Source organism: Onychomys torridus, chromosome 4 (assembly GCF_903995425.1).
Source record: "Onychomys torridus chromosome 4, mOncTor1.1, whole genome shotgun sequence".
NCBI lineage: Eukaryota > Metazoa > Chordata > Mammalia > Rodentia > Cricetidae > Onychomys > Onychomys torridus.
The window spans coordinates 27049791-27274486 of NC_050446.1; the positions used below are offsets into that span (position 1 = coordinate 27049791).

At 44.8% G+C, this 224696-nt stretch overlaps 1 protein-coding gene and 1 pseudogene across 1 annotated transcript; one reads left to right on the top strand and one right to left on the bottom strand.

The window, feature by feature from the left end:
* Nucleotides 1-46261: 46261 nt before the first annotated feature.
* LOC118582960 lies at nt 46262-46714 on the bottom strand (annotated as a pseudogene).
* Nucleotides 46715-66667: 19953 nt separating this feature from the next.
* Kif5c (kinesin family member 5C) lies at nt 66668-224441 on the top strand. Its single transcript, XM_036183832.1, has 26 exons — nt 66668-67193; nt 113014-113104; nt 123333-123406; nt 129657-129761; nt 133269-133317; nt 133571-133626; nt 134376-134463; nt 137766-137890; nt 140251-140355; nt 140701-140849; nt 157315-157463; nt 168147-168319; nt 173169-173237; nt 175383-175589; nt 177882-178028; nt 181178-181366; nt 184886-185003; nt 187219-187295; nt 188238-188347; nt 190920-191021; nt 191248-191308; nt 199247-199318; nt 201667-201771; nt 208206-208422; nt 209459-209569; nt 223339-224441. The coding sequence occupies exons 1-25, from the start codon at nt 67068-67070 to the stop codon at nt 209560-209562; spliced, it is 2868 nt and encodes a 955-aa protein (XP_036039725.1). The 5' UTR covers nt 66668-67067; the 3' UTR covers nt 209563-209569; nt 223339-224441.
* The last annotated feature ends 255 nt before the right edge of the window (nt 224442-224696 follow it).

Here is a 224696-nt window from a genome sequence, read left to right on the forward strand (position 1 = left end):
AGAATATAGCATAGGCTTGTTACTAACTAGCTCTTTTAACTTAAATTAACCCATTTATTAATCTACATTCTATCTTGTGTCATTACCAGTCTTCCATCTTGCACCTCCTGTTTCCTCTCCCTATCTCCTGGCATCTCCTCCCTTCTTCTTCCCAGAGTCCTCTCTGTTCCTGGAAGACATGCCATACTTCTTCCTGCCTAGCTATTGACTATTCAGCTCTTTATAAAACTAATCAGAAGACACCTTGGAAAAGACACATCTTCACAGTGTAAACAAATATTCCACAACACCCCACCATTTGGACCATATGATTCAGCAGACTTGATGGTACTTGAGGTGTCAGTGGAAGATAGGGATGCTGTTTGGAGCCTTTGGCAGGCCCCCATAGGTGAATCACAGAAGAGACCTTTGGGATTTTGGAGCAAGGCTTTACCATCATCTGCAGAGAATTATTCTCTCTTTGAAAAACAACTTTTGGCCTGCTATTGGGCCTTAGTGGAAACTGAACATTTGACAATGGGCCAAGTTACCATGCAACCTGAACTTCCCATTATTTTCTGGGTGTTATCACACCCACCAAGTCATAAAGTAGGACATGCACAGCAGCAATCTATTATCAAATGGAAGTGGTATATATGAGATCAGGCCCAAACATGTCCTGGCAGCACTAGAAAGCTACATGAAGAAGTTGTCCAAATGTTTATAGTTTCTACTCCTGTTACAATGCTGTCTGCTGCCAAGCATGCACCTATAGCCACGTAGGGGGTTCCCTATGATCAGGTGACTGAGGCAGAGAAGACTAGGTCTACTGATGGTTCTGCACATTATGCAGGCACCACTCAGAAGTGCACAGCTGCAGCATTATAGTCCCTTTTGGGACAACCCTGAAAGATAACAGCGAAGGGAAATCTTCACAGTGGGCAGAACTTCAAGTAGTACTCATGGTCATATAGTTTGTTTGGAAAGAGAGATAGCAAGATGTGCAATTGTTCATGGATTCATGGCCTGTAGCCAATGGACTAGTATAATTGGAAAATTGGTGAGAAAGACATCTGGGAAGAAGTATATAGATAAATCTCTCCAAATGGGCAAAGGATGCGAAGATGCTTGTGGCTTATGTAAATGCTCATCAAAACCGGACTTCAGCTGAGGAGTTCAATAATCCATTCTGTGGATAGTCAGGCTGTTTCCTCAGCTATTCTTGGAGTTTCCATTCACAACTAACCACTGATGGACTGGAGCCTGTAAGTCATTCCAATAAGTTCATATATATGAACCCCTGACACATGCCTGGCCTCTACGGCCTTCTTTAGGCTCAGAGGCAAATTTCATAACCTGTTTCTTCTATCCTTAACTCTAAAGCCAGAACCACATGGTCAAAGCTGCCAAGTTCTGCTGCTTGCTGAGGCTGGAACATGCCCCCCTCATTCAATTACATCATCATCAGCTTTCTGTCCTTCATTGCCTAAGCTTGGCTGTCCTGAAACCTGCTCTGTTGGCCAGGCTGGCCTTGAACTCAGATTTGCCAGCCTCTGCCTTTCCAGTGCTAGGGTTAAAGATGTGCCCCACCACACCCAGCTTTAAACTTCTTTAGTTCCTTGTCATAAGATGAAAATTTAGCTGGTGGGATCTTGCCCTGAGCTCACCACTCCCTATATTCCATTTCTTAATTTGCTTATTTCCTTGAACGTAGGATTTAGCTCCCTTCTACTTCCTGGTACTCTTTTTTGCCTCAAAATTCACATTTTTTAATTTACCCTGCTCAGCTTTCTCCTTTCATTATAAATCTTCACTAGAGTTACCACTAATAACCACACCAGAGAGTCAGTCCATATAAGGCTGTTTTGAGATTTCTTCTGCCAATGGAATTAATCTAAAACTCTTCACTTTAGTCTCAGGAAGACTCTTCAGATGGGTGAAAGGCCACCACTTTCTTCACCAACATATCACAAGAATGATCTCTAGACAACATACTAAAATTCTTCCCCTCCAAAACCTTGAGTGAGCCCCTGACAAGCCAAATAACTCTTAGCACTTCTGTCCATGCACCTACTAGTATGGTCATTAAGCAGTGCTCAAAGCATCCCATTGATTTTATAACCCAGAGTGCCAAAGTCCAAACTTCTCCAAACAAACACATGAGTAGGCCCCAGCAATGCCCCAATCCCTGGTACCAACTTCCACCTCAGGGTTTTTAATTGTTGTGAAGTGTTGTGGAATATTAGTTTAAGATGTGTTGCATTTGTTTAATGATGCAAAGATGTGTTGCATTTTGTTATGTTGCATTTGTTTAACTCTGTAAAGCTGTGTTACTTTGCCTGCCTGAAACACCTGATTGGTCTAATAAAGAGCTGAACAGCCAATAGCTAGGCAGGAGAAAAGATGGGCAGTGTTGGCATGCAAAAAAAAAAAAAAAAAAGCAAGGGGTGAGAAAAGGAGAAGGAGAGGAGGACACCAGGGGCCAGCCACACAGCCACCCAGCCACACAACCACACAGCCAGCACAGAGTAAGAAGGGAAGAAAGACATATAGAATAAAGGTTAAAAAAAAAAAAAAAAAAAAAAAAAAAGCCCAGATGCAAAACATAGAGAAATGGGTTAATTTAAGTTAGAAGAGCTGGCTAGAAATAAGTCAAGCAAAGGCCAGGCATTCATAAACAAAAATAAATGTCCATGTATTTATTTGGGAGCTGGGTGGCAGGCCCCCTAAAACAACAACAACAAAACCCAACTACAATGAAGAGACACCATGACCATGGCAACTCTTATAAAGAAAACATTTAATTGGGGTGGCTCACTTACAGTTAGAGAGGTCCAGTCCATTATCATGATGGGAAGTATGGTGGCATGCAGGCAGGTATGGTGCTGGAGAAATAGCTGAGAATCCAACATCTTGCAGGTAACAGGAAGTAGACTCAGTAGTCACACTGAGGAAAGCTTGAGCAAAAGAGACCTCAAAGCCTGCCCCTAGAGTGGCACACTTCCTTCCAGCGACACATTTTTCTTCCACAAGGCCACACCTCCTAATAGTGCCCCTCCCTTTGGGGGCCATGTTCTTTGAAACCACCACATTTGCATTGAATCTCTAGGTTGCTTTCGGTAGGATGGCCATTGTACAATATACTTCTAATCCACAGCCTGGGAAGCCTTCCATATTCTAGAGGCCTCCTCAATTTTCGTCGTTAGTACTTACATTACAGAGAGTTTCACCTCCTTGGTTTGTTCTCCAGTTGGGTGTTTCCAGGTTATCCTGAATGGACTGGTTTCCCTAATTTCTTTCTCGGTTTGTCAGTAGTTTGTCAGCAGCACACAGGAAAGCTACTAGAGTGTTAACTTTGTGTCCTGCCCCATTGCTGAAAACGTTTATCAGTCTAAGTTGGTTCTTCATGGACTCCTGTGCATAAGAGAGTATTATCTCAAAATGAGAATACTTGACGTCTTCCTCTCCCATTTGTATCACTTTTATTTCCTGCTCTTGTCTGATTGGTCCAGCTAAAACTTCAAGCATTAAGTTGAATGTGAGTGGAGAACATGTGTGTGTCTTGTTTCAGATGCTAGTGGGAATGCTTTGAGTTTTTCTTCATTTACCACGCTATTGGCTATGGGTTTGTCATATTTACCTTTGGTTAAGTTCCCTCCATTTCTGCTCTCTTCAGGGCTTTTAAAATTATTATCTGTAATGCTTTATTTTTATTTTATGTACATGTATGTCTATATGGCATGTCAGATCCCCTGGAACTGGAGTTACAGACAGTTGGTAAGCTGCATATGGGTGCTGTGAATTAAATCTGGGTCCACTGGAAGAGCAGCCAGTGTTCTTACCTACTGAGCCATCTCACCAGCCTCTCTTCTTGCTTTTTATCATGAAGTCATGTTAGATTTCGTCAAAGGCCTTTTCTTAAAACACCTGTTGAGATGATCATGTGGTTTTGGTCCTTGAATACACTTATGTGATATACTATATTTATTGATTTGCATGTGTTGAAGCATCCTTATATCTCTGTAATGAAGCCAACTTGATCATGATGAATGTTCTCTTAACATTATTATTTTTATTATTTATTTATTTAGAGACAAGGTCTCACTAAGTAGTCATAGCTGGCTTAGAACTCATTATGTAGATCAGGCTGGCAGCAGAGTTACAATGATCTGCCACTGAGTGCAGGGAGTAAAGATGTGTGCCACTATGCCCAGCAATGAATTCTCTTTTGGTGTGTTCTTGCATTCACTTTGCAAGTATTTTATTGCTAATTGTTGTGTCTATGTTCAACATAGGGATTAGTATATCATTTTCTTTTTAGTTGCGTCTTTTTCTGGTTAGGGAATTAAGGTAATTAATACTGGCTTTGTAAAATCATTTTGGAAGTGTTCCTTCTTTTTCCAGCTTATGGAACAACTTAAAAAGACTCAGTGTTGGTTCTTCAAAGTGGTACCAGGATGTTGCACTGAATCTGTCTGGACCTGGATTCTTCTTTTTTTTTTTTTAAGTTGGGAAAAAAAATGTAGTTATTGCTTCAACCATACTTATCTATTTAACTTATTTATCTTATCTTGACTTAACTTTGATATGTCATACATCTAGAAATCCATTTATTTTTCTTTTCTATAGTGTGTGTGTGTGTGTGTGTGTGTGTGTGTGTGTGTGTACACATGGGGTTGCACATACCGCAGTGAGGGTGTGGAGACCAGAGGACAGCTTGTGAGAGTCAAGTCTATTGGTGAGAATGAGGTATTAAAGTCACCCTCTATAACTGTGACTCTGTCTAGTAGTATTTGTTTCTTGAAGGCTGCTTTACCTGTATTCAGTGTGTATAATTTAGAATTGTAATGTCCTCTTGATGGCTTTTTCCTTTAGTCAATATGAATGACACCTTTAATTCTTATGACTTTGGGTTAGGATCTACTTTGTCATCTTTCTCTTGAGGTTTCAAAATGTTCATCTTTAGCCCAGAACTCTGCTCCATATCACACTAACCTACCTCCAAAGCCTTTGGGACACTTCCATGTGAAGTCTCACACACATGCCTACAACACACAATTTTCCACTTTCTCCCCAGCCATGGCCGCCACCCTTCCATCCCCTCCCCTCCTAGACTTCCCTATCTCAGGGTGTGGTACTACCTCGTTCCATTGCGGTCAAGCCACAAGTCTTTTGATGGGTGCTCTGAAACATATATTGAGCCCACCCATTCCTGTCTTGTCCTGCTGTTTCTGCCCTGTCCACATGGCTGCCAGCTCTTATACTTCAGTGACCCCATGGTGCTTCTGCCAAGTCCTGTTACTGATAATTCAGTAGCAAATATGACCCTCCAACAGCCACATTGAGCAAAAACCGAAAAGGAACGCCTCCCCTCCCATTTCTTCCCATTACAGTTCTCACCATGGTCTTAAGACCTTTGCTGTTCTTATCCTGTCTTCATGGCCAAACACAGGCCATTCTTCTGCCTCACTCTGGTGCCCCACTGTGTAGCTGGTCCTTGCCTCTAACCATCTCCTGCATTGTCTCCTCTTCCTTCTGCCTAGAGCACCCTTCTCTTTGTTCTCTTATCTTCTAGTTCTTGCAGATCCCTTCTTCAGAGAATCTCTCCTGCTTGTGTCTCAAGAACTTGCCCTCTGGCCATCTTCCCCCGGGAGCATGGGACCATTATTTTCTATCCCAGTCATCTTATTAGGAAGGCTACAAGTGACTTAACCATATTATTTGTCTGTTCACTGGTTCTTTCATCCGTCTTCTGAGCCTCATAATGGTAGGGGCTTGTTCTCTACTGTTTCTCAGGCACTTGGTAATTATTGGGATGTCTGTTGAATTAGCAAGTGAATGATTAACTATAGTGCTATTCAATAAGTTTATGAAATTTTCCATGTCCCATCTATTATCATCTTAAACCAACCGCAGTGGCCTCCAAACATGGTTTCAAATCTTACCCCAACAAATTTAAAATCTAACATAGTTTCTACTAAATTGGCTGGCCCTCTGTGTCACAACTTGCTTTTCCTTGGGAAGCCTTCCTGTGAGGTAATAACCATCTTATGCATCTCTCAGCCATCATCTAGTAGAGAGTTGTGGGTGCAAAGTGGCAGAAAATAGGATCTAAGATTCCCCAAAGTGGTTTTTCTGCCTCTATTTATATGGATAAGTATTTGTGTTCAAGTGTGAGAGAATCTGGGAGCAGATTGACAGCAGCCCTGTGGACATCCTGCTCATAAGCTAGTGTTTTCATCAATGGTTACTGTGAGATGCACGCAACATCTTCTGTGTCCCTTCTGCACGGTGTTGTCAAGGTGATTTGTCAACAGTGATCAGTCAGTGAGCTGTCAGCTTTCTACCTCAGCTCTTTTGGAAGGAGGCTGTTTGCAGCTCTCGGCAGCCACATCAGGTTGTGAAATGTGGACTCTGTCTCCAGAGGTTGATGCTCACCCCTGGTTATCCAAAGGTGCTTTGGCTTGAGCCCATTTGTCATCTCTAAACGGCTCTGCTCTTACTGCTTCAGATGGAGCTGCAGATATTGGGTTTTGTGTTAACCAATGAGTGAAACTGCCCCCCCCCCTGCTTTCGCTCTTTTCTGTATGTCTTGGGGAATAGATGGCATAATTTTTTTAATAACTGAAAAAGAACTCTACAAATGATGTAACCCATTCCTCAACTGGGTCCCAGCCAGGTAAAAGAGCTTGTTTGAATCAGAGCTGGATGTGCCCAAACTGAGACCCAGGCCCAGTGCACGCCAGTTCCAGGTGGATGCTTCCCTTACAGGATTGCAGTCCCTTTGGGTGACTTCCAGCTCTTAGTTATAATTCTGGAAGTGTCAAGTGACATTACTACCCATAATACTGAGGTGCTTTATCATATACATTGTATAGGTTAGAGCAGTGGTTCTCAATTTCCCTAGTGCTCCAACCCTTTAATACAGTTCCTCATGTTTTGCTGACCCCAAGCATAAAATTATCTTGTTGCTACTTCATAACTATAATTTGCTACTGTTACAAATAATATCTGTGTTTTCTGATGGTCTTAGGCAACTCCTGTGAAAGGGTTTTTTGAGAACCACTGTGTTTGAGACTCTTCTTAAATATTGCCTTGAATTCAGTATTTTTAAATGCTCATTTGCTATTACGGTGAGATATAAGATGGTTATATCTAGGTAGAAGCTCATCAAATTACCCAGTTTCATTTGTCTGGTTTTTATTGTGGATATGGGATCTCCTATGTAGCTCAGGCGGGTCTCAGGCCTGAGCTCCTCGGCCTTGCCTCCTAAGAGCAGGAAAGACAAGGGTTCACTGCCACACCACACCCAAACTCCAGTTTTCAAACAAATACCAAATAAAATCAAGTCTAGAAATTCATAAGATATTCACCGATTTAGCTTGATTCCATTAGACTGAAGGCCCTTCTTTGCATGTATCTTCATTAGGTACATATTTCAAATTAGCAAACTCACTAGAAAGAGGTAAATTACTGCAGGCATGAAATCCAGCTAATGACCTTAAAACAAATTTATAAAATTCTAGATGTGGTGGCCCAACCTCTAACCCCAGCATTTAGTAAACTGAAGCAGGGGGTCAACATGAGTTCAACGTAAGCTTGAGCCACATCATAAGTCACACTCCAGTCTGAGATACAGTGTGAAAGACAAATCACTCCAGGACAAGACAAACCAAAGAAAGAAAGATTGATGAAGTGACTGCAGTGGACATCAGACCCAAGTGACTTCTGTTTCTTCCTTTATTTATTTACTTGTCTATCATTTTATTCAGTAACTACTGACTATCCTCTGTGTTTAAAACCCGCGGGGCACTATAGAGACTATAAAAGTTTTAAAGGCATGGCCCCCCTGGGGGTGTTGAATGGAGAGAAGGGAATGGAAGCCAGCTGGCCTTGGCCTTGGTCTCAAACTTTGCTTCCACCAGATGGGATGTTTGAGCCCCTAATGTGACAAATGAAAACAGACCTCAGGCCACTGCTTGTCCTCTCCATCTTAATGAACTCCCAGTGTGGACTGATGTGGTGACATCCACCAGACAGGATCTGTCAGTTAGAAGGTGTGTGCAGCTGCAGGTTCGGTGGGTGGGACGAATGAATGTGGTGTGTGCACCCTCACCAGTGACATTTGTGTCTGCTCCACACAGCACGGCCAGCAGCGTGTTTTCAGCTTTGGAAGTTTTGTCATCTGAAAGGCCTGTTTGCTTCTGTGGACTTAATTTCTCTTTTACTGAAAGATAGTAAGCATCTTTCCATACAGTCTCTTTTTCTGTTCTTTTGCTTTTTACTTAGTGCACTGTTCTTAAGATTTATTTATGTTGTAACACATCTCAGCACTTCATCCTCTTTATGGCTTTAAACTATATGTAAATATAATATTAACTCATTTGTTGAAGGATATTTTGGACCATTTACACCCTTAGGATAACGCTACTGTGGACACGGGTACATAAGTATTTGTTTCGGTCTGTGTTTAACTTTTTGAAGACTCACCAAACTCTTTCCAGCCATGAGCAAACCATATGAAGTTGTTGTTATCATTGATGTAAAAGATTTCCAGTTTCCCCACATCCTTGCCAAGATTAACTTTCCTTCAAAAACATTATAGCCATTATGGGTTTAATTTGCATTTCCCTGATGAGTAATGAAATTCAATATACTTAATGTGCTTGTTGGCTAATTGCATGTGTTCTCTGGAAAAATGTCTGCTCAAGTCCTCTGCCCATTTTAAAGGCTGTGTTTCTTGCCTTTTGGGTTAAATTATAGGAAGTGTCTGTTCGGTGATGATAGTCACTATGTAACTTTGGTTAGCCTTGAACTTGTGATGCTCCTACCTCTTCGTCCTTAGTGCTGGGATTACAAGCTGAGTTGGATAGATTTATGTCAACTTTACACCAATTTAAGTCATTTGAGAGGAGAGAACCTCAATTAAGAAAATGCCTCTGTGGGCAGGCTTCTGGAATCTGGTGCCTGTGGTGTGACACCTTGCACAGCCTTGGTGCAGTGGGAAGGGGCTTGCACCTGCCTAGGCTCAGTGTGCTGGGCTCTGCTGACTGCCCATGGGAGACCTCAATTTGAGGGGGTGTGGGGATGCAGGGTGGCTTGGAAAAAAGGGCTGAGGGGTGGGAGGAGGGAGGAGGGGGAATCTGTGGATAGCATGTGGAGTGAGTAGAAAATTTCTTAACAAAGAAAAATGGAAACAAAACAAAACAAAACAAAAACCCAAAACAAAACAATCCAAAAAAAAAAAAAAAAAAAACAAGAAAAGAAAGAAAAATCGTCTATAAGATTGTGCTATAGGCAAGCCTGTGGGATATTTTCTTAATTAGTGACTGATGGGAGAGGGCCCAGGCCATTGTAGATGGGGCCATCACTGGGCTGGTGGTCCCTGGGTTCTTTAAGAAAGTAGTCCAAGCAAGCCAGTAAGCAGCACCCATCCCCACCCCGTCTCACTCCCCATGGCCTCTGCATCAGTTCCTGTCTCCAGGTTCTTGCCCTGTTTGAGTTTCTGCCCTAACTTCCCTGGATGTCCCGAAGCATAAGACAAATAAATCCTTTCCTCCCCAACTTGTTTTTGGTCATGGTGTTTCATCACAGCAGTAGTGACCCTAACAAGACACAGGTCTCTGCCCCCACACTTGGCTCTGTGAGAATCCTTTATGTGCTGGATACTAGATCCTCAGGAGTGATATGGTCTGTGAAGTTTTCCTGTTTCTGCAGCTCCCCTTTTCACTCTCCTGAGAATGTCAATGGAAAGCCTTCAGTTTTGAAAGTTAGTTTATTATTGTTGTTGTTGCTCATGCATTGGGGTCCCACAATCGAAAAATATATAATCAAATCCAAGGACATGAAGATTCCATGCTATGCCTTTTAGTCAGATTTTTGTGCTCTGATCTGTTTGGTGATATTTTATTTGTACTGAAATGTGATTTTATTTGTATATTAATAAAGTTGCCTTGGGGTCAGAGCAAGCCATAGCAGAAGCTGGGCGGTGGTGGTGCACACCTTTAATCCCAGCACTTGGGAGGCAAAGCTAGGCAGGCTCTCTGTGTGTTCAAGGATTCAGCCAGCATGGCGACACATGCCTTTAATCTCAATACCAACCATAGAAGACTTGGAGGTCTGTACAGACAGGCAGTGACGAGGAGGTCATGTGGCTGGGTTTACAACCAATGAGAAGGCAGAACAGAAAGTCTATATAAAAGACAGGACACAGGAAGTAGATCTCTTGCGGAGAGGAAAGACAGAGCAGCAGTGAAGGGTCAGGTTTTTAGCTCTCAGCTCTTGCTCTGACCTCTTGGCTTTTAACTCTGCAATTGGCTGTGTTTCTTATTTAACAAGACAGTTACATCTACAGGTGAGTCTTTCTTAAGGTGTGAAAAGAACTTCATTACCTGTGATATATAGGGTTTGCAGCTAGAAGTCCAGGCTCCCCAACCCCTGCCTCTGAGGTTCCTACAGGTTACCCACTCTAGCCCTGCTCAACTTCGGGGTTCCATTAGCGAGCTTGGAGACAGTGTGGCCTCTATCCTTGCTCTAAAAGCTTTGGCACCCAATGCCCCATCCTCCCCTGCCTCCCACACCCTCATCAGCTGAGCTGTGTTCCTGTTGCTGACACTTTGCCAAGGCTCTGGGATCCCACGCCAAGAAACCTTTTGTGCTAATTTCTATACACAGTGCCCCGAACACCTAACCTTGAGGACATCTGTGGAGCATATGTTCTCCCCAGAGCTGGCAGCCCCACAAGAGCACGCCTGGGAGAGGGCTATTCAAATGCGGGTGCTAGGTACTGTAGTCCCCTGCTTGTCAAAAGCCGTGCTCAGTCCCTCCTTGCTGGTCTGGTTCCATGCAGAAAGTTTCAGCCTCTGCCAGGGCAGAAGGGCCGAGGTGTCCATACAGGCTTGCTGCCACATAGGCTACTGCAGCCTGAGAGAGCCTGTGGCTCCGAGCCGTCGACAATCTGTAAAAACTGAGGCAAATCTCTCTGTCTTGCCTAGGAAACTGGAGTTTTCCTTTAGCTCTCTCAACCTCAGCCTACCCCACAAAAGCCTTTCAGATCCCGATGTGTATGCCTTTTTCCAGGGGCCTCTTCGGACCGGTGCTCACCCTGGGTTCCCATCGGAGCCTAGATACCTTGTACTGTTGTGAAGTCTCCTTAGCAGCTTCCCTTATCAAGTTTATACAAGCTAAATCAAAATCCAGTCCCTCAGTGACACTGGCCATGCCCCGAGTGGTTGATGGCTGAAGATGGTGCGGAGTCTATAGCTGGTGAGGGCAGTGGCCAGTGTGGAGGAGGCTTTTGGAATCTCACTTCACTACATTGTGTGTTCACTGACCTTCTGTTTCCTTAGAGGGAAACAAAACCAAAGGCTTGGCCTTGTGGGTTCCTAGAGACACCCCCGTGGGGAAACTTGCCCCTCCAGTACCACCAACCAGGCAGAGTCCACCTGATACTGTCTGATCCTGATGCCTTTCACCTGCTCTAACCTACCCCAGGGCCAGGAAGCAGCCAGCCAAGGACAGCCCCTGAGGCCCAGCCCTAGGGGGACTATTCATACCAGCTGGATCTAATCCTGTGGGCCCTGCCCTACCTACCACACTGTGCAGAAAGGCAGAAGGTCCAAGGAAGGCTCGAACTGGGGCTTTTTCCCTCTCCTGGCTTCTTCCCGTGGTCCCTATGTGACACCATATCCTCTGTTCCCGGAATCTGCAGGCCTAATGAGCTTCTTTTCTATTTTAGCCATCTCCATGTATGTGTCTTTCTAAACCAGTCTAGCATCATAGGAATACGCTGATTTGGGGCTCATCTTCATCCCTAAGCCTGTCCTGTTTTCCTCTGTGCCTCTCTGCATTGAGGATGAAACTCTTGTTTTTAAGCTCCTGTTTCCTGAGCGAGGCTCCGTGCCATTGTGCATATTGCTCACAGCAGCCAGCTGGGGCTGATGTTCAGTCTATTTCTATGGGCTGGGAGGAGGAATTCCTGACACTCCCCTTTTCATCAACCCACTTCCCTAACGTCTGTTCATCCAGTAGCCTCTCGAGGTATGTCTGCAGACCTGGCGCAACTGGAGCAGAGGCGCCATCTCTTCCACCAGCCACCTGGCACAGCAGCCAGCAGTCAGCAAAGATTTGCTGCTCCGCTCTGCCACGGGTAGGGTCTTGCTTTCACCACCTAGCTCTCCTGGACGTATCCCTACACATCAGCAAGGAAATGACCAGAAACTAACTGCATTGGGGTGCGGGGGTGGTGGGATGGGGATGTTCTTCCCTGACAATTTCCTGCTTGTAATTCAGGAGGGCCCACACTTTCCAAGAGAGATGTTCTCTAGAGTCAAGACTCAGACGGTGGTTCCTGATCTTTCGGAATTCCCTGGAGGGCTTATGAAAACATGGATGGCTGGACCTCAGCCCCAGAACTCTGCTGTAGGAGACCTGAGCTCAGCTGATGAGTTTCATTTCTGCCGTGTTCCAGGTGATACTCATGCTGGTGGCCCATGGGTCACCCTTAAAAGCCATTGCTCTGGAAATGTGGCCCTGAGACCCCACCAATCCCTGGGGTGCCCCTGGAGCTTGACTCTGTTCTGGTAAGCAGGGCCCTGAGCTTTCTGGAGAGAATGGGTCTTGGTGAGACTCATCTGGTTCCCCTGAAGCAATCTTTCGGGGCTAACTGCAGAGTTTGGTGGCTGGGAACAATCCTCCAGCATCATTTGCATACCATGTTTTTGACACTCTAGTGATGATGGTAATCTTCAGTGCTCTACGGAGCCATTCATGAAATTCATCTTCTCCCTGCCTCATTCAAGTGATAGTGGGGCTCTGATTCTGGAATAAATAAGGACCACTGGGGTTCATTGCAAGGAGCTATAAACATCATAAGGAGGAACATCAAGACAGGTATTATTTTAGAGGAAGCTGTTTGCTGACTGTTAGGGAATACAGCTCAGCCTCCAAAAGCCACAGCCCTGTTAGTAGTACACTGCCAAGCAGTGTGGGCCCCTCCCCCACCACACAGCGGCCTTCCTTGAAGCCTCATTAAATGACAGCAAATTGAAAATTGTCAGTGAGAGAGCTGTTTGCAGTAAACCACTGAGACCCCTCTGCAACTGTGGATTGCCAGTTGTGACTGCCTGACTACAAGGACACCTTGGACGGCTCCCCAGGCTGCTGCAGCCTCCAGAATTGGGCCTGGTTTCTGGAGCTGACGTCTGGGTGTGCTGCCTCCTGGGAGGTAGGGTGGAAGACAGATTGGATTTTAAAGAGCTCTTAAATTAAAACCTAAAGCATCTCCTGTCTCACAGCAGAACTGCGTCAGCTAGGCGAGCTTTCAGTGCGCACAGTCTGGGGATGACGCTGGTACCCAGGCTCAGGATGGTCTGCCATTTAATTCTTCCTGAGTTGATGGGAGAGAGAGCCTTAGGAGCCAAACCTTGAGCAGGGGAGTTAAAGTACACTTTGAATCAGACATTTTGGTCATCAGAATCAACTAAGGAGCTTTTTAAAATATCCATGTCTAGGAGCTTCCCCAGGCCCAATTAAATCTGAACTGCTGAGGTCAGTGCTTTAGCACTAGACATTTTTTTAAATTAAAATTTTAAAAATGTATTTTACTTACCAACCCTCCTCTCCTCCTGTTCCCTCCCCTCCCCTCCTTTCTACACCCCACTTCCCCATCCACTCCTCAGAAGGGCAGGCCTCTCATGGGAGTCAACAATGCACGGCACATCAAGTTGAGGCAGGACTAAGCTCTTCCCCCTGCATCATGGCTGAACTAGGCATCCCACCACAGGGAATAGGTTCCCAAAGCCAGCTCATGCATCAGGATCAAGTCCTGGTCCCACCGCTAGTGACCCCACAAATAGATGAAGCTATATAACTGTCATCCACATGCAGAGGGCCTAGGTCAGTCCCATGAAGGCTTCCTAGCTGTCTAGAGTCTGTGAGCTCACTGTGAGCTCAGGTCAGCTGTCTCTGTGAGTTTCCCCATCATGATCTTGACCCCCTTGGCTCATACAATTCCTCTTCCCTGTCTTCGACAGGACTCCTGGAGCTAGGCCCAATGCTTGGCTGTGGATCTGTGCATCTGGTTCCATCAGTTACTGGATAAAGGTTCTATGATTACAATTGGTAGTCACACATTTGATTACAGGAGGCAGGCAGTTGAGGCACCCTCTCCACTATTGCTATGATGTCTTAGCTGGGGTCATCCTTGTGGATTCCTGGGAGCTTCCCTGGCACCAGGTTTCTCCCTAACCCCATAAAATGGCTGGCTTTATCAAGATGTCTCTTTCATTGTTATCCCATCCCTTCCCTCCCCCAACTCAACCATCCCTCCTCCTGGGTAAACTGGCTGGGGGGGGGGATGTAGAGGGGAAGGCACAAGACATTTTATTTTTAATTTTTTGGTTTTTGGAAACAGAATTTCTCAGTGTAGTTTTGGTGCCTGTCCTGGATCTCACTCTGTAGACCAGGCTGGCCTCGAACTCACAGAGATCCACCTGGCTCTGCCTCCCGAGTGCTGGGATTAAAGGCGTGAGCCACCACCGTCCAGCATGCACCAGACATTTCAACCTCACTTGCTAGCTTGCAGTTGGACTTGCAGCCAGGGTTGGGGATCACTGCTCATGGCCTGTCTGCCACTTCCCAATGGGGAGACGCTGGGAGTCTGTTTACCCGCTGCTGACTGTGCACGGTGGCTCTTTGCCGGCCCAAAGTGTAGCCCGTGGATATTGAGAACCTGACACGGTAGAAGAGCCAAAGCAAGTGCTCAGGAAATGGTATTTCCATTTGAGCTTGGGCTACAGTTGAGGGAAGACCCGGGATTATAGGAATAGTGTGAAATAAAATAAAAAAACAGGGCTGGAGGCCTAGTACAGTGGTGAAACAGGCACCTGATGTGTGTGCAGTTGGGAGTTCAACACCAGTCTTTGCCAGGAAGGGAGGAAGAAGGGAGGGAAGGAAAACAAGAAATTATGGCTTACAAGAAAGTTCTCAAAATACAGTTATCTGATGAAGGATTTGTACCCAGAACACAGAAAGATAGCACAGCAGCCCAGGGTCCCAGGACAGACACATCACAACAGAGAACCCAAGAATAGCCCACCAGCACCTAAACATGATCAGGAGCCTGGGTCACTAGGGAAATGCAAATGTAAATCACAGCGGAAGTCACTCCATAACTACTCTAGCTGCCAGAATTCAATGGTCTGGTAATACCCAGTGCTAGTGAGGATGGGGGATTGTTAGAATGTTAGCACATGAGGTAGAAATATGCAACGGTGTAATCACTTGGTAAAACTCTTAGAAGTATCTCATAAAGTTAAGCATATAAAACTGAAAATTCAAGCCCAGTTTCCATCCAGAAGAAATGAAGACAGGTGTCCATCATAAGATTCATGCTTGAATGCTTATATCACTTTATTTATCGTAGACAGAATCTGGAAATGATCCAAATGACCATCAGATGGTGAAAAGATAAATAAATTCTGATGTGTAGCAACTCAGTGTTCAAAATAAACAAACCATTAACAGCAGGGATATACCTCGAAAAACGTAAGAAAGAAGCCAAAATCTGGGGAGCCCATTCTACAATTCATAAGTCCAAAACAAATGAATACAGTGATTAAAAAAAACCCAAAACCAGCGGCTCTATCTGAGTGAGTGGGTAGAATTGACAGGAAAGAGGGGAGGAGGGAACTTTTTGTAGATGGAGATAGGGCAACAGAATGTGCATTTATCAAAAACAAAAAAACCAAAAGATTATCAACCTGTACACATGAGGCCTGTATGTGTAAGCTATGCATCCTTTAGAAATAATGTCTGAGGCCAATAAAGTTTTACACAAAGATTCTCAGTGGTACAAAGAATAGATAGATATGGGAAGATGGAAAATTGCTTGGCTGCCAAGTTCATGACTTGCTCTTTGCCTAGATCATTAGGAGTATCTCCCAGAAGGAGATGTGGAGTTGGGTTTACGTATAATGAACATTAGCCCAAGAGGTTTTCCTCTGCAGAGGAGCATGGCACTCTCTTAAGTCTACTACAGTCCTTCCTCCTGCCAGGCTAAGAACATTTGTGTTCTCCAAGGTTTGTACAAGTGAAATAGTGGAATCCTCTCTGGATTTTTACCCTGCATGGTGACAAGAACTAATAATAGTGGTATGCTGATGTCTCGCCTTCACCTTGCCTGTACTCATGAACCAAGCAAGAGATACCACTTGAATAATGGACAATCTGAGCATCACTGACACCCATGATGATAACTACAGTGGACCAAGGCACACCAAGTCTATTTAAATGCATGAGTGTGTAGTAATAGGGAAGTGGGAAGAGCAGCAAGAATAAATCTAGATGGCCATCACTGCAGGGCAGAAGGCAATGTGGCCATCATTTTGAAAACATCGTTAAGTAAAAGAGATAATAAAATGGTTCTCCAGCCTTGTCTTTACTAACTGTGACACAAGGCAAGCCAGGACTAGACAGGAGTTTCTCCAAGTGTTCCAGCTATCAAATGGAGAAAGATCAGTTTAGCCTCACATTCAAAGAATGAAACCAGCAAAATCCAGACTTGAATGATGGAGAGATGGCTTGGCTTGGTGGTTAAGAGAATTTCTTATTCTTTTTTTGGGGGGGCGGGGGGTTCGAGGCAGGGTTTCTCTGTGTAGCTTTGCACCTTTCCTGGATCTCACTCTACAGACCAGGCTGGCCTCGAACTCACAAAGATCCACCTGGCTCTGCCTCCCGAGTGCTGGGATTAAAGGCATGCACCACCACCGCCCAGCGCATTTCTTATTCTTGCAGAGGACCTGAGCTCAGTTCCCAGCACGCACCTCACAGCTACCCAAAACTATAATACCAGAGGATCTAATGACCTCCTGGGACACCAGACACACATGTGGTACATACACATACATGCAAGCAAAACACTCATACAGATGAAAGAAAAGAAAGAAACCTTAAAAGAAGTCCAGACAAGAAACCATGACACAAAAAACCCCATAGCTTTCAACAAATAGATTGGGGGGCATGGAAGAGAACCTCAGAATGGAACAGAAGAAGCAATTACCTTAATCAATTGCAACATGCAAACTTTGTTTCCCAATTTGAACAAGCTGCAGGAAAAAGAACATAATAACATTTATGAGACCCTTGGGATTCATATGCCTTCTTGAAATGGGGAAAGCTTTTACAGATAAAATGATATGTCTGGGATATGTCTCAAAATAACAGGGAAGAAATAATTGATCAGGCATGAGTTGGTACATGTGCCTCATATTTAAGCTGCTGAGAATTCATTGCACTCTATGATAAATACTTGTCTGTATTGAAAGCTTTTATAATAAACAACTGTGAGTGTGCCTGTGTGTGTATGCCATATGTCATGCCGAGTGTGTGTGTGTGTGTGTGTGTGTGTGTGTGTCTAGTGTATCTGGAATGAAACTCAGTCTTTTCTAACTTAGCTACATCTTCAGCCACATGACATTTAGTTTACAAAGTTATGCTTTCCTTTTTTATGGATTAAAAATTTTATACAGACCTGGGCATGATGGCACAAACCTCTAATCTCAGCACTTGGGAAGCAGAGGCAGATGATTCTCTGTGAGTCTGAGGCCAGCCTGGTCTACAGAGTGAGATCCAGGACAGCTAAGGCTAGACTGTGAGACCCTGTTTCAACAAACAAACAAAAACAAGGAAGAATAAATTTATTTTGTTTTGTTTTTTGCTTTTTGAGACAGGGGTTTTGTTTGTGCTTTTTTAGTGTGTGTGTGTGTGTGTGTGTGTGTGTGTGTGTGTGTGTGTGTGGCCTTGGCTATCCTGGAACTAGCTCTGTAGACCAGGCTGGCCTCAAACTCACAGAGATCCACCGGCCCCTGGTGGGATTAAAGGCATGCACCACTCTTGCCTGGCTCAAAACAAAGAATTGTATACACTCATATGATGTGTTTTGAACAAGTCCACCCCTTTCCCCAACACTGGTCCTTCTCAATTTCATGTGTTCTCTTTTTTTTAAACCCACAGAGTCGTCTTAGTGCTATACGTATGCACATAGAGTGTGTACCCTATGCCTGCCATCTTCTGGAGCACTGATAGACACTTGGGGGCCATATCCTTGAAGAAAACAGACTCTCCTGCTAGCAGCCATGAATTGCTAACAGCTCCTCAGTGGGGGCTGGGAAGGATTTCCTGACCACCTCCCCCACTTCATGCTGGTAGTTTGTCTGGCTTGATCTTGTGCAGGGCTGTGCATGCTGTCACAGCTGATGTGTGTGGGTTCCTGTGAGCAATTGTGCTGTCGTGTCTGACGAACACTGCTTTGATGCAATCATCCATTCCCTCTTGCTCTTACAACCCCCCTCCCCATTTTTGTCTGTAATGATGCTTGAGCCTTGGGAGGATGACTGTGATATAGATATCTCACTTAGAGTTGAGCACCCCTACAATCTCTCTCTCTCTCTCTCTCTCTCTCTCTCTCTCTCTCTCTCTCTCTCTCTCTCTCTCTCTGGTTTTTCGAGACAGGATTTCTCTGTGTAGCTTTGCATCTTTCTTGGATCTTGCTCTGTAGACCAGGTTGGCCTTGAACTCACAAAGCTCTGCCTGGCTCTGCCTCCCGAGTGCTGGGATTAAAGGCATGTGCCACCACTGCCCGGCTCCCTGCAATCTCTTATTCTCTGCATATGGATCAACTGTGGGTCTCTGTGTCAACTGCCATCAACTACAAAAAAGAACTCTCTGATGAGGGTTGAGAGATCCACTTATCTGTGGGTATAATGGTAAGTCTTTAGGAGTCAGTTTAATAGCATGTCCATTAGCTGAATAATAGTAGTAAGCTCCCCCTAGGGCCTATTACCTGCCTAGCTTCAGGTTCTTGTCCCCATTTACAGTGCCAGACATGCATTCTGTCTTCTGGAAAGTGCCTTATATTCAATTAGAAAGGGTTTGATTACTTCCATAACCATTTGTGCCACAATCACATATCTTTTGGCATATCTTTTAATTTAAAAAATGTGTTTATGGTGCATACATGTTTGTGCACCATATGTCTGCCTATACCCAAGAAAGCCAAAAATGTGGATGGTTGTGAGTTGTCATATAGGTACTGGGTATTGAACCTTAGTCCTCTGGAAGAGCAATCAGTGGTCTTAATCAATGTCTTAGTTAGGGTTTCGCTGCTGTGAAGAGACACTATGACCACAGCAACTATTATAAAGGAAAACATTTAATTGGGGCTGGCTTACAGTTCAGAGGTTTAGTCCATTGTCATCACGGCAGTGTGCAGGCAGACATAGTGCTAGAGAAGTAGCTGAGAGTTCCACATCTTGACCTGAAGGCAGCAGGAGGCGTGTTTTGAACAAGTTTCATTGTTTGCACTGGGCTTTATATTTGACAGCCTATTGTGTCTGGGAGAGATGCTGTCTCCTTGTTAAAGGGTAACTCCATTTAAACCCTTTTAAATGTATATGTATGCAGCTAGGCATGGTAGCTTTAATCCCAGCACTCAAGAGACAAAGGTAGGCGGATCTCTGAGTTTGTGACCAGCCTAGTCTACAAAGTGAGTTCTGGGACATCCAGGGCTACACAGAGGAACCCTGTCTTGAAATATATACATATATATGCAAATATTTATATACATATATAATTGTGTTAGATGTTATATACACATATTATACATTATATATATAATATAGTATAAATGCATATATAGTCTAGGAAGTTTCTAGAGTTGTAGGGTTCCATTTGGCTTTTTCAAAAGTCTTGAATGTTAGTTGTCCTTCCCCCACACTCCCTCCTCTACGGTGTCTTCCCATCTCTCACCCCACTTAGTTTTTCTTACTCGATTCCCCATTTTCTCTTCCTATCACCCGAGTTCTATCGTCCCTGTCTTAAAGGAATCTGCCCAAGTGCCTCCCTGGTTTCCTGAGTTCTATGAGCACACCAATGGAAACATACTTGAATGGTGGTGTCCTTTGCTGCACAGAATCTTTCCAGTTTCATGAGGTCTCATTTACCAGTTGCTGCTCTCAATGCCTGTTTTCAGCGTCTTACTCAGAACCCCCTTTTCTGAGCCCCCACCCCGTTTTCCTCTAACAGGGTTATATTGAGGTTCTCAGTACATTTGGTGCTGAGCTTCATGCATCCTGAGCACTAAGGATCTAGTTTCATTCTTCCACAAGTAGTTACCCAATGTTTTGTCAGCTTGATGCCAAACGTGTGGGAGGAGGGGACCTCTCTTACTAAGTTGCCTCCATCAGACTGTCCTGTATACATGTCTGTGGTGCATTTTGTTGATCAACACTTGTAAAATGATTTTGTATCCTGATACTTTGTTGAGTGTGTTCACCAATTGTTCAAATTTTCTAATGGTGGTGGTGCGGGGGTGGGGGTGGGGGGGGAGTTGGGGATTTAGCTCAGTGGTAGAGCGCTTGCCTAGCAAGCACAAGGCCCTGGGTTTGGTCCTCAGCTCTAGAAAAGAAAAAAGAAAAAAAAAGAAAAAGAAATTTCTAATGGAGTCTTTGGGGTCTTTTATGTATAAAAATTATATCATCTCATATCATGGATGGAAAGAAATAATCACAATCAGGGCTGAAATTAATAAAATACAAACAAAAATCCAAGGAATCAATGAAATAAAGTAGATTCTGTTAAAAGATATATAAGATTGACATACCTTTATCAAAATTAACATGGGGTAGAAAAAGAGAACTCAAATTAATAAAATTAGAAAGGAGAAAGAGGAATTACAAAAGATACTGAGGAAATTCCAAGAATCCTGAGTCATATTTCAAAAAAAATCTATTTTCACCTAAACTGAAAAAAAATTAAAAATAGATGAGTTTCTAGATGTATATGACTTATCAAAATTAAATCAAGATGAAGAAGGTAACTTAAATAGACCCATACCAACCACTGAGATTACCAGGATTATAACAAGCAATTACAAATCTCCCAACTAAGGAAAGCCAGATGGATTCAGCATAGAATTCTACCAGACCTTCCAGGAAGAACTAATGCCAATACTCAAATTATTCTGTAAAATATAAAAGGAAAGAACATTTACAAATTCTTTTTATGAAGTTACTTTTACCTTGATACCAAAACCAAATTTAAAAGCCAAGAAGAAAAGAAAATCTCTTTGATGAACACTGATAGAAAAATACTTGCAAACCAGTCAGGCGGTAGTGGCACATACCTTTAATTCCAGTACCCAGAGGCAGAGGCAGGTGGCCTCTGTGAGTATGAGGGTGCCTGGCCTACAGAGCAAGTTCCAGGACAGCCAGGGCTGTTACACAGAGAAACCTTGTCTTGAAAAACCAAAGCAAACCAAAGCAAAACAAAAAACTTGCAAACCAAATTCAAGAACACATAAGCATCACCCACCATAATCAAGTGGGCTTCATCCCAGAGATGAAGGGATAATTCAACATACAGGTAATCCATCATGTAAATTGACTCAAGGACTGAAACCACATGATCATCAATAGATGATGGTCTCAGTAGATGGCAGAAAAAACTTTTTAACAAAATCACATCACATGAAAACAGTCCTGAAGAATATAGAGATGCAGAGGACATATGTCAACATCATAAAGGCAATCTGCAACAAACCCACAGACAACATCATGCCAAACAGAGAAAAACTCAAAGCATTTCCACTTAAATTAGGAACATGACAAGGATGTTCACTCAAACCATTCCTATTAAATCTAATGTTTAAACACTTAGCTAGAACAATGGCACAAGTGAAGGAGTTAAAGGATTACAAATAGGGAAGGAAGACGTCTCTTGCTAAAATTTTTTATTTATTTATTTATTTATTTATTTATTTATTTATTTATTTGTGTGTGTGTGTGTGTGTGTGTGTGTGTGTGTGTGTATGTGTGTGTATGTGTGTATTGTGTGATGTAGAGACAACATTTTTACCTGCTGAATTAGCTTTCCCAGGTCCACATGTACAGTGAGGAATGCTTTCTTGTGTTTTCAAGTAATTCTGCATGTAAAGAAGATTCTGTTTAAAAATGCTAAGAAGAAAAAGGGAAACCCAGATCCTTTATTCTGAGGGAAAAAGTAGGATTTCTGTGGGAATAAAGGTATTCACACATCTTCCTTTGTACACCTGTGTGATGGCTAATTTTAGGTGTTGACTTGATTAAGAGCTAGATAGAGAGCTGGGAGAACATCATTTCTGTTAATGTCTATGAAAGTGCTTCCAGATTGGTGGACCAAGAAGGAAGATTTATCCTCATGTGGTACCACGCAATCAGCAGGCACCCTATGTGGAACAAAAGGGCAGTGGGAAATCTAACATGTTCTTGCCCTGGAGTCAGGACACCCTCATCTTACCCTTAGCTATCAGAGCTCCAGGTTCTCTGGTCTGTGAATGATAGGACTTGGACCAACCACCAGCAGATTCTCAGGCCTTTGGCCTCAGGGTCAGAGTTGCAACATTGTCATCAGCACCTCATGTTTGTGAGGCTTTGGAGCTTAAATTGAGTCATGCTACCAACATCCCAGGAACTTCATCTTGTAGATAACATACTAAGAGACCTCTCAGCCACTATAGCCTTGTAATCCAATTGCCCTAATAAATCCAGTAACATCTATCACCTACCTGTCTGTTTTATTTATCTGTCTTCTATTGGTTCCATCTCTCTGGAGAACCTTAATACAACTTAACATTATGTCAAGTTTTTAATGTAGATCTAGTCGTCTAGGGAATGTTATTAAAATATTTCAAAAACAGATGACTAATTTTACCTATTGGCAGGGGCTGCTTGGCCTGGAGAAGTGCCCATGTGCTGCATTTCTACCCCCACCACAAAGGTTCACAGTTCCTACCTCCCACAGGTCCAGCCTCCGTTACTATTTGTATCTTATGTTATGCTATGGTTTATTTATCACAGCTGATGAGCCGGTGTGGATAAACTGTCCATAGTTAAAGCTACTGTTTTCTTCACCTCTTACAAGTGTTCTCTTGTGTCCTAGAACCCTACTTGGGACGTTTAGTCACTATGTGTGGTAGTTTGAATGAGAATGACCCTTATAGACTCATGTATTTGCAGGCATCGTCCCCAGCTGATACTGTTTTGGAAGGGTTAGGAGGTATGGCCTTGTTGGAGGAGGTGTGCCACTGGGGGTGGGGTTTGAGGTTTTAAAAGCCCACACCAGGACAAGTCTCTCTCTCTCTCTCTCTCTCTTCTTGCCACCTGTGGATCAGGATGTAAAGCTCTCAGCTACTGCTTCAGTGCCATGCCTGTCTGCTTCCCACCATGATGATGATCATGAACTAACCCTCCGAAACTGTAAGCCAGCCCCAATTAAATGCTTTCTTCTGTCAGAGTTGCCTTGGTCATGTGTCTCCTCATAGCGATAGAACACTGACTAAGACACTAGGTCACTTCAGACTCTTATCAGTTGTGATATTCTCTAGCTTTGCTTCTTTTGGTTGACCTTAGAAGTTTTAAGAAGTATTGAAAAAATATTTTGTAAAATGTCCCCAATTTTGCCCAATGCTTTTCTTATGGTTCTATGTCTGGTGTGACTATGGGTTTTTGAGAGGATGATTACCAAGCTGCAGAGTCATTCTCAGTACACTGAGTCAATCAAGGGTATCAGCCATCAACACGGCATCACTGATGTTGTTGAACTGGTCATTAGACATGTTTATGCCATAGAAAGTTGTCATAGAACATTCTCAAAAGACATTCTTAAATACAAGTGTTAGTAGCCTGCAATGTCTTCCTTTTTTTAATGAGACAACTGAAATAGTGAAGGACTGAAGGTGGAGATTTTATTCTTTATCACATACATGAATCCAAGCTATTTCCAGTAAGCATGTGTGATCTACTCCATAAGGTTATGCAACCTTCCAGGCTGAGATTTGTATTTTCATGTTGATTGTAGCCCAGCACCAGACTAAGCTCATCAGTACTCTACACACAGTAGGTGGCCAATATATACCTGTGAAATAGCCTCCAGGTGCTTAACTAATGAATGAAGGAGGACCTGATCTGAATTCTGGCTTCCTCCTAGATATTTCTCCTTATATTGTCAAGCAAGGCTTCATACACAGAGGTAAAACTGAGCCCTTGTCCACAGGCCACACCATATGCTTGGCATTTACAAAAAGAAGGGTTTACACTAGTAAGTGTGTAACTCTTGTAGTATCTTTCAAGGACCTAAGACCCTTGTCAAGAGTATGGCCATCCAAAGAATAAGACCTGGGTTTCCAAGTCTTCATGACTAGGCAGAGAAAATGTAGACTACCCGGAGAGTGTCCCACAGCACTAAGGCCAGCTATGAGACTGGGCTGTGGGCTTTGGGGCTCTTCATTTATTTTTTATTCACTGTGCTGATCTATTCTTCCAAAGCTTTCCTATGGATTACTTCATCTAATACTATAACACCTCAAAAGGAAAATACTTTATCTTAGTTTTAGAACACAGAACCAGGAACAAGGCTAGAGCTCGCATATTGGAAAGTAAGCGCTGGAGCCAAAGGTGGCAGAGAGATGGAATGATGGGGTGGGATGAGGGGATGTAAACTCAGAGGCTGTTATAGAGTCAGCTGCCACAGGCAAGAATAGCCTGCCTCCCCTGGAGTCACAGGAGAACACAAGCTGCTTATGTACTTAACTGCTGACTGCCCCAGAAGCTCCTGTCTGTCCTTCATTCAAGCTTCTGTGGAGCATTACTTTCCTGAACTCCAGAACAGCCATCCCTCTGCTTCAGAGAATGCTGCAGCACAGCACAGAGGAGCCTGGCTATGACTATGGCCTGAGCATCTGGTGCAGAACTATTGGCAAAAGTATGAGCCTCTCAGAATGGAAATGTCCACATCAGTTCACTTGAAACCGAAGGCAACTGCTGGGTATGAGCAGCCACCAAAAACCTCTAGAGTAGTGGTTCTCAATCTTCCTCATGCTGTGGCCTTTTAATACAGTTCCTCATATTGTGGTGACTCCCTAACCAAAATTAAAAAAAAAAAAAGTTTTCGTTGCTCCTTCATAACTGTAATTTTGCTACTGTTATGAATCATAATGTAAATATCTGTGTTTCAATGGTCTTAGGCAGTGAAAGGGTTCTTTGACCCCCCCCAAAGGGGCCATAACCCACAGGTTGAGAACCACTGCTCTAGAATATCCTGAAAACATCATTCACACATGGAAACTGAGGTGTAGAGAGAAGAATTAACATATCCAAGGTCACAGAACTTAGGAAGGTGTTCGGCCTGGATTGTTACAGTTCATCCCATATACTTTAACCATAATTCTCCTCTGCCCATTCCTTTGATTGCACTTAGACCCACCCCAAATCTTGCTGATGCCTAATGGACTCTATTCAATATCCTCTTGATGTACTTTCTCCTGTTCTGTGCCCATCATTTCTAACTTAGCATAGTCTTTCCTACTTTATTTATCTCATATTCCCTTTGTCTCTTCTCTTTGAGCTTTCAAGCTGGTACCCCAGGCTGGAAGTATCCTGGGGAAGTATGCCTCCAACTCCTCAGGCAGTTCTATTACCAAGGATACAACTTCTCATGTCACCTCAGTTGTTAGAAGTTTCCTGCGTTAAGATATGCTGCAGTTTGGGTCTTGGGTCTTGAATATCTCCTAAGTGCTATATTTTCTAATGGGTCAGCCCCCAGCCTGCGGCATTAATTGAAAATAGTAGGACTTTTAGCACCTGCTAGAAGGTAGTCTGGTCGTGATGGCCTGTCCTTGAAGGGATATTAGGATTCCAGACTTTTCCTGTCTTTCCCTCCTGGCTGCCATGAGGTGGGTCATTTCCACACACTTCCATGATAATGTGCTGCCTTACGAAAGCTACAACTCAATGGAGCAAAATATGGGCTACAAGTCATGAATCCACGAACTGGAACAAACCTTGTTCCTTTTAGGTTGACTTATGTCCGACATTTGTCACAGCGATGGAGAGCTGACCAACACAGGTTGTGGGTTGTTGAAGAAGAGGAGCTCCAGCTTTCCATCGTCTGGGCCAGGCTGTGCACTGAGTGCTCATGATCTCACTTGTCAGTAGTCTGGTCTACAGTGTCACCTACCCCACCCTGACTGCTGACTGAATGGAAAGAAATCAAAAGGAAAGGAACATGACTGTTCCTAGGTATGGTGGAGAAGGTTTATTATTGACATGTTGGGAGAGCATAGCCAGAGGCAGGGACATCTGGCAAAGTCCAGAGTGTACATGACCCAGAGCCATGTGAGGAGATGGGGAGGGGAATGGAGGTAGGGGAGAGCGGACCAGATGCAGCAGTCAGGAGGCCCAAAGAGTAGATGAAAAAGCCAGGTAACCAAAATGGTTGGATTATATAGAGAAAGGCAGCTGGGGGAAGGGCAGCCCAGCCCCTGGACTGGAGAAGTTTAGAGTAGAGGGTGGGGTATGCCAGCAAGGAGGGCCCTGTAACAGGTAGGGTCTGAGGGATGCAGGGAGAATCTGGACGCCAGGTTCACTTTGATATGTTAAATAGGCACCTCAGCCATTTTTCCTGAGTTTGATTTCTAACACTGACCATCTGTGATATTGAACATCAAGGCCTTGGGATAAAGTTTTTCTTCAACTTTCTTTCATCTACTTTTTCATTTTAGGAGCCAAACTCACAAAACTCATGGGCATGTCTGCATCTGTCATGGTGTCTTGTAGACTAGCTCTACAGTACGGTCAGTTTTCCTGGGTTGGGTCAGAAGGTAATAGACAGAAGTAAAATACAGGACAGATGTTGCTATGCAATGAAGGTGATGTTTACACATGACTTACACTTTTTCCCCCAGATGTGCCTAACTCACTATCAGTCGCCACATAGTTGTTCTTTCCTTTCTAGCTGCTAAAATGTGACCGGTTGATGAAATATAGGCCTGGGTGAGGAGAGGGAGGGCAGATTCCTTGTCACAGCTCCTTGCCAAGAAGCTGAACACAGATTGATTGTAGAATCCAATGGGCTTGGGCTTGGGCTTGGGCAATTAGCTAGACAGGGAGAAGACTGAATGCTGGAACAGTAAGAAGTTGCTGTGCAAATGCCTGGAAACACAGAGAATGATGCACAGCTGAACCTTAGTACCACAGGGTATTTGGATGCTCAATTCTGTCTTATGGAATGGCACAGATTTTGCTCATAACCTTGCACATCGTCTATATACCTTAAATCATCTCCAGGTTGCTTATACTACTTAATGTAACATAAATGAAATGCAGATAACTGTTATATTGTACTATGTAGAGACGAATGACAAGAAACAGTCTGAACATGTTCTGTGTGGAAGCAGCTTTTAAAATTATTTTGACTGAATTCTTGGATGCAGAAACAGTGTCCAGGAGGGCCAGCTGTACATAGCTGTGTGCATTCACAGGCTGAGCTGAGAATCTGAGGTCAAGAAAGCAACAGAAAAATCTCAAGGACTCCAGCTAGGGCTGGATTCAGAATCCAGGCACACATAGTCCTCCATGGGTGGAAGAAAAGAACAGGCTGTACATGGCTTCCTATTCATCTGTATCTGTGGGGGCTTGGACAGGCTGTCAGGATGGGCATTCAAGGATGTACAGGCAGCCAGAGGCCATTCTTGCCTCTAGCAGGGACAGGCTGGGCTGAGTGTGAGGCTCTGCAGTTCTCAGGGCTTGGCCACCCTCATGTGAACTTCATTTCTCAGAGACCTCAAATGTCAAATGACAGCTCTTCTGGACAACACAGCATCCACCAACCATGCTTGTGTTAAGAAGTCAGCTGGCAGATGCATGCAGCCGGTGGGAGCCGAGCATGGGGGTCTGGGGTGAAGAACACTGGGACTTGTCCACAGCTGTGCTTCAGAGAGGGTTGTATTTTTTTTTTTCTGGTCCTCTGAGCTCAGCTGCTCAATGCCCATTAGAGCTCAGAGTCAAATCGCCTTGGTGGCTTGAACAGTAATCACAAATTGAAGAGGCAGGGTTAATGCAAGAAAGTGGAGTGCTGGCACACTTGCTAGACTCCTGATAAAGAATTTGGAAAAATACAAGTTGCTGAGGACATCGCATACTTTGTTCTGAAGGATGATGAATTGGAGTACAGTCTGGCAGGGCTGTCTCAGACCAAGCACAGGTGTCGCCTTTAGCTTACCTCTTCTTGTAGCAGCCTCTTCCCTGTCTCTTTCTCCTATCTCCCAGCATTGGTGTTGATAGCTGGGGGAACTGAGACAGGAGACTGTGTGACAGTCATATCCGCAGTCACTGGCAGTGCAAAGAAAAAGTGAGGATGCGTGCTTCTGAAGGAGGGCACCATACCCCTTCTACAAAAGAGCCTAGGCCAGGGCTGGGTAAGAATGGCTGCTATGTTTCTTCTGGCCTTGTGACAGATAGACAGTCCTCCTTTAGTCTCAGAGCTGCTCTCTTTTGGCAGCTCCCAGCTTGTGACTGCCAGTTTTAGCTACAGCAGCTCCTCATGGAAGGTTGTCTGTGCTGACAGGGACAGTAGGTAGCTACTAGACCTTTCTGACCCCTCCAGTCTCCTTAGATGTAAAATGAGGCAGTTGTGCTTCTCAGGGGACACCAACTGCCTTAGTTAGAGTTTCTACTGCTGTGAAGAGACACCATGACCACAGCAACTCTTATAACAGAAAACATTTAATTGGGGCTGGCTTACGGTTTTGAGGTTTAGTTTGTTACCATCATGGCAAGCATGCAGGCAGATGCAGTGCTGGAGGAGCTGAGAGTTCTATATCTTGATCCACAGGCAGCAAAAGGAATTTGTCTCACTGGGTGTGGCTTGACGTATATGAGACTTCAAAACCTGGCTCCACAGTGACACACTTCCTCCAACAAGGCCGCATCTACTCCAACAAGGCCACACCTCCCAATAGTGCCACTCCCTATGGCCAAGCATTCAAACACATGAGTCCATGGGGGCCATACCTATTCAAACCACCACACTAGCCAAAGGTAAAATTAGTGCCATCATGTTAGCACACAACAAGCAATCAATGGTTGAAAGGTCCTGTCTACTCCTACTCTTTAGAATGCTCCAAACCTCCATCCACCACCACCAAAACAGCAATGTCAGTAGACTTCTTGGACTTCCAGGGGACATTTTGTGGATCTGGATACTTGGGATTGACTTTGAATCATTGAGCAGCTACAGAAAACTACGATTTGCCTAAGCCCTTAGGTTCAATGTCCCAGTGTGGCTAAGAAGACCCTCTTATAAGAAAGGACTCCCCAGCTGGGCAGTGGTGGCGCACGCCTTTAATCCCAGCACTTGGGAGGCAGAGCCAGATGGATCTATGTGAGTTTGAGGCCAGCCTGGTCTACAAAGTGAGTTCTACAAAGGACAGCCAGGGATACACAGAGAAGCCCTGTCTCAAAAAACCAAAAGTTAATTAATTAATTTTTTAAAAAAGGAAAGACAAGAAAGGAATCCTTTTAGCCACAGGGTTGGCAGCTTCCATGGGCAACAACTGTATTTAAAGTTACACTCTGATCATCTATCTCGCTGTGTCTCTCTTTAGCATCTTCAAGACTATGATAAGCCTCATATATTGATGTGAAAAAAGTTAAGCCCAGTTTCAGGTGCATTCCAACCTGGCTTTCTTTGTGCTGTGCATAGGAACAGAAGCATGACCTTTGCAACCCCAGTAACCTTCGCTTGTTTACTCAGGCATGTTCCCTGTGCTCCCGAAATCTCAAGAGAGTCTATTGATCCATCTCTTCCCTCAGATACTCCATGTTCAAACACTTCTTGATTGGTCCTGGAGTTTTTGCAGTGTTCCTTAAGCACATTCCTAGCCAACTAATTTTGTATCTGCCTACCCAGCCTAACACCTCAGAGATTACCTGTTAACTGTACTTTTAATATGTATCAGTATCAGGATCAAGTCCTTATCTTTAAAAAAATTATATTTTTAAACTAAAAAAATGTATATGTGTGTGCTCATGTGGAGGCCAATCTCAAGTGTTGTTCCTCAGGAGCTGATACTTTCTCTCAGACAGAGTCTCTCACTGGCCTAGGGCACACCAATTCAACTGGGCAGGCTGGGCAGTATGCCACAGAGATCTGTCTGTCTCTCCTCCCCAGTGCCAGAGCTATATAAGTGAGCAGGTTTGGGGAATTAAAATCAAATCTTTGTGCTTGCATGGAAAACACTTTACTGAGACACCTCTACCCATCCCACAAACACTACACCTTGCTACTTTTCCCCCTACATCCCTAGTTAATAACCTGGTCCCTGCTGGCTTCTGTTACTCCTTGCCTGTTGTCTGCACTCCATTCATCATCCTGCTACTCTTGCTATTCCTCAAGTTCTTGAGTCATCCCTATATGTGTTAGCCTCTTCTGCGATGCTCGGTTCATGTAGTCATAGGATTATGTCTCAACTCTTCACCGAAGTCTCCTCAGAGCATTTGCATGATGCATATGATCTGCCTGCTCTGTCTCCCTCCCTTGCTTAGCATTTATTCCTCTTCAATATGCTACATGCATATTGTGTATGTGCTGGGAGCTGTCTATCTCCCTGCTAACTGGAACGTCCATGGAGCTAGCTCTTAAGCACGGTGAATCCAGAGTGTTGTTCATGGCAGACTCTCGATATTTGGTGAGCACATTAATGGATACCTGCCTCACATGAGGAGCTTCTGTTTTCTTTGCCAGGACTATCTTTTCCTTGTGTTTGGAATCCACAACCATTCCTCTTTTCTCCAGTACCAACTATCCCTGTGGCAAATTCTCATAAACCCATATTGTTTGTTGTTGTTTGTAAGTCCTTAACATTTTCTTATATTCTTATACTTTGAAAGGGATTTTTGAGACTTTTATAGCATTTATATTATTATGGTATAGTGTATTTCTGATACACAACATGATATTTAGATATATGAATATTTGTGGAATGGTCAAATCAAGCTAATGAACCTATGAGCTAATTTTATCTACTATGTATTATGTACCTAATTTTTGTGGTAAGAATACATAATATCAACTCTCATAGCAATTTCGCATGCATGAACCATTGTTATCACCTATAGCCATCATGTTGTACAGTGTTCTTGTATTTTACTGACCCTGACTTGGCTTTAAGACTTAGGTTTTTGGTTCTGTGACCATTTATTTCCAAGAGTCTTATCTTCTATTACTTCAGAAGCTGGGGCCATCCCTTCTTCTTGATTTCCATTTCCAGGCTTCTCCCCAGCTCAGGTGCCCATTTTCTTGCCTAGACTATTGCAAGCATTTTTGTATCTTAAGATCCCTCTACATCCAGACCATTAGAAAATAAAAACAGCTTAATTGACATTTCTCACATAGCACACATTTCAAATATTAAGTATATGACTTAATTGTGCTTAGTTTAGTTGCAAGGTTGTATAATCATCATGACAATCAATTTTAGAATATTTCATGAGCCCCAAAGAAACTTTATAGCTCTTGGACTTCACCCACCCTTCAGGTCCTCCATGCTTCCTAGCATAGGCAGCAGCCACTCCTGTCTCTACAGAGTTGTCTCTTCTGGGCCTTTATACAAATAAAATTGTATGACCTCTGGGCTTGGTGACTGGCTCCTTTTGCTTCTCAGTGTTTTCAAATTGTGTGACCTGTGGGCTTTGTGGCTGGCTCCCCTGTTTATCAGGCATTTCCATGGCTATCCCATGAGGTAGCACTTAACAGTTCTTCATGACCAATGGACAGTGTTCCATTGTGTGGATAGTCCAGAGATTTAAAAAACTTGTCCTTGACTCAGTGTATGGAGCTTGTGTTTCTTTAGGAATTTGTTCACTTCATCTGAGTGATTCAACTAGTCTGCGCAAATATTCTTTTAATTCCTTTTATTGAATAGTAATGTCCTTTTCATCTCTGAGAAACTCAGATCTTTTCTCTTCCATTCTTTGTCAGCTTCACTGAAGCCCTGTCAGGTCTGTTCCTCTTTGTGCAGAACCAGCTTTTGGTGCCACTGAGTCTGTGTTCTGGTCCCTAATCCCTTTGTCTGTGTTCTGATCTGTAGGACTTTCTAGATGCATGCTTTAAAAAACTTATCAAAACTTAACGTGGAAACATTACTCACATTTCTGTTTCTGTATTTCTTTTCCCTCATTTTTATGCTGTGATTTTTGTATGTATTTTATCTAAAATGTTACAAGCCCAGTAATTAATTGTTAAAAGTATTACTGACTTAATTTTATATTTATTAAAGCATCTAAAAAAGGAAAATATGTATATCATTTTTAAAGTTTAATAGACTTGCTTTCTAATTTGATGTTTCAGGTTTTCCTGTGCCTGTGGTTTGAATCACCACATAGTGAAATTTCTTTACTGCAATCCAACTCTGCTATCACCTAATTCCTTTATGCTGTTATTATCTTTCTATATCTGTAGGTCAAACAACATAGTCATTTACATATTATCTAATAAAGTTGCATTTAAAACACAGCTAGCTGGAAAATAAGAATTCATGCTAGTTATTAATAGTTACATAATTACCTTTATGAGTGCTCTCTGTTTTTCATATGGATTGACATTTCTAATTTGGTTTATTTAGTTTCTGGTTAAGGAATGTCACTTAGTCTTTCTCACAGGGCAGATCTGCTGGTAATAGTCTCTGTGTTTATTTAGAACGCCTTTATTTCATCTCCATTTGGGAAAGGCAGCTCTGCTGACACACACTCTTAGCTGGCAGCAGTTTGCCTTTATTATGCTGAACCATCATTTGCCTCTAGCCATCACTGGTCCTGCCAAGAGGTCAGCTGTTAGTCATTGCGTTTCCTGTGCACGTAAAGTGTTTTGTTCTTCTCCTTTCATAGATTTCAAGCTTATTTCATGGCTTTTTACTTCTAGAATTTTTAATCATGATGTGGCGGTATGAGGATGTTTGCATTTATCCTGCCTAGAGTTTGTTGGACTTCTTGCATGTGCAGACTGGTGTTGTACAGCAAATTGTGGACGTTTTCATCCCTTATTTCTTCACATGCTTTTTCTGCTTCTTTTGTCCCTTCTAACATATTAATGTGCTTAAACACGCTCATATTTTTATGAGGCTCAGTTCCTTTTTGTTCATTATATTTTCTCTCTGTTCTTTGGCAGGGTTGTATTTCTGTGTGTTTTGTTCTTATTTGTTTGGCTCTGTGAACATCTCAGCCCACTGCCTTTCTCCTCCATTGTTTCTGATGAGCTGTGTGCTGAGGATCTTACTAAGGATCCCTTGTTACTGATGAGCCCTCTCTCTCTCTCTGGGTGCTGTCTAAATCCTTATTTACATCTGGCAGTTTGCTTATAATGCATTTCACACCCTCTGTGAAGTGTGTTGAGCATCTTGGAAGTCTCTGTTTATGTCTTTCGCAAATAGAGGTTTTCAGCTATGGGTTCTGGGGTGCCTACTCAGCACGCTTTGCTTTTTCTTGTTCTTACGGGACATCTACAATCCAACTCTTAATCCAGCTGATGTGTCCCATGGTTTCTTTAGGTCTCGTACAGCTGTCTTCAGCTTTTTTTTTCTTCTGTCCCAGATTCAATTTAAAAAAAAAAATCATTGATTCTTCCCTCAGTCTGTTCAATTTGCCCTTAAATTCCCGTAATGGATTCCAACTTTGGTTCCAGAATTTCTTTTTCATTTCCTTTTAGGTTTTAGAAGGCTCTATATTGACACTTCCAGTTTCTTAATAACTGTTTTCTTGATTTTCTGCATGTCTTCTTTTAGTTCTTGGAGCACCTTGAAGAAGGCTGTTTTACAGTCATTGTCAAGTACATCAGCCTTCAGCTGTTTTTCAGTCGGCTTCATTCAGGTTTGTTTGTTTGTTTGTTTGTTTTGCCTTTGAATAGAGCAACCTTTTGGTTATTCTTTATGATGTTTTTGTTGAAACCTGTCCTTTAGATTTTGTAGTGTAGTCATTCTGGAAGTCAGATCATACCCCTCTCCTGGAGTTCCCTGCGGGGGGTGGGGGTGGGGGGTGGGGGTGGGGTGGGGGGTGGGGGGTTGGAGTTTGGTTGCTATCCTGCTAATGGCGAAAAATGACTAACTTTAACTTACTAATTAGCTTCACTATACCTCCCAAGCCTTCCTCGAAAAGTTAAAACCTATGGTGAACTTCAGGGTTCCGAAATAGTGTCCTAGTTAGATTCTGGGGGTGTCTAGGAACAGAGATAGCTGCCTGCTGTTTCTTTCTTCCACTGTTTCCCAGAATCCCTCAGGGACAGATTTTGGGGCCAGTCTTTGATGCACCTTCTGGTCTGGGAGGGCTCTTGAACCCCCATTATTTGTGGTAAAGTGGCTAGCCTGTCGTTTTACTGATTGTTCTTAAGCAAAGATTCACATTTTTAGGCTTGATCCACCTGCCACTATTGGAAATGAAGTCAGTTTCTTTGGCCAGAGTCCTCTTGTTGTATGGATCGCCTTACCCTTGAACAGACTCTTCAGGCCTCTTTTACAACAGCTGAGAGGGTAGCCTGGCAGCCTCTGTCTTCTCTGTTTGACTTGGTCCTTATAAATCAGTCAATTAGGGAAAAAAACAGTAATAGATGGTCTTGGGTAAATGCTAATTTGTTGTGTGTCTTTAGGACACTTCCCATAAAATTTAAATGGTTATTTTTCAAGTTTTTTCCCACTTGACCTGTTTTGCTGGAGGATGGCTCCACAGAACACTGAACAGTAGCACATTGAAAATAGAATTCCCATCTACACCTTCATTCTTATTCCTTGCTTATGAGGTATTGTTCTTTGGGGTATTTTGATAGATATGACTGTTATGGAAATCTTTAAAATTTCAGTGCCAGGGAACACTGATCAAAATTTTATGCTCATTTCTCCCCTTCTCCTCGTGCACAGTCCCAACGTTATTAGAGGCATATAGATTTTTAGGTACCTCCTAATGATCACAGTTGCTTAGTGGGGTCATAAAAATACATTTTAATCCAGGAATTTGATGTGAAAACAATGCTGCCTGGGTCCTGAAGAAAGCCACTGCAATAAGGACCCTGGCCTTTCTCATTGGTTAGAGCCTAGCCTTGAGAGCTGGCGCACTCACTGTCGTCTTGCGTAGAGAAGCAACTTTAAGTTCCTCCCTAAGGATGGCAGAGCAGAAACAGAAAGTCTCTTTTTCTCATTATGGTCCTTTGTAACCTTGCAGAGCTGCCTATCCATGCTGAGTTGCTTTCTAATGAAGAGTACGAAGCTTGTGTGTTTAAGTTACCATTTCTCCCCTCAAATGTCACTGTCCCTGTGAAATTTTGTCTCATCTCCAGACAGATAGAAATAATGTCTCTTTCTTCTGAATTTTCATAGCACATCTGACTTCCCTGTGGTACCAATTCTCAGCATTGCATTTCCCTTTGCATTACTGCCCTTAGGTTTTATTCTGTAAGGAAGCCAGATGGCCTGCTTAATAAAAAATCTAGCCCACATCCTCCAAGGCTTGCTGCTGGGGACAGGCTATTGAGTGTGGAATGCTGGCTGGACCTCAAACACCAGTTCCTTTTCCAAGATTCACTTTCTCCCTAGTACTCACCAATTACTGTTCCTGCCTACAGGCTGGCCTTAGGGACCCCTGTTTTCCTGCTGAGCATTTAGCCCATGTATCCAGACATGCAACCTTTTACGTAATTCCATTTGGCACAGCCAAGGATAGGCAGACAGATATTTTTCAAAGATAATCAAGAGCTCGGGCTAACAGGGGAAATACATGGAGACAGTAAATGACATTGGGAAATCTATCTTGCTGGTCATCTTTAGTTCAGGGATCCTCCTGCATCCTTTGCTGCCTCCAGGTCACAGATACCATCAGTTCCTTATCTCAAAGCCTTTTGGAACAGGAAAGGAGTGTACATGTGTGCCTGGCATGCTCATGTTGAATTCTGGACCCTAACATCTATTTTTAATTTAGTTTATGTAGATGAACGTTTTGCCTACATGGCATGCATGTTCACCAGATGTGCACCTGGTGCCTGTGGAGGCCAGAAAAAAGCATTGGATCCCCTAGAATTTGAGTTATGGGCATCATGAGCCACCATGTGGGCACTGGGAAATGAACCTAGGTCCTCTGCAAGGTCAGCTAGAGCTCTTAACCACTGAGCCATCTCTCCAGCCCAGATCCTAACACTGTTGAAAGTCTGGTAACTAAGAAGATAAAAGCAAACTCACAAACAATAAACTCCAGTGCTTATTCTTTGTACACTTTGTGTCTTTCTTCACAGATGAGGAAGTTTAAGCAGAGGGAGACTAGGTAATTTCCCCAAGTCACTCAACTAAGAACAGGGGAGACCGCGCCTTTATACCCCACTGAGACTACTCCTGGTTAAGTGCCCTTTTCTTTCCATTGCTACATAAAATCCTAGTTCTGACTTGCTATAAAATATACTATTAACTAGGTAGTTTGTAAACAACAGAAGTGTCATAGTTCTAGACCCTGGAAAGTCCAAGGTCAAGGTGTCTGAGACCAGGTCTCAGCACCATCTCTCTGGTGTCCTCACTTGACACAAGGGACAGATATTTACTATCTTGAGCTTATTTGGGAGGCTCAGTCATCTCAGTGATGAAGGATCTGCTCAAATATCCTAATCACCTCCTAATGGCCCATCAGCTGACACCACCATATTGGTGATTAGATTTCAGTACAAATTTCAAATGGCCATGAACATTCAGCCCGTAGCCCTGGGTGCTGGCAGCTCTCACCAGCAGGACCCACTCTCCCCTACAAAGCTGAATATTCCTACAGAAGGGAAAAGCAAGTTATATTCACATCTACTCATTTTTCACCCAGTCACCTTACTGAACTCTCAGATGTTAATCCTGTTAGTGTTTTGGCTAACTCTCATGTGATGTGTGGGGTGTAATCATCTTTCCTGCAATAATGTCGCATGACTTTGTTTCCATGTTTCCTGTAGCTGTGCCTCCCATTTCTGTTTTCTGTCTTACTGCATCAGCTCTAGTTTATGGAATAATAAAAATGAAATTGAGTTTCCAGGTGGTTGTCAGAAGAATCTGTGAGATAAGAGAGCACAGCAGTCATTGCAATAATTTTGGTGTGATGTCAAAATGGCTTATCTAGGATGACTGCTTAGGACACATATTTGAAAGATGTCTTGGCAAAGAACTACCTTACCTTGTGATGTAGGTGAGCAATAAAATAAATACGTGCTACCTGAAACCAAGAGATCTATAGTACAGTAATATCTAATAAATGTCAGAATCTATTGAGAACATATGGCTGGCAGTCCAAAAGGAGTCAAGAGTCAGTAGACGAATGCCAGATCTCCATCAGTAATAGCATTAGCGTATGTCTTTTATTTGGAGACAGGGTCTTACAGCACTGCCCAAGCTGGCCTCAAATTCTCCACCACCTGCCTCAGGAGTTCTGGAATTACAGGTGATAGTGGATACAGAGCACAGTTTTTAAAATTAAAATGTCATGATGCGTTTTTCTTTCCTTGAGCTATCAATCCTTATTCTCACTGGCTGCTTTCACCAGGGAGCTGCTCTCTTTCTCTGTACCAAGACCCTTTCTTTCTAAGTGGTTTTTAGTCCAGTTCTGGTATTTATTCTTCTATCATCTTGGTTTAATGGCCCCTGCCCAAGATTTCCTTCACTATGACTCCAGCCCAGAGACCAGTTTTACTCTGCTGGCTCTCAGCATTCTGCCTTCCCCTTTACGACGCTCTCTATTGGTTGCAGTTTGGGGATTGCTTGACTGTGTGATCTGTTTCCCTGACCTAACCTGGCAGGTGGGCCTAAGCTCCATGAGGCTCATGTTTATCCCTGATGGATACAACATACTCAGACCACCAAGACATGTTTTTTAATCGCGTTTTTATTAACTTTTTGATAATTTCATACATATATACAATGTAATTTGATCATATTTACCCATATTCCTCCCCCAACTCATCCCAGATATACTCCCTACCTCTTCCATCCCCAAGTACCTCCCAATTTTGTATCCTTTTTTTTTTTTAAATAACCCACTGAGTCCAACTTGTGCAGCCTATATATTTGTGAGTGTGGGGCCATCCACTGAAGGATGGTCAACCTACCAGGGACCACAGCCTTAGAGAGAACTGACTCTCTTTCTCTCAGAAGCTAACTATCAACAGTTGCTCAGCTAGGGGTGCAGATGGTGAGCCCCTTCCCCACTCCCCAGGTAAGAACAGCTGGTGTGAGTTCATGAGTACAGTGGTTCTTTCATGTCTGGAAGACACTGTTGTAATTGGTTCCTCCCAAGCCTCTGGCTCTCATAATCTTTGTAAGAGGGCTTTCTCAGTTGTTCTTGAGCCTTGGGGAGGGGTATGATACAGATGTCCCTTTGTGGATGAGCACTCCACAAATACTTACTCCCTGTACTTTGATCAGTTGCGAGATCCTGCATTAACAACTGCCCTTTAATGAGGTCTGAGAGCTATGCTAATTTATGGGTAGAGAGATATGAATTTAGAGACCAGTGTGGGAGATTATGTCCATTTAATAGAATGATAAAAGTAGGTTCACCACTGGGGTAGGCCTATGAGCTTCCAAGTCATGATTCCTGGCCAGAGGTACATCACCTGACCGCAGTTTCCTCCTATAGAGTGAACCTGAAACCCTATGAGACAGCAATTGGTTACCCCCATAATTTGTGCCACCCTTGTACCCATGGGCACATCTTGTCAAGCTCAAGACACATCTTAAAGAATGAGCACTTGTATGGTACCTCCTAGTTTACAGAGAACACTCATATCTACTCTGCCTCGTCTGGGTTTGACATCAACCTTGTGAGAATTACAGGTCTGGACTTGTTGGTTGGCACCTCAAAGTGTCCCGTGTTTTCACCTCAGTGGGTGAGGCTCTGCATACACCACCATTCCGTTTCTTAACTGAGCATGCCCCCCATTGTGGACGCCATGTGCCCATTCAGATTCCTCCCCTGGCTTCCGTGAGCAGCTCCTAGCTGTGCTCATCTCTGATGGTCTACCTTCCTCCTTCTATGGGAGGCAGCGACTGCACTCCCTGACTAGCCTTGAGGCGTAGAGGGCCACACCACAAAGTGATGCAATTTGTGTGTTAGATCTCCTCATTGGATCTCCAGGCCGAGGGCAGGATCTTGCAGAGCCACACCCTTACTCACTTCCTTCCTGTCCCTGTTCCTCAAGCCTGCCCTAAGTGGCCCAAACTGCAACCAATAGAGAGAGCGTCGTCGTCGGAAAGGGGAAGGTAGGGTGCCGTCATCGTCGGAAAGGGGAAGGTAGGGTGCCGAGAAACAGCCCGGCAAACCTGGTCCCGCACTCTAAGGAATCAAACTCACAGGAATTCCTGCTTTAGCTACACATCCCTTCCTCCATCCCCACCTGCTTCTTCCGCTGAAGGAATCTGCATCTTGCATACCTCTGTCCTCCCTCAGTGTTTTCCCACTGGAAGAAAGCCTCCGTTCAGGAGCTGCAGAGGCTCCGGAGTGCACCATCCAAAGAGAAAACTCCGGGCCAGGCAGGGCCAGCAGGTATGGAGAAGGCACCACAAGTGGGTGTCCATGAGACCTACTCTAACAACCCAGGATCGAGAAAACCTACAAATGTCATTCCTTGGGCACAGAGCCTTTCTTCATGCCTTGATGAGCAATAGTTGCTCCTTTGGCTCTGTTCTCCTCATTTGAGTGCCTGAGCAGTCAAGAAGAAAGGCTTGGAGTTCCGCTGGGCCACAAGATGGTAGGGCTCCACTACCACCTGACCCCTTGGCCCCCAGCTTCCAGAAAATTCCAGGAGAACTGGAGCGCTCTCCTATCTGCCTAAGACTTGCCTTCCTCCAGTAGGCCAGTTATGGGCCTGTCTCCCCTCTTCCACTCATAGTCCCTGCCTGTCACCTGCTAGAATTTGGCATTCTCCACAAAAAAGTCCTTAGTGATATTTGGTACAATTTCCTAAAACAAATATATGAATGAATTTTTTTCTTTTATAAAATCTTATAATAGCTCAAACCAAAGTATCTTACAGAAGCTTTTCTCATTAGAACCATTTTCTATTTCTGTTTTAGGGCAGGGAAGCCTACAAGCATCTTCTATTAAACAGAAAGATATTCTTTTTTTATTAATTAAATTTATTTATTTATTTTACATCCCAACCACAGTTTCCCATCCCTCCTCTCCTCTCATCCCACCCCCTGTTTCCCCTCTGCCCATCCCCCCTCAATCCACTCCTCCTCTGTTTCTATTCAGGAAGGAGCAGCCTCCCATGGATATCAACAAAGCACGACATATCATATCAACAAAGCACGGCATATCAAGTTGAGGTAGGACTAAGCTCCTCCCCTCGTGTTAAGGCTGGGTGAGGCATCCCAGTATGAGGAATAGGTTTCTAAAGGCTAGCCAAAGCATTAAGAACAGCCCCTACTCCCACTGTTCAGAGTCCCGCAAATGGACCAAGCTATACAACTATCACATATATGTAGAGGGCCTAGGTTGGTACCATGCAGGCTCCCTAGTTGTTGGTTCAGATTCTGTGAGCTCCTAAGAGCCCAGGTTAGTTGATTCTGTGGGTTTTCTTGTGATGTTCTTGACCCCTCTGGCTCCTACAATCCTTCCTCCCTTCAGCAGGATTCCCCAAGCTCCGGCTAATGTTTAGTTGAAGGTCTCTGCATCTTTTTCCATCAGTTGCTGGATGAAGGCTCTCTCATGACAATTGGGGTGGTCATTAATCTATGAGTATAGCAAAATATAAACACCATTATATTGACTTTATTTCCTCCCGTCACGTTTGGTTCTATCCTAGGTCTCTAGGCCATCCAGACTGTGCATCCCAGCACTCCAGGCAGTGTCAAGGTGGGCTCATTGTTGTGGCCTGGATCTCAGGCTGAACCAGTCATTGGTTGGCCACTCCCTCAATCTCTGCACCACTCTTACCCCAGGAAATCTCACAGGCAGGATAGACTGTAGTCAAAGGTTATATGGTTGGGTTAGTGTCCCAGTTCCTCCACTGGAAGTCTTGTCTGGTCACAGGAGATAACCAGTTCAGGCTACATATCTGCTATTGTGAGGAGTCTTAACTGGGGTCATTCTTGTAGGTTTCTAGGAGTTTTCCTTGCACTAGATTTCTACCTTACCTGGAAATGCACCCACTTTTCAGTCAGCTATTTCAATACTGTCCTTCTCCATACATCTCCCAACCTGATCCCTCATGTTCCCATCCCCATTCTCCCCAGTGCACCCACACAATCGCTTCTATCCCCCCCTCAGGGAGATCTGGATGTCTCTCCTTGTCCCCCACCCTCCATTACCTAGCCTCTCTAGGTCTGTGGATTGGAGCATGGTTATCCTTTACTTTACAGTTAATATCTACGTGTAAGTAAGTAGATTCCATGTTTGTCTTTCTGGGTCTAGGTTCCCCTCACTCAGGATAATTTTTTCTAGTTCCATCCATTTACCTTCAAATTTCATGATGTTATTGTCTTTAACAGCTCAATAATAATACTTCATTGTGTAGGTGTACCATATTTTCTTTATCCAGTCTTTGACTGAGGGGCATCTAGGTTGTTTTCAACCTAGATGTTCTGGCTATTATGAAAAAAGCTGCTATGAACATAGTTAGCAAGTGTCCTCATGGTATGATTGAATATCTTTTGGCTATGTGCTCAAGATTGGTATAGCTTGATCTTGAGGAAGATTGATTCCTAATTTTCTGAGAAACTGCATATTGATTTCCAAAGTGGCTGTACAAGTTTACACTCCCACCAGCAATGGAGGTAGGTTCCCCTTGTTTCTCATTCTCTCCAGCATGAGTTGTCATTTGTGCTTTTGATCTTAGCCATTCTGACAGATGTAAGTTTGGAATCTTAGAGCCATTTTGATTTGCATTTCCCTGATGGCTAAGGATGTTGAACATTTTTAAAAGTGATTCTCAGCCATTTGAGATTCTTCTGTTGAGAATTCTCTGTTTAGATCTGTACCCCATTTTCTAATTGGATTATTTAGTTTGTTGATGTCTGGTTTCTTGAGTTCTTTATGTCTTTTGGAGATCAGTCTTCTGTCACATGTGGGATTGGTGAAAATCTTTTCCTATTCTGTAGGCTGCCATTTTGCCCTATTGGCAGTGTCCTTTGCCTTAGAGAAAGTTTTCAGTTTCATGAAATTATTTATTAATGGTCAATCTTAGTGTCTGTGCTCTTGGTATTCTGTTCAGGAAGTGGTCTCCTGTGCCAATGTGTTCAAAGCTAGTTCCCACTTTCTCTTCTATCAGGTTCAGTGTAGCTGGATTTATGTTGAGGTCTTTGATCCACTTGGACTTGAGTTTTGTTTAGACTAATAGATATGGATCTATTTGCTTTCTTCTACATGCCAACATCCAGTTATTCCAGTGCCATTTGTTGAGGTTACTTTCTTTTTTCCATTGTATAATTTTGGCTTCTTTGTCAAAAGACAGGCATCCATAGGTGTGTGGATTTACATCTGGGTCTTTGAATCGATTCCATTGATCTGTCAGTTTTTATGCCAATACCATGTTGTTTTAGTATTATAGCTCTGTATTGTAGCTTGAAATCAAGGATGATGATACCTCTAGAAGTTCTTTTATTGTTCAGGATTGTTTTAGCTATCCTGGATTTTTTGTTTTTCAATATGAAGTTGGGTATTGTTCTTTTAAGGTCTGTAAAGAATTGTGTTGGAATTTCAATGAGGGATTGTGTTAAAGTTGTAGATTGCTTTTGGTAAGATTGCCATTTTTACTTTGTTAATCCTACCAATCCATGAACACGAGCGATCTCCTATCTTCTGATATCTCCTCCAATTTCTTTCTTCAAAGGCTTGAAGTTCTTGTCACACAGGTCTTTCATTTGCTTGATTAGAGTTACCCCAAGATATTTTACATTATTGGTGGCTAATGTGAAGCATGGTAGTTACCCAAAGATATTTTATATTATTTGTGTGGCTATTGTGAAGGTGTTTCTCTGATTTCGTTCTCAGTCCATTTATTATTTGTATTTGAGAAGACTACTGATTTTGAATTAATCTTGTATCCAGCCACTTCACTAAAGGTGTTCATCAGCTATAGGAGTTCCATGGTAGAATGTTTGGGGTTGCTTATGTTTACTATAATACATTTGCAAATAGTGATATTTGAACTTCTTCCTTTCCAATTTGTATCCCCTTGATCTCCTTTAGTTGTCTTATTACTCTAGCTAGAACTTCAAGTACTACATTGTATAGATATGGAGAGGGTGGACACTCTTGTCTTGTTCCTGATTTTAGTGGAATTGCTTTTAATTTCTCTCCACTTAACTTGATATTGGCTTTTGTTTTGTATATATTGTATTTGTTATGTTTAGATGTGTTCCCTATATATCTGATCTCTCCAAGACTTTTCACATGAAGAGCAGTTGGATTTTGTCAAAGGCTTTTTCAGCATCTAATGAGATGATCATGTGGGTTTTTTTTTTTTTTCTTTTCAGTTTGCTTATATGGTGGATTACATTGAAGGATTTTTGTATGTTGAACCTCCTTGCATATCTGGGATGAAGTCTATATGATCATGGTGGATGATCTTATTGATATGTTCTTGGATTCTGTTTATGAGTATTTTAGCATCAATGTTCACGGGCTGGGGGATTAGTCTGTAATTCTTCCTTTGTTGAGTCTTTGTGAGATTTGGGTATCAGGGTGACTATGGCCTCACAAAAATAATTTGGCAATGTTCTTTCTGTTTCTGTTTTGTGGAATAATTTGAGGAGTATTGATATTAACTCTTCTTTGAAAATCTAGTAAAATTCTGCACTAAAGTCATCTGGCCCTGAACTTTTTTGGTGGGAGACTTTTGATGACTGCTGCTTTTTCCTTAGGGGTTATAGGTCTATTTAAATTTTTTTTCTGATATTGATTTAATTTTGGTATGTGGTACCTATCAAGATATTTGTCCATTTCTTTTAGAGTTTTCAATTTTGTGGAGTATAGGTTTTTGAAGTATGACCTAATAATTCTGTGGATTTCCTCAGTGTCTGATGTTATGTCCCTCTTTTCATTTCTGATTTTGTTAATTTTGATACTCTCTCTGGCTTTTAGTAGTTTGGATAAAGATCTGTCTATCTTGTTGATTTTTATCAAAGAACCAACTCTTTGATTCATTGATTCTTTGTATTGTTCTCTTTGTTTCTATTTTATTGATTTCAGCCATCAGTTTGATTATTTCCTGATGTCTACTCTTCTTGGATGTGTTTGTTTCTTTTTGTTCTGTAGCTTTCAGGTGTGCTGTTAAGTTGCTAGTGTGAGATTTCTCCAGATTCTTTATGCAGACACTTAGTGCTATGAACTTTCTTCTTAGCACTGCTTTCATTGTGTCCCATAAGTTTGGGTATGTTGTGCCTTCATTTTCATTGAATTCTAGAAAGCCTTTAATTTTGTTTTTTATCTCTTCCTTGACCCAGTGGTGATTCAATTGGGAGTTGTTCAGTTTCCATGAGTTTGTAGACTTTCTGTTGTTTCTGTTCTTGTTGAACTCTAGTCTTAATCAACGGTGCTATCATAAAACAGAGGGTATTATTTCAATTTTTTTTTTTTTTGTATCTGTTGAGGCTTGCTTTGTGACTGACTATATGGTCGATTTTGGAGAAGGTTCCATGAGGTGCTGAGAAAAAGGTATATTTTTTTTGTGTTTGGATGGAATGTTCTGTAGATGTATGTTAGGTCCTTTTGAGTCATAAGGTCTGTTAGTTCTATTGTTTCTCTGTTTAGTTTCTGACTGGACAACCTGTCCATTGGTGAGAATGGGGTGTTGAAGTCTCCCACTATTAGTGTGTGTGGTTCAATGTGTGATTTAAGCTTTATTAATGTTTCTTTTACAAATGTGGATGTGTTTGTGTTTGGGGCATAGATGTTCAGAATTGAGACATCATCTTGGTGAATTTTTCCTTTGATGAGTATGAAATGTCCTTCTCTATCTCTTTTGATTAATTTTTTGTTTAAAATATATTAGGATAGCTACAGCAACTTGCTTCTTAGGTCCATTTGACTGGAAAATATTTTTCCAATCCTTTACTCTGAGATTATGTCTATGTTTGATGTTGAGGTATGTTTCTTGTATGCAGAAGAAGGATGGATCCTGTTTTTGTATCCTTCTGTTAGCCTGTGTCTTTTTATTGGAGAATTGTGTCCATCAATATTGAGAGGTATTAATGACTAGTGATTGTTAATTCCTGTTATTTTGTTGGTGGTGGTGGTGGTGATAGTGTGTGTGTGTTTCCCTTCTTTGGTTTTGCTAGTGTTAGATTATTTATGTCTGTGTTTTTGTGGGTGCAGCTAACTTCCTTGGGTTGGATTTTTCTTCTAGTACCTTTTGTAGGGCTGGATTTGTGGATAGATATTGTTTAAATTTGACTTTATCATAAAATATCTTGTTTTCTCCATCTATGGTGATTGACAATTGTGCTAGGTATAGTAGTCTGTGCTAGCATCTATGGTCTCATAGAGTCTGTAAGACATATGTCCAGACCCTTCTGGTTTTTAGAGCCTCCATTGAGAAGTCAGGTATAATTCTGATAGGTCTGCCTTTATATGTTACTTGGCATTTTTCCTTTGCAGCTTTTAATATTCTTTCTTTATTCTATATGTTTAGTGTTTTGATTATTATGTGGCAAGGAGACTTTTTTTCTGGTGCAGTCTATTTGGTGTTCTGTAAGCTTCTTGTACCTTTATAGGCATATCTTACTTTAGGTTGGAAAATTTTTTCTTCTACAATATTTTATCTGAGCCTTTGAGCTGGAATTCTTCTCCATTACTATTATTATTAGGTTCATTCTTTTCTTTAGTGTCCCAGGTTTTCTGAATGTTTTGTGTTAAGAACTTTTTAGATTTAATATTTTCTTTCATCAATGAATCTATTTCCTCTATCATATATTCAATAGCTGAAATTCTCTCTTCCATCTCTTGTATTCTGTTGGTGATGCTTGCATGTGTAGTTCCTGTTTGCTTACCCAGATTTTCTATTTCCATAATTCCCTCAGTTTGTGTTTTCCTTATTGCTTCTATTTCCATTTCCAGGTCTTGAACTGTTTCCTTCACTTGTTAGCTTGTTTTTTTTTCTTGACTTTCTTGGCATTTCAGGGATTTATTGATTCCCTCCAATTTTTTGTTTGTCTTTTCCTCAATTCTTTAAGAGATTCTTTTCATTTCCTCTTTAAGGACCTCTTTCATCTTCATAAAGTTACTTTTAAGGTTGTTGTCTTGTGCTTGAATTGCATTGGTATGTTCAGGCCTTGCTGTCATAGGAGAACTGGGTTCTGGTGACACCATATTGCCTTTTCTGTTATTGACTGTGGTTTTTTTTTTTTTTTTTTTAAACATTAACCCTAGGATGTTTATTACAAAGGAAAACCCTGATCCTTGAGATGGGCTTATCAGTAGGATTTCTGGTATCGAGCACGGGCACCAGGACTGCCGAACTTTTTGGATTCACAGCGAAGTGGATCAGCTACAAGCAGGGTCCGGTCATACTGGATGAGGATGTCTTTGATCTCCTTCTTAGAGGCCTCATCCATATACTTTTGGTAATAAGCCATCAGGGCTTTGGAGATGGACTGTCGGATAGTGTAAATTTGGGCCACATGACCACCACCCTTTACACGGACCCAGATATCCACACCAGCAAATCATTCCTTGCCCAGCAGCAGAAAGGGCTCGAATAACTTGTACTGCAGTGTGTGCTGCTCGATCATCTCCCAGGGATGTCCGTTCACCTTGATGAGCCCGTTTCCCCAATTGCAGTGCGCCACGGCTGTGGCCGTCTTCTTGCATCCGAAGACCTGCACGGACTGCAGCGGACCCTTGGATGGCATAGCTGGGAGTATGAACACGAGCTCCTCACCGCGTGGTGCCGCCACCGGAAAAGGCTTCACTGTGTTCTTACACTGGCATTTAAGCATTTGGATTTGGCATGATTAGAGGTTTAGGTGTTGATTTCTGCATTTATCTTTTTTGGATGGATGTTTTGTTCCTAAGTTCCTGTTTCTTCTATGGTCTTCTGGCCTAAGTGGCCAAGGATTCTGGTGACTAGTGAGTCTTCAGGAGAGTGTCCCCTCTGAGATTGTGGGGGCCTTGGGTCCCCAGATCTAGCCTGGCCTCTGGTAAAGCAGTCTTCTTCCAAAGTTGTAGATCAGGATATGGAGCCCAGGGGAGGGGGTGTAGTCTGGGGTTGTTTGGCCAGAAAGATATTCTTAAAGAAATCTATTCCTAAAGCTCGCCTGTCATTTTGAGACAGGAAGTGAATAGGCTATGATGAGAGTCCTCCAGACAGAACCAGAGCTTTTCACACCATCTTTGTTGCAGGCGTGGCACATCTCCAAATCAGCTCCATTTATTTTTGGAATAGAATGAGCCAGACCCAGGCTCCTTCTCTGTCCCTGGTTCCAATGCTCTTTTCCGTCTGGTTGTGTCTGGTCTCAGATGGAGACTGCACGTAAGTCACAAAGCACATGATTCCAGATAAGAGAAGGAGGGCTTTGCTTGTGTTTTCAATTATTCTCATTTAAAAGAAGTCACCTTCCCCTTTCTATCCCTCTTTTCTTTCTTCCTTCCCTTTTTCCTCCCTCCGCTTCCTTCCTTTCATCCTCTTACCTTCTCTCCTTCCTTCTTTTTGAAGGAAGATGATGATGATGTGTGACCTCGGTGAATGACCTCTTTATGCCCACACCTATTTAAGCGAGCTCACCCCGCCAGAACAAAATGTCCTGTCAACTTGCCACAAATAAGAACCACCTGCCTAAGGACCCTCAATGGAGGATTGCCTGCATCATGTTGGCCTGTGAGTGTGTGGGGGGCATTTTCTGGGTTGCTAACTGATGAGGGTGACCGCACCCCACTATGGGCATTGCCATTCTTAGGCATTCTTATGCCTGGGCCTGGGCTGTATAAGAAAGTAGCTGAGCAAGCCAGCAATCAGCATTCTGACGTGAGCTCCCATTCCTTTCTCAAGTTCCCAGCTCAGTCTCCTATCTTGGCTTCCCTTAGTGATGGACTGTAACCTGTAAGCCAAATAAACCCTAGCAACAAAGAAACAAACGAATGTAGAATGTGACTTTTCTCACAGTTCTGGAAGCTGGAAGTTTAAGGTCAAGGTTGTGTAGTTTGGTGAGGGCCATCTTCCTCTCCTGTAACAGCATGTTCTCATTGTGTTCACAAGTGTAGAGAGGGAGTCTTTCTCTCTTCATTTTTCATAATAATATACCTATTGGATTAAGACTCCAAATTTGCTGAGCCTGGTGGCACAGACCTGCAATCACAGCTGTTCAGGAGGCTGTGTCAGGGGGGACTGCAAATTCTAGGACTGTCTGGACTGAAGATCGGCAGAGAGGACTCCAAACTTAGGATCCTATTGAGATGTCATTCCCTCCTACAGACCCTGTCTGCAGATGAATTCACATGAGGCTCAGGGCTTATCAAGTCAAGGGAGAGGCACTGTTCAGCCTATACTCTGGAAACATTCTTTGCTACATAATATTTTAGTCTCCTCTGAGAGTGTCTGGTTTCAGCCATGTGGCCTGATTTGGTCAATGTTATCAACTGTGAGGCAAAAGAAAGCGTGAGTGTAAGCACATGTTCACTGATTCTCTTGCCCAGTTGCTTTGGTCAGCCTTGGGTCTCTGTCTTTTCATGAGGATGTTTCTGGCCCAGTGTTGTGGAGCCAAGGAAGGCCATGCCAGGATCAGTGGACAGACATCCAGTGCTTTGAGCCCATGTCTGATGGACGTAGCAGAGGTCAGCAACCCTGCCCGGATATCCTGTGGACTGTAAGAAATGAATAGGCAAGCGCTCTACCACTGAGCTAAATCCCCAACCCAAGAAACGAATAGTTGTTTAAGGGGCCCGAGGAGGAGATGGCTCAGGCAGTAAAGGCTCCTGCTGCTCAAGTATAGAGTTCAGATCCCCAGTATTGAGAGAGGGGGGAAGAGGAAAATGGGGGGGGGAGCTCATGAGACAATGTGATTCTGTAACTCTGGCAGGGTGAGGTGGTGGAGACAGCAGATCCCTGGAGTTCTCTGGACAGCCAGTGTAGCTGAATCAATGAAATGTAGGCATACTGAGAGGTCCTAGCTCAAAAAATGAAGTGGAGAGTGATTGAGGAAAACACCTGGCATGGACCTCTGGCCTTCATATGTACAAGCATGTGTGTATACCATACACATGTGTACATACTTACATGAACACACACACACACACACACACACACACACACACACACACACACACTCAAATGGCATTTTAAGCCGCTAGCTTTTGGGGTGGTTTGTTACATGATGATTTCTAACCCCTCCATTCACTGCCTGCCTTGTGTGTACGCCGAAGCTGAAGAACTGAAGCATAGCCACAAATTCCTTTTAAGTCCTAAAGCTGGACTGGAACTCCATCCCTTACTGGCTTCTCACCTCCTTTGCATCTTTACTGTTGCTCATGGCCCTTTTTACTGCTTTGGTATCATGTTGTGTACTCAGGTGTTGATTGGCTGCTCCTTTAATAAACCATTGGGCCACTTTGTCTCCCTAAGACAGTGGCTGGCCCTTAATGCAAACTTAATTTTTTTAAATTGATTTTTATTTTGGGGTATTTATTTATTTATTTATTTATTTATTATATGGAGATAGAGTTTCTTTGCATAGTCCTGACTGTCCTGGCACTATTTAGTAGACCAAGATGTCCTTGAATTCAGAGATTTGCCTGCCTCTGCTTCCCAAGTGCTGGGATTAAAAGCATGCACCATCACACCCAGCTAGAAACTTTAAAGATATGTGTAGAAGAGGCATGGGCTGGGCATGAGAGACTCACTGAGAAGCCCCTGCCTGCACCCACACAGCACAGGTGGGGCATAAGATACTGGAGAGACCCTGGTCTGTGCTATCTCATGGCTGCCTATGATGAGCAAGGCAGCTCACATGGTGGAGAGATGGGAGAGAAAGAGAAGAGTTTGTGCATTATGAAGAGAAGAAGAACTGGAGATGGGAGGGTGGGGAGGAACAGCCTAATGTGAATAGCCTATGCTGCCACCCAAGGCCATGGTGATATCCTGGCCTATGCTGCTGCTGAGGACCATGGCCCTGCAGCATTAGGGGTTTGGGTCAATGTCTGTGGCCCATGTTGCCACCGAAGGCCATGCAGACGTTCCTGGTCCAGACTACCACCTGGGGCCATATTGATATGCAACATTTGTGCAGAGCCTGCCCCTACCCTCACAGACAGCAGCACTCCACTAGGGAGAGTTGGCACCATCCTCATCTGAGCAGCATGGGAAAGCTGGCCCTGGTGGTGGGGGCACAGTTGAGCTGCCCCCCCCCACCCTTGTCTTCTGTGCAGTGGCGTGGGCATAGAAGAGATGGCCACCCACCCCCACTCCACCCCTGCCCCTTGCCACCTATGGCAGGCAGGAGAGCTGGAGGATTGGTCACACTCCCCACCAGCTACAGCACTTGGGAAAGCAGGCCCTGCACCCCACCTGGGCAGTGCAGTAGAGCTGGCCCCATTCCTTTCCAGCATTTGGTACTCAGGTGTGAAAGCTGACCAACTCAGCTACCATCCAGGCCCACATCCAAGGCTTTGAGTTGGCCCACTCCAACATCTACCCCATCTAAGAACTGCTGGAGTGTGTGAAGGGGCTGATCCTGCAGAACCAACTCTCCATGACACAGGGCAACAACAGGATATCTGAGAGGAGTCCTAGTGAAGATCCACTGCTGATAGTATAACAGAAACCAGAGACCTCAAACAAGACCAATGACTCGTTGCAATAAACATTTGCAAGCAACAGTGTCTAGGCAAAGAGTACACTGTGTGATACACTGTGACGTACTACAGCTACTATGGCAAGATTTTTTTAATTCCTATTTTTATTTTTTATTTATTTCATTTTTTAATTTTTTGTTTTCTTTGAGGAGGAGGAGGTTTCAAGGGCTGAGAGCAGATGTGGAGGGACAGGGAGATGAATGAGATTGGGGTCCATGATGTGACATTCACAAAGAATCTATAAAAAGTTTAAAAAAAAATGCCCTAACAAAAGCTATTTGGACAATCCTGGAATCCATCTTTTTACAATTGCAGTTTGGAAATTGCTGTCTTTCATTCATTCTGAAAAATGTGCTGCTATTAACCCTTTAAATATCACCTTTGTCTGTTTCTCTTCTCTTTCAGAAAGTCAATAAAAACGTATGTTGGTCTTTTGTCTTAGTTTGGATTTTCTTTTTTTTTTTTCCTTTCTTTTTGTTTTTTCGAGACAGGGTCTCTTTGTGTAGCTTTGTGCCTTTCCTGGAACTCGCTCTGTAGACCAGGCTGGCCTTGAACTCACAGAGATCCACCTGACTCTGCCTTCCAAGTGCTGGATTAAAGGCATGTGCCACCACCGCCCGGCTTAGTTTGGATTTTCTATTGCTGTGAAAGAGACACCGTGACCACAGAAACTCCTATAAAGAAAACATTTAGTTGGGGCGGCTCCCTTGCAGTTTCAGAGGTTTAGTGCGATATCATCATGATGGGGAGCATGGCGGCATGCGGGCAGACATGGTGTTGGAGCTGAGAGTCCTATATCTTGCAGGCAGCAGGAAGTTGACTCACTGTCACATTGAGGTAAAAGAGAAAAAGTGACCTCGAAGTCACCCCCCACAGTGACACACTTCCTCCAACAAGGCCATACCTCCCAGTAGTGCCACCCCCTTTGGGGGCCATTTTCTTTCAAACCACTGTAGTGGGTAGCCCATCCCAGCATTGGCCTGGAAGTTCAAACCCCCATTGAGGCTTCAGTAATGGTCACGCCCACAAGGCTGGGCGGAGGAGGAAGCGGAAGACCCAGGATCGAGAGGAGAGCTCTCTCTTGGTTCTGGGACGCTGGATGTAGGAGGTAGACCGAGCAGAGTTCTCCAGAGAACACCGCCCAACTGCGCTATACCTTTGCCAGACCCTACAACCTATCCCTTCATTTGTAAGTTACCCCACAAAATAAACCTCCCTTTTAACTACATGGAGTGGCCTTAATAATTCCACCAATAAACCACCACACCATTCTTACTGTATTTTCTTTGAATCTTACTTTCTCTTCTGGAATCTCTCACCAGTTGTCTCTCCAAATAGATTCCAAATAAATTCTTCCTACATAAATTCTAAATAAATAAATAGATAGATAACAATATGTATGGAAGGAATAAATGAGTGGTTTTTTTTTTTTCAAAACACTAGAACACGATCTCTATCCTATACATGAATGTGCTATGTAGATGTCCATACTTACACATACCAACATATAAGCTGAGTGCTAATACTGTGAAATGGTAGAGTTCACTGTGATGCTAACATTTTGTTCAGGTGCCAAATGAATGCTTTAAAAAAATGGACAAATAAAAGGACAAATTTGTTTTTCATTAATCAGGGTTGTGAGGCTGAACATTGCTAATGGGAGTACTGTGGGAGTAAGGAGCCCTTCACACAGGGCTGCGAATATTTGCCAAATGGCTGCAAGCTGTTGCACCGGCCACAACTATGTGCTTATACTGGCAGTGTCTGGAATCCTCGCCAGTGATGACAAGGTCGGGTTTTAAAGTACTTTACAAACTCATCTGTTTTCTGGGATAGTTCAGAGTGTCTTAGTCAGCTAATTCCTTGGTAATCCAATGGCTCTTTCCTCTCGAAATGACCAGGTCTCTTAAGGAAACTATAAAGCTGCACACCAATGCTGGCCATCCAGAGACAAGTGAGTCGGCTGGTGGAAGTGGAGCCTGCCAGCACAGGCTGAGCTGTGGCCACTTCAAGACTTCTTTGATGTAGGGTTTACCGACTGAAGGGACATAAAATTCATTTTTCCTGTGGTAGAGCTGGATGGGAAATGAGTGGCATTGTGGAGGACACACAGTACTGACAGCCCCAGCATCTGTCCGAGGGAGGAATCTGGGGACAAGGTGACTCCCTAAGTCTCACCGTTATCAACCCCATGGTCATTTCCCAGGACTTGCTTTCCTGGCACATGCTCCCCACTCGTCTCTGTACAACCCAGAGATTATGGGGCCACTTGTGACAACCAGGATTGTTGAACATGACGTTGCCCTGGTTCAGAACTGGTTTGTCTCACAGAGGAGAGCCTGCCCTGAGCTCAGGCATTGAAACAGAGGGAAAGAGTGTCTGTCACCACCTAAGAGTCAGGCGTGCAGCTGAGCATTCTATGGTACTGCTTGGAGAAGGCAAGGAGCCCCATACACAAGAGGAAAAGAAGATGGACGCACACAGCAAGAAGCAAAGACCAGATAAAGAGAAACTTTGCAGTATTCAGGTCCCCAGGTCTGGTTTGTTTGTGAGTTCAACTGCAGTTGAGCTGTATAATTCTTCAAGAATGTGATTTCCTCCCTGCTTTTTGTTTTAGATAACTAACATGTATGTCTATTGCTTGGAACCCAGAGAATCCCGACTGGCCACCACGGTTTAGCAATCTCCATTCTCGCTAACTCCAGTTCTGGGACTGGGATGATGATATCGGACTCACAAGGCCTTAGGCTTCACCTGTCAATGTCAGAAGGAGCCCAAAGGCTAGGCTAGTCTAGTCTCTTTTGAGTACTAAATACTGTTTGCCTCCGAGAGACTGTGAAACCAAAGAGAGAAGGCCAGAGTTCTATTGGGAAGAGGAATACGTCTTCCGAATTCTACTTCTGGATCCCAATATTTTCTAGAAGACTCTGTGTTTAGGGATTGTGTTGTGTTTTTAACCTTCTGTACTCTATTTATACATTCCCAGGGGTTTTCCACTGCCTGTCAAGGCTACCAGCAATCCTACCTGCTTTTCAAGGCTCTCTAATACTTGGCAAATTTTCCATCTTTAGTTCTAAGATGTTTCCATGTAATGTTGCAATTCTTGTGCTCCCGGCTTCACATGCGTGTGCCCTAATGCTTCTGCGTCTGACGGCAGGAAGTCCATAGCTGTACATTTGTGAAGTTCAGATTTGTGTTGTCTTCCTCAGGGGAAAAAAAAACAAAAAACCCCACAAATCTACCTCCTTAGCAGTAGGACGAGAGAAGGCTGCCTTCCTGGAGTCCTTCAGAGTTCACAGTCCTGTTTTTTCCCTGTCATCCTTTCCAATTTAACAGGCATCCCCCTGGTTACTAATGAGGCCAGGGAGCTTTCCACGCATTTCTGGATAATTTATAAGTCTTTGTGTGTCCTGCTTTAGTGCACAAGGCTAGCTTTTCTACCATGCATTTACAACTGTCATATTGATTTGTAAGAATTCCTTATGAAAGGTATCAGCTCTTTGTCATGTATGTTACAAAAACCTTCTTTAGCTGAGTTTTCAAATTTATTCTCCAGTATGGATTTTGATGTATAGGATCCCATTTTTAAAAGAGGTTCACTGCGTTGCTATTTTCCTTTGTGATTGCTGTCTTGGATATTGCTCAAAAATGGCTCTGTTTCTCTATGGCTCATACTGCAGACTGAGGTTGTTGCAGAACAGGGTGCATTTTGGTTCAAGGTTGCCTTCATTCTACTCTATGGCCATTTCTGTGCAAGAGACCCGGGAGTACGTGGTTGCGGTGACAGGCAGCTTGTCTGAATGGTTCCCAGGGGGCCAGTCCATTGAACGCCCCACTCAACTAGGGACACAATTCTTTCTGCTCACTGGAATGTGGTTACTGTCTGGTTACCATTCTCTCATTGATTGTGATGAGGCCTACTGCTGTGGAGACCCACAGAAGGAGAAACTGAGAGCAGCTTCTGGCTAGCAGCCAGGAAGCACCTTGGAAGTAGATCCTTGCCTAGTCAGGTCTTAAAATGTCTGCAGGCCTGGCTGTGTGACAGAGCCCTGAGCCACAAGACCATGGGACATAGCTCTAAGATGGCTGAGCTAAAAACAGCAAGTGCAGCTTGGAGAGTTGGAGTGAGTTGTTACCAGCAACAGATAACAGACACAGACAGTGTTGGGGGAAAAAAGCAACCAGTGTCTTGATGCTTTCCCTTGACCTCTGTTGAAGAAAACCTCATCTCACTTTCAAAGAGAAAAGGAGACTCTGTGGGGAGCCTCCCCCTGCCCCCCACTGCTGTCTGCAGTGTCTGTGACTACGTACACGTACACGAGGGGTTTTGCTGCCGATGCTGCATTATGGGCAATAGCAAGCCATGCTTCCCCTTTCTTCTTCCCACAGTCTAGCTGGGAGAGTGCTGACTGCAAGAGCATGCTTTGCTCTTTAAAGCACGGAATTATAGTTGGGACCACAAATCTGGGACCAGACTGGTCCGCCATGGAATGACTCTGTCAGGGAGGATTCTCCTTAGAAGAAAGGAACTAGGTAGGGTATCTTAAGAGAAAGGACTCCTTGTGGTTGTCGGACACAATGAAAACCTCAGCCACATGAAGTCTCCAGTGAATTTTTATGGAGTTTGATGTATAACTGATATCCCTATTGTGTTTCCTGGTTCATTTTAGGAGACTTTATCTTCTTAGTGAGTCCCTGTGAGCAGATTTTAGAGGAACTACCAATGTTGAATTTGATGTCCAATGGGACTTGGATAAATTACAGCACATTGACTGTGTTGGGTTATGCCTGAGAGGGCTGGGTGCATCAGTGCCCCTCACCTCCTGTAAGTCAGTACCCTCAAGGGCCAGTTCTCATTCACAGATGCCCTCCTACTCACATGGTAGAAACTCGACATTTCCCCTCCCACCTCTCTGTGACTCTCCCATATCTTTCCCTCCGTTTCTGTAAGAACACTAAGGGTTTAATCCAGTAAAGCCTCAGCCAATGTCAGTCCTCAGAGAAGAGAAAGGGCCCTCTCCCACATCAGCTGACATGGTGCTAGAGGAATGCCATAGTTGGTCCTTCTTCCTCATTGAACTGTACAGCTCCAGCTGAGGTGATACATTTGAAAAGACATCCAGATTTTTCTGTTCTGTGGTAGCACATTATTTTTTGCAAGTTTTAAAGGGACTTTTTCCCCCCAGCATCTTTAAAACTAGTTCATCTGCTCCTTTGGTTTTTAATCTGAACTAGGGTCAGATCTTTCTTTTTCACACTTACAAGAATAGGGTTGGGCCTGGGCAATCACAAATGATTAGACCCACATGGTAACCTGCAGACCCCAGGGTTTCAGTTAAATGGCCATCCTGGGGACTGCCAAGACAGGAGCTGACGTGAAAATTGAAGCAATTACCTGGATCACTCAGGCAGAAGAATTTCTGAGGCTTTTTTTTTTCCTTGAACAATCCAGATAATTGCTTCAATTTACACTTCTTACTGGCAGTAGAGATGGGGACAGACTCTATTCTCTGGGAGTGGGCTGAACAAAAGGAGGCAGAGTGCTGGAAAATGATTCTGATAAAGCAGGGTTATCACAAGGGTGGAAAAAATTCACGTGCTGTGGCCTTGATTTCTATCAGGTGCAAGTGACTCGAAGCAAGACCGCTCATTGTCTGAGGGATCCGGGTACGGCTCCACTTTCTGTTTCATCTCAACGATGAAGCTTCAGGCTGCCCAAAGTTGTTCCAGGTTGCTAGTAAAGGTGGCAGGAGAGACTGGGGCCTTGCAGTCTGAGGCCCTTTCCTCGCTGGCTGTGAGTTCCTTAGCTCATTAACCCTCTGAAAACTCACGCAATTCCTTGTGGTGGGGATGCCTGGCTGGGCCAGAAAGTGGAAGAGGGGGCAAGCAGCCTGCTAGGGAATCACATTGTGAATTTCGCCACGAGCTGAACTCAAGGACCGTCATTCTCTGAAATGAATGTTTGTTGACTAGAGTCCTCAGGTTCCATTCCCCATAACTGAAAAACCCACATTTGTAGGAAGACCGAAATGATGAGTGAATTCGCAAAGTAACATTGATTAGGTTGCAGTATGCCAGGCCTTGGAGTTAGAAAACAACTATTTGTGTAAGTCAGTGCCTATCATTCCAGCACCTGGGAGGTGGAGGCCAGAGTTCAAGGTCACCCTTGGCTACATAATGAGTTTGAGGCTAACCTGGGCTACATGAGAACCTGACATTAAAAAAAAAACCTAGGAACCAATGAGAAATCTCAGAAGGTAAAGGTGCTCACTGCACAAGCTTGGCAACCTGATTCCATCCCTGGAATTCACGGGAAGTGGAAGGAGAGAACTGGCCCCTCAGAATAGTCCTCTGTCTTCACACCTCCCCCACAGTAATAGTAAATCAAAAAGAAAACAAAAACTATGTGTTAGATGTATATACATACACACATGTGCATATACATACACATATTTATAATTCCTTCTTTCCTTGTCTTATATTTTCTTAGGAAGAACAATTCCTTCAACCTTCCTTCACTGCTTTTTTAAAGATTTCATTTCCAAAGTGTTTCCCCCCAAAATGTCTTTTTCCATTATTTTATATCTAGAATAGATATATTTAGTATCATTTCAGCAGATGGGATAAAAAAAAATACAATTTTTTTTTTTTGCAAAAATAGACTATATCTCCACCAGAATTTGTCAGCAGCAAATCTGGAATGCAAAGGGAAGGACCCTGTGCTTGAGGTTCCATCCATAACTTAGCACCATTGCCTCGGGGTCCTGTGTGCATCCATCCGTCCTTGCCGTTCGTTGCCAGGAATATGATGGAAACAGACCAGTCATTCAGAAAATAGTAACCAAGCATGTAAATAGCACACAGTTCTCACAACACAGGAAAAGGGAGCAAGACGTGCACACAAAGCGTTTGACAGGAAGAGAATGGCTATTAACTGAAGGGAGCTAATACAGACTTTATATGAAGGCCAGTGTAAGGCTGCCAATGGTTTGGTCCTGAGTTGGAGAGAAAGACTACAGAAAGCCAACAAGGTGTTGTTTTTAAGTTCTTCTATTGTAGTAAATAAAGTGATCACAAAATTTACCATTTTAAACCATCTTAAGGGCCTCAAGTCAGTGGCATCAAGTACATCCATAATGTTGTTTAAGCATACCATCATCTAGTTCAGCATGTTTTCATGGTTCTAAATGCCAGCTCCATGTTAGGACATTTGATAGGTTCTTGGCTGTCTGGGATTTGGAGAGGTGAGAGAAAAGAACTAGGCATGGGCAGACTGGGAGCTAACCATATGAGCAGGGTCAGGAGCATGAGGAGCCCAGGTCCTGAAGCACAATGATGAGCAGAGAAGCTGGCAGACCCATGAGGACCTTCCTCTCCTGTCAATGGGATTATCTTCCAGCAATTGATTTTTTTTCTTTGTTTGTTTGTGTTTTAGACAAGAGTCTCACTATGTATCCCTGGCTGGTCTGGAACTCTCTATGTAACCTTGGGCTGGCCTTGAACCATAGAGATGTATCTGCCTCTGACTCCTGGTGCTGGGATTAAAGATGTGTGCCACCATGCCTGGCATACCTTCCAGGAATGGGTTTGAGAAAAACAAGTAATAGGTTTGTATTCTTCCCTAAGGTGTGTGTGTGTTCCTAAACACTATCTCAGCTCTGCTGGGCACCATATTCACTCTGTTTTGTCCTATCATACATAGTTCCTGTACCCCAGGTCTGGTTCTCCTTCAATATGCTACTGCTGCTGCTGTTTCCATGTGGGTCTCAGCCAGGAGTTGATGTGGCACACAGTCTTTTGTCCGTGTCTGGAGCTGTCCTTATTCCTGGTGTCTTTGCTATGAGACTGTGGGATATAGAGTCTTATGGGATGGAGATACCTAGAGGAAATTATATCATGGGGGTTATATGGCTTAGATGTGGTTTGAGTGTCCTCCAAGGTATAGGTGTTGAAATTTAATCTCTGGGATGGATATAAGCACAGTGGGAACTTAACTTAATCAAATCATGACATTTAAAAGTGAGGTGACCATTAGGGTATGGGCATTAGGATTGCCCCAAGTGCTTTTAGAAGAAGAGGAAGAGGGACCAGACACACACACAGACACAGACACATTCACAGATACACAGACACAGACACACACAGACACACACACACCTCCCCATCTCTTGTCACATGATGCTGTATAACCCATCAAGATGTCAATAGCAAAAACACATCAACAGATATATGGCCCCTTGACCCTATACCTCCAGAATCTAAGTCAAAATAAGCCTCCTACAAATGAAGTAAGCCTGCCATAGGCCTTTGTTATAGTAATGCAAAATACCCTAATATGGGGGAAATGTTTAAAACTGGATTCTAATTTTTATGATTCTCAGAGTCCAAATAACCAAGACCATCAACAGGACACACAGTTCCTTGCCAATGCACTCTCTTATACATATGTATTGATCATACAGAATTGGAAGTAGCAGCCAGACCAGTGCTAATCAATCAAAATACCATGTGAGCCACTAATGCTAAAACAAACACAAACAAACAAACATAAAGAAACAAACTAACAAAAGCCAACTTTGCTAGAAGCCGATGAAATCAAAGGGGGGAGAAAAGGATTCCTTTGTGCAGAACTGCTCTCTCCCAGGACTCCACAGCCATGGATCTCAGCTGGGACCCATATTTTTACATCACTCAACACTCATCAGAGAAGCTTCTTCTTGCAGTAGATGGGAATTAACACAGAGACCCACAACTGGAGAACGTGCAGTCAGAGACTTTGGAGTACTCAGTAGTGGGGTGTTTATATCAAACTCCTCCCCTCAAGGCTCAGAAATGATGAGGAAGAGGAGGCAGAAACCATGTAAGGGACAGAGGTGGTGAGTGACCGACTCTAAGGAAATGGTGCTTTCCATACACAGCAGGGCAGATGCACATGTGAATTCACAGACTGTGACAGCACACGAGACCTGCACAAATTCAAGCCCGACAAAATCTCAGCACTGAGAAGAGGAAGTGGGCACAAAGTCCCACCCCTAGCCCCGGAAGCTGTTTGCAATTGATGTCTGCTGGGAAAAGGAAAGATCGGTTTTGTCCACTAGCGTGTCACTGGGTATATTAACTACACTCCAGGGAAGGAAGGCCCCATGCTCAGGACTTGGCCAACACAAAACAGACTCCATGCTTTTTTGTGTATGCTTTATTGATATGATTTTTTGTTATAATTTTACAGGGGGGGTTGTTTTTGTTGGTTTTGTTGTTTGGTTTTGGTTTTGGGTTGTCTTAGTGTTCTATTGCTCTGAAGAGACACCATGACACCATGACCAAAGCAGCTTATAAAGGAAGACATCTAATTAATTAGACATGCAGACATGTCATGTGTAAGCCATAATCTTCCACTCCTTGTTCTCATGGGCTTATGGCTATCTTACAAGCAAATGCATTCAGTCTAACTTGAAAAGTCCTCCCAGTGAAAGCACAGAACTTAAACATCTAAGACTCAAGCAATCCCTTAACTGTGAGTCCTGTATGATGGCTGTCTTAGGCTTTCTACTGCCATGATAGAATACCATGACAGAAAGCACCTTGGGTAGAAAGTGTTTCTTTCACCTTACACCTTCATATCAAAGCCAGGGCAGGGATTCAGGGCAGCAACCTGGAGGCAGGAACTGAAGCAGAAGTGATGGACAGATGCTACATGGTAGGCTTGTTCCTTCACATCCTGCTTCCTTACATATCCCAGGACCATTTGCCCAGGGATGGCACCACCCACAATCGGATGACCTTTCCACATCAATCACTAATTAGGAAAATGACCCATGGTCTTGCCTACAGGCTAATCTTACTGAGGCATTTTCTCAACTGCTTCTCTCAAAGTTAGCTTCTGTCAAGGTGATAAAAACAACGAACAAAGAAACAAAAACAAACAACCAGGACAATGGCCTAGAGTAAATATTACCATTCCAACAGGGTGGGGATAGGGGATATTCAGTTCATTTTCTCCCTTTTATTTGGTCCAGAATCCTAGCCCATGGAATGGTACTGCCCAAATTCAGGGTGGCCCTTCTTTCCTCAATTAACCTAATTTAGAATCCCCCTCACAAATATGCCTAGTAGATTGTTACCTAAGTAATTCTAGATCCTGTCAAGCTGATACTCAAAATTAGCCATCAGGTCCACCCTGGGGAAGAAAAATGGTGGTTTCTATGATTACTCTGGGATGGGGAGAGGCAGGTGAAAGGTGGGCAGGAGAAGGCCTGGGAGACATCTGGGGCCTATGGAGTGCCAGCATTATAACAAAAGACATTTATTGATCTAAAGCTGTATCAGGAACAAAGGAAAAAAGGCAAAAGCAAAAAAATGAAACTGTGAACAGAAATCAAACTGTACACGTCACCACATCACAGTTACTTTGATAAAGAATAACTTCCTGTCCTTCTCCAGCTCCTGGAAACCAACACTACCCCCATCTCTGAACTTGACTGTTCTAGGTATTTCACAGAAGTGGAGTCATACAGCATCAGTGGTCCTCCCTGTCATGGTTCTGTATCCATGACGTCTCCTCTGTGTGTCTGACTAGCTGGAGTGGAGAACATTCAAGAACTGTGTGTACTAAGCTGTGCCAAGTTTTTCTTCCTGTTATCTGCTGAATAATACAGCCTATCAACTATTTATAGTGTTTACATTGTACAGATATAAGAAGTAACAAGAGAAGTCTTAAAGTACATAAAAAGCTGCATATAGGTGGTGTGTAATGCTACACCATTTCCTGAGCAATTTCAGCTTCCTTTAGATATCTTCAGAGGAGGGATCCAGGAACCAGTATCCCCCAGATACAGATGGCAGCTACCTCTTTCCTGTGGTGAGTGACTTGTTTTACTTCCCATAGACTCTTCAAGGTTCATTCGTATTGCAGCATGTGTCAGGATTTCCTAGCTTTTAAAGATAGAACAATGTTTCATGATATGTTTATACATTTATCAGTGTATTGATTTCACCTTTTGGCAAAAAATGTTCTATAAACACTGATGTACAAATTCCCAATTATCAGTTGATTGGGACATATACCTAGAAGTTGAATTGCTGGGTTGTATAATTCTATGCTTCAATTTTTGAGGGGGCTGATACTGTTTTCACAACAGTTTTACCAAAACCTGTGCACAGGAGCTTCAGTTTTTTCCCACTGTAAGTGTTTTCTTTCTCTGTCCCCTTGCCTGGCATGCCCTGCTTCTCTCTCTTCCTTTCTTCCTTATTATCCTAACAAGTAATGCATCTTAGAGATTTTAACTTGCTGTTCCCTCTGTCTTTTCTGTGCTTATCACTCATTTGTACATCTTCAGAGAAAGTCTATTCAATTCCTTTGGCAACTGTTTTTTTTTTTTGTTTTTTTGTTTTTAAACTTAGGTTGTTTGGTTTTGGGTGTGAGTTGAGTGAGTTCTATTTATATATTTTGAATATAGGATAACCTGTACCATATATATCATTTATACATTCTTTTGTTACATTGCTTTTGGTTGTTGTTGTTACCGTCCTTTAATGAATAAAAGCTTTAAGGTACATTTTATTTCTTTCTTTTGTCCATGCATGCATGTGTGCACGCCTGTGTGTGTGTGTGTGTGTGTGCATGCATGTGTGTGTGTGTGTGTGTGTGCATGCGTGTGTGTGTGTGTGTGTGTGTGTGTGTGTGTGTGTGTGTATGTGTACATGTGTGCTGTGGTGCTCCTGTGGAGGTCCAAGAACGACTCTCAGGAGTTAGTTCTCTCCTTCCACCATGTGGATTGAGGGGTTGCACTTGGGTTGTTTGGTTTGAGAGCTTCTCTTTACCCACAGAGCCATCTTGCCAGGCCCCAAAGTTTACATTTTTATGTAAACTTATCAAATTTTCTCTTGTTACTCTTTGGTGGCCTTCATACTTTTTTTTTTCTTGAATCTCACTTAGCCTGTATTCTCAGATACCCTGAATGCTCTATCTTCTGTATTTGTGATCTCTTCAATGGGTCCCTATGATAACCTTCTTGATAAGGGTTCACTTCATACACTTAGCAATTGGAAGCAAATGTTATTGCTTGGTAAATAGTAGATGGTTGAATGGATGAACTGATGCATGAAGAGGGAGCCCATCGACTCTCAGACAGGTCTCTGTGCATCCATAGTTCTGAAACTCTCAAAGAAATGAATGTATATGGAGTTCTGAGCATCCTCTATTGGGCCCAAGGAAGTTAGTAGGAATGTCATCATGTTGTGGAACATGACTTTAACTATGTAAAGATGTGTTACATGTGTTTATGCTGCATTTGTTTATGTAAAGATGTGTTGCTTTATTACCTGCCAAAGGCACCTGATTGGTCTAATAAAAGACTGAATAGTCAATAGCTAGGCAGTAGAGGGAAGGCGGGGCTGGTAGGAGAAGGAATCAAGGCTCAAGAACGAGAAGAGAAGGAGAGAATGAGGGAGAGAAAGAGGGAGATGCCTGGGGCCAGCCAGGTAGGCAGCTTCTAGCCAGCCAGCCATGGAATAAGCAGGGAAGTAGGGCATATAGAAAGAAAGAAAGAAAGAAAGAAAGAAAGAAAGAAAGAAAGAAAGAAAGAAAGAAAGAAAGGATAAAAGAAAGAAAGAAAGAATAAAAGAAAGAAAGAAAGGATAAAAGAAAGAAAGGTAAAAAGCCCTGAGGCAAAACATAGGTGAAGAGAAACAGGTTAAAATAAGTCATAAGAGCTAGTGGGACAGCATTCATAGCTAGGTAAGACTGAGCATTCGTAGCTAATAAGTTCTTGTGTTGTGGTTTGGGAGCTTGTTGGTGGCCCCAAAGAAAGCCTGCTACATCAGCGCTGGTACACTAAGTTTTGGTTTTGTTTCTATTGCCGTAACAAACCATCTGAGGCTCGTTGACTCATAAAAATTGGTTTGATTTAGCTCATGGATCTAGAACGGCAGGAGTCTGACACCAGCACCTGACTGGCTTCTGGTGAGGGCCATTTGATGCTTCATACATGGTGGACATCCATGAGAAAGATCACATGGTGAATGAAAGACAGATCAGGAAAGAGCAGATGGAGCTGAGCATGCTTGGTAATAAACACTCCCATGGTAACTAATCTAGTCTCACGAGAGTAAGCTCACTCCTGTGAAAAAGGTATTAATCCTTTCTAGTGACTGAATGACTGAATCACCTCTGACAGGTCTCAGTATCTCTCAACCAAATTTTGACAGTGGTTTTCCAAAGGACCAGAGGTCTGTGAGTCAGAGCCTGAGCCCTGCTTCATGTGATACAAATGAGAAAGGAGCATCAAAGTGCCCGCCTCCACTCCCTCCTCCCCCCCCCCCCCCGCTGCTTTTGAGGAGCGAAAAATCAAATTGGTATTGCTTACAATGATTTAGAAACATTCACTTTAGTGGGTCTGTCTTCTCAGCTAGGCAGGAAACATATTCCTGGGTATAATAAATCTTTCTCTGTCCTGCCAGACAGCTCTCAAATAATGACTCGGAGACTTATTAATTATGAAAGCTCAGCCTTAGTGTAGGCTTGTTTCTAACTAGCTTATATAACTTAAATTAACCCATTTATGTTAATTTATGTTGCCTATTTTCCATCTTGCACCCCATTTCCTTACCATATCTCATGGCTTCTCCCCTCCTCTTCCCCGAGTCTTCTCTGCTCAGAAATCCCACCCATACCTCCTACTAGCTAGCGACCATTCAGCTTTTTATTGCCCCAATCACAACAGTATATTTTCACACAGTGAACTTATTCTACCTGGATATAACTAGATGGAAGTAGCATATATATTTCTAAAATTAAATAGTGGGTTATTTATAACATTTATTCAACACTTAGTAAGAATAATAGTATCTAAAAAGCAGCTTATATATATATATATATATATATATAAGCCAATATATAATACATATGATATATACATATCATATATTTATATGTATATCAGGCACCATGCTAAAGCTTTACAAGTAATATTGCTCTTCATTTACTAAAATGTTCTGAGGCAATATTACTATTCTAATGACAGAGAATAGGAGTTAGGGTCTGGAGGAAACTAAGTACCTTGCCACAGGAAGGAGAGGAAGACTCAACTCAGGTGAGTTCTTCATTCAGTATGCTTCCTACTCTGAGTTCCATGTTGCAGATGGGACAAAGGCTAGGAGGTATTCATGGTCTAAATGTAGTGATGCAGACACAGAATCCTGAGGCAGGAAGGACAACCAGCCACAGGTCATCAGAGAAATTCTCCCGCAGAAGCAGTCTTAGGCGTGGCAAATTAGTGTTGGCAAAGTCCGATAGACACCCAGGTACTGGCCAATGCGTTCTTGGGAACACATCCGATTTCCTTCAGGAACCTTCTGACTACAACGGTCTTTTAGAAAATTACAAAGTTTCTGACTCTAGTTTATTGTGCTAGAGGTGGATGCTAGCCTAATCCCAGATCATTCATAGACCTTCCCTAGGAGGTTTCAAATCCAAACTTGGAAAACCATCTATCCTTCTCTGAATGGGAGACTGACACCCACAAGCAGGTGGGGATGTGTCTTGAGTAAGAAGGTCAGTACAGAGACAGTAGTCCCGAAGGCAGAGTCCTAGCAGCCCACCCTCTCTCTGGCTTGGCCGTTTAGGACCTTCTTGAATAAGTAAGTAAGATCAGTTGCATTCTAGTAAGTTCTCCATTTGCTTTGGGGGCTCTGATCATGTTCCGATCAACTTTCATAAGGCCCCAAGGGTACTGACAGATGAAAATGGGTGAGTATGGCAGACCAAATGGCTTAAACAAACATTAGGAAAAAATAAAAGCAGGGCAGCTGAATGGAAGAAGTCCCAAGAAGTTTGGTACCTGTTAGATTGTAAGCATCAAGACAGGAAGTTACAGGAGAGGAGGGAGTCTAGGTATATAGGGATAAATGTGATTATGGGGGCCTGGGCTTGTCAGGAACTTTGGGTTTGATTTTCTATACATTCTGTTCATTCTGCAGGATTCTAAACATGATTAGAAAGTAATCTATGATTAGTTGTAACTTAGAGGTCATATGTATACATACATACACATATACATGTATATGTGTATGTATGTATATATGTCTATATGTGTATGTATATATGTACGTACGTATGTATATATGTACGTATGTGTGTATGTATGCATGTACGTATGTACGTACGTACATACGTATGTATGTATGTATGTGTTAGTATGTACACATGTATGTATGCATGTACATATGTATGTATGTATATATATGTATATATGTATGTATGGATGGATATATGTACGTACGTATGTATGTATATATATGTATGTATATATGTACGTATGTATGTATGTGTGTGTGTATGTATGTATGTACGTACGTATATATGTATGTACGTATGTATGTATGTATGTGTGTATGTATTTGGTCCCAAGCTGCCTTCAGAGTGTTGGGCTTCCAAGCATGCACCACCACCCTTGGTGGAGAGGTTCCTGACTCGGGACTCAAAAGCCAATTTCCGTCTTCAAGCTATAAAGTAGCATGCTAAATGTACGGGTGTATGGATTTGTTTTCTGACTTAGTTCTGCAGTGATAAAGTCCTCGACTTTCATCGAATATGACCCGTTATGACCTGTTATGAACTACCTATGTGCAGGCATTTCCAGATCTAACTAGCTTCCATGCAAGTCTCATTTCTTTCCTGTTTTCCTTAGAACTCTTGCAAAAACTACTACACCGAGAAACACTCTACAGCTGTTCAGTTGTACACTGTGTGGATAAGTATTTTTTTCTTTGGGATCAGGAAAAGATGTGACCTGTTTTTATAAAGAATTTATCTGGGGATAGTAACTATGGCTTCCATTCTGTTCTTGACTTGTGTAGCCACATCAGTCCTGCAGCTCCCGGAGGGATTGGGGTGGGGTGGGGTGGGGACTTATCTTCACAAGGTAATCCAAGCATCTTTGCCTTCCCACCTGTAGGTAGACTGACTACAAGTCCCGGGATGCGCCGCGCTCACTCCCAGGGTGGGGAAGGCTCTGTGGTGACGTCACCGTGCCGAGGCGGGGCAGAGGGGCGGGCCTGGAGGTGCCGGAGCGCCCTGGTGCTGATGCAGGATGGCTGAGCGCGCCGGAGCCCGGGAGGTCTGAGCCGGACCGGGATCCCTCCCTGCGCATCGCCTAGTCCGCCCGCCGCGTGGTCGCGGGCAGGTGGGCCAGGGAGAAGGACCGGGCTGGAGGGCAGCAAGCAGGGGGAGGAGGGTCCAGCTGATAAGCTGCTCTCCTTCCCGGTGGCGGAGCTGCCGGGCCGTCCAGTGCAGGCTCGCGATGACCTGCTGAGAGGCTGCAGGAGGCTGCGGGAGGCGGCCTAGCTGCGGGCAGCGGTTGGTTCGCGGCCTCCTTGGTGGCGCTGCCCAGCCCGGCCCCCCACCCATCCCCGCGTCCCCTCCTGCAGCATCCGGAGATGGCGGATCCATCCGAATGCAGCATCAAAGTGATGTGCCGGTTCCGGCCCCTCAACGAAGCAGAGATCCTCCGCGGGGACAAATTCATCCCCAAATTCAAAGGCGACGAGACGGTGGTGATCGGGGTAAGTGGCCTTGGTGTCTCGCCCCTCCTTTGGCTTTGCACCACAGAAATCTTCCGGACGCCCCCTCGGACATCTCCGCGGGTCTGGGCTCTCGGGTGGACCCGATGAGAGCCCTTGGCCGGTGACTCCCTCCCGGCAGCGGTGTGCGGGGCGGCGGGGGCGTACGAGGTCCGCCATTGTTCGCGGGTGGGGGCTCGGGTGGGCCTATTGTTCCCACGCTCGCCGCCGCGTGGGCAATGTTTCGGGTTGCCAGCAAGTCGGGATGCCCGGGGCCTTGGTCAAAAGTATAAGCTCTACAATCCACAGATGCATCCAGGCTTCGATTTGTCTTAAGACCTTAACCAAAAAGGTAGGGAGAAAAAGGTGCAAGAAAAACAAAATCCCTGCCTGGGCCTTGCATAGGCGGTTTCACCTTGCTCCCCGTGTGGAAGGTGAGGGGTGCTCTTGGTATCCCTGGGAGGTATCTCATGTTTCCTGCTCCCTATCACCCCGAATTGTCCTAGATTTGTGCTTTCTCTGCTGGACGCCCCCCTGCCCCCAGATCCTCTCTTCCGAATGTCCGCAGATAGTCTGATATGCTTGTTCTGGGTGGAGGGCAGACTGTCCAATCTGCTGAGAGAGGGAGTCCCTAAATAGCCTCTCTGTGACAAGAGCAGAAGTTACTTAAGCATATCCAGGGTCTCCCCTTTGATCACCCATCCCCACCTTCCCCCCACCCCCTCACAGTGCCTCTCCCCAACTTAACTCCCTCTCTGCAGTCTGGTTGCTGGAAGCGGGAGGGAATCCTAATGGCTTATCATTCTTAAGGGAATATTCCGAATGAAATAAACTAGTCTTGTCCCCACCCCCTTTCTTAATCCGCTTTCCCTGGAGTGTGTGGCCCAGGGTGTCCTCTTTGTATTCGAACCGTGTGGGAAGGGACTGAGTTAATGCGAGCCTCTAGGTCCCCACTGACACGTTTCTGGCAGCCCGCTCCAGGCTGCTGATGCAGCCTTCCCGACTCCAGCATTGATTAAGTGATGTCATCTCCATCACTGAGCATGCTCAGACTATCCCCCCTCTCCATCCCCCCAGGGCCTGTTGTATTTAGGTCAAGTGATTGACAGGTGACAGTTTTCTGAGAGTATAGCTAGAGAACACCCAGCCCTTTTCAAGCGTGAGGCCTGCGTTTCCCCGCCTAGGCTGTCCCCAGCATCTTTGGCAAGGTTGTTTGCTGCAGTCACACTGCAAAGGGGCCTTGGACGAGCAGGTGCTAGTTGTACTGGAAGGTGGGTATTTTCCTCTGTAGGGGATGAGAGGCCAGGCCCTGGCCTGGGGACTTCATCTTGTATCTTGCTTAAGAAGGCGCCTTTCTTTTTCTACAGAGCGTGACCCCTTCCCTCCTGGTTTGCACAGGTAAGGGAAAACACACACCTCTGAAAACTGTGTGGATGGGCAGTCACTCGTTCTGATACCTGACCTATGAGGGTAGGAAAGGGATTTTTTCCTTTGCCTAGTGTTAACTTGCAGGAAAGATGTGTGCTACAATTATTGATGAGGCAGTTCTATACTTAATGGCATGTATGGGCTAGTGATCTATCTATGGCAGCCTGGGGTTGGGGTTGCAGTTCTTAGCATGAGATCCCATCATAGTCTGATCCTTCCTGATCCTTTCCTGGGTGAGGGGGCGTGGTTCAAGTAGAGTGGCAGTTGCTAGGTGCTTCTAGTCCCGCCCTCTTGGCTTATAACAGTGTAACAGTTTGTAAAGTAACAATTGTTCAGTGCCTGAGAATGTTCTGGTGACCTTGTTTTTTTCTCCTTCTGATACTTTAAAGGGCCTGAAGTTCTTCCCATACTTCCTGTTGCTTCAGCTCTTGATCCTCTGCTCCTTCTCCTCCCCCACCTTTCTCCTCTCCTACAAGGACCAATGAAGTAGAGCAATAAATCCTCTTAGATGTGCAAAGTAGAGATTCTTCATTTTAGTACTATTACTATGAGCCTATGCTTATTCCTTGCTTAAATGTACGTGTAATACTAAGTTAAAACAAGCAGACACAGAAACATTAGAACAGAAAGTTATCAATGTGAATATACACATGGCACTTCAATTTCAAGGTTTTTTTTTGCTCATCCTACTGCATTTCCTTAATAGAATGAATTTTTTTTTTAAAAAAAGATAATTACTGAAATAAAGCATCATATAGGAAAGTGTTATCAATTAGCTTGATGACTTTTCAAAGTGCAGGCTCGCTATAGCCACCTTTCAGACTAAGAAACACATTTTCAGGAGGTTAGAGGTTTCTCTATTTCATTCTCCAACACCCCAGGGTAACCAATATTCTGATTTCAATATCACATATGAATTTTGCTTCTTTTTCTTAATGTAAAACCTTACCGTAGGTCTTCTGCTGTGTTTCAGGCAACCGACATGACAATTGTCGACAATTGTCAAGTTGGTCTTGTTTGCAGTGGCATTCCACCAAATTAATATGCCTACATTTACTTATTCCTTAGATTTTCTTTTCTTAAAGAGGGTTTAGTTTTGTAGCCCAGGCTGGCTTTGACCTCATGATCCCCCTGCTTTAGACCCCACAGCACTGGGATTACAAGTGTCAGCCAGCAAGCCCCGTGGCTGTTGGGAGATCGTTGGCCTGCTTCCACTCAGGGCTAGCCTGGATGCTGCTGCTCTGAGCATTGTTTTGGGCATTGTTTGGTCCATGATCATATAGAACAGACCACTCTCAGATGGGTAAGTGCTGAGATTTGTGTTGGCTTGGCCTTAGGACCCTTTCTATTCCTAATTATTACTGTAGATGTAAATACAGTCTGCCAGCGCATAGGATTCTTAAACACCTCGTGACTCAATTGTACATAAAAACGGCCTCAGTGGGTACATGGTGAGGATGTCCAAAGAACCTAGAACTTAGAACCACCCGGAAGTGTCACTTTTACTCTCTGCAGACACAGAGGAGGACATTTGGTGGAGTTAGCTGTTAGTCCAAGGTCAGAAACCTGGAACTTCTTAGTTTTGAAACAGAGATCATCCCCCCTCCCCTTAAGGTCCTGTTCAGTTCTTATGGTGGTGTACATCGAGAGAGAAAGATTTTTCAGGTGGAATTTCCAGGGTTCTTTAAGGAAATGCACAGTCTTGGAAGAGTCACCTCACCACCCCTACTTTGTGTTTGAAGCCTCTATGTCACCCCTCCCCCTACTCCTCCTCCCCGACTTTTCCGGCCCCAGACAACCTCTTTACTTTGACCTAATGGTACTGTATTCACTACCATTCTGTGATAGAATGCCATGACCAAAGCCTTCTGGAAGAGTTTATTTGGGCCTCTGGTTCCAGAGGCAAAGTCCACAATGGCAGAGGACCCATGGCAGCAGGCAGCCAGGGCGAGAGGCTTAGCTAGCACATCCTCCCTCACCAACTCCACCCTCCAGCAGAGGGTGAACTGAGAGTGGGAGTGTGGCTCAACTCTCAAAGCCAGGCTCCAGGGACTACTTTGTCCAACAAAGCCACGCCTCCTAAAAGTTCCATAACCTCTCCAAACATCACTACCAACCAGAGACCAAGTGTTCAAATACATGATCCCATAGAGGACATTTCTTACTTAACCATCACAGACATGCTTGTTTTGTATATGATCTCACTTGGTTCCCCTTTATTATTGTTAATTTATTACATATCTAGTGATATTGTCAGTTACTGTAGGAATAAGGACCATCTGAGTGTTGTTCCTTCGTACTTTCTGGGCCTTATCCATAGGCGGTATTGCAATATTTACCGTTCTCTTTGTAAGTCTGGAAATCTTTAATATATTTTCTTCGTGTGTGTGTGTGTGTGTGTGTGTGTGTGTGTGTGTGTGTGTGTGTGCATGTATATGGAGGCCAGAGGTTGACATTGAGATATCTTCCTCAATTGCTTTCCATCTTAATTTTTTTGAGACAAGGTCTCTCACTGGACATGGAGTTTGCCAATTGGGCAAGGCAGGCTGGCTGCTGAGAGCCAGGGATGCACTTACCTTTGATTCCCTGGCCCTGGCATTACAAGTGCACCCTTACCCCTGGCTTCTTATGTGGGTACTAGGGGTTTAACTTGAGTGGTCAGGCTTGTTGTGTAGCATGTGCTTCCCTGACTAAATGACCACTCCTGTCTCTACTTTGATATAGTAACTTACTGACTTGATTTTATAGACAGCAGGATATGGGAAATAGTTCAAACAAGCAATTTTAACTGCCATCCCTCCGAGCGGGCTTTATATGAGAACATTAATTATACTAAAAGGATTATAAAAAATTAGAGGAGAAAATGTTGAAAACTGGGAGAGCTCACCACCACACCGGTGGTGAGCCGGAGTGGGAGGGGAGGGCTCATGAGGAGAAAGGGGACTTTTTCTTGTATCACGTTAATTCATCAGAGAAAATGACCGGATTTATAGGACTTCTCAGATGATACCTTCATTAGCTGCTAAAATCCTGGTGAGTCATCCATTACTGGGGGCTCTGCCTCTTGGCTGTGGAGCATCTCTGTTGATGGAAGATCTCTGACTTGGCCAGTTCTGGATGGTTCTTTAGTATGATCTTTCTTACCTCACTTCCTTCACTCAAGGCGGTGGCTTATAGCCCCTCCACGATCATCTGAGACCGTCTTAGCCCATTGTTAGGTGATTAGCAAGCTTAACTCCCTGTACAAAGTCCCATTTATCATATAACATTGACATCTAATGGGGCTAGCGAGTGTGGGCATCTTTGAGGAACATTAATCTGCCCAACATACAATACCATACTAGGATATATAAAACATTTCCACCTCACAGCAAAATAGCACAACTACACACACACACACACACAACACAGATACACACACATACACACACCACACATACACACATACACACACACACACTGACAGTAATTCTCTATTCACCCTTCCAGCTGCCACCCATTGTTTTCTTGCTCTGTAATTTTACTTTTCCCAGGTTCTCATAAAATGTTAAATATCTCTTTGAGTCTGGGTTTTTTTTTTTTTTTCACATAGCAACTCTTTGTGATTTATTTATATTGGGTATATGCATATATAAATAGGTTTGTTGCTATTTTGCATAATATTTTTCCATTGTATGTATGGACATACCACAGTACTTATCCATTAATCTTCTGAAGGATATCTGGATTGTTTCCAATAGGTATGATTATGAAGAAACTTGCTATAAGCTATTGCATATAGATTTTATGTGAGCATACATTTTTTTTTGTTTCTCTTGGTTGAATGCCCAGAAGTGGGATTGCTGTATCATTTGGTAGCTATATGTTTAACTCTATAAGAAACTGCCAAAGACTTTTCAAAAGTGGTTGGACCATTTTTGCATTTCTGTCTAAAAGCAGTAACATTTTAAGTCAAAGTTTTAAATAGCATAGTCAGTCATTTTGTTTAAGTGCGTGCTAAACTAGCAGTGTCTCAGTGTATCAGCCCTTCATCCCGTGCTCGGAGATGTTTCTCGCTCCTGAAAATAGATTAGTAATTTTCTATAAAAATGCCATCAAATATTGGAGTGCACAAACTCAAGGGAGTAGTGATAAGCTGGAACATGCTCTCTACACTGTAATAGTCCTCACCATTCCCAGGGAGGCATACAGTTGGTGCTTCATAAATGAAGAGCTACATAGAGGCAGCTGGCGAGTCAGGCGGAACTGAGTATGGATTTCCTAGCTAGTGGTGACACTTTCCCAAGTGACTTAACTATTTCCTGGGCCCCAGTTTTCTCATAGTAAAAGTGGGGAGAACTATTTAACAGGGTCTTTAGGCTAAAATGAACTGATCGTTGTCTGGCCCAAAGAAAATGTCCAACCTGAATGATCTCCCAGATCCTCCATCCCCTGGAATGGAACATTCATTCCCTCCTTTCCAGAGTCCGCTTTGTTCATGCAGATTCTTGCCGTACATTGGCCATCCTCTGAACACCCTTCTTGCATTTCTTAGGCATCTGTTCACCCCTGTCTCCTGCTCAAATAGCCGCTCTTCATCTTATTTGTGGTCAAGGCTCATGTTCCATGTAGTTCTAGGTTCCATTAGCTGGTTCTTTATCTGAATCAGTCATGCCAAGACTGCATGTGTGTGTGTGTGTGTGTGTGTGTGTGTGTGTGTGTGTGTGTATGTGTGTGTGTCTTCTCCCCATTGTATTATAAGTTCCTTGGGCAGAAGCTATTTTTATTTATTTATTTATTTATAATGCTTTCTGTTTGCGTTACTGTAGATTGTATAGTTATGTTGTAAATGTATTCTGACTGAAGGTTGTTCTTTTCCCGTGCTGTGCTTGGCAGCCAGTCTGCATAAATGCTGATTTCTGTATTTCTTTAAATAACTTGGGAATCACTGAAGATATTCCTTTCCCTCTACCTGCACTTGTGTGGCCCAACTCTTCATGTTAATGATGTTTTCCACTTGCAGCGTTCCCCCGCCCCCTTAAAGTTTGAGCCCTTCTCTACCTGTGTTTTCCCTGTGGTTCATGCCTTATATTTTTCACCTGTGTCTCATTATTTAAAAAAAAAAAAAAAAAAAGGCAAAAACAAAGGCCTGCTCCCAAGTGGCTTCTCTTGAGGGGGAAAAAAAAATGCTCCCTTGACAGATCCAATTCCATCTTATTTCTTCTCTTTCTTAAACAAACAAAAATAAGCTCTTCCCTTTCCTCTCCTATCTTTGGGTAGAAATGGTTGCACACATTTGTGATCATTTGTAAATATGGAGAGACTGGGAGAGAACAGTTGAAATCCATTCTATTGTCTCCCAACCCCAAACATGTGAGGTCAACCTGGGACCAACACCCAGATCTGCTGCTTCTTAGCTTGGAAAATGGCTGGCCTGGCCTGAGTTCCGGCTTCCTCGTGTGGAAGCCGATGATGGCAGCAGTTCCCTTCCAGGGTAGCATGATGTGAAACACCTAACTGACAGACTCAGCTGCAGTGTCCAACAGGTATTGAGAAGTCTTTCCTTGTGCGGGCCAGCTAAAGGCTGTTTCTCTGTCCTCCTGTGGGACTGACTCTCTTTGGGAAAGCCCAGGTCTTTCAGAGGTTCCTGGTGTCTGCGGGATGGACCCCGATGCTTCTGTGAGGCATTTGGGGCCCTCTGTCTGCGTACTTCCCTAACCTCACCCCTCCCGTGCTCCGCACACCTCCATGCTCCAGAGACCGCCTCCCTAGTTTCCCTTCATGGCTTCCGCTCCTTCGCTACTTCCCGGGACTCTGATGTCTTCCTTTCCTCTTCCTGACGGTAAGGTAGGGTTAGCCCTTTCCTCATATTCTCCCAGTCAGGCACAATGGATACTTGGATCCCATTAGGCTGAAAACCCAGTGAGGGCAAGGAAAACATGCCCGTTCACTCTGTTTCCCTGGAACCGTGCCTGGAACCGTGCCTGGAACAGAGTATTGTTTAGTGCGAGTGTCTGTGGAAAGACAGGCCTTCTTCCTGTTGCAGCCTGCCTTTATTTGCTAACCCTGACTTCTCTGGCTCTGGACATGGCTTTCCTGCCTTAGGTACCGTCATGGTTTTGTTATCACTTCAAATAAGATAGCTTTCCTCTGACCTATGTGTGGTGGTGTCCACTTGTAATCCCAGAACGTAGGAGTCTGAGGCAGGGACATTTCCAGTCTGGGCTACGTACTGAGATTCTGTGGCAGAAAGGAAAAAAAATAGCTTTTAATAGTTTTTAGGGGTGCTTTTAAAATATATGCTCATTAAAAAAAAGTCAGATCGTGGAAATCACAAAGACAGCAAAATAGCTCATTGTTACTGGCCACGAAATACCAGTTAACGTTTCCCGGCATCTACCACTCCTTCCTGTTCCACCATGTATACTCTGTTTTAAAAGAGAGTCTGTTTCATAGGGTGTCTTCTAGAACCCGGCTTACTAAGTGGCGTATTTCAGACATTTGCATTTTGGTGATTGCTTATGACTTCACTATTTTTTTTTAACCAATTATTTAGCTGCTTTATTCTGAGGTTGGGGTTTTCTCTGTTTTTCACCCTTTATAAACAGATGCTATTCACCTTAGCCTACCAGACTTCTTTGTGAATTGGCTCAATTATTTTCAATTATTTTGGAAAAGTATATTTCTAGAGTTGACATTGCGGGGTGACGGTTAGCTACGATGCTAGAGCATCCACAGTCTGGAGAGGAAGCAATTTAGAGATGGGGAATTGTCCTGTGTTTTATAGTCTTGCTTCTCTACTTGCCCTGTGGAATCGCTGCCAGTTTGTCTCATCAGGCAGTCTGGTCTGTGCTAAATTAAATTCTTACTGGGGTTGTGTCTTCGTCATGCACTGTTAACCCCTAGATCCGGAGCGTGGCGATGCCTTCAGAGTCTCAGTGTAAACCATAGGGTGTTGTAGGCAGACTCCTGTCATTTTCAATATCCCGGAGGATGTTGTTTCTTTTAGGTGATCAAAAGCTAAATCTTTCTCTTGAGGCAGACACAGATAGAGGCCAAGGTTATAGTCTTGAAGTGAAATAGGATGGATGTACCATGCCTTCTTCTGGGATAGCCCAGGGAAGTGGGGTGCTGAGTAAGGGACCACCAAATAGCCCTGTCAGAAAGAGGACTTTCATTTCTTCTCTTTTCTTGATTACTAGTTGTTCTTTCAAAAAGAAAAAGAAAAAGAAAAACAGTGAGAATTTAAATATACACTGGAGTGGAAAGAATAAAAAGACACATTCCCATGTGCCCCTGACCAGTCTTAACCATCATCACCAAATAGCCAATCCTTTCCCCCTTGTCATCTCCTACCCTTTCTCATACTCACTAAATTCCTTTATGGTGGAAAAAAGAAAATCTCACATTTTATGTCATTTGATCCCCAGACTTCAGTAACTGTGAAAGACCACAGTAACTAAAACGCTACCAATAATTCCTCACTGACTCATAAATTTCAGCCCCCACAAGTGTGTTTGAATTGGATTGGCAGGTGCTTCTGATTGACAGGAACTCTCTTCCACTGGGGGGAGAGAAATGTTGACCTTGAACCAACACCAGGGGACTCTACAGGGACCGAGGCCTTGTGGAGACAGGAGCATGCACACAGTGACAAGGGCGGGTCAGAATTCCAGACCCAGCTCTACCAACAGTGCTCATGTTCTTATCCCTTTTCATCAAGCAAGGCTGGTGGCTTCGAGGTCACAAGGCAGCTGAAAATGCTCCACACTCTGTGACTTTGCCTTGCTGCTGCACCCCTGTGGAAATGCCGGGGATGGACGGAAGCATGCCGTTTGTCTCTCAGTCACAGGACTCAGCCTTGTTTGATCGACGATCTGGAGAGGTTCTTTTAGGTGTGTTTGGGAGATTTCCATCTTACCATGTCATCCTTGGTGCGAGTCTAATATTGGGAAACACATCTTTGGGGGGTGAGGGAGTGTATGAGAACAAAATTTGCTGCAGCACGTAAGGAAAATAGTTCAGTAGTTTCTGCTTTCTCGTTAAAAGAGGAGAGAAATGGAGAAAAATGGGAAAGAAAACAGATCCAGGTAATTCATGTTTTAACACTTTGCAGGGTAGGTTCTGAGGCGCTATAGACCAATAGTATGACTTTAGAAGCATGTTATATGAAGATCTTGGTCACACAGCTCTGGACTGACAAGCCTTAGGGACTTTTTTTATTTCCAGACTCCCTCACAGGGCTTTGCTCCAGTTTCCTGCTCGACCTTCGCCTCCTGAGGAGCCCAGAGCTGTCTGCTTCATTCTCTGGGGAGGTTTGTACTGTAGTTTTCCTCAAACCTGTCTGGAACCTTGCTCCTCAGAGGTTATTGATTTCCATCTGGGAACTGGGGTAAATAACCGCTCCCTCTGACATCAGAAACCTTGGAGAGTCATGGAGGAAGGGACTTTTTTTCTCCCATAGTTAACACCTACCCCAAAGGGAGGGACAGATGCCGGTCCGATTGGCCCGTCTCTAGACCTCTGTTAGACTTGGTTTCTAATGGAGTAGAATCCTGAATCAGTACTTCCTGTGTTTGACTTCTGTGGTAAACTGAGGTAAACTGACCTCTGCAGAGTCTAGCTTCTTGGGCTGGCCATCATGGCTGTTTTCCACTCCTCCTTACTGGTGGTGAGCAGCTCACAAAATCCAGGTCCAGCTGAATTAGTCTCAAGTTCACGTACGCTGGGCAGCAGGGGAGGAGGGTGGTGGGGTGAGGAGAACAGAGAGTGTGTAATCCTTCTCACCTGCTCTTCGACTAGGCTCTGTGTTAGGATGGTGGGTGCTGGTGCCCTACCTACGCCCTGCGTATATCACAGGATTCCTGTGTGGGACAAGTCCAATGGCAGAGTGGAGGAATAAAGGAGCAGCTGAGTTTTAGAGGAGACTGTGGTGTTCTTGGGTCCCTGGTGCTAATGTCATTGTGATCCCATTAAATTCCTGATCCCATTAAATAAGTTCATGTTTATAATATATGTGAGAGAAACGTTAGCGTTGGAAGAAGAAGAAGAATGTGTAGCTCTTTGGAAAGTGCTGACAAAATAGCACAACCCGCTATGAATCTGTTTAAACTAGTGGGAGACGACATCCGAAGTACTCTCTGCTAGACAAACAGTATGCGCATGCACATGCGTTCAGTAAATTTTCACGGTAAACATGGCTGTGGACAAAGACTTGCTTCAAGATTTTCTGCATACATTTTCTGATCTAGATTTGTCCAAAAACATTTGCAAGGAGGAAAATAGATACCCGTTTGTCACGTCCTAGCCCTGGAGGGACAGAGGCACGTGGGTTCTGGAGCTCCCTGGCCGCCTACTCTAGCTGAATCCTGTGACTCCAGGCTCTGTTAAGAGACTGTCTGAGAAAGTAAGGCAGAGAGCCGTAAGGAAGGTACCCTGAGATGATGTCTGGCTTCCACACATGCAAGCAAGTTCGTGCAACTGTTTGTTGTCATCCCCCCCCCCCCGCTACCCCCCCAAAGTAAAAACTACCTAAAACCAATCCAAAGCAGTACCAAGTAGATTATGGAAAATCTGTCGTTAAATATGCTCATTGTTACCTCCAAAATGTTTCCTTTTAAAAGAGGTATTTTGTGCATTGTAACATTTTTTTGGGAACTCTCCTCTGAGCTGCCCAGTCTGGTGGCCACTGGTCACATTTGTCTATTGAGCAACTTGAAATATAATCCATCCACGTGTTTAGTAGTTGTAAAATATGCACCAGACATTGAAGACTTAGCATCAAAAAACACAATAAGGGGCTGGAGAGATGGCTCAGAGGTTAAGAGCACTGGCTGCTCTTCCAGAGGTCCTGAGTTCAATTCCCAGCAACCACCTGGTGGCTTACAACCATCTGTAATGAGATCTGGTGCCCTCTTCTGGCATGCAGGCATACATGCAGACAGAACACTGTATACATAAGAAATAAATACATCTTAAAAACAACAACAACAACAACCATTAAAACAGTAAGTACCCTCCCCCCAATTAAAGCAACAGAAACTGTAGTGAAAGACATCATTAACGCGGATGAGATCCATTACAGATGGCAGGGATGTTTTGGGTGGAATGTGTCTGACTTCATTTTTGCTTTAGGAAGCTGTGACTACTATGAAATTTAAAACTGCACTGGGGGCTGGCATTAGTTCTCCTGGACAACTTCCCTAGCATTTAGGCACGGTATTCACACTTTCCAGTCATTGGGTTTAGTTCCATTCCAGTGTATTGAAGGCCTACTGAGTGCTCAGCTCAGTTAAACATCCTGAGCCCTGCCATCAGCCAGAGGGAAAAAGGAACCTTGCCAATAACTGCCCACAGAGAAGTGGAAACCAAGCCTTGTTGAGATAGAGAAAACACATCTGGTTCTGTTGGGGACCGCAGGCTGAAGGACCCTTATCTTGAGGAATCCACTTGGTAAATGTAAACTTGGCTCTGGTTACTTTGAGGTTCTCCGTAACTACTTCCTACGTTTCAGTTTATAATACTGCTGAGGAGAGGTGTGAGCAGGGTGTGTGCTGCCTGGTCCTTTCCAGTCTCCATGCAAATGCTGGGGCATTGTGGGTCAATGTCCTTATTAAGGCAGGATTTTGGGGATTGGTGCCTAGTGAACGAAACCGAGAACACCAACAGGTGACTGGATCCCATGAATTCTGGAAATGCCACCATACTACCTTGCTTCCTGCCTCTGTGGTCGACCGACCGGGCAGCCAGCCTTTGTCAGGGAGGGCCTCAGGGCCTCAGGCCTCACCCATGCCCTGCAGCTCCTGAGCTGCTTTCAATTTCCAGGCAAGAAACACCACAGTGACTGCAAATCAGCTAGCTACTTATCCTCTGTCACTGTCCTGTCGCTGGTGTAGGAATGATGAAATCCTTTGTCCTGGAAATGCATTTTCCATTAGCATTGTGACTTCTAATGAGATCCATCTGCCTAGTGGGACAAAAGCACCCATTAGGGTGTGGAGAATGCTGAGCTGGAGCGGAAGTGGGAAGCCGGCTCAGTCACTCTCAGGTGCCTGTCCTTTGTGCATCAGTGGAAGAGATTGCCTTCAGGTGAAGAAGGCCACACAGCACTTTGCAAGAATTTGATTCAGTGCTGAAAATCTGCCCTCCTCCTCCCAGGTCCCTGGTATCTGGATGGGTGCAGGGTTGAGGGAGCCTCTTTGTAAATGGCGGAAGGCAGGCACTATCAGAAGTCACCCAAATCACCACACATCTGCCATTATTTACTGTTCCTATCCTCCCTTCTCTTGTGTGTTGGTAATTGTTAGAAACAATGTATATCCATCATGTATATACATGTAGCCCTGGCCCTTTCCTTCTTACCTAATATGCTGAGGGGTTTCTGTGTGGTATAATATTTTTATAATGCCACTTTTTAGTGATTGCTGAATGACCATTGGGCTGGCATGGCAATTTGCTAACTCATCTTTCCATTTTGGGCACTGACAATCCTATCTTGCACTTACTTTAGATCATAGCTGGTGAGCGTCTCTATGCATGGAGCGATTTTCATTAGTTCAGTTATTTCTAGAGAATTTATTAACCAGAAGCAGTTTTCCTTGGTCCAATGCTGTGAACGCTTAAATCTGATCCTATTTAATATCATCAGCCTGTTGTTTTCCACAAAGACTCTACTAATTTCCACAGCCTTCAGGGATGTGTGGCTGGCCCATCTGGCAGCAAACCGATTTCTGAAGGAAAGGAAAGGATGATTGGTATAGTCTAAGTATAAGCGGTGCTCTAATGAAAATCCATAGGCATTTCTCTGCCTGGTCTTTGCTCTGACATAGGTGGACTTTAAATGAATAACTATCCAGTAAACTGTCTTAAAAAATTGCAATATTACTGCCTGTGAGCATTCCCAGGGTCAGGCTAAAGGGTGTGTGTGTGTGTGTGTGTGTGTGTGTGTGTGTCCAACCTGGCAACATGAAAGAAGTGGGAGCATGATTGTACTGTAGCCTCAACATCCAATGGCTGACAGAAGAATTGAGTGGAGGTGGTGATTTATACTTGGAATGACCCCAAGACTCTTCTCACGAATCCTCAGATATGATTATTTCTCTCATTGCACTGGATGAGCATTAGCCAGTACACAGCAGCATTCACGCAAGTGAGCTTTGCTAGATGGCCTTGTGTGTGCTGGGCTGGCTGCGGTGGGAATTCATCCTTCTGGAGTTGGCGTCACACTGCACAAAAGAAATTACTTCACATTTTACAGGTTATGTGTCGTCCAGGGACACAGCACTCTAGTCCTGGAAGAGACAGTACACTAGGTGCATCTTCCAGTTGGTGCCACTGGCAAGGCTGCATCTGCCGAGGCAGCCAGAACCAACTGAGTTGAGCTGGATTAAGTTGAAAGGAAGGCTTGTGAAGAGGAGGTCCAGGCCAGTGCAGGAGGTCGAGGGTGTGAGCTGTGGTTCCTCCGAGTGCCAGGATTTTTCTTTTTTTACAGAAGACTCCTCTGTATTGCATGGATTTAGTCACCCAAACCCAGAGATCCTTCTCAGTGTCCTTAACTATGGCATCGAGCACTATTGACTTCGGTTAAATCGTTACTTTAAAATTTGGTAAATGAAGACACACGCATCACATACAAACTGCATGGTGCTGAAGGAGATAAAGAGAAAGAAGGGTGTCATAAGCGTTTTACAGGGGAGGAAAGACAGGCAGCTGATCACTCTGTGTCCAAAGGACAGTGGAGCACCGGGTGGCCACGCATGGGAGGCCAGTGTGGAGGAAGCAGTAATGCATTCAGGCAGGGAGGTCTTCCAAGTGGCTTGAGGAAATGAAATTTGACTCAGTCAGCTTGTCTCACTGCTGTGGCTTGTGACTGGGTTAGAACTCCCCCCCAAGACTTTTCCTCAGCGCTGCCTCTCTTGGCCCCTTTTAGGTTCCCAGGAAGGAGGATACAATTACTATTTGCTTTCCACAGTTTTATGGCCTAGGATATAGAACATCCATTTCTCACCAGACCCAACTGGCTTTCCACTGGTAGAGGTCCTGGACTTGTTGACAGAAGGATGAACAAACTGCATTTCATGTTCTTTTTCCGGGGTACTGTGTATAGATCACCACATTTGAAGGAATCACACACAGCCGAGCGTGCGTAACTTAGTCACACTCCGGATAATGTTTTACTCATGGTGTAAATGTCCCAGGGAGGTTCCTGCGTCGTGGCGGAGACTCATCCAGTTTGGAATATGGCATATGCTGTGGCTCCTCAATGTACAATGGTAGTTTCAGATGATGTTTGTTGGCCTTTTCTATTATTATTAATAATTTTTTTTCTAGTACTGGGGTTGAACCCAGGGCCTTGTTCATTTTAGATAAATGTTTTCCCACTGAGCTACTTTCCTCACATTTTGAGGGAAGGTAGAGTTTCTTCATTTTCTTCCTGGTGGTGTGTGTGTGTGTGTGTGTGTGTGTGTGTGTGTGTGTGTGTATGTGTGTGTGTATGTGTGTATGCGCACTGACACACACACGTGGGCACACACACATGCTTCCTTGCTACGGGACCCACCTGTAGAGACAGAGATTTCTTAAGGAGTGTACTCTATTTTTCCCACTGCTTCCATTCGCATCTAGACTGTTCTAGAAAAGCTCGTGTGTTAGGAATTACTTCCCAGTTTGGCATTTTGGGGGGTGGTAGGTAATAGGTGGGACTTATTGGAAGGTCGTAGGTCATTGGTGTGTGCCCCCAAAGAGGTCTGTGCCACCTTGCCTCTTTCTTCCCCTTTGCCAAGTGCTGTCCCCACCACAGGCCCCCAAACAATGGGGATAATCGATGGACTTGCACCTTCAAAATATGATCCAAAATAACTCTGTCTAGTAAGAGACATAGGCAAACACACAGACACATTGGTACACACACACACACACACACACACACACACACACCAGCAACACCACTGACACTGAATACTTTATTGAAGATGAAACACCTTTAAGGATATGACAGACTTGGCAAAGTGGTTTCGTTTTCAAGGAATAAAAAATTCTTTTATACTGAATACATTCATATTGTTTTGAATGGGATGCATTCAGATTCATTAAGCACAGAAGATGATTGCTGTGAAATTATTTCCTTTTCTACTAAAACCTGGAATCCACACACAAAACACTCCTCTCTTGATCTGCAACTTACTAATCTTAAAAAAATTATTTTAATTTCAGATGAAGGCTGATATCATAAAAGAAGATGGAACCACAAAGTTCTAAATTGAAGACATTAATATAAATGAGCCACACTTAAAATTCTATTGATAGTCCTCTACTCTGAAAGGAAAATGTCTATAATTTACCTAAATTGCCTTGAAAAGAAAAGAAATAAGAAACTTCCTTCTTTGGCTGTCTGCTCCCCTGTGTTTTCCTAATAACCAGCCATTGAATAACTGTTCTAATCCCACAGCTATTATTTCCATTGCCAAGGAGTGTGGGCTGATTTCAGCCGATGCTTACATTTCAAATAAATATATATGTAATACATATAATAAATCAATCTGAGTCACAAAATCTGATATTCAAAGCTGTTTCTAGATCACCTAATATGGTTTTTAAGGATAGTTGGTGGTTTGTCCTAGCTTGCTTATTCCAGGAAACAGACATGAAGGAGGACAGAGAAAGGGCCAATGAAACTATCAGTGATCACAGATATTCTATTTTTTTTCTTTTTTTTTTTTTAATCTTTTTTTCCGCTGGCCTAACTCTACCATCTCTTCTCCAACTGCACACTTCTGCATTAAAGGAGATGGAATGGAACTCAAAACAAACCATCTGCTGGCACTGCTCGATAATCACAGCACATCATTATGTGAACAGCAATGAAAAGGTTTAATCATCGGATCTATTTTACTTGCCTTTTTTTCTTTAAATTTTTTGGTTTTATTTCATTTATGTATATGTGTGTCTTCTGTCTGGATGTGCACATATGCATGTCCATGTGTCTGCAGGTCCCCAGGGAGGACAGAAGAGGACATTGGTTCTCCTGGAGTGGGAGTTGCAGGTGGCTGTGAGCCATCTGACATGGGTACTCAGAGTAGAAAACTTGGGTCCCCCCCCAAGCATTCTTAACCACTGAGCCTTCTCTCTAACTCCGTTTTCCTCTCTTTAGTTTTCTTTTTTTTATATCATTTATATATTCTTTAGGATCATTAAACATATTCACGAGAGTAAAATGTAGACATGCCCCCCATATTGTCCCGGAATAACTGTCTTATGTGGGTTAAATTATTTCGACACCTTGTTTATTAATTCAACTCTAGAATATGATACATACAGAAATATGTGACAAAGGGCAGGTGGGATGGCCGAGTGGTTAAGTCTTGAGTTTCATGCTCAAGACCACACAGTAGAAGGAGAGAACTGATTTGTTGCTCTCTGATCTGCATCCATGCTCTGTAGCACATCACGTGTGCACACACACATACAAACAAATACACGGGAAAAATGGAAAAGAATGTATCCTAAAGCAGTCATCAATTTAAATAAATGTAACAAGAATAAATTATGAGTTATTTTAATGAAATTGACACCCAGGAAGCCCCCATTGATTCTGCATTTGCCATCACGAGGCATGTCCTTGACCCGGCTGCTACCCTTCACGCTAGGTATGGGAGATACTTCAGGACTGACCTTTAATTAGTCCTAAGATTTGTTTGTGTGTGCATGTGTGATTTTGCTTGGTCTTGAATCTATAAAATATTTTTACAGCTATCATGTGCTTTCTATATCTTATTTTAATATTTATATTTCAAAATAGCTTCTTGGAGTTGCTGAGACTTGGATGGTCGAGAAATCGCAGTGCATTGAAACCCAGTTCTCTTTAGGTAGTGTGTATATGCCAGTGGGCACGGTAGAGAAGCTGCCGACATGACTGTTGCTTGGAATAGGAAGGTTTTTATTGTAGAGATGAGAGAGCGAAAATAGCCAGGGGCATCTGGAAGAGTCCAGAGTGGAGAGAAAAAAAAAGAAGCAAACTGGCCATGAATATGGCCAGGGCTATCTGTGAAAGAGGGGGAGAATATGAGAAAAGAGAACAGGAGGGGGGGGGGGGGGAGAGGGGGAGAGCGAGCGAGCGAGCGAGCGAGCTGAGAATATAAGGAGTAGCCAGGGACAGAGAGTACAAAGAGAGCAGGGATCTAAGGTGAGGAGGGCCAGCACGGGGTTTTGAAACGTGTAACAATGTTTGTGAATAGGGACTGAGGGAGCATGGGCTTTCATATGAAACTATAGACATATCTCCATGGAGCTGTATGTCCCTTCGCCAGAGGTGAGGGAGTGTCTCCTTCTGGTAGATGGGAATTGGTTTCAAAATTTCCTAAGGAATGTTGGCTTTTATCTAACTGCTAGAAATCCTTCTAGAGCTCAGGTTGAGTCGGAGCTAGACTCAATTTTGAACCGAGTCAGTGGGCCTGCCCTGTGTGTGTGTGTGTGTGGGGGTGCCCTTTGGACCTGGCAGTGTATTAGTCTATTAGGCTGTTTTGCTATCAAAACATGATACTGCAGTCAGAGTGGTTTAGACAACAGAAAGCTGTATTCTCACTGTCTGGAAGCCAGAAATCCAAGATCAGAGCACCAAAGTTGATTTTTGGTGAAGGCTATCCTCCTGGTTTATAGACTTTCTCATGTGTCCTTACCCCCAACCCCTGCTCGCTCGCTCTCGCTCTCTCTCTCTCTCTCTCTCTCTCTCTCTCTCTCTCTTATCTGATGTCTCTTTCTTTCTCTTTTAAGGATACAGGAAGCTGACTGGATTAGGGTCCCCCCCCCAAAATGAACATCTGAGTTGGGGACACATGACCTTAGTCTCTAACAGATCAGACTTGCCCTGGGGGTTAGAGCCTATGAAGGCTTCCTGAGTTTTTCCGTAGTAGCTGGGTCAAGACTCCACAGCAGGGACCCTAGGTGAGCTCTCTTAGAGATTAGCTGGTGTAAGCTGTGAAACAATACCTGCCTGGAGCCTGTCAACAGGGAGCAATGGGGCCGTGCCAGAGGCACGCCAGCTTTCCCTCATTTCCCTATGGGGTAGATGCTGTTGCACCTGGAGGCCTGTGAATCTGGAGACACATCCCTGAAATCCAGGTTCTTGTGTTTTAGTGCAGCATATACCTGCATAGGCATAGGTCTGTAGCACCCAGACCACCCTCTGGAGCATCATCACACTTATGTCTTTGCCTATTTTATTCAAAGGAGAATTCCAGACAAATGCATTGATAAGGAATCGAGAGTGCCCTGGTCCAGAAAGAGGATAGTGATTCTAGCATCATCCCCTTAGCTTGCCTTACTGGCACTGTCTGGGGTGAAAGACAACAACAATTAAGAAGCTGTGAATTAACAGCCATTTGGGACCAAGTTGCTGTAAAAGCATCCTCTTCAGGAAGCCTCCCCTAAGGCATGAGAGGAGTTCTAGATCAGCAGTTTTCCTTTTTGTATTTTGGGTACCATTATGTATTTTACTAAGAAACCCAAGAAATACTTCTAGTCACAGCTTACTCACCAGACCCACTAGCTTCATGACATGACACTGTTGAAGTGTGATAGCCCGGTATTTCCTAGTGTCTGTCTTATTGACCCTTTGCAAAGAATGCTGGTTTTCTTAGTTAAGGTTATTATTGATAAAACGAAACACCCTTGACAAAAAACAAGCTAAAGAGGACAGGGTTTATTTGGCTTACACTTCCGCACCATAGTCTATCAGTGAAGGAAGTTGGGGCAGGAACTCAAACAGGGCAAAATCCTGGAGGCGGGAGCTGATGCAGAAGCTGTGGTGGTCTGAGTAGGAATGGCCCCCACAGGCGCGTATATTTGCGTGGTTCATCACCAGGGAGTGGCACTGTTTGAGAAAGATTAGGAGGTGTGACCTTGCTGGAGGAAGTGTGTTATTGGGGATACACTTTGAGGTTTCAGAAGCCTATGCCAGGCCCAGTCCCTCTTCCTTTCTCTTTGCCTGAGGATCAGGGTATAGTTTTCAGTTGCCTCTCCAGCACCACACTGCCATGCCGGCCACCATGTTCCCTGTCATGGTGATAATAGACTAAGCCTCTGAAACTGTAAGCCAGCCCCAATTAAACACTTTCCATTATAAAAGTTGCTGTGGTCATGGTGTCTCTTCACAGCAACAGAACAGTGGCTCAGATGGAGGCCGTGGAGGGGTGCTGCTTACTGGCTTGCTCCCCAGGGCTTGCTTAGTCTGCTTTCTTATAGAACCCAGATCCGCCGGCCCAGGGGTGTTCCCTCCCGCAATGGGCTGATCAATGGACCTCCCTCACTGACAATTATTAAGACAATCCCCTACAGCTTTGTCTGCTTACAGCCCAATTTTCTGGAGGCATTTTCTCAACTGAGGCTCCCTCCTGTCAGATGACCAGTTTGTATCAAGTTGACTTAAAATTAGCCAGTGCACTGGTTATGACCTCATGAGTTTGATTTGCAAACCAGCACATAGCAGGTGCATATCTTGGGCTATGTGGGGGAGGGAGGGGTTTACAAATCCTGGCAAGCATCAGATTTCCCAAGGTGCCTTTGAAGAAGGCATCACAACCCCACTCTTTACCATCCTTCTGTCTTGCTCAGCTCTACAATCCACTTGACAGACTATAAAATATGATAGTTACAGACGCAATAGGTGAACTCTAGCTCTGAACCACACGCGATGCCAGGGACTAGTAAAATCACCTTGCCAGATTGGTGGCATGTTGCTTAGGATGCAGTTTAAAATTAGTATTTTTTGCAAGTCTGCATGTGTGTGCATGTTCACCTGTATGAACTCCTGCATGGGTAGGTAGGCAGACTTGCATATGTGTGTGAAGATTGCAGGTTGACCTTGATTGTTCTCTACCTTATTAGTTAAGGCAGAGTCTCTTTCAGTTGAGCTCAGAGCTCAGTGGTATGGCCAGTCTAGGTGGCCAGCTTGCTCCTGGATCCCATGTCTCTAAGTGCTGAAATTACAAGAGGATTGCCATGCCCACTGGGCATTTACATGGATGCTGTGGATCTCAGTACTTACCAAATACAAGAATTTGCTTCTCTCCATCCAACTTATGATGGCAATATGAATGTCTGACCTGGTCCCTCGAAGTCACCCTTTAGGGGAGAGGGTGACAAATTGGGGAAACCTGGGTTTGGGTGAGTAAAGACGAACAGGGCTTCATGTGTATAGCGTGGCCCTGGATGAACAGTGGCTCCTAGCACTTTCTGCATGTGGACACAGTGTGCATAGATTGTCTCCTTCCCTCTCCCTTCTGTCAGAAGGTGGACCTCTTCCGCCTTGTGGGGGTATGGAAGCTTCCTGTCACCTGGAGTAAATGGTCCTACACTGAGCAAGTCTATGCAGTCTCGGAAAAGGCCAGCTTGCCAGTTTCCTTGAAGCGGAGTGACAGGTTTGTGTTTAATGTCACCCCCAAAACATCTGTTAGAGCAGTGGTTCTTAACCTTCCTAAAACTGTGACCCTTTAATGCACTTCCTCACGTTGTGGTGACCCCCAACCATAAAATAATTTTCTTACCACTTTACAACTGTAATTCTGATGCTGTTATGAGTTGTAATGTAAATATCTGTGATTTCTGACAGTCCTAGGTGACCCCCAAAGGTGTCGCAACCCACAGGTTGAGAATCACTGTATTAGATGCACATGGATGCAGGACTCTGAGTATGTCATGAGATACTCTCTGTGGTAGGCAGAATAATAGTCTCCATACATGTTTACTTGCTAATCTAGAATCTGTATATGCTGTGTGCCAGTATGAGAAGGAATTAAGATTACGCATGGACTTAAACTGATAGCAAGCTGGCTTTCAAGTAGATTACTGTGGATTCTCAGGGTGGGTTCACTGTGATCCCAGAGATCCTTCAGTGAGCAGAGGGAGCAGAAGAATCAGACCATTGTGAGGAAGGAATGAGGGCCACCACTGCTGTGAAGGTGGAAAGGGGCATGAGCCAAGGAATGCCGGGGCCCTAGACACTCCCAAAGAGAAGGAGGAAGCTGCCCTCTGAACCCTCCAGGAAGGAAAGCTCATCTGATGATACTTATTAGCTCAGTGAGACCCAGGCCAGACTTTGTTGCTGTGAGTAAGTTGTGAACGGTAAGATCATAGATTTGTGATGCTTGTGTGTTTGTATAAGCTAGAGGTCAGCCTTGGGTCATTCCTCACAAGTTATCCACCTTGTTTTTTTAGGATAGGATCTGTTACTGGCTTGGAACTTATGATGTAGGCTAGGCTGGCTGGCCAGTAAGCCCTAGGGATCTGCTTGTCACCGTCTCCTCAGTGATGGGGTGACAAGTACGTGCCACCGTAAACAGTCTCTTTAATAACAGGGTTTCTGAGGATCCAGCTTGGGTCCTCATGCTTGCCCCAGCTCAGATCATTGTTGCTTTGAAACTCCAGATTTATGATGCTGGCATGGGAAACAAATACAGTATGACACTACTTTGTATTCTCTCTCTTATAAAGAAAAAAAAAAAAAACTCCACATTTGTTTACTAGAAATGAAAACGAGATGAGAAAACAGTACTATTTTGAAGAGTTCATTTTCACCTTAACAACCAATAGGCACCCTTCAGACTTTGCTGTGCAGTGGAAATAGCAGTGTGCATGCCTTGCTTGTGCCACAGAGATCCATAGTAGGTGCCTGCTGTGTGAGGCAGTAAGAGTGGTTGTTTCAGGATTCCAAGTGACTGATCTGTGCCATTGCTTTTGGCACAGAAGACTTTTAAAACTTGAAATGGATTCACATGACAAAGCATATAACGCCTGTATCTTACTGTTCCCTTTGATTTATCTTACTTCTGTTTCCAGACTGTCTACTACTACTTTACAGTTAAGTTTCGCTGCCAGGCTGAGCTCGTGGGAAGATACAGGAGAAACAGTTGATCGGGTTTGCCTTACTCTGTTGAAGGAGAAGGTCTTGGTCCTGTACCTCTTGTTGTAAGAAACGAACAGGATAGTTCTGATTCCTCACTTGCTGCCTCCACATAGGCCAGTAGCACAAGCTAAGCCACGGGGATTTCTTCCACCAGAATCCAGAGATCCGCTCCACTCTATCCCGTCCCCAGTGCACAGTTCCCAATCTCATGGCTGAATAGAGACTCTTCCTGGACCACTGAAGCAGCAGGGTGGTCTCAGACCTCAAGGAAAGCAAAGATGGACAGCCCCTTCTTCCTGCCTCCTATAAGTTTGCGCCTCCCGGTGCAGAGACAATTTGGTTTGGAGCTGTCCCAGAATCAGGCTGCACCGGCGGCTTTATTGAACCGTTTTGTGCTCTGCCTTGTCTGCTCCTTGTCTGCAGACTTGGTGACACCCCTTCCCCCAGCCCTGCCGTCTATGCAGCTCACTTTTTCTGTTCTTCAGAGTTGGCTCGATTTTGCCAGTTCTGTCTACGCTGAAGACCCCAGAGCAGTGGCTTTCCTCATAAGGTATCTCCCTTCACTCTCCCCAAATCACTTGGTCTCAGTACCCCCTTCCCCACATCTTTCTTTGAGCTCGCAGTCCAGTGATCTGATACTGCATGGGATGCAATTCTGTGCTGGTTTATTTCATGTGAGTCCCAAGTAAGGTCCCTGTTCACCCCCAAGTTTTGTAAATCAGCTCTTCAAATGTTCTTTTCCCCAGAAGAGGCAGATGGCTGACACAGAGCCCTTGTGTGTCTTTCCCATCTCAGGGGCACCTTTGGCTCTTGGCACGCATCCTGCCTCCTTTCTGACAGTGACTGTCACTGTGAAATGACATTTGCATTTAGTCATTTCCATGGCAACCTGGAGCAGGGAATGACACTTCTGCTTTCTAATTATAAACTGGCTTTGGGAAAGGACTTCACGAACATTTAGTTGGTTCCTTCTCAGTAGATCCTAGAGATGCTTGGTGACGGTGAAATGGAGTTTGAGTTGACAGACTCTGGGGAGAAAGTGGTCATTTTCCAGGCCACTGTGGATCATGGTGGAGAGAAGTGCAGGCGTGGGTAGCATAAGAGCACCTGGTCAGGACTGGGTCAGGCAGGGATCCTGGCTGGAGATGAAATGCAGTCTGACACTTATGGCTGGTTCAGAACAGTGTGTCTTTGTGTCCTTATAAAATGCAAACAAAACAACTCCACATTGTCTTACTGTGGTACGAAGTAAAGATGAGTAATTGCCGACATGCAGTTGCCTGGAAAGGGACACAATACAAATGTCTTTTTTTATTTGGGGTGTTTGTTATAAAAGGGTACATGATCATCGTAATCATCTAGTGGAATATTTCATATGCATTTGTAAATTAAAAATAAAATAGTATGAGCTAGGTGGTAGTGGTGCATACCTTTAATCCCAGCACTTGAGAGGCAGAGGCAGGTGGATCTCTGTGAGTTCAAGGCCAGCCTGCTCTACAGAGTGAGTTCCAGGACAGCCAGAGCTATACAGAGAAACCCTGTCTCAAAAATGAAAACAAAACAAAACAAAACATAAAAAACCAAAACCAAAATAAAATCCCCAAACAAACCCTAACCCAGTATGTGAAAGCTTTCCACTATGTAACAACATATTTATCAATGCACAAATGTGGGGGATGGGCTCTGACACCCCATCCCCTCTGTACAGACTTTAAAATCTACAGTTTCAGGTTCCTTACACAAAAAGAAAGGCATCTGTATATTACCAATGTAAACCCCTTTGTATACCTGAAGTTATCTCTCAGCTATTTACACCCCTACTATAATGTAAACACTTTAAAGCTAGTTGTTATACTCTGTTGCTAAGAGAATAATGGCAGATAGCCTACATGTTCAGAAAGACATTTAAAAAACATTTTTAATCTTCAAGTGAGTAAATTCACAAATGCAAAGCTTCCTAGACTAGTGATCCATGGGGAATCTTCAAGATACACTAAGTAGCCGGGCAGTGGTGGTGCATGCCTTTAATCCCAGCACTGGGGAGGCAGAGCCAGGCGGATCTCTGTGAGTTCGAGGCCAGCCTGGTCTACAAAGTGAGATCCAGGACAGGCTCCAAAACTTCATGGGGAAACCCTGTCTCGAAAAACCAAATATATGAATGAAAAGAGCAAGGTGTATAAAATGCCCCTTCACACCTAAGGAGGTGGTGTGGAGGATGTGTATCTGTGCATGCACAGAGGACTCTGAGGTGGCAGGTGGGGATCTGATGGTAAGGCCAGGCTTGAAGGTAGTGATCCACTGGAAGCTGTGGAAGTAGAGGGCAGGAAGGTGAGAGACTGTCTCCTTTGTATAATTCATGCCTGCAGAAATACTTTGTTTAATATGCATGCACATATGTGTTTGGAGAAGATCACCCCTCCCTTATTCTCTCCTCTCCAATTCCTCCCCACCCCACTAACTACTCTCCTCCAGCCTCATGTGGTGTGTGTGTGTGTGTGTGTGTGTGTGTGTGTGTGTGTGTGTGTATCTGTGTCTGTCTGTCTGTCTGTCTGTCTTAATACCCAATAAATCCATTCAGTGCTGCCTATATGTGGATATGGGACTATGTTTTGTACCATGGATGACCTCTTAGGTTTCACATCTTTGAATAAAGTTGCCTCTGACTTTCCCATAATCCATCAGTTGCCAATAGCTTCTCAGATTAGGGTGGGACTTTATAAGTGCCTTCCCCCATCCATGCTGGCATTTCGGCTAGCTTGATCTTGTGAAAGTCTTAAGCAGGTAGTCACAGCTGCTGTAATTTCATGTGTGCAATGGCCCTGCCATGTCTGCAAAATACTGTTTGCTATAGGCTCCCTCTGGCTCTTGCAATCTTTCTGCTCCCTCTTCCATAATAATTTACAAACCTTGTCGGGAGAGTGTGTGTGTGTGTGTGTGTGTGTGTGTGTGTGTGTGTGTGTGTGTGTGATATAGATGTCTCATTTAGAGCTGAGTACTCTACAGTCCCCAGTTCTCTGCGTGTTGACCAGTTGTGGGTATCTGTATTAATTGTCATCTGTGGCACAAGGACACTGCCACACCTTACATGTTATTGTCATTGTCCTCACTGATTCTCTTAATTGCTGCTAAGTCCCTCTTGCTGATTCATAGAACACGGAGGAAATCAAGCTAGTGCCAATTTAGAAGCTTTATGCTTACTAGGTAACTTTTATAGAACTCTGGAGAGTTCTACACATGCTCTGGAAGGTTCTACACACGCTACTGGAGGAGAAAGTCATCAACAGTCTCACCTAGCTGTGAAACCTGTGAGCTACAATAATGACTGGCTGCCCAGATATGCCCAGTGCAACAGTGCCATGGTTAGTATGGTAGTAACCAATAACTTTTGTATTGCATTTAAAGCCTGCTCCTCAAGATGGTCCCTAGCCTTGGTACCATTAACTGGGACAACAACCTGTTGCTGGCTAGTTGGTAGGGCATGGGGAGAACCCACTGCTAGTATTCTGCTAACTGGACAGAGTAATAAATGGCCTCCTGTTTACCCATAGACTGATACATCTCTCAGCTCTCACCAGAAAAGCTTCATTTGCAGGAGTTGGAGATTAGTACAGAGGCTTCATGCTTTTTAAAACATATTCCTTGGTGTTTGAACATCTGTTTTTTATTTAAAAAATTAAAGGAGGAAAAAAACCCACTGACACAGAACTAAGGGGTTTTAAGCTAAGATAGAAAGTGGTCTCAATTACTTGTTATAAAAGGGTATTTACAAGTGAAACGTTTTAAAGTGGCCTCCTCTCAGCAGTTCTGTGGTAACCAAAGTGACAGAACTGTCACCTACTTGCCGGGTGTCTACAGCAGGTGCTCCAGCCCCTGGCTCTCTCTTCCTTCCTAACTCCATGCTCCTGGGAATGTCTCAGTCAACCTCTCCCTCATTCCCTCTCTCCTTCTTCATTTCTTTTATGTGTAGTGTGTGTGTGTGTGTGTGTGCGTGTGTGCGCGTGCGCGCGCGCACCTGCGTGTGTGTGGCACACACCTGTCACACCATGCATGCATGTGGGAATGAGAGAATAACTTGAGGAATCTATTTTTGCAGCTGTTATGTGAGATCCAGAAACAAATTCATAAGCAGTTGCTCACACTCTCCCCTCTCTCTCTCATTTCTGTCTGTCCATCCATCCATCTCTCTCTTCTCCCCTCCCCTCCCCTCCTCTCCCCCTTCCCCTCACTTTGTAGCCCAGAGTGGTCTAGACTGCATAGCAATTCTTCCTATGCCTCCCAAATGCTGGCATTGCAGGTATGAACCACCGTTTCTGGCTTTCTTTAGTGTTTCTGAGGAAGCCTTATTTACCATCTTTGTATTCTAGATAATAGTCTCTGTAAGGTCGTTTTTATAGTGACAATTTTTCTTAGAAGCTTGGTAGCCCCTGCAGAAGCCCCAGCGTCTTCAGACTTCCATTTCTGCTTCTTATCTCTCAGGGTGGGTAATGCAGGGCAGAGATCTCTTCGTTAAGCTCACTGGGTTTTTGCATAGTGAGCTGAGATCTTGTAGTCAGGCTATGCCCAGGGCATGAAGGCCCAAAGATCTTTCCTGTTTTAATGGTCAAATGCTCAGAGGATGTGCTGCTGGTGTTCCTGGGTGCTCCTTCTTCTGGCCTGTCATCTGACTCTTCGGTTCTCTCAGTGGGCCCATAGGGATTCAGGCCGAGTCAGCTTCTATGCATTGGAGCATCTTTAAGAAGCACCTTGTTCCGTCAGTCAGTCTTCTCTTTGGGATGAGGGTGCTGCTCATGGAACCTGGAAAGAACAGGAATGTTTTGTTGTGCTTACATGTTCCGGGTGGAGAGCATCTCACGTTGCTGTGCATTGGATTTGGAACCCTTTGTACCTTCACCTCACCATGCATGCAAGATGTGCCACACCTGATATCCTCAACTGCTTCAAGCCAAATGTCTTAGCAGAGGAACTGAAGTAAAAGTAACCCGGATGCTGCAGCTCACTCCCAGGCCTCATTCTCTGGCCGTTTGCTTAGACCTTCATCTCCAGAACTCAAAATGTGAGCTGGCAGGCTTGCTTGTCTTCTGCTTGTGTGATTGATGGGTGATGTTTGCCATGGCATACAGGAAAGAAAGCAACATAGTTTGCTACCTTTTTCTCCCCTCAAGACAGGATTCCTCTGTGTAGCCCTGGCTGTCCTGGAACTTGCTCTGTAAACCAGTCTGGCCTCAAACTCACAAAGATTCACCTGCCTCTGCCCCCTGAGTGCTGGGATTAAAGGCATGCGCCACCACCGACCAGCTAGTTTGTTATTTTTTAATTTGCCCAATTGGCAAGGTGAAGTCCTTACCTAAATTTTTCCTGTCAGAGAGCGTTTGCTACTTTTTGCTAAGAATGTGTTAAGTACAACCTGCTTATGTTGCTGTTTTGGAGTTTGTTCTTTTGGGAAACTGAGTCAGTGGAATCAGCAAGTCTGGCCACAGGAGCATGGCGACTACCTCTCATACTGATTCTGGTGGAATTAACACGATGGAGATTCTAAGGTCTCTGGCTAAACTTCGGCACTCCTCTTGGCAGCCTTGATGAGAACCTTCACGTTTCACCAAGCTTTTGACACACTAGTGTGAGTGTTCAGATGTTCCACTCAGGTGCCATGGATGTAGGTTCCTAGGATCTCACAGGTATCAAGTCCCTTAATCACCAGAAAAGCATGAAGAGGTGTGATTTTCCTGAAGTCATTCAGCTGCTAGGTAGGGGTGCCTAGCTTTCAGCTTTGGGATGTCTAAGTTTAACTTACATAATCCCCGAGGTGCCCTGAGTGCTTGGCTATGATGCAGAGCTCTGTATGTTCTTGGCAAGTTGTATCTTTGTTCTATTTTCCCAGCTGTAAAAGGAGAGGTTGAGGGCTGGAGAGATGGCTCAGGGGTTAAGAGCATTTGCTGCTCTTGCCAAGGACCCACGTTCTATTCCCAGCATCCACATGATGACTCACTGCCGTCTGTAACTCCAGTGCCAGGGACTTTGACATCCTCTTCTGAAAGGCACACAGGTGCTATGCAGACAAAAACCCATACATGTGAGTTAAAATAAAAGTTAAAAAAATTAAAAATAAAAGAGGAGGGGTTGAGTATCATGGCTTAGATCTCCCCCAAACCCCAGTTGACTTGATTTTCAATTATGCATTGAAGTTACCCTCCCTGGAATCCACTGTGAGACCTGACTAATAATGCATGCATTGCATGTGCTGGAGGTATGCAGACCTGAGTGAGGGCTTGCACCTTCTCAGCACACTCCAGAATTATAGCTTGTCAAGAGCAAAAGACTTATTTTCCCAAACAATTAGAGGACACTAGTAATTATGGTTAATTACACGCCGAACAGTTTTCCTGTGGTGTCACCCCATTGTCTTAATTGTGCTTAAGAGCAGCAGGCTATTATTTTGCAGTTTGTGAGGTTTAAAATTGCTTTGGTCTCAGAGTCAGGGAAGAGGAAGAGTTAAGAACACACACAGGCTCTGGGGCTGGACAGATTTCGTGCAAATCCTGAGTCTCCCCTTACAGGTAGGCTTCTTAACTTCTATAAATGATGGCTGTCTAATGGCAACAGCCCTGGGAATAGTGTGAGGCCAGGCTAGCATGTGTGTGACATGCGTGGCCAGTCTCTCAGATGTTGCTTATTGTTTATTACTATTATTATTGTGATTATTATTACTCTTCTCTTTGCAGCCAGGTTTTGCTTATATTACCCAGGCTGCTCTTAGTCCCAGCCTCCTGAATGCTAGGATTGCAAGCAGTATACCTCATCTTGGCTTAGTTTATTATTATTATCGATAATGTGTTGATGGCAGGTTTTGGACCCATTCCAGGCTCCAGTCCCAATGTGTGGCCCCAGCTGGGGTAAGTGTGGGCTCCAGCCTGGATGGATTGCTGTTGTTCTGGACTATTTTTGACATTACAGTATTTATTATTTCTTTTTGTTTCAGATTGCTATCTGTAATCTCATTTTCTAAGGGTATGTGAAATGGAGCTAAGAAATACAGTCAAGCATTGAAGAAATTGGAACTGTAAAACTCCTGCTAAAAGCCTTGGGGGACAGGAGGGAAATCCTAGCACACAGTGGACAATGGCCTTGGTGGTTGATCATTTTAAGCAGCACACAGATAGGGCCTTAGCTAACACGGGAAACACAGGGAGGAGAGATGCCTTTTCATTTCCTTTCAGGCCCTGTGAGTCTGTCAGAGGGAAGGCCCCAGTCTGCTGATAGTCCTTAGTCTTTCTGTGGAATTTCCCTCTTACCAAAAAGAAAGAACCGGTCACAGGCTTGGAGTCCTTGACCAGTAGTGACACACAGCCAGTGCTCATTGACATGTTGTTTGCATGGCATCCATCTTTAATGTCTTCCATTGTAGTGTGTAATTATTTTTACTTATGCTAGTAGTATAAAACTTCCATTGGCAATATATTTAAGGAAAAATAACTTGATTTAAGAAAATATTAACTGAAAGGTAGAATGGCTTGTATGTGGTTACAGCAAAAATTATGACTGTGCCACACAAAATCCGGAGTTGGGTGCCAACAGTTTATGGGCGAGAGAGGGACAGAAGGCTGTTAGCCCTAAGGAAGGCCAGTGTTTACTCAGACTAGAAATGAAAGAACATGTAATGCACAAGGGAAGTCATAGCAGAAGAGAGGTGGTTATGGGGTCTTTGGTAGAGAGGGCAATAGAGGGAGGCAGGGCGAGACCATGCCCTTTGACCTTTGCTTCTGTCAATTCAGCAAAAAGCCAGAGCCTGTGAGCCACCACTGCATAGGCAGAGGATCTGGAGTGTGTGGTGATGGTACCGAGGCAGGTGGGAGGGTTTTGATTTTCAGAGCTACAGAAGTGTGGCACACTTTTAGGTAACTGAGAAGGAGATGAGGGAAATGTTTGGGCACCTGAGAGGCTACAGAGAGTTCAGGGACGAGGAGGCAAGAGGACAGACAGGTTCACCCAGGACAGGAGAGAAGGATGAAGCCTTCTCCGAGGCCAGGACAGGGGGCAGGACGCCTCCTTTCCTGGTACATTCTGCAAGGAAATTTTAGCTGATTCTTGATGTTAAATAATTCAGCAGAAAGTGAGAGTGGAGATTGAGGATCCCATGCCTGGAGGGAAGCAAATAGCTGTGGGAGACTGAGGAATCCAGGCACATACTCATTGATCATTTGGGAGTCCCTGGGGAGGGGAGCTCTTAAAACTGACAGGCCTCTTGGAAGGAAGGGCTCTGCACATGGGCAGTTGGATTGCTGGAGGACCGAGAGGCTCTCAGGAAAGCTGGTCTCTTCAGACCATTCTGGAGTGTCAGTGCAAATCTCCCCACTAGACCACCATTGCTTCAGTTTTTTCTGTGCTGTAGCTGACCAGCAGTCTCTGCCACTGGGATGATCTACTCGGAGATGTGGCCTGTGAATGGCAATGTGCCACTGCTGTATTGGGGACCTCACCCTTGGAGGTTATGAAGGCTGAGGGCTTCAGACCTGGTATGAGCTTAAAACAAGTTAGGGACCCAGCTTACTGCCCAAGAGACTTTGATCTTTAACTCAGGGATGTAAGTTCTCTGAGTGTCTAGTTCGCTGTATGTCCACACTCCTGTGTTGTTTTCTTCCAAATGTGGGAGTAGTGTCATTTGGAGTGAATCTGACGGGGACTGGTTTCCACATGTGGCTCCAAGTCTGGGGCTCCTTGTCCTCAGACCGAGGCCCAAGGCATCATCGGAAGACTGGAGAAAGCAGGAGGAGAGGAATTCTCCAAGGAACTGATAGGAGTTGGCCATTGTGACTGTTGTGGCCCACAATGAGGGAAGAGTACTGTGTACCCCACCCCCACCACCTTGCTCAGGTGCTTACACGGGGCCACATGGTCAGCAGACTCTCCCAAGTTAAGATCGATGCTCATCTGGCTAATGGAGAGAGCAACCTCTCTCACTGCGGACTGAGGTGCTGATGGAGTTCGTATTGCTTTGATCCCCCAGTCTCTGCTACTACCGTCGACGTCAACAGCTTTTTTTATCAGTACCATCCACAGCCACAGATGTGGAACTGATCTGGAACAGGCATCCAGGGGTTTACCAAGGGTGGGGATAGATCTCTCCAGGCAGATCACATGACTGCTTTAGAAGTATTATCCATATGTATTTTCCAACAACCCAAGTGGGCATAGACTGGGTAGAAAGTCCTACCTGCTTTCCTGCAGGGAGATGCCATTCAACCATGGACAAAACACACTCTCAGAAAGGAAAACCACTAGAAAGAAGGCTTTGCAGCAGGTTGGTTGGTAAGCAGTTACAGACAGCCCAGCTCTCCTGCATCCCCCAAGACCCCACTGTCTGGACATTCTTTATCATATCTTTACCAGCTGGGTGGACAGGGAAGACTTTTCATTCTACTGCTGGGGGAGACAGAGAGTGGTATCTCTGTTTAACTTTCAAATAGACTGAGTGGGCACCAACCACCCCCAAAATGACTCTGCTCCACACAGGAGAAAGTTGAGCCCATGAGCCCCGCTTGTTTTTTCTAACCCTGAAGTCACCTTAAAGATCCACTGTGACCTTCGCAGAATAGAAGAGGAGTCAAGAATAGGGTGTTCCCTCCCATACATAATTAGGTAAGAACCTTATACAGGTTGTGCAGCCACCCAAGCCTCAGTTTCTCCCGCTTTAGAGTGACCCTCCGAGGATTCGGAGAGCTGGTTTCTGCAGCACTGCCCACTCACGCTGGGCTCCAGAGCTGTGTAGCCTTATCCATCTGTCTCGTGCCCTGCTCTGTGCTCAGCCTCCATCATAACCGACCCTGGAGGGCAGTACTGAGCGGGCTTGCCAGCATTCCCAATGGTTCCTTCAAATAGAATAGTCTTCCTCTCGTGAGACCTCGCTTTTTTAAACTGACACCTTTTTCCATTAGATAGCACTAGTCCAGAATACTACAATGGAACGGCTCTGTGAAGTTATCTGCATAATGAGGGCAGTGTGGCGCAGAAGCAGCGGAGTCCTTAGAAATCCATCTGAAATTTCACCTATTTATAGAACTGTAAAGTACATCAGAGGGGAAGAAAAGAAACAGCTGCTTCTCCTACTTTGTCATCTCATCAGACCCTGATTGGTCCTTGGGAAATGTCTCCTCACTGTTGACTTCCTAGAATCTAGCAGGTGCCTGACCATGAGCATCCATAGCTACATGCTACACAAGAACGGATACTTGCACTTAGAAAACATTTTTTAGAACAGCAGCGGTGGTGCACTTCTTTAATCCCAGCACTCAGGAGGCACTGACAGGCAAATCTCTGTGAGTTCGAGACCAGCCTGGTCTACATAGTGAGTTCCAGGACAGTCAGGGCTATTACACAGAGAAAAAAAGAAAGAAAAGAAAAAGAAAAAATTGTCAAACAAAATGGGAGAGACTGAATTAGGGGCTGCAACGCAGAATGGCTTCAGGTGTGCATGTGGCTGGTTTGTGGCTGCTCTAGCCACGGTGAAGGTCACTCTCCCTACAGAGAGGCCCCTACTGTGGCTGAAGGAGCATTGGTGTTGGAGTCAGAGACTAGGCTGGGTAGAGACCTGCCACCTACCCATTGAATATGTTGAGGATTTGATCTGCTGTCCCTGTCACGTCAGGTGATGCCAATGAGTTTCATGGAACTGCTGTGAGGTGTAACTTGGCAACTCGAGGTATCCCTGGGTTCTCTCTCTCTTTTGCTTCCAGTGGACACACTTGAACTTGGAGGTGGGAAGAGGAGAGGCAATCTCTAGAGCATTGTGAGGTTGAGATAGACAGACAGCCTTTCTTGACCCACTCAGCCCTGATGCTGGAAATGATCTGTGACCTGTGGCTCAACATGGTGACCAATGAGTGAGATTCCTAGTTTCTGCAAGAGCTGTGACATGGTTCTTAGCTGTCTGTGTTTATTTTGTTGCCTTCCTCCCAACTCAGCCCCTGTCATCTTCATTGCCAAGCAGCCTCAGCTCTTTTAAGGATTTTTATGGTTGCTTCCTCATATGTCTTAATGATTATTTTATTGTATAGTTTATATTCCCAAGCATCAGTCCTCTACAGAGTGTCAAACTAGAAACCAGAACAGGCCATTCCTTTGCTTAGAAGCATATCACAGAAGACTGTACTGCAGGCCTTCCCAGCACTGCTCTCTGAGCTCCCCGACTGTCTCCTACCATCCTGCGCCTTGCTCTCTCTGCATGGAGTGGCCCACTTTCCAGCAGATCAAGTACTTTTTAAATAAGGCCACTTTTGGGTTACCTGTGCCTGGAGCACTCTGCCCTTGATTTCCCAGAGGCTGGCAAGCCTTCAGGCCTTGGCTCTGCTGTCACATCCTCTAGAGCCTCAAGTCATAGCCTGGCAGAAATTCCCTGTTACAGTTGTCCATGCAGAAGTGCCGAATTGAGATGCAGTGCATTGGATCTTTTTGGTCAGGAATCTAGACCTTTGGGGAATTGTGAGCTCTGAGATCAGCCCTTCCTGCCTCTGCTTCTTGCTCTCCTGTGCCGATGTTAAGTATTCTTTCTGACCTCTGGTTTCCCTGTCTTAAGATGGGTGTTTAATCCTCACCTTGGAGCTTTGCTACGGTCATTCAAGAGCGAAGTCTGTTTTTGGCACCCAGACTTTATGTTGCCAGTATTTTAGAGTGACATTTCTAAACCACTGTATTATTTAAACATCTGTGATGAATATTTAAACACTGCACTCAGAGATGAGCGAGGTAGGAAACACATTTCTTAACTAAAACTCTCAGAAAGTTAGGATATTAGCAATGTGCTTTGCACAGTGATTTTATGTGCCTTTTGAAAGTGGGTTTACTGCTGAACTCGAATTGGTTTATTTACTGCTATGGCGAGGGCCTGATGAGTTCTGAACGAGGCAAAAAGGATTTCCTTGGAATGCCAGTAGAGTAAGGTAGAGTAGTAACATCTGGAAAGCGCCATCTTAATCTAGCCTGAGTTTCAGGTTCCTTTGATTCTTAGGCAAAGGGAAGGACGGGCTCTTAGTCTAGGAAAGGCTGGTGATTGGGCCTCTAAGTGCTGTTGTGATGGTCTGGAGTGGGGCATTGGAAGACACAGCATTTGCTTTGCTCAGAGTTACCAGGTCATGATGCCCTGTAAGTCTTGGCAAACTCTCCATTTTCTTCATTTTGGCATCATTAGTTCTGTCTCATTTATGCACCGGATGGATACCTGTTCAGGCCTAAGTGAAGGGTCAGTGATTTTCACAAAAGTGGCCTTTGAATTCCTGAAAATTAATCCAGGCAACAGTTACCATCACAACACAGGCATCCAAAGTGTTGTCCAGAACAAGGAAAGCTAGTGGGTGACAAATAATATACCGTTCGGCTAAGTGACTTCAGGATTAGTGCTTTTAAAAGTCACGTAAAAGCAAATAAGGCTAGAGGGTTCTTCTTTTTGTTTTAAATTAAGGAACTTTTTATTCATTTTACATACCAACCACAGATCCCCCTCTCTTCCCTCCTCCTGCCCCTCCAGTCTTCCCCCTCAGCCCACCCCCAATTCTCTCCTCCAACAAGGTATGCCCCCCCCCATGGGGAGTCAGCAGAGCCTGATACATTCAGCAGAGGCAGGTCCAAGCCCTTCCCCCTGCATCAAGGCTGCACAAGGTGCCCCATCATAGGTAGTGGGCTCCAAAAAGCCAGCTCATGCACCAGGGATGGATCCTGATCCTATTGCCAAGGCCCCCTTAAGTAAATCAACAACTGTCTCGCTTATGCAGAGGGACCTAACTGTCATCATAGAGCCTTCATCCAGTAACTGATGGAAGCAGATGCAGAGATGCACAGCCAAGCACCAGGCCAAACTCCAGGAGTCCTGTTGAAGAGAGAGAAAAAGGGATTCTTTTTCTTTTTCTTTTTCTTTTCTTTTTTGGCTTTTCAAGACAGAGTTTCTCTGTGTAGCTTTGTGCCTGTCCTGGAACTCACTCGCTTTGGAGACCAGGCTGGCCTTGAACTCACAGAGATCCACCTGCCTCTGCCTCCTAAGTGCTGGGATTAAAGGCATGCACCACCACCGCCCGGCCTGAGAAAAGGGATTCTATGAGCAAGGGGCATCAATATTACAATGGGGAAACCTACAGAGACAACCAAACCAAACTAATGGGAACTCAGGAACTTTAGACCAACAGCTGTTGAGCCTCCATGGGACTAGAGGGTTCTTTAGACTGTCCCTTGTTTACAAGTTCTCAGAACCAACACAGGAAGCAAATGATGTTGGTTTGTGACCCTGTGCAAGCCAGGGGCCTTTCTGAATCTAACTTTGTTCCCTGGAAAATGCAGAGTAGCAATTACATGAAAATGTACTTAGAAATGATTACTTAGAAACGTACACAGCAGAGGGACAAGCATGCTCAAAAAATGTGTCAGCCCTGTCTTCCCCTGCACTCCAACCCTGGAACTGGTTTTCTTTCAACAACATGGTGCTTCCAGATGCCTGCTGTCTGAAGTAGGCTGTGATCAGAGGCCCCCCTGGAGGAGGACTACTGGGGATGCTCAAAGGAGAGAGAGGGAACTTGTTAGGTGAACAAGTGCCAATGATTCTGGAGGTCACAGGGCTGAGCAGTATCCATCCTACTGCCTTCTAAGAAGACAAAGAGGGAGAGACAGAGAGTCTCAAGGAAAGGCCTTATCCCGATGTTGGAAAAGAGAGCACTGGGTGTGAGTTCTAAAGGACGGGCCGTATTTTGACAGAAAACAAGGTCATGGTGTTGAGGGAATGGTGCAAACAGTGGGATGGTAGTAGGGAAGTTGCAAGCACTTTGCCAGCATGTTTAATGGGGAAGGACCCACCCGGCAAGTTGTGGAATGCATGGCAGTAGGCTGTGGGGCAGTACACAGTAGACAGCCTCGCAAATTGTTGAGCACCTTTTAAAGGACTTTAGCCAAGGAAGATGTATTTGGAAAAGGTTACAGAGATGTATTGAAGGGAAGAGAGACTAGATGACCACTTAGAAGACTCTTGGAAGAGTTTTGGCGAAAAGTGGTAAGATTAGTTGAGATGTAAAACGAGAGAGAACAGAGGCTTGAAGGACCACTCTGACCCTGACGTGAAGAAGATGGCCTGAAGCTTGTCAGCACTGACGACTAAGGATAGGGATGGAAAGAGGAGGAGGCAGAGGAGAAGGAGAAACACGTGAGTTCTCTCGTCAGCCTACAGCTGCCCCTCATATATGTGTAGGACTGACTTCAGGGTACCTCTTGAGTCCTCTGTGTGAAATCACAGTGTCTGCATGTGGCCTATATACATCTCCTACACTTTAAATCATCTCTAGGTTACTTAAAATACATAATAAAATGTAAACAGTGTGTAAATTGTTGTTAATCCACACCTTGCAGATAGTAATGGCCAGGAGAAGTGTTAGTACAGAGGCAATTAAAAATTGTGTAAGCAGAGAACCGTAAGCTACAGAGGTCAACTGCATGTTGTGTGTAGGGAAGTTGGGGCATTCAGCTGGATTTATTTTTGTCAGACAATTAATAACAGAGGTCTGGAACTCTGAATTGGAGGTGGCTTTTTGTGTCTTCTCTAGGAGGCTTCTTTATGGCTGAAGCTACAGGTCTATTTATAGCGCCTCCAGGAAAGAGAGGACAAAGGGAGGGAGGGTACAGGATGAGAGAGAGTGTGATGACATGATGGAACTTGGATTGGTAGAGAGGAGAATAAATGACAGAGGTAGGGAGAGCATAGGAAAGACGCCGAGCTGGCCCTGCAGTGTCCAGCAACCGGGGAGCCTGCAGTTTCAACAGGCTGGCTGGCGCTCGGAAGTGAACAGTGTTTCTTAGTTCTGTGGACTAATGAATCCGATAAGTAGTGTGTTGCTGCTCCTGGCGGAAGACTGGAGAGCTGATTTCGATGACACTTTGTTACCCACTAATGGTTCAAGAAGTGCAATCCAGGTTCGGAAAGGAGACAGGGGAGGTAGAAAGGAGGGTCGGTCGGGAGGACTGGAATTTCACTTTCTCTTGTGTGTGTGGCCACCTCGCCCTTCTAATACCTTAAGCATTGAAAAACGAGGTGCCTCTGTCTCCAGGGGAAAAGTAAAATCATTTAAAAGATACAGAGCTCATGTTCTTCCTATACTTGACAGCACTCAGAATTTTGTGACTCCAGTTGTGGCTAAATTCAGGGACACCAATTCCGTTAATAGAGACTTTTGTAGGCTGAGGGGCTTTAACTACTTTACCTGTTGATTAGACTCCCACCACTGCATTAAGGGTCAAATAGCCTATCATCTCCTGAGTGGGGATGGCATCTCACTGGACTAGAATGTCCCAGCTTCATGCCGCCTCCATCCTAAATGTGGTTGGCTACAGAAGTCCTGTGTCCAGTTTGCATCCAACAGCTTTCCCTTTTGAGCATCCAGAAATGCTCCTCTCTGTCTCTGTCTCTCTCTGTATGTGTGTGTGGCCTTAGCCATCAAGTCAGAGCTGCCGGAGCCTACTGATTTCTGCTGGTTTTAGTTAGTGTCCTTGTATCTTCTTCGTGGGAGACTTTTGCCCTGCAGTTTGTAGAAGTTCTCTTAATAGGAAAGAGCAGCTATTGCACTTTGAGCTGTGCCGTGTCATGTTCTGAACATGACATGTTCTATTATTATAGCATCTTAGAGCCAGAGGGTTTCCACCTCTCACTTTCTATAGAGGAGGAGGCCCAGAAAATATGGATCCGTTGTCTAAGGTCACAGACTTGGTCAAATGTGTGCAGTTCTTAGAAAATCTATGCTTGAGGAATCAATGTGTTCTTGGAGGAACAATGCAAGATGCAATATGGTCTTCTGGGTGGGGCACTTGGCAGGGAACCAGAATTCTGGTGTGTGCCTAGGCTCACACTGCTGCCTTCTCAAAGTCCTGTGAAGTCATTCCCCTGTCTCAGAAACGGAGGCTAATGTTTTCGCCCCACACCTCTGAGGAGCAAACGGAAACAAGGCACCTGAACATACCATGAAAGTAAAGCTGTCGTCCAGTGTAGGTCATTATAGTTACGTGAGCTGATTCTCAACAGTGAGGAAATGACAGAAATACTAATGCTACTCAGTGTGGTTATCTGCAGTGTGGTTTGCTGAGCTAGTCAAGTGATGGTCTGGGCAGAAGCTCTTATATCAACGTCACATGTGTTCCCATGTGGCTTTGCTGTTGATGCCACCACAGGCCTCAGCTTACCTGAGGAAGCTTTGACCTGAGGACATGTTGCTGCTCCTGGAAGCTGCTGCCAGGGCACCGTGCCCCCCAAAGATGGCACACACTATCCCTGTCATCGTGAATCTGTCAAAAATAATTTCTCCATTTTACCTCTAGTGATTTTTTTCCCTGCCTCCTCTCTGTGGAAAATTTCATTTTCTTTTCCCCCTCAGACCTTGACGTGGCACCAGATCTACTGAGATAACCATAGCAGAGGTTTTTTTTTTTTGTTTTTTTTTTTTTTTTTTTTGCTAGGCAAGCACTCTACCACTGAGCTAAATTCCCAAACCCCGATAGCAGAGGTTTTTTATCCCTTTCTCTGAGTATACATGCTCAGTGAACAGTGAACTCTTGAAGCTTGAAGTTCACCTTGTCTGGGGCTGTGTTTGAGGCAGAAACCGCTTGTGAGAAAGTCATAGACTCCTGTGTCCCATCACTATGGCAACATGTTAGAGCCACAGAGATTAATCACTTTCAGGGAGGAAAAAAACACAGGTGAGTGTCTTGGGTCACTTAGAATAAGAGGGGCCAGCTTCCGGGGAAGGACCAGCCATCCTGACCTTCTCTGCTCTCCACTGCACTCTGGCAGGTTAGAGTACAGAACTCAGGGTGGGAGAGGAAGGAGTGCATTTTGCTTTGATCGGAAGTGAAAAATCACCTTGTTTTGGAAATAGTCTCCACTAGTCTCCCTAAAAGAAGTCACACTTCTGTTTCCTTTCTCCTGTTAGACAGGTGGTATTCTGAATTCTTTATTATCTCTCTGGCAGTGTGCCTTCCAGAATATTTTTTTGTAGCTGTCTGCCATCTTGACAGTGCCTGTGTGTCCACACAGTGGGGATTTTGGCAGCATGGAGAGAATTGCAGCCTGGTTTCCTGCGAGGACAAGGCTTACAAGATTCATTCTTGTGTGTTGCTTTTGTTCATTCTCGATCTGTGAAGTGGTTGGCATTACCTTGGCAACTCCACTGGGAGCCGGCCACTGCTTTGTGGACGTCTGCTTCATCATTGACTCCCCTGGGAGCAGCCTTGGCTTCAGCCGGCGTGGGCATCAGCCCTTCCTATGGGCATAGAGCCAGTGTGGGGAAGGGCAGTGGTCCGACCACTCTGTGGCTGCGTGTTTCCAGCCCCACTCACAACACCATCCCTGTGCGGGCAGGGAGGTGGGAGTGAGAGCATGCAGCTTGAATGGAGAAGACAACCAGGTTTTAGAGTCTCCTGTAAGGCAGTTAGAGACTGGTGGGCCTTGGGGAGGGTATGACAAAGAGCAGCTGGTGCTGGTTACTCTAAGGTGTGGGGAGTTTTCTTTAGTGTACAGAGTTCCCCTCCCCCAGCATTGGGAACTTCTGGCAACTTCCAGACAAATAAGAGGGTAGATGAACAGAAAGGGGTATAGGAAGACAGGGAACTCCCAGGACTATTAAAATGTAGGACTAGGGGAATGAGAATGTAGGATTTCTGACACAAGAAAGAGATACAGAACTCATCTCTGTAGCACGAATCTTAAAAGTTCTTATTAATAAAATCAAACCTGGAGCCAGGTATTGGGTGAATGCTGAATGATCAGAGAAGCAGAACAAGTCACAGCTACCTCACCTCACCAATTCCTCAGCTGATTCTGTTTCCTCAGACTGGAAGCCTCTCAGTCTTCATCCAGAATGAATCTCAGGTGAACTGTTGCTCAAAAGCCTCAAAGCTTAACCAGCTCTAGTTCCTGGTCCTCACGCCTTATATGCCTTTCTGCTTTCTGCCATCACTTCCTGGGCTTAAAGGCGTGAGTCACCATGCATGGCTGTTTCCAGTGTGGCTTTAAACTCACAGAGATCCGAATGGATCTCTGCCTCCCAAGTGATAGGATTAAAGGCGTGTGTGCCACCATTTTCTGGCCTCTATATCTAGTGGCTGTTCTGTTCTCTGACCCCAGATAAGTTTATTAGGTTGCACAATATTTTGGGGGAACACAATACCACCACGCATCTCCTACACTCCCATATCATATGATGGAGTCCTAATGCCCTATTTCTAGCCTCCCTGGTGGCCAAGTGCCTTGAGCATCTGCTCCGGACTGTTAAATGTAAACATGTTAGTCCAGGACCTTCAGCAGCTAGTAGGGCATTTTTGTACAAATTAGGGATTAGTGATCTTCTGGGCAAGTGTGGCCTCACATGTCTCCAGGTTGGCAGGTGACCAGCACCCATATGAAGGAAAAGGCACTTCTTTTTTTCCAGGGCAAAGCTAGTTAATTTTAATTAATTAATTAATTAATTATTAGCTTTATTATTATTATTATTATTATTATTATTATTAGTTTTTGATACAGGGTCTTGCTATGTTCTCAGGCTGGGCCTGGGCATTTGGGTTCAAGTGACCTTGCTCCACCCTCCTGAATTGCTGGCCCTTACAGGCACGTGTCATGGCACTGGATCAGCTGAATTTTAAGAAGGATTTTGGTCCCACTCCTCCCCTCCCCACTTCCCCACCTTGCTGTGCACATTGGGTGATGGTCACGTGTTGGGCAGTGACTTCACCAATCTGGATTCCCTTTGTACCTACTGAATGAAGGGCAGGAAGGAGCAAAATGTGTGAGCTTTTACCTTATTTGGGGTTCCCCAGCAGCAGAGGTTGAGACTGGAGCAAAGTGAGTTTCCTTTGAGAGGTGAGGAAGTGAGGCAGGGGACAAAGGAAGCCGGGGTGTGACTTCTCTGCAGGGGCTGCTGTGATCAAATGGAACTCCTGGGCCAGGTGGAATGCCTGCCAGTGGCCCCCTAGCCCAGGCAGCTAAAGGATGACCCCTAAGTTTTAACTGCCATGGGCTAAGGACTGCTGGGTTGGAACCTAGACAGTCCTTCTGGCTTGTTTGTTGTCAGTGGTCAGAGAGCCTCAGCAGCCAGCACAGACACCACCAGGCCAAGGGATGCAGGAGATGGTGGCTGTGGAAGGGCAGGCCTCTGAAAGACTGGGGGGTGAGTCTGGTCCCTAGAACTCTGCTTCACGTTGGCATCGGACATTTTACTCATGTTTCTGGAAGGCCCCAAAGCTATAATGGTAAAGTTATTGAGTCCAAGAGTGCCTGAATCACACCCAGTTCCTTTTCTTTCCTGCATAGGCTCTGTGACTGACATGGAACTTTTCATTCTGGAAGAATGTACAGAATGTTCTAGGGAGGAAAAGCCACTGTTTTGGATATGTCTCCCCTCCTCATGCTCTGGAGCTCACTCTGGAGTCACAGAATTAGGGCCACGGAGAAGTTTAAGATGTGACTGTGCATTTCATTTGGGAATTGTGAGGGCAACAGAGTACCAAGTTCCGAGCCAACGCATTGAGTGGTTTGCTTTTCTGCATCTCTCCCTTTGAAGGCTCACAGCTTGGGAAGTTTGGTGTAGTTGAAGCGATTGGTGCAAGTTGTCAGCAGACCTCAAACCTTGCATTAGAGAATCACACTGATCTGTCCCATCTTGAGCATCTTCTAGGACACCAGGCACTGTGGTAGATCATTTATTTGCATGATTATATTTGGTCCTCACAGGAAGCCAGAATTGAGACCTCTGTTGACTCCATTTGCAGGATAACCATACTACAGAAGACAGACAACAGCAAGTGTAGACAAGGGTATAGCAACATTGGAACCTGCATACACTGCTGGTGGGGATTATAAATGGCTCCGTCACTTTGGAAAATAACTTGCCAATTCCTCAAAGTTAAATGTAGAGCCATTTTATGGCCCAGCAAGTCTACTACTAGATACATTTCCAGAGGGAACGTAGATTCACATAAAACCTTGTATGTGAATGTTCATAATAGCCCCAAAGGAGAAGCAACATAATTGTCCCACCAATTAATGATGTTATTTGGTCTTGAAATGAAGCCATAATACCCTGTGGATGGAGCTTGAAACATACTTGGTGGGGGAAGCCAATCAGAAGACCACACACTATGACTCCCTTTACATGGAATACCTAAAACAGGCAGTTCTGTGAAGTCTGTTGGCAGATTAGTGTTTGCCTAGAACAGGCGGAGTGGGGAAGGAAGACCAACTGCTAATGCAACAAAGCGTTCTTCTGAGGGTGATAGGAAGGCTCTGCGAGTAGATGGTCATGTAGGGCTTGTGGGTTCACTGCACTGAATTGCCCAAAGGGGTGGGGTTTGTTGTGTGTCAGTTTTATTGTAATAACCAACCCTTAAGCTTCTGGTGAAGGTATTTATGTTGGTAAAAAGTGAGCATCAACAGTAGCCCAAGGACTTGGGCTTTTTAGCTAATGTTTTGGAAACATTCTTTGACATTATTATGAAAGCCCTTGACAGTCCATGATTTTCTCTTGTTTAATTTCTTGTGCAGGCTAATATGATGCTTTACTGATATCTTGACCCTGGGTATTGTTAGTATCCTTCCATTAAAAACACATCCATCCAGCTTTGAGAAGCAAGTCCACCGGTCCTTTTACTTGTTTCCATCAGAAGAAAGTGCTTTGGAGGGTGGACACTAGCATCCAAGGCCAGGCAGAGGTGCCTTAGGCAGGTGTCTAACTTGTTCTGGAGGACAGTGCCTGGCTTCATGCTCCAAGGAGGTGGGCCTAAAATGATACTGCATGCTGCTTTCAAAGGCTGTTGCTGGCTGAGTCATGTGCAGGCTCATGGAGATGGACATTGTCACTGTAAGCAGATCCATGGCTGCCCTACATAGTGGGCTGGATGGCAGCTAGTACAGCAGCGGCTCTTTGTTCTTTGGCCTAAGTAATTGTGTGTACTCAGAAATAATTTAGAATTGACTGCGAACAAGACAGGGGAAAGGGGTAGCGAGTCCCAGGTTGAGAACCACTAATGTAAAGGACTAACACTTAAAATGGGAGCCTCCAGAGTATTTCTACAAAGCCTAGAGCTGAAAATGTGACAGGCTTGCTGCTTTGTGACATGGGGATGGTGACATCTCCTAAAGTTACTGTGAGGAGTGAGATGGAGCCTAATTGGGTGGGGACCATTGGCTGGACGTTCAGCATGGAAACGTGGTCCATTGAGGCTGTAAGAGTTCATCTTCTCCTGCACTTGCTCCCTGCACTTTCAGGAATGAAATCATCCAGACATCTATGACGAATGATTGCTCTCAACCACCAGGACTCTCCAGTGGAAATGGTGGTCTTTCTTTTAGTTTTTATACTCTTTCTGTCTCTCTTAATGAAGATAGGGAAGAGAAAAATTCACATTATGGCCACCTTTGGTCACAACTCTTGGTCAGTCTTTAAGAGTGCTCTTGGGTTACTTATTAATACTCAATGGGAATGATTGATTTTACGTTCTGTAGTGTACCTCTTGGTACTCATCATCCTCTGAGCATGCCTGGATCTTCTGCCTCCCTCCCTCTTTCTCAGTGGAGTCCCTTTCAGGCAGGGGAACAGTTGTTGGGTAACAGGTCAGATGTATTAATAGGCAGGCCATATGGTTCGCAGACATTTTGCTCTCATCAACTTGATACGAATTCTGGTGTCATGATTTTTGTTTTTAATTTTAACTAGAGAAGTGTAAGGACCATCTGCTATTATTTTTTGGTATGTGATCCTGGTAGGTCATTAATTTTAGTGTTCTGCTCCTGTGCAATTGCACGGCTGTGCAAAGAGGCTTCATGACAATGCTGGCAGGCGTCACCATCAGTAGTAATGAGTGCAGAGTGTGTCATCCAGACTCCTTTTAGGAGGCGCAGTGGGTTTGCCCACCTGCTTAGGACTTGCAGCTTCTGTTCCAGTCTTAGGTGTTGAGTGTGAGTATCTAGGTGATGGTTAGGATGCTCAGATATGGAGAAATTGATGGTTCTCTTTTGGCTAGTAAAGTTTGGGTAGCTAATGGTCACCCACAGAGGTGGAACTCCCTAGTAGGCATATGAACCTGCATGTTAGATGAGAGTTGGAGGCTGAAATAGTCATGTGAATTTCCTAAAAGTCAAGTGCACAACAAAAAATTCTCCATTTTTCTAAGATCAAATTAGAAGTAGCTTGTTTACCTGGCTAGCTCAATTCTGTTTTCAAAGACAAAAGCTCAGACATAAGATATAAAGCGTAGGATTCCACCTCCAGTTGCCTGGACCCATGGTGATGAGTGAGTAACCACTAAGCCCTTCTGACACTTCGTGCTCACTTGTGTGAAGGTTATAGGATGTAACAGGCCTTGTTCTTTGAGCTCTGAAGAGCGGTGTCTCCTCAAGGAGCCAGTCTGCCCTTGACTGATAGGAGGTGTGGATTTTAGCCCCCCTCTCTCGCCGCTTGTCCTCTGCCCTCCTCTTCTTGGTTTGTGGATCAGGCTGTGAAAAGGTGAATTTCTATTTGCCTGGGCTCTGTTGATAAAGGAAACTGCAGTTTGGACCTGTGTCTTATCCACTTTCCCCTAGTGTTCAGTGCTGGGCCTGACACTGAGGTACCCCCTGGCCCTTATTGAACCTCAAAAGGACAGGCAGCAGGGTCTATTTGTGCTGTGGTAGAGTTCCTGGCCCCCCCAAACCCCACTGCCCCCAGAATGGCAGTTTCTTTGGATTTTACATAGGCAGCTGCCAACCAAACCCCTAACCAATCCTCTTCCCCCAGATTCCTTGTTTTATTGCATAGAAGGACTGCTTTGTTTTAGAAGCCTCAGTCCAGTTCGGGCATTGCTCCTGCATGGCGAGGACGCTGAATTGTGCAGGACAATAACAGTGCTGCTGTCTCTACTGAGAACGGCTTCTTAAATCTGCTCACGCCATCCTCCAGCAAATAAAACACAGGCAGGTTATATTTGGTTACATATTTGGCCAGCAGTACCCTACATGAACTGGCTCCTGATTTTCTTGCTAGCTCCCACTTGTGACACCCTCTTGTTTCTTGAACATACCAGCCCCTTGGCTGTCTGTGTTATCCCATGCCAGAATGTTCTTCTACAGCATTTTCCTGGTCCGCATCTGCCTGAACTTTTCACGATCCCCTGAATCGAGACTTCAGTGGTTACGCCTTCCTGCCGGCTCTGTCACCTCTGTCACCTCACTCCATACCTGGGTGCTTTGTATTTCCCTGTGCCTGCATTCTTGCCTCTTTGCTATCAGCTCCACTTAATGGGACGATTCACAAATCCAGGAAAAAGATTTAAGAATGCGTGCTTTCAGGCCCCTGGCATCCAACATCTACACATGCAGTCATGCATGTGGCTCATGCAGTAAAGGTTCTGTGGTGAGGGAAGGGCTGCCTTGTAGAGTGGGTTGGTGATTTAGTCGCCTGTGGTCTAACTGCTAATATTAGTGCTTTTAAGACCTAAACCCCTAATGCGTTTTCCCCACCCTTTTCTTTCATCTGCTTTCAGCAAGGGAAGCCATATGTATTTGACAGAGTGCTGCCGCCCAACACAACCCAAGAGCAGGTCTACAATGCCTGTGCGAAGCAGATTGTCAAAGGTAAGTGCTGCTTTATTTCCTCCTGGACTCTCGCTAATGAAAACATTAAGTGACATTGCAGCCTGGCAATCAGTGTGCCTCGACTGTAAGCAGAGGCCTGTTAATTGGAAACACTAAATTGCTGCCTTGGCGCTGGCCCTGACTTGCTGTGATGTCCGTCACGTTATTCAGCCTTTGTGCTTGTTTTCTTTGTTTCTTTGGTCTCCTCTTTGGTGGGGCTGTTCTGCTGTCTAAAAGCTGAAAAGGCAAGGTAAGCTGTGGTCGCAGCATTTCTGCCTGGGTCTAAAGAACCTGCAGGCAGAGTGCTGCTCTCTCCTTTGAAGGAGGAAAGGCATTGCTCAGTGCTTCAATTGGCCACCTTTGGCTGTTTTCTTTTTAATGACTGTCAGGCTGGAGTCTTACAGGTGAAAGGTTGCTCTGCCATCAAAGGATATTCTACGGCATCACAAAGTCCCATTACTGAGGTGGCTGTGGAGCTATTTGTGCCGTACAGCATTCCTTAATTTCAGTTTCATCTAGCCCACATTTGTCCATGCTACCACATCCCCACATTTGTTCCTCCAAACAGGTAGCCTCAAGCTTGTCTACGCATCTCCATCTCCGAGATCAGTTCTTTTTGCAGGGACTGGCCTCATCCCTGGAGGATTTGTGTCAAAGTAACAGCAGGGCGATGAAGCAATTTGCACATTGCTCTCTCTTGCCCTTTCAAAGCAGGAGCAGGTTGGAGCATGCTGTGGCAGGGCCTGCCATCTGGACAGAGCTGAGGGGCATCTCCCGCTCTCTTGCTTTTCCTCATCAAATCCTCACCTTCAGACTGGAATGCCATGGCAGTTACGTGCTCAAAAGGCCTCCATAACAGCACCCATATAGGCAGCCATGGATTTAAAAGACAGACACATTTTTTTTTTTCTGCTTTAGGTCTGTTGTTTTCAGGAGCTGAGCTGACTAACCTATTTGAAATTCATGAAATTCAGCCCGGGTACATCTGTTAGATTAATTCTGACCCCAGACACCTGCGTGGGAGACTCAGCGTCAGCATGCAGTGTTCCTTGCTGAGATGTATGTTTATTCACATTCTTGTTATAGACATCAATTAATTTGGAAGGTTTTCTCGGTGAGATTATTATAGGAAACTGACAAGAAAAAATATGCCCAGATCTGAGCTGTTTTGAATGAACAGTTTTGGCCTATAAGCAATGGTAGTTCTTGTCTCTTCCTCCTTTGCCTCTTTGAATGTTTTCTGTGTTCCTTGGCTTGCTCCTACTCAGGCCCGCCTCCCCCCTGTAATTGAGTTTTGCATAGTTGTTTTTTTTTTTTTTTTTTTTTTTTTTTTTATCATAGTAAGATTAATCACACGTACCAGAATTTCCACCCTTTTCTCCCCCCAATTTCATTATCAGAAGCAAATAGTATTTACCACGTGCTGTGCTAAGCATGAAGGTCGTTTAAATATATCCAGCTACCTCTCTGCCAACGTAATTAGAAATGGATGCACTCCATTAAACAACAACAACAACAACAACAACAACACAACCCTTTGATCAACAAACAATAGTAATCATCTTTGGGTTTTTTTCAATAGTGTGTGTTCTCCTTTCAATCTCTGGATTTTTTTCTTAGTATGAGATGTCATAAAGAGACAGTCTCATCCCCATTTATGTGTGCACTTTTTGTGCTTTGTATGTATCAGCTAGAAGCTAAATGAAACAGGAACAGTCTCTATGAAGATATGTCCTAACCTTAGGTAACTTGCTGCCCCTTACAGATGGTGGTCTACAAAGAAAACCATTTAGAAGAACAGGGCTCAGTACTTGCTAAACAGACACCTCCAGGGTACTATGGCTATAATGGGAATACACCTATTTGGTAGCAATGACAAATACCTTATTCTTTCTCGAAAAGAAATTGTTAGGGTGACAAAGGCCTGATTGGACAATTGTTAAACCTTTAAAAAATAGACTATCTTTTATTTATTCTTTTCACACATATAACAATGCATCTTGATTATTTGTACCCCTAACTCCTTGCCTCCACTCTCTAGAGGAACCCTCAACTCCTGGCTCCCAGTTTTCCAGACACCCTAACTCATCCCTTCCTCCCACCTACCCCATGTCCCTGCAACATATCTCTCTCACTACTTTATCCTCACCCCCCACTTTTGGACATTGAGTCCAATTAGTGATGCTTGTTGGAATATTGACTCATCTCATAACTGCAGTAAGTTTATGGGTACAATGGCCATGCCATGTTCTGAAGACAGCATTTCACCACTCCGTACTCCCCAACCCTTCGTGCCTCTCCGTGGTGTTTTCTGAGCCTTGGGGATGTGGGAGTTGGATATCTATTGAAGGCTGAGCACTTACTTGAAGAGACACTTATTCTCTGTACTTTGATCAGCTACGAGTCTCTCCTTTACCTATGACTGCTGCAGAGAGAAGCCAAGTTGAGGGCAGCACCATCGGGAGGTAGAGGCATAAATACTTACAAGGCAGTTTGACTGTATGACTATTTAGCAGAACAACAATACTATATTCCTCCTAGGGCCTGTGACCTCCTGAGCTATGGACAAAGCCAGGTTTAAAGTGTCAGGTCTAAATTCCTTCCTGTGAAGTAGGCCTCAAATCCAAGCCCAAACCAGTTGGTTACCCAATACCTTCATGTCACTGCTACATCAGGAGCTGAGTCTTGCCTGGCAGGTTGGTACTGTAGCATGGATGGTTGGCTGCAGGCATACCACTGATATCTTTTCTCCCCCAATGGCCTACATTGCACCTTCTGGTACTATTAAGGTGGCCAGCAGGGAGGACACTTCTAGGTCAGTTCCAGCTGATTTCTCGCTGTTGTTCAACCCATGTGCTGATGTTTCAGCACTAAGGTCTTATCATCTAGTTGTGTTGCATAACCAAGAACAACGGCAAAGCTGTGTTGTTTTGGGGGCCTCTGGGGCCTCCCTGACCAATACCTTGTAGTGAGATGTCCCATGCTTGGTACTGTGATTTCATTTAATAACTCATGTCCTCTAGAGGGGTTCACTGTCCATTCATGCAGGGTATCTGTATTCAAACTCCGTGTGTGTGTGTGTGTGTGTGTGTGTGTGTGTGTGTGTGTGTAATTTTGTTTTTTAATGAACTTCCAAAGTAGTGGGTTTCCATAGAGATTCTTTGCACATCCTTAGTTTTGGTTAGCTCACCCTGCCTAGCTTCTCTCTCTTCATTTTCTATCTCTGTACCCATTTAAAACCTTAAATCCCTGATCCTCTCTCCCTCATATTATGTTTTCTTCTGTCTACTCCTCTGCTTAAGACCTTTTCATGTCTCCTGTTCACGGGCCCTTTTCTCTTCCTGAGCTCTACAGATATTGATTGAACTTTTAAAAGTAACCTCCAAGGCTATGGTGAGAGGAAGTGATTTTCTTTCTGCACCATCAAGGTGAAGTATAAATATATAAGCAAGACCTTCTAGGGGTACATAATGGAGCGTAGCTGGACACTATTGTCATAAGAACACTACCTAAGTTAGGACTGGGACAGGGTACAATGGACATCTTCTCTAGAGACTAAGATGTGAATCAAATGATTTTGAAGATCATCACTGTCTCCTGATTCATAATGCTGTCATGGGCTGGTGACCTCTACTTCCTAGTCTATCTAAACCCTTCATGACTCTGAGGATCTATTTGCAATTGCAGAGTCCTGGCATTTCTCACATTCCCACCTTTGGTGGGTTTTTCAAAATGTTGGCTAATAGAGCATGAGAATTTCCCCATTTCTGTGGGAAGAAGTTGTAAGGTTTGTGACTATAATCTCAGTTGATAAGGCTTCTGTAGGTATCTAGGCATTAAACACTGTGGTTACTGGATATCATTATTGAGGTCCTGTGTAGCAGGAATCTTAAATGGTTCTTATTAATAAAATCAAACCTGGAGCCAGTTATTGGGGTGAATGCTGGAAGATCAGAGAAGCAGAACAAGCCACAGCTACCTCACCTTGCCAATTCCCCAGCTGATCCTGTTTCTTCAGGCTGGAAGCCTCTGAGTCCTCATCCAAATGGGTCTTAGCTGAAGCCTGGAAGGTTAACCAGCTAAATGCTTCTAGTTTCTGGTCCTCATTCCTTATATACCTTTCTGCTTTCTGCTATCACTCCCTGGGATTAAAGGCTTGCTTTCTGGGATTAAAGGTGTGAGTCACCATCCTTGGCTGTATCCTTGAACAGATGGATTTCTGCCTCTGGAATGCTAGGATTAAAGGAATCGAGAAAGAGCTATCAATCTGTCAATCCTGTCCGTGTCCGGGCCAGGCGAGGTTTCCCATGTTGTGCTACCACTACTTATCCTCTATGTTTAATATTGTGGTTGTTCTGTCTCTGACCCCAGATAAGTTTATTAGGGTGCACAATATTTTGGGGGAACACAATACCACTACAGGTAACTGTATCCTATTTAGCAGAAGCTGCTCTGGGCATTCACCTTCCAAATAAACTAAATATGGACTATCCAAATGCTAGAGAAGGTGGTTTTTGATTTTCCACTTTTGATTCTTTTCAATTACATTGTTTATTTATACAGGTAGTAATAAGTGTTTACTGTGTGATAAGCACTGCCAGGGACTGCAGTCACTAAAACATATAAGACTGTCTGGTAGGAGCTCTCAATCTAGAGGAAGAGGCAAGTGCACACACCATTATCATGCACTTTATACAGGCGTTATGTAGGGTAACATGAGTGTGTGCCCAGTGCTGGGACAACACAGGAGTGCCATTTTGTGATCATTTTGGTGCATGTGGAGGATCAAAGCTTCTTGGAAAGATTCGGCGCTGAGGACTAGAGATTATAGCGGAGCTGTAGTAGCAGAGGGAACTGCAAGAGCATAAAGATACAAACAGTGTGACATTCTTGGGTAGTCCAGAGGGCATGGGGTAAGGTAATGAGTGCAGGATGGGAAATAAGGTTGCAAGAGTCAGCCCGGATCCTCTGGTGGACATGCTGGACTTTATGCTGTAGGCAGTGTGGGCAGACTGGGAAGCTTTAAGCTTTGGAGGATATACTCAGATCTATTTCATTATTCTATATGACTCCTAAAGAATTACACTTAGCTCTGTATTGTTTGTTCTTCGTCACTTTACATGTTGCATTTAAGCCTCAGTTTATGAAGTGTGAACATTACTATTCTCACCATATTAAAGTGGAATCTGATGCTCAGAGGCTAAAGCATTTTGGCCAAGTCTAGAAGATGGAGTGCGTCTGGGACTTGGTTTGCAACCGACTGTGCTCTGAATATCTTGCCTTTCCTTTCTGATGAGTCCACAAAGAGCATTTAAACACACACAATCACCAAGTCATTATTTTATGAGTTGTTCTTTTTCAATCAGGCCACATGGACTATTAACCAACAGTTAATGATGGGGATAGGAATGGGGGGTGGGGTGGGAGGACAATAGAGGAGAAAAATAGCCATTGTGGTCCCACAGCCTGTGCTGGCCAGTTGGAGGGTGCATTTCCATTCTGAAATGCAGCGTCCTCCAGACAGAGCATCACCAGGGTGGAAATAGTCATTCTGCACAACAGAGACAGAAGCCAATGTTTTTCTCCGGCCAGGAGACTGTCTGCCATTTCCTGAGATGAAAGTTTCTTTTTGTGGCCGCTGGTCTATGGAGCTGGGATGGTCACTCTGCAGTCATGGCCAGCTTGAGATGTTTGGTTAGCTGAGAAGAATCTTAGGATTCCCAAACCGAGCATCCTTCAGCTGTTGTCAGAGACCTCAGTGCCCCAGAAATGCCTCCATTTCACTTGGAGAGGTCTCGTAGGCTAGGCAGAGCCTCTTAGGGAACACTGATGTGTAGTTGTGATGAATGGTCCCCAGGTTCTTACTTAACAAAGGACCCACTTCTGCCCCAGCCGTGCCTGGATTCAGACATGAGCAGAACCTAGGGTGCATGTGTGGGCTTCAAACATCTGGAGCTGGAGCTGGCCAGTGTTTCTGAGTAGCTGTGATCTCCCCTCCTCTTTGGGAAGTATGATGGCACTTGTCACCTGCTGTAGAAGCTTCTGGGTTTGCCTGGCTGCTGGATGGACACACGCTGGTCTGTGAGGTGTGGGGCTCTGTGGTGTGAGTTTCTCAACTCACATCATGCCAGACACCACCACAAAGAAAGGTTCTGTCTGGAAGAGTGTCACCGGGGCATGCTGGGCAGAAACAAAAACAAATGTGTTTCTCAGGCCCAGGAACTGTTTGCCATTTACTGAGATGCAAGTGTCTTTTTGTGGGTCTTTTGGTTGGGGGTTACAGTGTGGCCCAGGAGTCGCATGTGGTTCTGCACAGAGCACAGGACAAGCCAGTGCTCAAATCTTCCCTCAGCAGATTCATGCTGGCTCCTCTTCCAGATCCTGAACTGCATTGCTTACCCAAGGCTTTCTCTAGCCTGTACCCTCCACTAAATGTAAAACAGAGATTGAATACACAAACACACCCTCTCAAACTTGAGAAAATAGACATCCCTCAGTTAAAAGAACCTTTTTATCTTTTGAAATTATCTTTTAGTTCAGAATTGAGTCGATAGAGGGCAACATCGGCTGCTTTCAATCTTGATCCGGGAGATGATCTCCCAAAAATGTATTAGTTGTACGATGATTCTCAGTACTTTAAAGGCCAATCAGAGTTTGTTTTATGGGCTTATATGTTCGCTATTAAAAAAAAAGTAAGAAGGAAATTTTGCTCAGTGTTGACATAATGAAGAGAATTGATGTTCTCTGAGTCCAGTCCCACGTGCCTCTTAGCACCTCAGCCCCAAATAAGCCAATGCCACTCAGGCATGTTCCTCCCTTTTTTCCTTCTGCTGCTGCCCCTTTTTTATTGAAAGAAGTCATGGGTCTTAATTTAACTTGATTACAATAGGAACTACAAATGATGGTTTTTAAGTATATATATATGCATACACACACACACACACACACACACACACACACACACACACACACACATCCCTGGTCCTGGGTTGTAAGAGTTAGATGCCCCCCTTTTTCCTTTTCCTTTTATTTATTCTTCTCTCATATAATACATGCAGACTGCAGCCTCCCTTTCCTCCACTCTTCCCAGTCCACCCCCCACCCCACTTCCCCTCTCCCCCAGATCCACTCCTCCTCTGTTTCCCTACGGAGAAGAGCAGGCCTCCTAAGGATGTGAACTGAACATGGTATAACAAGTTACAATAAGACTAAGTACAAACCCTCATATCAATGCTGAACAAGACAAACCAGTAGGAGGAAAAGGGTCCCAAGAGCAGGGGAAAGAGTCAGAGACACCCCCACTCCCACTGTTAGGAGTCCCACAAACATCCCAAGGTACACAACCACAGCATGTATGCAGAGGACCTAGTGCAGACCCATGCAGGCCAAGCTCTGTGATTGCTATTTCAGACTCTGTGACTGAATGGGCTCTCATTTAGCTCAGGCTATCCTTAAGACCTCATGGAGCTAAAGATAACCTTGGAGATCTGATCATTTGGCTCTCATTTCTTCAGTGTGGGGATGAGAGGGGTGTGCCATCTCTCCTCCATCGTGGGATGCTGAGGACCGAAGCCAGTGCTTTGTGCCCACTAGAGAAGAACTCAACCAATTCATCTGAGTCATGCTGCTGTCTTTTCATAGATATGACCCAGTCAGCAACCACAGGAAAACAGGGAAAAGAAGCTAGTTGGTAAAAGTGTGCATTATGCTTGGTGGGAGTGGCCTAGAGGCCTCATGGAGATGCCAGCTTCCTTCTGTCTGGCAGAGGAAGAGGTGTGGGCCGGATTTAAGCTCTGAAACCAGTTTCCTTTAGGGTGGCACAGGTTGTCCAGGGCCACCTCAGAGCCCCTGCATCCAGTTGCTCCAGAGAGCAGGGTGCCACCCTTGAGAAAGACAGGCGCTGAGTCAGGAGCCGGGTGGATGTTGGCTCCAGACTAGTGAGTCAGAAGCCCTGCATCCACAGGAAGATAAAGTAAGAAAGGCGCTTCAGTCTGAGGAGATATGTTTAATTTGTAATAAAGGAAGGTTTTCTGCTGTGACGGTGACAGCACTTGGCATTCCTATTGCCTGCAGTTGTTTGTGTCATGAGGATTGAATTTTAAAATCACAACTGAAGGATGGACCTCTTTCTCTGGGTCCCTCAAAGGACATGTTTGAGGTAGTGTGGAGCACACTGCCCTGGGGCTGTCTCCATCCTCCAGGCATCCTTTTTTTCTGAGTTGACGTTTTCATGGAAATTGAAGCTTAAGCCTTTAACCCTAACACTCACTTCTTCAGTTTCTTCTTTTTCCTGCTTCCTGCTGTTGCCAGGGAAACCACTCTCAAAAACCATTTCCTGAAGACTGATATATATATGAGCATTCCTCACCCCCAGCTTTATGCAAACTCCTTTAAAAAAACTTTTTATTGATTCTTTATGGATTTCACTTCATGCATCCCAATCCCACTCATCTCCCCATACCCTCAATTCCTCCCTCTGCCCTTACAACCTCCCCCCACAAAACAACAACGCAAAAACCAAAACAAACAACAAAAACCCCAAACCAAACCAAACCAACCAACCAAACAATTAAAAAAAAAATTGGCATAGAAGCTGCAGTGTGGCCCAGCAAGTCACACAGTGTACCCTTTAGTCCATCCATACATCTTTACCTGTAAGAGTTTATTGCAATGATTCTGGTGCGAGGCCTCTGGCTTCTGCTACTCCCTTGGTCCTGAGCCCTCACTGGGACTTCTCTTGCATATCCTGATGTTGCCCTGTGTCATGGAGATCCTGTAGCTTTGAATCTGCAGGTCTGGCCCCTTCACATGCTCCAGCAGATCATAGATGAGGTGGATGCTGGGGTGGGCCAACTCACAGTCCTGGTTCTGGGCCTGGGTGGTAGCTGGGTTGGTCAGCCTGCCAGCTTTTCCTCCTCATCACCACCCAGGTGAGCTCTCCAGCACTGCCTTGAATAATTCACCCAATGATGCAAACCCTTAAGGGTTGCTAGGATTATTATTTTTTAAAATCTTACTTATTTTTGTTTCCTGTTTTTAACTCCCTGAAGGAAAATCCTTTCTTCTCTGATCCTAAGTTATACTCTAACAATCTCAGACTAGTAAAATATGTATGCTTTATACACACACACCACACACACACACACACACACACACACACACACACACACACACACACACCTAGGAAGCGAAACAAACAAACAAACAAAAAACCAAAAAAAGCCTGCATAATAAAATTCAGAGAGGGGACCATCCTAATCTGAAAGAGGTGGAGTTGACTGGCTGGTACACTTTTCTCCATGGCTCCAAGTAGCACCCTCTGTATAGGGTACCCCTCCTTGCTCTCCCATCAGCCACATTAGCGTCCTCTGTGTAGGGCACCCTTCCTTACTCTCCCCATCAGCCACATTAAGAATTCCTCTCTTGGTGCAGAATGGTGGGTCAAGGATATTAATTATGAATTGTTTCCCTTTCTGTGATGGTTGTATGGATGAGGGGAAGGCAGGAGGGACTAGGTTTTAATCACCTCTGCTGCTTTGAAAGAATTCCCACAGATGATCTTAGCTCCACAACATAAAGCAGCCCCCACCTGCACACCTCCTCCATCCCTGTGTGAAACGGAAGCCAGCCTGCCATGCCTGTGGGCTTTCACAGTGTGCTTATTGTGCAATTAAGAGAAATTCCTGTTGTTGCAGGGCCCAGGCCGTCTTGCTAGCAAGACAGTGAAAAAACAGGCATTAAGTTTAAGTCAGGCCTGCTGGTTTCCAGGCTGATTGGATTGTCTGTGGGGCTCAGTTTGCAGTGGGGTGCCTTTCCCTCTCCTAGCTCTAGTCTGTTCTGATGGGACTCTGGTGGGACCTTCATGGGAAATGGCCCGAAGGATCCAGATTTAAGCTGGCCCAGACCAAAGCTTCAGGCAAGGCTTGCTTTTCTTCCTCAATGATCTCCAGAGACCCACTCGTAGATGAGAGCTTCAAGTAGCTAAAAATGGCACTACCCCTTCAGTCATACAGTCTGTAGAAATGGGAGTCCCTTTCTTTTTATTTGTGGCACAACAGACTCATTTCTGTGCTTATTTCATAATCGCACGTAAAATGCACGAGCAGTTGGCACATACCATTTGTGTAAGAATGAGATGGGCCATTTGGAAACTAACTTTGACGCATGCAACCAATACCAGTGTATGATCAAAGTAATGAATTAATTTGGATCTATTTTATGTTTGCAGATGTCCTTGAGGGTTATAATGGGACAATTTTTGCATACGGACAGACTTCATCAGGAAAAACCCATACCATGGAGGTAAGTTTGCACTGTCAGTATCTGAGGTGGCTGGTGCTTTCAGCAAAGCTTGAGATGCATGTGACAGCAGCGATGGTTAGGTTGGGGAATTTAGGTAGCAGTGAGTAGCCAGGTAGTGGTGGCACAAACCTTTCATCTCAGCACTTGGGAGGCAGAAGCAGGTAGATCTCTGTGAGTTCCAGGACAGCCAGGACTGTTATACAGAGAAACTGTCTCGAAATAAATAAATGAATAAACCAAATTAGCCTACAGACATACTTTTATCTGACTTGCATGACATCTGTGTGTGTGTGTGTGTGTGTGTGTGTGTGTGTGTGTGTGTATAATTGCTGGCAGTCTTTAAAATGAGATAAGTACACAAAATTCTATTTTTTTCCACAATTCTGGTTTTTCCATTTTCTTAGATTGAACATTGACGATTTGTAGCACTGGATGGATTTTAGGATAGCCGAAACTGCTTTTTCCTAGAGCAGAAATCTCTATTGTCTTGTTCCATCTTTGTGGTCTTTTTTCTTTTCTTTATTTTCATTGCTTGGGCTTGAACTGGGGGCCTTGTGCATTCTAGGCAAATGCTTTGCCACTGAGCTATGCGCCTAGCTCTTGTCTGTCTTCTTAACATGTAGGTGGTTATCACTGAGAAGAGGCCACATACAGTATCTGTCAAAACAGCACCAGGGGTGGCTCTGTCCACCCTGTGTGTTGCAGCTGAAGTCTCCAGTAGGCCCCAGTGCACTTTACCCACAGCCACGGTGAAGATGGACTGATGTGCACCTTCTGATGTGAACTGGTGTGGGCCTTCTCCTGAAAGGTGCACACCCGGCCTGTGCAAGCCCTGGTAGGGATGGTCCCCCTGCTTTGACCGCACATCTTGGTTCTTCAGGCTGTCTTCCAAACAGGGACCCTTTATTGCCTGCTTTCCTGGGTTTTACCAGGGACCCCCGAAGGCCTCTGGTGCTGGATAATTTATCCAAAGGCTAGACCTACCTGACAGGTGAGGAGAGGTGAGAATGGTTATTTTATGAAACAGCACCGAATGAATATGGGGAATTCAGCTTACAAGCAGCAGGGTAGGATGAATCCTTAATCCTTCAAGCTGAGGTTTTTTTTTTTTTCATTATGAATCCCTCCTGGGAAGGGCAGCGAATCTCAGCTGCTGCAGAATAGGTTTAGCTCATGAATCATTCCTATTGAAGAGGAGATTTCAAAGGCAGGAGGCTAAAACCCTCAGAGCTCTGATGTTCTGTGCACTGATTTGAATTTGGGGTGGAGTGCTGGGGGATCTTGTTTCTGTGGTGTTGACTTTCTTCCGCCCATTTTGCAGAAGACAAAGTGATTTGGAGACTGTGCAGATTAAAGAAACACAAGGCAGAGACTGTTGCCCTAAACATGGGCTGTGTTATACAGTTTTCTCCACACCTTGCCACGCCCCCCCCCCCCCCCCCCCCCCCCCCCCCCCCCCCCCCCACCCCCCAGCAGTACATTCCAGGAGACCTGGGCTTAGTGTCCACACTCTCCACTTGGCCCCCCATCTGTCTCTCTCTTAAGGGCCCCCAGGTCCTTGATCTTGAAAGCACTAGCAAAGTTTAGTTGCATACTTTCCCAGCCCCACTTTTTCGGAAGATGGAGGATGGGGGGCGGCGGGGGGAGGGGGGATGGAGAGGAAGAAGGAGAGAGCATATTTTCAAGAGGTAGTCAATCAATTTTTAGGTTTTTGGAAAGTTAGTAAGGTGTGTGCAACATCAGAGAAAAACCCATTCCTATTTTGAATCCCCAGACTACTAGGGAATGCTTAAAAGAGTGAATTCTAAGTTTTGGGATTAATTTATCATTGAGAAATGTCGAATATTTGCTAAATGTCAGAAACTTAAAAAATTGTAGGCATTAAGAGAGACTGCCCTGCAAAAGAAGACTTTAGAGGAAAGTGGTGAGGTGTAGGTGATGGGGAGGAGGTGGGCCAAGCCTTCAGTGCTGGTTAAAGTGGGGACACCTTGTAAAATGAGTCTCTGGAGCCTTTGGTCCTTTGCAGTGTGAATTCAGCTCATCTGCCTTGAGCACACTTGTGGGGGACCTGAGAGGACCTGGATTCCACACTGATCTCATTTAAGTCCCCCAGATTCTGTCACCTAAGCATTTTTGTCAGTTGTCATGGGTTACTTCTTTGTTGTGTCTTTTGCCTGCAGCTGGAAGGAGTTGGCTGAATCCTTTCCCTGTCACCCAGCCCCCAGGCTGGCTCCTGTTTGTCTGTGGATGCTGGTAGACTAGAGGAAGGTAGGGGGTCTGCTAAGTGGAAACCAGAGGAAAGGGGTTGCTGCAAGCTGAACTCACAGACTGTAGGAAACAGAAATTCAGGAGCCTGAAATGCAATTAAATAAGAACTGCTCTGCAGGGTTTGTGTCTCCTCAAAGGAGGATTTTATATATTCAGAATTACACACAATGATCTTTCAAAGGCATTCAGAAGGGATGTTAGTTCCCTGAGTGAACAGCCTGCCACATTTTAAAGCAGTTTTTTTTTTAAATCCCCCTATTTTGGGTCCGGCATCCAGTGGTGTTACCTTTATCTTCTGTTATAGAGAACAACACACAATCCTCCATAAAATTGGAAAGATTAGCTTCTCATGATGCTGCATTTTAGGAGGATTTTCAGGTAAAATAGGATCCACTGGGTAATACTGGTCCCAAGGATGGTAGGCACTGTCATACAAGGACCATGGATTTGTCAGGAGAATATGCAGGTTCCTAGACAGGATGCTGGCCATTGGCTGCACACAAGCAGAGGGTAGAAGCTCTCTCATTGCTTGAATCTGCCTGAAGCTTGGAAGGCTGTTGCTTGGTTCCTGCACTCAGTGGCCCTCTTCAGAATGCGTGGGAGATGTGGGGGGGGGGCACCTTGTGGTTTTCCTTCTATACAGAGGGACATCTGGAGGCCATAGGAATCGTGTAGTCTTTGCGGCCACCTTGTAAACTAGCCTAATGATTCCTAACCAAATCAAGAGTGCATGGCGTTCACACACCGCAGGCCTCTTGCCTTCCCATCTACAGTGTTTGAGGAAACTGGAAGTCAACAAGGCCACTGGCAGAGAACAAAGAGAGTCTTGTTGAGTGGCCAGTGGGGAGCTATGTCTTGTTTCTCCTCTGTACCTGCTCCTGGAAGCCTATATTCACCTGGAAAAGTTTCTGAAGAGTCCTACAGAACACAGCTAGAAAGTGTTTGTTCTATTTGCTCCCTTGGGGGAGCAACACATAGCAGCTTACTCACTTGTTCCGTGACTCTCTTATCCTGGAGCCAGACTGTACTTTGGCTGTCTCTGATAGGGCATGCTTGGCCAGACCAGCCCTGCTGCCCACAACCTCTGTTCAGCCTACATCTCAATCATCCCACACAATCTGGGGGCTCCCAAGAAGCCATCTGTACTATTTCAGCTGCAAAAGCTTTCCTAGTCACCGAATTTACCTCTGTTCATAGCCTGGTGATCACGTTGTTTCAGGCATGTATGTTTCATCTGGAAGCAGTTAGCTTGGAAACAGTAAGATCTTTATATACATGTAGACACATACATACATACATATATACACTCACGTGCACACAGGCATTCCATATATATATTATACATACCCTTTCCATATATGTTGCACACAGACATTCTACATGTATCACACACATCTTCTACACACATAGGGTATAGACACAGACATAACACACTTATATGGAGGCACTCTACATATCCATATATATGCCACACACACATTCCATATCCACCACATAGACAGAACATATACCATACAGATGTCCTTCACATATATGTATCACAAACATATACATTATACCCCATATATATGTACACATACATGTATGTACGCACATTATAAATCTCTCTTCACACTGCCCCATAATAATGCATATCTCACATGCATTATACCTTCCTATATATCACACATATATTCCATATTTATATACACACTTGCCATATACTATTTAATATCATACACACACACACTCCCTGCCCCGGGTTATTTTGGCAGGCTGATTTTAAGTCAAGAATCAATAAAAGGTGATCTGTTGGGAGAGAACCATCTAGGAAAACACATTTGAGTTAATTATAAATGACTTTTAGATTACCGATTATTCTTCTTTGGTAGAGGACCACTGAGAAGAAGCTAAAGGGTTAGCATGGATTATTCAAGAGCCCTGGAGGTTTGGGTAGAAAAGACTTTTGATTAACTGAGTGGGGCAGTGAAATTTAACTGGAAGAAAATCTTTCTTCTTATCCTAGGAATCTTTTCTTCTGATAGTCTCTACAGTGTAGAGCATGTGGCCATGTCCATTTGATAGTCTCTACAGTGTAGAGCACGTGGCCATGTCCATTTGATAGTCTCTACAGTGTAGAGCATGTGGCCATGTCCATTTGATAGTCTCTACAGTGTAGAGCATGTGGCCATGTCTGTTTTGTTTATGACGGGCTTTGTGATTTAAATGTGGTCAAGCTTGAACCCCAAGTATCAGTTATTCAGTGCTGTTTTCCTAAGATAAAGTGCGGTAATAGTCTGGAGTAGAACATTGTTTTAGGACTTCTGAGGTCAAGCTAACCCCACCCCCACTTAGAGAGAGCCTCTTGGGAGGTGCATGTTGTAATGCTAACATTTATTGAGTCCTTGTGCTGGTAGACACCATGTATTCTATTGAACTTAAACTCTGCTCTAATTTCATTCAGTAAGTACTTTGCTAAGTCTCCCTGAGCGTTAGGCCAACACTATTTTTAATGTGTCTAGAACCAAACTAAAACACAATGTAAAGACATCATCTGATTTATTGTTCATAGGTGAAGCGTGCCAGAATAGCCAGATAAGGGAGTAGTCAGGCATGTCTGATTCTGCAACTGTATTCCTTTTTCATAGAGTAGAATGTCAGCAGAAATTATGACACCAAGTTCTTGGTGTCATGTCTTTAGTGCCTCTGTCCATGTGGGTTCTTGCTTTTAAAGCAAACTCAGATGTTGACTTGGAAGTCCCTGAGGAGCGTGCTGTGTGACAGAGGCCTGAAGTAAAGGAGGATTGAGGAAAACAAAGTTGGCCTCATGGCACTAGGCAGCTGAGGACCTGGTACCTGAGTCTGATTTGAAAAGGTGTTGGGCATCCCCACAGATCGAGGAGAAAACTGGCTTTTGGGTTAGTCCTAGAGGTTTACAACTTCCAAAAAGTCTAAAAACCTCTTCAAGTGAACCATCACTGCAGACTTGCAGGCTGTGTTCGTGGACACTCAGGTTGTTGAACGTGTCTGAGAGGACTTGAATATTCAAGAGAAGATTCTGTGGAACTGTGTACCTTGAGGTCACACCAAAACCATGGCTTTAAATCCTTCAGGATCCCTTTAGTAGGAATTGTAGGCTATTGTCTCTCCCATTCTCTCCATTCCTTCCAGTGAGTGGTCCCAGGGCTTCCCACATCCCCAGCCATTATGACACCTTTTGAGAGACTTCCTAGGTGGAAAAAGAAATTCTGGGCATTAAAAGTGGATTTAGTAATGTTCAAAGAGAGTATTTATCCTGCTACCTGCTAGGTAAAATGAATTAAAGTGGTGGAAAACAACAACAACAATAACAACAACAACAATCCAGGCTGAGAATTATAGATTTCAAAAAGAAATCGATGGAATGGATTTTCTTGTCTGGTCTGAAAATGATCCTCACTTTGAGAGTGAGGATTTTAGAAATTTTTGAACCATGATTAATGATCCATTCTCAGGATGACTTTATTCAGGATTAGCTTACCTGGATGGGTTGGTTCTGGCTAATTTGTAAATATTGCAAGTTAAACTAAAGCAGGCTCATTCCCTCTCCCACCTTCCTCCTTTTCACCCCCTCCTGCTTGTGAGTTTGGATTTGCAAGGGAGGGCCGATGGTGGGCTGACACACACAGCCAGGACAGCCCTCTGCTGGATACAAAGGGAAACATGGTGAGTAGTTAGGTAGATCCCCAAAGAGCCAACAGCCCTTGTGTGGTTGCTTCCTCTTTCGTTGGTTCTGTTGAAGAAGCCCTGGGTTGAGCCGAAACTAATGCCCATTTCTAGCCCTCCTCACCAATCATTCTAGAAATTTCTGTTTGGTGTACAGGACCAAAGCAAAACATGACCCACAAAATCAACTTGGATTTTACAGATTAAATGGCATTATTTGAGAAAGGCAGGCTCCTATTCCTCTCCTATGTATTTCCCAACACTCTTTTGACTGCCTGTGTGTATTTTCTACTCATAGGGGAAATTGCATGATCCTCAACTTATGGGTATTATACCGAGGATCGCACATGACATCTTTGATCACATCTATTCCATGGATGAGAACCTGGAGTTTCACATCAAGGTGAGTGCTTTTAACTAAGAACAAGACAGGACACTAGTCCTAAGTCACATTTCCCAGTCTTCCTCCTTTCAGATAGATATAAAAGATGGTCTCTTTTAATTCAAATGCTATTCTGTGGGAAGCAGAACCTACCATTAATGATTTAGGTCAGTACCAAGCTTTTGGAGTGGTTTGCTTGAAATAGCAATATAAGGAAAGTATAAGCCCCCTTTATGGTGGAATCATCTTACTCATTGCCTGAATTCTCCCTACTTCCCTATGCCTTTACTGAAGATAGGCCAGGAGTATGTCTGTGTGTGGGTTAGGACACCATTCCCCAATATGAATTCCATGGAACACAATCCCTTGTGTTATCAACAGGGACGCTGCCAGAGAAAAGCATCATATGGCCAAATAAACTTGGAGAATACTTTGTTGAGCAGTGCTAACCTTAGTACAAGGTTGTGGTGGTATTGTGTTCCCCATTGTGCATGCTAATAAATTTATCTGGGGTCAGAGAACAGGACGGCCACAATATTAAACATAGAGGTTAGGCAGTGGTAGCACATGCCTTTAATCCCAGCACTCAGGAGGCAGAGCCAGTCGGATCTCTGTGAGTTCAAGGTCACATTAGAAACAGCCAGGCATGGTGACACTCGCCTTTAATCCCAGGGAGTGATGGTAGAAAGTAGAAAGGTATATAAGGCGTGAAGACCAGAAACTAGCAGCATTTGACTGGTTAAGAATTTGGCTGGTTAAGCTTTTAGGCTTTGAGCAACACAGTTCAGCTGAGATTCATTTGGATGAGGACTCAGAAGCTTGCAGTCTGAGGAAACAAGCCCAGCTGAGGAACTGGTGAGGTGAGGAAGCTGTGGCTTGTTCTGTGTCTCTGATCTTCTAGCAGTCACCCCGATACCTGGTCCAGGTTTGTTTTCATTAATCAGAACTTTTAAGATTCCTGCTACACAAGGTCACATGCTGTCTTGACTAATGTGACTCTCAAAGGGAATGCACACTCCCCATTCCCCTGTATGTGGCTCCTTCTTCCCTCTTTGAGAAGTGTTGGAAGGGAATGAATCCTCTTACCCTTTTCCTTTTCCTCCTTGTTACTATTTTATTTTAACCCAGAACCACTAATCTTGTTTAAGTTGGAATTGAAAGGGAGATGTCTATTCTATTATTATAGCAATTAAATCATAAAATTGGAACTTTGTAAATCCTGGAAGAGCTACTTGTTTAAGCAGAGAGACATATCATATGGTAGAAACTGTGTGGCTGGTGTGGGGCAGGCCGTGGAGATCAGATAATTCCAGCCTTGGATTTTCCTTTCTTTTAAAGTAAAAAAACAAAAACAGAAAATAAAAAAACAAAACAAAACAAATAACAAAAAACCAACCAATTGAGATATAGTTCATATGGTATAAAATTAATCCTTCAAGAACATAATTTTGTAGAGTTTAGTAATTCTCTAAATTGTATAGTCATCATTGGTCTATAAGTCTTTCTGTTTGCACCACCCTGAAACTGCACCTTCTCTTCAGCACTTCCACTTGCCTCCTTCTCTGATTCCAGATGACTTCTCTGGTTTGTTGGGAGGGTCTTGAATGTTTCCAAGTCGGTGTTCTCTTCTGAAGGGGTTCACTGGCCAATCTAGAGCAGTCCCTGCCCGTTTGTTGTATTCCAGTATAAACACAATGTCTGGTTCTCCATCTTTGTGACTAGAGGTGTTGAAGGGAGGAGAGACTGTTCTAAGGAGGCTTAGAGCTGGATAGATCCGTGGTCCTGAAAGCTTGAACATATGAACATCAGTACGTTTGACACCGTGGGTTAGTCACGAGGAAGCTGGAGCTCAGATATAGACAGATGGTCCAAATAGACCCTCACCCCAAACTGATACTTAGCACCTTTTGTTTGTATTAGGGTTTTTTTCTGCGCTGGTGAGGTGGCTCAGTGGGTAAAGGCATTTGCTGCCAAGCCCGACAACCCAAGTTTAATGCCTGAGCACCACATGTGGAAGAAGAGAATGGACTCCCACGGGTCATTCTCCACATGTGCACCCGGGCTCAGGCCCTTCCCACCCCCAAACAAAATAAATAAATGAATGCAGCAATCAAACATTTTCAACCACTCCCCTTATTTCTTTCTACAACAAACTGTTCCTAAATTTACATTCCAAAGGGCCATTGCTGGCTGTTTGCCCAATTATGAATTACATCCAGCACATCACGTGTGGCCGAGTTGGTGAAAGCTTGCTTTTTTTCCCTAGCAGGCTTCCTTATGTCTGAGGCTACAGAGCTTGTTGCTTTGATGGGATCTAGATTTAGAGGCTTAGTGCTTCTTTAAGACTGTTTATTCCGACACACTTTAAACTACTGCAGAGGTCTTAAATGATAATCCTGAATAAGATGTTAAACCAATTATTTCCCTGGAACTAGTGTCTTGTGTCAGAATCTTATTATGATTAAGAACAGCTCTGGCTTGAAATGGTGGGGGAAGGGAAGAACACTTTCTCCATCTCTAGAGTTAAATCTTATGTGCAGGTTCCCATTGTGCATTTCATAGTTGAACTTGCTTTTCTGTTAATAAGAATGGTAAGTGGCTAAATTAGCTGTATGGACTCTGCATTCTGAATTTACATGCTAACAGACTAAACCAAAAAAGGCTCCATTAAGGCAGCATTAAAAATCTGCTCCTCAGTACATCCCACAAAGGTTTGAAATGTCCAGGAGAGATGGAATGAGGAGTTGGGCAGATGAACAGGCAGGTGTTATTAGAGGTACAGGTACCCAGGAGCAGATACCACGATGCCCAGCTGCTTATAGATTTCAAAGCAAGAATCTCAAAGCTGCTGGGAACTGGGAAGTGGGTGGTTCCAGATGGCAGCACACAAAGGATAATGAGCCAGAGCTAAGCTGGGAGAGACATTAGTGCCAGGGCAGAGGTGTCTTCATATTCCTCAAATTAGAGGTAGGGTTTGTCCAGTCCTGAAGTTTTACCTGAGTAGGTGGAGCCCAGCTTTCCAACAGTCATAATCATGGCTGGCCTAGCGATGGGATATATCCTGAGAAATCTGTAAGACAGGTTTATCATTCTGTAAGCATCATAGATAACTTATACAAAACAAGGAATCCGTGATATCACGACAGCATGATCTTATGGGACTGCTACCATATATGCGGTCTGTTGTTTAATGTCATTATGTAGCCCACATCTGTATTTTTCATTTGCTTGGTGTTCAGCTAAGGTAGAACTTGTGTCCTCTTGTAAGAGGTTGTCTAGCACCTGAGTGGAGCCCAGAGGAGCCAAAAGTGTGGAGCTAGAGAGGGGTCCACGTGTGACAGATGCTTAGTCTCAGTGAGCAAGCAGGAGGAACACATGAGAGGTGCCTACAGCTCTGTGCTCAGGACTGTGACCTTCACTTGGTACCCCCTTTTCTCAGCCACAGCAAAAGCTTTCGTGAGTTTAGTAGTAATGCTTTTGAAATGTGGTATGGCATTTATAGTCCAATTTCAATTTCTCTTTAACTAGGTTTCCTATTTTGAGATCTACTTGGACAAAATAAGGGACTTGCTTGACGGTAAGCTGTGTTTGCTCTATAATTGAAGTCCAAGACGGGGGTGAGAGGAGTTAGGGCCCTTCTGCCTGGGCAGCTGATGACAATTTAGAGAGATGTTTGCCTTCAGGCTGTGTGCTCTTCGCAGCCACAGTTTAACTTGCAAATTGTGAAAGAATAGACTTGTTTGTCTTCTGTAAGCATTGCTGTTCTTCTTGCAATCCAGGGTTTTTAACTTTCCTTTTCTTCTTTGCATGCCATCATTTTGTCACTACAGTGTCCAAAACCAACTTGGCTGTTCATGAAGATAAAAACAGAGTCCCCTATGTAAAGGTATGGGAAGAGCTGGGGGGATGCAGCCGACTTCTCTCTAGTCACTGTCCAAATAGTTATTACGTGAGAGCTCTTAGAGTATCCAAAGCCATTGTTAGCCCCAAGCCTTATCTATAATATTGATCTGCTGCAAAAATCAACATTTAGCTTCTTCAATCATAGCTTTCCTGCATGTAAATTATTTTTATTATTTTTTGGTCCTGAGGAATCTAACCTGGTGCTTAAACTATGTATAAGCTGTGAGCTATTATACCCAGCCTTCTTGATGATAGCTATTATTTAAATATTACTATTTAGTATTGTTCATCTTAAAGAAGTTTGGGGATTGAATGATATGGTCTGTGCTTTCTACCTCACAGAAGTCTATGGTAGTAGCATCCTGTCTACTCTGTTAATGACTGAAATGGTAAATAATGACGGAAGGTGAGGAAATGCATTTCCATTTCTTCCCTTCTCATAGATTTTTCTCCTTGGACTTTCTGCCTTCTGAAAGTATTGCTGTAGGGTATGAACATGAGCTTAAAAAGCATTTCCCCCAGCTTTACATCTAGTTTTCCCAGAGCTAACTCCTACTTCTCTTTAATGTAGAATCCAAGCCCGGGGCAAGGAGGAAACGCTGTAGGGCAGCATCACACTCTTTCTGTTTATCGTACCTGTAGAAAAGAAATGGAGGAGGTGTAGCTGCTTCCACATGCACTTGCTTTCCAGTTGTTGTAGTAGCCAACCTGACCTGCTTTTGACTCTTGCAGGGGTGCACCGAGAGGTTTGTGTCGAGCCCCGAGGAGGTCATGGATGTGATAGATGAGGGCAAAGCAAACCGACATGTGGCTGTGACAAGTAAGTGCAGTGGTGACGTTTGTGCCATCTGTGTAGGATGGCTGGGTGATGAGGCACATGTGATGCTTGCATGGGAAGGCAGCAGAGAGCTGTGAGCAGACAGACTCTGACCCATGTGCAATGTGAGTGTTTGCACTACTCTGAGGTCTTGGAGTGTTGGGTCAGAGTCCTTGGGTTCTGATAAAAGGTTTAAAAAAAAAAATCGGAGCTAATGAATTCATGTCACACACAAGGGAAAGCTATTGGGCTTCTTCCTCTGTAGAAGGGGAATAAATGCAAAGGGGGAGTCAGAGGAGAGCTGGTAGCTCCCCCCAAATCCCTCCAGCACACGCTTACAGTAGATGCACTCACAGAAGCTAACGTGCCAGGCATCTTCTGCACCGGTGTCCCCTCTCTGGGAGCTGCACGTGTATACTGGAGCAGCAGAGACTCGGGCTATCGCACTAGGGGTTCGAACAAAGAAGTCTAAGTTCCCACAGAGCTGAAGGACCTAAGAATTTCTAGTTTGGAGGAGGAAAAAAAAATTCAAGAGAGGATGTATGGGCAGTGCAGTACATAGATGTTCCGGGTTCTAATGCTGAGGAAAATGTGATGTGCCACTGGGGCTAGGGAGACAGGTTCACCCAACTCTCAGGAGAATCCCCAACAGCTGCCCCAGGTGAAGCCTGCTGCCAAGGGAGGGAGCGGAGTCACTGTATAGAAGAGGTTCAAGCACCAGCAGAGGACTGGTCCAGACACTTCTAGGAGCTGATCTAAGGCTCCTCCTTGATGGGCTCCAGGTCTGTGATCCAGAACTGAAATTCTTCTCTAGCCCACAGCTTGTCAGATGACGCTCATGGATGTGGCAGCTTTCAGAGCTGACCTACGCTTGAATACAGTTCAGGAAAACACTGATTCTGTCTGTTCTGCCTGAAACTCGCATGTGCACAGCGAAACTTTCTCACTGTGTTTCTTAAATTGGCAGCCATGAATTATTCATGGTGTCCCAGAATTGGCTGCCGGAGCTCCAGAGCTGAGGGTCCAGGATGTTACTAGTGTGCTTGTCATTTTGGCAAGGTTTATTCCACATTATTCATTTGTGAGTGAGTGTGTGTATGTGTGTGGGTGCGTGCGTGTGCTCATGCGTGCCTGTGTGTACATGTACATGTGGAAGTTAGAAAACAACTTTGGGGAGCTGATTCTCCCTAACATGTGGGCCCTGGAAATTGAACTCAGACGTCGTCAGGCTTGACAGCAAGCATCGTTTCCCTTTGAGTCAGCTCAGCAGCTCCTGCTCCTATTTTAGTGTGCTAAGTATAGTTAACAGCGCTCTGTTGTTGAGTCCATTTGTATTGTGGGCAACATGCCACCATCTGTCCCCTGCTGAGACCTGAACTCGGGTTCTCACCCTTCACAGCATCAGCTTCGCTAACTGTCCATCTCCACAGCTCCTGTGTTGAGTTTCCAGATCAGCCTGACTGACTGTTCAGGATGTTGTGAGATTCTGTATGAACTTTAAAATTTTAGGATAGATGCTTTTATTTCTGTGTAAAGTATCATTGAGGTTTTGCTACAGTTGTATTGCCTAGATTATTTTGGCATATATATATATATATATATATATATTTGGTTTTTCGAGACAGGGTTTCTCTGTGCAGCTTTGCGCCTTTCCTGGAACTTGCTTTGGAGCCAGGCTGGCCTCGAACTCACAGAGATCCGCCTGCCTCTGCCTCCCAAGTGCTGGGATTACAGACGTGCGCCACCACCCAGCAATTTTTATCTGTTCTTTATGGGTATCTATGTGTGGTGTGTGTAAGCAGGATCACATGTGGGCAGGTCCATGTGCATGTTGTGTGAAGGCCTGAAGTTGATGTTGGCTGTCTCTTTGGCTCCATCCTCACATTTTATTTTGATTGCGGCAGCCTCTCTCACGGACACAGAACTTAGCAGTTCTAGCTAGTCCAGCAGGCTTGCTTGCTCTGGGCTCCTCTGTCTCCGCCTCCCCAGGGCTAGGATTGCAGATGGCTGCTGGGCCTGCCCAGCTTTTACATGAGTTCTGGGACACAAACTCCAGTTCTCACACTTATATGGCAAAGTTTCATCTTTTAAAGCTGTCTCCTCAGCCCCAATTTTGATGTCTTAACACTATGTAATCTTTTAGTAAATTATCATGGGGTTCTATTTCCATTCATCTGTATTTTAAGCAACATTTTGCAGCTTTTGTCTAAAAAATATCATTTTCTTTAAGTTCATCCTTAAGTATTTTATCCTTTCTATTGCTATTGTAAAAAGATTGTTTTCTCAATATTTCTGGTCAGGGATTGTTAGTAATATATAGAAACATAAATGCTCTTTACATGTTGACTTTGTACCCTGCAACGTTGCTAAATTTGGTTGTTGTGACTTTTTTAGGGGGTGGGTTTTCTAGACAGAAATTCTCAGTATAGTCCTGGCTGTCTTGGAACTCACTCTGTAGACCAGGCTGGCCTCAAACCTAGAGATCTGCCTGCCTCTGCCTCTGCCTCCTGAGTGCTGGGATTAAAGGCCTGGCATTTGGGATTTTTAAAATGGGATTCCAGAGTTTTTAGGAACAATCTAGTAAGATATTTTTGGGGAGATGGTGAAAGTTGATGGGACACTTGCTGGGCTATGGTGGAAAATGAAGCGTTTTTCCTGGTACTCTGACCTAATGAAGTACATTTAATCCTTGAGGCCTCTCTGTGTTTAACATGGGTTATAGAGGTGTGTGTCTGAATCTTCCTGGAAATACGTTTATGGTAGTCCTGGTAATCCTTGAGGCCTCTCTGTGTTTAACATGGGTTATAGAGGTATGTGTCTGAATCTTCCTTTAAGTATGTTTATGACAGTCCTGGCAATACCTGTAATGCACATGAGTAGGACAAAGTATATCAGACGCTACACTGTCCACGGGACTGTCAAGGAAGCTGTGAGCTTCTTGGTGAGTGAGACTGGTGTAGGTTGTGAGAGACAGGGCTTCTGGCAGACCCTGAGACACTGTCATTTTAAACTTCTCAACAAGAATATTAGGTTAATTCCTTTGTTACTTGAAGACATATGTAAATATGCACAATGCCCCTTCCTGCATTCACCAGTGACATCAGCTGGATCTCTAGAATGAGGGTTTTGTTTTGTTTTGTTTTTTTGAAAGAAGAAACAGCGGCTTCAGATACATTCTGAAATTAGCTGAACTACCTGCAGAGAATTGCAAGAGTGGGACATGACTGGTTGTGTTTTCAGGACCGGAGGGTGGCTGCCTCTGCTCATGTGCTCTCTGTGGGGCAGTGAACCATTTTTCATTTCAGACATGAACGAGCACAGCTCGAGGAGTCACAGCATCTTCCTGATTAACATTAAACAGGAGAACGTGGAGACTGAGAAAAAACTCAGTGGGAAGCTGTATTTGGTTGATTTGGCTGGGAGTGAAAAGGTAACTGGCTCTGATTTATATTATCTATAATTTCCCCCTGTTATTTGCTCAGGTGTACAGTTGTATAATTTTTGTGCCTTTTGCTCCCTGGTTTTTAAAGAGGTTTCAAATGTTGAGGCATGGTACTGTTAAGTTTCTTGGTTTTCTCATTTTCTTTTCTGGTCCAAAAGTTCCCTTTTTGTGTTGGAGGGATGTATTTCAAAGGCTCGTGCTCATTTTTGCTTAGTAGGGCCTGTGGCATTAAGCAGGGTTAATATGACTTAGCCTGGCAAGGCAGCTGTACGAAAGTGGGAGGGGCTGGCTCTCTTAGGATGGAGGGAGCTGTCTGTTGTGTAGACTCCAGTAGGCTAGGAAGGGCCCTGCCATTGGCACATGGTGGCTCCGTTTCTGCAGCTTTGCCTTGCTGAGGAAAGGTCTGGAACCTGGGCTCTCCTAGTGTTCCAGTTCTCCTGGGAGTGGGTCTGCAGTGAGAGTCTCAGGTGAGTGACATTGGTTCCTCAGGCTATGAAGCCTTCTTTGGTTTGGTTGTGACTCTCTTTACACACCTGGACTCAATTCTGTGCCCCCAGGAACTGGCTAAGACCACATCCGGAATCACCACTTTCCCCTCCCAGTCCCCTGCACAGCGCCAGGGGATGTTCCCACTGCCGTACTCTGGCAGGACACAACCCCTTTAGACAGCATCATAGAGCTAGTACACACATGCACAATGCCCCCTCCTGCATTCATCAGTGACATCAGCTGGATGTCTCCATCAGTCTGCCTAGCTGTACAGGTGATTGCCATTGACTGTCACTTAATGCCTCACACTGCTAAGTTCATGACCTCTAACCATGGCCACGAGCATTCACGTAAGTCATGGCTGTTCGAATTGTTCTCTTACTTGCCTTTGTCCCAAGAGGAAAAACATGGGCTATTCTTGGCTGGGCAAATGTTCTCAAATGTTCTATGTGTGAGCTGGCCACGTTCTTGATCACTTATCAGGATGAAGGGGGCACATCGTTCAGCTCTAGCCTGACCACTGGCTTGACTGCCATGCCCGGTACAGGCCTGTGCAGAGAGCCATGTGGAGATGAGTTCTTTAGAACTGAAATACCCCTGACACCTGCCTCCTGCTGGCAGTTGGCACTTCTTGCTAATGGCATTTACAAGCTATTTCAAGTGTCTCTCCTGGAGATTTGTTTGTTCCTGTCTGTTTTCCTTTTCCCTAGATGAATCCATATGAATGCACTATCTTGAGAACAGAGCTCTGGGCTTTAGTTCCCATTACCCCAGAGAGCCATCCATCCTTCCCTTAGGCTGGCGGAGGGACATCTCTGGAGCTCATTGTCCTTGCCTGCCAAAGGAGGTGATACATAGATAGTCCCTGCTCTGAATAGTTCACAGAGTTAAGATGCTCACATGAGAGATCATCTAAAAACTCCTGTAATAGGCCGCTGCTTTTTGTGGCCCATCACTCCACGATGTCTCTGTGGGCAAGCAAGCTGCCCTCTACAGTTCCAGGACAGAAGAAGTCTGTCCTATTTTCAGAACCCCCCCCCAAAAAAAGCATTCTCCTCTGTTATTGGGGGCAGGGACTCACCTTCATATGTATTTGAAGTCCATCTTCGTTCAGTTTAAAGTTATGTCTCCTTTCCTTTTTTTAGAGAGCAGCTGTTGACTCTGTAGCTTCTGCCTAGGCAGCCAGGACAACCCTTATTGAGTCTTGTCTCTGCCTTAAAAAAATGACAGGATTTGTAAACCTCTCTACCTAGAGGAAATGCTGTAAATGTGAAATTATCTGTACTAATGCAGTAGAGGAGGCACCATGTGTGGAGGGCTGTAGAAGCAAACCAAATTTACAGTGTAAGACATATATCCTTGTCTTTCTGCATCTCCCTAAGTCTTTTTAGATACCCCTCCCTCCCTCCTTGGTTCAGAAAGAAGCAGAGAAGGAATAGAGTCAGAACACCCTTTCTTTAGTCCTTTGCCTGAAACCAGGGCTTGTAAACGTTTCCCTCGCTGTGCCCTGCTGGACCCCATCCAACTGGGAGGCTGTGGTTTAGTTCCCCAGGACCTGGCTCACCGTGGTGACAGCACTTTGGGAGCCTGGTTTTCCTGGATGGATGTCCCCCGGGGAAGTATCTGCAGTTTTCCCGCTTGAGACATTTCAGCCATTCCACTAAAACCCAATTGAGAGGAAAATGACAGCAGGAGAGATCAGATCCGCAGCCTGGGGCTCCAGGGACAGCTGGATCACTATGATTCTTACTCACTTCATTCCCTGCCTCCCTGGAGGGTCTGCCTGCTGCCCCCACGCCAGTTTGCATTTTCTGTTCTGTGCTGTCCCTGCCCTCACCGCTTTCTCTGTCCCCTGGTAGGTCAGCAAAACCGGTGCCGAGGGAGCTGTTCTCGATGAAGCTAAAAACATCAACAAGTCTTTGTCTGCTCTTGGAAACGTGATCTCTGCCTTGGCAGAAGGGACAGTAAGTAATCCTGTCACCATCTATTAAATAGTGTTACGGGAAGCTGCCTTTGGGGTTTGTGTGTTCTCTTTGCCACACATCCCAGACATTCATTTGTTTTCCTCTTTGGAAGAGAGCAGAGGGATTCCTGGCTGGGGCGCTTGTTGCTGGGAGATCCACTCTACTAGAAAGTATGAATGGTGATGCTAACTTCCAATGACATGGGTCACTGAATGGACATTCTTTGGCAAGATCCGAAGACCTGGCTGCAAATTCTTATTCCACATGTTTCTAAGTTTGGCTTGCTTGCTTCTGTAGTTTTTCTTTGAATGGGCTGTCAGAACCAATACTCCTTTTCTTAAATAGAAAACACATGTGCCATACCGGGACAGCAAGATGACTCGGATTCTCCAGGACTCTCTGGGTGGGAACTGCAGGACCACAATTGTCATTTGCTGCTCTCCTTCAGTCTTCAATGAAGCTGAAACCAAGTCCACGCTGATGTTTGGACAGAGGTGCGTGTGGGGTCTCAGAACCCATGCTCTGAGCCACGAGATAGGTCTTCGGTGTGGATGGCTTGGGGCAATGGACAGAGGGGCAAATAATTATTACATTGCCTCTAGCAGATGATCTGTAAACTTGAGGCATTACTTTCTGAGGCATTACTTACTGAGGCCACAGGGATTATGTTTTTAGTAGTGGTCAGGAGTGCGACTATTGGAAGAATGATGTTAAACAAAGCAAAACAAAACACCCTACTTGTTGCTACTTTCGTTCTTCATGGACTTGAAGCTTAGCCTTTAGCGCTATACAGTTTCACATACGTAAATCTGAAGATCGAGAACTACCTTTAACTGGAACCTGGAATCCATTGCAAAGCTGTTCATAAAAACAATTAGAAAGTTAGATAAAGATAGAGTAGAGGCATAAATAATAGAGGAAAGAAATCAGATGCATTAACTCTGAGGATGGAAGGCCTGGGGTGTATTTGGAGGATAGGGGTGGAGGATGACCACCTTCTCACTGTTTGAAAGGCCTGAGTCAACATGCCCTGCTTCTGCAGGTTTTAGCGATGGGTGGGCATGAAGAGCTTGGTGATGAACACAATCTTCCCATGTGTACGTGGAGTCTTACCTTCCTTGCCTTTCTTAATGCACTGTTTTCCACCATGCCCAGCTGCCCACAGCTGGCCTCCTTTAGTCTTGTTTGCTTAGTTTTCCAGACCCTGTCTTCTCAGCTGTGCTTCTTGGGGGGTTGGTTACCTAAACCTGTGATGCTGATGTTTTGGGTGATCTGAGCATCTTTGGTGCTCATGGGACTGAACCGGGACAGATGTTGTGAGATTTGGATTATCCTACCATTGTTACAGTCAATGTTAGTAGCTGAGGAGCTGTGTCTGTAGCCCTTACTGCCTTGGTGTTAGTGGGCTTTAGCAGGGTTAGTGCACCCCTGCTTTAGTCCCAGGAGCATGTATTATCTGATTATGCCCAGGAAGTAATTTCAGATGGGGCAGATGGGGTGGACCTTCTGTATGGGAAATTGTTACGGTTTGAGTTGCATCAACATCCTAATCGTTTCCTGAGCTTCAACAGAACGTAGGATTATTCATCTGTGGCACCTTTGGGCTGTCTCAATAATAATTGTGTTGAAATGTTGTAGAACTAATCTATCTCTTCATCAGAATTTGGATCCTTTTCTTCCTCCTAAATGACGTCCTTGACGAGGCTAATGCTTGAGGCAGTGGCTTTGCAGCAGGGTGACTGACACCGTTGTCTCCTGGTCATTGAGCCGCTCTCTCCTTGACTTCTCGAAGCTTCCCTTTGCCATAGAGATGGAGTGGTTCCTTCCAAGGACTTTTGGGGGGATGATTGAGCTGCTTCCATTTTCACTTTGCCCAAGGGCTGGTACAGAGGGGGTTCCCTGCTGATGTCAAGCTCCCCTTCTCTTACCTTAAACACTCCAGCAGTACTCAGGGTTGGAAAGTTCATAGTAATGGATAAGACTAGACTGGAAATAAGGAACAGCGTTGTAATATAAGGGACACATTTGAATGAAATAGAATTTCACTTCTGGAACTAGTGGGTGAAGAAACACTGTATGTGGTGATACATTGTGTACCCTAATAAAACTTACCTGGAACAGAAAATGGTGGCACACACACCTTTAATCCTGTCACTCAGGAGGCAGAGATCCATCTGGATCTCTGTGAGTTCAAGGCCACACTGGAAACAGAGCCAGGCAGTGGTGGCATACACCTTTAATCCCAGCATTTGAGATCTAGACACACACCTTTAATCCCAGGATATGATGGCAGGAAGCAGAAAGGTATATAAGGCGGGAGGACCAGGAACTAGAGGCTTTTAAGCTTTTAGACTTTTAGCAGCAGTTCAGCTGAGATACATTTGGGTGAGGACTCAGAAGCTTTCAGTCTGAGGATTCATGGAAACAGGATCAGCTGAGAAGTTGGTGAGGTGAGGTTAGCTGTGGCTTGTTCTGCTTCTCTGATCTTCCAGATAGGTTTATTAGGGTACACAATGTATCACCACAACTATAGGTAATTTAGGATTCCAGAAAATAAAATGTAACATCAAGCATGTTTCCAGATGAAATAGTTGGTCTGCTTCTTTTATCAGACCCTTAACTGCATAAGAGCAGAGAGTCCATTTGCCATTGGCATCTGCGGTCCAGCATGGGAAGTATACAGTAGGTGATTAATAAGTACATGCTTTGTGAACAAGGATGCAAGTGAGCCTTAAGTTCATGATGCAGGATCCTTGCTGAGCTGTACATTGCTGTCCCTAGAAATTGACCTGGGTTTGGATCTAGTTTGCCTTCTTGTAAGTAGTCAGAAATACGTGGTGGTTTGTTCCTTTTTTCTCCATCCATGTTAACTAATTAGTTCTTTAAGGATAGTGGATTTTTCTGTGGGCCTTTTATCAGCTTTGTTGTTAACTATATGCATTGAACCCAATTATACAGCAGACCTGGATCTGAACATCAGATTAGACATGGAATCTGATAGCTAATAAGATTAAGCACTTTGAACTCAGAACAGCTGCTGTGTGTGTCCCAAGTGCCAGAGAGCCAGTGTTCATTGTGTTCTTGTTGAAGAACCTTGATCAGCCTAAGTTCTGTGATTCTTTCAAGCTCACAGGGGAAGAATATATTTTTTTATGGCCTAGAGAAACAATAACATGTGCTTTGAAGTTGTAGAAAGGCCAGAGTCTACAGGTGCCTAAGGGGCTCCCTGCAAAGTGTCTAGCAAGCCTTCCTTAAGATTCTAGGTTTAATACTGGATTCAGAGAGAAAAATCCATGCTGTCTAAGTCTTATCTGATCAAGCTTGTCTCTTTAGCCTTCTGAGTGCCCAGTGCTTTGCTAGTGCAGAAGTAGACAATTCTGTCTGTGTGTCAGAGAGCAGCAGGTAGTCCAGATACCTGAGAATCAAAATTAAAACATTTTTGTGGATATTTTTTCTTTTAGACTCCAGAATTTTATTCTTTAATTTTTAATTACTCTTCTGTAGTATTTTTCTTGCATTTTTCAAGAAGATATTTGTAACTTTCAGATGTGTGCACTCAAATCACCCCATTATCTTAGAAGTCTGTTTAATGTGTCTTGATTTGTTTGGGTGGTGGTGGTGGTGGTGGTGGTGGTGTGTGTGTGTGTGTGTGTGTGTGTGTGAAGGAAAGAGGGCCCTGAGGGGACACACCAATCAGTGCAGGAAGGCCTGAGGTAGTGTGCCTTGGGCCAGCACCAATAATTCAGCCTATTTGTATGTTGAATGTGAAAGGGGATTGATAACTTGAGAAGAGTAATAATCTTTTTGTTCCTGGTGTGCACTGCTTACAAAGGGAAATGATGCCATCATTTTAATCAAGCCACCTGCCATAGTGACAGCTGGATTTGTCAGAGACTGAATAGTGTACATGTAAAATTCATGTTGTAAGAGTGTGCGAACAAATTACCTACAGAGTCAGAGTAGTTCAGTTAAGGCACACACTTTGGTGCACTTGACATAAAATCAAGAATGAAATCACCTCTGTTGGAGGGCCTGTTCCGTTACCAGTTGGGTAATGGAAGCTCTTGGAGGGAAAGAAAGATACTGTGTGGCGTAAGTTTAATTCGAGGCCAGCTCTTCACTGGTCATCAGGGTTTTAATTCCTTCTCACTCACTAGCCCTTTCTCTCAGAAGCAGGGAGCCCTTTCCAGGCCTGGAGAGTGTTTTGGAGCAGAAGTGTGTTCTGAGGAAAGTGTAGGTATTTATACAGCAACTGAGACTCAAGGCAGATCAGAAGTTGTGATGTTAATTTTGTACCCAAATATATGACTAGGCACTTTCATCAAACACTGATCTAGCTATTGTTCTGAAAGTAGTTTTTAGATGCTTATGGCTATACTCTGAAGCAATCCTAATTAGTCTTATCAATAAAAACCAGGAGTCAGATATCAGGGTAATAAACTGAAAGATCAGAGAAGCAGAGCAGTGGAGCAGCAGCCACTAGAGACTTCTTACCTCTACGATTCCTCAGACCGATTGAAGTGGGGTCGAGATCTTGTCTCCACCCACCTGTCCTCGGTGGTTAACTAGTGGCTGGCTCCACCCTCTGATCTCCAGGCAAGCTGTATTTGTCAGAACACAAACAAAATAACATAGCACAGTACTCAGTTGGCTGAGTCAAGTAGATAATCCTGTGTAATGAGCATGGTCCTCCTCTCGTCATAGAGGCCTTGAAAAGCAAAACCTTGGATTTCCCAGGGAGAACTGAAGACCAGAATACATGTTTGCACCTGCATTTCCAACCAGCTGCTTGGACCTGACTTGAGCTTTGATGGCCCCCACATACATATGAGTCAGTTTCTTTAGGAAACTAAGAGAAGAATAGGTTCTACATCTATTGGGGTCTATATCCTTATCTCTCTCTGTTTCCTTGTTAAACCCTGACAGATGGAAATAGATACCTGGACTAACCTCCTACCCTCCACAAAGGGCACTGCTATCTCCTTCCCTCTTTCCCCTTTCTCTCTCCCCCCTCTCTCCCAACACTTACTGTGTAAAGCATGCATTACAGACTTTTCTATGCATTGAAGGTATGAGGTTGTACAGAGCTCCTTATTCAAATGCCAGCACTCCCTGGGACACCTGGAGAGCAAAAGAAGATGCTGATGCTAGAGGTACCAAGAACCAGCACAGCCAGTGAGCTTGTCCATTAGAACTATTGCCAGGGAGTGTAAGTAGACAAGATCAATGAGGAAACAGGCAAAGATGGGACTTTCCAGAGTGTAGAGTGATTCGGCCACTAACTGTAGGTCTCTGATGTGAGAAGGACTTTTTTCAAGTGCCATACAATGGGGATGCCTTCAGTGTCAGGTGTGAGTACTCAGCCTCAGCTTTTGAAGTAGGCATGCTTACTTCTCTCAAAACCTGAGTGTGTGCCTCTTCATGTGTGAACTGGACACTCGGGACAGAGGGTCTGAGGGGTGCTGGGTAGGTGATGATACTTGAGAGTAGAAAGGTAGTTGTCTTCTTTGTATCCCTCAGGAGACTTTTTCTTTGTCTCTCTGTTCTTTTTTTTTTCCTTTTTCTTTTTTTTATTAAATATATTTATTTATTAATTTTTTTCCATTTTATATACCAACCCCAGTTCCCCCTCCCTCCCACTCTGCCCCCATCTACTCCTCAGAGTGGGTAAGGCCTCCATTGGTAGTCAACAAAGTCTGGCATACCAAGTTGAAGGAGAGCCTAGCCCGTCTCCATTGTATCAAGGCTGAGCAAGGTATCCCACCACAGGGAATGGGTTCCAAAAGGTCAGTTCATGCACCTGGGATAAGCCCTGGTCCTGCTGCCAGGGACCCCACAAACAGATCAAGCCACACAACTGTCACCCACATTCAGCGGGCCTAGTTCAGTCCCATGTAGTTTCCCAAGCTGTCAGTCTAGGGTCAGTGAGTTCCAACTAGCACCAGTCAGCTGTCTCTGTGGGTTTCCCCATCATGATCTTGACCCCCTCTTCTTCTTTTTTTAAATGTTGAATATCATTTATTGAAGGAGGGAGGAGGTCTTAAATACAGGCTTACAGCACAATGGGGGAACCTGGGATGGTAGAAGTTCACTTCTGATTTTTTTTTTAGCTGAGGATTGAACCCCAGGACTTGCACTTGCTAGGCAAGCACTCTACCATTGAGCTAAATCCCCACCCCTGCTCCTGATGTTTTACAATCTTGCATCTAAGCAGTTAATGCCCAATATACTGGAAACACAGACAAGGAGCTTCCCTTAAGCATTCAGGAGGGTGGAATCTCGAAGGGAATTAGCATAGGGAGGATATCAAGGTCAAGGTCAGCAAGCAAGGCAACAGTTACCCAAAATGGGGGCCAAGGCCCTACAGGTCCCCCCCTCCTTTTACTAAAAAATGAGCTTCTGACTTAGATTGCATGGGATGTCAGCAGGTCACCTTACCCATCATGGAGACACCTGTCCAGGCCACACAGGTATTCTGTCTTGGGTTGGTGAGTGCCACTCAGACATTACCTGTCTCTGAATGCTCATTATCATACAGGCTCAATTGTGTGAGAGCTGCAGAGTTAACTGTTGCCAAAGATCTCTAAGTGGCGCTGGGCTTACAATCTGTGTGTTTGACACAGAAAAGACCAACAGAAGTCTTAACCCACCCATAGCTGGTAGGTTAAAGGCAACTGAGCCATTCCCTTCCTTAACGAGCCTTACTGCAAATTGGAGACCTTGTAAGATCCTGAGAGCAAGTGGAACTTGAGTTTGTAAATTTATAGCTTTCAAGGCCAATTGAAATGTATATAACTATTGATTTAAATTTGTCATGCCCAATAGAATGAAAGATTAATTAATTGTGGTACCTACTTTTCCTGCCAGGGTCTCCATTGTGCTAGCTGTAGTAACCAATTATGAAATGGCAATCCCCGAAACAGTAGTAGCAGTGGTCATCACTGTTATACCAGCAACAACGGCAGCAGCGATGTCAAATTCTCTTCTGGAGCATGTGGGTATCCATTGGCATGGACGCAACTCCAGGAACACAAACCGCAAAGGCCCATAATTCTTGATCCCAGCGTTATACCAGCAACAATGGCAGCAGCGATATCAAATTCTCTTCTGGAGTGTGTGGGTATCCATTGGCATGGACACAACTCCAGGAACACAAACCTCTGAGGCCCATTATTCTTGATCCCAGCACAACCCAAGCTGGAAGCTCTGCAAAAGAACAACTAGGAACCATAAAGAAAAAACAGGCAGCTCACAAGGAGCAGAACTAATGGTCTCATAATGAATACATTCAGACTCACAAATTTTAAGGTGTCTTCAAAGGGGGCTAAATGAATTTCAGAAGGCCAAAAAATGTTGCACAGAGCCACCCTCAGGAGACTTTTTAAAGAGAATCTTTCCTAATATAACCATCTCAGTGTTTATATCCAAGTGAGGGTATGCTATGGTCTCTGATCACTGTTGGCTGCACTTGGAGCTGTCTTCCCTGATGCGTTAGCTTTAAGGCCTTTAAAAAAACTTGGCCTCGGTTTGGGGATTTAGATCAGTGGTAGAGCGCTTGCCTAGCAAGTGCAAGGCCCTGGGTTTGATCCTCAGCTTAAAAAACAACAACAACAAAAAAAAAAAAAAAAAAAAAAAAAAAAAAAACCCTTGGCCTCATTTCTCCCTGGAGGGAGAAGAGATCTGATACCCAAGGCAAACCCAGATGACACATTACTGAAGTGGTATTTGAATCTCTGCAGCAAGGCAACACAAGAAAAGCTATAAAACAGACACCATTGGCATCCACACAGTGGGCTTTGTCTTGCCAAGTGGATCTTTTAGTTCAGAAGCAAGATTAAATGGGGATTCTGCCCGCAAGGAGCCATTGGTTAGGATTTTTCTCAGTGTTGGCTGGGGTTCCAGCTGTAAATAGGCAAATGTGTCAGCACACATTAGGGTTAATCACAGGCTCTTGCAGTTTCCATGGTAAATAGCTAGAATACAGCTCTAGAAAGTCACTGGCTTGTTCACCTGTGCCTCAGAGATAGTGTCTCCACCCCCTGTCTGAACTTTGCTGCTCTGGCCATGCTCTTTGCATAACAATAAACTGCCATGTGAGATTATATCACCTTAGTGATGTCTACTCCATCTTAGTTATGTAAACACACTTGGTGATGTTGGCATAATGTTTCCTGATGCATTTCTGAATAAACCCTATTTTTAAGCAATGTATGACTATTGGGCTTCAGACAAAATTATAAAACTGGTCTGAACAGTCTTCCTTGGTTCCTGATGTCTTACTGAGTTCATTTGCTATGAATTAACTGAAATTGTTTTGGAAGATAAGCTAAGCAATAAAGGCACATCCCTGGTTCTTTGCTCGCTTCCCAAGTCATGGGCACTAGGTGTCATGTTGACTTACCATGTTTAAGTCTCCATATAATGCTCTTTAGTGTGATTCTAGGAGCTAAAAAAAGTGGGGGAAAAACACAAAGAAAAAATCCAGGGACCAAAAGCCTTTTGACAGTCTCTAAAGTGAATGAAAATGAGGATATATATGATCACTCCTAGGTATGATTGAGGGGAGGGTTTATTGTAGATATGAGAGAGAATTCAGCCAGAGAAGGTGGGGGAGGGTCGTTGAGAGAGGAAGAGAAGAGAAGAGAGGAGAGAGGAGAGAGAGGAGAGAGGAGAGAGGAGAGGAGAGGAGAGGAGAGGAGAGGAAAGAGAAGAGAAGAGAAGAGAAGAGAAGAGAAGAGAGAAGAGAAGAGAAGAGAGGGCAGGTGGACCAAGAGGAGCTGAGGACCAAGAGAATGTGTGGCCGGAATGGCAGGTGTATACTGGAAAGAAGCTGGGGAAGGGAAGGGAAGCCCTTGAGCTGGAGAAGTTAGGTAGAGGGTGGGGTGGCAGTGCTGGGAGGAGCTACAGGGACTGAATGAACCTTGTCCCCAGTTTCTTTGGGACCTGACATAGAGTATATGGAGGCAAAGCCATTTTTGCCTTGGCCAACTACTGAGCATGGGACTTGCTCTGGAGTCCGGTTGATATACCCACTGACACACCATTGGAGAAAACTGATTTCCCCCTCCAAGCAGGCATCAATGACGAAAAGCTTCTTGGTTAGGAGCGGGACTTTGCGCCTACCTCCCCTTTCCTCTGTGCTGAGACTTCATCCAGATTGAACTCATGTGGGTCTTGTGTGTGCTGTCACAGATTGTGAGTTCATGTGTGCATTGACCCTGATGTATCTAGAAGATTCTGTTGTTTGGATGCTTTGTTGTTTTTGGTTCCTTTTTGGCATTTTTTAAATATATTTTTGGGGTTTATATTGATTTTTTTCTTTTGAAATTATAGTTACATCGTTTTCCCCTTCCCTTTCCTCCTTTCAAACCCTCCAATATACCCTGCTTGATCTCTTTCAAATTCATGTCTTCATTTTCATTGTCATTACATATATTCATATGTATATATGTGTATTTCTAAATATAACCTACTCAAAATCTGTGTAACGTTCCTCATATGTGTGTTTTCAGGGCTGGCCATTTGGTATTGGGTAAACAATTAGTGTGCTCTTCTTGGAGAAGGTTGTGTCTCTCCCTCTCAGGATCCCTCAGTTGCCTGTAGTTCTTTGTGTAGAGTTGAGGCCTCCTGGCCTTGAGAGGCAAAGAGCATGAGTTGAGTGGATAGGAAGGTGTGAGGAGGATCTAAGGAGCTGGGAAGAGAGGAAAATGATAAAAAAAATTCTAAAGCCGATAAATAAATAATAATAATAAAAAAAAGAAGAAGGAAAAACCCAAGTTAGAGCCCAGGCCTGGCTGGAGATATGTCTCAGGTTAAAACACTGTTTACTCTTGCAGAGAACCCAGGTTTGGTTCCCAGCGCCGCCTGTGTGGTGACTCACAGTCTTCTGTCACTCAAGTTCCAGGGGATCCAATGCCCTTCTCTTCTCCTTGGGCACCAGGTCTGCATGTTGTACACACACAGACACACACACACAGACACACACAGACACACACACACACATCCAGGCAAACGTTCATATCCATAAAAAATAAATTTTTCATTTGTTTGTTTGAGATAGACTATCTCTGTGTAGTACCAGTTGTCCTGGAACTCACTAAGTAGACTAGACTGGCCTCAAACTCACAGAGATTTCCCTAGCTCTGCCTCTGTGTGCTGGGATTAAAGATGTATGTTATCACACTTGACTGAAAATAAATCTTTCTTTCTTTCTTTTTCTTTTTTTCTTCCAAGACAGGGTTTCTCTGTGTAGCTTTGCGCCTTCCCTAGATCTTGCTTGGTAGACCAGGCTGGCCTTGAACTCACAAAGATCCACCTGGCTCTGCCTCCCGAGTGCTGGGATTAAAGGCGTGCACCACCACTGCCCGGCTCTTTTTTTTTCAAGATACGGTGTTTTGGTTTTTTTTAAACATTTTATTGATTCTTTGTGAATTTCACATCAGGCATTCCAATTTCACTTATCTCCCTGTCCCATCACACCTGCTCTCTGCCCTTTCAACCTCCCCCTGCAAATAAATAAATAAATAAATAAATAAATAAATAACCAAAAAACCCCCAAAATTTAAAAGAAAAACTAAAAACCAAACATAAACAAAACAAAACAAAGCAGAAAAAGGAAGAGAGAGAGAGAAAGAGAGAGAGAGAGAGAGAGAGAGAGAGAGAGAGAATTGTTGTAGAAGCTGTAGTATGGCCCATTGAGTCACAGTTTACCTTTTAGTCTGCTCACCTTTACATACAAGTATTCACTGCCATGAGTCATTGGTCTGGTTTGAGACCTTTGGCTTCTGCTACACCATTGATAATGGGCTCTAACTAGGGCTCCTCTAGGATATCCTGTTGTTGTCCTGTGTCATGGAGATCCTGCTGTTTTGGATCTGTAGGTTCGTCCCCTTCACCTGATCCAACAGTTCATAGATTCGGTGTTGGGATGGACCAACTCATAGCCCTGGTTCTTAGCCAGAGTGGTAGCTGGGTTGGTCAGCCCACCAATTTTCCCTCATCATCACTACCCAGGTGAGCTCTCTAGCAATCTCTGGGCTGGCTAACTCACCCAATGCAGCCTGCAGCAAGGAGCGGGTCCAGTTCTCCTGCTTTCAGATCTTCAGATCTGGGTCACCCACACTTATACCACCAAGGCCAGCTCTACTGTTTTGTGCCGGCAAGGTACATGGCTCTCTCTCATAACTGCTGTATGGGACATGGGGGGGGGGCTGCAGGGGGTGGCCAGCTCTCCTGTTCTTATACCCTTCACCTGATAGCCCACTTAGTTGTGTAAACACTCTCTGTGATCCCACTATATGGTCTACAGCGATGGTGCATAGCTGGGCATCTATAGGAGGAAAGGCAGTCAGCATAGCGAAAAGTAGGGACTGATGGTCATTCTGGCTTTCTCTTCTTGTTTGCTAGAGTTCGGGGTACAAGGACAATGAGATTACTGCCTCACATGCTTTACTGCAGGTCTCTGAGGAGAATGAGCACTGAGAACCTTTTATTTCACCCTTCAGGACTGTTTCCAGCAGTTCTAGACAGGAGAATATTTGTTCTATTAAGAAGAACCCTGTGGGCACAGAAATTCAGTTTCTCTTCTAGTAGCTCTGGTTTGTTTTGCAGTCTGGAAATGCTTGTATCTGATGTGTTTCCTTTCCTTTAAAAATATATTTGGATTGATTCTTTGAGAAGTTCATGCAATGTATTTGATCATATTCACACTCCCCTCTTCCTTCCCCCTAATTCACCTCAGATCCACCCCTCACCCCCACTCCTCCCAACTTCATTCCTCTTTTTTTTTTTAATATTCATAGGGTTCAATTTGTGCTGCGTACACACATATACACACATATACATGTACATGTGTCTATGCACCCATATGGATTCATGGGTGGAGTATAGTAGACCTACCAGAAACTGACTCTGCACTCTCCAGGAGCCACCAGTTGTCAGAAGCTCCTCAGTTGATGGTGGGGCCTGACTCTCAAGGGCCTCTTCTTCCATGATAGAATGTTCATCTTGTGCAGGTCTTGTGCAGGCAACCATAGGTGCCGTGAGCTCATGGGTTCAGCAATCTTGTCATGTCTGGAAGACAGTTCCCCACACGCCCTCCCCAGCCTCTTGCTCTTAGAATATTTCTGTCACTTCTTCTATAAAGATCCTTGAACCTTGAGCGTGAGGGTGACACATGCGTCCCATTACTGGTTGAGCATTTCATAGACACGTTTTGCACTTTGACCAGTTAGGAGTATCTGGGTTGACCACTGTCCACTGAACCTTTGTGTTTCTTTAAATGTCTCTAACAATGACAGAGAGCTGCACTACTTAATGTAGAGGCACAGAGATGTAAGTTCAGAGATCAGTTTGATACTATGTCTATTTAGCAAAATAATAATAGTAGTTCACCCCTGGTACCTGTGTGTTCCCCAACCATGGGTTCTTGGCCAGATTCATAGTGCCAGGTATGTGTTTTTTCCTGTGGAGCAGACTTTAAATCCAATCAGAAATCAATTGGTTACCCCATAACATTCTTGCCACCTTTGCCCCAGTTGGATTTTACGGCACTGGTCATTATTGTAGTTTTCAAAGCTGGGAAGGCTGTTGATGATTTTTCCCCCAGCAGCCTACATAGCACATTCCTTTCCTGCAAAATGTAGCCAGCAGGGAGGAAGCTTCTTGGTCCTGCTTGACCAAAGTGTGTGGTGTCTTCAGCAATAGGGTCTTATCACCAAGTTCTGGTGGGCAACCAATATCAGTGGTCGTAGCCCATATTGTTTTTGGAGGTCTCTGGGCTACCCCTGACCTACATAACTCAAGGGGAGGCAGCCCATATCTAACACTACTAGGCTTTGTATTTGGCATTCTATGGCCTCTGAGAAGAGCATTATCCCTTGTGTAGGGCAACTCTACTTAAACTCTTTTATATGAATATATGTATATACTTAGGAAGCTTATAAAATAGGTTTCCATATAGCTTTAAACACCTAGAAACAGAACGGATAGTGCAAACACTATGCATCCCTGCCGTCCTTCGAGTTAGTTATCCTTCCTCCCAACCCCCTCCTCTACCTTCCACTCTCGTTCAAACACAGGTGATATGAAAGGAGAGGGAGGGATCATGGGGAGGGAGGTTTAGGTGGGGAGATGTTGCCTTTCTATATGTTTATTTTTGTAACTCATTTTTATTGAATATAGCATGCATATAGTAAAAAGCGTAAACTTAATGTGTACAATTTATAAACATTTACAAATGCACAAAAGCTCGTAACCGCCTCCCAGTGCCTTAGAAGCCTTCCTCTTGCACCGGCTTAGCCAGCACTGTGCTCGAAAGAGTAAGCACCATCCCGACTCAGTCAGCATGGATTGGAGTTACAGGCCTTCGAACCTCACATGCATAAGACCACACAGTACTATTTTCATCCAGCTGCTTTTACATATCATTGTATTCATAGTATTCAATTGAGTGTATTCATTGTACTGTTGATGGGTATTTGGACTGCTTTCAGCTAGGGGCTGTTATCAAGAACATTACAGGTATCTATTTCCTATGATCACACCTGTTAGGTAAGAATAGATATGGGTCATAGGGTGTGGCATAAAGTTTTAGCAGACGTTACAATCCACTTTTCTAAAATTATAGTAACAATTCATGCTCATGGTAGATCATCAGAGGTAAAGTCACTGCCCTTTCTCATCATGTAGCTCTTCTGTTGGGTGTGGAAAGGCATCTTGTTGCCACTTTAATTGCATTTCCCCCTTAGCTGATGATGCCAGTGTCTCTTTGCAGTGTTGATTGGCGCTCCTTTCAGGAATGCCCATCCACGTCTTTGCCTGTTTCTTTTTTCCTTCTTGATTTATAGGAGTTACTCCAGATAACTCTGTTGTCTGCATGCATTTCAGAATCTTCTCTTATTTTATGACTTGCCTTCTAACTCTCTTAATGGTTTTTAATGAGGGAAGTTTTTAATTTGATAGTCATTTTTTTCTTTTATGTTGTAGTCAAGAAATCTTTTATCTAACACAAGGTCTTGAGGACGTTCTCCACATTTCCTTTTAGACATTTTACTGTTTCACCCTGTGATCCATGGAAGAGAATTCTTATGTGGAACTGGAGTTTTATTGCCACATATCAAAAGGCCCACGTTCCTGCTCCGTGGTATGAGCACTTCCCATAGATCAGATGGCAGGGATGCAGAGTGTTTGGTTCAGTTTCTAGCCAAAGTTGCTGACTATGTAATTATTTTAAGGACTGTGACTTTCTAAGTACTGTTATTTATTCCTTGAATTTAGTTCCCCCCACCTCTCTCTTCCCCCACCCCTCCCTCTCCCTCTCTCTCTCTAGGATATGGGAAATATTTTAAATCTATGTCAACTCTCTTTCTGTTAGCTCATTCTTCCATATCTTGGCCTCAGGGGATGCAAAGGTTTGCTGAATCCTGTTTGAAGCCAAGAGACTTCTAGGGATCCAACGTGAGCTGTGGTTTCCACTGTTGCTTGAGCTCTAGGTCAGAGTTGGGTTGCATTATTTTCTATCTCTCCTCTGACTCTGCTCTGCCTCCATCCTTCCCAGCTCTATGCTATCTCCAGTCATGGCAGTGGCCCCCTTACCTCTGCCCTTCAGTCAGGTCAGGCCAGGAAAACCATGGTAGGTGATCAAAACTGACAGAGGGAATGTGTGCCAGGCATTTATTTCCCTGCAGACGCATTTTGGGCTGGATTGCCCCAGACCACCAGCTGTTATGGGTCCCACAAGCAAGCTATCTCTTCCAGCTCTGTTTTTGAGGCTTCTCCCATGTGTACTAATACAGGCGTTACACTGTCCCCTGTTTCACCTTTCTTATACCGTTGTTGAACTCTGCAAAATGTGCAAGTTGAGTGTGTCGTTTCCTCACTGCCAGGACTCTGCTTAACACAGAAATAGAAGAAAAAGAATGTTCTAGGCAGCTCAGAAACCAGAATCAGGTGTCCTGTTAGGTCTCCAATAGGTCTGCTTGAAGAATGTGGAGATAGCACAGGGGCGCCATCTTTTTCTCTCTGGTCCCGTTTGGAGCCATTAGGGGGCTCTCTATGACTTAAGTAGAACTGGTAGTCTTAAGGTATGTCCTCCAGTGACAGCAAGCATTTTAGCTGTGAGTTGTTTTTCTCCACTCTCTGACTGAAGTTGATAACGGAATGGGCGGTGCTGTGCCGGTGTTTGTATCCCAGACACAGCACCACAGCACCGCCCAAGGACGGCAGAGGGCGGGATGAGAATTCCAGACTGCAGCGAGCTCTAAAGTAGTAATGAAATTACTGCTGTTGAAGATTTAGAGTTGAGACAGTTCCGGAGAGAGCAGCCTCAAGCTACAGCCAATGAGAATGATCCTAATTCTTTAGTGAGTCCCACACTGAAGCAGTTTAACTCCCCTTTCGACACTTGGCTTATTTAGTTGTCTGCTTTAGGAATTAATTTTGGAACGGCATCTGCAGCACAGGGAGACTGTTGAATGTATTGCACCAAAATAGAAACCATGTCCCCAGTGTCATTTGATGTCAGCAGTAATTAACCTGGATCACCCATCAGCTGGGCCAGCAAACATGATAGTCCTAGAGGTGTTTGGAGATTAAAATCAGAATGTCAATAGCAAGCAAGACAGGACATCATATATTTTCACACGAGCTTTACCTGCCTAACAAGTAAATGGCAAATGGACTCCTACAAGAGGAACCCACTCTTTCTGGGACGTGGCTAAACCTGTCCGCTTCTGTGCAGACCTGGGTGAGCCAAACCTTTTGTCTAATCTCACCTATTAATTAATTACCTATTACAGATGCTGGTTTTTTTCTTTTCTTCCCAGCTTCTCCTTTCACTAGCTGTCCAGCTGTTGGGCACGTGGCCTGACACCCATAGGCCACATGTCCTAGGAGATCATGAAACATAGTGCCCATGAGACATGCTTGTCATGCAGTTTTTTGTTTTTTTTTTAAACATTCTGAATTTGGAAAATGCAAATATTAAACACCTCAACTTCTGGCTATTTTAAACAATGAGATGATTTGAGAACAATCAGCTCTTTACTTTAACGTGGTGATCCTTGCCTTTGATAAAGGGATCAGTTGGAAGCCTCCCTCAATTATGTGGCCTACCTACCCCATAGCCCATGTGTTAGCATGGGCCCAACACTTTGGTTCTAGGCACCAAAGACAAATAAGAGAATTAACTAATCATTCATTTTTGTCACTGACATAAGAAACCCCAAGCTCTAAGAGGCTGGGGACCTTGTCTATCTGTCTTGGTATGTCCCTAGTGCCCTATAAATGTTTATTGAATTAATTGAGAATTCTGTTTAGATGATGAATCTGGCAATGGTCTGTGGGATGCTTAAAGGAACATGCTGAACCTGGGGTTAAGTCTGTAACCCTAGGGACTAAAAACAGACTGAGAGGGGCAGAGGAAGTTAGACAAGGTGGGGCCCTGAGACACAATCTGAATAAAAGTCCATTGGATTGAAAGGCTGATGGAATGAGAAGTAGAACAGGGCAGGGTGGTTCTGGCGTTCCAAGGAATGACAATGTGAGGCTGGGGAGATGGCTCAGCAGTTAAGAGTGTTTTTTGTCCTCATGAGGACCAGAGTTCAGACCTCAGTACCCATGTCACAAACACCCCTAACTCCAGCTCCCAGAGATCCAGTGTCTTCTTCTGACCCCTAAGGACACACACACACACACACACACACACACACACACACACACACACACACACCTGTACATACACTTACACAGACATGCATACACAGAGAGACACACATATGCTAAAAATAAATCTTAAGTAGCAATGCTAACTCAGCTTTGAGGGCTGTAGGTAGATGCCACAGGAAGGCTCTGCTATCCCAGTCCATTTTGGGATGTGAAGGGAATCTGAGACTTGATTCCATAAAATCAGTAAGTGTTAATGGCTGTTCTCAGAATTGATTCCTTGTGTTTTAATCCCAGAGCGAAGACCATCAAGAATACAGTCTCTGTGAACTTGGAACTAACAGCAGAGGAATGGAAGAAGAAATATGAAAAGGAGAAAGAGAAGAACAAGGCCTTGAAGAGTGTCATCCAGCATCTGGAGATGGAGCTGAACAGATGGCGGAACGGTGAGAGGAATGGAGTGGGGTGGAGGCAGGGGCCCGTGGGGTGGAGGCAGGGGCCCGTGGGGTGGAGGCAGGGGCCCGTGGGGTGGAGGCAGGGGCACACGCTCTCTCCGTCCTGTGACTATTGCCATCCTGGGAGCCTCTTGGGAAAGGGGATGGTTGTGGAATTCAAGCATTTCCGATTCCTGTGATGATGAGTGTTTTATTATTTTGTTTTGCTGATATGTTTTATTATTCCTTGGCACCATGCCATGCCTCATTTCATCCTGTGGTCATTACACAACGGTATGAGCAAGGTGGCCTGAATCAATCAAACTTGTGTGTGTGTGTGTGTGTGTGTGTGTGTGTGTGTGTGTGTGTGTGTGTATGTCTGTGCACAACGTGTGTACATGGAGGGGTGTACATGTGTATGGAGGGGTTCGTGTATGTGTGTGTGTGTGTGTGTAGAAGCATGTATGTGAGGGTTCATGTGTATACACATATATATGGAGACTAGAGAACAGCCATGGGTGTTCTACCCAGGAAGACTTTGAGACAGGGTCTGGACTAGCTAACAAGCACCCATGGGCCAGTCTGTCCCCACCTCCCCAGCTCTGGGATTACGAGTGCATGCAACCATACTTCACATTTTTATGTGTATTACTGAGATGGAACTCAGGTCCTTGTGTTGAGCATCAGGCACTTGCTTGAGAGAATAATTCCCTAGCCTGACCAGAATTTGTTTCCAGAGCTCTGCTTTCTGTAGGTTACTGTCCTTCATTCTCAGGGGGTCCTGGCTTGATGTTTACCGAGCAGCATCTGAGAGTTTGTTTTGACTAATACAGATTGCTTTGACTAAATGGAAAAATATGGTTTACTTCAGTCTTGCCATTTATTTGGGCTTAAAAGTCACCTCAGATAGGTACTTGCCTTTTCTGACCTGTCTCCCCGTCAAGTTCTTCAGAGTAAAAGATAGCGGGCTAAAGAAACCCTGTTCTAAAATGGACTCTGGCAGGCCTGCTTCATGACTAGCTTTCCCCCTCCTCAAACAGGCTCTTTGGTTTGTTCTAGAGGAGAAAATATCTCTGAGAGCTGGCGTGCCGCGGGTGGGTGGGTTGTGGGAGAAGTGTTAAGGAGTGGCTTCCAGATCCCGGGGCAGACAGACTATTTCGGTGACTTTAGCATTATGACAGCGCTCAGAAGGTAGCAGTCTGTTTTAATCTGGAAGCAAGACAGGTTGGAGCTGTGTGTCAGAGGATGGAATAGCTGGAAGTCATTTGTGCCTCAGACCCTTTGCTTCCCTGGAGTGTGTGTATTTCAGCAGCTACTGCAGCCTGTGGTGCCCTGAGGGCGGGAGCCCCGGACGGGACGGCTGTAGCATGCCTGTGTGCAGCTGCGCTTTGTAACTTCGCAGAGAGCTGGAAGCCTATTGTTGGTGACGGTATTTGCTGCTACATCTTGCTAGTAAGGATCCAGTGTCAGTGAGCTGCTTATTTAATTGAAAAGCAATTATGTGGCCAACAAGACTGCAAGAGAGGATCAAAAATTGACCTAGTAGCCTAAATAAGAGGATTTTCCTCTTTTCGGAAGCGTTTCTAGCTACACATGTGTTTCCAAAGCTGCTGGAATAATTGAATAACTCAGCACCTGGGCTGGGTGATGATTCCACGCAGATTGCAGGGGCCGAAAAGTGGCAAGTGTAGACAGCAAGGTGGGAGAGGCTCTGGAAGCGCTGCTGTATTTCTGGAATCCTTTTGGGCCAGTTCCCTGTGGGATGACTGGGCCATTCAGTAAAGCTCTTGGTGAAGGGTTGGCTCACTGGCCTTAGAAGCATTCTGAGTTGGGCAATAATCTAGTTATCCTAGTCATTTCCTATCTCTTGCCTGACTCTAGCAGTCCAGACCTTCCTCCCACATCCAGTGCTACCCCGTGGAATCTGCCCTGCCTCACTGATCTGATTTCTTGCATACCTAGCATTTCTTTGGGGTGCTGTGCCCCATTCTTGGCCTCTGCATGTACCATCACTTTAACGGGTCCCACTTCATCCACATTGCTAATCTGTAGAAAGTCCGATTTCCTGTGTCTTTTGGTGTGATCCTACAAAAACCCTTAAGCTACATAATTTGGGGAAAGTAAGGCATAGGTCTGGAGTTCAGGGACTCCTGAGCTGAAGAGGGGAGGTCGAGCATTACTGATCTTTTGAGTGGTTGAAGGCATAGGGAGAAGCGAGGCCCTTATAGGTAGTAGGTGGAAGGAGAGAGGAAGTAGACTTGGACGGACCCCCACAGCCTGTGTGGCCTTGTAACCACTGGACCTCTGAGATGGGAGGTGTTCTGCAGAGAGCCTGGCTAAAATTCGTATTGTAAAGGTGACGTTTTTTGGAGGCACAGGTTTTTAAATGCAGAGAACATAGACTGATAGAGACTGTAAGTGGGTGGAACATAGTGAGGCAGAGAAAAGAGACTGGAGTGTCCTAGGATGAGCCAACCAAAAGTGCTGAGCTGGGTCAATGATTAACTGCACATCATGTGATATGTTGCTGGATACCACGTGTACAACAAATCAGGGCCACGCATCATTCTGTGCTCAGGGTTGAATGTTTTTGTTTCTTGAGACAGGGTTTCTCTGTGTAACAGCCCTACTGTGCTGGAACTCACTTTGTAGATCAGGCTGGCCTTGATCCTCACAGAGATCCACTTGCTTCTGCCTCTCGAGTACTGGGATTAAAGGCGTGCGCCACCACCGCCGCCCAGTGAGAGTTGTAATGTTAACCAAAATCCAGTCTTTTCCATCACTGGTGCTGCCTATACATAAAGTGAGCACTGATGATTGCATGCTGGCCAATGAGATGAGTGAGAAAAGTACCGTCCAGAGGGGAAGGGCCTGGAAGCCCTGTGGTACTGTCCTGCACCTGTCCTTGTACTTGAGTCCTGAGGCATGATAGCCATACAGAGAAAGAGGCTGGGATGGAGACAGTGCCTGCTCTCCTAGATCGTATCAGCATGGTAGGAATTGCCAGGTTCCTTTTGAAATATGGCATACATGCATTGGGCCTAAACTTCTAGGAGCAAGCTATTTAATTTACTTCAACATTCCCAGGGTATTGAAATTTCCACATTGGGATCTGAACAAGTTCTAGGAGCCCTGTCAATGTGTGCTTTCCCCTGGGAAAGGTATTTCTTCCCTTGCATGGTATGCTTATAATTCAAAAGTTTCACTGCTCTGTTCCAGCTCTGAGAGATCAAGGAAGAAGTTGAGTGTGCATGTATATGTGCCTGTGAATTTTTGGGCTTACCTCACTTGCTGTTATAGAGTATACAGTGGCAATACAAGGCAGGAGGCAATCAATTGCAAATCAGGTGCAGGCAGATAAATGCAATAAATAAGGACACATGTCTAATCCAGTCGTTAATGACAGGTGATACAAGACATTACTCAAGAAAGAAGCATGCCCGGACTAATATCACTGAAAAGTTATAAAATACTCCCCTATTATGTGCCTAGAGGCTGATCTAAGGTCTGACCCCCTGGACCTTAGACCCTCCATCTGGACCAGTTTTCAACCTTCGAAGCTTGATTGACAGTGTACATTGAAAGTTTGTGTTTTCTCCAAAGCACATGTTGAAATCACAGTTCCTGAGGTGAAAGTATTAGGAGGTTGTTGTCCTGGTTAGGATTTTTAGTTAGGATGAAACACCGTAACTAAAAGCTGCTTAGGTAGGGAAGGGGTTATTGGGTTTACACTTCCACATTGTAGTTCATTAGTGAAGGAAGTCAGGGCAGGAACTCATACAAGGGCAGGAACTAATGCAGAGGCCATGGAGGGGTGCTGCTTATTAGCTTGTGCCCCATAACTTGCTCAGCTTGCTTTCTTATACAACCCAGGACCACCAGCTCAAAGGTGGCCCACCCAGAGTGGATTCGGCTCTCCTACATTGATTACTAATTAAGAAAATGTCCTATAGGCTTGCCTGAAGCCCGATCTTAAGGAGACTTTTCTCAATTGAGGTTCATATCTCTCAATTGACAGTAGTCTGTATCAAGTTGACATAAAACTAGCCAGCACAGGAGGTGATTACTTCTTGGAGATTACTGTCTTCATGTGATTCCCATGAGACAGTGCTACAAGACAAGACCTCTGCAAACCTGAAGAGCTCCCCACACCCCATCCAAGAACAGGGCTGTGTTGCCACTGTGACCTCAGACTTCTAGCTTCCAAGTTATGAGAACTGTTTCTGTCACTTAGAAGACCCCCGTCCTGTGCTACTTTGTCTTAGTAGTTCCAGGTGACTAGGATGGCAGCCTCGGCATTGCAAGCTGTGCATACAGCTTTTCTCCCCTGCATACATGGTTGGAACCACTGTGGTTCTCAAAGGAGAACCTGTGACTGGGAGCATATATTCTGCAAGCCTAGTTCCTTTTGGCATTGCCAGTTTGGGATGCCAGCTCTATAGACAGGCAGAGGGACCTAAGGAGAGGCCACACCTTCTTCTTTTTTTTTTTTTTTTTTCTTTGAGACAAGATTTCTCTGTGTGGCCCAGGCTGGCCTGGAACTCAGAGATCCACCCACCTCTGCCTCCTGAGCACTGGGATCAAAGGTGTGTGCCATCACTGCCTGGTCACACCTTTGTTGTTGTTGTTGTTATTGTTTGTTTGTTTGTTTTGTTTTTTCTGAGACAGGGTTTCTCTGGGTAGTTTTGGTACCTGTCCTGGATCTTGCTCTGTAGACCAGAGCTGGCCTCAAACTCACAGAGATCCACCTGGCTTTGCCTGCTCAGTGCTGGGATTAAAGACATGTGCCGCCGCTGCCCGGCTGTTTTTAAAGGATGAGAGAGAGCCACCTCACTGCCATGGCTTAATTCTTCAATGAACCAGTTCTTGTCCTCAGGTTGCAAGTAGCAGCAGTGACAGACCCTGCCCAGCATATACCGAAAGAAAGCCTGGGAAGAATATAAAGAACATTATATTTTCACAGAATCCGAAAAGCGTCCGAACATGAGGCTGAAGGGTGAACAACAGAAGGACAGACCCTTGTCAGGGGTTTGTTTCCCACATCATTTGGAGACTGGGAGGACCAGGAGAGAAGTGGGGACAACATGCTTTGTGTGGCCTCGTCTGGGAAAGACAGGGCGTTTTGACTGTGAGAAAGCCTGAGCTTGGTCCCTGAGGTGAAAGGCGATCACCCACCCGCTCCGTGGGCTGTGATCCACCTCCACATGTGTGCCATGACACGCGTGTATGTGTATGGACATACACTAGGTCAATACGCAAACGTGATTGTTTGAAGAAATGGAGTGCCAGAATAGCTCCTACCTCCTAGCTCGGCTCCCTCCTAGCTTGGCTCCCAGCCTTCTAGAGGCAGAGGTGGGAAGATCCCAAGCTAAAGCGGGCTCTGGCCAGAAAGACCCTGCCTCCAAAGGAGTCATGAGAGAGGACAGAAAGCTGGTTTTGTCTAGTCTCACCTCCGTTATTGGTTTTTTTTTTTTTTTTTGAGCTGAGAATCGAACCCAGGACCCTGCACTTGCTAGGCAAGCACTTTACCACTGAGCTAAATCTCCAGCCCCTGTTTTTTCTTTTTAAAATTATGGATACGTGAATAAAAATTTAATTTCTAGGAAAAAGAAAAAAAAGGGGGAAAAAACCCAAATTTAAAATGGAAACATTTTTTATTTTTATTACAGCTTTTCTGCTTCTGTTTCCCCCTCCAAACCCTCCCATGTGCCCCTCCCTGCTCTTCTTCAAATTCATGGCTGATTTTTTTCACTAATTATTATCGCCAAACTTAAACTTCTAAAAATTACATTATCTATCTATCTATCTATCTATCTATCTATTTATTTTCATTCATTCATTCATTCATTCATTCATTCATTCATTTTGTGTGTGTGTGTGTGTGTGTGTGTGTGTGTGTGTGTGTGTGTACACACACGTGTACACATTTGCAGGTAAGTATGTACACGCCACACTTCACTTGAGAATACCAGAGGACAACTTTCAGGGGTTAGTCCTCCTTCTGGTTCCCTGGGACTGACCTCAGGTGATCAGACACCTTTACCTGCTAAACCATATTGTTGGCTCCTAAACCAAAATTTTTCTAGCAATCCAGGTCAGAAACAAAGACCCGGAAGTCCAGGTGTCAGGCTATCAGGGAAAGGCTGTCTGGTGTGTCTACCATCTCTCCTGTTGAATAACTTGGTACAAAAAACGAGAAGCAAGGGTCTCTGTTTACGTTGTCTGTGGAAATCATGCCAGTGAATGCTTTCTTTTGTTTGGCTTTCTTGAGACAGGATGTGTTACCCAGGCTGGCTTTGACCTTTGATCCTTCTCCTGCCGTAGCTTGCAGAGGGCTGGAGTTTCAGGAGTGGACCACTATGCCTGTGGAAATTGCTCTTTCAGCATTAAGTCTGTGGGAGATGCCGGTCCACTCTTGGATTCATAGGTGTGAGCTCGCAGGAATTAGCATTTCAGTCAAGACATCTAATTTGCTTAGATCTTCCTTTTCCTTTGAGAGTGCAGCTAAACCAATAGGAATACTGACTGCTCAGCAAACCACATGGCCTATTCAGAAGGTCATGAATGTAGAGAGGGTGCAGGATCTGGTTAGCCCGCACATTAGAAAATTGTGCTAGACAGGATTAGAGGACGTCAGAAGCTGCTTACAGTATTTTTAGGAACAAGGGTGAAGGATGCTATTTGTATGCAAAACAGTCTCATAAAAGAATGATTTTTTTTTAAAACTTCACATTTATGTAATGACATCTTGTAGCCAGCTGCTCTTGCCCATCTGGCAACTTAAAGATTTCCTTATAGTGTCTTCGATACAGAAATGGCTTACTTACCATTAGGTGTGCCACTAGGCCTGTTTAATTGGTATTAAAACAAAACACCTCATTTGCCAGATCGACGGTGGTTTCTGGTAGAAGCTGTGAGTGCCCTGCAAATCTCTGCCCTGGAGTGGCTGAGAAAATGCAATTACCTCTCTGTGTTTTTCAGAGGCTTCAGGGACTCAACTTAAGAAAAGAATAACTAGCTTGTTGTTATTTCATGTGTGAAATTTTAATGATTTCCTGGCACTCTAATGGCATTCCTAAAGAAAAAAAGGAACCAAATAAACCATTTTAGAATTTTTAACTAATAGACCTAATGAGATTTGTTGTTCTTCTTAGTCTGCCCTTCTTCTCATCCATGGAAATTGATGGATTTCCATTTTTGCAGCGACGTTATTTATGCTCTCTAGGGGTTTTCATTTTATAATTAGAAGGTTCTGCAAGCCTTATAGGTATGCTCCAAGTGAATGCTCCTGTGTAAACACAAATCTTTTTAGTCCTTAAAGGTAATTACAGCTGACAATAGCAAATGCCAGGATGCTTATTTAAAGAAGGGAGGCCTTTGAGCTGAGAAAAGCAGTTGTTATAAGCTCTTCTGTAGACAGCAGGTACAAGCCTCTGGGCTGGACTAAAAGAAAGCTGTTTTCACTTGGTGGTCTTTCTCCCCAGCTGATTGCAGGGCATTATTCCTCCAGGGTTGGCTCACAGCTCTCCTCTGTCTTACAATCAGTTATTCCATAATCATCTTGTGGAGTACACTGCAGTGCAGGGAATATTCTCGATTAACACGGTGAGATTGCCATGGAGACAGATTGCCTGGTGTCAGCTCTTGCACGGTGTTGGGAATTTACAGCCCCAGACATCGTAGTTACCAGGGTCGCTTCTGGAAGTCATTCCCCCGGTTCTTTGAAGGGCGATGGTGTTTGGAAACCCTTTGGTTCCTCTCTGGGCAGGAGTGCTTCTGCGTGTGGCTGCCTTGTTCAGCTCTTGCAAAAAATAATGGCGGCCTGACCTTTAGAATATGAACTGGAGAGAGCTTGCTGTTTACATGTAGCTTTGTGGGAGAGGTGTTGACACGTTGATTCAGGGAAATGCTTATGAGAAACCAGAGAGACTGCTGTGGGTTTCAAACACAGCTTTAATAATGATAAAAATAACCCTGAAATGGATTTGCATAACTGGTGTTTTACTTTTTAAAAGAGCACTGGCCACACAGGTATTTTTGAATATACTAGAAAAATTAATTCAGAATAAGGAATAAGTAAAAAAAATAATAATTGAGCTGCCAAGCATCTGAAGTTGCCCGTGTGCCAGGGAGCAGAGGGAGGAAGTGATGGGACTTGAGACTGTTGATACCAGCCATGCTCCTGACATCCACTGTCTTTAGAACAGTTCTGGGATAAAAGCAGGGTTGTTTCCTCTTTTCCTTAGCAAAAGAAGAGGCTAAGCAGGCTATGGGCCTGGGATTAGTTAGGCTTGTGAAAACATGGAGTGTGGCTTCAGGATTGTGTTGCAGCACTGGAGATGTTTATGACAGTCTGTTGATTGTTTACAGGGGGCCCAGAGCAGTATTGTCAGCTTGCTGACCTCTGGGACATCGCCTACCTCTGGGTGATGCTGTCATCTGTGGATAACAGAAGAAGAAAAGTTTTAGGGACATCAGATCTGTGACTTTTGGTTTGAGCAGGTCACTTGTAGGTCACAGGAGTTAATCTCTGCCCCCTGCCTGCCCAGATGAATTAAAACAAACAAAACAAAACAAAACGAAAAACCAGTGGGCAGCCATTAGTTTGCCTAGGCTCCAGATACCACTGCCTGTCCAGCCATTTGGAACCAAAGTATACATCTCTTCCAGATGCTTGTGGATCTTATCTCTTTCCCTGCAGTGACTGAGTCTGTGGGTAATATGGTCATGGTTGGCTGGTTTCTGGGTCGGTTAAGATAAGAATTTCACCTTCAGCATGTTGAAGCAGGAAGGTTAAATTCAGAGTGCATTGGATTGCCGTGTTTCTCAAATTTTACAAGCTATTCCTGAAGAATCCAAAACCTAACCATAGGCAGGACTTTGACAAATGCCCAAGTGTCATTTGCACATTCTGTAGGGGGAACAGAATTAGAAAGGAGGAAGAGGCTTTACACAGTTCTAATATATGTTGTACATTGCCTGAGTTATCTGAGGGAGTATACTCAGTTATCTGTGTGGTTAGAAATAGTCTGCATCTTCATCCATCCACTCACACATTCATCTACCCTTTCATCTATCCACTCATCCATCCACTCATCTACCCTTTCATCTATCCATTCATCCATCCACTCATCTACCCTTTCATCTATCCACTCATCTATCTTGCCACTCTGAGAATATAGGTTCTTTAATTGAATGAAATCCATTCCCTGCCCTAAGATTGCTGATGAACGTTTTAAACCAGGAATTGGAGCTTGGCAATACACCGATTTGGTCTAGGTTCAACCCAAAGGCCACCATGATCTTCTAGTTTTATTTCAAGTCAATAATTTCAGAAAAAAAGCATACATATAGTCTATAGTCCAGTTGAAAGGGGAAGGTAGGGAGGCTTAGTTTTACAGGCGGTGAAACATGAATTGTCTAGAGTTTCCTTCACGTTGCTGCTTTAGATGGAACTGATAGAAAAATGAAATAATTGACGTTAGCCTTATCTCCACGGAAGCCTGCATACAAGCTGCAAAGCCAGGCCATCCCAGTGTTTTGTTTATCCCGAGATAATGTGCACTGTGTTCAGGTGGGTTCCTTGAGGCATGAAATACACTGTTCATGAAAGTACAGATTAAGATCTCAATTCTTCTCTCTTTGTTCCCACTTTTGGCTCAGGGCAGTTTTCTGAGGAAATTTTTGCAGAATGGCTAATATGGACAGAGAAGCTGAGTGAGGCCTAGGCTGTCCTGATGCTCAGGGGCTGGAGTTGCTGGTAAACACTGTGGTGCCTGTGGTGGTGAATTGCCTTTGGTGTAGGTTTGCTTTCCAAGAAGGCAGTTGAAAGAGTCGGGCTGTGTGGTTTCCATAGGATCTGTTTCCTGCATTCTGTCTTTGCATGATGATTTTCCTGCTGGGGCAGCCCTTGGCCAGCTTGAGATCTGGGCCTTTCCCTCCATTTGCATTGCCAAATTGAGCAGTGCTTCCTTTGAAGGCCCGGAGTGATGTGTAGATTCTAGATTGGCTATCTTTTCTTTTTTTTTTTTTCCCCCCCTGGGACTACCTGATATCACAAGAAATTATTCTATTTGAACTCTCCAGCAGAGCCAATTAATTCGGGCTTCCCGAGGGGGTGTGTGGCGGTGGAGAGAGTGTTTGCACAGGGCAAGTATGGTCCTTGAGTTGATGCTGCCCTGACTTCCTCCCCCTGGCTCCAGAGAGTCTCAGATTGGCAGGACTGGGGGGCCCACAGCGTTCTAGTTAAACAGTGCCACTGTGTTCCTTGCTTTGGCTGTTTCTACTAATGACACAGTAACATAATTAATTGGTAATTAGGATGCCTCAGAGGTCTGTCTCCCTTTGAATCAGTGACTAGAGAGAATATGATTCTAGTAAGTGCTAGCATATTTCTCCACAAAAGGAGAATGTGCAGCAGCTCCCAGGCAGTGCTGGGGCTGGATCCGTCAGTCACCAGCACTGTGACCCGTGGAGCCATTTGATTTCTGCCGTGCATCCTTGGTCCAGCTGTGGTCCATTAGCTCCACCTTCCTTCCCACATAGAAAGAACAGACGTTAGCTCTACACAAGGACTCTTTATTGTGTCTCCTCTGTTGTGTTGGTCACGAGGGTGACTATTTTTAGAACTCTTCCTGGAGGGTTGCATGCTTGATGTCTTTAGTCCTCAGCACCCCACTTGCTGTGTTTTCTCAGGGGAAGCTGTGCCTGAGGATGAACAGATCAGTGCCAAGGACCAAAAGACCCTGGAGCCCTGTGACAACACACCCATCCTAGACAACATCACCCCCGTTGTTGTCGGCATCTCTGCTGAGAAGGAGAAGTATGACGAGGAGATTTCCAGTCTGTACCGACAGCTGGATGATAAGGTCTGTGGTTCGGGGCAAGAGCTCTGTCTCTGTGGGCCCCAAAGATGCCACTCGATCCCACTCAAAGAGATAAGTCATGTTATCTCTTAATGGCAAAGAGATAAGTGGAAGATCCGACCCGTGTTGCCACATCAGGGAAAAGAAGGCATAAGAGGCCCCATGACCCTACCGCCTTCTTCAGGTCTGAACTCCGGAGGCACTGGGGCAGGAGACAAAAGGTATGCTAATGAAGCAGTCCTGGTCCAGGTGTGGCCACTGTCTCAGTTTTCGTTCTGCAGGATGCTTACAGGAAATATTGCTTGTGGGGACAAGTCAGTTCCTAGGAGCTGAGAGCTCTCATTTGAAGACTGATCTCACCATGTCATAACATGTCTGCAAGGCTCTGCCATTACTAGAATCCAAGGGCAGGTTTAGATTCGTGACTGCAGACATTCAGGGACCTTTGAGGGGTCTAGGACAGAACACTGGAAAAACATATTGCAGAATGCCACAGTTACTCTTATATTTGTGCCTTTGGCCTTAAAGGGGGATGAGATAGGTTAGGTAGCATAGGTTTTTAGATAAACACTTCCTGAGAGATTCATTTGCTTATATGCAGGATTAATCGTGTGACTGACATAAAATAGAGATACAGAAGAAGATGGAGACGATAGGCTTTTATCTTGCTTTGCCTTGGCTTTGTGGGGTCAGTGTTCTCTAACAAAAGCAGCTTCTGCATGCCTATTCTATATATTAGCCAGATACTGACAGTCCTCCCTGGCACAAAGATGGAAGGGGCAGGCGCAGTCACCAAGCCCCCTGGAGCTAAGGTAGGGCTACAAACTATGGATGTCTACCTTCCTGATTTCTATTTTCTAGTAGAAGTAGAATCCTTCATGGAAGTTTGATTAGAAGAACCAGGAAGTTGGGGGTGGGGCGAGTGGTCTAGATAGACAAGTCCTCACTTCTAGAGATCTGTCTGGGTGGATTACTACAGGAGAGTAGGGTTATGTGAGTGTGTATGGGTGTGTTTGTCTCTTTCCTCCTATTCTGTGCCTCTCCTTTTCTTTTTGGAAAAGTCAGCAGTAGCCCCAGCCTGGGACAAGGTAGGTGACCCCAAAGACTCAAGTATGACTTTAGTTACGTGGCTTTGAGACCCTGAGCTTTGGCCCTAATCACATTAGAAAGCGATGGCCTTTCTACTGTGAAGCCCTTCTCAGAGGCGGACTGTTGAATGATGTAGTTTGACCATGCTAAGTGGGGATGCTTAATCCTAGGACAGACTTTTAGGGCTCTGGTAGTCATGTAACTGCGAAGGTTAGAATAACGAGAAAGACTCCTTGAACAGCATGTATGTTCTTCCCCAGTAAAGGTCCACTTAGGAATCCCAGAGGCACAGACACTAAATCAGCATGTCATGTGATCCTGGCATATTGCCTGTAGGGTATCCTAAGCTCTTTCAGTTTATTTCATCAAGGTTGCTGATCTTGTCAGTCTGGTTTAATCTTTTCTGTGGTGGTTTGGCTCAGGTGCCATGGAGGTAATGCCTCTGGCCTGGCTGGAATGGCTTTGTTCTGGGAACATCACCATTAATCTTACAGGGCTCTGTCTTTGGGGTAAAGCCCAGAATCTGGTGTCACCTTTGCAAGCTGAATGTGATTGTTTGCCTTGAGGATGCTCCTCCTTCTTGTTTGTGGTTCTGGGAGTTATATGATACCCAAAGATTAAAGCAGAGTCTCTCTATCTTCCCCAAAACACGTTGCACGAAATATCCATACTCATGAGAATTGGGTACTTGGCCTTTCGTGCTCTGGGTGTACTCTTCCCCTTTATTTTATGTGGGTATTATACTCAAGTCCTCAACACAAAAGGAGATCAATAGTAAGTTAAAAGTTTATGCAAACTGTGATTTCTCCAAAGAACTGTTATTGTTTTAAATAGTGAAGAAAATCACATGTAATCCCTTCCCCTCTTCACAGATGCCCACATCTACAGATTCTTGGAGGGTGGGTCAGAATTGGTTCTGTGATGCTGAGAGATGTGGGAAAGAACAGAGTGCAGAGGTGATGCTCTGGAGGGCATCAGAGCTCATGGTCTACTGTTAACCGTGTTTGTGAGCTGCTTGATTATGTCCCACCAGATGTCATTCTTATGTGGCCTCTCGAAGATTCCAAAGGATGCCCCATGCTTCTGATGGTTTAGTTGTTTACATACTTGGAGAATGCCTGAGTTGGGACATAGTGTCTTCTTGGATTATTCAATGGTAGAACTGAAAGTATCTGGAATGAGGTGAAGCGTTAGCCTGGGGAGTTGCATGTGACTTCCTTAAGTTTTCGTAGCCCGTTGGTGGCAGAGCAGGAATGAGTTTTTATAGCTCTTGACCTTGAGCCCCATACTCATTTCATTTTGACCTTAGACCTTTAACCAAGGTCATCCTTAGTGAATCTCTTTAGAACACAGTAGGAGAAAGATTACACAATTTCTCCAAAACCCCCTGTGCTGTTCCTCATGGTCTAAGGACAGATATATCCCAATATATATATTCCAGCTGCTTGATGGAAAAGCATGCATTATGTAGTAGACCCATGACTTAATGATGAGAGGCCAAGAGGAGATGTCCTGCTTACCTGTATGCTATTCTCGTCTGTAACTCAGGGCTCACAGATGTCAATGGGGACCCAAATCTTCAGTCTGTAACAGTATACTCTAACTGCTAGGTCCATCATTAGTCTCTTCTGTGTGTTCTCTTTGCTTGATGGAGAAGCCACGTCATATGGGGATGTCAAAGGAGTGTCAGTATAATGGGGAGCTGGGTTATAGCACTGAAATATTGATGTTGGCCCTGTCTCTCCTTGGAGGCAGTGAATTCACGAGTGGTAAGTTGATTACATACTGTACTAACTACTGTGTAGCAAAAACATCTCCAGAATTAAAGGTGACCAGTGACCTTTTGACAACTGAGGTGACTGTATTATTTCAGGTATAAGAAAATCCCATTACAAAATTAAGTTTTGAAAAGTGCTTTGAAATCTGTTATCTCAGTGTGAGCATGCTTAAACATGTCCTAAGAGACACACTTGGCATGCAGAAAGTATAGCGCACCTTTTCCAGAAAGGCTTAGGACATTAAAATGAAATCAGAACAGACAACACTAAATCCTTAGGAAGTTGCTTTCATAAAGGGCAAATCTGCTTTGGGAAATGGCTCTCGTGCTGACTTGCTCTCTGATGGAATCCTGTTTTCATCCTTCCCGGATGGGGCTGGGCCTTTTCTCCCCATTACATCTCAGCTTGTCACCTGTCAGGGAGGAAGGCTGCATCTTCTGGCTTTGCCAGGAGTGCAGTATGAGAATGCAAGGTACCTCACCCATCCCTTTCTTTCCCCTTGCGGGAGAGATGAGGTAGTGGCTCCTGAGACTGAACTTCCTGGGTCTTTTATGTTAAGCCATTTACTCTTCTCGTGCTGAGGAACAAAAATACAAAATTGATCCTTGTAACTGACATGCTAAGTGTGTGACGGTGAAGAAAAACCTGTCTTACAAAACAGTGAGCGAGCTGCGGAAGCTCCCATTCTTGGCAGTCTTGCTGTGCCGTCACTCTCTGATTCTTCTGCCAGAAGTCTGAGCTGGGAGGAAAGTCATCAATATTTTATACAACCATTGAAGGAACATTGGTGTGTAACGTTCAGTGCAAATGGGCTTTCAGAGCAGAGGAGTGAAATCAAGTGTGTAGGGAGAGACCAAGACCAGGATAAGGATGTTCAGAGCCGAGGCTGTAGCCTTGAGGATGCTGGTGCTCTTTGGAGGGCACTAGCTACACCATCCACCAACCACATGCCAGCTGGCACAGAGGCCACCAAACGTGCTGTGAGTGTCTGTGGTTCTGTGACCAGGGCCTGTCACCCACCCCTCCCACCTCTCCTGGGAAACAGATCTAGAGTGCAGGAGAGGGGTTTCTGTGGGGAAAGCACCGAGGCAGAGCCTGGCACAGACAGTGGAGTACACTGACCTGGATTTGTCTGCTTGGGGGGCAAACCGAGACAGGTCAGCAAACAGCACTTTTCCTCTTATAACCGACGGATAGGGGAGCCTGAAGCCTCACTGTCACTTTTCACAGACTGTACTTAAAAATTCATTTGAAATCATGAAAGCAGAGCAGCAAGGCCCTGGTCTTCCACAGTGGTGAGGTCAAGCCTGCTGCCTCTCCTTAGGCTTGCTGCTGGGGAGGCCTGCAGTACATTCTTGCTGTCTCAGCAGCGACACCTCGTGGCAGTGAAGAGAGCTGCTGCTTTTCCCACTTCAGTAGCAGCTTGGAAAGAGGCATTCCTGTGTGCACACCCAGCTGGTTGCAGGGTTTGTTTGCTTGTTTTGTCTTTACATTGACAAGACTCCTGGTTGCCAATCAAAAGGGCTGTCGATTGATACCATAGAGAAAACTCCACATAAGCACTAGTTTTGCTACGCTAAGTAAACGGAAATGGTGTGGAAATAGTGGTCCGTCCTTTCCGTGACTTGGCAGCATTCCTGGTCACAGGTGTGCTTGGCAGTCCATTCTGTTGACGTTGTTAACATCTTTGTTTGGGGAAGGATGTATTTGGGGTCCCTTTCAGTTCCCAAGTACCAGACCTCTGATTTCTGGATGGACAGGATTTGGGTTCGCTTTGTAGATATTACAGTTTCCAGAAAGAAAGCTGGGTGAGAAATACACCAATCAATAAGCTCCTGGAATTGTCTCCAGCTCTATCCCCCACCCCACCCCCAATCTAATTAGTGAACTTGGGACTGGCCTCTTGTTATCTGATTCTGGAAGGGAAACCAAGGTATCAAAACTGACATAACTAACCCCAAATTAAACATGATGTTTCATTTCAGGATGATGAAATTAACCAGCAGAGCCAGCTGGCTGAAAAGCTAAAGCAACAGATGTTGGATCAGGATGAGGTAAAGAATGAAATCAATTCTTTTTTTTTGCAAATTTTAAAGTTAATTTTTGTTGTTAATGTGAGTCCTAGAAATATAATTTGCAAATAACGTTTTAAAAACCTTCAAGCATGTGGAGATTTCTTGCTAGCTCTCCTATCGGTGTCCGCTAAAGGTTGATTGTGGCTGTGCACAGGAAACAGATGTGTGGCTTTGTAGTCCTCTGAGGCCTAGGGAGTTGCTTCGTGCTACATGTAGCCCTGGGAGGGCAGACACCTCTCTCGTGGTGGTCGGAGGGTGGTTCGCGCTCGGCCCCAGCAAAGGAGCACGCCGCTAGTTTAGAACACTTCACTCTGCATACGCGCTGCCTCATCGACCGAACGGTTTCACCATGACATTTTCATACATGAGTCCAATACTGTGATCGTATCCACCCCTCCTCTCCCCTCCTGACTCACCTTTCTCTCCTGCTTTTCTTCTACTTCCTTTTCTAAGATAATCCTCTAGAATCTATATAGGACAGGAAGTATGTGACATTTGTCTTCCTGAGTCTGGCTAATTTTCTTAATGAGATGATGTCTCAGCTCTTTTCCTACAAATGACATAATCTCCTATTTCTTCATTACTAAATAGAGTTTCATTATGTGTATGTATCTATCAATCATCTGTCATCTATCTACCCACCTTTCGATTTGTCTGTCCGTCCACCCATCCATCCACCCATCCATCCACCCATCCATCCATCCATCCATCCATCCATCCATCCATCCATCCATCCATCTATCCATCATCCATCCATCCAATCTATCTCCCTATTTCTTCTACCTAGAATCTATTGATGGATACCTAAGCTGGTTCTCTAACCTGGCTATTGCAAATATCTGGCTTATGTTTTGGCATAGACCATGTTCTCCCGCTGTCCTACAGGGGAAACAAAACCAAAACCAAATGTAGACCGTCAGAGGGAAAGTGAACTGGGACCTCAGTACTGTGCACCTATCCATTTGGTACACTGGAGAGGAGGCCAGCTGTTTTCAACCTCCCCCCGCCCGGCATTCGGTTCTACAGTAAATGTCTTTCCTGCACTGTCTTGCCGTGGATTTTACTTACACGAACCCAAGCAAAGCACATCCAGCCAATCTATCAAGCACAGATAATTCGAAATTCTCTTGCTGAGATTGCCTAAGTACTTTTCTCCTTTGTGTTTTAAGATCTTTTGGCTTCATTGCTAAAGGGCTGTTGATTGGATCTTATGAGAGGTGACGGCAGGTGGCGGGAACTGATGCCCCAGTCTCTGTCGCCCACACCCGGAAATCACTGTCCCTGTGACCATCTATCTCCTTCCTCTTTGGTTCCCATCATCTCTACAATGTAGTGGTTGTGATTGTGTAGCGAGACAGTCTGTGCCTTTGGAGTCCCAGAACCATATTTAACAGGTTTCTGTCTTACCTATGGTGGAGGACACTTGCTTATGTTTGCTGTCCTCTGCATTTCCAAGAGAGGGACAGCTGCCTTGGATCAATTCCTTTTGTAACAGTTCAAACCTGAACTTTATTTTTCCTGCAAAGCAATAAATAAATGTTCATTTTAGGGAAATCAGAAAATAACAATGGGAACAAAGCCAAAGAAAGCATCTACAAGCCCAGGAGCTCATTTTACCACGTGTTGGTGTTTGGGATATAGTCTTCCATACATTCCTGAAACACATTAAGAAATGTGACTTCATTTTTAAATACTTTCTGGTGATTTTGAAATCAGCTTCTGTACAGAATGAATTAATCATGGCACTGTTTTCAAAAGCTTGGCCAGTGTCAGTATAGTTATTAGGAACAGTTCTTCCATCTTTGTTAACCGCAGATAAAGCTTTCTACACCATGTCGTGTGTGTGCGTGTGCGTGTGCGTGTGCGTGTGTGTGTGTGTGTGTGTGTGTGTGTGTGTGTGTAGTTCAGTCTTTGACTTAAGCATAAAATTCTTAAGCTAAAAAGGAAAAAAAGAGAAAAGAGTTTTGGAATAACATTTGAAAATGTACTTAGCATCTGTAACCTACAGTGAGAGTTCCTGACAACCTGTTGTCTTGTATCTTGTTCTGAAGTTGCTCTGTGTGGGTAGAGCACAGGTCATTGAGATATAAGTAGTGGAGTCACCATTCCCTCTCATTTCCCCAGCTTCTGGCTTCCACAAGAAGGGACTACGAGAAGATCCAAGAGGAGCTGACACGCCTCCAGATTGAAAACGAGGCAGCCAAAGATGAAGTGAAAGAAGTCCTCCAGGCCCTGGAGGAACTGGCTGTCAATTACGACCAGAAGTCACAGGAAGTGGAGGACAAGACCAGGGCCAATGAGCAGCTGACGGATGAGCTGGCCCAGAAAACGGTTGGAGCAATAGAGCTAAAGGGGCGGGACTTCCTTGTTGACAGGGTTATATAGGAAGGCAATGGGCTGAATGCTTGTTGTTGTAAGAATCAGATTGCTCCCTGAGGAGGCCTCTCCAGCAGTCCTTTCATCACGGACTGCCTGTCAGAGCTATTTTATACCCAGGAAACTTACAGCATCGGCCAGAATGCTTTCGGGAAATAGGTGAATGCAGATTCCAGAGCCAGAAAAAGCTCAGTGAAAAATTTGACTTTATGACTCTTTGACCTCAGGCAAGGTGTTTAAACATCTTGGATATTAATTGCTTTATCTATCAAAGTGGCAATAATGTGCTCCTTGAGTGGCATGAGTATTAATGGCCGTTTATGTAAAGTACCGAGCAAGGACATGGGCATGTGATATAGTAATGATGAACAATACCAAGGCATTGTTAGTGAAGAGCAAGGGTGGGGGACCCACCAGTGTTATGCACGCCATTGTGTACATGTTTAATAGTGAATAAGATGGCTCCCCTTACCCCAGCTTCTTGGTCTAGCTTCAGAGGCCAGAGGTGAGCTGGTGCTGTTAATGTGCATCCAGCCAGTGCATTGCTGTGTTTCCAGTTCTTCCCATAGAGACAGATGCTGTGGCTTTTACTTGGTGAACGAGTGGCAGGCAGCAGGACCAGTGAGCATTTGATGATGTGGCTGTGCTACGCCTTTTGTTGCCTGAAGATGGGTGGTGAAGTTGAGTGGCCGTAGCCTACTGCTCTTGGTGCCTCAGCCTCATGGCCTGGTGTCCTGAACTGTACCAGACTGCCTTATGGAGACATCAGTCCTGGGCACACAGAGCAGGTGGTGTGGAATGTGCTGGTGGTAGAGTGGACAGCAAGTTCTGTTTGCTCCCCACTTCCTACTGCATGGTGGAAGAAAGCCTTCCTCATAGCTTCCCGGAGAAAGGACTGCTGTGCCTGTGGTGTTGAAAATAAGGTGGAACAAACAGTTGGCAATGGCGGCGGGAATCTCTGCACACTCACTTAGGGAGGACACCTACACCGCTTCTGCTCTGTGCCTTCCTGGGTTTGGATAGCTTGTGGTTTGTGCTTCCCAAAGCAAGGCAAGGTTTTCCACACTGTGCTTCTAATTTTGTGTCAAAACAACTCTTACCAGACTGCTTTTGTGTTCTTTAAATACATTGTAGTGACTAGCTGTGGTGAGAGAGTCGTATAAATGCCTCTTTGAATTAACTCGCAAAGCTCCAGGAGGACAAGACTTGCTCCAGCGTTGGCCGAGTTAGTGCCAAGGTGCTGGAAGAGGGGTATTCCGTTGCTCTGAGTTAAGAACACGTTACTTCTCATGGTCACAGACATGGAGTGGAGAAAAGATTAATTTGCTGGGGTTTGGTGAGAAAATAAAGCTTTTGCTGCTTGTTAAGGAGCTATACTGTGGACCTTGAGTAATTCTGAAAAATTACAGCGTTTAATTTGTCTTCCCTGAGGATTAGAAGATGTTTTAAGTTGTTTCCTAGGCTCATTAATGTTTGTCTGGGCCATTGATTCCAGACCCACTAGTTAGGGTATTTGGAAGTGACCCAGGCAGCAGATTTTTGTTTGAACATGCAACTGGGGACCTTGAACTAGAACAAGGGGAGTGAATAGACACTTGGTGAGTTAGAAGATGTGATTAAATACTGAAAACACAAGGGGGTCATTTTGCACCATTGTGTGCACGTGGAGGCCAGAGGTTAGCCTGGGCGTCATTGGTTGGTGCTGTCAGGCTTGTTTCCTGAGACAGTCTCGTTCTCCTGGAACTCACTGAGTATGCTAGACTGGCTGCCCCGCGAGCCACAGGACTCCTTCCCCACACCGAGATAACAAGTGTGCGCCATCAGACCCAGATTTCTGTTACATAGTCTCAGGTCCCAAGTACCTTATTGACTAAGCCATCAGTCCAATCCTTTATTTATTTAACAATCCTTATTACTTTTTACTCATGGGTAGAGGTCTGAGGGCGGTTTGCTGGAGTCAGTTCTGGCCTTTACCTGCTGTGCCATCTTCTAGGCCCTGGATTCATTTTTAATAACTCACTTTGCTAATGTGGATATTGTCAACTAAAACATATCTGGTCTTCTAAGATAACATCTCCGCATCACATCCCTCTGTCAGAGAACCGAGTGCTGAGCAACAGTTGGCCTTCCAAGTTCTCGTGCACTGAGAACAGAGGAATGAACAAAGAGCTGGGTCTGTTGAGTCAGGCGGCAGCTAGGAAATTCAGGAGCCACTTTGGTAACTTGTGGTTGGATTTGTTTTTCCAGACGACTCTGACAACCACACAGAGAGAGCTGAGTCAGCTCCAGGAGCTTAGCAACCACCAGAGGAAGAGGGCCACGGAGATCCTGAACCTGCTGCTGAAGGATCTGGGGGAGATAGGTGGAATCATCGGTACCAACGATGTGAAGACGGTGAGCTGGACCTCCGTCCTCTGTTCCTACTCTGACTATGGTGTGACCAGGGCTTTGTGACACCCAAGCCTCAGGGCTGAGCGTGTGGCATGCTGGGAAATTCTTGAAGGTAGGAAAAGAGAAGCTGCTGCATGGAAGTTGTGGGGTGGAGGAGAGGTACCATTTATTTGCCTTTCAGATCTGACGAGTGTCTTCTAGCCATGGTTGGTCTTGTGTGACTTGGTTTCTTCCTCAGCCTAACTGGCAGTGTCTCCATACCAGGGGCTCAGCTGGGGGGAGTTTTGGGCCAGGCCTCAGTGGTCTCCTACTTAAGAACCCAATGCAGGGAGAATTCCCCAGCCAAGTGGTATGAATTACAAAACTCACAGGCAGCTAACAATGGCTTTAGGAGTAAACCACACTTAATTATCAGCAACAGAAGAAGCCAGGAGTGTGTTACTCAGTGTGACCTGTATTGCCTGGGGCTAATTAGCTGTACAGACTGGAGGCCTACCTCAGACACACCGAAGCAGAAACCACCTTTTAACAAGATTCCCCAGGTGACTCGTGGCTTATTAAAGTCAGAGAAACAAATTTTGTTTCTGTGAAGTGGTTCAGTTATACAGAGGACCCCGCCACTGTTTCCTTTCTGGCTGTCCTCAGGCTGTTTCACTTTTGTATCATTTACGTGTTTGCCTCATGTAGCAAGATCACTGCTGTAGCACCGATCATCACATCTTTACTCGACTACATGCCAGACAGTGTGGGCTGCAACACTGACTACTTTTATCCAGGAGGGAACTATATGCCAGAAAGTCCCAGGAGATGCAGCCAGCCGGATGTAGGTCATATGGACCATCCCAAAGTGCCATCAATGGCCTTCTACCGTGCAATTACACATGCTGGTGCTCCTGAGGACAAGGACATGAGAGAGGTGGGGAAAGAGAGGATGGTCTAAAGTTGTCTCAAAGCTTGGAAGAGAAGGAAAAGAGAGAAAAAGAATGTTACTAGCCAAGAACAACAATGATTGGCCCCAATATAGGTTGTCATTAACCAGAAAAATTAGGTTAGATAGTTACAAAAATAGCTTTTGGGGGGTAAACATTAGATGAAGTCAGCTTTACACTTTTGAGGTGTACTGTGGTGTTTTGAGGATGGTGGTGACCCCCAAAGCCTGCCCCTCACTCTGAATGCTAGTGTTCCACAGTGTTGATGAGCATAGCTTTCCAGTGACAAAGGACCTCAGGCAGAGTAGTTCATGTGTTTGTTGATGATGCTTGGTTGAGGAATGGTGTTCTTTAACTTGCTGCCCACGAATCCTGAAAACAGAACCTCCTCAATGTCAGCATGTTACCTTTACGGAGTGACCCTTCAGTGTGTTGACAATGGTTCAACACTGGGAACCCCTGCAAACTTCCCCTCTGGGAAACAACGCCGTTGGAAGGTGCCGCAGGTCTAGGCTGAGCATCTGAGACTTTGAACTTGATGGCCGCTGAGTGGTTCATGAGTCCCCGTGAGTGAGCTCAGCCTTAGTGCAGCATGGGCAGGCCCTGCCAGGTCAGTCCCCGCCTGGTGACTCTGTTCCTGAGGGGTAATTTTTTGGGGTTGAGCAAGGCAGTTCTGACACTGGGCTGATTAAAAGCTGCGCAGGACCAGGTGGCGCCGATTTATGGGAAGGTGCTGCAGACAGCACTGAGGGGAGGTCTGTTTATGCTGAAGTTCTGACATGGAGCTCATGAAAACGCTAACGAAATCGAAGTGTGTCTGCGCTTCGCTGTGAAAGCTTCTTTCTGCCGGAAGTCGGGTATTTTAGAATACTCACTGGGTGTTTTGAGATTACTTTTAGATTCCAGACATTGGATGATGGCTCTCACTTATAGAAGGTGGCATTCTTAGAGGGCCTTGTTCTGTGATGGCCCAATGATGAAGGCTGCAAGTGTTTCCCACTCAATGTGTCCATGCTGTTGTATTATGAGAGGGCTGGAATGAGGAGCCATGCTGGGAGGCAAATCTCTGGCAGTCACAAACCCAACTTCAGCCTGGCAGGGCCTCCGTGAAGGGGCGTCACAGCTGATTAGTTGTTAGCTTAGAATTATGTGGGAGTCACTGTTAAGTGTTTTTGAATTCTAATAAGTTAAAATCACAGTGCAGACCTGCAGAACTATGTACTTTATATTTGCTACCAATTTTCAAGGCTCATACTCTCTTAGCTCTCAGATGTATACATGGGGAAAAAAATGACCAGTTAATGACAGCTGTAATAACATAAGGAGGTGGGAGGGGCACTGAGAGGACACTGGAACGTTAGAAACTGCAAGTAGAGTCCTTGCCTTCAGCAGAAGCTGGCACTCTTGGGCTGGAGTATGCTGGGACAAGTCTTCCCAAGGTGCAAGGCTGCCCTCTGGTGGCCAAATATAGTATACATAAAGCTACTTTCTCCATGGCTTGGCTTGTGTGCCATGCATCACTGTCTATCCCAACTACCTTATTTCTGTGTTTGTTTGTTTGTTTGTTTTTGTTGCTTCCAGTGGAACTTAGAGTCCATCAGAGTCATTGCTTCTCAATAAATTTAGGCTTGTTCTTAGATATCTTAATAAGTAGGTGCAAAAAGTCAAAGAAAAAGAAATTGGTAGCAACAGGGAGCCAAACAGGGAACCACGATGAGAAGCTGGAATGAACGGTGCATTCTCAGGAGTTAGAGGTTTTGTTTTAAAGTCTATGGGGAAAGTCCTTATAGTTCAACCATTGCACACAGAGACATTGGGCTACTTTATCACTGTGGAGCGTGTGGAGAATTGAAGTTCTGGGCCGAGCTTCTCTGCAGTGGGATTAAGGGCCCTTATATAGACACTGTTGCAATCATGCAGGGTAAGGCTTCTGAGAAATTTCCTCCTTTAAGAAACTCTTCACTAGTTTTTCTTCCTATGTCATCTTGTCTATCCTCAAATCAATGATAATGAAACGCACAGATAACTGAGGAGTATGTTGGATGGTAGTTTCTGGTAGGAACTTTCTCATGGAGTCTCTGAGGACGTGACATTGACTTGGTAGAGTTTATTTTCAGTTTTCCCTATGATTAGACTTTTTGCCAAAAAGCTAGGGGTGTCTCAAAGACCTATGGTCAGGTTTCAAGGGATCCTCAGATTTCTGATGTTTCCTTCTGCGCTCAGCTGGCAGATGTGAATGGAGTCATTGAAGAGGAGTTCACCATGGCGCGCCTGTACATTAGCAAGATGAAGTCGGAGGTCAAGTCCCTTGTGAACCGGAGCAAGCAACTGGAGAGTGCCCAGATGGACTCCAACAGAAAGATGAATGCCAGTGAACGGGAGCTGGCAGCTTGCCAGCTGCTGATCTCCCAGGTGGGCTGTCCACCCATCCCCCTTCACACTCCTCTGTTGAGATCTGTTCCCTTCATGCCCTGCTTGGGGCTGGTGGTGTGGACTAGGGAGAGTCAAGACACTAAGGTCAATGTGAGCATGGCTCAGGTTATTCCACCCACACCTTTTTGCCTTTTTGAGATTAAAAACATCACTTTGTGGCCCAGATTGGCCTTGAACTCATGATCCTCCTGTCTCAGACCCATCCCTCATCCCCCTGCTGAATGCGGGTGATCGGTGTGTATTACCAAGCCTGGTCTCCAGCGTTATCCTTAAGGCTAGATACTGTTGTATAAATTACCAAATCCCTCAAGGCTTTTCTGTCTTCTCTCAGTTAAGGTGACATTTCTACATCTGTAACTCCCTACCACAGGGAAAGGTTGTGTGAGTAGAAACTGTTGTTGTTGACGGTGGTGACAGGAATGGTTTCATTGTTCACATGCACACTTGGCACTAAAATTTTAGTGTGCATTTTCTCGCTTGATCTTTAAAAAATTCTGTAGGCAGACTTTATTCTTTGTTTTTTTTTCCTTCAAATGAAGATGTGATTGTGATTAAGTATATTGTCCAAATACACAAGTGGTGGAGCTGGACATAAACCAAAGCTGTGTCTTGGTTCTAGTAGCTCAGGGAATGTTTCATTGGCCAGTTAGTAAGCCTGCTCTTTTCCCATTGGAATGGTGTTTTCATCTCAGGAAGGTAGTTCAGAGGACTGTGGAGCGGTCCTGGGCTACACCAATGTGTAAGCACACTGTTTGGGTTGGAGATTTCTGAGATGGCGCCAGTGTGTGCTGCTCACTGCGTGTGACAGTCATTTGAGGAAGCAGGTACCAGTGTGGCCTCGAGTGTCTCTCAGTACCAGTAGGCAGACAGAAGAACATCCTATTTTGACATGGCTTAAACATATGCAGTAATAGAAACAGCTTCAAACTAATTGTCTAAAATGGGTTCTATGGTTGTTTTTATATTAAGTAGAATAGTATTTAAAGGGTTATTCAGTACTGATATGTGATGGAAAGTTGATAAGCGCATTGAAATAGAATTTAGTAATACCTTTGGAAAGCACTTTGGAAATACAAGAACCTGGAGAAAAAAAAGTAAGTATCCTGAGAATGTGTGTGTGTGTGTGTGTGTGTGTGTGTGTGTGTGTGTGTGTGTGCATGCGCGCGTGCTCATGTAATGCGCACATGTGGAGGCCAAAGGCTGACTTTGGGTACCTTCCTTCATTTCTTCTCTGTTTTTTGAGACAGGGTATCTTAGTGACCTAAACCTGGTGCTTGTGTTTTGTGTGGACGGCTGGCCACCAGTCCCCTGGGACCCACCAGTCTTTGCCCATCCCAGAACTGGGGCCGTAGGCAACTGCCGCCAATCCCAGCTTTTCTGTGGCTTCTGGGCATCCAGATGTAGGTCCTCGTTCTTGTACAGAAGACACTTCTTCCCTCTGTCCAATCTCCCTAACCCAGAAGTGTCCTTTGGTTCAGTAATTTGATGTATTCTATTGTTTTATTGGTAATGGAGATGAAAATTTTAAATTTCATATGGTGTTATAATTTTCTAATTAAAATATTAAAAGTTTATGTGGAAACTGTTGATTGCACTATTATTTTACATTATCATAAAATTTATTACCCAAATCCCTGTTGATAGACAAATAATAAAGTTATGTGGAAGAATATTATGCATATTATGCAGAACTTATAAAAATCCATAAAACTTGGGCATTTGGAAAGTATAATTATATAAAATTAAGTTAAAATGAAATATTGAGTTATATCTATGCCATTTTATATCTTTGTAAAAAAATAAGACAGGGTGGTTTGTGAAATTCATACTGCATTTTTGTAGATTTGCTATATATTTTATGATTATATTGTCATTAGCAACAAGAACCTTTTTTTAAATTTGCAGCAAGACATTTTTATAATTTATAAAACTTGAGAGAACACAATAAGCATCAGAGAAAGGTACAGCTCCACTCTAGGTTATCTGTGAGACCACGGCACAAAGTTGGGGGTAACTTGTACTGCAGTAGTTGTGGGCTGAAGACAGCCGCAGGCAGAGCATCCATGGCTGACCACAGCCCAGCACTGGGTCTGGCTGGACCAAGTGGCCCATGTCCAAATCCTTCCCACACCCTGCACATGGTGATGGCTGCTCGGCTCAGGTTGGCTGTGCCCTGTAGAAGTGAGGGAGGAAGAGAAAATGCAGCCTGCAGAGCTCCCAGACAGGGCAGTACTCCAACTGCTGTGCTCAAAGTGTGCTCTCGTGTGGATGTAGGCTGTGAACTCAGCTCATTGGAGCGAGCACAGCCAGAGGAAGGTTGGAGAACACTCACTCTCAAGTGTGGGGTCCCAGCCTCAGAGTGACACTGACCAGTCAATGAGAGTTGGGGACTTTTAAAGTCAGGAAAATCTTCCTGTATCGGCAGTGAGTGCAGCCTCCCATGAGGCTGTTTTATACTCTGCTCCAGTGTATAGGAAGCCATCAATTCAGTCATTATTTCCTAGAGGTTTAACACTAACAGAAACTGTAGCTCCTCGTTTTCTGGTGTGGTTTAAGGAGCCTCACAACATTCCTTGTTGAAATTTTTTCTTCTTTGTTATACCTTTTGCCTCCAAAGCTGTTCTTATATATCTTCCATCTGAGTTGCAGAGGCGTTCATTCCGTTCATTCTGCCGGGTCTTCCTGCCTAAACATGAACCCCCGTTCCAGAGGGGGGACAGTATACATATTCCGTCTGTCCAGAAGCCACCGTTACTCCTGTTCAGCCACTGAGCTCCCATCCCTTTACTGACTCCTCCACTGGTGTTTGTTAAGTATCTGCTCTCTACCCTCCTGGGCAAACAAAAAGGGAGCTATCCCAGAGAGGCAAGAACTGTGAGAAAATGCTGAGATCTGATAAGGAGCCAGCTAGGACATCGTGTGTGTGTGTGTGTGTGTGTGTGTGTGTGTGTGTGTGTGTGTGTGTGTGTGTGGTTCTGGCAGAGAGGGAACTCTCCAGAGAGAGGAACCATAAGATACAAGGTCTAATGACCAGAGTTGGTGCATTGTGTCTGAGGGACAGAAGAAAAACAGACGTGCTGTTTGAATCTGCAGGTCCTTGTTTAAAGAAAGAGGCCTTCAGGCCTGGGTGTTTCCTAACTCCTTCACACACATCCACCTCCTGCTCTTTATGGTATTGGAGACCGAATCCAGGCCAATGCTCGTGCTAGGCAGGTATTCTACAAAGCTTTCAGAGGCAGGTAACCAGGGTGGCTTTGGTCTCCACAAGGAGTGGAAAGTGCCAGGGATTTGTGTGTGTGGAGACTGAAGCTGCAGAGTACAAGGAAGAGACAGAGCTGCCTTGGTCCTCAATTGTGAATCCCAGGCAGAGGACAAACTAGGAGGCATTCCATGGTGAGGTCTCTAGGTTGTGGTTTCCTATTGGACAGCTCCAGACAAGCCTGGACAAGCAGGTCCTAGCTACTCACTTTTCCTTCTGATCTGTTTTCTTGCTCATAGCATGAGGCCAAGATCAAATCTCTGACAGACTACATGCAGAACATGGAACAGAAGAGGAGGCAGCTGGAAGAATCCCAAGACTCACTCAGTGAAGAGCTGGCCAAGCTCCGAGCCCAAGGTAAATATTGACTGTTCTGCAAGTGGCGGGCACTCGGCCTAAGTCAGTTTCTAGCTGCCTGAGTCTTGATGTTCAGTTTAGTTCAGTTACAGCACGTCTGTGTCTGCTGGAAACCACAGCAGAAATGAAAGAAAAGACCCATGCTAGTCCCACTGTGTGTCTGTTGCCTTCCTAGTTTCCCTTTGTCCATCCAGCATCCCCTTCTTCCACCCCAGTTGGCCTCTAACCACTTGGCAAAGCTTGTCCCTTACACTTGTTGGATGCCACTGGTTCTGCTCATCTCTGCTATGATTGCCATGTGCAGCCTAGTTATGGATTGTGGCTAAGTCAGTATACTGAGGGCTCTCACCTCTAGTCTTCTCTGGATGAGCCACCCTGCTGTATCCATCCCATGGGTGACTTGAAAGTGCTAATTCTCTTATGTCAGACCCTCCCATGTAGTTCTGCACTTGCATTGTGGCTAAGCTGGAAAGCCCAGCTTTTGAACGAGCTCTGCCCTTAGCTGACACACAGGAAATGCTTAAAGAATGAGAGTAAACAGAAGCAAACATTAAGAGTGGCAATCAGAAATGCAGAAGCCAGAACAGGATTAAGTACTTCACAATGTGCAGAGTGAGACCAACCACACATAGTAAAGGCTGAAATGAAAATTAATTTTTATAGAGCAATTTGAATAGCCATAACAATTCTTCATAACATTTGACCATTGAATTTTAAGTATATTTTTAAAGATTTATTGTATGTGTGTGCACAAGCTCTGCATAGGTGCACATGTGTGTGCATGCGTGTGTGTGTGCGTGTGTGTGTGCGCGCGCGTGTGTGTGTGTGTGTGTGTGTGTGTGTGTGTGTGTGTGTGTGTAAGGAAGCCAGAACAGGTTGTTGGATGCCCTGTAGATAGAGTTACAGGCATTTGTGAGCCCCCTGGTGTGGCTGCTGGGATCTGAACTTCATCCTCCGGAGGAACAGCAAGTGCTCCTAACTACTGAGCCATCTGTCCAGCCCCTCATCACAGAACTTTAGATCAGAAAAACATAAACAAGAATGCAGAGAAGCAGGGAAAAGGAAGCCATCCAAAATAGCTAAAAGTTCAGTAGACTTTAATAGAATATGGGTCTTCCTGTTGGAGACAAAACATGCATGTGTGTAGCAATGATTTATCATGCAGTGTTAGATTAAAGTCTTTATTGCAGTTATTAAAAATAAATGGGTCCTTGTGGTCTTAGAAATTAATATTTAAAACAAAAACACTTTGATTAGTAGGATTGATGTGTTATTTCTTTTATTTTCATGTGAAGCTATTAACTGGATAAATGCATGCTGCTTCAGGTTCAAAGGCAAATTAAGAAGGAAGAGCCCTGCCATAGCTTTGAAACATTTTATTTTAGTGGTAAGGAATTAATGTTGAGAATAGAGAATGCCACCTAACCCTGGATAAAGAAAAACATTTCCCCTTCTTTTATGTTTCCTGCAATGGGGCCACTGAATAGAAATATAAACGGAGAAGACCTGAAATAAAGCAGATAGACTAGAGATATAATGAGTTAGATGTCACTGTCCAAATGACATTCACTCCCTGCACCCTGTTCCCAGCTCTCCAGCTCAGGCTGCACTTGCCCACTTGCTCAGGGAGCCCCACTGAGCCAGAGTGCTGGCAACAGCCCTGCCCCCCTGGAGCCCCCTGGTGAATCCAGAAAGTTAGAATATATTTCTGTTTCCCTTATTTTCATCTTTAGCTTGTTTTCTTGCTCCAGATCCTTAGAAAATTCACAGCTACTCCTGGGAGGTAAATTAACTCCTTGTGGAGTTCTACCAGTGACCTGAGTCCAGATGTCACCTCACGCTCATAGGAGCTTTATAATCTGCAAGGCTTGACCATGTCCTCATGTCCAGCCACTCAAAGCCCACTCTCAGAGGCCAGGTGCGAAGCAGTTCTGGGATTGCCTGCTTCCAATTAGCCCCTTCCTTTCCCTGGCTGCTCTCCCGAGGGAGCCCTCAGTCCACCTGAGGTCCCAAGGGGCGGAAGTACCAACACAGGCCACAGGAGAGGTTAGCCCTGGCACTTTGGGTGCTCGGTCAGGAGGCCGTCCCTGGTGATGCTTTGATGCAAGCTGGCTGCTCTTCTCGCTCTGCCCTCATGGTTTTGTCTCCCGAGTTTTTGCTTTGGGGTCTGAATCCTGCCAGTTAAAACTGAAGTCACTTTTACATTTTGAAACAGAAAAAATGCATGAAGTCAGTTTCCAAGATAAAGAGAAGGAACACCTGACAAGGCTCCAGGATGCTGAGGAGATGAAGGTGAGTATGTGTGTATTTGATGTGTGCACATCTAGAAAAATCGGTCCTCGGACCTGTGCATGTCAGCGTGAGACAGAGCATGGTGGGTCCTTCAGAGCAGCTCTCCCAGGACCTCACATAGTCACGAGATGATGATGGGACTGTCCAGGAAGCCAGAAACGTCTGTGGATTCTGTGTTGCATTGGTGTCTGTGTTCCCTGTTCCTACATAAGAGTAGCGTGGCAGTGACCACACGGGCCATGTGATCAGTGTTAACTTCTAAAGAAAACATTTCCTCTCAGCCCTTACAAAGAAGATCTTCAAGCCTAAGTTTCCTAAAACACAGATCTTCATGGTCACATTAAATCAAGAATGGAAAATGTAGAAAAAACAAGTGGGAAATAAGACCTTTGAAGGTGACAATTCTGATTGATTCAGCTAAACCATGAACCTCATTGAGCAGAATCTCACAGCTAATATTCTGCTGTGGCCCTGCTCCGGCCAACAGAACACAGCCCGGCCTTGCTTGGGTGGCCTGTTCTCATTTCAGAGTGCTTTTGGTGGGCTGGACAGAGAGAGGGGTCTGCCCCTCAGTTCAGCAGGTAGGAAGTGTTCTTACAGGGATAAGTGATTTGTCGGAGGTCACTCAGATAGTAAGAGAACTGTGTTCTGACTGGCCTGGCTGAGAAAACCATGTAGCTCAGATGAGTGATTGAAGGCAAAGGCAAATTTCTGTGCAATTATTGGGCTGGCTTGCCTTCAAGGCCCACTCAGTTCTGCAGCAGATCTGTGGGCTTTGGTGTACAGAGGAAGCAAGGCTAGGAGCTTGGGCACAAGAGCCAAGAAATACCCTTAATTTTTGGATGTAACATCTGAGGGAGGTGGACACAGATCCAGGGCTTATCACCGAGTGGGCAGAGTGCCAGCAAGTTGATGTGATATTTCTCCTGGCCTGGCTTGCAGAAAGCTCTGGAGCAGCAGATGGAGAGTCACCGGGAAGCACACCAGAAGCAGCTGTCCAGACTTCGTGATGAAATTGAGGAGAAGCAGAAAATCATTGATGAGATTCGGGAGTGAGTTGGCTAGGGGCTCATGGGGTGTGGGTGGCCATGCTCGGGCCTTGTGAGCCAGACTTAAAGGACATGACTTTTAGCTAGAGGCCCTTGTCTCCTTGTGCTTGGGCTCTGAGCTCTATTTGGATGGTGCTGCCTCCAAGGTCTGTTCTCCCATCTGGAGGCCAGCCTCCTGGGGCTCTGGTATAGCAGGTGGCAGGCAGACTGAGCCACCCCTCCACATCACACCAGCCTGGGGCAGGATCAGTTCAGTAGTGACTTAGGTAGGAAGATACATGCCCAAGAGCCAGAGAGACTATATGAAAGTATGAAAGAAAAAAAAAAGAAAAAGAAAAGAAAAGGAAAAGGCTGTTATTCCCTTGGGAATTAATAAACACTCTAGAGAAGCCTTTTGACATTGCTGCCCCTCCACCCCAACAAATAATGCACCTGTAGCCACCTGGTCGTCTGTGTGCACACCTCAGAGACCTATGCCAGTGTGTCTGCAAGGTGGATGCCAGTACACCATGCCACCACTACTGGGATGGCGCCATGGCAGCTTAACTGCTCACTGCCTCATGGCTGCATCCTGCCTTCTCAGAGTCTCTGGGGAGCCCACTGATCCACAGCACCCTCTTTTTCCCAGCTGCAAAGCTCCCTTCTGGGGGGGCCCTATTCTAGGGGTTCTTTATGCTGTTTGCATAGATCTCCTTGGTAGTCGCCGCACCCCTTTGCAGAACAGCCCTATAAATGTCCCCTCAAAAGCATACTCTTACGAAGAAAACATGTCTACTGAAATAAAATTTCACCCACTGCCCCTCCCCACACTAGGCCAAGCACCCCCCAACCAGCACCACCACTTTCTGCAGATGAAGAATTAGATATGAGAAGCAAGGTTGAATTATTTACTTAAGGTCACACTGCTAAATAGGAATCAGACTGGAGCTAAGCGTTTAATTCTCCAGGCTACTGATCCAAATCTGCTCCGAGTATGTGAGCTGCTTGCAAGTGCATTTGCATCTTGAGGGAGAAGGGGAGTAGAGGGGAAGTCTAGGTGGTGTGCTGGCTCTGTGCAGCCTGCCAAAGGACAGGCCTCAGCATGCCCTCTTCCCCCTCCTTCTGCACCGTGAACTGCCCCTGGACACGAGTCTGATTACGCTCCCTCAAAACATGGTGCAGAAAGAGTGGGAAGAAAGTGCATGAGTCCCTGCCTGGGGAGCTTCCTTGGCTTGGGCTCTGGGTGCTTCTGGTTTCCTTCACACAGCCCCGTGGTCTCAGCCCCCATAAAGCCTGGCTTATGGGCATTGGCATGGTACAGAATTATACTCGACACTCCTTAGGGTTTCTGTTGTGAAACAATATTCTGACCATAAACAAGCTGGGGAGGAAAGGGTTTGTTTCGGCATATAGTTTACAGTTCATCATCCAGGGAAGTCGGGGCAGGAACTTAAGCAAAGGCCATGGAAGAATGCTGCTTACTGTCTTGCTCCTTGTGTCTTGCTCAGCCTGATTTTTCTTTTTCTTTCCTCTCCTCTCCTCTCCTCTCCTCTCCTCTCCTCTCCTCTCCTCTCCTCTCCGTCTCTCTCTCTCTCTGTCTCTCTCTGTCTCTCTGTCTCTCTGTCTCTGTCTCTGTCTCTCTCTCTTCTTTTTTGGTTTTTCAAAGCAGAGTTTCTCTGTGTAGCAATAGCAGTCCTAGAACTTGCTCTGTAGACTATACTGACCTCAGAATCACAGAGATCCACCTGCCTCTACCTCTGGAGTACTAGGAATAAAGGTGTGCAGCACCACTGCCCAGCCCAGTCTGCTTTCTTGCAGCACCCAGGACCACCAGCCCAGGGGTGGTACCAGCCCTCCTTTGTGAGCTGGTCCCTCCCACATCAATCATCAGTTTTAAAAAAATACACTACTACAGACTTGCCTACAGGCAGTATCTTCTGGAGGCAGTTCCTCAGTTGAGAGTCCCTCTTCCCAAAAGACTTTAGCTCCTGTCATGTTGACATACATTGGACCCGCACAACCCCAGGCAGATGATGATTTGTATCCACACTCTTCATAGTGCCTCTCCGAGCACCCCATAGACTGGGGTTGTCCCCATAGCAGCTGCTGTCCCTGGAAGACAGCTTCCAACACCTCAAGGTGGGCGCGGGGTGTTTGAAATGGCCCAACAGTTACCTGAGTAAACAGCTGTCCTCTGGGTGGTCACAGAAGCTGAATTTGTGAAACAGGGCTCGCTCTCGCTCGCTCTCTCTCTCTCTCTCTCTCTCTCTCTCTCTCTCTCTCTCTCTCTCTCTTCAAGCATCACTGTTTCCCCCATATCATTATTTCCCCCACAGAAGCCCTTGCACACAACAAACTATAAATACACCCTCAAAGCCTTTGTTTCATTTCATGCTTCCTAGCTGCTCCCCAGAAATTAGTTTTCACTTGGGCAGAGAAGAAACTGTGAGGTTGTTCTCTGATCCCTCCAAATCCTCCCAAATTGCTGCCTTTATTGCACAGAACTAATGGGCCTGGAACAGGACCAGGGCTTTAGGAGGATAACCCAGAAGTTCAAGCTGATCTGGAATATATTGCCTTTTCCTCTCAATTTCAGTCTGAATCAGAAGCTGCAGCTGGAACAGGAGAGGCTGAGCTCTGATTATAACAAGTTGAAAATAGAGGACCAGGAGAGAGAAGTGAGGCTGGAGAAACTCCTGTAAGTGCCCTCAGCATCCTTGACTCCTCATCGGAGGGCCTAAGAATCAGCCTTTGCGGTGGAGGCCCGGTCCTGGCTGGGTCTGGCTGTTTAAAGCAGGGGTGGGGGGTGGAGAGGAGCATGTTGTCTGCTCTTTGCTTAGCCTTGTTTGTTGGCCCCAGGTGCAAATTGTACCTGCCCCATTCTGGCTCTCTCGGTGGCTCATGGTTCCTTTCTGTCTCCTCAGGTTGCTCAATGATAAAAGGGACCAAGTCAGGGAGGACCTTAAGGGGCTGGAAGAGACTGTGGTAAGTCAGTTACCACCTCAGTTCATTGCTTTGTTTGTGATCTACTGAATGGTTGATTCTAAAGTTTTATCTGTGTGCACCTTTGCTGGATAGCAATTAGACACAAAGTGGTGTGCCCGTTTCCAGAACCATTTCGAGAAATCCCCAGAGACCACCAAGGAGCCGGTTTCCCATGCAAGCACATAAGGGTCCTTTTATTGTCAGGTTCAAACCTGGGCCACCACCAGGCAGATGGAGGGAAATTTCAGCAGCAGTGGCCCGCCCAAGGGTAGAGAGTTTTTAATAGGGAAAAACCCCAAGCTGGGAATGACATGCTTTGGCAACTTGAAATTGGGTAGAAGGGATATGTGGCAAGGCGATTGTTTGAAACTATTGGTCTAGACTTTTGGTGTGAAACTTCATTTGAAACTATTGGTTTGGACTTTTTGGCAGGGAACCACAACTTGTTGAGCAGGATTATCTGGACTGCTCAGTGGGATTATTTAGATACCTTCAAGGGCCATAAACCGCAGAACGTCTGCAGGAGCATACTGACCTGCATCTGTTTGAGTTGCCATGGCATATTCCTGAGGTCCTTCCTGGAACTGAGTAGAGCAGGTGGTCTAAGATGGTGGCCCTCCCCTAAGATGGCGCCTGTACTGCCTTCCCATAAGCATTCTGTGGCAAACTGGCATTTTGACTTTTAACAGAATTCATCCGCTGATTGACTAGTCGGTCATGAGTGCTGTTATCCTGAAGTATGTGAATGAGAACTGAACTCCACTCAACTTCCAACAGATATTTAGCAAGCACCCACAGAGGCTGGCACTAGCCTAGGCACTTGGATCTACCAGCGCACAGTGTAGGGAGGTCTGGTCTCTAGAAGCTGGCCTTGACGAAGTGAGCTGACGGGAGGAACATGCTGAGGAAGACCATTCTGGAGGCAATAACTTGTGGCATGTGACAGTAGAAAGGATGTCCGTGTGCGGCTGGGTGAAGGAGGATGAAAGACAGGCATAGGAGGACAGTGCTGGAGCAGGTGCCTCGAAGGAGGGCCAGGGAGAAGAGCAGTAGACACCACTTGGTTCAGTAAGGGCTCCATGTTTGACATTGCTATTGGGTTTCTCTGTGCTGTGCCTACAGCCATCGACTTCCTCTCCCGGCTTTGGTTTCAGTGGCTGTGCAGGATAGCAGATATATACACACATACATGTATATGTAGAGATCACATCTCACAGCTGTGGCTTATCACATACCATTCTGACATCAGCAGAATTCGGTGAAAATGTGTTTAGGCTTGCACACGTTTAAATTCAGCGGCACCTTCTGAGCCCACTCATGTGCCACGTGAGTTTATATGTGGGACAGAGTCCATCCCCAACAGCCCAGAGGCTCAGACTGGAGGCAGATGGCTACTCCCATCTGGAGCTGAGGCTGCATGCTGGCTCCTGGGCCAGGACAAACTGCTCCTCAGAGGAATGAAGACACAAGCCTTGGGGACAGAGGTCAAATGCCTGTGCTGACAGGAAGTTGAACCTTTCAAGGGCGAAGCCTATAGGGAAAGCAGACATGAAGCCATGAAATTGTTTCATCTACATTGTTTATAGAGCCATGCAGTCCATAACTGAATGTACTTAGAGAATTGCAGGAAAACGCTGAACATTGAACTTCTACTACATTCCTGCCAGCAGGGGCTTCTCTGCTTATACCCCTGTGGGCCCCCTACTACACCCATGTGCCTTGTTTCCCTTCTGTGTCTCTGCTGCCCTCGCACACAGCTTGCACATGCATTTGCACACACAGCTTGTCGGCACACCACACACCCACTTTCATGATGTCTTCTGGGCTTGGCCACATGCCCTGATCGTCCTTATGATGTTCATATATATTCCTATACACTCACACACATCTGTGTCTCACTAACGGTTTTGCTCATTCAAACACATTTCTGCTCATTTACACAAGTTGTTAGGTACTTTTAAACTCATACTTGCTTGCCTTTTCTCATCCTTTCCCTCACACTTACAGGCCAATATGCACAAATGCTCAGTAAACTGAGACATATTCATGTTGTCACGGTCACAGCTCACAGTCTGCTGACTCATGCAAGTCACTCTCATGGGTTCTCCCTCCCTCCCTCCCTCCTTCCCTCCCTCCTTTCCTCCCTCCATCTCTCCCTCTCTCCCCAACTCATATCCAGACATATTCACATTCTTACACTCACATGCTTTCTTGTCCCTATCCCTGTGAGCGTAATAAAGGATTAGTAGCCAGTTCCTTTGCCTTATTAGGTGCTTGGAGATGTATTAAATGGCCTGTTTTCTCAGTAGCCTCCGTCACCTACTCGATTCTTCTTTCTCCTTCCCTCCCACCAGCCCATTTCCTTAGTAATCTGGCTATGCCTACACATGCCCACTCTCGAAGGCTGCCCCCCCCCTTACACATGTCCTTCTGTCCCACACACAAGGACAGACCCCCTAATGGGGTGGTTCCTTTTCTTCTTCCTCTTTCCCTCATCACCCCGCACCTCCTTCCTCACCTCCAGGACTAGATTCCTGCAGCGTGAGCTGCTTTACACTCAAGTGTTTGTCCTCCGCTTTGGATTCTTCCCAAGCTGAGCTGTAGATATCCTTCAGAGACAGGCTCTTGCTGTCCTCGGCTGTCACTCTGTTCTCAAGGCCGCCCGTGCCAGCCTGCCCTTCCTCCTGAACAATGTGGGGAGGGGTAGGAGGCTGCTAGCAGATTTCACTCTGAGAATCTCACTGCAGACTGGTCATCCATGCTGTTCTGGAGGCAGGACACTGACCATTCCCTCTAGATCCCACCTCATGAGACACTGAACACCTCTCTAGTGTTCTCTCATTGTCCGAGTCATTGGCCTCCAGCTCTTGCACGGAGGGGAGTAGCCTATGGTGGGGAGAGAACCCGGCGAAGCTGGAGGGTAGAGAAAGAATTCTGAGTGCGATGGAGGAAAGATCATGGCTGCAGGAAGCCACGTGACAGCTGCCTAAGCATCACGGTACAACAGTATAAACCACCTTACATGCCTTTGACTGCCCCTGCCCAACTGCTAATAATGAAAGAAGGGGCCAGCTCAGGACTCTCATATGGTATTTATGCCCCAAGGAAAGGCCCGGCTTTTGGGTGGGGTGTCAAACTTCTTGCCTCCCTTTTGTGTGGCAGTGTTTTCTGTCAGAAAATATGCACCGTGATGGCAGTGTGGGCAGAAGTAAGATCTGAGGTGGAGGGACAGCAGGCAGCGCATTTGTCAGCATTAAGAGATGTGGGACCTAGCTCCCTCTGCAGGGGTGGAGGGCAGCCTGGATAATGGTGAGCGATGGACTGTACCCCTGGTCCTATGCTGTGAGGTGGCTCACTCTCGGATGGCAGTCTGTGCACATTATTCACCATACCAGACCTGTTAGGCTTCCTGCAGAAAGCAATTTACCTCATCCAAGGATGCAATTGACTTCAGGTGCTTCTTATTTTAACACAGAATTGGATCCAATAATAAGGCCTTAAATTAACAGAGAATGGTATTTCCAGAAACTTTGTGTTTCCTTAACTCTGAGCATTCATCCCCTGGCATCCTGTCAATTTATATAGATGAACACATTTAAAAGAGTCTCTCTCTACTTCTCACTTATAAGGATGTAATTTATGTGAAACTAACATCTCTTGTAGAAAACATATGAAGAACCAGGTTGGGAAGATGACTCAGTAGTTAAGAGCTGTAGTTAGAGTTGTCCTGCCTGGCCCAGTCAGGACAAATCTCTCTTACCCGCCAGTCCCACAGTCGCTCAGACCCAACCAAGAAAGCACACAAAAACTTATATTGCTTACAAATTGTATGGCTGTGGCAGGCTTCTTGTTATCTACTTTTTCTATCTTAAATTAATCTATTTCTATTTATCTATACTTTGTCACATGGCTCGTGGCTTACCAGTGCCTTACATCTTGTCATGGTGGCGGCTGGTGGTGTCTTTCCCCAGCCTTCTACTTCCCAGCATTCTCTTCGCTCTTGTCTCGCCTATACTTCCTGCCTGGCCACTGGACAATCAGAACTTTATTTACATAGAGCAATATCCACAGCACTTCCCCTTTTCTTTTTTTTTAAGGAAGGTTTTAACTTTTACATAGTACAATTACATATAACAAAACAATTATCAAGCAAGAATTACAGTTACAATATTAAAGAAGATATCCTATCTATCTTATATTTGTGAGTCTAAGGTTTTATATCTAACTTATCTTTTATCGTAACTGAGGAAATTATAACTATCTAGTCTTCAACCACATCAAAGACCTCAGAAGGATATAATATTATCTGAGAACCGGGAGAAGGATGAAAGCATTTTTCAGGAGTCTTGCAAGAGTAGACAGAGACAGCTGGCAGCCTGGACAGTCACCTAATGTTCCTTTGTAAAGTTGGGGCATTTGTCTTCAGCCCACAGGGCTAGAGTCTCTCGGTCACTTCTCTCACTGTCCTGTAGAATGTCTGGCAGTTTCCTCTGTGAAGCAGGAACCTGAAGGACCATTTTGTCAAGCAAAGTTCAGTGGTCACCTTTCTATGGGTCCTGCATGTCCAGTTGATCAAGCAGGCCAGGCAAGAACAGTTTCTTGCCCAAATGGCTATTTTTGCCAAGGTGAAGATAAGATATGAAGTGTCTTCAATGCCCATCCTCCTCTCTGAAGTAAATCGGTGTTGCCAGGAGCAGACATGTCTCACTGTCCAGAAAGTCTAAATTTTAAAAATATTTTAAATGCCATATTCTGTAGACTTTTGAAGTATTTGAGGATTACCTGTCTATCTGAAATATCTCTCTGTATATCTAGAAGACTTACCTAACATGGCTACAAGTATGATTATTGTAGATGACTAATTATTAATCTATTTTTAATTATCCATTATAATTTTAAATGAGCTGTACAAACATAATACTTTAAACAAGAGAAGAAATATACACACAGTACAACAAAATTAACTTTAAGTTTATATCAATAGACTAAAATCTATACCAATGTAAAACATTTTAAACAAGTTGTTGCTCTTTAGAAATAAGTTCCTTAATCTACCCTTTCAGACTATTATATCTATATCATATCCCCTTTTCTTCTTTAGAAAGAGATCACATTTATAATCAACCTGGTTTAAATAAAAATATTGTTTTTTTTCTGTCCCACACCAGAGGGCTCTTCTGATTTGGGACACAAGAATCTCTTAACCTTTTCTTTTAACAATATGCCTGGGTTTAGAGAAGGAGTGAGCCAATTTCATCTCCAAAGCCAGCTGGGAATTTGGGCGTAGTTTCTCTTACTACTTCTTGCTGGAGGGGGGCGCTGTATGTTATGGGGGCCTAAAGAAAATTTTAGGATTATGGAGTAGTCCGTGAGGGTGAACCTCTGAGCCAGTTGCCTTGAAACCATTCTGGATGTTGGATCATCTGGGCCATGGTGTCATCGGAGCCCTTTCAGGTGGTCTTGGCTGATCAAACCTGATGTATCTTAATCTGGAACAAATCCACAGCCTCTGGCTTTCTGTGGAAACAAAAGCAGAGACTCTTTTCCAAAGCAACATATCCTTATATCCAAATTTCGAAGTCAAGGTACCTTTAAAATTTACATATTTGTTTAACTCAACAGCTTTTACAATCAAATCTTTTTCTGCAGTTAAAAATCCCAAAGACAAGACAAACCAGATTCTCTGTGTAATATCCATCTTTGTAAGACTGAAACGCTGCTCCACCCACTTCAGCTTTCCAAAGTGGCGGTGGTACTGTTTACCTCCAGCTCTGGGTCTGGAGCCATGTGTATCATCAACTATCAGAAGCAGTTCTATCAAAGCAGTGCATAGCCCAGAAACTTTTTTTTTTTTTTTTTTTAATTAGCAAAGGCTAAATCTACCACGCAGCAGAGTAAAGTGCTGCTTGTAGACTCCTCATTCCCTCCACACTGCAGGTCAGACGCATAGGCCAGGAACCCGCCACAGTAGCTCAAACCAGCAGGCTGCCGCTAACTTGAGAGAGACAACTAGGAAGCTGTTTTTAGCTCCGTTTTAGAATATTTTTTTCTTAGGTTTTAGGTGGAAACTCTTGCCAACAAGTTGGGCGCCATTTGTAGTTAAAGTTTTCCTGCCTGGCCCAGTCAGGACAAATCTCTCTTACTGCCAGTCCCACAGTCACTCAGACCCAACCAAGAAAGCACACAAAAACTTATATTGCTTACAAATTGTATGGCTGTGGCAGGCTTCTTGTTATCTACTTTTTCTATCTTAAATTAATCTATTTCTATTTATCTATACTTTGTCACATGGCTCATGGCTTACCGGTGCCTTACATCTTGTCATGGCGGCGGCTGGTGGTGTCTTTCCCCAGCCTTCTACTTCCCAGCATTCTCTTCTCTCTTGTCTCGCCTATACTTCCTGCCTGGCCACTGGCCAATCAGAACTTTATTTACACAGAGCGATATCCACAGCAAAGAGCACTTAGTGCTTTTGTAGAGGATCCGAGTTCAGTTCCCAGCAGCCATGTAGGGCAGCTCATAACCACCTATAATTTCCGCTCCAGAGGACCCAATGCCCTCTCCTCAAATCTTCCAGCACTTCATTCATGTACACGTGTACACACTTGCGCATATGCACACACACACACACACACACACACACACACACACACACACACACACACACACAGACACACACAGACACACACAAACCTTGAAAAGGATAGATAAGGCAGTGGTGCACATTAATCTGAGCATGTGAGAGCAGAAGCAGAAAAACCTCTATGAGTTTGAGGCCATCCTGGTCTATTTAATGAATTCAAGGCCAACTAGAGCTACAGAAATTAAGACCCCAGTGTGTGTGTGTGTGTGTGTGTGTGTGTGTGTGTGTGTGTGTGTGTGTGTATATAAACTGTATGTAGACTAAAGGAAATGTTGTTTTCATTTTCTGGTTTTATTACCAAAGGTTACTAGGTTTGGTTCAGGCCCTTGCCTCATCACTTATACTCTTAGGTATTCATTCATAGAAAATAATCCAAAATGAAGGAGGAAATTGCCAGCTCTCGGGCTATGAACTCATAGTAGCTGTCTTATTAACCACTTAAACCTTCCTAAGGGGTTTCCAGATCATCTCATTTAGTCTTGACACCATGGAGTCAAATTCTCTATCTTCACCTGAAATGTGAGAAAACACAGGAAGTTCAGGTGATTTGCCCAGGGCCACCAGATGGAGAGTCTGAGAATGGCCTCATCTGTGAGCTGCTGATGTGGGGCAAACATACTTGTGGATTGGGCCAGTAGTGGGCGCAGAATCATGGGAAATGCCAGTAGTGGGCGCAGAATCATGGGAAATGCCAGTAGTGGGCGCAGAATCATGGGAAATGCCAGTAGTGGGAGCAGAATCATGGGAAAATGCCAGTAGTGGGCGCAGAATCATGGGGAATGCCAGTAGTGGGTGCAGAATCATGGGGAATGCCAGTAGTGGGCGCAAAATCATGGGGAATGCCAGTAGTGGGTGCAGAATCATGGGAAGTGCCAGCCAGTTTGGGTGAGAGGAGTCATGGTTACCTTTTAATTTAGCTTGTTGGTATAATGTGTAATATTTATGTGGGAAGTAAACAAAAACAAAAGCAGACCCCCCCTCCCCCCATGGCAGGTAGCTTCCTATGAATTTTTGTTCAGCCCTTTTGAGAGTAGAGGAAAAGAGCTGGCTGGCTACATTCTGGCTTGCAGCCTGTAGTTGGAGTCTCCAGGATCCTGCACCATGCATGTACTCCTGATAGCAGTGTGGGTTGCAAAGCGGGCAAGGCACAGGCTGTACCATGGCACCAGCAATATCAGTGGCAGCTCCAGCAGTGCAGTGGTGATATCAGGGGAGCTAATGACTTCCAGAGCAAATGCAACACCAGTTCAGTCCATCACCTGACAGATGCTGCATGTCAAAAAAATCTCTTCCAGTCTAGAGAGCTCCAGACCCTTCATAACCTGCGCAAGCTCTTCGTCCAGGATTTGACCACCCGGGTGAAAAAGGTGAGCGCTGTCATTTCTGAACAGGTTGAAGAAAGAAGTCAGAGATGAGGTATCATCTCCAGTTGAAATATCACTTGCTCAAATTAAGGCTGGTTGTGCTTATACATTAATTACCTCGTGCCAGGGAACATTATTAAAAGAATGTGCTTGGGGCTGAAATTACTTGGGACTATTTTGCCATCTGATTTTCCTTCTTAGTAAGAGGAACTTACAATGCTGTCCCTGGCTGGCCTTTATTTAAAACGACATATATTTGTCTGGCCCATGCTGTATGAAAGTCACTTGTTTTGGGCCAGAAAAGTCCCAGCATTCTTGTCAGAAGAGGACAGCATGGTCCCTTCATCTACAGAAGTGAGATGGCCGGAGCCTCACGTTTGTCTAGGCAGTTGGTGAGGCACTTTGGTATTGTGCTTGTTCATCCCAGCCTCTGTGGAGTAGGTTCTACATCCCTGTGTTGCAGGTGCAGATCTAGGCTTGGGTGTGTTTGCAGTGTGGAAAAGAGATGTAAGTCTGCAAGCTCTCAGAATCCCGGGGATCTTAGGGAGTCTCCATATTGGTGACTCATCAAGTCAGCTCCAAAATTTAATTGGGAAGACGTGAGGCCAGAGCGTAATGGACAAGGAGCTGGGAGTGAGTCATGGAAGAGCCATGAAAAGATTGAAGGACAGTATCAAAAGAAGCATGTGCAAATGTTTAGTAAAGGCATATGCATGTTTGAGCATGCGTACATGTATATGTACTCGTACGCGTGGGTGTGTGTGAAGGAGCAAAGGAGAAAAAGCCAAACATGGTGAATAGGGAGCAGTTGACAGGAGCAGGTCTAAGAGGGGGAATTAACAGCACAAATGGATGCCGCTACTTGGTAAAGAGAAGGCACGGGGTTTTCCAGAGGTCAGAGAGAGTCAAGCCGGATGCATTTGCAGGAAACCAGGACAGTAGAAAGAGGCCATATCTGATGGCTGGTGTCCTCAGTGGAGGAGGAAAAAGAATGTGGAGCTGGGGGAGATGAGAGAAGATTCAGCCGGCTTTGGATGGTATCTACTAGGGCTGAGTTAAGTGGGTTGCTGAGCCGTGGTGTGTGTGCCCAACAGAAAACAGTATGCAGTTGGCATGCACCTGTGGCAGCATGGCTCTACAGGGTGGAATCTTGGTAATGCAAATATTGAAGGCAGAGACTCATGGGAGATTTTCAGAGCCTGAATGGCAGTGACCACAGTCTACGAAGTGCATGTTACCTTGGGGCCTACACCAGATAGGAAGATGAGGTCATTGTAGATGTAATGGACAGACTTGACAGGAGGGGAACCTGATGAGAACTTATGACAAAGAAGACTTCTGTCCCTTGGGTGACGTGGACTGCTGACTAGAGAAAGGGTCAAGAGAAGGACACCAGAATCCTTTGGTTTCATTTAATAAAACTTCCTAAGGATGACTTACTTTCACATTTTCGGCCTCTGGCAGCTACATTGGCATCACCTGGGAATTTGTTTAAATACATGACCCACCCCCAGATCTGAGGAATCAGAGATGGGGGTGGGCTCAGTGATCTGAGTTTTAGGAAATGTCCTGGGGATCCTGGTGTATATTCATGTTTGAGAGCTTATGTTGTGGGCTGAATTGATGGTGGAAACCATTTCCCTTCCGGAGAAGGATGGTTCCTTCCATTGTATCATCAGACAGACATGTTTGGCTCTTTTTGAACTTAGGTTGTGTTTGCTCATGTGTTTTAACTTATCTGTGCTACCTTGCTTGTCAAGAGTACGGTGTTATTGCCAATTTCAAGATCTGATAAATCCAAAGGATTTTCCCAGCACCTGTGCAGTGACAGGGCCGAGACTGACTCACGGAGGAACTGCAGAGCTTTGGCTGTCTAAGAGACAAGCAGAAGCCATTAGGATTCCCAGTGGCAACAATGAGACTGGATGACAGGCTTGGTGATCTCTCGTCTAGTCCTGATGGCTAAGCTAAACTTGAGTCTTATTTTCATACTGGTTCTTCTCAATAAGTTGTGAGTGTGTTTCTTTTGAAAAGAAAAATCGCTTTACCTGCCGGGGAGAAGTACATTTCATTACAGAGAAATGTGTGCAGTTACAAAAGCAGATCTGAAGGTATTCTTATCCAGCATTCTCAAGAGTTACTCCTCCTCACAACACTGTAGTGCAAGCCAAGGCAATTTATCCAAAAGTCCGTGGAGTGGCACCTTTTACAACTTCTCTTTATTTTCACTTTCAGACTGTCTTTTGGTGGGATTGGGAATTTTCCCTTTTCAAGAGCTTTAATATATATTGAACAGTGGGCAGGTGAGTGGGGAAGCGGGTCATGCCACTAATTGTCACGTGTGGATGCAGAGTGTGGAGCTGGACAGCGACGATGGAGGGGGTAGTGCCGCCCAGAAGCAGAAGATCTCTTTCCTGGAGAATAACTTGGAGCAGCTTACCAAGGTGCACAAGCAGGTGGGTGAGCTCACCGTACCCCGCCCCCAACCTCTGCTCTGCCCGGGCACGGCCTCGGCTGGTTGGCTTGTAACGCAAAACAGTTCCGATACTGGATATCTGTGCATGGTCAGAGAACATGTGTGCTGCAAGGAGCTGGAGCCCTTGAAAATCCCTGAGTCTCGACTGGGAATGGTGGCATGCATCTGGATGCCTGGCTACCAGGGAGGTGGGAGTATCACTTGATTTTTTATTTTATTTTTGAAGGTTTATTTATTTATTATGTATACAGTGTTCTGCCTGCTTTTATGCCAGCATGCCAGAAGAGGGCACCAGATCTCATGATAGATGGCTGTGAGCCACCATGTGAGTGCTGGGAATTGAACTCTGGACCTCTGGAAGAGCAGCCAGTGCTCTTAACCTGTGAGCCATCTCTTCAGCCCTCCACTTAAGGTTTTAATACCAGCCTGGGCACCATAGTAAGATTATGTCTCAAGGTAATAACAAGATGGTAGGTCTAGGAGGAGTTAGGGTGAGGAGAGAGGGGTAGATATGATACAAATACATTGTAAAAATTCTAAAAGAATTAATAAATCACACAGAAAAAATGTGCATGCCTTTAGCCTTCCTTTATATATGAAAATCTGCCTTTGGCTAACAAGATGGCTCATTTGATATTGTGTGCTTCCATGCTTGATGATCTGAGTCTGGTCTTCATAACCCATATAATAGAGGGAGAAAAATGACTTCTGCAAGGTGTTCTCTGACCTCTGCATGTGTGCCATAGAACACAAGTGTCCGCACACATACAAGATGAGACTATACACACACACACACACACACACACACACACACACACACACACACACACGAGTCTTCCTTTGATGGGATCTGTTATATGGAATCTGTTTATAGATAGTGAAAGGGGAATGCTCTAGGGCTTGGAGTGAGTAAAGTGTTGAGCCTTGGGCTTCCATCCTGCTTTTGTTCTACCCTTGGATACTGTCTGGCCTTGTGCTCTCCCATGCTTCTGCTGAGGCACCACTGTAGAACAGAAGTCTCCATAGAGTGCATGTGCTGATGAAGCTGTTTCAGATCTCTTATTTTATTGCCAAGGAGACATTACTTTGTCCCACAGATGGCATGGAGGTTTGAATGAGGATGGCCCCCATAAGCTCATGTATTTGAATGCCTAGTCACCTGTGAGGGGTACTATTTGAAAGGATTAGAAGGATTGGAGGCATGGCATTGTTTGAGCAAATGTGTCACTGGAGGTCGGCTTTGAGGTTTCAAAAGCCCATGCTAGGCCTAGGCTTTCTTTCTGCTGCCTGTAGATCAGGATGTAGAAATCTCAGATACTTCTCCACTACCATGTCTGCCTGCGTGTTGCCATGCTCCCATCAGTGATCATAATGGACTAACATCTGAAGCTGTAAGCAAGCCCCAGTTAAATGCTTTCTTTGATACGGGTTGCAGTGGTCATGGTGTCTCTTCATGCAATAGAACACTGACTAAGACGGGTGGGAACCCAGAGACTGGAATCAGCAATCTCTGAGCTCTGTTGTTCTCATCCCTCCTTGGCCATCTTGGGTGTCCCATGGGACCATTGTTCTGACATCTGCTCAGAGTGACAGAGGGGGATAAGCGTGTCCAGTATACCAGTGACTTAGGCAGACCATTTGCCTCCCTTGCTTTCGGTAAATGTCAGCGTGTCTGTGACTCTACCCTTCTTTGGGGTTTGCCGTGGGTTACAAATGGTCTACCTCTTTGAGCCAAATGGCTGAGGGCATGCCACCTCTCTTTGACTTGTTAGGTTTGTTTCCATAGGGCTGGTGATGACATTTTCCCCAGAGAGATGATGACAGATCAACATAGTGAAATCATTCAAGCAAATTGATAATGAGAAATGCAGATGCAAAGACAGGCATCTTGAAATCTGCCTCTGCGACTCATTATTTTATTCATGAATTCAAGGAACATTTATTAAAAGCCAAGTCTTCCAGGCATGGAGCTGCTGCTGGCATAAGCAAAATAGGTCAGAAGAGCGGCAGCTTGCTCTAATACCTTTTTCTGATTTTTTGATCCTTTCTCTGATCCATCTGGATTCCAGCGGTTGTAACTGCAGATTAAAGTGCAAAACCTTGGGCCCCTGCAGTGCCATCAAGCTGGGCTGTGCGGGTCTCATGCAAGGCGGTCTGCAGGGCTGCAGCCACCCCTTCACGATGGCTGTTCTCATCTTGGGGTGGTAGATCCTGCGAACTTGCCTGCTGCTTGGGGACAATGTCAGTCCCTTGCCATAAAGGTATTTGTGGATTGGCCCTGCTGTTCCTGGAACCTAAGGTAATTCAAGAGAAAAGATTAAGGGCAATGACTTCTCTCTAGGTGGGGGAGGGGGGCGGCCAGCAGGTTTCTGATCCAAAGGAAAGAACTAAAATCATGCCAGACTCATCCTGCCTCATCATGGACCTCTAGCACTTTCTTTTCTCCTTCTTGTGACTAAATTACCTGACAAGAAGCTACTTTAGGGACAACAGATTTGTATTGCAGTTTGAAAGTACAGTCCATCATGGCAAGAGATACATGGAGGCAGGATTAGTCAACAGTTGAGGGGTATTACTAGAGCTTTTAGGGTACACATCTGGACATTTGCAGTCCTAACAAGCTAAGCTCAGCCAGTGTCATCAATAATACCAATTACAATGATGAGTTATGGTGAAAGGCAGACATATTTAACCAGTGTGGTCACACTGGGAAGAGGAACAAGCAAGGAGGTCCAGTGACCTCCACCCCCACCTCAAATTCATCTGTGGAGTGCTTATACCAGGTTTAGGTTGAAATAAAGGGCACCAGACATGTCTAACTAAGCTGCCCTAGTCAAGGTGTGTTCCTGCCCAGCATCGACACATTATTGTCTCTGCCTCAGCTTCTGGGATGTCTTACAAATGGTTAAAGCTGTATGAAATCTCTTCCTGAGAAACAAGATCCTCCTCTAGCTGGCACCAGGACTTCAGCCTTTTTTTCCCTACCATGAAATTTCTGGGAAAATTCCAATTCCTTGGGGACCATTGTCTTAATAATCTGGTAACTGAAGAAAGGGACACAAGTGTCTCTCTTTAGAAGGTCTTCCTCCTGCCAGGATGGGTACAGTGGGGGGAATTTTCTCACAATTAGGCAGATCAAGAGACGGAGCATGGAATGCTGCAGTTCATCAGGCTCGCTCTCGCTCTCTCTCGCTCTCTCTCTCTCTCTCTCTCTCTCTCTTAATTTTTTTTCCCTCAGTCCAGCATCTTATAGGGAAATGATACCCACCATTCAGGGTGGATTTTCCCTCCTTAGTTAAACCTTTCTGAAAATTATCGAAGATATGCCTGGAGCTATAATCATAAAGAGAGTCAAGTTGACAAGCACCATTAGTTTACTCCCTGCCAACTGAATACCCCAAAAGGTCAATTTTACTTTACTTTTTAATTTACTTTTATATTTTATGTGTATGGGTATTTTGCTTGCATGTAGCAACCATGTACATGCCTGGCGCCCAAGGAGGCCAGAAGAGGCTACCAGATCCCCTGAAACTGGAGTTACAGTTAGTAGTGAGCCACTATGTGGGTGCTGGGAATCGAACTGGTCTTCTGCAAAAATAAGTGCTCTTAACCACTGAGCATCGCTCCAGCTCCTTGACACAGTTAAACCAAAACATTACACGTTAGTCCTTGAAGATTCATAGCCATCAGCTTTAATCCCATCATTACCTTTAATCTCAGCATTCAGGAGGCAGAGGCAGGTGGATATCTGTGAATTTGAGGCCAGCTTGATCTACAAAGAGAGTTCTAGAATGGCCAGGGCTGTTACACAGAATAATGCTGTATCAAAACAAAACAAAACAAAACAAAAACAATTCATAGCTATTTTTTTAAATGTGTTTTTATTTTATGTGCATTGATGTTTTGCCTGCATGTATTTCTGTGTGAGGGTGTCATATTTTGGAGTTATAGACAGTTGTGAGCTGCTGTGTGAACCCAGGTCCTCTGAAAGAGTAGTCAGTGATCTTAACCACTGAGCCATCTCTCTAGCACTGATTCATAGCCATCTTATGATGCAAAATGCCTTTAGCCCATCTCCAGGAGTCCCTAAGTCTTACCAACACCAACATTTTTTCGAAAGCCCAAGTTCAGAGTCTGCCCAGAGACTAATGGTAACATTTTAACTGTGAGCACCTATAGGGGGAAACCAAAACCAAACATTTCCAAAAGGAAGAAACACTGGAAAATCATAAAAAGATTGGACCAAACCAAGTTACAAATGCAGCAGGCAAACACCAAACCCTGCAGCTCCGCATCTCTGTTTGTGATGGCATCATCTGTGATCCATAGCCCCATGCCTCAGGCTCTGTTGCCATGGCTGCCGGTGGCCTCTCTCTCTCTCTTGGGCTGGCTCTCCTCAGTACCTGCACATCTATAGATTTCCAGTATTCTGGTGTCTCCATGGCAGCTTTGGCTTCCCCTTCACAGCTTCATGCACAGCCTACTCCTCAACTCCTTGCAGGCAATCTTTCTTCCATACATGTTGGTTGCCTGACTGTGGGGGCTTTTTGGAACACTGCTGCAAGCTTCTGGGACACCTCCCCTCACTTTTGGATGTTACATGCCTTCAGAGTCAGCATCATGTGCATGGTGCAATGTTCTGTGATTCACTCAAAATGTAGCCTTGACCCGTGGGACCACAGCTGCAGAGATCTTTGTGTGTCTTCCAGGCTCAGCCTGGAAACACACTTCCCTGGGTGTCCTTACGTGAGCAGTCTGCCCTAGAAGCTGTCTTAGTTCAAGTACAGTCTTTTCAAAGGAAAGACTTTCAACCATGTTTGTATTGTTAGACTCTGGAGTTCAGGGGTGTGGCGAGGATATTGTCGTACAGGCAACTTTGCTACTGTCCCAATTGCAATGTTTGAAGTTTCTCCCTTAATGGCTTTAATCTCTTTAACAGTTATAGTCAGCCTACCCACACCAACCTTAAACACACCCAGACTCATTTCCTTGTCAAATTTCATATTCTTTATATATCTTTCTGCTCCTTTTCACCACAAATCTAAGAATAGTAAACAATAACCATGACACAGCCTGATTATTAGACTGTCTTGATATTTCTGCCTCAAATCAATTAGTCCATTGCTTTTGAATTTAGCCCTGCTCAGATTTTCAGGGCAGAGATAGAATATGGTTAGATTTTTTTTTTTTTCCTTTTTGCCAGAATATAACTTGACTGGTTTTTAGGTTGGTTCACAACAGGGTCCGTATTACTCATGTCACTTCATGAACCCAGCCTTCAGTGTCCAAACTCCCACCAGACTAGTCCACAAAGCTCTGCCCATGGCACCTGCAGGTCCACCGCAGGGCTCTTCCACACCCCCCTGTAAACTTCCTCCAGTGGTGCCTTCCCACTCTGGCTCTCTGGATTTGTTATTGTTTTCATTTCTGTGGCTAAAACCCTGCAAACACAGGTCAAGGGAAGATGGCTTTATTCTGTGGCTTAAGGGTGCAGTCTCTTAGGACAGGAGCAGCACAGTGGGAGAATTGGCTTGTGCCTGTGCAGGCAGAGTTTGCTCACATTTGGGTATTTCAGGAAGTAGAAAAGATGAATACTAATGCTCATCAGGCTTTCTCATTTTCCCTTTTTCTTTACCCCGGGACTCCAGTCTAAGGGATGGTTCTATCCACACTCATGATAGGTCTTCCCTCAGTGAAACCTCTCTGAAAACATCCTTAGAGAACATATCTCTTCTTGTATGTGATTCCAAATTGGGTCATTTTGACAATGGTGGTTAACTGCCACAAAGCTCTAGTGAAGAGTCAGTGCATTTTAGTGGGTACTGTTTCTAAGTGACTGTCTCACTGTGACCCTTTCATTTTGTATATGCAACTCCCAAAACTTGGAGTGGTTCAACCACTTATAGCAAGTCAGATGGCAGGAAAGGATAGCGCTAGGGTTGGAGCATACCATCCACCTAGTGTCAGCCCAGTACTACTTAATTATGGGTCCTAGCTAAAAAGGAACAAATAATACTAGCCCATCCCTGTCTCCTGTGAGCCTCTGGATATGTTGCAGAGCTGGGTTTCTGCAAAAAGATCTGCAGAGAACTCTGGAATGTGCCAGACTTTGAATTATTTCTCAGCTCGTGCATACATCTTCGAGTAATAAATTCCTCATGGTCCCTTCCCTCCCCAGTACACACTCAAAGAGAAAATAAGTCCTGTCCCAGAATAAACATGTCCTGTGGCTGAATATGGCTTCTACCTTTTTCCATCCCCTGCATTACTGCTCCTAGTGAATCAGGGTTACGTGGGTCATCAAAGACAACCTAGTAAGGTAATTGTTGAGGTGCTGAGCCAGGTTGTCTCTCTTCTTGCATGTCTTCCTCCTGCCAGCCTTGCTCAAAACTGCCTTCTTTCTCTTTCCTGCAGCTGGTCCGCGACAACGCAGATTTGCGCTGTGAACTCCCCAAGCTGGAGAAGAGGCTGCGTGCTACTGCCGAGCGTGTCAAGGCCTTAGAGAGTGCGCTGAAAGAGGCCAAGGAGAACGCCATGAGGGACCGCAGGCGTTACCAGCAGGAGGTGGATCGCATCAAGGAGGCTGTTCGAGCCAAGAACATGGCCAGGAGGGCACATTCGGCCCAGATCGGTATGTGTGGCCCAAGGTTGGGAGCTACAGCGGCCCTTCTTTAGAATGTCTCTGAAAGGATATGGTAGAGCCTGTGCGACTCGGAATTCCTGGCACCCTGCGTGTTTATCCTGGGAAAGGATGACATCTGGGCACCACTGTCCTCCTGAATGGACCTGTGGGTAGTGTGTTCTTCAGAACTGACTGCCCACTAAGCCTCACCAGCCAGCTGTGCTGTAGCTTTTGGCTGTAAACCGAGGCACATTCTTGGAACTAGTGTAATGTACGAATATTTCTCAGCAGGATCCTGAAGGAGACCATCTGTCTGCCTCAGGGAAAGCTTCTTGCAAGCACTGATTTGGAAATAACTGGAAAGGGCCAGGCTGGCAGCATTGAGCTGGGATGTTGTTGCGAGCTGAGCGGTGGCCTGAAGTTCGAGCCCCCAGGGCTATGGAGTTGGGCATTTTGCTTGAATAGGAATGGTGCTTATGGCTGCTGCTCCATTGTAGATGCTAGGCCAAAGCCAGGAGAATGAAGGGACACAGGTGTTCTTCAGAGTTGTTTTTAATCGAAACCTCTCTAGTACCATGTAACATTATTTCCCATCAGATATTGTTTTTATAGCTATATTGTGAGCTAGAACCTTTGTGTTTCCATTCTTCAAATCCTATAGATTAGTGATATATTGAATTCTAGCCCTTTGAGAGTCTACTGAAAATTGGGGCCCCCTTTCCTAGGAAACTCATCACAGGTGGAATTCTTGTGAAATCTCCAGGGAGCTATGGCTTTACTACAGATAAAACCCCAAGTCCTGTGCTTCTGATTTCCATTTATTTATTTATTGCACACTTAAAAATAAGATGACGGATAAATTAGTGTTTCCTCCCTGTCCCCTGAATTATGTGAGTGCCCTGAATTTACTAACTGTACTTCTCAAAGGCCAGACCTCCTGTTGGCAGAAAGGTCTAGGGGTGTAGATAAGCAATGCAGTGTTGATAAGCATTGTGACTAACCAGTTGCTGATGATACCATTCTCTCTCCTTTTTCTGGAATATAGCCAAGCCCATCCGCCCAGGACATTACCCGGCATCATCTCCAACAGCTGTCCATGCCGTCCGAGGAGGAGGTGGCTCTTCAAACCCTACTCACTACCAGAAGTAAACGCAGAGTGAGTCCTACAGTCTGGAATGTTTTCTCTTTGCAGCAGTCCCGGGTTTATTTGGAGGCAGAGCCCTCTGGCTTCTTCAGAACCCCACCCCAATCTTTAGCCACATTGTCTAATAGAAATAAGTCCAGCTCTGTTCTAGGAGAGGCCTGGGATCTAGACAAGAGAGAACTGGGCCTACCTTCATCAACATAGAGAGCGATAGGGTCCTCTAGCCAAGGGACGCTGGGGTTGGTGGAGCTCTGAACCAGACCTGGCCTAATCATCTCTCCAGATGAGTGCCTCATCTGAATTTTCTTTGGTCTGTGGGGCTTTCCTCTGCCACTGTATTGACAAAGTCAGATAGCCGTAGGGGGTGGCTTTTATTCTCAGGAACGGAATAGAAAGAGTCGGTAACTGTCATGTTTTTGTACTTATTGTGAGGCTTGACAAATGGGTTTTGAAGAATATATGATTTATATTCAAGTGGCCTAGACCCACTTTTCTTAGAGATGGTGATCTGTGAGCTCTGGTTCCTGCAACCCATATGCTCAGCTTTGCTTGGACAGCCACAAAGGAAAAGTAATCTATGTTTGAAAAGAGAAAAGGGAAGAACCAAGCCTATCCTTCCTAACTGAATAGGTTGGGCTGGCAGGTAGACAACAGAGCGCCAGAAAACCTGGTGCAGAAAAAACTCAGACTTCAAGTGTGTAGATGGGAGGAGATGATCATGAATGTGGCTCCTGGCCTCTGAGCCCTCACTAGGGATGCTAGCTGACAAGGCGGGTGAGCATGTATCCAGTGATGTCTTGATGATGAAGAACAACGGAGGAGAACCCCGATTTATCCAGTCCATTCTGAATCAGAATATAAATGAATGGGTGGGAGCAGGTCCTCCCACGGGGCACAATGTAAGCCTCAAGAAGGGTGCTTCTGAAGCTTTTTTTATTTTTGGTTTTTCGAGACAGGGTTTCTTTCTCTGTGTTGTTTTGGTGCCTGTCCTGGATCTTGCTCTGTAGCCCAGGCTGGCCTCGAACTCACAGAGATCCATCTCGTTCTGCTCTCAAGTGATGGGATTAAAGGCATGTACAACCACCGCCTGGCCACTTCTGAAGCTTTACACAAACAACAAGGAATAGTTCAGGGCCTGGTCAGGTGAGCAGAACCAGAGGCAGGCCTAGGTAGTCTGCACTGGGACAACACACAGGCAATATCACCATATCTTCAATGAGCTTGCAAGTGAGCCAAACTGTGCTTCTTATCTGAAATAAAATTGAATTGGCTATTACTGAATTGGTTTTGATTGCATATTGTCAGTAGTGAGGACAAGATCTGAAAGGTAGGCATTTTGGGCAGTTTAGCACAGAAAAACCTTAAATCCTAATGGAGCCTGGAGGTGGAGATGACGGGGGTAAGGTGGGGTGTGGTGTGGTGGCAGAGGGTTTACTTAGCATATATGGGACCTGGATTCAGTATAACATAACAATAAGAAAGATGCCAGCTTAGGTAGGTGGAGGCAGTATCTTGGACCACAGGCCAGGCTACTGGTGGGATGGAACATACCTGGGCCTCTTTGTTTTTACCAAGAATAGCCAGTGGTTTTAATATCCACCAAAATGTAATACCTGCTTCCCTGTAGTAACCATGGCTCACATACAATAGCAGTTTGTTTCTCATGGGAAGGAAACATAAGGGCTGGGTTGGAAAGGTCCACAGAGACCACAGAAACCCAGACTGTAACCCAGGCTCACAGTCCTTTGTGGGTGCCTCCTTTCCTCACAGTCACCTCATGGACCCCAGAATGACTTCTGCTAGACTGTGAGCCTCATGCCTTCTTTCCAAGAGGAGAACAGGGCAAGACAAGGTTCAGCAGCAGCCTCCTTTAGGTGGTCTCCCTTAGAGGACCCATGAAAACTGAAGTCTGCATCCACATGACTGGATCAGAAGCACATGGCCACATTGGAGGCTAGGAAAGGCAGCTCTTTAGCTGGGCACTTTAGTACCCCAAAGGGGAGTTAGGCTTTATATTACTGTGACCATAATCTCAGCATTTGAGATATAGAAACAGGAAGATCAGAAGTTCAAGGTCATCCTCACATCCTCAATTATATATTGTTCTCTTCTATCTGGACAAGCAGAAAGCCCATCTCAAGACAAAATTCAGAACTGGTGAAGGTTTCAAATTCTTCAGAGAAACAACCATAGCAGTTCATTTCTTTCTTAACTCCGTGAGTTGCAAGTGGTTTATGATAGCTTGAGCTGATATTGAAGCCCCTTTATAGCATGTTACCATCCTGTTCCCATAGCTGGGTGCTTCCTGTGTGTACCTAGTAAGTTTCAGGGACTTCCTGAGATGTGTGAATTGTTTATGTCCTAAACATTAAGGAGCTTCCTTCCAGGATGGGAATGTTTCAATACAGAGGAATTTTCTATGCAACATTCCACACCTTCCTCTGGCTCTTAACATTCTTTCTCTACCCTCTTCTGTGATGTTCCCTGAACCTCAGAGGAGGAGACCTAGATGTCCAGCTCAGGCCAAGCATTAAGCTACTGTATCACATGAACAGTTGTTCTCAGGAGCTTCCCTGGAGGTTATGAGTTTCTGTGGTGTGCCATCATTTGCTGAAGGAGGTTTCCCTTTATGGCCAATTTCTGAGAGCAACAGTGAACCACATGCATGTGCACAAATATTTAGAAGGCACATTATATCGATTTAATAAAACCCTGGCAGCTGCTTTTCCACTGGAGCCTGCAAGCATCCCCAACTTCCCGTACCAGATATCAATTCCCCTCTATAAAGAGGGCTTTAAATCTAATAGGAAAGCAGTCGGTCATACCCCAAACCATCTATGCTGCTATTGTACCTGTAGTTACATCTTGCTTGGCATTTTGATAGTGTAGCATGCAGGGTCCAGTAGGACTGTTGGTGACAGTTTAACCCTTGCTGCCTGCAGGGCACCTCTCTGCATTCTAAAAGCCAGCCAGCAGGGAGGAAACTTCCAGTTCAGTCCCAGCCTGACTTCTCTATGTTTTGATATCAAGGCATGCATCATCTTGCCAGTAAAGTCTCACCATTTAGTTCTGGCACAGAACTGGCAACAGTGCCAATGGCCTTTTGCTTTTTTGGGTGGGTGGGTGGGGTTGAGGGAGGAGTTGAGGGATAGACCTTCTCTCTAGTCAACAGCTCCTAGAGAGTTAGGCCACTGCAGTCTCCGAGACTTTTTTCACTGCGATTCTGTGAGAATCTTTTGGCTTCTAGGAGCATTCTCTCCTGCTTATACAGGGTGCCTTCATTTAAGCTCAACATCTGCCTTAACTGCTCTTCCATATGCTTTCATGGATCTGTGAGATGCTCAAGGGTTGACGTCATACAACAAAACCTCTTTACAGAGTGTGTGCAGGACCTATGAAGGACCATTGTCATCCATTTCACGTAAATGCCAGTTGGTCTTGAGCAGCTAAGGACACACTAGAAAAGAAGTCTTAACAAGACCTAGTACTGTATGAAAAGATCTCATCACATTTATGAATTCTTTCTTCAAAAGTACAATGTTAGAAGCTGGGCATGGTGGCACACTGCTTTAATCCCAACACTCAGGAGGCAGAGGCAGGTGGATCTCTGTGAGTTCAAGGCCAGCCTGGTCTACAAAGCGTGTTTCAGGACAGTCAGGACTGTTACACAGAGAAACCCTGTCTTGAAAAAATCAATCAATCAATCAATCAATCAATCATCAATCAATCAAATAAAAGGAGAAAAGAAAAAAAAAGTGCCATGGTGTGTATAGTGGTGTGGATGGGAGACACTACTCCCTTTAGCCCTCTATAATCTACAGACATTTCCCTTGAGCCATCCAGCCTCCTCATACTGCTGTTGCCACAGGGCTGCTGAGTGACTCTTTACCTGTGTTGTTGTCAGTGAGGCCGACTTGTAGGCTTAGAACAAAGGGCTGCACTCTCCAGCTGCTGCTGGAGGTGGCTCCTGGCCTCAGACAGCTTGCAGAGTGGCACTGGGTCCTTGTCTTTTCATCAGCCTGGACCAGCTCTACCTTAGCTCCACTTTATATCGTGGACTCTGCTCACCCCAGGTCAAGTTTAGCCTTTGTCATGTGATTATTGGGTCATTTCTATCTTCTGGGAACTACTGCTCAGGCTTTAAAGCCATTTAGAAGCTTGCTAACACCACATGGGGCTAGCACAAATCTTGTTTCACTCGCTAGCCCATGCGATCCCTAGTCTGTTTGGCCTTCTTTTCATCATCTCTTGATTGCTGTTGTGTTTTATGAACCCAATCTACACACTGACTGTGTTGTTTAGATCCGCCAGATCTTCCCTTACATCATGGAGGTCACATCTCGCTATGGTGCTCAGCGAAGCTACCAAGGCGCCATACTATTCCTGGGGTGCCCATTGAGTGAGTGTCTCTTTAAACTTTGACCCAGTGAACTAGGTATCAAACACTGCCCCTCTCAAGCTGATTGTCTCAGTGACACCTGTCCTTCTTCTATCATCTTCTGGCCCCTCATATTCATGAGAACCGCACCCAGTGATAACCTAAGTCCAAAGGTTCCTATGAGCTGGTCCATCAGACATGGTTCCTCATGCTGACAGTTCAGGTTCCCTGGCTTTTGTCTCAAGTGGGAGGAGTAGTTACACTTCTCAGTTCCTTCATTACTACAGCACTCCGACTGATCCCATCTGCACCCATGTTCTATAGTCTCACAAGCCAGGCTGTGACAGCCCCATTTATGGTTAGAAGCTTTTCCCAGTTCAAGGAGCTGATCGACAGCTACTTCCTGGTTATCCTGGTCTTGCATTGGCCGTTTTAAGGCCCACATCTACTGAGTCATGAATTTCCTTTTCTCTGTATTAGTGGTCAGACCTGAGGGCTGTGGGTTTTTTTGTTTTTGATTTTGTTCATTTGTTTGTTTTTGAGATAGGGTTTCTCTGTGTAGCTCTGGCTGTCCTGAAACTCACTCTATAGACCAGGCTGGCCTGGAATTCACAGAGATCTGCCTGCCTCTGCTTCCTGAGTGCTGGGATTAAAGGAGTGCACCACCACCACCTGGCTCTTTGTATTTTTTAAAGTCACTTTTACTTTGTTCTCTTCTTCCTTATTAGCTGACTTCCCCCACAGGCTCCAGCCTTTTGGATCCCAGAAAGGACTATTTAACATAGACTGTTGAGTTCTCATATCCATAAGAAGTGGCAAGACAATACTTCTATGTCACCCTCCCTTCTCCCCACTTTCCTTTCAAAAGTGGGCTAATGTGGAGGCAAGCAGTTACTACATGTTCTTTCCCTGCTTAAACCAGCCAGCTCTACCTGGGAAGAGAGCCACGCCTCATGTCTTTTCACCCATACCAGGGGCCATGCTGCTAACACTATAACCAGTTCATGACCTCATCTCATGTGTTACTTTCAGAGTCTGTAACACATTATTTAATCCATCAGCTCTTTGGAGGCCTCCCCTAGTCATGAGGTAGACTCCACTCATCAAGGATTCATGCTCCCTCATACCAAGCAGAGGAAGAAGGCCACCCTGGGCTTCCCCACAAAGATGGGGAATCCACTAGCAGGCAGCGTGGCCTTGGTTTTATGTCCTATCCCAAATCTCATGAAAAACTGCAACCACCACTTAACAGCAAAAAGGCACACTAACCCATACCACATAGGGAAAGGGAGCCATGTTAGGATTTCCTTTCACAGAGATCAGCCTCAGTTACATGTCTTAACAACCATTGCAGGGGCCATGTAACCACCCCTCCCCCACGCTTCTTTGGTTTGTATCCATCCCTGATTAGGTACCATTTATGTTGTGTGACATTATTCCTGGAGATGCAACACAAAGAAATATCTTTTCATCTCAGATAAGGAACCAGTAACGAACCAAAGTAATGATTACACCAAAGTCCAACTTGGTGAATCAATGAGATTAGTTAGGGTTACTTGCAGGAACAAGGACGACTCAAAGACAGCTGTATCATTGAACATCCACTCTAGCTGGAACCCTGGGGCTCTCTGTATGACTTGTAGGTAGCTCAGCAGGTGGGAGACTCTCCTTTGTAGTCCTTACTGCTTGCTGGGCTAACCCGGCTGAGGTAATGGGGATGCTTATATGCCTGATCAGTTTCAGGGACTTCCTGTGGGTTGCTTACTTCTATAGTCTTAAGGATAGAATTTTTCAGTTTGGGGGAAATTGTTCCACAGTAGGTTGGCAGGAGTCTGAAGCTCTGCAGAGGCCAGAGTCAGAATGAAGACCCCCAGATTGTGTTTAGGATCTGATGTCTTAGAGAGGGTCCACAGAGTAGAGAGGGAAGTGGAGGGTGGGGACAGGTAGACCAGCCTGAAAACTGACAAGTAAAAGGTCATAAAAAGGAGGTACAAAAGGGGAAGGTCTGAGTAGGGGTATGCAAGGTCACAGGGTGACAGATACTGGATGATTGGTGAAAGCCAGATAGTGGTGATCTTGGGTAGCTTTAGGAGAGTTTGTGTGGAACTGGATGGCTGGTGGTGGTGGAGGTGGTGATGGTGGGTGGTGGGAGGTAGTGGTGGGCAGTGGATGGTGGTAGTGGTGATGGTAATGATGAGTGGTGGGAGGTGGTGGTGGTGGTGGTGGTGGTGGTGGTGGTGGTGGTGGTGGTGAGGAATGAGTCAGAACTATGGGGCTATATTTGATGGGAGGCAGAGATAAGGAGAATAGGTGCCTTTCTCTTAAAAAGCAGATGATATTAGAGCTGATTATTAACTTGGGGTATCCATACAGCTAAGGTGTCAGGGGTGGAAGTACAGGTGCAGCAAGAAGGCAGGTGGGGTGGGCAGAGAAGTTGAACTGCCCAGCAATAGACCTCCTTTCTCAACCAAGTGAAAAACAGGTTATCAGCAGGGGTGGAGGGGAGAAGGGCTGAGAATAGAGAAGGTGTGAAATAGTCCTCTCAGGCAGTGTGGAGTGCTTGTTTGAGGCTCCACACTGAACGTAGACACCCAGTTAAATATTTATCCAGCTCTGGTTCTGAGGGCCCTGGAGATAGCTCCTTCTCTTGGCAATTCTGGCATTCCAATGGGGACTTGTTCAAAAGTGTCCACCAGATGGCGCTAGGTGGGCATTGCTGAATCCTCACCTATTAGACTTGGAAAGCACATTTGTCATTCCCCTCCTCCGTGTGTGTGTGTGTGTGTGTGTGTGTGTGTGTGTGTGTGTGTGTGTGTGTGTGTAAATGTATATGGAGATACATAAGTATCTCCATATATAGAGAGAGAAGGGGAGATATTTATTCATCTCTCTCCCTTATATCTAGACCAGTAGTTCTCAGCTTTCCTATTGCTGTGATCCACTAATACAGTTCCTCATGTTATGGTGACCTCCGACCTTAAAATTATTTTCATTGCTACTTCATAACTGTAACTTTGCAACTTTTATGAGTCGTAATGTAAATATCTGTGCTTTCCAATGGTTTTAGGCGACCCTGTGAAAAGGTTGTTTTAACACCAAGGGGTCATGACCCACATGTTGAGAACCATTGATTTAGATGGTTACATTTTTCTCAAATATGAATGACAAAAAATATTTCTAAGGAATAAAATTCTTACACATCCCCCCATGTTGATTGAACTTATTTTATTATAATACTTAAATGTTTATAAATCCAAAATAGTATACATTTCCCGTTCTTACTCTTGAACACAGCCATTTTAAAGTCAAAACCAACTTAGAAATTATATTAAAACAAAACCACAAATCACAAATCCAAAACACTTAGCCTTAGCATAATTTAATAAAAGATGAGTTGAGTTTTCATTGAAAATGAACAGCAGAGTACAGTATGACCCCCCGTATGCCACTGTTACAGTCATGTAACGTGACTTACATGAGCCGTGACCAGACTGAGGTATCACACCCCTTTTGTTAAAACTACAGCCCACCTCTTCTTGTGCTGGAACGCATCGTATCAGTTCCCTACTAAGCAGCTAGTTTGGAGACAGTTGAAGTCAGAGAAAACTTGAGCTGTAGGTGTGTGAGGATATATTGGTAAGCATTGGTAAAATGTTTGATGCCATTTTGGAAACCACAGTGGTAGATGCAGAGACTCATTTAGCGCTTGGGAAATATATTTAATCAAGCAAATCAGTGGTTTTCTGTTCTGGTTTCATGTTTTGAGGCATAAGAAAAGCACTTTGGCAGCCACCTCCACAGCCTGTCAGGATCCCCTGGTTAACATGGCCCAGAGGAGCCTACTTCGACCCTCTGCCTCTGCTCCACCCAACAGTCCCTGGATTGGTCACTGTCCTTGAAGGGTATCTGTCCTATTTAGGTCCTACTTCTTCAGGATCTCTAAGGTGAATAGACTTGTGAATTATCAGTATACATAGCACCTTTAAATTCTTGGATAATGGGATGGAAATGGATGTATAACGAAGCTCTGCCTGTGTTCACTGCCGTTGGCTGTCTCAGTAGTCAGCTGTGCCCAGCCTGAAATCCTGACCCCTGCACCTCCTCCTGCATGGACCTGGGCCCTGCCCTGAAGGACCCATCTACTTGGAATGCACACATTACTTTCTAGTCTCATCCTAGTACACTGGGCTTGTGCAAGGGAGATTCTAGATGTGCAGCTGAGATGGGAAATGCAGTAGTTCTAACACACTTCTCTCCCGTGTGTTTCCCTGGCTCCCAGTACCTTCACACACCCTTTCACCATCATTACAAGGAAGCAGAAGCCCACTTACAGTGTGGGCATGTCTTCCTTTGATTGGAAGAAGCTCCAGTGTCCTCAGGGACCCCCCCCCCTCCCCCCCCCCCCCCCCCCCCCCCCCGCCTTCTCCACCGCTTGCCTCCTCCATCCAGGCAGCATGGAGTTTCCCCACTAAGCATTTGGCTACTACTACACAAGGCCCTTCCTCTTAGGACTTGGGCTGTTGGCCAAGCTTCCGGAGAGGATGCTCCTTCACTCTGCTCTCGTCTGTGTCTCTGACTCCCTTTCCATCTGTCTTGCACCATTGTTAGGATGTCCCTTCACTGTTGCTCTTTCTTGGTTGTGACACTCCATCACAAGTAAATTATCTTGTGTACTCCTAAGATGTTCACATAGCTTGCCATCCTCTGCAGAAATGGGGTCACACTGCACAGGGAGGATGGCCCAGATGTGGCTGTCATCTTAGCCCCTGAAATTGAGTCTTACGGTGGCATATAGGGATCCTTCAGACAGAAGTAGCCCCCCTCTAAATCTCTAGACCAGTCATAGTACTCTTCTAAAATCCTAGCTCTTGGTGACTGGATGATCTGTATTAGTTAGGATTTTTATTGCCATGAAAAGATACCATGACTGTGGCAACTCTTATAAAGGAAAACATTTAATTGGGGTGGCTCGCTTACAGTTTCAGAGGTTCAGTCCATTATCATGGCGGGCAGCATGATGGCATGCAGGCAGACATGGTGTTGGAGGAGAAGCTGAGAATCCTACATCTTGCAGACAACAGGAAGTTGACTGAGGCACTGGGCAGTATCCTGAGCATAGGAAACCTCAAAGTCCACCACCACAGTGGCATGCTTCTTCTGACAAGGGCATACCCATTCCAACAAAGCCATACCTCCTAATAGTGTCACTCCTTATGAGATTATGGGGGCCAGTTACATTCAAACTACCACATGATCACAAAGTTCATCCATTAGAGGAGCCCACTACAGCCAGAAACAATGACCAGACTCTGAAGTGGTGCTGGTTCACTTTGGTCTGAGTTGGGCTCTTACCCTCTGGCTAAGTCCCTTTGTCTTTGTGCCTATGTGTGACCAGCACCTACTTACGGAGTCCTTTGAGGATGAAGTGTGTCAGTGTGCACCTAAGGATTAGAGGATCTGTGGGCACAGACCAGACATTTTTTACAAGTTATGAGAGTAAAAGTACAGGTTCCCTGGAACCGAGGCTGGACCACCTTTCCATAGTCCAGGCAAATGGTAAATTCAGAGGCAGACTTGTTCAGTGTGGCCACATCAGGAAAAAGAACAAATGAGGTCTACTAACCCCAAGTCTGTCTCAGGGCACGTGATGTAAGCTTTACATTTATCTACAGGGAGAATGGGGAGGGGCAGGGGGCAAGAGGCACGTACATAGTTGGGCAGTGCTGGTGCAGGTGCAGTCTGTTTATCATTGTCTAAGTTCTGGTTCTTTGGGGGTCTGCAGAAGCCCTTATTGCTGGGGTAGGAGGTTCTCAGGAGGTGGTTACTTCTATTGCTATATTCATACATATATGTATGTATGTATCATATAAACATTTAAACAAAAACATTAAATGAATGTTGCATTTAAATAAGTTACCATAGTGACTTAAAAAGAAGTTTCATTTTTAATTTTGTGTATGTCTGTGTATGGGAATGTACAGAGGCCAGAAGAGGGCATCAGATCCCTTGGAGCTAGAGTTACAGGAGGGTGTGAACACTGTGGGTGCTGGGAACTGAACTCTGGTCCTCTGCAAGAACAGTATGGTTCTTAATCACTGAACACTTTTTTTTTTAAATTTAACTATTATTAAATTAACTTTTAAAAAAAATATTTATTTATTTATTTATTATGTATAGAGACGAGGGTGCCAGATCTCATTTCAGATGGTTGTGAGCCACCATGTGGGTGCTGGGAATTGAACTCAGGACCTCTGGAAGAGCAGCCAGTGCTCTTAACCTCTGAGCCACATCTCCAGCCCTAAATTAACTATTTTTACTTGACTGTGTGTATGTGTTTGTGTGTGAATATGTGCATGTGAATGAGTGCAGGTATAAATGACATTTTTAGGGAAAGATTTTTTTTTTTAAATCCTTAGTTAATTGGCATTGCTCTACACTTTTGCACACCTCTTTGATGTCTGCTCTAATAGAAAGCTGCCACTTCTCCAAGCTGCTTCTGCCTCCTCTGTTTCTCTGCATAGCCTCAGCTGGAGTATATGAAGAAAGCAGCCGTCCTTGTTACTTCAGAGAAGCATCTTGGCCATTGCACAGTGACGCACGGAGAGTTTAGAGTTCTTATATAGGGATCTGATAAGACAATATGGAAGAAATTAAAAAAAGAAAACCAGAGGACTTAGCAAAAATCTGACCTTCACAGTACTGACTAATCTTACAGCACTTGTGAGGCTGGGGTCTAAAGAAAAAAGAAGAGGGTCTGCAGGGACCAGGACAGAGGTGCCTGCAGTGGCTGGTGCTGGTGACTTGGAAACTACCACCTAGAGGACAGGGGGAGACTTGTTGGCACCAGGAAGTGCTTGCTTCAACAGTCTGGGTTATGTATTTCTCCCATTATAAATGCGGAACAAAATTTTCCCCCTCTGCTGCAGATTCCACCAGGGTGATAAGCGAGGTGTAACTGGTAATTCTTATAAATGGGGATTGAGCTATAAAAAGGCAAAGGGAAAGATAAAACTATGTACTGTTTGGATTAAGCTTAAATCTACTGCAAGCAATTTCAAAAGCCAAAGTCGAGGCTTGGAATCTAAATACTTCTTGCAAAACCATTATGTATATAATTAGCTCCTTTAGCCTTCTCCACCCCTTCTAAAGCAAGGTAATTCTATTTCCTTCTAAATCTGGTCACACGTTCCCACTCTGAACTGTTGGCCTCAGCCGGGCAGAGCCTCAGGTCAGTGCACTGCCTGGTCTCTTGGTCTGGTCCCTTGTAACGGTTAGGTGAGTGAGCACCTCTTCCACAGCGTTGGAGAGAAGGCCGACAGAAGCCGGTGTTAGCAAAGGAAATGGACATTCGGGTAGGGGGAGGGTGGATGGAGATACTCTAGCTGACCCAAAATGATCAGAAAATTTGAGTGAAGGGGAACACCTCATTGTAGTGAAGAAAAGACGCTGTTTACTTCTGCGTTTTCACTCAGCCGCCTGTCACATTCCACCTTTCTCACTGCCCTTGAGGTGATTACACTAAGCAGGCTGGGCCTCCTTTGTGCCCCCCACCCCTACCCCACTTTTTTCAAGCTGTTAGCCCAAACGTGCTGGATCTTGTACTCAAGGAGAGTGGGGGGTTTGAATGCCATCTTTCTCATGGAAATCTCATCACTTCATGGTCTGCTGGAGTTTTTGAGGTGCGCCTTGGCGTTTGTGTGCTGAATACTTCCTGTGTCAACATGGGTTGCCTGCCTACACTGTGTTGTCCCATAACCTCACAGTGTAAGGCACGCACCCAGCCTCCGCATACACAGGAAGACCAATCCCCTCTGCCCAGGGCGATGAGACCTTTGGAAGAATGAACCCTTAGGTGAAGTAGGATCTCTGGGCTGGTGTTGAGAAAGCCTTCCTGTTGGTTTTCAGCTCCAAGTGGATTGTGAATGACAGCCTCATTCTGCACTCAACAGGGAGCATGGACTCTCTCAAGAAAGGCCGATTGTGAAATATGCCCTCCCTACCAACTGTTTCTTCTTCCTGTAGCTTCTAGGAATTACAAGATTATCATCAAAGGTTGTTTACGTTCTTTGTAATCCGGCAGGGTTGTAAGCATGGAAAATGACACTGAATGAGATTCCTGCATATTTGCTATGTGCGGCCAGGAGGAATGGGCATTCTTAAAAAAGTATGACATGTCCTCTCTCCTGCCCAGTTTCTCTTCTGTTCCATGTTCCTCTTCCTTTTTTGGTCTTCATATACAATTGATGTTGTGTTTATTTACACAAGATATGTGATGCTGCTTACAGTATTATAAGTGAGGAGGCTGAAGAGAGGCAAGAATAGGTAGCAACAGTATCCTGGCAGGACGGGGAGATGCTGCAGGGGGGCAGCAGTTTGGATTGAAGGCTAGAGGTAAGCAGGAAGTACAGTGTGTCGGGTTATGGCGGCATGTTTAAACTCAGGAGAGCAGATGAGTTCTTCCTGGTCTCTTTCACATTTCCTGTTGTGCCACTAACTTTGGTTTCGTAAGGATGAGGCTGTACCCGCCCATCACGTCCCCCACCTCTTCCACCCTAGGGTACCAGGAGCTCTGCAGGAAATTCACAGGCCAGAATACAGGCCCCCATGATGCTGGCAGGAATTGATTCTTCTACGTTGAGCTTACTAGAGTGAAAGGTAGACCGCTCAGGGCTGGCTTTCAGTGAAGATTGGTCCAAGACTTCCATCCTGGGGACCTGGGCAGGATTGGATGGACAGACCTCTCGTGAGAGGCAGAGTGAACTGGAAGTGGGGTTGCACTGAAACTTTCATGACTCCACTTCAGTGAAACACACTTCCAGATCAGCCCCATTTTGTGGACCATCTGGGTCAGGACCAAGCCTGGCCTGCCTGGTGATGTCTGTGCTGGTTAACAAGTGATGTTGTCAGATTGTCCCTTAGGGCCAGAAGTGCTTTGTGCTAGTCTGATTGCACACAGCTTCAGAACGCATTGACTCTTGGAAGAGAATATAGAGACATTGTTGGGACAAAATACTTAAATCTAGCTATATCATCCATTATGTTAGCCAAGTCCCAACTGAGAAGCATTGATAGTGAAAAATAGACTCCAGACTGCAAACACTCTCAGGGTGGGATGGAGTATGTAGAAATCTCTCGGTAGCAGTAGCATGGTGAAAAATAGCTCCACATGTACATATTGAAGTAATATTTTAATATTAGCTACATAAATGTATTATTAAGATGAAAGTTTCCTTTCATTTTTAACTTACTAATGCAGACACTGGAAGAAATAAAATAAGTGGATCATACTATATTTGTATTGGACAGCTCTGCTCTAACCATCTAGACTGAAACAAAAGGGCTGAGGAACGAATCTCTGCTGACCCCTAACTCCTGTGTTCTCTCTTTCATTCTTTTTCGACAGATATGACTCCACGTAGCATGAAAAGGACTATATTAGTCACCGGTTCCTTTATTTCCCTCTCCTATACCGTTTCCATTTCTTTTTACACTTGCTTGCCCAGCCATCTGTAGTACACCAGATTCAGGTGTTTGAGCTCTGTAGAATTTGTGTGTACAGATCCGTGCTTGGATCCTTCTCCTAAGATCTGGAAGGAGGTGGTCACAAAACACCCACTTCCTGCTCAGAACCATTCCCACTTGTGGCCTCCAGGGTCTCTGGAGGCCCCTGCTGTGCACTGACCCATTGGAATGGAAGGCGCTGCTGTGCCAGCTGTGATTGGACAACCAAGTACTGTGGAATCAGTGACCATGCTCTGCCTCTACTGTCTGGTTTCCTGTAAAATAAACACATTACTTTATATTTTTAGGGAACAAAAAAGTGCTGCTATAGGGTTCAAATTTTCATTCTGAACACTTTTCCAAAAGCAACCCCAGAGAGCATTTTAAATATCCGGGTCATATCTTTGGATCTGTAAAATATACCTTTTAGTACGGCACCTGTTCAAATGCAGAGCAGACTTCTTCAAGGCAGAAAAACAGTTTGACAGTAGCAGTGTAGAATTCGCTCATTCAGACACATCTATGAAAAGGCGGAGAGTCATACAATTCACCTCCGAGCTGCTTGCTGGTGAACCTGCAGTGACTAGTCTCTGCCAGCCCAGTGGTTTGAACATCATTTCTCTAGAAGTGTTGGAAATGCTGCAGAATTGAATGAGTAGAGATGGAGAAGCCCTCTGCCTCACACTGCTTCCTCCCGATCCCCTGGAACCTGCATTGGGATGGCCTCTTTCTCTAGCAAATCATCATGCACTTGAGGAGATGTTCCTAAAGAAACCCAGCATCATTCCAGTAGTTGGAAAAGAATTCCCTGCAGGGAAAGTCATAAATGAGATCTGTGCCTGTCTGTGAATTCATTTTCACTGTAACCCATCATTGCAGAACTGCTCATTTGAATTTCTTTGGCACCAAATAGGCTTTTTCTTCTTCTAGGCACAGTTAGGGAATGGAAAAATCAGTATAACTGGATTTTTTTTGTTTTTGTTTTTGTTTGTTTGTTTGCTTTTGTTTATCGAGACAGGGTTTCTCTGTGTAGCTTTGCACATTTCTTGGAACTTGCTTTGTAGACCAGGCTAGCCTTGAACTCACAGAGATCTGCCTGCCTCTGCTGTAGTTATTATTTTATTCAGATCCATGAATCTAAGAGTTATTCTCTTACTTCCAGCAGGGCTTACTAAAAGAGTCAATTGCCAAGTAGGAGAGTTTCGAGGGAATCTGAGAGATTTAAGTACATCAATACTGTGTGCTGCTATTTGTTTTCCT

What these genes read in the sequence shown, in the direction of transcription:
- Kif5c (XM_036183832.1), top strand. Translation starts at nt 67,068, where the DNA reads ATGGCGGATCCATCCGAATGCAGCATCAAAGTGATGTGCCGGTTCCGG. An exon ending in AATAAGGGACTTGCTTGACG is followed by an intron (nt 133,318 to 133,570) that starts GTAAGCTGTGTT and finishes TTGTCACTACAG; the next exon opens with TGTCCAAAACCAACTTGGCT. An exon ending in GCTGAACAGATGGCGGAACG is followed by an intron (nt 157,464 to 168,146) that starts GTGAGAGGAATG and finishes GTGTTTTCTCAG; the next exon opens with GGGAAGCTGTGCCTGAGGAT.